Source organism: Asterias rubens, chromosome 17, assembly GCF_902459465.1.
Source record: "Asterias rubens chromosome 17, eAstRub1.3, whole genome shotgun sequence".
NCBI classification, from domain to species: Eukaryota; Metazoa; Echinodermata; class Asteroidea; order Forcipulatida; family Asteriidae; genus Asterias; species Asterias rubens.
The window spans coordinates 11,824,820-12,068,612 of NC_047078.1; the positions used below are offsets into that span (position 1 = coordinate 11,824,820).

The 243,793-nt window shown below is 40.2% G+C and overlaps 6 protein-coding genes across 7 annotated transcripts; 3 read left to right on the forward strand and 3 right to left on the reverse strand.

Annotated features, from left to right (window-relative positions):
- Positions 1 to 47,857: 47,857 nt before the first annotated feature.
- Positions 47,858 to 52,108, forward strand: LOC117301283. Its single transcript, XM_033785166.1, has 2 exons — positions 47,858 to 48,112; positions 51,715 to 52,108. Exons 1-2 carry the CDS (start codon positions 47,946 to 47,948, stop codon positions 52,043 to 52,045), a joined length of 498 nt encoding a protein of 165 aa, XP_033641057.1. The 5' UTR covers positions 47,858 to 47,945; the 3' UTR covers positions 52,046 to 52,108.
- A 22,591-nt stretch (positions 52,109 to 74,699) lies between these two features.
- On the reverse strand, positions 74,700 to 90,548 carry LOC117301845. Its single transcript, XM_033785839.1, has 3 exons — positions 89,981 to 90,548; positions 78,229 to 80,751; positions 74,700 to 77,359 (listed from the first exon to the last, which is right to left on the reverse strand). Exons 1-3 carry the CDS (start codon positions 90,105 to 90,107, stop codon positions 76,932 to 76,934), a joined length of 3,078 nt encoding a protein of 1,025 aa, XP_033641730.1. The 5' UTR covers positions 90,108 to 90,548; the 3' UTR covers positions 74,700 to 76,931.
- Positions 90,549 to 110,835: 20,287 nt separating this feature from the next.
- LOC117301818 (homeobox protein DBX1-A-like) lies at positions 110,836 to 115,058 on the reverse strand. The gene is made up of 3 exons (XM_033785817.1): positions 114,626 to 115,058; positions 112,208 to 112,401; positions 110,836 to 111,000 (listed from the first exon to the last, which is right to left on the reverse strand). Exons 1-3 carry the CDS (start codon positions 115,056 to 115,058, stop codon positions 110,836 to 110,838), a joined length of 792 nt encoding a protein of 263 aa, XP_033641708.1.
- Positions 115,059 to 118,605: 3,547 nt separating this feature from the next.
- On the reverse strand, positions 118,606 to 129,628 carry LOC117301286 (proline and serine-rich protein 3-like). Of its 2 annotated transcripts, none has more exons than XM_033785173.1 (9): positions 129,495 to 129,628; positions 128,478 to 128,562; positions 127,646 to 127,934; positions 126,706 to 126,841; positions 126,111 to 126,509; positions 125,406 to 125,679; positions 122,784 to 124,040; positions 122,064 to 122,193; positions 118,606 to 119,278 (listed from the first exon to the last, which is right to left on the reverse strand). In XM_033785173.1, exons 1-9 carry the CDS (start codon positions 129,524 to 129,526, stop codon positions 119,112 to 119,114), a joined length of 2,769 nt encoding a protein of 922 aa, XP_033641064.1. In that variant the 5' UTR covers positions 129,527 to 129,628; the 3' UTR covers positions 118,606 to 119,111. The 2 variants fall into 2 exon arrangements, with proteins under 2 accessions (XP_033641064.1, XP_033641063.1); XM_033785172.1 differs by having other exon boundaries at positions 126,706 to 126,847.
- A 580-nt stretch (positions 129,629 to 130,208) lies between these two features.
- On the forward strand, positions 130,209 to 136,691 carry LOC117301819 (dynein beta chain, flagellar outer arm-like). Its single transcript, XM_033785818.1, has 7 exons — positions 130,209 to 130,241; positions 131,612 to 131,785; positions 132,877 to 133,117; positions 134,240 to 134,362; positions 135,050 to 135,175; positions 136,324 to 136,545; positions 136,677 to 136,691. Exons 2-7 carry the CDS (start codon positions 131,682 to 131,684, stop codon positions 136,689 to 136,691), a joined length of 831 nt encoding a protein of 276 aa, XP_033641709.1. The 5' UTR covers positions 130,209 to 130,241; positions 131,612 to 131,681.
- Positions 136,692 to 136,984: 293 nt separating this feature from the next.
- On the forward strand, positions 136,985 to 243,575 carry LOC117301820 (dynein beta chain, flagellar outer arm-like). The gene is made up of 87 exons (XM_033785820.1): positions 136,985 to 137,061; positions 137,537 to 137,648; positions 138,958 to 139,079; positions 140,228 to 140,431; positions 141,554 to 141,785; positions 142,471 to 142,758; positions 143,491 to 143,673; positions 144,930 to 145,220; positions 146,636 to 146,871; positions 147,992 to 148,070; positions 149,253 to 149,396; positions 149,902 to 150,084; positions 150,539 to 150,634; positions 151,947 to 152,131; positions 153,487 to 153,631; positions 154,291 to 154,431; positions 155,481 to 155,816; positions 156,488 to 156,637; positions 158,690 to 158,751; positions 159,207 to 159,426; positions 160,596 to 160,749; positions 161,925 to 162,088; positions 163,068 to 163,241; positions 169,124 to 169,333; positions 169,925 to 170,060; positions 170,848 to 170,991; positions 171,425 to 171,579; positions 172,893 to 173,088; positions 174,541 to 174,773; positions 175,538 to 175,652; positions 177,258 to 177,476; positions 177,948 to 178,128; positions 178,671 to 178,779; positions 179,181 to 179,324; positions 179,606 to 179,735; positions 180,756 to 181,100; positions 181,372 to 181,476; positions 182,425 to 182,547; positions 183,854 to 183,913; positions 184,754 to 184,945; positions 185,365 to 185,576; positions 187,002 to 187,159; positions 187,661 to 187,886; positions 188,070 to 188,378; positions 188,785 to 188,955; positions 189,633 to 189,761; positions 190,640 to 190,800; positions 191,194 to 191,320; positions 192,394 to 192,602; positions 193,252 to 193,342; positions 194,264 to 194,427; positions 195,018 to 195,189; positions 200,458 to 200,694; positions 201,102 to 201,344; positions 201,807 to 202,012; positions 202,372 to 202,538; positions 204,695 to 204,845; positions 206,409 to 206,565; positions 207,617 to 207,721; positions 208,714 to 208,888; positions 209,636 to 209,702; positions 210,036 to 210,203; positions 210,540 to 210,654; positions 211,498 to 211,623; positions 212,144 to 212,363; positions 212,734 to 212,997; positions 213,722 to 213,928; positions 214,771 to 214,921; positions 221,511 to 221,659; positions 222,100 to 222,356; positions 223,528 to 223,632; positions 224,249 to 224,473; positions 224,920 to 225,082; positions 225,760 to 225,958; positions 226,948 to 227,057; positions 228,004 to 228,243; positions 228,924 to 229,249; positions 230,045 to 230,219; positions 230,849 to 231,070; positions 232,104 to 232,378; positions 233,005 to 233,258; positions 233,865 to 234,153; positions 236,211 to 236,412; positions 237,172 to 237,371; positions 238,112 to 238,251; positions 238,618 to 238,898; positions 240,915 to 243,575. Exons 1-87 carry the CDS (start codon positions 137,003 to 137,005, stop codon positions 243,083 to 243,085), a joined length of 17,628 nt encoding a protein of 5,875 aa, XP_033641711.1. The 5' UTR covers positions 136,985 to 137,002; the 3' UTR covers positions 243,086 to 243,575.
- Positions 243,576 to 243,793: the final 218 nt, after the last annotated feature.

Consider the following 243,793-nt stretch of genomic DNA (forward strand, 5'->3'; position numbering starts at 1 on the left):
CGAAGTCTCTCTTGCGAATGTTTGTCTACTCTACCAGACAGCTTTCTACCGGACTCACTTCCAGCTTGGAACTTCGAATGCAAGGTACTTGTTTGAGCTAACCGTTGTCTAGGCCTAGATAATTTTCCAGAATTAAGCCTACATGTACTTTTTTATATCACAGTTACATGCTTAGTTAGTAGTGGATAGCATAGGCATAGTAATTGAGACGAGGCTTTTTTATTTTAAAGAAATATTCCGTTTGAAAAAGAAAAACAAAACAAATTGATCGGGACAACAATTTTATTGGTGAGGCAGGACGGCTGTGTGGGGAAATGGAGGAGGCCGATTAAAAAAAAAAAATAGTAATCTTAATTGAAGGATCTTAGAAATGATTTGATCATAACAAACTACTGTTGTGTGTACACGTATGCAATTGATCCAACAAATTATATTGTTGTGTGCACCCTTATAACATTTATCACTGAATATGGTTTATAGTATTCATTGTTGAAGAGTAGGCCAATCTTAAAGATCAATCGAACAATCTTGTTTTTGCAATCTTGCCGGTCAGAAGTGATTATTTGTTTGTTTTTGTCGTGATGATAGGCCTATACTTGTAAACTGTTGATATCTGCTCCTTACAGGCCTCTACTATCGGGATCCTACAAAACATTCTGGCACTTAAGGGAGGCTGCTTTGACCTAATTAATTATTCACAAGATTTATAACAAATATTTAAGAACTCACGCCGCGTTAGTGCAGTTAATACCGATGATAAGCTAAAAGTAGTAGTCCCAGCCGAATCGACTGAGCCAATATTCTACCTTCCGCCCAGGCTGTAGTTAAAACCAGAACAGTTCTTTTCATAACTGAGAAGTCTCCTGAAAAATCCAAATTACTCCGCAGTAGTAGAATATATAGCAGGACATGGTTCTCTGAAGAACAAACTCCTGGCAAATAGATACACACATGGTGTCACCGAAAACCACAATTATATTAGATTTATACAGTTGTAAATGTACCAAATGTTGTAAGACCGTGAACGAGGCTGGGCTCGAAATTTCACGGACAAGTTGCGCAGACCGAACAAATACAAAGTCCCTTCGCACCATGAGGAGAAAAAATAGTGCGCCATTTGTCGAAATACATTGATGATTTAACGGGTTTTTTTTAACTCACCTATTTATCTTGCTACAAGTCGTGCTCTAGTAAAATTCCACAATACAGAAAAGAAATTTACTAATTTCTCCTCTACAATTTTCCCGATTCTCCCTCCAGGAAAGAGTAACCGACTGGAATGTAACGCCGTGTTCAAGACGCACTTTCGATGTGTTATAATAGCCTACTGGCAACTTGTTGTGTTCTCGTTCACGAAGTCTTCAAGCCCCTTTTGGAGAATGTTTGCATCTATTTGTGCTGAAACACCGTGTGAACTGTTTACAGCTGGTTCAATTAAAGGCTATTATTAGGTCTTTTCACGAAACTTTGGGAGGGAACCCGCACTGTCACTCGTATTTTGCTGACGGAGTGGTCCGCCCATCTCAGTATCACGATAACATCACACAAGGATTACATTTTCCCGAAATGAGCGCTTCAAAATTTAAAGGGTCTGCTTAACTTTGGAGATGATACTGGAACTATTAACTTCGTTCTTAAGAAACCATTACCATGGAGTCAGTCTGACAAGTAGAAAACAATTCCAGAAAAGCTTGAAGCAAGCTTCAACCTGGTTTGTCGATCGGTGTATTGGCCGCCATTTTGTGACTGCCGGGATGAGAAGCTTCTTGGAGTCAAACCTGGAATATAATGTGCTGGTTGTTGTCGAATGAACGAAGTGTGCAGAGGATCACTTTATCAAGCTGGAAGTAGGTCACACAATGACCTGGAGGGGGTGAGTTGAAACTTTGTAAAATTTGATAGCTCTTAAAGACACTGGACACTGGTAATTGTCAAAGACCACTGTCTTCTTACTTGGTGTATCTCAACATTATGCATAACATAACAAGCCTGTGAACATTTTAGCACAACTGGTCGACGAAGTTGCGAGATAATATTGAAATAAAAAACACCTTTGTTACAGACGCTTGATTTCGAGACCTCAAAATCTAAGTCTGATGTATCGAAATCAAATTCATGGAAAAAAAAAATTCTCGAAAACTATACGTTACGTTAGAGGGAGCCCTTTCTCACAATGTTTTAAACTACCAACAGCTCTCCATTACTCGTTACCAAGTAAGGTTTTATGCTAACAATTATTTTGAGTAATTACCAATAGTGTCCAGTGCCTTTAAAAGAATATTGAAAAAAATGAAAACACCTGTGACCTAGGCGGCCCTGTTTCAAAAAAAATAAAAAAATAAATTAAGGTTCGAATTCTTTTCAGAGACATTTATTTTATCATGATTATCGTTTTAAAAAGAAATGTGTTTTTTACATTTTTGCATTGTATATTCATGGAGCCATAGTATAACAACAATTTTCTACTGTTGAGCTTTGTATTTCTCGTCTATTGTGTGCTCACACCTGTTTATTGCTCCATAACCGGCCATTGCGGATGATGTCAGTACATTTTTAAATGGCTCAAAACACTCATCTGAAAATGTAATTACTAATTAAGCTTCGGTTGTACAAAACACCATAATACCTCGTTTATATCGTTGCGTTACCCGCTGCCAAAAATAATATCTTATATAGCGCACGTATCTACCAAACAAGGTACTCAAGGCACTGAGTATATACAAACTTTCAGAAAGATAGGTTATTGCAGTGAAAAACATAGGATTCAGACTGCATCTAAATTAGCTATGGGGCAATCTTCGGTAGTCTAGTTGACACTGCTCTAGAATTACAAGGGTCGTGGGTTCGAATTCAACCCGAGTAATATGCTTTTAATATTTTGTATATGACTCGGGAAAGTACTACGTATACAATGCAACACACATCGCTGTTTGGGTGAAAACCTAAATTAATATTCTTTATCCCGATGCAAATTTAATACATAATTATTAAACCACGGACCTCGTCACAGCTGCAACAATTTGGTTGCAGGTCATTGACGAAACTTTCACATTTTTTTCCCCATTTTTGTTTTGAAATGTAATTCATAATGTTTACTGAATTCAAGAACATTTTGAAAGAGGACGGGAAATGGTGTGGAAAAAAACATTTTGCACAAACGAAAGGAAATAACTACACAACGCCCTCTTGTGACGAATGTGTACCGGGACACGTTTTGCGTACACTTTGGTCCAACCATGGAGGATTTTCTTCCTCCATGGTCAAACTAAAATGTATCGTATAATACACAACGGTCGTGTATATTGAAAAACATAGATGTTGCAGCATCTTTGTAGCCCATTATATAACAGTTAATAAATACATACCCCCCCCCCCAAGAAAAAAAATAAAATAAACGAGCTCTCTATTTCTGTTTTCGATTCAAGATGTTTTAGGACAAGGAATAAAGTTGACGTTCTTTGAGTTTTATAGCCCAGGCCTATACTCTTTTTGATTTGACGCATTGTTACACTCGTATTAATTTACATTCCTAAAGGGTTTGGGTGTCTTGTGTTTGTAGTTAAACATTTTGGCCATGACATGAATCCCTACACTGTGGATGAAGATGTATGTAACCTGAGTTTCAGCTTCATAATTTTGTCGTCAAGTTGTAGTGGGAAAATCATAAAGCCATCCAGGAGAGTCGCGTATTGTACTTTCATCTCCTCCTGAGACGAAACTTATTTTCGTGACTATGTTTTACAAATAATTGTCTCAAAACCTACAGCCCCTCCTCAAATGGAAGTTTTTACTACCATCTTTATCTGCAAAGCGTTAATGTGGACGTTGCGTTTTGATTCTTTTGCCGTACAACAACAAGGCCCTATATATAAAACCCTTTAACCTTTAGTTGTTTTTACCCAAAGTGTGGCCGATGTTTGAACATTCTCCACCATGTTGTACTCTGAATGTTGAGCATACACACATAATCAGGTCAAGTCTGTACATTGTGTTAATTGGTGCGTGACTGCACACTATAATTGCGATAATTTGTGTGAAACATCTCTGCTACATTCTCAATAATTGACAATTGTTTGGATTCAACAGCTGTCTATCGCTATCAAGCAGATGACTTTTGTGAGAGCTAGTTGTGTCAAGGCAAATGTGTATTGTGTTCTCAAAAGGCAATGACCTGGGGAGTTCACTCTTAAACTTGAAGCACAATGTTATAAAAATAAAAACTCGATCCCCTTGCCCCCCCCCCCCCCCCCCCAATGAGATCGAAAACTGGCACACACAAATAGCTGGATATACCACCGGCACCCTCCCTAATTTGTCCCATATTGCCCCAATTTGCCCATATTTAACCCGTAACAATATTTAATATGCAAATTTATAATTCGCTGCATTGGTACAATCTATGCGTCCCATCTTGCCTCAAGTGATGGGGGAAGATGGGAAACAATGTTTTTGTATATAGTCAAGTTTTAGTATCTGCAAACTGTCCAAAAACCATTGATACTTCGTTTAAAGGTGAGCAAATAACCAAATTTAGTATCATGTGACAAATGTGGGTATATTATAATTATCAGCAAACTGTTATGTGTCCCATCTTAACCCACTGTACCCGGAGCCGAAGCCGTGATTCGAAAAGGGACTTTGTTATACAGTCAACACCGGAAGTTTTGTTTAGAGTTTTGACCATGAGCGCCCCCAGTCGACCGTCTAGGATCATAGCGATAGGCAGTTGTTAAAGACCAGTCCTATCACTTGGTGTTTCTCAACATATGCATCAAATAACAAACCTGTAAAACTTTGAGCTCAATTGTTTGTCGAAGTTGCGAGATAATAATGAAAGAAAAAAAACATGCGACATGAAGTTGTGTGCTTTCAGGTGCTTGGCTTCGAGACCTCAAACGCTTATTCTGAGGTCTCGAAACCAATTCGTGGAAAATTACTCCTTACTCGAAAACTACCACTTCAATGTTTCTCACAATGTGTTATAATATCAACAGCTATCCATTAATCGTTACCAAGTAAGGTTTTATGCAAAATAATTATTTTGAGTAGTACCAGTAGTGTCCACTGCCTTTGATAGAGGCATCAAAATTAACTATAAATAAATATTGCAGCAGTTCAAGTGTGACAAAATACTGTTCATTTTGTTCACGATCATCCAGCATTTAATAACATTAATTTGTACAACGTGTTTTCCATCTTCTAAGATATATTAGCCACCAACTCTAAGACAGCAGCCAAACCTAGCCAAGCATGGTCCCCAAATTAACACCAACTGTATGCCAAGTGCTGAAATCACCCAAGCAAAGCGCGGTATCGTGCTCAGCTACCCCTGACTAAGCACATATTGACCTAGACGATAGGCGAGAAGGTGGGGAGGTAGACCAGCGGTCGGCAATTTTCTTGTCTGTACATCAACATTGCCACTGTCGTAGTGCTTTTCACTGATGAGTTTTGTATTTCTTCTAAATCGATTCAAAATGGAAATCATTTTAAGAGGCAACGAACACCTTTTAAAAGGCCCTGAACACGTTTGGTAGTTGTCAAAGACCAGTATTCTGACATGGTGTACCACAACAAAACATAACACACCTGTGAAAAGTTTGGTTCAATTGGTCATCGAATTTGCATGAGAACAATGAGATGAAAAAAACCCACCCGTGTTCCGTTAAGTTGGTGCTTTCAGATGCACATATAAAAGGCTTCAGATGAGTTAGTAAGTATAAATACTATTATTTGAGTGGTGAATCACATCTTTCTCAAAAACTATGTTACTCCAGAGGGAGCCGTTTCCTCACTTTTAACAGCTCTCCATTGCTCGTACCAAGCACGTTTTAATGCTAACAATTATTGATTAATTACCAAATAGTGTCTTTAAACAAATCAGGAAAGTTATTGAGGATGACAACTCTATAATACAGACAAATTTGTGCAATGCGGTCGAATACTAGTTTATTGTTTTTATGGGGTAGTTGAATACCATACTTCACCTTCCATGCTGGGAAAAGTGCAAAGCAATTACCACACCCAAAGGTCAGGCAACCTTACTATATATCTTTGTCTCCACAGTGGAAGCGTTGCCATGGTGATTCTTTTCCCCTCCGTATCCACGCGCAAAGTGCCGCCCTTCTATAAAATTAACATGAAGCTACGTACGACCAGACTTTATTAATGCCACGTAATATTATTTTTAATTTTGCACTTCTTCGAGAGTTGCGCTTGGCTGCGGTTGCTTTGTACGGCAACCGAGCATTTTTATTGACACAGATACCAGAGTTGGATGGAAGAGTGAACAGCGATTGTCGGTTGCTGATTCTACGCATACGACCTTGCTGTGCACAGGCCACGCCGTGAGTGCTTCACGGACGATAACCACTTCACGAGATGAACACTCCACGAGATGTACGGTTTACGCGGGAAAAAAATAGACTTGTCCATTAAGGAGCTGGGATTAAATGCTATCTGAGACACAGCAATTTTATGACATGCGGATAGGGTTGTTGGTCAAAATGGACATCATGTTTCCTTCGATTGGAGAGTCGGGGTGTTTTCGAGTACGGCCAGCAGCGTTTTTTGTTGTTATGTATCTATCATCAGCTAGTGTTTCGAGCCGTGCGTAACAACATTTCACCAGTTGTATTTGGTGATTTGGTGTGACTCGTAACAATGCACGAATGGTGTGTGCCTCCTGAAACGCAAGAAATCACACCAAAGACCGTCTACCGTCAGGGGGGATACCGGCTTGCTAAACGCACCATAGCCTTAATCCTCTTGTTGGTCTCATTGTTTGTTCTCGGTGTTTTTACTGTGAAATTAACATTGGTGTGTACAATCAACTCCACGAACGAGTTGTCTCCGAAGAACACAGATGGGATGGACGCAATGACAGTTTTAGTGTCGCCGTCAAATGTGACAAATCACACGCAGTTCTTTATCTCCTCGCTCCAACGTTATGTTATTTCAAAGGTGCCTTTAACAGAAAGCAATGAATATCAGGTTGGTGAAAACGGTATGCAAGACAACGTTAGAACGGCTCGGATAGGACTCGATGCAAATTATATCACTAGAAGCCACCGGAAAGTTCTTCTCAGGATGTTTAAAAGGAAACGGCGATCTGTCACTACAGCTCCTGTTACTTCGACAGCTCGACCTGATATTATAGCAACCACCGATGGTGCACTTACTAGTACGGCGATACCAACTAATTCTGATACCACAGTGCTTTTGGGGGCAGGTTACGTAACACCAAACAATCAGAGCACCCCTATGTCTTCACAAGGGACCACAAATGACCACCCGACAGAAATCACTGAATATTCCAGAACATTGTCTACCCTTACGAGACGAACATCGACCGAGGGACCAGCCACATCACACCCGTCACTTTCGACCACCATCCTGGCGAGTAGCACCGCGTCTGCCCCGCTAACGGAACCCTCAAAAGAACCCTCAGGAGATATAACTGCGATATTTTCATCAACTTCGGCAAATTTTATAGACCAACACACTACAGAGACCCTCAGTACCCAACAAAACCAAAGAGGGACAGATGACGTAACGCCATATATTTCCACATTGTCTGGTACACCAAGTTCGGATGTAGTTTTAGGGCAAACAAGAACAGTTACCGAGGGTAAAAAACCCTTTATGACGTCATCGATGAATTCACTCCAAGGTCCCCCCAAAGGTGAGTTGTCATTTTCTATAGTGCGTGTACAGCCCTCTGGATCACCAGCTTTAAGCCCCTTTACACGACAACATTTAAGCAAGGTCCCTTGCTTTTTTAATAGCATGGTTGAGAAATTTTGCATATTGCACTTCGTGTGAACGGACATTAGACTGTCCAAGGTCCCTCACTAACATGAGAAAACCCCACAGAGCTGACACATTGAAATAAGCCTAACCGAATTAAAACAGATTCAATCCGATAGTTTTCATTGTATCTGTTTGATTTTCATCATATTTTAATAATATGACAAAAAGGGCTTAGCTCATAATTTGTTATTTTACAACTCTGTTATTTTACAACTCTTTTAGGGCATATCTTATTGAATTCTTATGACATGACATTCAAAGCTAGGTCCATTTGACTCTCTGCTCTAGGTCCGGTCTTATGGATCATACCGAGTATCAGCGTAGAAGTAGAAGCCCAATTTCATGGCTTAGCAAAAAAACCGGTGCTAATGGAAGCAGGGAAGTTCGCGCTTAGCATGTTTCACGGGTTAGCAGGGATTTCTCGCTCGTGTGGTGTGTGATGTGCACTTCATCATCGTTACTATACATTTTACCTATTCGCTTACATAGTTATAGGGCAGACATGTTGTGCCTACACAGCATGCAGCAGTGCAGCAGAGCCATGAAATTGGGTCCAGGACAGTACCTCGCCTGCTAGGAAATTGCATTGAATTCAGCATGACGAACAGTCAAAATTAACCATACAAGATTCACATTCACGTTTGAAATAGTTATACAATAGGCTATTAAATACAGATGACACTATTTGTAATTGTCAAAGACCAATCTTCCCACTTGGTGTATCTAAACATTTGCATAAAATAACAAACCTGTGAAAATATTAGCTCAATTGGTCGTCGAAGTTGCGAGATATGAATGAAATTAAAAAAACACCCTTTTCACACGAAGTTGTGTGCTTTCAGATGCTTGATTTCGAAACCTCAAATTCTAAACCTGAAGTCTCGAAATCAAATTCGTAGAAAATTACTTCTTTCTCGAAAACTACGTCAATTTAGACGGAGCCGTTTCTCACAATGTTTTATACTATCAACCTCTCCCCAATACTCGTTACCGAGTGAGTTTTTATGCTAAAAAATATGTTGAGTAATTACCAATAGTGTCCACTACCTTTAAGATAATCTATTCATAATTATTAAAAATCAAAACGCACACGTAAAGTAAACCAAATGCAAAGCGAAAGGCAAACAAGCTACGAAAGCAATTACAAACTATTAATTAATAACAATACAGAGCAATAAGCTCTTATAGGGAAATAATATTGCTATTTATATCTCATCAATTGCAGTTGTTCTGTTTCAAGTCCAAGTGAAAATATGGCATACGTATCTACCAAAAATATAATATGCATAATAACTTACTTGGTACCGAGCAAGGGAGAGATGTTGATAGGTATAATACATTGTTAGAAACGGCTCCCTCTGAAGTAACATATACATGTAGTTTTCGAGAAAGTGGTAAATTAAAAAAATAAAAATACATTTGAATCTGAGAAAGACTTCAGGCCTGAAGCCTTTCCCATGCACCTGATTCTGAAGGCACATAATTTTACGCAATGTTTTGTTTTCCTTTATTTCATTATTTTCATGCAACTTCAATAACCAATTGAGCTCAGATTTGTAACTTTATGCATATGTTGGGGATACACCAACTTAAAACACTGGTCTTAGGCTTTTACAAACATGTCCGATGCCTTTAAATACATGTAATATGCACATCAATGGTGCTTTAATAATATTTTGCTGGACTGAAATCTTGAAGGGCAGATCATAATTCAATCCAATGTTATCGAATTGCATTTAATGCAATTATAGAAATGTAAATACAAACGGATGACCTTGAGTACAATCGGTACTCCTTGTCAACAGTATACATCCATAAGAGACGTAGAGACGAGCCTGATATTCTAAAGTGATATACTTAATTGTTACTGTCCATTATTAAGTTATGTTGTCATATTAGTTTAATATAGGATGACGTTTTTTTTTAACAGGCCGTCACATTTTATTTTGAGGGATACCTATTTTGATAGGATACGAATTTTAGCTTCTTATCACATAGTGGCATTTCTTGGCTGAGCGGGTAAGAGCACAATACTGAAGCGGTGGTGTTTCTAATCAGCAGTGTGGGTTCGAGTCCCGGTTTTGATACGTGTGTCCTTAAAGACACTGGCCACTATTGGTACTTGTCAAAGACTAGCCTTCACAGTTGGTGTATCTCAACATATGCATGAAATAACAAACCTGTGAGAATTTGAGCTCAATCGGTCACCGAACTTGCGAGATCATAAAGAAAGAAAAAAACACCCTTGTCACACGAAGTTGTACTCGTTTAGATGGTTGATTTCGAGACCTCAAGTTCTAAACCTGAGGTCTCGAAATCAAATTCGTGGAAAATTATTTCTTTCTCGAAAACTATGGCACTTCAGAGGGAGCCGTTTCTCACAATGTTTTATACCATCAACCTCTCCCCATTACTCGTCACCAAGAAAGGTTTTATGTTAATTGAGTAATTACCAACATGTTCACTGCCTTTAAGCAAGAAAATTAACAAATATTGCTGCGTCTTTCGGATGGGAATTATGGGCAATATTTGGTCCTGCGAAGAGTGTGCAAGTAAAATAACCCAGGGGTCGATTTCACAAAGAGTTAGGACTAGTCCTAACTTGGGACTATTTCCAGGAGATATACAAAACGTGTGGCTAGTCATAAGTTAGGACGAGTACTCGTCCTAACTCAAGATAAGACTTATCTTATCTCTTTGTGATCCACCCCTGAGCACTTGTCGTAAAGGGAAGGGTTCGCCCTTGTGTTCGTGGTTTGATTGGCAGCATATTGCGCCATCACAGCACCCAGTGAAGTAAACCATAACATGCCGTATGCATAGAGAAAGTACGTCCTTTCTCTATGGTGTATGGAAACTTGAAAGGAATATGTCTCATAACGTAGCTCACTTTGCAGGAAAACTACTGAGCACTTTGATACGCCCCTAGGGTGTGATAAAGCGCTCACGATCTCATTGTGTTTTTTTTTATTCGAATGCATTTTGCATTATTTAAACTTATACGCTGCCGCAAATTTGAACAAGTGGATTGTTCAAGTGGATTGTTAAATTGAACTGGTAATTTTTTTATCGCATGATTCAGATGAACAATTGCTTACATAATTGCTTATAGTTGGTAGTTACTCAAATTAATTGTCGTCGACATAAAAGCTGACTTGGTAAAGAGCAAAAGAGAGCTGCCTGATAATACTAATCCAAAATTGTGAGAAACGGCTCCCTCTGAACTAACGTGGTTTTTTAAGAAAAACCGGTAATTTCTCACACAAACATTAAAAAACTTCAGGCCTGAAAATAATTTGTTCAACAATGGTGTTTTTCTTTCATTACTCTATTGCAACTTCGATGACCAACTGAGTCCACATTTTGAGAGTTTTGTTATTTTATGCTTAATGTTGAGATACACCAGGTGGCAATTATCAAAATGGTCCTGTGCATTTAAAGATATTTCATTCTAGAACGGCGCTTAAATTGTTGTGTATTTAAAATAAATTTGCTATTTCTGCTTATTTATTTGTTTATTGGTAACATGTAGTTGACTACAAAGCGCGTTGAAGCAGTGCTAAAGCGCTTATAAGTGCAATGAAGTTAAGTTAAATTACCAACTTATCTAATTCATTTCTTGTGCTGTTCAAAAATTGATCAAAAGGAGTGTAGTCTTTAATAATAAAATATAACCCCACATAAAAAGGAAAACAAAAATACACACCAACAAAAACACTGCACAATTGGAGTACATCATTAAATACCAGCTCGTGTCTGTACACGGCTTGTTTTTCCTTCTATTAATGCATCCACCATGTCATAATTACGTTTGGTATGAAACTACGGGTCCTTTTGTGTCTGTCTAAATGATTTAATTAACTTCCGAAACATAGCGTCAACAAGCAGAACTGAATCGATGAAAAGGTGGCCGCTCGTTCATGCACGTAATTTTGTTGCAATACCATTCCTGTATGCCTCATAGACGACGTAGTTTTGAGAGACGTTTGTGTGCATACTCTGTTGATTTCTTAAACTCATTATGTGTTATCCATTCTTGAATGCAGTGGTGTAACTAAATGGTAGGTGGGCGTTGGTTGCATGGGGTTGTGTGTGCCACCCCAAGATGTTCGTAAACCGCACCCCACCCCACTGCCCCATTGAAATCATTGTCTTTGCGATTAACAAAAGTAATTAAAAGTTAAGTTTCTTATAATTCCTGATGAAATCTCTTGATAACGCTAGCTCGGTGGTCTAGTGTGTCTAGCCCACTGGTCTATTGGTGAGACATTTGCTCTAGCAAAGCAGAGGTAGTGGGTTCGAACTCACCCCGAGTGATTTGTCTGTGGAAATTTGTTTCACATGACTCTTTACACATCGGTTTAAGGTAAAAATAACAATATATTTTTTTTTATCGCAAAATTAAAATCTATTACATCTATAAAATCTTCAAATCGTTACCATTATGACACATAATGATTGGCCTCGAACCTGTCTGGCTAGGTGATCTAGTGGGTTTATATCAGTAGTCTAGTGTTAAGACCACCTGAGTTTGCCTGTTGATTTTTTTTTACAGGACTCGTAAAAATACCGAGAAAACAGTGATTACACATTTCGTCTGTAGAGATGCAAATATTAAGTTTCGTTATCCTCTATGCAAAACTAACATTAGGAAAAAAATCGTAATTAAAGGATAAGTTACTTTTACTATGTAGCATGGAATTATTCGGTTGGTGGGTTGGTGTGTGGATATATGTTTTAGTTGCTACGGGCTCGTCGCTAGCCAAATCTAGAGAGAGAATGCAAACAAATGCGCCAACCAGTAAATTAATTTTTCATCAAAGTGGTCGATTTCCATAACTACGGACCAAGGTGAATTAGTGTTTAATGTAAAGACCGACGGCGCCAATTTGAGGGCAAACACATCGTCAAACACTCGCTGTTCCAACTGAAAAGGGTCATGCAGCATCATAAGGCGTTGCCTCTATGCCTCGTCACATTTTCCCCTGTAAAAAACATCTTGTTGTATAGGCCCCTATAATATCTCAGTAAACAGGCTTTAAAGGCACTGGGCAACTTGTGTAACTGTCAGAGACCAGTATTATCATTTGTTTTATAGTACCAGTACATGGGTTAGTTTGACTCGGTCATGGGGTTGGCCTCACGGGATCAGCAATTTGGGTCAATTTGACCCATACACGGGTTGGCTTTATGTGATTAGCATTTTGGGTTAGTTTGACTTATTCTTGGTTAGTTTGACTCATCAGTGGATCAGAAACATGGGTTGGTTTGACTTGTAAACAAGTCTGGCCTCATTGGTACAGAAACCTGAAGTTTGACTTAGTCTGGCTAATTTGGGTCAGTTTGACCAATACATGGGTCTGGCCTCATGTGATCAGAAATCGAGGTCAGTTTGACTGGTAAATACATCTGGCCTCACTGGTTCAGAAACCTAGGTCAGTTTGACTTAGTCTGGCCAATTTGGGTCAGTTTGACCAATATATGGGTCTGGACTCACGGGGTTAGAAACTTGGATCAATTTGACTCGTACATAGGTCTGGTCTTATGATATGCGAGCTTGATTCCTCAGTCAGTTTGACTCAGTCCCACTTGTGAAGTGCACTGCACTTAGCGAGTTTCAGAGTACACCTATATTCGGTTGCGCAGGAAACAACATTATTTTATTCAACGACGGGTCGATTTTCGCAGCCAGCCCATCTGCAAGCTTTACAAGGTTTCAATGGTATAGGATAAACCAGTGTCTATTATGTGAGGGTTGCAGTTATTAGCGTATCATGAGGCAAAATGAATATCTATTGATTGCTCTTTGTTGCACTGACACATGAAATCGATCGCTGTTTTTTTTTTTTGTATTATTCAGATATTCAGCTAATTGAGAGCTGTTGGTAGTAAGAACATTGTGAGAAACAAGTCTCTCTGAAGTAACGTAGTTATTTAGAAAGTGGTAATTTCTTACTAAACATTTTTGAATCTGAGAAAGATATTAGGCCCGATGCCTTTTCTCTCGGGCATCTAAGAGCACACAGATTTGTGCATCAAGGGTGTTTTTTCTTCAATGTTTTCATTCAACTTCGATGACCAACGGCAAATGAGCCCAAATTTTCACAGATTTTGTAAGTGTATGCTAATATTTGGAAAAATGAAGTGGGAATACTGTTTTTAGACAATTACAAAACGTGTGCAGTGACCCAATTGCCTTTCAACGACAGTGCCTGTAATGTTTACTGCCCACACTGATGAGGTCTTTTGTGGCGAAATTCCCTTCGGCTCATTTTCGTTTGAATTTACTTCACACCAGTTCATCACTACCGTGACAGCACATGGCATTTTTCATTATTTGTTTACACGGCCATCTGTTCTCACTGTCACATGTGAGCTTATGTTTACTATCGCCGGCTCTAAAAGAAACTAAACAGAAAACACAAAATCAAATTACAATTTTAACAACACTTTTGATATATTGACAATAAAAACTTGAGTAAATCAATAGTTTTGATGTGGTTTTTCCTTACATCAATTACATTAGTGTTACTCTAAACCCACGCAATCCATACGGCATGGTGTTTGTTTCGTGTAGAGTTAATTCAAAGGTTGCCTTGGAAAAGAAGGGTTTGGGGACATATATATGACAAATTCAATGAACTTGTAGCGGTTATACTGATAATTATTCGTATCTTTTACTAACAAATGATTAGCCTTGACGAAAATAAACCCTTGCGCCGGTGTTTCTATTCAGCACAGTGTGGGTTTGAGTCGTGACGCTTGAAGCAAGACACTTAAACAATCCTATTGCGTTCTTCGGTTGAAACGTAAATGGGTTGGTCTCGTGTGTTGTGTACTGCACGTTAAATAATAACTCAGTGCGTTTCTCGAAAACAGAAGGGTGTTACTGGTTGATTGGTTTTATATTGGCTCACAGCACCTTGTAAACCATCCACCAGTGTGTTATGTAAAGGAAAATGCTGATTGTTCAAGTGACTTGAGCTTCACTGAGTGATGGATATGAGCACCTATATAAGAAAGCCACTTACACACACTCATGCGAACTTGATGATCACTGAGCTTTCTGATTAAATAATACCTGTTTTATTTCATGTTTCATAATTACCAACAGCCTACCTGTAGTCTGCCTTCAATATCGCTCAACCACGATAGCAATACAGTATTATAGATGTGATATAAACACTCGAGGTTGCACCTTCGATTTACCCGCGAACTCATTCTGGTCAATGCCGCCACAACGTGGTGATATTTGACACACCGAAGGTTAAGGGTGCTTGACAACGGGTTGATTGCGACTTAATTACGGCATGATTGGTTAGAGGCCAGCCGGCTTAGGCTCCAGGTTTCTCGTAGTTTTTTTTCTGGAGGTTGAACGCGCATAATTTTCACTCAATTTGCTTGAGAGATAGGTCGGTGTGTGGGCTGTTGGGTTTAATTGCATCGGAGGCGTATTTGTACAGAATAAACAGGCATGACATGGTGCTTGGGGGATCGGTCTGTCTTTGTGTTTTGAATGTGTCGGGTGCCTTAGTCATACACTGTGCCAAGGCCAAAGGGTGGCAGCCAAAAGTAGATGAGGCTACAACTCTTAATGAGAAAGAGATCAAGCTTCATGAAATTGGAAATAATGTTGAATTGTTTTGAGAAGAGAAAAGGGGGCTTCACCCTTGCACCTATGTGTTTCAACAATGTATACTCTATTCCAGGCATATTACTCATGTGGGATTCGAACCCAGGACCTTTGCAATTCTAGATAAGTGTCTTCCACCAAGATTGCCAGGTAGCTAGAGGCTGTTCACATCGTTTCACGTCATATATGTGTTATGATTGGTCTGCTCAGAAGTGACGTAATTTCCACTCTACACCAATAGCAATTCACGTACGCTGCTTCCGTGTGTGTGATAATGTTTGTTTGTAGTGTTTGTAATGTCGTTTGTTCACAATTGGCACTGGTATTGTCAAAGACAAGTACTCTCACCAGGTGTGTCCAAACATATATATGCATAAAATAGTGACAAATTGGACTAATGGAAGTGGAAGTTGAAAGAAGGACGTTCTTGTTGCACATGCTTGTGACTGTGCTTTCAGATGCCTAATAAAAGGCTTCATGCCTGAATGGTTTTAATATTTTAGGCGAGAAATAACTTCTTTCTCGAAACTACGTTACTTCAGAGGGAGCCGTTTCTCAAAATGCTTTTTACCTCTCCATTGCTCGTAATTATTTTGAGTAATTACTAATTTGTTAATAGCGTCCATTACTAATAGTGTCTGGTGCCTTTAACGCTACACATACGACGTGTGGACATGATAACAAAAAGGTCCACAATAATGTAGGGATTTGAAACACTGTGTTGACTTGCAAACGTCCACACAGCAACAAAAGTCACGGACATAGGAAGCATAGGATTCGAGCTGCCTCTAGCTACCGGGCAATCTCGGTTTGTAAGACACTGTTCTAGAATTGCAAGGGTCGTGGGTTCGAATCTCGGCCGAGTAATTTTGCCTGTGATATTTTGTTTTCACAGGACTCGGGAAAGTATCTTGGTATACAGTGCTTGCACAACAGAAAGACACGGTGTTCACACTTTAGAACGTCGACTTTATTATCCATGTGAGGTGACAGCGACCGCATCTCTGGCCCAAGCATACGAGAAGGGAACCAACGCTCAAAAGTCTGATAGAAATTACCTGTTACTGCCCCCCCCCCCCCCCCAAAAAAAAAAAAAAAAAAAAAAATGTGTTTTCGGTTTCTGAAGACCAGTGCGGCAGCCGCGGTTTAGAGGCCTTCCTGTTCCAATAATGGCAGCTTCATGCAGCCTTTATACCCGCCTCGTCAGTCTTATGGTTGTGATATTGTTTATGTTGCATATGTTAAATTGAACTGAGATGAGGTAAATTGAGTTAAGTTGAATACAAAGGAAATGAGGTCAAAGTGAATTGTATTGTGTTGGACAGATTAAATGCGGGGCCTGGGTGGAATGGACTTGGCCGGATTGCACAGGGTGGAATCGGATTGGACCGGAACTAAATCAATCAAATGCCCCATTGAATCAAAATTGGACTTGCCGACATGAATGACCAAAATGGAAATTGATGGATTTTTAATCTGATGTTTTCAACCCATGGCTGAGGTTCGATACAAGCTGGAGGCCATAGCATTTTGGTTAAAATAAATGTCATTAGTCTAAAAGCTAACTGATTATTGTGTTATTTATTTAATTCCTTTATTTAACCAATAACGACAACAACAACGTTTTACTCATAGACTATAGCACCTCAGCAAGTAATATTTTAAGGGAGGCTTTCCACTATCATTATCTTATAATGGTGTATGTTTAATATAAATCTGTGGACATTGTATTTTGTGTTACATTAAAGGTACCCAAACCCTTTAAACCGAACAAAATTGACCTGGCTAGCCGTGGACCGAATCTTCATCTACAATAATGAGACAAATCAACATGAGCTGTTTTTCTATTTTGTTCTGTATGCTTTCCAATCCAGACACGGTGATTTTAACAAATAGACGGAATTGAAACATAATAAGCCACGTCTATCTACATCAATGAGATAAATTGTTTACATTGCATTTCGAAAAAGACGGCTCTACGGTTAATAATTTGCAAACTGCGTGCCAAAAAGGGAGCTTTTTCTTCCCAAACATTCTTGCTCCAGACGTCACCGAAAAGAAAACATTGATTTTTTTGTATGTCCTTCATTCGTTCGTTTATGCTTTTTCCTTTGTGCTTGTTTTATTATGTTGTTTCAATAAAGAACGTCTTTTATAGTCGTTGTTATTTTTAGAAGATGGTATTTTTACAGTCAGGGTCCAATATTTAGTCAAGAAAATTACTCGGTTTTGATTTGAAGGTACAAGGATTGGCAGAGCTGACAAAATAGTCAAGGTGTTCATAGTTTGTGTGATCGCATGACGTAAAATAACAAACCATTTCTCCACTTGGGTTATTAATGGACCCTTCCCATGAAATATGCTAATCACATTCACGCATGCGTACATACCCTGTTGGTTGGCAAACGCCATAGAGTTGTGCACTAAGCAGACGCGCAATCGCGTCTGCGTCACGCACCCATTAGCCGTGTACAAAATAGTCAAGGTGTTCATAGTTTGTGTGATCGCATGACGTAAAATAACAAACCTGTAAATATGTCGCGCACAATTTTCAGATGTAAATCATGTAGTTACACGAGAACGGGGCTTGCATCAAGTCTTATACTGGGAATGAGGTTACAATGTTCCCTCCATTTCTCCACTTGGGTTATTAATGGACCCTTCCCATGAAATATGCTAATCACATTCACGCATGCGTACACACCCTGTTGGTTGGCAAACGCCATAGAGTTGTGCACTAAGCAGCAGACGCGCAATCGCGTCTGCGTCACGCACCCATTAGCCGTGTACAAAACGGCGCGATGTTCCCTCATTTTGCCAACCAAAACGTTAGTGCGCACGCGCTATGTGCAATTTACATATTTCATGGGAAGGGTCTATTACTATTAGTGCGCACGCGCGCTTTGCAACTAGCTTTCAAAGGTTGCACCCAAAATTGACTCCATTACATACAGCGCAAAATGCTAAATATTAAAACATACACGAACAAAACCTAGAAGTCTCACAGCTTTTTACAATCAAGAGGCAGTTATCCATTGACTCTTGAACTGTAATCCTTTGCTCAATAATTTAGTATGGGTAGTTCCTTGGCCCGTAAAGTTTAATATTCCCCATACGCCGGTGTAATTTTGCCGAACGTCACAGCATCAATCTTGAACAAAATTCCCTGCACCTCTCAGCAAATAGGAACACTTTAGTGTCCAATGTCATCTCTCAGCAAATAGGAGACTTTCCAACGCTAGGTGGCAGCAGACATACCGGGTAAATTTCCATTGTTTACGTAGTTCTGAACATGCGCATAATTCTGAGAACAATGGATTTACCCGGTAAGTCTGCTGCCCTCTATCGTCCCAGAATGTCTCCCATTGGATGTCAACAACCCCCATTCACAGTATTGGGCATATTTTAAAAACCGAAATCCTTTTGGGGGCTCTCAAATCTGTCTAACGAAGTATTGAGAGCCTACACAAAATTAATGAGCTCGTCGCTATATTTAGTGGGGTGCGGTCATAGCTCTATTATGGGTACGGTGCATCCTCAAGTGTTTGCTAAACATGGCAAGTACACAAGCTTGATGCAATTTGTCAATCTTCGGCACTCCGAGGGATGAAACATCATCTTAATTATTGTCAAAATATAACCTCGTAGACAATTGGAAGAAATGTAATTGAATCAGAACTTAATCATGGGGAAAACTCTAGCGGGTAACGTACTGCCAGTCAGTGCACCACATTGGCCCAGTGCTAGCCTTTTGCCAAGCCATTTATGGTTTGGACAGCTTAGTAGGGCTGCTATCTAAAGTGACTGGGAAGGAAGAATACTCGTGCGAGTCCAGTAGCAAGTGTTGCACCAGTCGATTGGGATAGCGGTTTCATCAAGCTGTCCAAGCCACGAAGGCTTTGTCAATAAGCTAAGTGTTGAGAAGTTAAACCATGCACATATATTATGACTGGCACAACATGTGTTGTTAGTATATTATGCTTATGTTTTGATACATAACAAAACTGACGTGCAGCTTAGAAAATTAAAAGGGATGGTTCGTATTTATGGTGTATTTATTATGAACGCATTGACAGGTCGCCCAAAGGCCTAAATCGCTTCAATGTACAAAGTTAAAAGAAAAACAATTACATTAAAATTATTATAAAGTTAAAACTACAAAAAGAACCAACAATCCCCCCCCCCCAAAGAAAAAAGAAGAGAAAAGAGATTACCAGTTGGTTGTACCTGCAGGGTTTCTATTTATTAACAGTTTCTTCCTTAAACTTACCCGGTTAAAAGTACAGAAGCTTCCAATTATAGTGTACAATTTTAATTTGAGAATTATTTATTTTTGAATTAATGTGGTTATGTAAAAAGGAATCAGTTTGTACGCAAATATTTGAATTTGAGAAACGTTACTGTCAGTTACGTCAGTTCCTCACATTGTGTATTACAATAACGGATTATTGTTGGAGAAGACTATCTAAACAATTGAAATGAATAAATACTTTCCTTGCGGGAACTTCAAGTACAATAAGTACGACTATAAGAAGAAAGGGTGAGACAAGAAGGTCATAAAAGAAGGTAATAATAAAAGTGATTAAATTTTGATCTTTAAAAGACTGCATGCGGACAAAAACGGTTCCGCTACCTTAGACAAGTCACCCAAGGGTAGATGTGTTGAAACGTTCATCAACACGCAAACATACGTGCAATAACAAACCCCTTCTCCCCACGAATACAAATTGACAACTCGGTCTTGACAATGTGCAATTAGTCGCGAGCGTTTATTGGTGTAGGTTTTCTGACATTGCTGTTTCTGGAATGAAGCCACACCCCTTTGTGACTGTGATTGCTTTACCTGGCCTTGCAGGTTGCCTTCATTGCCAGCCATTGTGGAGTTTTCTTTCATGTCTTCAATGTGTCATAAAACCAGCTGGAATTCCAGCCTCCCAGTGGCTGTAACAATGAAATACGAAAAAGAGAAGAAAAAAAACAGTAACAGGCGAAACATCAGTTTATTTTGCCAGACGACTTTCCACCACCTACAGCGCACTGCAGGTTACAATGAGGCGTAGGGGTACAACATTTTTATTCGAGGGTTGCACTCCAACAATGTTTCCGCTTGTGTTTTATTTAAACAATCACATTTTCGGCGCCATTTTGTATTTAACTGACTGTAGAATATATGTATAGAACAATTTTGAGAGAATGTTAAAAACAAATTCTCCGTGTGTATGGAAATCTGTCATTCACACGATGATTTCGTACACGTCCTTAGTCAAAATTTCCACTAGAAGAAAAATTCTTCGTTATAAGTTCGGACCTCTGACCGACGTAAAGCACATGTTTGACCAAATTTTACAGGGGGCCATGGAGAGTAGGCCTGTAGGCCCACACAAATCGTTGTCCTTTAACACGAGGTACTTTTTTTTTTAATTTACAACCATGCTACAATCAAGGGGCCCTTACTAAATTACTCCTGTGTGAAGGGGGCTTAGATTAACACCATGATCAACAGTCGTATATGATAGCAGCCAGTTAAAGGCAGTGGACACTATTGGTTATTACTCAAACTAGTTATTAGCATAACACCTTACTATAGAAGTATTTTTCCCAGGAATTTGATTTTGAGACCTCATAATTAGATTTTGAGGACCAATGTATAGCTGAAATTTTCACAGGTGTGCTATTTTATGCATAAAATTGATACATTTAATGAGAAGACTGATCTTTGACAATACCAAAAGTGCCAGTGTCTTCAAAATAGCACCTACTGTTTTGGTGCGCGTCTTTATAGCTGCAAGCTTTGCCTAAAATGTGCACTCCGATCTGGCTGATCAAAATGTTCGCGGTTAGTCGTCAGGTGCCCGCAATGGATTAACAGTGTAACAATGTCAGTACGTGAAAAAGAGAGTCGGGGCACAGACTATTTAAAAACTGCGTAGTTGGCAACAATGGCAGCATTATATGGTGCGTGTCCCTCGTGTAATGATGACGTAGATGTGACTCGTGCCAATAGTAAGGTTTGTTGGGTGTTGCCTTGCCTGTTGGGGACGTTTTGTTGTCTTAGGACTGATTAAATCAAGATCATGCAATAGGGTTTTCAGTTGATAAGCGACGTATAGACCGGTTTAAGGCACTGGACACTATTGGTAATTACTCATAACAACATACTTGACGAGCAATGTAGAGCTGGTGATAGCATAAAACATTGCTAGAAACGACTCTCTCTAAAGTATCGCAGCTTTTTAGAAAGAGGTAATTTAACTCAAATTAATGTTAAAAGACTTCAGGCCTGAAGCACTTTTTATGCATCTGAAAGCACACACATTTGCAACTAAGTTGTTTTTCTTCTTCCATTATTCTCTTACAACTTCGATGATCAATTGAGTCCAAATGTCACAGATTTGTTATTTTATGCATGGTGGGATACACAAACAGAGAATACTGGTGTTTGACACTTACCAAATGTGCCCACATTATCTTTAACGGCAGAACAAAAACACTAATATCTATTTCTGTTTCGGAAGTCTGAACTTGACAGCAGCCGGTTAGACAGAAAAGCACGTATTCTGCACTCTCCTGAGATCACGCAATTTGTGGAGTTATATTTTGTATCTCTCTGTAAGTGGTTTTTCTAAAATGGAAGGAACTGCAATTTATTAAAATATGGTTGAGAAAGTGTAAAGTGCCGTACAATGGTTGGCGTGACCTTTTATTAGGAATTCTTCGGACGATAAATAATACTCTAATATGAGAGTCGTGTGAAATGCAAGATACTTCTAGTGTATTTGCATAAACGTGGACTTCCGTATTGAAACTGTATATCATGCAGAGCACTAGAATACTCTCAAAGCCAGTTAGTTCGTAGTCGTTGAATAATAATTGTCTAATTAAAGTATATAGTGAGATACAGTGTACATGTTTACCAATAAGGTACTTAACGCGCTTGACAAACAAACCATTTTAAGACAGTTTGTTGCAGTGTACTTGTGTGCATGCGTACTCCACGTTCCTAGGCATTCCAAAGGCACTGGACACTACCATAAAACATGGAGGAAGAAGGAATGAGCAATGGAAAGCTGTTGATGGTATAAAACATTGTGAGAAATGGCTCCCTCTGAAGTAACATAGTTTTTGAGAAAGAGGTACTTTTCACTTAATATAATAAAAGACTTCAGCAAAACAATTTTTTCTGAAGGTGCACAAATCTGTACAAGGGTGTTTTTTCTTTCATCATTTTCGTGCAACTTCAACGACACTCTCTTTGTTTCCCTCACCCAGACTAGCCATTTCGCCTTTTGTTGATCGATCTGCCATGAATAACGAAATTAATTAATTAATTAATTAATTAATTAACTAATTAACTAATAAATTATTTATACTGCGATATGGCGCGAGCCAGCAGGGAGGGACATGTTTGGTTGCAGTAGCACATGCCGATTTTCTAATCTCCATAGATTACGAGGATTTATTTTGCAAATGCCAACGATTTTTTTTATCGAAGTGTATTTGTTACATGTCCAGCTGCCGGTTTCACCAAAATCTTCCTAACTTATGTTTGGTTAGCATAGAGATAGTAGGGTGCATTGAAACCATCCTAAGTGTTAAACTCGTCTAACTCGAGATAGGATGAATTCGGCTGAAAGTATTGTTTGAACTTATTTGTTTGCTTACTTAAAGACACAGGACGAAATTGGTATTTGTCAAAGACCAGTCTTCTCACTTGGTGTATCTCATGCATAACATAACAAACCTGTGAAATGTTGAGCTCAATTGGTTGTCGAAGTTGCGAGATAAATATGAAAGAAAAACATCATTGTCACACGAAGTTGTCTGCTTTCAGATGCTTGATTTCGGGACCTCAACTCAAAATCTAATCATCGGGTCTCGAAATCAAATAAACTACGTCACTCCAGAGGGAGCCGTTTCTCACAATGTTTTACACTATCAACCTCTCCAACAATTATTTTGAGTAATTACCAACAATGTCCACTGTCTTTAACCAAGTTTCGTTTTAACATTGGCAGCATTGACACACACTTTTTTTCTAGACACAAAGGATACTTGCTGATTGTTGTCGTATGGATAGTATTTTGGTGAATGCTCGTCCTCCTTTCACGTGTCAAGAAATGTGTTAAGCAATGTTTTCTGCTGAACAAGCAATATTTTCTGCTTAACAGCTTCATGAAATTGGGTCCTGATCACAGGAATCTTAGCGAAGCGAATCATCTTATTCCGTACTGTTCAGCATGTTTCTATCGAATGGAGCCTCACTGATCCACTCGCTGGATACAACGCATAATTGCGTGATTTGTAGTCACCTGCAAGCCACAACTGCCCTCGAGTACAAGAATCTTTCTGATTTACTCCTGGATTTGACATCCTCTGCGAAACGATGTCTTACTCTCTTTAAAGCACTGCTGTCGATTTCACAAAACTCTTCCTTACTTAAAGACAGTGGACACTATTGGTAATTGTCAAAGACTAGCATTCACAGTTGGTGTATCTCAACATATGCATGAAATAACAAACATGTGAACATTAATTCGAGCTCAATCGGTCGTCGAACTTGCAAGATAGTTATACAAGAAAAAACACCCCTGTCACACGAAGTTGTGTGCGTTTAGATGGTTGATTTCGAGACCTCAAGTTTTAAATATGAGGTCTCGAAATCAAATTCGTGGACAGTTACTTCTTTCTCGAAAACAATGGCACTTCAGAGGGAGCCGTTTCTCACAATGTTTTATAACATCAACTTCTCCCCATTACTCGTCACCAAGAAAGGTTTTATGCTAATAATTATTTTGAGTAATTACCAAAAGTGTCCACTGCCTTTAACAGCTCGCCATTGCTCGTTACCAAATTAATTTTATGCTAACAATTTTTTTTAATAACTCAACAGTGTTCAGTGCCTTTAAAGAAGAGAGAGTATTTATCTTCTGCCCGGCAGGGAGGGATCTTCAAGGTTAAATTAGTCTTCAAATCTATGTTCCACATCGGTTGGCTCAGGAAGTCTTGAGAAACTAATCGTGACGTAGTTCAGAGGGTTAGACGGATTGTGCGTTTGTGATGAAATTCACTTGGATATCGTCATCACGTGGAGTCGATTCTCATTATTTGAACACTTATTCAATGGTTTTGCTGCAGCCGGTGATTGGTTACATGGTGAGGGATGGATTTTTCTTTTGCTGAAATCGAGTATCAATTCCGAATAGTCGAAAAGTTCATTCCCTTTAAAGGGAAGGTATAGGTGGTAAACACAAATCGGGAAAACAAATGCGAGAAGTGCCGGTTTGGTCTCGACGTTTCGAAAAGTATACTCTGCTCGTCTTCAGGAGAACTCCCTAATAACAAAATGGTTGTTTCGCTAGTTTTCTATTATCTGAGACCCTTTTCGAATCCACGATTAAGACAAGAGGACGGAGTCTGAAGCCGAATCCAAAGCCGAAGCCGTTGTATCGAAAAGAGCCATGGTTTGTTCTTATCTTTCACACCATGTACAGCTTCAAGTATCACATGTAATGTTATTTCATTTTATTAAACCATTTGTGGCGGGAAAATGTGGACTGAGCGCCCGACCCAGATATTCCGTCCATGCGCGAAGACAATAAATGGAACACAAAGCTCCCAAACGACCCTCAAATGTGAGAACAAAATATATGGCGATATAGTTTTTGTATTAAACGAGGAAGCTTCATTGGATGCGCGATAAAAGCTACCACTGCCCCAGGGAAGAGTTCTAAAGTCAAGGCTTTTGATTAAAAAGTGAACAAAAAATATAATTAATGTTTGCGTTTCTGCTTCAGATGACACTATGGTTAAGGAATCGTGTTAGCCCATGGCGTTTTATTATTGCTGTTGTTGGTTATGTTGTTGGTGGTGTTTTGTTGTTGTCGTTGTTTGGTACAAACAATAGTTTTGAATTTGAGAGATGGGTTCAAGGTCATGGAAATTTAATAAATCATTTCGAGCGTTTAACATGGTTTCTTTTGTCACGAAATGATTTCGACTGCATAAAATAACCCGGTAAATGTAAATCGTGTTATCTTAAATCTAGCTCACTTCGAAAGATGCAGTTATAAAACAAAAAAATGGTAAATAAACAAAAATCGAGGGTTTCATTTCCGTTTGGAGCACTAATTTTAAAGGCACTGGACTCTATTGATATTTACTCAAAACTGACTCGCAAGCAATGGAGAGCTGTTGATGTGAGCAACGGCTCTTCTGAAGTAACGTAGTTTTCGAGAAAGAAGTAATTTCTCACTCAAATTTGTAAAGCTTATATCAGACCTGAATCATTTTTATTAGGCATATGAAAGCACACTTTTTGCATCAATGTGTCGTTTTCTTTCATTATTCTCTTAGAAATTCAATGACCAATTTCAAGTTTTCACATGTTTGTTATTTAATTGATGTTGGAATCACCAGGTGAGGATACTGGTCTTTCAGAATTTCCAAATGTGTCCAGCCTTTACGTGGTTCGCTTTTTCAGAAAATCTTAACTAAAACACTAGAGGTGACAGAACATGGACGCGACCTTGGTTTAAGAGCAGAACTACATTAACATCTATCCTTGGTTATGAATCCGCCACATTGAATAAATCAGCTTGTCTGTCGCCAAATTCTTTCTTTGTATATCGATCGGTTGCAATGTTACAGTACTCCAAAATTTGTAAATAATTTGTAAATAAATAAAACAAAAATATTCCTTCACTGTCTCGTCATATCTGTTGGTACTCTGGTTTTTTTATTTATTTTTTATTTTATTTATTGTTGACTAAATTGTTATCGCTGAGTATTTTGTTCCTTCTGGCGGGGTGAGAAGAAGGGTTTTGGTGGTGAGTTTCCATTGTTAGAATTGTAATGTTTAGTTTTCATTGACAATATTGTCGTTAGCTTGCCCTAACATTAACTCGTTTGAAATTATTTTGTTTGCATAAAATGACTTAGAGGGCACACAAATGTTTTTTGCGTGCACAAAGTATTCGACCTTAAAGTTTATTCGTTCCGTTAAAAAAAAAGATGGGTTCGATGTCTAAATGTTTTCACATTTGAAAGCATCTCTGGCGTATATTTCTGATGAGTCGATATACTGGTTGAAATGTCATCGGTTGATAGCACGATAAATTTACCAATAAAATAAGTGAGTGCTGTCATTTGTAGCGTAATTAGTCTTCATCAGTTTCAGAGTCCGTGTTCCCTCCACAGTTAAAGGCACAGAGGTACTATTGGTAAACAAATATTATAAATATATATAAAAATGTATATTTAGTTTGCGGTAACACCATGTGTGTATCTACTTGCCAGGTAGAGTTGTTCTTAGGGAACTGTCTTGCTTTATTCTACTGCCGCGGAGTAGATAATCGGAGGTTCGGGAGACTTCTCAGTTCTGAAAAGACCTGTCCTGCTCTTTAACTATTACCAGGGCGGATGGTATAGAAATTAGACTGGACTACTACTTTAGCTTATAGGATCGTAATTAACTGTACTGCCGCGGAGTCAGTTCTGAAATTGGTCTCAACGTTACGACTAGCTTGCTCTAGTCATCGTCAGGAGACTCTACCTGGCAAGTAGATACACACAATGGTGTTACCGCAAACCAAATATACATTGATACCTCACCATGCAATGCCTCAAATCCTATATATATATATATAAACTTACTCGGTAGCGAGCAATGGAGAGCTGTTGATAGTATAAAACATTGTGAGAAACGGCTCCCTATGAAGTAACATCTGACAAAAGGCTAATTATGGTTCACCCAGTAATACAAAAATTCAGCTGAAGCCTTTTAATTATGCATCTAAAAGCATACTATTCAAAGTAACACAGAAACAGCAATGGTGTTTTTCTTTCATCATCTCTTGCAAATTCGACGAATAATTGAGTCCAAATTTTCACAGGTTTGTTATTTTATGCATAATGTTGGGATCCACCGATTGAGAATACTGGTCTTTGACAATTACCAAAAGTGTTCGATGCCTTTAATAACCAATCAACGACTCATATCTCCATTAGAATCGTTCAACCGGGTAAAATGACTAATGCCATGAAAGGGAAAACATCCAATTAGGGTTGTCCCTGTCATACATTTCTTCCCTATTCCCTAACAGGTAAATTTAAATGAATTATCCCATTCTGAGTTAATGTAATTTAATCTAAAGCATATTGTAACTATGAAAGATGAAAAAAGCTACATGTCAAATACAAATTCGTTTTGTATGGAACTTAAAGAGTGACATCAATATCGATATAAAGTGGTCATTTATCTCGCCATGCCGACTTCTTTTTACGGGATAGGTCGACTCGTTTTTTATAAGTATATCGCCAGGATAACTCAATGAATGTCGACTTGTCTTTTTCTCCTCAATGTCGATATAACGGAGTAACTTATCTCGCCATGTCACCTTCTGAGATAGGTCGACTTGTCTTTTAATATACGTATATTGCCAGGATTACTCATCGAATGTCGACTTGTCTTTTTCTCCTCAATATCAAAATAACGGAGTAACTTATCTCGCCATGTCACCTTCTGAGATAGGTCGACGTGTCTTTTAAACGTATATCGCCAGGATTACTCATCGAATGTCGACTTGTCTTTTTCCCCTCAATGTCGAGATAACGGAGTAATTTATCACAACATGTCACCTTCTGAGATAGGTCGACTTGTCTTTTATATGTATATCGTCAGGATTACTCATCGAATGTCGACTTGTCTTTTTCCCCTCATTGTCGAGATAACTGAGTAACTTATCACAACATGTCACCTTCTGAGATAGGTCGACTTGTCTTTTATATGTATCTTGCCAATATGACTTTGTGAGCTTATTAAAGGTCGAATCGTCTCAATATTTCGTCGTGTGCTTGTGTGGAAAAACATAACAAACGGTTTTACATGAGGAAGGGCTTTAATCAGAAATTGATGTGCAAATTGTGATTCACTGAAAACTGAGCGCGGAAGTTTGATTGGTTGACTGCCATAAGTAGTCATTGTTTAGGAATGTTTAACTCTGCATGGTAATGGGAAACATGTCTTTGAGATAACTGCAGCAAGAGTGTAACATTAATGTCACAATTTACTAACATTTGCATGTGATAGTTTGGATTGTTCTACCACCCGCAGTATCACGTTGGCAAATATGAGCATATCAAGTAGACATAATTCCGGCACAAACCTCCGTATTAAATTAGTAAATTAAAAACATATCTATTCTCATAATCATCTTTTCCGTAGCACTCTTCCAGCGCAATGAATTTTGTAAAATGCGCTTTATAAGTCTCGTTTATTATTATTATTATTATTATTATTATTATTATTAGAAATAACTCATTATGTTACAACTGTTCTTTACAATGGTTGAATCTATCACTTTAGTATGAGACCATCAATCCTGGTAAATCATTGTACTGCGAATATTTAAATAGCCCAGATGTGATCGGCACTCACGCCTCTTGGCGAAAGAGGAGGGGTGTCCAATGGGTTAAATGCAACGGATGGTATTCGCAGTTACTTATTCGACCTACTGTTTGTGAAAAAAAAAAAATTATATGTGAACCTTAATACTGGCACAATTCCCAAAGCCTGAGTCCCGGTTCATACTTCCTGTGAACGCGAACTATACCAATTTTGACGTCACAAGCTCGCAATACATAATTGGCATTAGTTGGCTTGTGCTCAACTACTGCAATACATTCGCTGCAAAAAACAGCACCGTGACGTCATAATTCCTATATTCGCATTCGCAGGAAGTATCAACCGGGTTTAACCCCTTTCTTCAGGGCACACAACGATTTCATACTACGACAAGATGGCTTATTGAACCCAAAGGTCGACTTGTCTTTATTACGATCTCACCAGTGCGTTTTTTAAACTCACGAACCCGACTCGGCAATTATATGGAAAACTGAATAGCATTTCCGGAGCTCCGTACGTGGTGAATGAGAGAGTTTTTACATAAAGGCATTCTGAATAAATGACGCATGTGGGTCTGTTGGGTTTAATAAAAGACAACCTCGATGATTTTAGATGTAATGGAAATTGGCAAAGGGCTGGGCAAACATTCGGCGCCAAGCACGATTCAATTCAATTTTTGTCACGCGTTTTAAATATTTTCTTAATTTGTGTTTAAGTGCTTAGTTTAATCACGAATCGGACAAAAGTGGGAGTAATACATTTAACGTTTTTGTATAAAAAAGACGTGAATGCCACAAAAGTCAAATGCATCACGATCTTTGTACCGGTATTAGGGTTTACTGTTTTGTAAGCTTTAATTTGGACATGGTTCTCGGATTTCTAGGCAATTTACACAAATTTAGTATTTCCATGTATAAATATGGGGCGCTGTAGCCTTATAGTGAATGGTAAATACAGCTGTATGTATTCCAATTCAGTCCAATTCAATGTAATTTGACTATTTATCATGTAAAGACACAATAATCTTTGGGTTGTTTGGTCTTGTTTCATTAATTTCTAGTTAGTCCAAATAACTTCAACTTTTTGTTTTAATAAATGTTACAGTGTTGCAGTATTTTCACGTTTTTTAAAGGGCGCACTGTGAGCAATTAGATAACTACAATTTAATTGTATTCCATTCAATTCGGTTCAGTTTGTTTGGTTCACATTCATCATGTGAAGTATCGCACTGAAATTTATTATTCATGTGCATCAGTTACGAAATTAGCATAAAATTTGTCTGAAACCAATGAAATAAATAAATTATAAACCCAACGTAACCCATCATCAAGACAATGCAAGGTTAATAAATAATGAACAAGGTAAAACAAGAAAAGACAAATGCAAAATGAACATCTTGGACTTCAGAGAACATCACTTTAACAAAATAAAAAATGGTTGGGAAATTCATTCCACAGTTCGCTAGTTTTCCATTAATTAACCAACTCGTGAATATGTCACGTTGTGTGAAGAGATATTGATTGAAAACGGTTTAGTTTTACATAGGTGTTAAATTGGCATAAAGAGGGAGAAGTATCTTATCAGTGTTTTTTTTTTACCTTTACACCGTTGTGTTTAAAGCCATTGCACACTTTCTAAACAGAATACAGTTAAAAGTTCACAGATTTACAAATAACTTACAGGGTTTACAGAATGTAATGGTGAAAGACTTCCCTTGAAATATTACTCCATGAAATGCTTCACTTTTTGGGAAAACATTAAACAAATTATCAATTATCGGTATCGAGAATAACGGATTTATTTTAAACACATGTCATGACACGGCGAAACGTGCGGATACAAGGGTGGGTTTTCCCACGTGGGTGGGTTTTCTCCCGACTCCGATGACCGATTAAGTCTAAATTTTCACAGGTGTGCTATTTTATACATAAGTTGTGATACACGAAGTGTGGACCTTTGGACAATACTGTTTACCGATGTCGTGCGATTGCTTCAAAGCACTGCATACTCGGTACGTTATGTGATTTCAGATGTTAGATTTTGGGACCTCAAAATCTAATTCTGTGGTTTTGAAATAAAATTCGTGGAAAATTACTTCTTTCTTAAAAACTAAGTTCATTCAAAGGGAGCCGTTTCTCACAATGTTTTATATTATAACACCCCTTACAAGTATTCTGCCCGCTCATTGGTTTAGAGCGCGTCACATGACATGTCTTAGTTTTGCTAGACGACGGCCGTGTGATAGTGCGTCGGTTCGCCGTGCACTAGTCCGAAGACTAGCACACGGCGTGCAGTACCAAGACGTCCGTTGCGTTCACGAGGATGATAAATAGTCTGTAACCATTTCAGATTGCACGACACTACATGCAGCACAGTGACAGTTTTTGCAATCTGTATTCGCGTCGTCCGTGGATTGTAGCATTCAGGTCTGTAACTTAATAGTACAGTGTTTAGAAATGTTTGGGGTGTTATAAAACAAATATTGATTGCTTTTACTCGTGCAATGGTTAAAACTATGACTTCCTCGGTGATCCCCGGAGCGTTCTATTTTCCCGAGGCGAAGCCGAGGGAAAATACAACTATTTTCCCCCGGGGTCACCTCGGGAATCATAGTTTTAACCATCGCACTCGAAGCAGTCAATATTTTTATAGTAATAATAGTGTCCACTGCCTTTGAAACAAAATCGGGAGTGGTCCAGTGGTTGAATCCTACCAACTGCTGATTTCACAATGACTTTATCATTTATTTGGTATTTATTTATTTTCGAACTTTGTAAATAACAATACTCTGATTACAATTGGAGGAGCTTTCAAAGGTTATAAAAAAGTGTAAACTTTCAAAATATAATACCGAATCGTTATTGATACCTCCCCATGCTATGCCCCAAATCCTATAACTTACTGGCAAAACGTGTAATCGGTTTTCACTATTTTCTCGTGACCCAGATGACCGATTGATCCCAAACTTCTACAAGTTTGTCAGTTTATAAGGTAGATTACATAAATCGTTTACACTGTCAGCGACTGTTTAGTAAGCAAAAAAGAAATATATAACAAAAGGGTCATGTTCCTTTAGGTAGTGTCGCCTAGTTACTGAGTCATAGTAAGACGTTAAACCCATGATTTTATGATAAATTACTTTTCGTTTGGCGTTTACATCCCTGTTCCAGAGTTTCCTGAGTTCCATTGACGGAAAGATCGTTATGACATACAAACAATAGTCAAAAGAGATAAAACTAAGTGATGCAAAGCAATCGTCGTTGAAAGCATCTTCATACGATCAAAATAATACGGTCAAATTAAGTGATAAAACACAAATTCAACGCCAATCAGCGGCTGAATTATTTATTAGCTGGTTTGTGATGTGGCTAGCAAGGATGGGTGAACGATTGCCACTTCTTGAGCTCCAACCTTGTGGTATTTTAGACACGGATGACTGCTTTTTGTATTGTCCAAAACCGATAAAACCAACCCAGTATATATCATCTATTTGATTAGAAAACCACTTCGTCACGGTAGCTTGATTCAAGGCAATGCATATGACCACACATCGGTGCGTATGTGATATTACTGGTTTCCAAAGGAATACTTTGAAAGAAAATTACATAAACATGACGTATTGTTCAGAAAGGCACTGGACACATTTGGTTATTTATTTTATTATTTTATTTATTTATTTCCAGGCAAACAGTACATACAAAGAATAGGCAATAAAAATAAGACTACACAGAGAACAAGCCTGCGGATAACCAAAAAGCGAAAATAATCACTATCTATATAGTGTATCCGAAATGTATAAAATAACAAACCTGTTAGAATTTAGGCTCATTGGTCATCGAAGTTTCAAGACAATAATGCAAGAAAAAAGACCATGAGCGTCATGCAGCCTATTTCACACGAATCGCTATAGAGTTAATCCAAAATCGAGTAAGGATGGGTTAAATGAGTCCCAACGTCCCAACGTAAAGGTGAATACAGAATTTAAGTTACTAGGAAGAGTTTGGTAAAACCGACGGCAGGCGATTTTTGTAGAAGCTCAGATGGAAGGATTCCCAAGCTTGCTTGTTTGTACCTCCCTTTAAACCATAGCTGCCAGTTTGTCATGTACAGAATAAACAAACAAGGCATGTCTCGTTATTTATTTGCCTTCGTTTTCATCTTTCTAGCTTGATTGGGTTCGTATTGATGTCCGTGAAGCCAGACTCCAACGTAAAGCAAGCTGGGTGTACCTTCTACAACATTGTTATTAGGTTAATGGAAGGTAACTCGCACAATATCCTCCAACACACGAAATATAGGGTAGCTTTCGAATCGTATAAAGAGTCGGGACTGGCAGTGATTAAATTGGGTTTTGTCTCCATCGTAAAACTACTGCTTGTCGCTTGACCATTCTATAATCTGCGCGCACGTACGAATAGTCTACCCTGACGTGAAATTAATGGTAACTTCACGTATGGTGTTACCGCAAACTCTTCTATAACTTCACGTATACGACACAACTTTCTGACGTTTACTTTCACGTTCACCTTCACGCAAAACATGCAGCTAAAAACCTCTATAACCTTATCGTCAAAGCCAAACGCGCGAAACGCGCGTAACCGTTTTGCTGCAAAACTCTTTATATGCATGCAACGAAACCTGTTATCGCTGTAACATGAACGTTTCATCAAAAATTGGGTTCGAATTGACTGTTGGTACTAGCAATCTCTTCGGTTAGTGCTACACAATCTGGGGTCGATTTACACAAGGAGTGACCAGTGAAATCCACCGCTGCCCAAGAAATGCATAAAGGCCCCGTCACACAGGCCCCGATAACGAGAACGACAACGACAACGACAAAAATGCACGCCCTCGATTGGTGTAAATAGGCTTGGGCATATTCTGCATGGAGCAATTCAACCAATCGAGGGCGTGCATTTGTATCGTGCTCGTTTTCATTCTCGTTATCGGGGCCTGTGTGACCGGGCCTTAAGTCGTGTTCGAATACACCCAAGTAACCCAGGGGTGTGGTCAAGTACTTTGCAGTTGAGTATATCAAGTAAACGGGCCCGAAGTGCCGCAGACTTGATTCAAGTCCCATTCTCGCGCAGAATAGGCTTACAGCAGTGCGCGCTCACCGTCAAAATGTGGTGTGGAGAATGTGCGGAACAGTAGGGGATTGCAGAGCATCACAACAACAACATATTTCTGGCGATGGCACTGGATTCGGTCTTGAGTCCAAGTCTAACAGTGCCGAGATTTGGTGGCCGAGCTGTACGAGAGTATCCGCCTCGTGCGGTCGCTTCGGCCGGCACCCAACAGCCGGCTCAGAATACATAGATCATCGGGTTTACATGTTGTTGCTTGAAATGATTTTCAAAAGGTTGCAGACCGGTTGGACATTAGAAGGTTGTAAAGTCCCGTTAAACGAGCTGACATGAGAAAGCTCTCCATCACATGAATGTTTGTCGACCTGAAGTCGATGACGTCTGTTGAGATATTGAAATGTACAAAAGGTACTTATATGCACCGGGCTCAAGTTCGGAGTTGTCTTAAGTGTAAGTGCTTTGTCTTAAGTGTAAGTGCCCGGTCAAGGCACTTGTGCCGTAAGAGCATCAAGGCAAAACATTTAAATCTAACAAGCATTTAGGTTCAACCATCTTTAAACGTAGGGGCTATATACATGAAAATCTCAACAATTTAATTTTTACCAAATAGACATCGTAGATATATAATTTGCATTTAGAAATAATTAATTCAAATCAGCTTAGAGTCAAACATTATTATTATTTGATAATGGTATGCAATGACCCCTTGACGAGGTTGGACAACTATTAGAAAGCCATACACGCAAATAAAAAATTGATGTAGGTTACAAAAATGTTACACGAATATATATTGAAAAGTATGTTGAATTTTGTTAGAAACAAATCAACAAATCATATTAGAGATATTTTAGCTCATGAATATTTACAGAACATGATGAATTGGTGACAATTTCTATGAACACGATTGATTGTTTTGCTAATATTCCGCTGGCCATATGTCAACCGGCGCACTTTGTTTATATGGAACTATAAAATGTCTGATTTTATAGTTGTGTAGGTTGCCGAATAGTTCAAAATCATATCGCCATGGTGGTTCCTGGTGTTGCGTCGACTCGGATTTATACTAGTAAGTGTCCTTTACGCACCGATCACTAAACTGCGAAAACTGGGGTGTTATTGATTCTCTTGCTATCTACTTGACACGGTGTTAATTACACCAACGATTTAGTAATGGGGTAAATATCACCATATTGATGTTGTCACATAATAGATATTATAAGGAAGAAAAGATTTAACAACCGAGATTTTGCAGGGTGGGACTTGCATACGGTTTTTTGAATGCCGGCAACCGTATCCAAGCAATCTCTAAGCAGAAGAAAACACATTTGCAGTCGTGTTTGTAAACATTTTTCATTCGAACAGTAAGGTATTTGTTGACAAATAATGTTGACTATCAAAAACGCGTTCCTCGTACATGCATTTCAGTTGGTTGCCTCGAAGTTGCCCATACCACAAATTATATGGTGTGTTAAAGCCTTTATAATTATAAGAATAATTCTCTCAGTTTAGTTAATAATTAAACCCACAACAAATAACGTAACACCACTACGTGTCATGTAGCCTGGGGAATTTTTTAAGAACACGCCTTAAAAACCAATGATTTATCATTCGTTTATCAAGCGATTATCAAGCACAAGGCGTCAAAACCAATGTAGAGAGCTGGTTCAACAAAGGTTTTCAATCTATCTGACAAGCTGCAACGTTACATCAATCCGTCAAGCCAAATTATGCTGATAGGCTTTTTGCGCGCCATTTTACGGATGACATCGCTTGCTTTTTTGTTTTGTTTACCCGCTCTCTTTTCGCACTTTGAGAGAGCAGATAATGCAGTTGACAAATATGGATAGTGTTTGCTGTGTGATAGATGCGGTACATCAATCGAAGAAAAAAAAGGTATCGGTGAGGTCAAAGTATACCCGCACATAATATTCAAACAAATTCAATATGACATTTATTTCCATCTTGAACAGATCCCAATTTCATAAAGCTGTTTACCCGTAAGCAAATTGTTGTGCAAAAAATGTGCATACCACCATGAGTTCTCAAGTAAGCAAAACATTTCTAGGGGTGCACATTTGCATTGTAACGTCAATCGTGTGCTTAAGGTGGGTTAGCCAGCATAAACAGCTTTATGAAGTAGAAATTCTGCTTTAGTAAGCACACAGCGGCTGCTTATACGTGTTTTATTAAATTGGGCCCAGTACTTAAAAAAATGTTTTAAAAATATATAAAAAAATCAATAAAAAAACTCGGTTAGTTAACGTTTTCTAAACCTAGACATACATGGGGGACGACGATCTGACACGAAAGAAGATAAGATTTGATAATAGATAAACCAATCTCCTTTCTGCACTCTGAATTTAAAAAAAGCATGGGGTATTTTCACTGCTTTTGCAAACCGTTAATTGCTTTGTGAAAAAAAATACAGAGGAAGAGCCCTATAAATGTATACACGTGTACGTCGGATGTAACTGTGTAAGTGTGACGTCATTATTTGAGGTTTGTGCAGCGTAGACTGTATGTAAAGTGTGCACACTAACCCTGTCCCCCGTGTCAAACTACTTCACTTGTAATTTGAATGTTCATGAGAAAAGAAGAATGACAACAAAATCTTTATTTATATCATACCTTTGACTAAACATGAATGATGCTTATCGTTTTTCTCATGTAATTTTGTTGTTATTTACACTTAGTTTTATTTTGAAATATTACTATTTTATGTGGTATGTGACTCTTTAAACACCTCACCGTTTCGCAAAATTGGCTGCGATGTTTTCGTTTACTGAAATTTGAAGGGTGATAATGTGTTACTTGACCCGTTGTTGATGTTACATTGTCTTCCGCCACGAGACACAAGGCCATGTCCTATTTTTAGAAGTAATTTCTAAAATTGTCCTTAACCAGGCGTACGAGACTGATATAAAAGACCACGTCACGTATTAACAATTGGTTTGATCTCTGGGGTGTTAAAGATGCTAGTACAGTGTTAGAATTGAGGCGGAAGAAATATGACAAGGCTGGAATTAATTATTGACTTGCTTTTGGCCTGACGTTTCGACCTAATACTAATAGCAAATAAGCAGAGTCTTTCCCTTGTTCTTCATTGGCTACCGATTAGAGAACGAATCCATTTGAAAATTGCCCTTATTGTTTTTAAATGCTTGAACAAAACTATTCCTCAATACAAGTCCACACTTGACTTCACTCGCTTGAATGTTCCCAAAACAGAATTCTAGGTAAAAAAGCCTTCAGTGTAGCCGGGCCAATGACTTCAAACAATTTTCCTTCTTATGGAATCTGCTACTGTCGGCATTTCGTAAAGTTCTAAAGACACATTTTTCCATGTTAATTGCTTTCTCTATAGTGCTCTTTATGGTCTTGATGGAACAGCGCTGAATACATTTGAATTGTTGTGTAAAGTATACTTTTTATTTCTTTGTGGATCACTATGCTTCTTAGAATTCCTATGAAGACCTTTTGTTTTTCCTTTTTGTTTGGTTCTCGGTCTCCATAAAATAGCGAAGGCACGGCTAGTGTTGCATACTCTGTGGACACTCATAAGGCACGGCTAGTGTTGCATACTCTGTGGACACTCATAAGGCACGGCTAGTGTTGCATACTCTGTGGACACTCATAAGGCACGGCTAGTGTTGCATACTCTGTGGACACTCATAAGGCACGGCTAGTGTTGCATACTCTGTGGACACTCATAAGGCACGGCTAGTTTTGCATACTCTGTAGACACTCATAAGGCACGGCTAGTGTTGCATACTCTGTGGACACTCGTAAGGCACGGCTAGTGTTGCATACTCTGTGGACACTCATAAGGCACGGCTAGTGTTGCATACTCTGTGGACACTCATAAGGCACGGCTAGTGTTGCATACTCTGTGGACACTCGTAAGGCAAGGCTAGTGTTGCATACTCTGTGGACACTCATAAGGCACGGCTAGTGTCGCATACTCTGTGGACACTCATAAGGCACGGCTAGTGTTGCATACTCTGTGGACACTCATAAGGCACGGCTAGTGTTGCATACTCTGTGGACACTCATAAGGCACGGCTAGTGTTGCATACTCTGTGGACACTCATAAGGCACGGCTAGTGTTGCATACTCTGTAGACACTCATAAGGCACGGCTAGTGTTGCATACTCTGTGGACACTCGTAAGGCACGGCTAGTGTTGCATACTCTGTGGACACTCATAAGGCACGGCTAGTGTTGCATACTCTGTGGACACTCATAAGGCACGGCTAGTGTTGCATACTCTGTGGACACTCGTAAGGCAAGGCTAGTGTTGCATACTCTGTGGACACTCATAAGGCACGGCTAGTGTCGCATACTCTGTGGACACTCATAAGGCACGGCTAGTGTTGCATACTCTGTGGACACTCATAAGGCACGGCTAGTGTTGCATACTCTGTGGACACTCATAAGGCACGGCTAGTGTTGCATACTCTGTGGACACTCATAAGGCACGGCTAGTGTTGCATACTCTGTGGACACTCATTTGCTCTGTGCACAATTAACTCTTCAATACTAATACAAACTTGTAAACTTGCGGGTACAATCATGTGTAAAACTCTATTGTGTGAGTGTTGGCTCGTCTTCAGGAGTGTGGATTTGTGTTTAAGTCCACATAGTGTTGCAAGTGGTAACATTGTGTGGATCTCTCCAACACATCGGGAAGACGACATCTTTCTTCAGAATGTTGTCATATTCATGCAGATATTCATCTAGTGATGTCGACGTCAAACATTTACGATGACATCATCAATCATCATGCTGTGAATTATATCTGTGGTCCAAAACACTCTTTCAAAATCCAATTGCCTATTACTTTAATGTGCTTTGACTCTCTCTGCTCCCGGATAATGCCAAGTGCCTGCAATAAAACAAGGAGGACCCAAACCGACAACCGAGTGCTTTCAATTGTTCATGCCTAGAATAAGTGCTATTTTTACGGCGTTGCTATGGCCACAAAAGATGTAGCGTCTATGTCATGTTCGCTTCCATTAGCCCAGAGACACGCGATGTAAAATATTAACTAGTTTCCAGACAAGCAATTGAAAGCGCTTGTACCGTTCTAAATTTAATGCATTATTATTCCCGTTGTGCTCGTAAATAATGGTGTAATTTGACAACTAAAGGCTTGCTAGGCTCGTGAAGACAGCGTACTATTGTTGTGGTCAATTATTGGCGATAAAAGATGTCTCTCGCATAATTTTACATGCATGCAAAAGATTGTGGTCACACGTTCCAATGTTCCAATGTCACTTTGAAGTGTAATATCCGTTTAACAAATGGGATTTGAGGCGTTTAATGGTGAGGTACCAATATGTTTGCGGTAACACCATGTGTATCTACAATAGGTATTTGTGGGGGTTTTAAGAGAACTGTCATGGTTTATATGTTACCGCCGCGGACTAGATTGTCGGATTTTTAGGAGACTTCTCAGCTCTGAAAAGAACTGTCCTGCTGTTTTACTTCTACCAGAGTGTAAGGTAGAAAATCGCAACATTGTGTAGATTTCTTTGGTGTAAAGATATATACCTCGTATCGAACACCTCAACAGGAGACGAATCACTTATAGAAGACGAGTGATGAAATACAAACTTACAAACACAACAACTGGGACTAGACTAGCAAGAAGGGGAAGATAATTGTAATTGCATGATGATGGCTTCATCCAACAATGGATGAGCGCAGCCTGATGACGATAATGATGAAGATAATGCCATTGCTTTAAATTGTATACTTTTTTTATAAAAGGGTCAACAACGCATAAGCCTTGAACAGTCTTGTATATTATTGGAAACAGTGATGCACGTGAGACGGCCAACTCTGAGCCAAAAAGTTGACCCCGGTTTGCAATAATTGTGCTCATGCAAGTTACTTATTGCACAATCATGTTCGGTAATAATAGCCTGTGTGGATAGAACGCTGCAATGACGTTACACTCTCAAACAGCGTGCTCACCGAGGCAAAAATGAGATAGATCAATTTCGACGACAGCTGGGTAGTGTTCCATTTGTGCAAATGTTGCCAATTGTTTCTAATTTCGCTTTTCATGATTCCGAAAAACGAGGATTTGAAAAAACTTGCTTTAATGTGACCTACCAATGCACTGTCTTCTTTGGTGATTTTCGCGTTAGACGATTGGCTGTACTTTAAGAACTTTTCCTTCACATATTGGTTGAATGTACTTCATCTTAAAGCTTGATTTGTAAAAACTCTATGCTTTTGCTATAACGTAATCATCCATTGTATGAAACTTCTTGGATGATTGCTTTGTAAAAAAAAAAAATAGATAAAGTGATATATTGTACTTTTCGACAATAAGGTTCAGTGCCTTCAAATTTTTGTGGAAAGGAAGGGGGTACTTTACCTCAAAGCTAAATGAAAATCATTATATGCTCTCACTATCAAGTAATCTATTGGATTACACTTCTTGGAATCTGCGTTTATCAAAAACTTAAAGATGCGATTTACTGTACTTACGGTCCCTTCAATTTTTTGTTAAAAGGTTAGGCCTACTTTCAACGGCTGGATCTGTATGATTCCATGCTCTTGCTATATAACTTGATCAACCATTGGATAGCACTTCTTAGTTGACTGCTTCGTAAAAAAAAAAAATAGATAAAGCGATAGACTGTACTTTACAAAAAAAATTAATGTACTGTCCTTTTATGATTTCACCCAAAAGCTGGATTTGTATAATTATATCGTCGTGTGCCCGGCAAAAGGACGTAAGGGAAAGTTCCCGGCAGAAGGACGTAAGCAATTTATGTTAAAATTTGTGTTTCAAGAATTATGAGCGGGAAAGTTTGGTAAATTTGTTGCCATGCAAAAGTCATTCTAGAAAGGTTAAATTCTGCATGGGGAATGGGGAAACATGTCTTCAGGGTAATTCTAGCAAAAGAACAAACAAAAATGACATATTTTTCATGTCAGGAGCCATTTTGTTGCTTACGTCCTTTTGTTACTGGGACGAACTACTTTATGTTCCCGGCAAAAGGGCGTAAGGCCTTACGCCCTTTTGCCGGGCACACGACGATATACCCTTGCTACAACGTGATCAACCAATGTGTTGCTGCTTCATCATACACTAGACAACGCGTGATTGTCTGTACTCTTAGGAAATAATGTAATCGGTCTGTTCTTTAAAATGTTGCCTAAAAGTGTGTACTTTATCCCCAAAGCTAGATCTATCCGTCTAAGACCTTAAATCCTGCGTTACTGATATCTATGGAGGGAATGACGTATTTGGGTCTGTGGCGTTTAATGAAGTGCAATCAGGCAGCAATTCAGACGGAAGATCCGCTACAGTCGAACGAAATTTGTTAGCATTCATGCGTACTGTGAGAGAGTACTTGGAGAGAGCGGTGTATTTCCAGAAACTAGCGTCTTTTGTAATCCCTCCTATGCAACCAATAGACCGAAAGGACATCTACTCCTTCAGTTTTAGGCAAAAACAAGTGAAACTATTAAGTTCTATATGCCACATGATCCTTTAGGGAATAGGCCTATGACTCATGGACTCGGATTCTCCATTCATCAAACACTTTAATAAAATGCTTGTGTAAACAAAAAACAGTGCAAAAGCATAATGATTTCTAACAAAATTAAAACGTAAATATTTGTTTAAATGTTTGTGTTGGCCAAATTATCACTACAACATCTGGAAAGGTTATTAGCTTAGAAAACAATATGAATACGGCATTTTTATAAGGCATACACGTTTTCTAAACATACACAGCACAATGCAGTCATGGTATTTGTGTATAATCTAGCAGGCGTGGGCATTGCATGGTTTTAATTAAGACATTTTGGAGGTCGTCTCATGTGTTCCAGAAAGAAGAGCTGAATGGGCCGACGCCCTTCTTCCAAGAACATGTTCACAGTAACAGAAGGTCGTCAGCAAAAGATGGCCCTGGATAGGCCTGAAAGCGTTTGTTATATGAAATTAATACGTTTTGAAAGATGATTGAAAAGTATGGTCCACACAAAGTAAGGTTTGTTATTTTACGGTGTGAGCTGACACGGTCCAAAATTCTGCATTTATGCAAATTGGCGGGCTATTTTAGTTGACAAAACAAAAGGAAAACCACACAGTTGTGTGGTATATTTGTGTGGACCTTTTTTATTCTACTTTGTAACCATCTTTTCAACTTGGAACAAGTTCAAATGCACACATTTAGTCGACAACTGAACAGCAAAATACAAGAGCATTGTGCACCCAATCAAACCATGCCCAAACGACTCGTTTGGAAGCCTAGTCAACCATTGGTACCACGGTGTTCAACACATTGCCATCCGCCCTTTTTACTGGTTCCCCTTTCGCGCTTTAGACACGGAACAGGCTATTGAAACCAGTGAAAAAAAACAATGGTCTTGTGGCTAGTTCCAATGGTCGGCCAACCTGGGTTCGAGTGAAAACAAAATCAATCTTTGTACTTGCTCGCTGTTTTTGGAGTCCGAAAGCGCCCAATCTAAGGAACCGTGTCTTTCACGAAACATGTTGTCCAAGAACAAAATTATGTTAAACCCACGCAGAACACACCCTTTCTAAAGTAACTTATTAATGGTAGAAAACAGATCAAACTTTCAAGTGTCTCCTAGTTTCCATGAGACACAATTTTGCACATTAATTGCAGACGCCCTCTTTTCCTGGTAAAAAAACTCGTGACGTCATTCTTCCTGGCGCACGCAGTTATTATTTTAACCTTGATACATACAACGGTTATACTACATGAATACCATATGGTCCGTCAGCGTGTATTACATTGGGGGAAAAGTCTGCCTCGATTGCATAGTTGATTTTATACTTCTTTCAAAGCTTGTTCGCTTTCTTCTCCTTTCAAGCTAGGGTAATTATGTGTGAATTCTATGTTCATAATAAAGACCGCCACCAAGAGTCCGCCCCTTAAGAGGTCGCTTTCAAATAATACAGTCGACACAAGGGATTTATTAACCCACTCAAAAGAAATCAAACTTTCGCTAAAAAGAGTACTTTCAAAGCCTCGACATTTTTTGCGGAAAATTTATCTTTTACATTGCTCCTCATAAATGCACTGGACACCTATTTGCTAAACGTCAAAGACCAGTCGTCTCACTTGGTGTATCTCAACTTTGGACAAAACAGCAAACCTGTACAAATTTTAACTCAATTGGTCGTCGAAGTTGCGAGATAATAATCAAGTTTTGTGCTTTCAGTTGCCTTGAATTGGAGACCTCAGCTGATCTGTGTTCTCTTATTCAATTCAGGGAGAAACTACTTTTTTCTATAAAAAAATACGTACTTCAGAGTTGTATACTATCAATCCATTGCTCGATTACCAAGTAAGTTTTTAGAACTGCAAGGGTCGTGGGTTCGAACCCCACCCGAGTAACAGCCCTGTGATATTTTTTTCACAGGACTCGGGAAAGTACTGAGTATACAGTGCTAACACATATCGGCGTATGGGTATAGAAAAAAAATAAAAAAAATAATGTTCTTTATCCCCAATGCCCTTAAAAGACATCACACAGGATACGTGTAAGTCCATTATTCTCCGTTAACAAAAAACCCCGAGGTGATGCATTTTTGCAAGATTTGATAACCATCATTTGTTCAGACAATGATGCTTATTTAGATAATTCACACAGCCAGCAGGGGAGGTAATGTCCTAGGGGGGTCTAATTAGCCAGTAGGTATCGTTTTATCACACCATTATCGATACCATTATACGAATCTCGAAATAATATAAGTGTGCATAGTGCTGCTAGCATCGCACATAAAGACACAGTTAGGAATGTTGACATGTATTACTACTAGACGGTACTACTGAAAACATTACTTGTAAAGCCTCGGTTCGAGACGTCTTTGAACTGGTAGATCAAAATACTGCAGGCGTTTGCGCGTAATAATAGAGGAACCTCTATCGCTAGAAACATTTTGTGCAAAGACTAGAAAGGCCACCGTATCGCTTAAAGGGTCTGTAAAAAAAAAAAAAAATGTCCACAGCTATACATTAAACTTACACTGTTTGAAAATAATGATGGTAGAAAGCTTTCATGAGAATATTACTTGCTAAGGTGCTGTAGTTTTTGAGTGAGTAAAACAATGACATGGAAATATTTTTCGTCTCAGTGATCATAAAACGTTTTTTTTTTTCCATGAAACGTATTTTTATGACATTTTTTTGTATTCATTTCTCAAAAACTACAGCACCTCATCAACTAATATTTCAAAGTACGCTATCTACTGTCATTATCTTTAAACGGTGTAAGTTTAATGTAAATATGTGGACATTGTGTTTTGTTACAAAAGTACCACAATCCTTTTAGAGAAAATGTATTTTACATTAATCAAGGCAACGGGTGGTTATTTTAGTAATTTCAGTTGCAACGTAGTGACCAATATTCGAACAGCAAGGAAGCTTTCACACGGGGAAAAAGGTTAATCGCGGGTACATTATCCAACGTTTCACAATGTGAACTATAGTATTAACAATTTGAAGACAAGACGTGCTGTATCTGAAGCCTTCAAGCCTTTCAAAGTCTTCAACTAAGAAATTTGATTGATGTTTATGTTTTGAAGGAAAATATGTTTGTAAAGGGCATTGAGAGAGCTTGCATTACTGAATTGATATTATTATTCTATAACGGAGTACAACATTTTGGTTTAGAAGCCTACAGCAGCTTTCGATAGTATAAAGCATTTTGATAAACTATATATAAAAAAATTCAAATTCTGTGTCAAAAATTTAAATTTATGAAGCGTTATTGTATAGGTAATGCTTCTCAGATAAAATATCTTAAATGGGGATTGCTCTTCGATGATATCTCAAAAACTCGGCCGCCTTTTGAAACGAAAATTGCACACGTTAGTTTTATTGTATACAACATAATTATTGTTAAAACAATCGAACGGTTTCAAAAACCAAAGATTTTGTCTTTAATATATTTATAAAGTGTATCTTCTTCTCGTTTTTTTTTTCAGCAACATAATATTGATTCATCACCATGTTGATGAAGAAAAAACTCAGGGCCAAGGCAAAGACTCACACTATGCAAATGTTGGCGCTGATAGTTAAAACAGCGAGCGGTCCCTTTCAATAGCTTCGATGGCAGGCTTCGGTTGACGTTGTGCCGACTGCATGTTGAGAGAACTACAGTTGTTTGCTTTTTCTCAATAAGGAAACTGACTTATTATGGCGCCCATTATTTGAACGAGTTACTCTTATTGTAAGGCTCTTTCAGACGATGAAAGATAAAGATGTGATGATGTCAATGAGCGCACGTGATGATGTGAAGTTGTTATTCAAGATAAAATGCATAACAGTTAATAATACATTAATAAGAGGGAGGGTTTATTTTGCCTTTTCAACAAACGTGTTTTATATGAGTGTGTTGTGACATGTCCATGTAGTGTCTGGGTTAAGATTATTTGTTATAAAGCGCAAAAAATAAAGGTTTGCTCTAAAGCGCGGATGTATGGGCACGAATACAGGGACACATTATTGATGGTACACCTCCTGAGACAGGTGAGCTTTAGTGTCTTGAATGTATACACTGAGGTGATATCTCTGATGCGTTAAGGAAGTTGGTTCCAAATCCTATTTAAAGGCAGTGAACACTATTGGTAATTACTCAAAATAATTGTCAGTGTAAAACCTCACTTGCTAATAACGAGTAATGGGGAGAGGTTGATGGTATCAAAAACATTGTGAGAAATGGCTTCCTCTGAAGTGACGTAGTTTTCGAGAAAGAAGTAATTTTCCACGAATTTTATTTCGAGACCTCAGATTTAGAATTTGAGGTTTCGAAATCAACCATCTAAACGCAAACAACTTCGTGTGACAAGGGTGTTTTTTCTTTCATTATTATCTCGCAACTCCGACCACCAATCAAGCTCAAATTTTCACAGATTTGTTATTTTATGCATATGTTGAGATACACCAAGTGAGAAGACTGGTCTTTGACATTTACCAATAGTGTCCATTGTCTTTAAGCGTGCTGATGTCACACCCTAACAAACTCTTCAAGACCCACAGGTTCAGTTACTGCTAAATTATTACCCCCTTCGCTGATTTGCACCCCTCTGTGACAAATGGCATACAATATCATGGCATATTATACGCTAAGCAGTGTGCGGTTAACGACAATGGAAATGCAGATAATAAGTCAGTACTTTCCAACCATTTCCCCCCTCCATGTTAAATGAACACGTTGCCTTGGATCGGACGAGTTGGTCTATACAAAGCGTTTGTAACCGGGTTTTTTATAAAATGCATGTGGTTGGAAAGATGTTTTAAAAGTAGAATACAATGATTCACACGTCAAGTTTGCCTCGAAATTGCATGGTTTTCCTTTTACTGTGCAAACTAAATGGTCAACCATTTATGTGACTCCCATAAATGGCCGACCTTGTTAGTCGACGAGGTAAAAGGAAAACCGTGCAATTTCGTTGTTTTACTTTTACAACATCTTTCTACCCATATGCATTTTATAAAAAAACGGTTACAAACGCTTTTCAAAGACTAACTCAACCGATCCAAGGCAGTGTGGTCCTTTAAGTTTCGAATCATATTTTAAGCGCACTGACGTCATACCTTAACAAACTTTTAAAAAACCACATGTTCAGTTATTGCTATATCCACTTCGTTGATTTGGCCCCTCTAAGACGTGTTGTATGGTCCAGCTTGGGACATCATGATAGCTGAGCAGTGTGTAGTTAAAACAATGGAAATGCTGTAACAAGTCAGTACTTCCCACCATTTCCCATCCCCATGCAAAGTTTTAAACCCAATCTAGGCGCACTGGATGACGTCAAGGCTTACAAACTCTTCAGAACCCAGACGTTCAGTTATTGCTACATTATTACCACTTCGTTATTCAGTCAAAGTGATACTAAAGCCACAAGCGACAGGGCGCATTGATAAGACCGTCCGTGACTCAAGCGGATATATCTACGATCAGAGATTGACATCGGGTGGTCTATGGAGTCGATATCCCGGAGGCATGACTCAATGTTACGGTTGAAATGCCTCTTGCGTTCTGATGGTTATCACCGAACACGCCAAGATGGTACGGACACGCTATTACTGCGATCTGTCGACGTTAATGGAGCGAGATGTGCAAACGCTGCAAATAATAAGACTACATAATGCACGGGCAGTCCAAGAGGGATTCTGTGTTTGAATGAGTAAATACGGATATCTCAGAGGCAGTTGCGACAGCACTGTGGAAATGTGATGTACATATGTGTGGTGTCCTTACCAGTAAAGTTGGTTTAATATTGGACATTTTGACATACACATAGGTTTACAATGAAAGTATACTTTGTACAATAATAATGGACGTTGGACATTCACGTAAATTTGCACAGTGAATGTATACCATGTACATCGATATTGAATATTGGACATTCACGTATTGGTTTGTACCGTGAATGTATGCATCGATATTGAACACTGGACATGCTGTTTTGCCCTTGCACGGCTAAAATTCGATATTGGACATTCGGGTTTGTACAGAAATAGTGTCAATCGCTGTACAAACCTAAAAGAATGTCGGATAAACAGAACAAATTAATGTCCACAAAATGTATGCAGCAAAGAGCACGGCATGGTCTTACACACAGCCTTTCTTAAAAGGTTTGTGGGGTACTGCTATTGTTGTTCTATCATTCCCTTTCCAGATAAGTTGTCCTTCAGATGGGAGGTAAGCCGACCCATACACTTGTCAAGGAAGAGTAAGGGTAAACCCCGATCCTGTTCACATGTTTATAGCAAGCATTCTTGTTTACAGGTTTGCTCGGGCTTGTATAAGCTACAATGAATATGTAACGTACAATTTGAAGAATAACAGATATTCTTGATCCCCGATGCAAATTTAGCATAATTAAACAGAAGTTCTTGTTTTCCCCTTTCACAGCGAATTCAGCAAGTCAGTTGGCAACAACAAAGAAAGTGTATACGTACACCAGCTACGCACAACTCGAAACATCTCCCTCGATTCTTATTATAATGCCGGTCTGTGTTGGACTGGCCCTGCTTGGACTCATGGGGGCGGGCATCAAGAGATGTCTTCTTTACCGACGGCTTGGGCGTGCCGCGGTGGAACTAAAACGAGGCTCGCATATACTTCACGACGATAAGGGTTACACGATAGAGAACCCGATGCCAAAAAGCAGGTACGTTTTTTTTTCTCCCAGAGAGATTTCCACATCCTGCCACAACATGTTCAATTATTTTTACAAAAAGGAATTCCTCATATTTTGAGTAGCTATAATTTGAGAAGGAGTTCTCACCTCCGTGAAATGATCAATGACCAATATAAAACTGACTTTTTTATATACTGTCATGCATTCCCGGTGGCATCATAGGCATCCACAAAAGCAACCGACCCTTGTTTATGGATGTCTACCCTTGATCTTTGTAAATGTCCAATGTGAATGTTCAATGAAAAGCAACGTTGACATCCGCTGCACAAACCAATTTGAATAATCAATGTCAAACATAAAACTGACTTTTACTGTCATGCATTTCCCTGGTGGCATCATAGGCATCCACAAAATCAACCGACCCTTGTTTATGGATGTCTACCCTTGATCTTTGTAATGTCCTATGCGAATGTTCAATGGAAAGCAACGTTGACATTCGCTGCACAAACCAATTTGATTAGTCAATGTCCAATATGAAAATTGGGTTTTAATCAAATGATTGACGTATAACAATATACGCCCAGCCTCCCGCTGGACTTATCACATGAGTGCAACCGCTGCACTTGTCACATGAGCGTAGCGCGCAACTATCAAACCAATGCATCCAAGCATGACTTGAGTATACATAGCGTTGTTACAACAATCTCAATTGTTCAGGCCTGGTTACGCCGCATAGTGTTTACATCTAATACACGCTATTCTTATCAAGTTTCACAAAGATTTTGATTTCTTTTATGTTCATGTATCAAATTTTTCCATTAGCTCCTGCTCTTGTTTTTTCATTTGTCTTTATCTGGACAGGCATGCCAAATGCTGACATCGGCATACAACCGGCATTTTCCCATGCTTTGATAAATCTGATGAAACAAAACAATGTTTTCTTTTGTATTTTCTGTTATTGTCAGTCATTAGGGTGAAACTGTTTTTCATGCGTATGAGCGTAGGGAAGGGGCATGAAACTGACTTTTAATGTCATGCATTTCCCTGGTGGCATCAAAGCATCCACAAAGCAGCCGACCCTGGCTCGAATGTCTATCCTTGATCTACAATTCACTATGAATTATTAACCCTTAATTATTAACCGCCCGAGTTTGCTGAAATCCAATTTCTCAAGATTCTTGCAGTAAATTACTGGAATCGTAGTTCAAATTTTAAAAGATAGCCATGGCTTAATGTGTATGCACAATTTTTTACCCTTTCGGTAATATTTGTCTAAAAGTACAAGTTCTCATGGGAACAATAAATGCCTCTCGTTAAACGGCTACGGTAATTTTTATGGCGAATATTTTTGTGCACGGATAAAATTAACACAATAGCTTTTCAAGGCTTTTGTCTGGCTCAATGCTCATACTGATTAAATGCGAAGGCCTTAATTTTCGACAATATCATCATAAATGATGAACAGTTTCCTGTTTACTAATAGTCAGGCAGCTTAGCGAATGGATGTGGACGTTCCGGACAAAAGCACCAAATTTTTTCCACGTGGTCCTTATTACCTAAGCTTTGCATTTTTTATAGGAACCACCTCACCAAGACGTATTATGGCGGCCATCTTGGATTTCCAAGATGGCCGCCATTTAAAAACCTGTTTTTGCCAGTATCTCACCTCCTGAGTCACCTAGGATCACAATTATGGTGTCTAGATATACATTTCCATGGTCAAGGAATACATCTTCACCACTTAGAAAAGCAAAAGTGCTTTATTTCTTTGTCATGGCGGCCAGTTTGTGCCGATTTTTGTTGTTAACAAAATGAGTAGTTTCCCCATGAATTCCATAAGTCGTCCAAATGCAAATTCGTAAATTAGATTTTGTATTAATTTTGGTCCACTTGAAAACCGAAGTTCCCGCCAATTGTGGGGTTCTAAATTGCATACGAGTTATAAAACTGGAGCAAAATAATTCCTGGACATGACGGTGCTCGATGCTATGATTTTGAATCATATTTAAATAAATCGCAACATTGTTTTTGTTTTGTTTTTACTGTTTTTAGTTGATCAATCAATTAGTTTTGCGTTTCGTTTACCATTTTTGTCTCTCGTGTCTACTTTTCGCCTCAATTAATATCCCATGCTTAGCCTTCCTCATTCACTAATTAAACACTATTGCTCCATCTTCCCACTTTTGAACTTGCCCTTTGTGTTTCTAACTTCTTGTGTTCAAACCAGCCCCTTCTCTCCACCCCTTGTCTCTCAATTTAATTTCCCCTTGCTTTTTTGTGCGTGCTATCTGACTCTCTCTCTCTCAATTCATTTATATCCACTCCACCGCTTATGTTACACGTTTAATTATACCTGTTTAAGTGTGTTGCATTGCGAAGCCTTCAATAAAGACTATGCTAGAGTTGAAACGTCAGGCCATTAACTATTTTCGCAATTGAATTACATCTTAAATTTTTCATTTATATCCATTCGTCTCTTTAAATAGTTTTCCCCTTCTCCGTTTGTTCCTCGCTTCTTCCTTAGAGAAATTCGATATATTTTGATTTAATTTCCCGCACTTAAAAAGTGACTGCGCTTATTACAGGCCATATTTAGCACGGGTTGTCACGGTAACGCGTTATAGTGTGACATTTCTAAAACAAATTGGACGAAGGGGTCTCTTAATAAAACAGAACGTTTGACAAATTACTTCGTAGTTTGTGTGTCATTAATTTTGTGACACGTATGTCGGGGCACGTCTGTACGAGAATAAAACTTACTCTATAGTTCACGATCGAATCGAATCCCAACCGAGTAATGTTTGTGAGTTTTTTCACAGAACTCCGGAAAGTACTGAATATACAGTGCTAACACACATCGGTATGAAAAGGGTAAACCAAAATTTATACAAACAGTTACTTGCTAAAAATGGCGTCCAGTAGACAAGTTGTGATTCACATTTCACAGTTCAGCCCGAGATCCATTCGGCGTTTTATAATCTTGCCTCGCGACACTATCCCTTGAAGGGAAACACAAAAAAAAAAAACGAGGGCAGAGAAAATTCTACCAGACTTTAGTAGCACTCAGACAACGTCACAAGGGTACTCTAATTGAAAGTCTGGCTTCTTCGATGGCATTTACTGCTTATAGACTTGGCAATCCATCAGGTCTGGCAGTGAAGCTGTTTTTCTTATCAATTATTAAGAGACAAAATTAAATCAATTGAAGGTTGAGGACGACCACACTCTGATAATGGAACATCGTTCGGATTATTGGAAACGGCATGATGTGATTTGAAGGGACATGAAGTCGTATTAAACGTGTCGAACCTTCACCCAAAACCACGCTGTATTAAGGCATGTGGCTACCGGTCTGCAGCCAGTAGACCGAAACTATATCTTAGTTAATTACTCATTTAATTCTCAGCAAAAGGCTGGAATCTTTAGCTGTTTTTTCACCAGACAGGCCTGATTGACATGGCATAACCCTTAATAGCATCTGAATAAAAAAACACTTTCCGCAAAGGCTGGTCAGTAGTCGACAATGTGTGTATAAACTTGCTCCTAGCGTTCCAAAAACTGCCATTGATCAACTCTCCTTTTTTTCTACCACCGTCTCAACTTTTTCCTTTTCACATTTTTCTCCATTATAGGAGATCCTACATGGACCGCCAAATTGCCAAAACATTAAACCAAGTCAACAAAACCCAGCCGAGTTCAAACAACAGCATCAACAACCCATCAAGGGACGCTAAGGTTTGCATGGAGATTGCCACCGTATCCGGTGGGTCAGTCGGCATGCCGTCGGGGTCACTGGGCGTACCGGCTGGGTCACTGCGCAGGACGGCATCGGAGAGGATGGCGCCCTCTCGCAAGAACTCGTTCCTCGGGGACTGCAAATGCTATTGCCACTGTCCGTTATGCGGACAGATGGAAGTCAAGAATGGAAGTTCAACAACGGGCACAGCAACCACACGACTCTGACGATGACTGTTAATAATGAAATAGACCTTTTCGCGAATACCAATATTGGGCAAACTGTTGAATGAGAAGCAAGCTGGTCTAGCTAGCGATCAAACGTGGTCGCTAGCTAGACCAGCATACACCGCATGCCATGCATAAACTTTATGACATAAAGCGCGCATACCGAATATTTGCGAAATGGTCTGTGTTAGTCGTTCTATCTCATAGATACCAGCACAGCGCCCTCATTCGGCATCATTCGAGAAAGGAAACAAAAATGCCGAGCGCTTTTCTTTCATCTTTATCAACTTATTCAATGACAACATTTCATACTCTGTAGATTATTAAGAACAATATTTATATATTTTTATACAATATTTAGCTCGTTCTTGGTTAGTCAAAATCATTTTATTTCAAGTAACGCACTATAAATACTTACACCGTGCCTGTGAACTATAACTATTAAAAAAATAAGGAACAAAAAATAATGACAGACTAATGCCAAATTGTGCAATAACTATACAACGTGATGCAATATCTGAAGATGATTTTTATATGCTTGTTTTTAAAACTACAAAGACAGGAACAAATTGTTAGTTTTCACCCAATGGGAAAAACCCAATAGTAGAATATCGAGCAAAACAAGTTCTCAAAAGAACATAATCTAACTGGCAAGTAGACAAACACATGGTGTTGCTGCAAACCAATATAATCCCATTTATTACTAAATTTCGGAGAAAAGTTGCAATCACTATACAAAGTTGAGCGCTTTGACGTAACAATAAGGCTTTTTTTAAACAATATTTCAACAAATTATGCAAATTTATTCGTAGCCGTTGTTGAAACAAAAACAAAACAGAAAAAAGAACTAACTTCTGTGATACAGAAGAACCAATTTCCCAACTATCCTTTTTTTATAAAGCATCATCGTGAATCTTGACTCAAAACGTTCGTCGAGTTCCCTGTGTATACCCAAAAGCAATGTGTCTTTAGTTGAGATAATGAAAAGGGGCCGGACTATTTCCCCAAAAGTCTAGGTTTTGAAACAACAACTTGTTGAAAACAATGAATATTCATGAATATTCTGGGCTGGGAACTTAACGGATTCTCTTTCTTTTATAAAATAAAATTTACTCTTTGTATCACTGTCAGCTCATTGAAAATATATAAATATGTTTTTCAATTTTTCTCATTTAAACTCATCTTAATTTTAAGACGTCTATCTGTCTTTACCGCTTCCAAAATTATTAAATATTTTAATGTAGATTTTCCCGGTCGATTTCGACTAAAACCCATTCATTATAACACCCGATACAAAGGTGACTATCTCCCAAAAAGGGAATAAGAACCGAATTGAAGGGTACTATAACGGTTTGAAAGTCGTGAATGTCCTTGCTCTATACCTAGTAATAAACACATCAAGTCTGTATTGATATTGCAACTTGAAAATTACTGTTCCGTTGAATTAGCATTCAACAGTCAAGGAGTAGTTCAATTTAACCAGTTAAGCATTCAATAATGGTGAAAGTGTAGTCTTGATTGACTCTAAATTAAATAGAATGACTGACAGAAACTAATCTTAAAATAACAAATATAATTATATCATGTCCACAACAGCTTAAAACGAAACTTGACAATTTGAAATTGAATATTATGTGTTTATTTAAGGACTTTTTGCTGAAATTTACCGGGAAAACCCAAAGGCCTATCTATATCATTTAACAATAAGTATTTTACAATTTTAAAACTAGCTTTTGGCTTGTATCACGTTTTTGCTAAAACTTTTAAAATTTGATATTCCTGAGATGATGAAATTATATTGTAAACTCCCTTTCAAGTAGATATGACATCTTTGTCGCATATTCTCAATATAACATAACATTCCAATAAGTTCATAATAATGACTAATTGTAAGATACACCTTTTGATTACAACTTCAAATAAAGAATTTTAAAAAGATTACGCTGTATAAATGCTTCAACGGTGTACTACATGTCCCAACTCCTGATTTGAAGAACTGTTGTTTCCGCTTTGAGTGGCTCAAAGCCAAGCTTTGTTTGCACACGACGTCATTGACCACCAGCAGCGCACACGCTTGAACTTTGCGTTTGTCGGCAAATACGTACGGAATTATTTCCATAAACAGAAATATGCAATGTCCGTTTATAGAGCCACCATGCCACTGCTTACTGTGAAGTAAAGATAGAAAGATCACTTGCAAACAATAGGTTCAGGAAACTGCGCTAAACATTGACAAAAACAGGTCAGTGGCTTGCTAGAAAAATCGAAATTTACGTCGCAAATCCAATTTCCTCTTGTCGCTTCGGAAAAAGCCAAAGAATAAAGGCTGATCTCGGTGGCTATTTCATGCAGTTCCTATATTCGAAGGTGAAACCTGGTAAGAATAGTCTATACCGTAAGATAATTGTTAACATTTATTTTTGTCTACTGAGATCTAGGGATGCTGTTTTTGTCAAAGGGGCAACAAATTAAATTGAGTTCAAAGCTATACGGGTCGAAATTGACTTTTGTTGTCTAACCTAGGCCCGTTGCCGCTGGAGATTATGCCCCCACATACGGCAAACTGTGCACAAACTACTTCTGCAAGCGCCCATTATTGTTAAAATATCCTCCTTCAGCCCACGATTGGCGACGGAATCTCTGGGGGCAGATTTCCTTGAGACACGGAAATTCGTGTCCAACCCAGAAATAGTTCAGACTGACGTATAATTCGTGTTAATTTTTTTTAAAATAATATAGTTCCGGGTCGATCTGACCAATTAAATGGTCAGGCCTCCTTGTGCCAAAACCCTAATCATGAATTCTAAAAACCAGGAGTTTGAAGAATGTGCACAAACATTACTAATTAAACTGTCGGCATGAAACAGTCGCGGTTCTTCGTGCTCTTGCTCGTTCATCGTTTGTTTATCAGTGTGTTGTCACGAGCAACCGGTGGCAGATGCTTCTCTCCCCATGGTATGTATCATTAAACATGCATCACAACATGCATCACAAACAAATACAGCTATCGCACAGAGATATATACTGGCTATCAGCCGCGTGCGTGCAGTGTAAACGTTCCCGCCTAAAAAAACTATATAAAACTGCCGTGATCCCGAGACTATAGCAACAGTGGCATGCAGGCGTTGTATCACCCCCACCATATATATATACAGCACCAGACGAGTGGTACGACAATAAGATCGGCACATCATTTTACAGCATTGTGTCAATATTTACCAACCTTTCCGTTTTGATTATTTCTACCTCGTCTGAGAGACACAAGTCCGGCATTTTCTCTCTACGATACGCATTAAGAAGATGCTTTGAAATACATCTATATAAACCGGCAGGGGATTGGATGATTATAAAGGTATCGCACGCTATGAACCAATAGCAGATGTGGTTACTATGATTGTTTTCAAGAGGAGACACTCAACGGTCGTCTGTGCTAGCTGGATAAAAAAGGCGCGAAGCCACACAGCAACGATGGTATCGTCTGCTCTGACTAATGGATATTGTCAATGAATAACTGACACCTTTTGGAACGAGTGCTACATACGAACGGGTCCGTCTTCAAGAAATCTATATGACAAAATGTGGATACATAAAGAAATGCCGAGGACAATAAGGAACATAGCTATGAAGGTTGCAGGTTTCTGACTGTCAAATTTCCATCAAGTGTGAAAAGGGAAGAACAAGTTTCTGACAAGTGCGAAAAGGCAAGAACATTCAATTTTTGCGAGGGATGGAATGACTATCAGTGATGGAGACGTGCTGATAATTGTTTTGTATGCCCAGTGCATTGGGCCTAAATCTGGAAGCCAGGGTTCTCCGTCTCGATCATAATCAGATATACGGATAATAGGAATCCAGTGTATAGATTGATGGAGGGTTTACTGAAGCTGCACTAAAGTGCTATACAATAACAGTGGTTGAACATGGTTTTAGGTGCTCCAAATAATTATACTTTGACGAATGATTGTTCTGCCCATAACGTAAGCATACGAATATCACCTTCAGTTGCTTAAATGAAGCTTCTACCTGTTTGCACATGGAACAGTCAAGAATGTTTAATTTGTCTGGGAATGTATTGGAATGACTTATTTGTATTAGACTACATATCCATAGTGTACGGCTGTTTCATTACGTCACGTACTTGGTGCGGTAGAAATTGAGATGGAGGAAGGTCGTTCAAAGAGACCAGCCTCGGCGGTCTCTGAGAGATCGGGTCCGTTTTCTCGTACGCCATTTACGGGTTCACGTCACCGTACATTGTCACACAGTACAACCGGGTCAGAGCAGCTGCACACCCATCAAGCCGCTACCGTACCTTGCCCGGTGACGTTGGTGGGTGGCCGCGCTGCTTCAGCCGGCGTAGCTGTGGGTCAAAAGAAGCCACGGTCCATACTACAGCTGAAGAACCTCAACCAACATGAAGTTGACGCGCTAGTGTACGGGAAGATGGTTAAGAAACCGCCACTCCAGAGGGCGCAATCCTTTCCGTGTCACGCATCCAGGAATGTTAACGATCAGGATATGCAAATGAGAGACACGATGCGCGAACTACGAGAGTGTCGATACCTAAGGACCAATTACGAAGTACCAAAGGAGGCCGACAGCCAATGAAAGTTGTAAACAAAAATGATATCATTAAAAGGTTTTATTTAAGGGGCTGTCCAGCTGCACTTGCTTTTTGCAATAAGCTAGCTGGAGCAGGCATAAAGGTTAAATAATTGTACTACATGTTGAGCCTTGGAATGTGCATGCTATCTCATGTGTGCTGCCACCGAGCGGCCTAGAAAGTCTTACACCGAAATACATGAAGCGAATTGGCCTAGTCTGAGCATCTGACGTCACACTTCCTTCGAGGCTCGTGAATAACGCAATATTCCAGCCAGACCGGATGTCCGAATCCTTACATTTTACAAATGCACATCCTCGCATTCATTTCACACGGATATTCGCAGTTAATCCGCATGTACATGCACACATACATATTCATGTATTACACACTGATTAAAACATCACTACATGACGTACACAACATTATGCACACGTATGTCGCATACAGACGGTCGAAAGTGCAACATTGACACTACCTAACCTCGGACCAATTATAACACAGATATGGAAAGTTTACGTCACAGCACCTTTATCCAATGATATGATTGGACCTGTAAGACTATAGTGTCTATCTTTATTCTCGGTCTACGTACAATATATCGGGTGTGCATACATATCATAAGAAGTTCATTCTTTAAAGGTGTTGTGTTTTACTCTGATGCACTTTGGCATCTTGCTCTAGCTAGCGACACTACCGGAAGAATGTTCCCGAAATAGTTTTTTAATTAATGAATCGTCGACTACACCATGCTTGACATACATTGGTGTATGGTAGACATACTGTCAATACAAAACGGTTAACGCGATTTTACCAAAGCACATTCGCGACCACAAAGTCTGTGAATTCTGCGATTTTTTTATTTTTTTTTCTCATTCCTTTGAAAATATGATTTATATAAGATGTTTACACCATTGAGACAAACGTACTCGATCAGCTTGTAACATTTGCATAATTATTTATTAGAATTGAAATATTTTTATTGCATGATTTGTAACTAATTGCTCACACAAAAGTGCCAAGTTAATTATTTTTCCCTGCACAAAAAAATACTATGAACAGAAATCTCCAAACATTAAATACACTGTAGATTGACGCAATAACAAAAGTTATATTCATAAGCACAGTATTACATCTATACAATAAAAAATATACAAGTTGATATTTTGCAATGTGCATTCATAGCTGTATGTATTGGTTCAAACTTATGCAAGTCGAATGAGAGACTTTGCAATGCTAGGTGACAGCAGACATTACAAGGTAAATTTTTAATGAATGTTTACATTAATCTGGGTACGCACATAACGAAGACATACGATTTACCTGGTAAGTCTGCTGCCACCTAGCGTCACAAAAATCTCATACAGCGTAGAAGCTGACCAAATTAGGATCAAATTAGCCCGAATAGGGGTCATGATTAAGCGTTTGGCGTCAAGTTATGTAATTTTGGGTCAGTAACGATATTAGGACTGCTATTTTTCAACACGGCCAACGGATCCGTTTTGTTTTAAAACTGATCCTTTTTAGGTCAAAAAAAGATCTGTTTTTGGGGTCAAACTTGCCGGTCTGGTGTTCTTGCTTAGGCGTTAGGGGACAAACTGAACATCCTTTGCTCAGGTATATAAATAATATTTGAAACTTTGCATGGCGATAACCTGACCCACTTTACCTTACTGGTAAACTGTTCCTTTGTGGGGCAAAGTGACCCGTTTAGGGCCGCACTCGTTATTTATTCCAGGAAAATGATCAGTTTAGGTGCAAACTGAACAGCATTTTCGGACAATAAAGTATTCGAAAGTTGCATGGTTGCAAATCAAAATGTTGGTGGCAAACTTACTATTTGGGGGGGAATTACCAGTTTTTGAGTCCAAATTTGCCCGTAGAGGATAATGTTGACCAAGAGGTGGCTATACAACTTGCGATTGACAGTCATTTTCGGTGAAAAACAAAACAAAAAAACAAAACGCTTGTGTGCACACAGGGTGCCAGACTACACTGACCGAAAATGACGTCCACCAAACGCGTGACCAAATTAATCTCGTCTCAAAGTCACACCTTACTCATTACACAGCTCTGTGTTGACCCATGCGGAGGGAACAGTAGTGCATGATAATATCGCAAAACTTGGTAACATTAAAAATAAACGGATTCAAAGTCAGTGCCGGATATCCCAAAGAATTATATTAAACCGTAATAAATAAAAAAAAAAAAAATCATAACATTATCAATCTCCTTAAACAAATATTATTTAGAATGAGTTATAGGCGTGAAGTCAGTAAAAGTAAACAAATGGGACATGGGTTACTATAGGACCACCAAAAAAATGTGCATTGTTGTTGTTGTTGTTCGTGTCGCTGTTGTCGTTGTTGTCGTAGGTGTTTTCGTCGTCGCCTTCGTCGTCGTTTTCGTTTTCGTTGTCATTGTCGTCGTCGTCGTTATTGTCGCCTTCGTCGTCGTCGTTGTCGTTGTTGTTGTTGGCAGGTCATGATTCGTGTCTTCGCAAAAACGCCAAGTGGCAAGTCTAGTGATTCCACAGTAATGCAATTCATTATTAGTACTAAACTATTACCCTTTTAGGTCCTGAAGCTTGCTGAAAATGTAAACTGACCAATGTTTGGTACACAAATTTGTTGCACAAATTTTGTGTTTTTCGGCACATTAATTTATTTGTCACTTCGTGAAAGTGCTTCAAAAATTGAACAGTGTTGTATAGTTATAACCAGCCCCCATTTGAAGAATCAAATAGTTTCTTTCTATTCTAATACCACACCTCAACACCCGTCTGGTAGACATGTGAAAGTTCAACTGATACCAACAATTCAGAAAGTGTACATTCCTTGCCTGTTTACAATTGAATTCTCTTCCGGTACGAACACCCGCTCTGGGCACATCGGGTACGGTTTCGGTTCTTGCTTAAGACCAAAAGCAAAATCTCTAGGCATCTCTTCCCCTACCACTGGCCCACCGACCATCCCCGGAACAACGTAGCTACTGGCACCAGGAATACAGCCAGACGGCCCCCGGTGCTCCTGGACAGTGTGTGCATAGTGGGTGTTGATTTCGTCGGTGGAGTGGCCGCAATGTTCGCAGACGTAGACTTTACCTCGTCGCTCCTTGAAAGCAAACTTGAGGTCTATGTTGTGTATCTTCTTCTGGTGGATCTCCAAGGAGCAACGTTGAGTGAATGCTCGGAAACACTGATCACACTTGAACGGTCGCACACCTTAGAAATAAGAAACAAACGGGCCATTTTTAGTACGCATGCACATTCAACAAATCATACTAATATGTAACTATACTAGGGATGTAAAAGTTAATCCAAGTTATTGTAATTATTGAAGTCATTCTTTTACCTGTGTGTGTTCAAAATGTGTCGTTGTACATCATTGATTTAACCGTTTGTGTTTGAATGTGTCGTTTGAGGTTAAACCTTATGTGTGATCGAATGTGTCGTTCAAGGTCATTGGTTTTACCTATGTGTGTCCGAATGTGTCGTTTGTGGTTACATTGTACTTGGTTTTACCTGTGTGTGTTCGAATGTGTCGTTCAAGGTCATCGGTTTTACCTGTGTGTGTGTTCGAATGTGTCGGTCAAGGTCATTGGTTTTACCTATGTGTGTCCGAATGTGTCGTTTGAGGTTACATTGTACTTGGTTTTACCTGTGTGTGTTCGAATGTGTCGTTCAAGGTCATTGTTTTACCTGTGTGTGTTCGAATGTGTCGTTTGAGGTCATTGGTTTTACCTGTGTGTGTTCGAATGTGTCGTTCAAGGTCATTGGTTTTACCTGTGTGTGTCCGAATGTGTCGTTTGAGGTCAAACTTGTCGTTAAACTGCTTAGTGCAAAAACAGCAGCAATGTCGCTTTGAGTTGTCCGTGCTGTGGTTTGGAGATCTACGTTTACAAGCCATCAACTGCTGGCTGAAGAAGTTGCCAGTATTGAACCCACTCTCCAGGGTCTGCCGAAGAAGGGAGTCTATTGGTAGGCGTCTTTCATTGGGAAGCCGGGATCTAAAGGGAATTATTGTTGGTTGATAAAACAAAACCCAAACATCATAATTATGAGCTGAGCTACAATATTGCTAGGTTTTGTTTTGATACTGAACACTGTGATCTAACACTTTTAACAGTGAAATACAAATCCGAATGTTTTCAGTTAAAGTCTCTGTTTGAAGTACAAAAGCGAAGAGTGTGTTTTCCCTTAAATCGATCCCAAACTTGTCAAGATAAAACAAATATAAGTATTAGAATGTACATTCTTGTCACAATTGATAGAAGCTTTTTATTATGCAACTGAAAGCACTTATAGTAGTGCAAGAAGGCTATTTTCTTTCGTTATTCTTATGCAAATTCGATGATCAAATTTAGTCCAAATTTTCACAGGTTAGTTGTGCTTATCTTGGGAGACACCAAGTGAGAATAATGGTCTTAAACATGTAACGATGGTTAAAGACAGGGGACCGGTCTAATACGAGCATTGTGGTAATCAAAAAAAGGATTGCGGAATTCACAATAAAGCGCCACCAAAAGTTTATCACAAATGTTCTCAAACAGCTCCCAGCAAGTTACCAAGTTGTTATGTTACTAATTAATTTGATTAAATAACAATGTCATGACAATGAACTTAAATTAGTCAAATAGAATACGTCTATAATATAGCAAGCTGGTTTCCAACTTTCAAAAAACGTCACAATAACTCACGGTTCATTGGCATTATGGACTCCTGGCTGGTAGTCTGACTGCATCTGGTGTAATGAGGCGATAGATCGTAGGTGTAAGGTTCCTTCTAGAGCGCCCTCTTCGTCCTGTGATAAAAATTATGTACACATCCGGCCATTAATAGCAGCAGGCAGGTTTGTGAGTTAATTATAATTCAAAATACTAGTAAAATTTGTATCAAATGATGGAGCCTTTCATGCGTTCACAATTCATCAAAGATGGCGGTCAATGACGTCATGTGTAATAAATCTGTTGTCAAAATCTTTTTGTTTTCTATTGACTAAGTTACCTTTTCCATGCTTGAATGGTGCTGCTGTCGAACGCCAGTCGACAACCCCATCTGCCATTTCGGCTCATTGAGACCTAATGCGTTCTGACGGTATGCCGATGGAACATGCAGATCCAACGGTTCAACGTCCTCGCTAACGTTGGTGGCGCTATCGGGTCGAAGGTCATTTCTTGATCTGCAACTAAGATTGAGAGGTTCAATGGCATCGTCGATGAGGCTATTGCAGGATCGGTGGTCATCAAAGGTCACAACATGGAGATCAAGTGACCCACTTAGGTCTTCCTCGCCTAGGTGTTGATTATCGGTGGGAGACTTCAAACCTGCTGGGATAAAGTAAAGCAATCAGATGTCGATGAAGACCTTCAAAATAATGATGGTCTCGCTGGACAAACAAGTATGTTTGGCTCCTGTTAGTTTCCTATTGCAGATATTCCGTCATCAAACAACACTACCCGTCTTGTCGAACACAAAATAAACCACAAATCTCTTGCTTCAGCTGCTAACAAATTCTTCTTTTTTGCCGCTTCTAAACTTTGAAATAGTCTCCCCCCAACTCTGCGCTCTGCTGACACTTCATATTTTCAAGAAGCATCTTAAATCACACCTGTTCCCACAATGATTGTTCTACTATTTGGTTCAACTTGCATATTGTCTCTTCGTTTATTTGTTTCTCTGTTTCATCACAAACCGCTGTGGTCTTGATGAAATGGCGGTATATAAAACATGTTTGTATGGATGTATGAATGTATGTTATATGCATGTATGTTTATTTGTATGATCTAATCAGTCCTGTGAAAGAATGTATCGTCTCTAGGAGAAGGCAACGGCCGTTGGTCTCATTGCAAAGACCCTCTTGGAAAGACTATTGATTCGGTCACCCTGTTCTAGGTATCATTTCTGACAAGGACGATTTTAAATACTACTAACTTTCCATCGATAAACCTTTCGTTCTGAAAGATCTTACCTTTTAGATTCCTTGTCGGGTCACAGGTGGCTATATTAGGCACCGATGTGGAACTCCTTAACGGGTTCCGGACTAGGAAGGATCTCGGCATTTCTGTAGGGTAAAGTAAATATGTTTTAACTGTAGTGAGGGAGTAACTCCAGAAGTTCCGAACTCTAGGAAGGTTCCAATGGGTATTTGGCTCCTCAATAAGCCAAAAGGTTCGATTGGCAGTGGACATGCCTGGCAATGGTAGGGGTGTATGAAGAGAAAAGCTAGCACATTTGTCAAAAGCCTGCTTAAAACAATGGGTACCTGCAAAGGGTAGAGGTTGGTATTGTGTATGACAAGCCATTTGGAGAGCTACGGATGCCCAGGGCTGTACTCTCGGGAGCAGAGAAGGGAATGTCATTCGCCCAATGACCAGGGCGCAGTTCATAGAGCTGCTAATGATGCATGCTAGGCACAACAATTTGCTTAGCATGAATATTTTGCCTGATAGAAACAAGATTACCAACCAAATGTCCACGTTTTTTTCAGGATAAGCAAACCAGTTGAATACCAGAACAAGCAATAATATACAATAAATGGAAATTTAGTTGATCATAATCCTTTTTTTAGCGCATACGGACGGCAGATGGCTTAACTTTATCAAAAAGTTAAGATTTATGTATAGGTCTACATGTCCGAATTGGTGGCTACATCTACAGCTACAGCTATAGGTTTCCGCGTCATTATGCGGTTGGTTTTTGCTTCAGGCTCCGTACGCAAAGCACACGCAAAATGTAAAAACAACTGCGGGGCCAAGCTAACCTGCATGGGCCGTATTTCGAGCCGAATCCTTGGTTTGCGAAAAGGGCCTATGAGAAGCCATACAATGAAAAGCAAAGATAGGTGTAACGTTGTTACACGTTACTAACCAACACACATTGAATTGTTCAAAGCAATCACTCATGTGTTCATCTTTTTGTCAACTGAAAGTTTTGCAGAGAAGTTGAACTTTGTCACAACATTATATTGTTAACACGATAGTGTTTTGCCAAAAATCAGTCATCCTTGTCATAGCCAAACTACGTAAACACGAAATCATGTGTGCAAGCAAACGTCATTGAATGCATGTATAGCCATACAAAAAATAGTTTGAGTGGATGAGGGGGAAATGCGGGCTTTTTACTGCGTAGGGAAACTATTTAGTTCCTTTTTGCCAACAAATAGTTAATGGCTTGACGTTTCAACCCTAGAAGAGTCTTTCTCGAAGGCTAAATGACAACACAACAAACATGAACAGGTAACTAAGTAGAAATACATGGGGTTAGAAAGCATGCAGAAAAAAGCAAGGGGTAAACAATTAATAGGGGGACAAAAGGGGGGGTTGAAGGGAAGGGACTGGCTGACCACAAGATGATGGAAACACAAAGGACAATATTAAGGGTGGGAAGAGGTGGGGAAAAGGTAATTAGTTAGTGAATGGGGCGCAGGCAAAAATGGGGATATCTGTGGGGGAAAAGGAGACGATTGAATTGGTATGAAGTATATGTGGTAGGCATACTAGCTGAATTACATAATCATTTGTAGCTACACCAGCTCATTTGCATAACATTAAGCATCATGCTAAATATCGATGATCACATTGCTTTACCCTCAGAACATTAATTTATCGGATTCAGCTCATCAAAAATATGTTATAAAGTCTTGTTCCCCCACCTTTACCCCAAAATGACCATAACATTATTTTGTGTCTTCAGAAACCTTACGTGTACTAGTCTAATATTTGTATTGTCCTTCGGATGTGACGTTTAACCCTAAATCTCGTGTACTAGGTTTGGTATGCGTGCATGTAAAATAACCCACAAAACTTATCGTGGATTAAAGGCCGTCCAACCCGGTGGCTCCTGCTCGTTGTAGCAAGCGCCGTTGTTTACAAATACATTTAATGAGCTTGAGTGGTTAAGTTAAGTCATGCGCATCCTTGGTCCCAATACCACAATTTTTTTTTTTTTTTCTCTCTCGATGTGGAGTTATACTACTCCGTTTATTCAACAACAATTATCAGCAACAACATACATCAATACAACAAGCTCCAATACATACTGCTATTATATAACAGATTAAATGAGCTACGGGCTGTAATACATAGAAATTAAATTGATAACATACAAACAAGAACAAGAGACATAAATATTTATATATACATTTTAGCGTGACTTAATCACGGTGTTCGAGAAAAGCAATGGGTAGAAATTATTTTAGACAATAAAGGTTAATAAAACAAAAATAAATAAACAGAAAGGTCATTAAAAGGAACATGGTGACGGCCTTTGGCGAAAAAGGCAATGAGTAATCGAAATTGACATCATCATTAATAGTGAAACACAACGCATTATTTCTAGTGTAAATAGTTTCGAAAGATTCTGAGTCATTCAAGTAATAGTGTTTGTTACCAGTATATTTTCTGAGCAGTCTTTCCACAAAGATCCAAGCCTCCCAAGTGTGGGTACAATAAATAAAGATATGTTCATGAGTTTCATTGTTAACGTAACAAAGCGGGCATGTTAGTTCTTTAACAACACCTTTTTTCAGCAAAACGTCTTTAGTGGGTAGAATTCTATGTCTAAGTTTGTACATAAACTGTTTGTCATCCGGATTTTAGAAGAGGGCTCTTTAAAAGTGATTCGTCCCTAGTAACCTTGACATTATTCCACAATGGAACTTCCATGGCTTCCCAAATGCTGGTAAAACTGCATACAAGCTTCCCTCCCGCGTACTTAAAAGCAACGATAAGTTCATGATAAAACGGGGTGATTTGAAGATTCTTACGAATGTTAGCAAATATGTACCATTCTAAATGATCGTCTGCTCCGGCACATTTCAACCAGTAATCAAAATACAGTTTCCATTTACCATCAGAGGATGGGTACCGAACTAACCATTGAAGCTTAAGACTCATTAATTTACTCTCAATATCCAAAAGGCCCATTCCCCCCAATTTTGGGGGACCTATGATGGTATTTCTCTTGATTTTCTCCATTTTCCCACTCCAAAACAATTTCCAAATAAGATCATTCATCTTTTTGATCCAGTAGTTGGGACATTCAAGCACGCTTCCCAAATAGTTAATCCCTGCTCCTATCAAATTGTTTACAATAACTACTTTACCATTTAAATTGAGGTGACGTTTGGACCATTTGTCAAGAGTAGAGCTAATTTTGTTAATTCTGGGACCCCAATTGTCTTCGGGCGTAATGTCAGTCCCAAATATGATACCGAGAATTTTAAGTTTCTTAACAAATTTAATTTGAAACTACCAGGGCTATCTTTTCTACTTCTCCAGTTCCCTAACCAAAGACCTTTAGATTTATCAACATTAAGTTTAGAACCACTACCTTTACAATACACGTTGAGAATGTTCTGAATTACATCGAATTCCTTATTGCCACTAACAAATATATTAGTGTCGTCAGCATGTTGGATTAAACGAACACTGCATTCCCCATTAGGGGTAACAATACCTTTAAGTTTACAACTACTTCTGACTAGGGAGGCTAACCCCTCCGCACAAATGGAGTACAACAAAGGAGATAATGGGCACCCTTGTCGTATCCCTCGTTCAACCTTAACGGGAGCGCCAATAAAATTGTTCAGGATAATACTACAATAAGGATTACTATAAAGAACTTTAATCCACTTAATCAATTTCGGTGGGATACCCATTCTGTTCATAACAGTAAACATATAAACCCAGCTAATACGATCAAAAGCTTTTTCTTGATCTATACTTAGAAGACAAGCTTGTAAATTATTCCAGTTAGCAAAATCAATAACATCTCGTAAAAGCATAATATTCTCTTGAATATTTCTAGAGGTTACCCCACAAGTTTGCTCTTCGCCGATAATAATTGGCATGATTAGTTTCAATCTGTTTGTGATCACTTTAGCCAGGATTTTATAATCCACGTTGAGCAGACTAATGGGACGCCAGTTTTTCAATTCGTATCTATCGTCCACATTTTTATAAAAGAGTCTAATCAAAGCGGAATTCATAGAGTTACACATTGTACCTTTGTTAAGACAATCATTATAAACATCAATCAAATCTGTGCTAATAACATCCGAATAGGTTTGGTAGAATTCTACAGTCAGACCATCCTGCCCTGGGGACTTATTTTTGTTCATCTGAAAAATAGCTTTCCTAACTTCGTCGGCTGTAATTTTACAATCAAGGTTAGACCTATAACAATCTAGGCCTATAACAATCATTATTACACTACAACAAGATGCGAGTTTTGAAGGCACTGGACATTGGTGTTTACTCAAAATAATTGATAGCATAAACAAAAACTTACGTTTGTATAAACGAGCAATGTATAAAAGTATTGGACATTGGGAGAACCTGCTTTGAAAAGTTTTGAAAAGGGGCTAATTTCTCAATCTAAAACATTAAAATACTAGCTGAAGCCCGTTATTATGCATCTGAAAGCACGCAACATAATGTTGTTTTTTTCCTTTGCAACTTCGATGACAAATTTTGCGCAAATTGTCCACTTGTTTGTTATGTTTTGCATTTGTTGTGGCACACCAAATGAGAATACTGGTATTTGTTTAGGATTTCACAAACAGTTAAAGACAGTGTACACTATTGGTAATTGTCAAAGAGCAGTCTTCTCACTTTGTGTATCTCAACATATGCATAAAATAACAAACCTGTAAAAATTTGAGCTCGATCGGTCGTCGGAGTTGCGAGATCTATGAAAGAAAAAGCACCCTTGTCACACGAAGTTGTGTGCTTTCAAATGCTTGATTTCGAGACCTCAAGTTCTAAACTTTAGGTCTCGAAATCAAATTCGTGGAAAATTACTTCTTTCTCCAAAACTAGGTCACTTCAGAGGGAGCTGTTTCTCACAATGTTTTATACTATCAACCTCTCCCCATTACTCGTTTCCAAGTAAGGTTTTATGCCAATAAATATTTTGAGTAATTACCAATAGTGTCTACTGCCTTTAAGACTGGTGTTATATAGAGTTAGGACGAGTTACGTGTCTTTATTAGCAAAAAGTTTTTAATATGTTACAGGACTAGTTCTCAGTTAGAACTCTAGTCATAACTCGTTGTGACATCGACCCCAGTGCCTTAAATAGTGATACTATAATAGTAAGAACTTTAGGCATATAGACTTATACTAAACACTTACCTTGATTGTAAGAGAACAGCCACAAGTAACAGAAGTTTCACACATAGAGTATTGAACCATAATAACACAGCGAAAGTCTGATTGAGTGTTCCTACCCGCCCTGCACCCCGCCACGTACCCCGTTATATGATGCTCGATTTTCGCTTCATTCCATCCTTGCTTTGTCCCTGCATCAGTAACCAGTTATACTAAATATCAGTTCCATTTAAAAAAAAAATACCATTATGTGCTCACAAATCCATGAAGGTTTTCCAAGGGCTGAGAAGGATAATGAGTATCCACCAAAAGAAACAACTTTTGTGATCGTTCAACCTGAAAGTTCATATTGGTATCATTTTAACCGTGTTGGTCCCGCTACAATGCCCCCCTGCTAGTTTATTTGGAGTTAAGAATAACTTTTGTTAACAGTCCGCCACCCGCATATCTCTTTGGATGCCTTCTGACAAATCCTTTAAAGGCACTGGACACTATTGATAATTACTCAAAATATTGTTTTATCATAAAAACCTACTTTGTAAAGAGCAATGGAGGGATGTTGATAGTATACAATATTGTGAGCTCGAGTCCCTCTGAAGTAACATAGTTTGTAGAAAAAGAATTGAACCTCATGGTTTTGAATTCAAGCATCTGAAAGCACACAACTTATGCGACCGGGGTGTTTTTTCTTCCATCTTTCTCTCGCAACTTCGACGGCAACTTTGACGACCAATTGTTGGCTACACGGTGTTCTTACGTTGATATAGGGAACGTAAACCTGTGGCTTTTTTTAAACGTTTAATTTTTTTTTTAAAGTCACCTGGAAGTGGTATTTTTTTCACAATAAAGCTTTTGTCACTAATATATGTGTTTTGATGAGTGGAATGTGAATAAACAGTTAACTAAGGTTTTAAAAAATCAGTTCTTATGTTATTTACAAATTTAAGAGTAGACCCCGACCCGAGAGGGCGCTGTTCGTGACGTCAATCGAGGCAGACTTTGCCTGTAATGCGTGGAGTAAACACAATTGCAAAGTACATGTACGGACCAAGTCGTGAGTTTGTACGTTTCAAAAAAAATAAAAAATTGTTTTTTTCCGGCAATGCCGACCAGGTGTATTGCTGCTGAATGCAGAAAAACACTTTTTGAAATGTACCAACTCACGACTTGGACGTACATGTACGTTGCACGTGTGTTTACTATACGCATTGCAGGCAAAGTCTGCCTCGATTGACGTCACAAAAGGGGTAGGCGGAGTCAGCCCCCCAAACAACTTTATATATTTTTTAAACATATAAATCGTGACAAACAATTACTGAAAAAATTGTTTTATTGTTCGTAAGCATATACTCTTATGTTTGAAAGAAAAAAATTAATATTTCCAGGTAACTTTAATCCTAATTGTATCTACAATAAAACCAAAATAATGTGAAAGTTTCATTTCAAAAGGTGATTGCGTGTTTGAGATATTGCCGAAAATATGAATCGGTTATGCAACAGTTATAATAATCCGCAAGTGGAGTACGAGCACACAAAATCCAAATTCGATTCAAATGGCTTGGATTAAAAAAGGGTGTATCTGTCCATAACCTCAATACTTCGGAGTGAAATGATTCTCAAAACTGGTTATGCTATCGAATGCTGTTGTACTTCTCACCAAGTCCATTGTTATTGTGGCTAATTTAAAGAGTGATTACCAAAAATGTATACCGCATGTTTCTTTACAAACGTTTTTTTGTTAGCAACTGTGCATCCAGTTTATTTTTCGTGCACACGTTTCGTTTTATAAATACGCTGCACTGGAAACAACAGCAAGAGGGTATTTAATTTGGGAAGTAGTTTATACACTTTCTCATTTCTCAGGGAAGTTTGAAATATCTTCTTAAACTTTCCCAATTCTCGTTGGATTCTGAAATTTATGTGTTCCACATATAGGATGATGATGACTATAGCAAGCTAGTCGAAACGTCGAGACCAATACTAAATAACACACCCCCAGACAGCGACGTTAACAACGAGAAATCCCCTCGATCAAGACAAAGTAGTAGTCCAAGCCGATGTTCTACCTTCCGCCCAGGTATAAGTTTATAAGCAGGACAGTTCTTCTTAGAAGAAGTCTTAAAACTTTCGAAATATATTCAGCGGTAGTAGAATAAAGTATATTTTAAACACATTGTGTTAACGCACGCATTACTAAAATATTTAATCTTGGGGAAAAGTGTGGAAACTATCGAATTTTTCGTGGAATTTAGGAATTACTACATGTTTCCTTTCATTTATCTCTCCTGTTTCCAATTGTCAAACAATTTTTTGCTCACTCAACAAACAATTCCAAAACGAATGAACTTTAGAATCAGTACTAAAACTATCCCATTTTTTGTGGGCATTGAGAATTACTCCATGTACCTTCTAATTAATCATGGAAGTTTTCAATCTCTCTTGAATATTTTCCAATTGTGATGGAATATTGGCTTAATCCACAAACCATACCAAAACGAGTGAACTTCAGAATCACGACAACCATCACCAATCTCTTGGGAAAAGTGTGAAGTAAGTTCTCGATCACCATAATATCAACTATTTTATTTGGTTCATTTAATAGTGTATATTTCTCTGTGTCGTATTTGTGTCAGTCCTATTGAACCGAGCTTCGAACCAGTACGGGTCACAATAATTGAAAACCCATTGTGGCACGAACAATAAATAAAGTCAAAGTCGAAAATGAGTTATGGTAACCTTACAGTGGACACAAGAACTATAATTTGACTATTTCTGTATAAATTACAGGCAGCGACGAAACTAGGGTCAGATTTTTTAGGCGTCTCAAGGGGTGAACCACCTTTTAAGGGAAACTTCTAGCCAATTAAAACTGGAGTTTATGGCGCAACTATCTAACAGATATTGTATTATACCCAACTCATTGCCAGAAAACCATAGACCCTATCCGGCCAAAGCTACGTTCTAGCCAGACCAAACTCGTGTTGTTAAGAACGAGTTCGGATGTTTTGAGAACTGTTTGATGTGACTCAGCCTGAAGGGTGTCGTGTCCGAGCGGATAAGAGCACCGATCAAGCTCTTGCAACAGAGTGTGGGTTCGAATCCCGGTCGGGAAACTTGTGTTCCTCGAGCAAGATTTGCTTCTCTCCACCCAGGGGAGCTGAGATGTTTTAAGGAATGATTCAAGGCCCTGCAGTGACCAGGGGTTATAATGTTGGAAGCGCTTATAGACGCTCTTCGGGTGTGAACAAGCGCGATATCAAAACTGTTTATTACTACTAATTTTTCATAACCGTCCTCTTGGGGAGTTTCTGGAGGTGGTTGCCTGTTAATTATACTGTCTCGCGTGTCAGTAATGACCCTGACACGGGCACAACACACACACAGATCACGACAACAAACGGACAGGGTCCGACAAAGTGAACTCACCCTCTATGGTGATATAAAGCAAGGTTTTCACTTCAATAAAAACAAGTCATGCCTTCTGCGTTTATTCATCGGGACTGTAAACAAGTCCATACAATTGAATAGCAAGTTCAATTGTTTCGCTGGGCACTCTAACCATCACTCGTTGTCGATTTGGTCTGTTAAGTTTTAGCAACGGCGGTCCACCCATCCATGGAGTGACCCGTCCTTTAGTTCAGCGGCACGACCATGGTGACCTGGGCCCAGTTTTAAAAAGCTGCTAAAATGCTAAGCAAAAATTAGTGGGGCACCAGCCACAACAATGCAAACTCAGTTTCTGCAGAGCGAAACTATTTTGTGCTTAGCAAATGTTGTGCTAACAGGCTTTATTAAATCGGCCCTTTGTGATGTGACCCGTCCTGGTTTGGTGTTCAGCAGCACGATCCTGGTGACATGGACCCAATAAGTTGTTGAGCTGTTAAAACAGAAAATACTGCTTGACGAATTTGTTTGCTATTACACAAGAGTGGGCACCAGCCACAACAATGCAAACTCAATGTAAGTTGGCTGGTGACCTGTATCTTCTAAGCAATTATATTCTGTGCTTAGCAAGTTTTTGCGGCTTACAGGCTTTATGAAATTGACCACTTTGACCAATGTCACATAGCTGCTTCAGCACAAAAAGTAGCTAAGTAAAACTTTAATTATGCTTACCAGAGTAAGGTTTATACCAGCCAAACTTCATGTGGCTGATTTATATTCTGACCATTTTCGCTTAGCGGACAGTATTGTATTAACCCACTATTTTCTGCTTATATAGCGGGTCTTTGAAATTGGGCCCTGATGCTTCAGATGGTTCATTAACAAGGAAATAGAATAGCTGTTGCAAACTTCTTACCAACCAAAAGGATCCATATAAATCTATGAGTATGTACATGTATCACAACTGGGTGTAGGGCTACATGGACATGTACATGGTTTCATCAGAACGTAGCAGTGCATTGTCGGAAGAGGGGTATCGGAATGGGTGTTCGGTTGAACATAGGGGTGTGGGAATGTATGAGTGTCTGGTTATGGGGTTGTTAGAACATAGGGGAGTGGGGTACATAGGGGGTGTCGGAACGTAGCGGTGAAGGAACATGTTATGATGTTGAAACATCTATAGAGCGTCGGAATATAGGTGTGTGGTTTGTATTCAATTGTGTTAATCGTTAAGGTGTACAGTAGCGTCCAAAAATGTTATCGCGTCTCAAAAAAGTAGTTTTTCCTCTGTTATATCCATACTACATACGACGCCATAGTTAGGCGAAGAACTAAGTGCGCACGCGCAAATTCACAAACGCCAGGTCGCCCATTGTTTGTGTAAGGTATGTGGGTGATTACGAGGTGTCGTTGAACGATGCGGTACCACGGGTTCGACTTTTGAAGTCCATTCGTTCGAGCTCCTTCTCTTCCTTCCTCCATGGTATGACATAATTATATGAACTAGCATTGACTGGCGACGCTGTATCTGGCGCCCGGTAGAGGGCGCCACAACTGTGGCTCTGGGGACTGTGCAAGTCTACGAATCTGGATCATAATAAGTCAAAATGTTCGTATGATACAGTATCTCTTCTCGAGTAATTTTTGTTGCGTTTGGTGACTCTGTTAACAAAATTAACGTTGCCAATTGAGAATAAGGCCCTTTTCGAATCGACGGATTTTTAGCTTTGGATTCGGATTCAGGCTTCGTTCTCTCGTCTGAAGCCCCGAGAGCGCGTATGTAATGCACGCGCATTGTCAAAACAACCGCGGGGACATGAGCCTGAGCCGAATCTTGAGCTGAAGCTGTGGATTCGAAAAGGGCCTTTATATTTGAACGGAAAGTGAGAACAACTTTACACAAAATATCAGCGATCACACAAATTTATTGCAGCGGAGGTTTTTGTATTGTTTATTTGTACCAAAGTGGCGTCAAAACTTGACGGAATTCCAACAAGAACATGTTTTCTCAAAAATGTACATGCATTCAATTATGTTTGACTGTTTTTACCAAATTGTTTTTTATGACGTATATTCAAATTTTGTTGAGAAGTAACCAACAATAAAGGTATTTAATTGCACAAGATGAACTCATTTACATGTATAAACACTAAGTCTATAACAACAACATATCAACAACAACATCATTCTAAAGTTAATCGACCTAACAAAAAGTGGACGGAAGTCATCATTTCAAAATGTATTAATGTACGAAAGAATAAATTAATAATGTATCATAATAATTAAGGTTGGCAATTTAATGAAAAAAAAATCCTTTTAATTTAAACAGAGTGAATACAAATTACATGACTACTAACAGAAGGGATTGTAAGAACAAAACATGTCTCCAGAGGGATGCATAACACATCATTTGAATGCGCTTTGGGTAAGCATACGAAGAATGGACTTGGCAACAAAATAAGCTTAAAGGCAGTGGACACTATTGGTGACGAGTAATGGAGAGAGGTTGAGGGTATAAAACATTGTTAGAAATGGCTCCCTCTGAAGTGCCATAGTTTTCGAGAAAGAAGTAATTTTCCACGAATTTGATTTCGAGACCTCAAGATTAGAACTTGAGGTTTCGAAATCAACTATCTAAACGCACACAACTTCGTGTGACAATGGTATTTTTTCTTTCATTATTATCTCGCAAGTTCGATGACCGATTGAGCTCAAATTTTCACAGGTTTGTTATTTTATGCGTATGTTGAGATACACCAACTGTGAAGACTAGTCTTTGACAATTACCAATAGTGTCCACTGCCTTTAACAAACGGTATTATGTTGGAGTCAAATTGCATTTAACGAGCTTAATTTATTTTAAAAAAGCTCAATCGCTGAAAGGAAGTACATCATAATAAACTTGAAACATTACAAACAGTGAGTGGCACAGATATAATAACAACTGAAAATAATTTGTTTTTGTGTAGAAACTACCAGTGCATAACTGACAAGTCTTCTAATAACCACCAACAAAATGTGCGGACACGAAAGGTACTTCTAAAATGCAACACCAATCACAACTAACACGCACAATATGACATAACAATAACTGTTTTACAATTATATTTAAAAAATAACAATTTCGAAGATTTTACCCTCCAATACAACTGTACAAATACAGGAATACAGTTTAGCCCCGACCAAAAGATGTACAAAACCCATGGACTCCATCATAAAACGTGCCTTAAAGGGAATGTACATGTTTGGTAATTACCCAAAACAAAAATTAACTTCAAAACTGACTTGGTAACGAGCATTGGAGAGCTGTTGATGGTATACAAAATTGTGAGAAACGGCTCCTTCTGAAGTAGCATAGATTTTGAGAAAGAGGTAATTTCTCACTAAAATAATAAAAGACTTCCAGCTATAAGTATTTTATTCCTATCTGAAAGCACACAACTTTGTCCAACAAGAGTGTTTTTTCTGTCATCATTTTCTCGCAGCTTCGATGACCGATTGAGCCCAAATTTTCACAGGCTTATTTTATTTTATGCTTATGATGGGATACACAAAGTGAGAAGACTGGTCTTTGACAATTACCAAACGTGTACCTTCCCTTTAATTGTTTTGTTATACCATGGTAATTAACATAGATTCATCTTCTTTTGAAGTGATCTGTTGCCATCTTCAGATCAAAATCAACAATTGGCACAGTAAAAATTAGACGAAAGGGACCCAAAGTCTTAGCCCTGCTTATTTCACGAGTTGAGCAGGGAAACTTGACGTATTTCAACCAATGCCAAATTACAATCTTTCAATTTACTGTGGTATAACAAAGATTAAGCTCCCATGTCAGTTGTATTGCAGCACCCCTGAGTTCTTATAATAATATACAATTAAAATGTTGTGAAGTGAGAACAATAAACACACTTAATGTTTTGTATTTGATTTGACATAGCGTCGACAGGTGGCGCTGTTTACACTAAGGCTTCACACAACGAGAGTTGCAACAACAACACTGTTCTCATCTAGGTAAATGCCTATGTATGCAATTCGTGGCGGTATAACCATGGTACAACGATTAAACTTTTACAAGCAACCAGTTCCATGCAATCTCCAAGAAGAACATTCATTCACATTTTGGATCTTCGTGTATTCGTCTTGGGATCGTAAGACATTGGTTATCAAATCACTCATGTTCTACCAAATTGGTAATGTGATGCACTAAAGCCGGAGCTCCAAGTTGCATGCAAAAGTTGCTTCGTGTGCAAGGCCATAATAGAAATTTGTTATGGTGCAGCCATCTCCGACCCCCCCCCCCCAATTGATAACAATGTAACTAAAACAGAGGATAGATAAACAAAACAGTCTGGTTCCTTTTGTTTAACGATTACTAGCATTCATCGTTGTTATTCGATACAGACACATGACAAAAATGGAGACAGCATGATAACGGTCCATAGACGCAAAATAAGTGTATATAAAGGCCTTGTCCAAATTAGCGGTCACAGCTACGGCTAGATTTCCGCGTCATCGTCGTGCGTTGAAGTATGGGACGTAGCCGTAGCCGAGCTTTAGCTGCCAATTACAAGCCATTAAAAAGATGACTGGTGCCCTGATCTCATTCGCTTCAGTACTTGTACATATATACATTTATATATAGATTTAATAAATATTTGGCGTACGGTTTAATAGTTTATGGTTTGGCTCTTTGGAAACCAGTTAAGGACGGAAAACTGTTTTGAGTGTAGACTACGATTTGATTATAGTACTATGGCCAATTTTCGAAACCACGTCTTAGGCCCCATATTTGGATCAGGCTAGCTTGGCCCCGCGTGCTTTGCGTATGTACTCGGGGCTTTAGACGATAGGACGGAGCCTGAAGCCAAGTCCAAAGCCGTGGTTTCGAAAAGGACCCTAGTATCGTTCTGGTAATGTCATCACTTGGACGGATTAGTGAAATAATATGTTTATAATAAAAAAAAAATTAGGTGAAATACCTAGCAACATCTAGTACTGATTACAAAAAAAAACATGTCCCTGGACGGACGGAAGGAACATTAGTTGCATGCGAAATCATCTTGATCACTGCATTGTGTTTTGTTTTCTTCTTATTGTTAAAAAATAAATATTTCATAGCCAAAAAACATATGTGAGAAATTATTTCAATTATTTCAAGATTGTAAAATTGGCAAAATACACAGTGTATTACAGAACAAGTTTAAAACATCATTTCGAGTTGAGTTCGTTTATAACATAACATACTAGACGGAGCTTTTATTTCCCTCCACAGCTTCGTTTGCGAAATTAAACAACAGTATATTGTTTTTATGGCTAGGTTAAGTTTAGTCAAAGCCAGCAACAATTCTAGGTTCAAAGTTCAACTGAAAGGAACATTACCAAATTGGTTCGAGAAAACTCGTCTAAGAACACAAATTTTCAAAACTAACACGGTCTAGTAATGATGAAAGTCGAAACATCCCTTGAAATATTTCTGTCTGAAATGTCTTATTGCTTTGATGAGAAATAAATTAAACTTATTTCACGCTTATCGCTCAATGAGCGTTTCATTCGTTTTTGTTTAAATCGATTTCACGCAAAATCACTGTTTGCTCGTGACCCAGATGGCCGATCGTTCTCAAACTTCTACAGGTTTGCCAGTGTATAATATGGTGGATTAAAGGGGCACACTGCTTTCAAATCCCTCAACATTTTGCCATTTTGTAGTGCTCCTTCGTAATCACAATGCGTATGTTATAAGTATACTGCCACCTAGCGTTCTGAAGTCTTCTATTAAGCATTTGACTATAACAGTGTAATTGATGTGTCTACCCCATCCCCACAATCACGTTTACCTTCATCCCCAGGCCTCGATGACGCGGGTACAGAAGATGTCACCCTCACAGGAGAAGACGGTCCGGACATTGGATCGGATCCCGACTCACTAAAAGAAGGCGATACCGTCCCGTCTCTTCGAAGAAGTTTCTGAAACTGTATCTTCTCCTGGAACTTCAAGAGCTCGACACTGTTCGGGTGGACGTCTCGGATGTGCTCGTAATGGTCTTCGGCATTCTCCGTGGTTCGTCCACACTCTTCGCAGACGAAGACCTTGGAGCGTCGCTGCTTGTACTGGTAGTCATGCAGGAGACGATGGACTTTAGAGAGGTGGGATTCGAGTGAACAACGCTGGGTGAACGCCTTGTTACAACGTTCGCACTTGTACGGCCGGACACCTGGGGCAGGACAGGAAAAGAACATGTTCATGGTAATTTTTAACTACCGAGCAACAGTAATGACATCCTATCACTCATTCGTGAAGAAAAAGATACCACTTCCTTTGTTGAACTTGGGTGCGATCACTGACTATACGCGGTATGTATTGGTTGTATAGCTAATGTGTGGCACCTAACGAGTATATTGACCAATAGGCCAACCGCCAACAAACGGCTTTTAGCTCAGTAAGTAAAGCGCCAGTCTGTTGATTTGGAGATCGTTGGTTTAAGTCCCACTCCAGTCAATGATTCTCTGTTCAATTTTAAACCAAGTCATTATATTTTCTGGAGTAGGTCGACTTGTCTTGAAAGGCTATATCTCACCAAGAAGCCTTAACTCAAACCAGGATGAAAGGCCTACATTCTTAAATCTTAAGATAGACTTGACGGGCAACATTAATCTTGTCAAGTTGACGACGCGTGGTAAGTATTCGTAGTTAAAGGCACTGGGTACGTTTGGTAATTGTCAAAGACCAGTATTCTGATTTTGTGTACCGGTTTACCAATACACGCATACAAAAACCAACCAATTATTTGGGCTCGATTGGTCATCGAATTTGCAAGAGAACAAAGAAAGCAAAATAGATCACTGTTGCATTACTTTGTGAGCTTCCAGATGCATATCAAAAGGTTTCATCTGAAGTCTTTTATTTAAAACTTGAGTGAGCAGAGAGAGCCGTTTCTCACAATGTTTTATACTATCAACAACTCTCCGTTGCTCGTTACCAAGTACAGTAGTTATTTTTGCCTACAACTATTTTGTGTATTACCAATACACAACAGTGCCTTAAATATATACATTTTATTTTGTACTTTTTAGAATTATTTACCTGTATGTGTTCGAACGTGTCGCTTCAGATCAAACGTGTCGTTGAACCCCTTACTGCAGAATGCACAGTTGTACCGCTTGAGGGCGCTGTGACACTTCATGTGGCGATTTAGGAGCCGCTGCAGTGGAAATACCTTGTTGCACACCTCGCATAGGAATGACCCGTCACCCACAGTGACCCCGCTCGACAGATGATTGCTATGTCTCGACCGACCAGGGGCGCGCTTCAATGGGGCGTAGTGACCGTTTGATTGGCTGCGAGTGGCTGATGACGTTGGAGCATGCGTAGTTGAAGGCTGAATTGTTGGAGGAGACGTTGCTGAGCTTTGTGGATTTTGAGTTGTATTGATCTCGGCTGGAGCTGATCTCTGAGCTGTTGTTGAGTTGTCTAGAAGTGGCATGCATTGAGTTCGGGGGAAGGGAGATGGGTGGGAGTTAGGTGGAGATCGAGAGTGAACGTAAGGAGTTGGAACTGGTGTGGGGTGATGAAAACGCATGTCTTTCACCTGCAGGGGATGTGGTGGTGGAGGCATTGAGCTTGGTGGGATGTAGGGGAGAAAAGGGTATTGAGGTCGGGTGAGGGGTGAGGGGAACCGATCAACTTCGCGTGATTCTTGGAGGTGGTAGGGTAAGGATGGATAAAGACCTTCTGCTGAGGCATGCAGCTGATGAGTGGGGCCTCCGCGGTAGCTTGCATCGTGGAAGCAATGGGGTGGCTGGTGGAGGAGAGGACCGGAAGCTGGGGTCAGCTGTGGTGGTACGATAGGTAATCTGGGGTCACATGGGAATCTTTGATGAGGAAAGGGCGGGAAACGGACTGGCATCTGTTGGTACGGACCGGTAGCTTGAGGGTGCATTTGGGTAGAGGTCTGAGGCAGAAGAGATTGGATGTTGAAGAGGCTCCGCGTCATCTGTTGGTGACCAACTTGTGATGATTCAGGCAAGCGGTGGCTCAAGGAGGAGGCATTTTGCTGTCTAGTGTCATTTGGCAAAATTGGAGCAGCAGAATGACGATCTACCTCAAGCTCAGCGTGTTGTGTATGTGGAGAAAGAAGCGACTGATCCGCAAGACTACATGTCGGGTCAGGTGTCGTGCGAAGAGACCCGCTGCTCGGGGTAGCAGTGAATGGGGATAGCTCGCTAGTCTCCCCGCTCAAGTCAGAAGATGATCCTGATATTGGACTTTCGGATGCCGTGACAGTTGATCTCTCATCAATTGTGGCTCCACAACCCGGTGACTTTTCATGGTTGGGGGCGCACTCGGTGTTGCTCGTGCTGAGGGTTTGAACCATATTGTCTGACTCCAGCTCTTGGTGCTCGTCCTTTGGACTACAGCTATTCTCATATTTTGATTCGACACTTAGTTTGTCGCATGGTGGCGTTTTCGGATGTACAAGAGGCACTGACGTCACTATGTGGACTCGTACTGTTGAAGTCTCGTCTGCAATGAGATTGAGAGAGACTGCAGACCTCTTATGCCTCTTGCGCAGTGGCAGATGCGCAGTGGGCATATTGGCTAAATTGCTGGAAGTGGAATGATTAGTCACACTGCATCTCACACCCGTGGTTTCCTTTAGACGGATGCTCTGCTCTGCAGACATGCATCGATGTTCTGAAGTTGCATTGGCGGTAAAAGGGGACGAGTCTGGGTTTATTTCAGATAATTTGCTGGCACAGAAGATGGTTTTTCCCTCAAGGTGATTGTTCTCGGCATCTGTTTGGTCAAGATTGTTTCTTTCGGACTCGGTTGTCCCTTCAAATTTGTAATCCCTTTCATGGGGATTGATTTCAGTGTGTTCTGCATTGATCTGGTCACTGCCTCCACGTGGACCTCCGCTCGTTTTGTGTAGATGATGGTTGCTTATCCGCAAGTTGTTCTTTTTAATTCTGACTACCAGACTGCATGGATCGCTTATGTGTAGTTTGGAAACTTGCCAGCAGTCTGGTCGAACGTTCGGGATTATTTCTTCTGTACATGCATGTTTTCTCTTGTTACCCACTTCAACACTATCTGAGCTTGAATCCTCATCACTGCCACTTACGGAACGAGATCTGGATAAGTGCCGTAAAGGACAGAGGGCGCCCTCTTTCAACTCATCCTTGCCAACCATGTGGTGTTGCTCAGTTGGAGAAGTAGGCGGTGAGTGGACATTTGGATCAAGTGGCGTATGTGTTTCGTTTCTGTCATGAACTGTAGGGGAAGCAACACCATTCGTAGGCAGTTTTTGAGAAGCTGAGCTGTGACTATTCTCCGTAAGGAGAACCGTCTGATGAGCGTGTTTAGTTGATAACCATGGCCGTCGAAAGAGCTCCAATTCCGGCAAATGTGTCTCCGTCTCAACCCTCCCCTCTCGGACAGTTGGTCTCACGGCCGTGTTGCTGCCATTTTGGCATCTCAGACGATACCACTCAGAAACCCCTGTGAGTAGCTCCAGGCCGCTTGGTGGCGCCGTATTTGGCTGCTCTTGCAGCAAAGGGGAAAAATCGAGATCACACACATCACTTCTCTTTGAAAATCCATTGGCTGGGGGTAAAGAAAGAGGAAATGAAAATATTTATTAACTGCAACGTAATGCCATTTGCGTGTTTTAGAATTGAATATCTTGTACAATGACATGCTTGAACACAAGTTACCACCGGTCGTGTTTAACTCCTCAGAACATCTCAGACATTTGAGCAGTTGCTATAGGTAACATAATAATAATAATAATAATAATAAGACTTGTAATGCGCACATATCCACCCTGCTGGGTGTTCAAGGCGCGGCTGCGCTCATTAGGTTAAACAACTGCTTTATATGATAAGAGACGGTGAGCATCCATCACATCTATTATATGGATGTGTGTATGGCTGAATGGTACCAAGGTTTGCTCATCTGGAAGTTGCTATACAAAATGTACTCCCAAACCATTCGACATAGCAACTGTCTCTGTAGTCTGATGAACTCAAATACAAGCGGTGTGTTGTGACTAAAGCAGTATTGTCATTGTTACCAGACATTATTCAAATCTAACTCACAGTATCGCGTAAAACGCAGAAGTTTGAACAAAATCTGTTCAGTCGAAATATTTTCTATACAAATTTGCGGGACGAAATCGTTCCATGTGTTTGTTGTCATTGCTTTTGATATTTACAAAAAGTGTCAGACAACAACATCAAATCGACAACAGACCTACGTTCATTGACAGAAACATAATGTCAATGATGGAAATGGAAACGTGAAACGCTCCACTGTACTGTTGGTCTGAAATTTACAGAAGTTTTTTTATTGCTTTAGAAAAAATAACAAATACATGCTGTATCATACTTCTGGGAACGGATTGGTTGTTACTAAAAGTAATTGTCAGCATAAAACATTATTTGGTAACGAGCAATGAATAGCTGTTGATGGTTTACAATTGTGTGATAAAACGTATACATGTAGTTTATAAGAAAGAGATAAATTCTCACTCAAACATTGAAAGACTTCAGGCCTGAAGTTTTTATTATCTGAAAGCACACAAAATGTGTGCAACAAAGGTGTTTTTTCTTTCATTATTCCGTTACTGCAGTAAACAGTTTCTCAAAATGCATTTTACTGTCCAAATCTGCTGTACTTCTCACGGAATATGTTTTGTTATTGCAATTTATTGGCATGGTCATAACATAACGTACACATATCCCTTTTTTGACGTGGGCAAAAGTTGAACGGCCAACGGAAATGTCTCCCGGATCGGATTTGTGCCATTGTTACAGATTCCTAGTGACAGTTGTAGTTAAACTTGACATAAAGGAAGAAAGGAAACTTTTGGGGTCTGTTGTAAACGGGGTACCACCCACCTCGAAAACGGCTTGTTTAAAAAGAAACTATGTTTCGCGTGGACACAGACTTCAAAATTGTCACTTTCGTGTTTTCTATGCAATCTTACTTTATAAAAGGCAAATGTTCGGCCGATCTGACCCACGAATTGATATTTATATTTAATATCTGTACTTATAATTTCTCGGGTAGAAAAAGCACAATAATGCTAATAAATTATGTAAAACATGAAACAATACAGCAATGAAAGATTTAAATACAGAGGAAGGAAAAAGAAACAACAGTGCGAAGGATCACCTAAAAGAAACAAAGATCCTGTCTAGAGGCTCTCCTCTTCAGCTGATCCTTAAGACAGCAACTAATCTAAATATAAGTATACAAACAGCAATACAACCATTGATGTTCTTAGTATCCATATTTATGAAAGGAATTGTTTTATATCTTCGATAAAGTTGTAAGGTTTAAAAATGAAAAAAAAAAAAAAAAAATTATTATCAGGATTGTGAAGTTATGTCATGTCTGGCCTTACCAACCAAATTGCATACTATACATGTACATTTTAACCGCTTTATATTAAACTTCAGTATTTATTTGTACTCAACGATAATGACGATTCTGGGTTTTTTTTCAGCTCCAAAAGTTGCGCCTAATTAAGCCGAACTCATGTTACCAACGCGCCCAATATGTTTTCATTGCCGGTTTATTTTTACTCCAGAAAGTTGTGACGGCTTTCAAGCCTTTCCGACCAACGGAGTGCTCCACAATGCCAGACAATAATAAGAACTGTACAAAAGATGTTTGTATCGTCACAATAGAACCCTGGGCTGCCATCAACTACCAAAATAGTTGGTCCTTTTACTTGCATTATGACAAATATCAATATAACTGGCCATTAACAATGGTACATGGTGGAACTTCAAAAGCCAAGCGTGTGGCAGTTTGCTTTGATTGTGTGCCCCAGGCAACACAAAAAAATGACGTCGGCATAAATACAGTAAACATGGTATTAAAGGCCCGGGACACTTCTGGTAATTACTCAAACTATTTTTTAGCAATAACAACCTTTTGTAATTACGAGCAATGGAGAGCTGTTGGTAAAACATTGTGGGAAACGGCTCCCTCTGGGGTAAACGTAGTTTTTGAGAAAGAGGTTTAACTTCTCACTCAAATATTTGAATCTGAAAAAGACGCCAGGCATGAAGCCCTTTTTAGGCATTTTGATAGCACGCATAAGTGCGCAACAAGATGTTTTTTTCTTTCTTTTTTCTTGAAACTTCGATGACCAAATTTGTTATTGTATACTGAGATGGGCCTACACCAAGTGAGAATACTGTTTTGACAATTACCAAAGGTGTCCTGCCGTCGATTTCACAAAACTCTTCCTAACTAAGACTAATCTTAGGACTTGGGACGAGTCCCAACTCTGCACGCAGACCCTAATATTAATCCTAAGTTAGATAGAGTTAGAGTTACTCGTCCTAACTCGATTTAAGACGAGTCCTAACTCTTTGTGAAATCGACGGCAATGCCTTTAAACTATACCTGTATCACGCTGTCACAATCATGCTCCCAACCATTGCGCAAATGTGGCACCAGACTATTATTTCGTCCAGCCTCAGTTTGGTCACAATGAGTTGAAATGGAGTAAAATCAAGATGGCCACACCGTGATAAAGTTCTAAAGCAAGTCAGGGGCGCGGGAAATTAAAATGTTAATAATTATGAAATGAATGTCAATGTTAATCAATGTCAATGTTAATGTTAATCAGTGGTCGGGGAATCGTACCCACAACCTTGTACTTGCAAGACCTGCAGTCTGACCACTGGACCACGGTCTCTCGTCAAGGTTTCTCGTCGTGAAAATGCCGACAACGTATCACAAAAGTTTGGCACAGTGCCAGCCCTCTCAGTTTGGATAAAGTGGCGAATCCACATTTGGATTTCGTGGAAACGCCAAATTGCAAACCTCGTGATACTATTGCTACCTCCACGTGGTTTGACATACTAATTAGTCTAATTAAGACAATGAATCACCTCCCTAATATAACCAAAACCAACTTCACTCACGAAAGATAAGCATTCATACTTGATACTTCACGGAGGCAACGAAGGTGGTTGCCTTCATGCCTCTTGGTCATTGCCTTGGTGCCCTTGAAATGCTCAAGTAGAAGATGACAATTTCATCATATCATGGAGCAGGTGCACTTTACCAATGAGAAAAATCTTTGGTGCCCTTACCCTTTCAAAGGCGAAGCATACAGGTATGTTTATTAATTATGCAGCCGCGCTCTTAAACTTGCTACTAAAGAGTTATGCTTGATTGAATACCGGGAAATGTTACGTAACCGAACAATCAAACAAAGCCCACAAAATGTCAACAGCTGGCCAAAGGTAAATGACCAGCTCATACCAGCAGAAGAAACAAAAAGCAAAGGTGACAATTGCAATCCCGCCCCAGGGTGGATGAGGGCTTGGTGTCTGGTTTGATATTTTCTGCCAGTGGGGCAGAACAGTAAAATGTGGCGAAGGTTCATTTATTGTCTGGCGTAGGTGCAATTGTGGAATGCGACCGTAAAGAACTGCAGATCATCATCTCCTGGCGATGACTAGAGCAAGCTAGTCGAAACGTTGAATACAATTAAGAACTCACTCCGCGGTAGTGAAGTTAATATGAAGGATAGCTGCACGTTACGCGAGTAAAGACGTGAACGTGACAAAATGTTGTTGTAAAAATTTCACGTTTTAAGAATAAACGTAAACGTGAAGTTACACACAATGTACTATTTTTCATGCCAGGTACGTACGTGTAGATGCCATACGTGAGCAAGAAAAGTGGTGACGTCAAAGCTTCAAACAATACATCGGAAATAAAGTATTCGTTAAAAAAAATCACAAAGGGGGTTTGGTGGAACGAAAAGATATAATTTTTCAGTTAATCACGTTGTATATTGTATAAAGTACAATGCAAAGCTTGAATGTTTGCTAAATTGTGGAGGTGAAGGACGTCTGGCTAAATATATCAAGCCGACTGGGGGAAAACATTTTCGTCTGAATGTGTCCAACCCCCCCCCCCTTTTTATTATTATTTGTTATTAAATCAATCAAACTTGTAAACAACTGTACAGCAAGCACACAATGCATTTGATGGACATAACAAAAGCTTATACTAACAGTCACCATTACAAAACGTGCAATAAGTCGTCATATAATATGTTATTGGTTTACGTATTGTACATTTTATCGTGTACTTCACTCTCGTTAAATTAAATTGGTCGCGAATTTTGAAGCAAGGCCACAAAAAGTGCACAAACGGGAAAGTGCACAAAGTCAGAGAGCTACATCAAAAAGTCACAGACAGCGTTCTGCTTTTGTATGATCAACAATTATTATATACAGGAAATAACAAAGTGCAAATTTGGGTTTAATCAGTTGTGTGAGTCAGCAGAATATTAGTGACACCATCACAATGAACAATTGCCCTTGTAAAGAAAAGCAAAATGATCCACAAATTGTACATTAATAGCTGCTCAAAAAAAATCATTATTTGCCACTCAGTATCGTGCATTCATTGTGCACAAAACTTTCCAGTCAAAACATTTTGATACGCAAAATTGCTGGACGAAATCGTTCCGTGCACCATGAACAATCTTCAGGATGGTAAATACACATAGTTCTTGGGTTTTCAGATAGCTTTCTTGAATCTATCTCAGAGGGGAATGTTTCACCATAGAAAAATGTTCAACTCTGAACTACAGGGGCTCGAAAATGCAGAAGAAAATAAAAGCTATGGGGCCAGAAGTACACACTAGAGAAACATCGTGCTGTTAATGTTACCATACTAGCTTCGATGATGGGTCATCAAAACTGGACTCATTTTCTCCAATCTCTATAAATGAGATTGCTTAAGAAAACTTCAAGTTGGAAACTACAATAAGTTATGGGGCCAGAATCCTAGTGCCAAGAAGAAAACAACAACCCGCTGTGCCCTGTCCCTCCCTATAACTAGTATGAGGAATGTAGGGCCTATGCTTCGATTTTGAAAGGGCAAGGGCACCCATGCATTTTCTCCTTGGACACCCTATTGGGATATTGTAAACTTCTATACGGGCACCAATGCAACGACTAGGGGACATTAAGGCAATTCGCCTTCGTTGCCTCCGTGAAGTATCAGGCTCGGTTTTACAGAACTATAGCAAATGGCGCAAGAACGCTAAATAGATACAATTATGATCAGAGGTGTCCCTGGAAAAAAATAGTGCGCCCAAAGGTACCCCCTTAAATTTGACCTACAGTTTCTGTTAAGGGTCATCACACCAATGGAGTAAGATTGATCAGTGCAATCGATCGGTCAATGACCCGAGCTCCTTACCTACTAGCCATTCGCTAATTGAACGCACTGTTGTGTAACAACATCATTTTGTTAAGGACTTGTTTACTGAAACCACAGCTTAACAAACAAAACCACAGTTGGGAGAATTTCCAAGGAAATGTGATGCAGTAGGCATTGTGTAGTGTATACTAACTGATAACAGCTATTATCTAAAGGATTGTACTCTCTTCTCGTAGAGCTTACCCGCTAAAAGGTGGGTACCATCCTACCTCCATGGTACCAGGAACAAGACGCTTATTTCGTAAAAGGTGCTAATGAGATGCAAGATCATAGGACTTAAGGGTTCCACATTTACAGTTTACAAAAGAGTAACGTTGTTAAATGAGGACATTCTCTACCTCCATGATGCAACCTTCATGAATAAAGCTGCTAAAACTGCGTACCGTAAGAGCGGTCTGCCGTTTAATGCCAAGTACACATTGTTACGTCATCTTCCGCCAGGCCACACAAAATTTAGGTCATGGTTATGCCGTCAACAGACCTAGTTATAATAGGTATGTTTTTCGTTTCGTTTTTTTTCGGACATGAGTGGCTTTTAGCCTTGTTGTGTTTTATGTTGGGAAGATGTTGCAAAAAAATAATAAAGATCTGTTTTTGTGCCCTCTTCTATCCAACTATTTTAACCTATTTTACCTGAAACTGTTAATGTATTAGTGTGCGCATTTTGCTTTTATTTTTAATCATCAGAAAAGGAAGATATCTGTACAGTCTCCTGACAATGACTGCAGCAAGCTAGTCGAAACGATGAGACCAATTTTAGAACTGACTCCGCGGTAGTGCTTGATAATTACGATCTTGTAAGCTTAAGTAGTAGTCCAAGCCAATTTCTATACCTTCCGCCCAGGTAGTATTAGTTAAAAAGCAGGACAGATCTGAAGTCTCCCGAACATCCGATAATCTGCTCCGTGGTAGTAGAATGAACAAAGACAGTTCTCTAAGAACAAACTCTACATGGCAAGTAGATACACACAATGTGTATGTACTACAAACCAAATAGTTAATACCTCGCCATGCAATGCCTCAAATCATATAAAAGGAAGATGATTTTACAATAATCAACTACAGGGAATTTATCTGAGTGGAAATTATAAAATCAAATTCAGAATTGCGCTTTTCCTAGCTTACGTGAACACAATAACGATCAGACATTCTTATTAGAATCCTCAGAGCTGGCTAAGCAGAAAATATTAATTATAATTGTCTGCTAAGCAGAAATGAGCGGACCGATACGATCACAAATTGTGTGACATGGTATTTTTGCTGGTAAACTTATACTAGTTTGCACGATTTTGTTCCCCATAAGCACTATTTTTTGTGTTAAGCTACTTTCAGCTCAATGAAATTTGTACCAGGCCATAGGGAAAAAAGGATTGTCTGACCAAGAAAAAATGTGTCAGCCCCGTGAAACCGCCATAACTTCGTTTTCGAGTGGCTTTCTTATACCACGCGTGTAATCCTCAATAAATGCTTATCTTTTTGACTTAGCATGGGGGTAGTGAAAAGCTGCCTGAATATAGTGGCAAAACTTCCAGGACAACTACCCGTTTATCCGCGAGGGATTAAATCGAACTTGTAATGAATGGGTTTTAAAGTCGGCATACGACGGATGCATGGTCAATAGAAAGCATGGTGCATGCTTCATACTTGTTTTGAACGTGTATGATGGTGCTGGTATGTAATGACCAGTGGTCCTTTCTCTATGGTAAATGAGTATCGGGTTCAATTATTGAGTAGCATAATTTTAGCAAATGCTGCACGATCAGGAACATTATAAAGTCATGTAAAAAATTAAAAAATATAAAAAACATCTTATGATTTTAAAAACGCACAGACTTGTTCAGTAAGGATGTTTTTCTTTCTTTCGTTATTCTCTTGAAACTTCGATGACCAATTGAGTCAATGTAAACAAAACTGCCTAGCAAATTTCGAGGCTCGGCAAGAAACTACAGAGGTACCAGCCGAAAAAAAGTTGTTTAAAATTTGCTTTTTAAAATTGGGCATAGGACCCTGTTTCATAAAGCTGCTAAGCGGACAAAATTCTGTTTAGCAAATTTAATGGCTAAAGCAAGAAATGACCGAGGTACAAGTCGCAGCAATAATATAATAATAATTTTGGTGTTTTGGTTGAATATCTAATTTTGCCAAGCAAACGTTTTTAGCCAAGCAAGTTTTTTGTGCTTACAGGCTACATGCAAATTGTGTTCAGAAAGCAATGGTCAGACCACGGAGGTAGAATTAGAACACACGTGGTAAGTGCATATATTATCTGCAATAATTTAGCTGTACTGAATGACCATGAAGGATAGACCTTGTCAGAGTCAGCCATCAACCTTAAGGCTTATTTTCTACCGAGACGAGAATTCACAATGATAATTCTAAGAAAGGGTGAGTCAATGCTCGAGCATTGAAGCCGACCACCTTTGTTATCATCCATTCAGTGAACCCAATGGAAGATTCAACCCAATGGCATATCTGATTACGAAACGGGTCAACTCGTACCCAAGTCAACTCGTACCAAAACTCTTCAACCATTTCATAGTTCAAACCTATTTATTTTGTTAACGCTTTTTGATTACATGTATTAAGTTGCTGTAAAGCGCTTCGAGGCGCAAATGTTGAATAATACTTTTTTTTAATAATGGCATTTCCTTTCTCCTCCTTTTACACCAGGGGTCGGTTTCACGGTACAATATTGTGGGTACGAGTTGACATGGGTACGAGTTGACCCGTTTCGGATTTGATTTCACGACTATAGTCCTAACTTGTCCTAACTCAGGTTAAGACTAGTATTAACTTTTTGTGTGAAATCCACCCAAGGGCCCAGTTTCATAGAGCTGCTTGGGCAGAAAATATTAAATGCCTAAACAATCACTGCTTATCAATAATTAGAGAAGAATACCAGTCACAAATCGTACAGGTGACGTGATATTTTGGCTGGTAACCTTATTCTGGGTAGCATAATTTTGTGCTGCTTAACTTATTTTGTGCTTTAGCAGGTCTATGAAGTTGGGTGATCCGAGGTTGAGTAAAGGGGCACGAAGAGTCTTGTAAGAAGAGTCTTGTAAGAAGGTATGAAGTGGCAGCAGTACGAAGTGTCTAAAGTCACGCCGTACCTTGCAAAGGGTACGAAGTGGGATAACTTTCAGTATGACGCCACCACTGTTTCACTCATTTTTACAAAAAAGGGATATAATTAGATACTTTATTTCATATCGAATGAAAAAGTGGTGGCACCATACGGAAACTTTTCAATCACATTATTTGGTTTGTCACAGTTAAAGACGTAGGCCTACTTAACAAATTAGTTATGAAAAAAAATGTTAATCCGTTACTAATTTACTAATTATTTTGTTTAACCATGGAGGTAGATGTATGTCAATCTGATCTTTGCAAAATACTAAATATTTATTATTGCCCTGCCTAACAAGATGAGTAGCTAGTTTCACATTTCAGATCACTTCATACCTTTTCCACTTCGTACATACATTAAAAAGGTGAAATTCAATGGTATTATAATGGACAATTAATGAAATGTGTCGCCATCAACCGTTTCAAAACAACTTACCTATTTTCATTCGATCCAGATCTGGCATGACCGAGATTGATGGGCCAGTGTCCCCCAGAGAATTGCTCCATCCAACGGCATTGTTGACCGGTGGCGAGACGGTAGCAGCAGGCGACCTCGCCGGCATGCTGACACCGTTGAGATCACGCTGGAGTTCGAACCTCCACGGTATAACTACACGTTAAGTCTCCTCAACTGCATGGGTAAGCTTTAGAGGGCGTGTAACTTCATTTGATTGTAAGTTTTACTCTCACGGCGTACACCGCACAGTCTTTAATAGTTTCGCCACCTACTGTCCAAAGTTGGTTTCTAAATCTTTAGATTTCTATGTCTTGACATCTTCTGTCCACATCAATGAGTTCAAAGCATTAAACTGTCCTCCTGCGTCCAAAGATTTCATTTGGAAAGTTTCCGCGAACTTTTCCTCGAGGGCAAGTTTTACTCCAAGCGGTCTCACAGCTGATGGCCTGCCGTCAGCTGGACGTTTTCTCCCCGTTACAGGCTTAGCATTTCTCCGCTATTGTTGTTCCCACCTCCAGACCAGCCAAGCGTCTGCTTGATATGTAGGTTGTTGTCTAATAACAGTGTATGGAGAACAGGGGGTCCCCTCGATGATCAAGAATGATTAATTCCAGTCAATGGGTGCAGTCATGCGTTCGCAAAGCCACGGTTAACCGTTCGGATTCGCCCTGTGTTGTACAAAGTCTTGTTATCGGGGCCCGATATCAGAACAAAACAATCTGAATCTATATGTATTTGGTTTGTGGTAACACCATGTGTGTGTCTACTTGCCTGGTAGATCATGTTGTTCTTTAAAGAAACTTGCTTTATATTCTACAACTACGGAGTAGATTTTTAGGATTTCGGGGGACTTCTCAGTTCTAAAAGAGAGCTGTCCTGCTTTTAACTTTTACGGGCGGAAGGTAGAAAATCGGCGGAGCTGGTTCTTAAAGCCATTGGCCCCTTTCTGAACAGAACACACATTGAAAGTTCACAAATTGAAAGTTCACAAAAAAATAACTAACATGGTTTACAGAAGGTAATGGTGAAAGACCTTGAAATATTATTCCAGTATATGCTTTAGTTTTTGAGAAAACATTAAAACAATATCAACTCTCGATATCGAGAATAACGGATTTATTTTAACCACATGTCATGACACGGCGAGACGTGCGGAAACTATGGTAGGTTTTCCCGTTCATTTCTCCCGACTCCGATGACCCATTGAGCCTAAATTTTCACAGGTTTGTTATTTTATATATAAGTTGTGATACACAAAGTGTGGACCTTTGGACAATACTGGGTACCGATATTGTGCGATTGCTTTAATTATTGGTCTTAACGTTTCGACTAGCTTGATCGAGTCATCGGCAAGAGATGAATCTGCATTGTTGTTCTCTTTCCGTCCCCTCCATCAAGGAGTAAGATTTTTTTTATTTAGATTCAAATGAGAGCTGTAAGTTTATCGTCTGAAAATAAAATGAAGAAGAGGGAATTATCGACTTTTGTGACTACTTTCAAAGTTTAAGATGTAAACCACCGAAGGTATCTTAGAGGGGTACAAAACGGGATACCAGTGAGAGTTGGGAGTAACCTCTGAAGGATTGTCATCCTGTTCAGAAATGTTTAATTAAAGTTTATGAAACCGAACATTAACATCGGCCCGGCCTTAGAGAAAGTAAGTTTTCACTCACAAAGACTTCATCGGGCCTGAAGTATTTTATAGGCATCTGAAAACACACAGGTGTTTTTTTTGTTTGGGGGGGGGGACCAGGGGGACATGTCCCCCATCTTTTGTAGTGTAGGGTGGGGGACACAACATCAAATGCCCCCCCCCCACCCATCTTGTTGACCACCTTTACCATGATGAAGTCCATGTTTTGCACTGTGTAAGGCCAAACCCTGTGTCCCACCAAGGGCATTAATCCTGGGAGTACAGCAAGACACAACCATTTTGTCAAGGGTGGGGGACACTGTATCAAATGTCCCCTCAACATTTGCCCTAGATTGCACCACAGAGCATCTAAAATGCAACATTTTCCCGGGCCCTTAATCGTGCCTGCACATCACCCCGTAAAGGCTTCTCACACGCGTGCTTCATCTTTGACAGATTTACACCTCCCCTTGGTAGTAAAATAAGCGGTACGGTTCTTTTCAGAAAAAAAACTCTAAAATTTAACTTACCCCTTGTACAGTTTCTTTGACAAACTTTGAAGCTGCAACTGAGCAAATAATAGTTATTCACATAGTTCATAATAACAACAACCAAAACCAGGCAATAATTAGAACTATGAAGCCTACGACGTGTGAGTATTATTAGGGTTAGGCAAAGTTCATTCCTGTTTCATATGAGAGTCGAGTCACTTTGAGGTACAGCCCTACAGGCTTAAATCAATCCTCCCGTGCCAAACTCTCACTGCGCTTTCACCAAACTATTCTCGACTGGACCATTATGGATAATGGGGATGCTTATTGGACGAGACTGCTTTTAGAAATACCAACAATAGGCTATTGTGATGGAACCTTGAGGGGGGTTCCCGAATAAGAATCATTTTGCTGTAGTGTATCTTTTGTTGTTCGCGAAATATTGTTGACTGTTGAGCTTGTTGTGCCTTTAGGCTGAAGGCAATTTTTGGCTTGAAATTTTACAGTTAGAAACCTGTAGATGAATTTTAATTATATAACTGATTTAAAGGCACCGTACACGTTTGGTAATCGTCAACAGTATTCTCACTTGGTGTATCCCATCGTATAAAGCATAAATAATAAAAACAAGCCTGTGAACATTTGGGCTAAATCGGTCCTCGAAGTTGCGAGAAAATTATAAAAGAAAAAACGCCCTCGGGGACGAATTTGTGTACTTTCAGATAGGAATACAAGAATTCTAGCTAGAAGTCTTTTATTATTTTAGTGAGAAATTACCTCTTTCTCAAAAGCTACGTTACTTCAGATGGAGTTTCCACAATGTTTTATACCATCAACAGCTCTCCAATACTCGTTACCAATTTTTAAGTTAATATTTGTTTTGAGTAATTACCAAACGTGTACCTTCCATTTAGTTAAAAAATAAAGTATCTTTGTTGTATTTCTCTTAATACTCGTGTACAATTTGTTTTTTGTTTTCCTGTGTCAGAGTTACGTGTCTTATGTTCGTCATAGTCCTTTTGTGTGCACGCCTGTCTGTTTTTTTATTTGTTTGTTGTTTGTCTACCTGTCTGCCTAGCTGTTCTTACAAGCTTCTGCTTATCAAAACAGTACTCTATTTATTAAATTTATCCTGCTTACTGCTACTTATATTATTTTGCCCTGCTCCATAGTTACGTGTATCTTGTCGATATTGTTCATGGAAAAGTGGAAATAAATGTATATTTTAATTTGAAGAAGAAAAAAAATTGTTTTTATGTGTTATTTAGGCATATTTATGCTTAGTGGTGGAAGCTTTGCATGATGTGGCATGTAAATTCAGAAACTATAATTTTAATGAAGACTGACAGGTACAACCATAATATAAATAATTGTTTTACATTTTTTTTTCAGAGCCAATACTTCCCGAGAGAGATTTGTATAATGGATGTACCCAGAAGTTTACTATAAAATGTTTACTCTTATCTTGTCTTATTGCTCATACCATACGTATCTTCAAAATATTTTTGGAGCTGATTTCCTTAATGATGTTCTCTTTTATTTAGTTAACTTAATTGGGGTTATTTAGTTATAGGTATTTAGTTATTTAGTTTAGTTATTTAGTTATTTAGTTATTTAGTTATTTAGTTAACTTTTATTTAGTTAACTTAATGATGTTCTCAGACCATTAAATTTTATTATCGAAAATTCAGACGCACGGCGGAACAAAAGTTTATTTTGAGCACGTTTAGAAAATGTGTTATCTTTTTTCTTGTCATTGTTCTTAAATGTCACTGTTGCGACGGCTCATAAGATCATTGTTACTATATTTCAGAATTCCTAAGTGCTCCAAACACGAGTCAAATAATTACAAACAAATATTTACATAAGTAAACGATAATTTATTTTACAACTAAAATAAAGCCGGAGAGCAAAATAAAATAAAAATCATGATCATACGACCTTCCTGTCCAAAATAATATGTAATTTTCGATGACCTTGACGCTTTAAATTTTACGACCCGTTTTGAAAAACATAAACGCTAGAAAAATTTACTTTTAAAAGTGCGACGTCTCACACACTCATTAAAACAACTATTTTTTACGAAATGAAAACATCAATTTTTAACCCCGGCGTAGTCGGACCAACAATAGGTAAATTTTACAAACAACCCAATGATAAGTTTAATTATAATGTGTTGACAATTTCAGCAATAAATTTGACAATTTTTACCTGAAATGTTAGAGCAATTTGCGTTGTTATTTCCAACTTGAAATGCGAGTTCGTTCCGTCACGGCAGGGTGCAACGCTTCACGTAATCCCCCACCAAGTTTAACTGAAAGATTAATCCTTTAGCATTCAGAATTATTTGGGTTTGGAGTAATTCAACCTTGAAAACCCGCGAAATATTGATAAAAATCAGACACTGTTTTTTCGAACTTCGATAACAATTCTACTGGATAAAACATGGGCCCCCATACACATAGCCGAGTGGCAACAATCGTCATAGCTTGGCTCTCTACGCGTGCCGTGTAAGAATTACACACTCAAGCTACTGAACAAAATATTTACGACTAGTCGCGAATTTATTCGCGACGTCAGTCGCGAATTTATTCGCGACGTCGCGAAAATATTCACGACTGGCTGTGTCCCTTCAGGGCCACCATAAAGTATAGCCACGGAAGATTAATTCCTCAGCTGGGTTCTCCGGTACCTATAACTTTCCCCAAATCCTCACCGTCATAATCCAGAACAGTTTACAGTTGCCCCATAATCAAAGTTGTTACATCACAAATTTTGAACAACTGTGTTTCAAAAAGGAAGGTAGAAACATGTCAACATTTTTAACAGGCCCATTGCGGTTAACTTATTATGTAACTATCTTTTTGAGGTGTGCATAGCCAGTGTGAGACTTCCAAGAAATGTCCAACATTCCTATTGTTGCTTCCCGACCAAACAGACTCTACGATATCCATGGAGGTACCTCCATGGTATATCCATGTTAAATAAAAAGGTAAGAGGTGTTTTTTTAGGAATCTATGGGCGCGTTCGTTTAGCTCCCCTGGGTCTACCCCAGTGTGTGGCGGGTTTTTTTCCCAGGACGAACGTGGGTAATTATCTGCACACGTTCGTCCTGGAAAAAAAAACTCCACACCGGGGTCGACCCAGGGAAGCTTAACGAACGCACCCTTTATAGCCGTTAGCACGGAACACTATGAATCAAAAGTGTATTTCGAGCAAAGATAACATTAAATCAGACGTTGTATCGATGTTCCGTCTCAGTTTGGGACCGGTCTCAATTTGAGGGTGGGCGTACGTCCCAGCATAGGTCCCAGTTGGGATCGCCCGACTCTACAATGAAGACTGTACAATACAGGGTAATTTTAATTTTAAAGAACAATAAGTAACTACTCTTAATAATTGCTAGAGGAAACAAAACCATCATGTACTGTGACCACTGTGTCCCATGACCCCCAACTATATAATTGGGACGCCCCATTTGAACGCTCAAGTTTGGACTAAAGACTTGTGGACAAGTCGTTAAATGTCTGTCGTTGTGATAGTTCCGAATCTCTTGCGGTATTCTCGCGAGACTACTGGTCCCGCGAGACTAATGGCCCCGCGAGACTATACTGCTCTCACGACTACCGGTCCCATTTAACGGGAGTAGAAGTCGGCAACCAGCAGTTCGAGCGAGAGCAGTGATATCGCGAGGGTACCGCCACAACTCGACTATCTCACCGCGGCAGACCATGAACGAATTGTAATGAACGAACGCTAGCGGGCGCTCTGTTTCTCTGATTTCCGGATCTCACCATAATTATCTTCTGTGCTCACAGCAGAGCCTGGCTCACAGATAAACAGAGCGCCCGCTAGCGTTCGTTCATTACAACCGTGTACAGTTTTAGCCGTGCATATAGATCGGAACGTTGGTTGTGTGTGACCGCGCAACGGCCTTGGAACCGAGACTACCAAGACCGCTGGTGGTGCATCCTCTTAATAAACTACCATAGCATACAGTACAAAATTCTAAATATTTAAAAATACACGAACGATACGTAGAAGTCTCACAAATGTGTACAGTAAAAGGAACATTAATCATTTACTCTTAAACTTTGATCATCTGCCAATTTAATTTGGGGAGTCCCTGCTTCAGGGAGTTAGCCCCCTCCCCCCGCCAAGCCAAAGCACCATTACGTGTATTTTTTTCAAGCAATTATCTTGACAAAATAATGTTCCTAAATCTCTCAGCAAATAGATGTCATCCAAAATACATCAAGTTGGAAGTCAACTACAACCCGGTCACAACTGGGCACATTCTTTACGTACACACTGAAACCCTGAAAGAATATTTTGAGGGCCTGTTTTCTCCTTATTTTTAGTGGGGTACACACGGTCACCTAGAATGTTAGTTCAAAGATGCTCCTGTTGTTAACTTACTAGGCTATTAGTTTCCATAGCTGATTGTACTCACCAATAGATGGCGTTATCAACCACGAACCTGTATCAATCCGAGCAGGTCTACATCAAGTACAGGGGCCATAATGTAATGGCGAACACTTTAGGGTTCACCATAGAGTTATATATAAGAACTAGAGGGCGCACTGGTAATACTTCTTGCACAAACGCGACGGGACCGCAAGGAGACACGCGCGCCATTCTGCACGCGCGTTGAATATGAAAAATACGTTGGACTTTGTGTTAATTGAGCGCTGACGCGATGCTGTTTTGTCAACTTACAAAATGGCCGCATACACACGAGTTGACCAATATTCTTTGGAACAAGCGATTTTCAAAACAACTGGTTAAGTGATCAGATGATCGCCGTGTAGCCCAACCCTTAAAGGCAGTGGACACTTACTATTGGTAACTACTCAAAATAGTTATTAGCATAAAACTTTACTTGGTAATGAGTATTGGGGAGAGGTTGATGGTATAAAACATTGTGAGAAACGGCTCCCGAAATCAACCATCTAAAAGCACACAACTTCGTGTGACAAGGGTGTTATTTCTTTCATTATTATCTCGCAACTTCGACGAGCGATTGAGCTCAAATTTTCACAGGTGTGTTATTTTATGTATATGTTGGGATACACCAAGTGAGAAAACTGGTCTTTGACAATTACCAATAGTGTCCACTGTCTTTAAACCCGTCGGTAGGCAGCGCAGTGCAACCCAGACCGCAGTGCAACCCAGACCGCAGTGTCTGCTGCCACCAAAAGTTCAAGATCGATGAAGAATTGTGTATAGATTATGTCATGCCGAAAGCCAATTGGTTGAAACATTTGTTGGTAATAATTGACCAAGTTCTGGGTCCGATGTGACTTGACTCATTTGTGTGTAAGTGTTATCCGCAATCTGTGACAAAATCACGAACAAAACGTGACACTTGTTACCAAAATACTTAAAACAAAGTAGTCTTAAAACTCCCTTGACAACCATACCAGGTGTGAGTTGTCAGATGAAAAATATGTTTTCCTCTTTCTTTAATTGGGTTATTTTTAATAATAGGCGTCATAATCATTTAAGGAATTTATAATTTTTGTTTAATTTTTTACTAAGGGTGTTACTGGAAATGGCAAGTTTAAGACAAATGAGGAGCTTATCGATGTGTTGACTTCGACCATTTTTGTGTCAAGTGTAACACACGCATCGGTAAACTTCACTCAGTACGACGAGTATGGCTTCCCACCAAATGCACCGCTATGGTTAAACGGAGCGCCACCAACCAACAAGGTATTGAACGCTTGAAGAGTTTACACATCATGTAATAATAGTTTTTAGGTCCGAGGTGATGTATAGTCTTGAAACCAAGTCGGTAATTGCTGTGCGGTCTTAGTCGCTGCCAGCCGCTCTGTGTATCGTTCCCACTGTTGTTGCGGGGACGGTGTAAGTCAAACGCAGTGACGGGCCATGCCATGCGCTACCTCTACGCGACCGTAGCTTTAATTATGCATCTGAAAGTAAACAAAGTGCAACAATCGTGTTTTCTTTCATTATTCTCTTAAAAATTTTGATGACCCATTGAGCCAAAATTTTTCACAGGTTGTTATTGTGCATAGTTGGGATACACTAATTGAGAATACTGGTCTTTGACAATACCCAAACGTGTGCAGTGTCTTTAAACTGACGCCATTTTTATACAATAATTCTGGTTTATTACGTCACTTTTTGGAGTCAATTACATATTATTCGCATCCTCAAAATGGCGACATTTGCAGACAGATTTTTTACGTTATGTTTGTTCTGATAAATAAGATAACTTGCTTTATGTGCAGCCTAAACTTGCTTCATTTGCGACCTAACTTGCTGTGTGTGTGGCCTTACTTGCTGTCTGTGCGGCCTGACTTGCTTTTTATTTGTCTTACTTGCTCTATATGTGCGGCCTCATTTGCTTTATGTGCGGCCTAACTTGCATTATGTGCGGCCTAACTTGCTTTATGTGCGGCCTAACTTGCTTTATGTGCGGCCTAACTTGCTTTATGTGCGGCCTAACGTACTTTATGTGCGGCCTAACGTACTTTATGTGCGGCCTAACGTACTTTATGTGCGGTATTACTTTCTTTATGTACGGCCTAACGTACTTTATGTACGGCCTAACGTACTTTATGTGCGGCCTAACGTACGTTATGTGCGGCCTAACGTACTTTATGTGCGGCCTAACGTACTTTATGTACGGCCTAACGTACTTTATGTGCGGCCTAACGTACTTTATGTGCGGTCTAACTGGCTTTATGTGCGGTCTAACTTTCTTTATGTGCGGCCTAACTGGCTAAGTGCGGCCTATCTTGCTTCACCAAAAACAATCGCGACCTGTTTTATGATATATCAGTGGTATATCTATAAATAATGGTGACCATTTATTATTTGTCGTCTCTTCTCCTTTTAGACTGAGTTGACTCAGCAAGACATTCTCGACAGTTTACCTCACATGAAACGCACCTTAGATATCATGACCTTTACACTGCTCCTCAGTTACAAGGCAACATAAAGTATTGGGAGCTTCGAGAAGTTGTAACAGAGGGATCCTGTAGGAACGGAAGCAATAAAAAGGTATAAAATAATAATTCCATTAGATTCAATATTTATTTCATACTCAAAATATTAAGGGTACAAAATAATACAAAAATAAGCAAAATGATAAGCACGAGGATTGAGGGAAAATAGTTAATCTATGTAAAAACAAAATTAAGAGAATGTGTGGCTCGTATAGAAAACGCCTAGACAGACAAACTACAAACAAGGCGACAATAACAAATAGGTAGTCCTAACAAGAAAACATTTAAAAAAAACAAATACTGGGTTGCTTTGAGAGAAATGAGGTATAGGAGCTAATGCTTTGAAGTTTGAGTCTACATCATCATGGTTTACAAGGTGCTGAATCGGGTCCTTCCACCCGCACCCCTCGGCTAGTAGAAGAAAGAAGAATAAAAGACAACATTAAAAACATTATTGTATCCATTATATCCACTTTTATTTCTTTTGAAAGATTCCGAAAGCAACTGGTTGAAGCCGGGCGTACCGAGCGATCACGTGACGTAGACAGAGAAATCCACCATCCGAACCTGGAGCCGCAAATGGTTCCTAATGCTGTTAGTATTTAAGAGCAGTGGAGGTCACTAGAGTAGACTTACCGGGTCAAATTCATTATTCTCGTTTATGCTGGCTAGACCTTTTCGCAAAATTTGGAAGAGCTTATGGATACAAACAATAAATAAACAACCTGAAATAGTTTAATGTTTGTTGGTTCTATTTCGATGAGCTTAGCTCAAAAGCTAAATAATTAAATACCCTTAAACAAATTAGATGTTTGTATTGGTTTCTATTTCGATAACTCTATAGCTCAAAAGACAAATTGATGAACAACCTGAACTGGAGTTTAGTTGTTTGTATAGGTTGATATTATTTCAATGAGCCTAGCTCAGATGCTATAACAACCCGGAATAGTTTTTAGTTGTTTATATTGGTAACTATTTGAGTCTAAAGCTCAAAGGATAAATAACCTGAAATAGTTTAGTTGATGTATTGTATAATGTTTGTAATTTTCTAAGGCCGGTCTTCTCACTTGGTGTATCTCAACATAATTATGCACAAAATAACAAACATGTGAACATTTGAGCTCATGGTCTTCAAAGTTGCGAGATAATAATGAAAGAAAAAACACCCTTGTCACACGAAGTTGTGTGCCTTCAGAATTCGAGACCTCAAATTCTAATTTTGAGGTATCGAAATCAAATTCGTGGAAAATTACTTCTTTCTCGGAACTACGTTACTTCAGAGGGAGCCGTTTCTCACAATGTGTGATACTATCAGCAGCTCCCCATTACTCGTTACCAAGTAAGTTTTTATCCGAATAATTATTTTTTAGTAACTACCAATAGTGTCCACTGCCTTTAAAGCCATTGGACACTTTCGGTACAGAAAACAAAATTAAAAGTTCACAGATTTACAAATAACTTACAGGATTTACAGAAAAAAATGGTGAAAGACTTCTCTTGAAATTTTATTCCATGAAATGGTTTACTTTTTTAGAAAACATTAAAACAATATCAAATCTCGATGTCGAGAATTACGGATTTATTTTAAACACATGTCTTGACACGGCGAAACTTGCGGAAACAAAGAAGGATTTTCCCCATATTTTCTCCCGACTCCGATGACCGATTGAGCCTAAATTTTCACACGTTTGTTATTTCATATTATAAGTTGTGATACACGAAGTGTGGGACTTGGACAATACTGTTTTACCGAACGAAAGTGCCCAATGGATTTAAAGGATAAATAACCTATAATGGTTTAGTTGATGTATTGTTGTGTTGGCAGTTTGTTGATGAGTCTTTAACTATAATTAAAAAAAAAAAAAAAAAAAAAAAAAAAAAAAACCGTTTAGTTATTTGTATTGTTTGCTTTTAAAAATGAGCCTAGCTCAAAAGATAAATGGATAAACTTAACATATGTATTGGTTGCTCAAAAGCTAAATTAATAACCTACTACCTAAAACTAAAAAGAAAATTTAAATCTAGGTGGTTTGCTATCAATGGATGGAGAGACGTTGATATATTTGTTGAGTACCTTTTAAATACTTAGATGTATTATTGGTTGCTATAATGTAGGGGAAGCTTATTCGTGTAATTACTCATCTTGGGCACGCATCATAGTGAGTGCGCCCTCTATAGTTCTGTAATCTCACTCCATGCCAAAACATTCTTGTGGCTTTACATACTAAGCCCATCCGTAAGGATAAAGACACGTACTTGCTTCTTAGAACCAGTGTTTTATTGGATACATATTTTTAAACGTTAGCTTTCTATGTCTATGTTTTGATTGGTCCAAAGTGACGTTTGGCAGCTGTATTTGAGATCATCTGTTTATGAATGTAGGTGAAAGGTGAAGATGGACGGGGATTGACCTAGGCTAGAGGCCACTTTCTGACGTTATTCACGAGCCGTGGAAATGTCTTTCTGTTTTTCTCTCGTCCGTCTTATATTGTAATTCGATTTACACTTATGTATTTAATCATGGTAAACTTAGTAAAACAGTTGTATAAATAAAGGGGAAACGGCCGTGTGCGTTTCATTATGGTTTTATCAAGCTGTTTTTGATTACAAGGTGCACCACTTAATTTAGGGAGAAAACTGGTCGTCGTCCTCATTTAGTATGCAGGCCCGTAAAATATTCTACCCTTATGAACTCACTTTCTAAACATGTTTAAACGATAAACATTATCATGTAGGCACCTGCTCAAATGGTTTGTAGAGTATTCCGTTTTAGAAAAACAAAACACAAAACACACATACAAACTAACAAACAAACAATCAAACAGTCGCGACAGTTGTGTCCTTAAGCAAGACACTTAACCATGCATGCTTCGTCATTCGGATGGGACGTAAAACCGTTGGTCCGGTGTGTTGTGTAACGCACGTAAAAGAACCTATCTTATCGAAAAGAGAAGAGAGGTTCGCCCGGTGCTCCTGGCTGGATTGGCATCTTTGCCACAGCACAGCTAGATGGTGCTATGTAAAAGGAGTAGATCTCATAATTAAAGGCAGTGGACACTATTGGTATATGTCAAAGACTAGCCTTCACAGTTGGTGTATCACAACATATGCATAAAATAACTAACCTGTGAAAATTTGAGCTCAATCGGTCATCAAAGTTGCGAGATAATAATAAAAGAAGAAAACACCCTTGTCACACGAAGTTGTGTGCGTTTAAATGGTTGATTTCGAGACCTCAAGTTCTAAATCTGAGGTCTCGAAATCAAATTCGTGGAAAATTACTTCTTTCTCGAAAAACTATGGCACTTCAGACGGAGCCGTTTCTCACAATGTTTTATACCATCAACCTCTCCCCGTTACTCGTCACCAAGAAAGGTTTTATGCTAATAATTATTTGAGTAATTACCAATAGTGTCCACTGCTTTTAAAACGTAGTCCCACATAACTTGCAGGAAATACTGAATGTTAAGGCGCCGTGAGCGCCACTGAGTGACGGATATGCGAGCTTAATAAATGTTATTATTAAACACAAAACAAAAAACAAACATGAAAACAACCAAACAAACACCCCGTGAAAACCCGAGCCGCGAATTCAGAACACGTTGGTTCGGACATGAAATAGTTATTTATTAGACCTGCGATAATGTTCTCGTCCAGGAATAATTTTGAACCCCAACAAGTTCATTCTTCAAGTCCCTGCGGTTTGAGTTTTACAGTGGAATGTCTTCTCATTGACGTCGTCTTTGTTAAAGCAAATAACGAGTTTTGCACCTTGCCTCAACTACGCTTTGTGCTGCGAAAGCAGCGTTGTAGAGAAAGTAGAAATAAGCAGTGCTGAGTATACAGTGCTACACACATCGGTGTCATGGGTAAAACCAAAATGAGTATTCTTTATCCCCGATGCAAATTTAACATTTATTAAGCTATACTTGGACAACAACAAAACTGATGGAACATACACTCCGCACAACAAAAAAGAGCACTGGTGAGACAAATGCTACGTTTCTCTCAATTAGAGACAGGAATAAATGCGCAGAAATACGAAAGGAAACTGAAGAGACATCATGCGGACAATACAACTAGCAATGGAGATGGGCTGGACACACTGCCTAAAGAATGGCGACAAAAATGGACTGGCAACCAAGGACAGTGAAAAGGAACAGAGGTAGACAGAGCAGAAGATGGATAGATGACATCGGGGTTTATATGCAGGAACAGCATGGACTAGATAAGAAATATAAATGAATGGCTACATCTTATAATAAACTGGATGAACACAGCCTAACTGGGTGGTAAAAATGCGTACAGCTTGGCCCTCTAACGTTGGATTTGGAAGTCGCGTTTTCTGACGCACTCTGTCAGTCAAATTTTTGTTACAAGACAATGGACCCTGTGCTACGGGCTACTATTTTGTTACGGGCCAGAAAACTTTCTACTAAAAGTTGCAGTGTAGAACTTCAAGATCAAAGTCAAACATCTTTCCACGAATCCCATCTTGCTGAGGTGAGCTTTTGAACAGAAGTACCTACATGTTTTACCACACATTTTATAGGAACCATTTCAGAACAAAACAATTGAGGGGCATCAGGAGGTCCACGGTTGCAGGCGTGGACTGGGTAGTTGGGTGGTGCATGGGTGTGCGTAATCATTGTCCCAAGAGATAATTCGAGAATGACTTGGCATATCAACTCCAAACTTGGTTTGTGGGTTGGTCTGGAGATCCCCCAGAAGCCTATTGTGTTTTGACTCCCTCAGTTAAATATTTAGGCTAAAATAAAAGAATAATGTCCGAGAAAAACTCAAAAGGACTTGGCATACAACTCCAAACTTGATGTGTGGATTGGTCTATAGAGATCCCGAAAAAAACCTATTGTTTTGGACCTCCTCAGTTAAAGACACTGGACACTATTTGGTAATTCTCTAAGACAAGTCTTCTCACTTTGTGTAGCTCAACATCAGCATAAAATAACAAACCTGTGAAAATTTGAGCTCGATTGGTCATTGGTCGCAAGATAACTATGAAAGAAAAAACACCCTTGTCACACGAAGTTGTGTGCTTTCAAAATGGTTGATTTCGAGACCTCAAATTCTAAACTTGAGGTCTCGAAATCAAATTCGTGGAAAATGACTCCTTGGAAAACTACGTCACTTCAGGGGGGGGGGAGCTGTTTCTCACAATGTTTTATACTGTCAACCTCTCCCCATTACTCGTTACCAAGTGAGGTTTTATGCTGAAAATTATTTTGAGTAATTACCAATAGTGTCCAGTGCCGTTAAATATTTAGGCTATAAAATATTGATGTCCGAGCAATAACTCGAAAGGACTTGGCATAATAGCAACACCAAGCTTTGTTTGTGGACTGGTCTTGGGATCTCCCATAAGCCTATTGTTTTAGAACCTCTAGTTCAAATGTAAATGTCATTATGGCTAAAACAAAATGTTGTCGTCCGGGCAATAACTCCAGAAGGACTGGGCGCATCAACTCCAACCTTGGTTTGTGGACTGGTCTTAGGAACTCCCAAAAGTCTATTGTTTTTTTTTTTTTGTTTTTTTTAATGTAAAGGTCATTGTGGCTAAACCAAAGAAAAGTTGTCCGAGCGATAACTCAAGAATGAGATTAATCTCAGCGGGACATTTGTGTTTGTCAACACCCCATTTTTGTTTAGTGGACAATCATTAATTATTTTCCTATAAATTTGGATACCGGCTGGCCTTCTAGGGTCTTATATCTTGTTATAATGAAATTGGTATTAAACACATTTTATACAAAATGTGGCCCTTTTATGCGACATTTACTTTCGCTCAAAATTGGATGTTGATCTAGCATGATTAAAGTAACTCATTTACGAAAAAAAATCAGATTTATAAGGACTATTCAACTTAGTTTGTAAGGAAAAAAATTCGTGAGGATCACAGATTTACATAAAATTTACACGGTCTAATGATGATGAAAGTAGAAAACATCCCTTGAATTACTTTTGAGAAATTAATAAAACGTAAGTCCCATTTTTAGAGTTTTTCGCTCAGTAGGCGTTTGATTAATATTGTTCTATTCTTCAATTGATGTCATGCAAAAGCTGTAATCTGTTTTTTGTTCACCATTTTCTCGTGACTCAGATGACTGATCGATCTCAAACTTCTACAGGTTTGTCTTTGTATGTATAATAGTGAAGTGAATTACATAAAGTGCTTACACTCACAGCAACTGTTTTGTTAGCAAAACCAATTTTGTACTGTTCCTTTAAATTTGATATTTTGTATTTAAATCTAGATTGCGGAAGAGAGGGCGTTATGCTGACGACTCTAAAGAAACTAGGCCCCGAAAAATAAAGGATCTATGGATATGTGGTTTATTACATTGGAGTCATCGCCGGATGCAGGTAAGGAAAACATGGCAGTGTCCGACCTCCACTTTACAAGTTCGCTATGCGATTCACCTCATTGTTTATTTACTTATTTATTTATTTATTGGTATATAAAAACAAAATGACCAGCAGCAGTAGCTGAAAGGATAACTTAACAGTGGTAAAAATCAAACAATCTTACAATACAAACAATCATATAATAAAGGGTAAAAGAGTAAACGGTGCAAAACTAACAAGACTTTTCACAAAAACTATAACATTGAGCAATTTTGGAATAAGAGATTATGCAACTCACTGGAACAATGGTAAAATGAAAGAACATGTTTAAAAAAAAACATCGATCTAATAAAAAAAAATACGAGAAAAACAAAACATGAAATGCTTGACCGATTTTTGCATGCTTTATCCCTTTAAACAACTTTTGTTATGGAAAGGTTTGCGGTACACCACAAGTTTTTTTTAGCCAACTGGCAGTACGTACGTTACTTGTTAACATTCATAGTAAAATCAAATTTAATGAATCAAACAGTAATGAGTATTGGTACAGCGCAATAGTGGATGTCGGATACGCAAGTTGGCCTAGCTCAAGGAAGATCAAGACAAGGTGAAGTCAACAAAAGGTACGAGAAGATCTATAACCCGTTCTCTCGCAGAGTCACCCCCCCCCCCCCTTTCCCCCCATCCCCACGCTCTGAGCCCATACGACCCTCTGCGATCTTGCTGATGTTGTCCGTGCTTGTTAAGATTCAAAGGTGACGTCACACTGTCTTGGTATTTCTTGATTTGCATATTGGTCGAAGCCAATGATGCTTTTTAATTAGGAGACTAGTCTTACTGGATGTTTATGTCAGGGTTCATACTTCAAGTCGTCGGTTGTCATGTTTGTAAATTACTCTATCATCATAATTTTATATTCAACTAGCTTAAGGTTTACAAAACGAAAACAAAATCAAACTTTAATTCATTCCATGAAATGCACTATAACTTTTCTTTACATACTAATAGTGTTGTTGAGCAGATCTTACAACAGCAAAATAGATCTGCATTTTTCCCATTCCCCTTTCCCCCGCGCACTTTAAGTGGTTTAGAGGTAATAACTTGATTATGCAGTCACACTACAGTGAGTGGGGTCACCATTTATTTCATTATTAAAGCTCGATTTAGGAGCAGAATAGACAATATTTAGATCAGCTAAATTGATATTAACAACTTCCTAGTATTAGCATTACATCAACTTTTAATGTAGATTGTGTAGTTTTTGAGAAATAAGTAAAACAAGTCACAAAATAATTTTGGTCTCATGAGACCAAAGTTATTTTAGCATGTAAAATCCCCTTAACCAGTTATGATATTATACCAAAACCATAGCACAACTGGTTAATACGTTTTTACATGCTAAAACTGAGACGAAAATTATTACTTTTACTCATTTCTCAAAAACTACAGCACCTCAGTTAGTAAAATTTCAAGGGAAGCTTTCTACTACCATAATCTTCAAACTGTGTAAGTTGAATGTAAATCTGTGGACATTGTGTTTTTTGTTAGTACATATACCCTTTAATGAGAAGGGAAATAAAAGTGGGATTGGGAGAGTAGATTTTTTACTCCTGTCTTGGACACCTAAGTGTGTACTGTATGAAAAGCCTTAAAAATGTGGAAATATTTATTTATTATTTTTGTTTTCTCTCTTGATGTGGAGTTATGCAACTCCGTTTATTCAACAATAAACATCAGCAACAACATTCATCAACAACAATATATAAGAACTAGAGGGCGCACTGGTCTATATACGCGCCCCGGTATGTGCGCAGCCGGCCATTTTATAAGTTGACAAAACAGCATAGAAATAGAACCCGGAGAACGCTGAGCTCGACCACCTTCTGTGTTGTCTGTGGACGCGGCGTATCAATAACGCGCAATACGCGCATATGGCAAAATGATCATCGTGTGACACGCGCGCATGGCAAAATGGCAAGATGTCAGCGCACATAGACTATTTCTAGTGTTTTCATTGGTCAATGATGATGTCATTGTATAGCAAAATATTTTGCCATACACGCGTTACGAAAATGGCGTGTGCGCGTCCATAAAAATGGTCTCACAACGTATCCGCACGCACAATGAGACACTCAGCGTTCTCCGGGTTCTATTTCTATGCAAAACAGCTATCTCACAGCGTTTGTTTGTGCGGCCATTTTGTATGTTGAAAAAACAGCATCGCGTGAGCGTTCAATAAAAAAAACCTCAAACGTGTATTTCCATAGATATATTCAACGCACGGAGGAGTTGAGTGTTTTTTGGTATTCGGCACTAAACTATGAGGGGATCAAGGTACTCAATAGGCCACAGTTATTAGGCGTACCTTTTTATTTCCTTGCGTGTGTTGCTGGCATCATTGTATGTTCTAGTGTTATTTTCATTATTTGTCTTGCTTTATATGCTTTGTATTGTTTGATTGTATTGTTGACTGAACCAATTGACTTGTTTATAGTGTAACATATTGTAGTGTGGAGATTTATCGCGATTTTGTTGTTGTTGTTCAACTGTAATACTAATAGAGCTGAGATATCTTTCTGTTTTATGTTGTTTGTTTGTTGTTTCGAACGCATAATGAGCAAGTCCGAATTGTGTGGCTTCCAAATAATTCTCAAGTTGAGATTAAAGGAACGTTACAGAATTGGTAAGAAACAAAAATCGTGAAGATCACAGATTTACATAAAACTTACACGGTCTAATGATGATGATAGTAGAAAACATCCCTTGAAATATTTTTGTTTGAAATTTCATATTTGATGAGAAATAAATAATCTAATTTCGCGTTTTGAGTTTATCGCTCAGTGGGCGTTTTAAGTTGTCGAGGGTTGTTTGAAGGGTTTGTTTTGGAAGTCTTATTATGCATGAGGTATTTGACTCTCAATACATGTATTCTTCGATTGAAGGTATTTATATTTTTCAAATGAGAACTGCGTGTAGGTTTGGCGGGGTAGGAACAAAATTGAGACCACCTTTGCCCAATGCGATATTCTGATGTGTAGGAAAGATCAACAATGGATTGCTTTTGTGTAGCAAAAAAAAACTAAACAGACTGTCTCTGTTAGGACATGGTTGCAGATGAGCAATGCCGGAAAAAGCGATGTGGCTTTACAAAGATAGGTAAGCATTGAAACTTACTCGGTACGCAAGCAATGTAGAGCTGTCGATTGTATATAACATGGTGAGAAACGGCCTCCTCTGAAATAAGGTAATTTCTCACTCAAATGTTAAAAGACGTTAGGCCTGAAGCTTTTTATTATGCATCTGAAAGCACACAAAGTAATATTTGTTGGGGCGGGTTTTGTTTAGTTTTTTTTAATGTTGTTGTCTATAATGTTTGTGCCCCCCCCCCCACCACAACTGCCACTCCTACCAAAGTGGACAATAACAAAAAGTTCAATGGTCAGTTTGTGCAACATGTGTTTCGTATAGACCAGTCTTAAATTACGCAACACTAGAACCACTCACCGGATTATGGGATTAGTGTTGGAATGAACTTTTAGTAGTTTTTGTAACACAGATGGTCATACAGTCGGTTATGTCTATTAGGAACAAGGCAACCAAGAAAAGTTTTCTGCTTTGTAATGATAATTTATTGGCAAGAACACAACCCTGCAGTTTGTGGATACATTGTTTTAAAGGTCGGGTGAATAATATGCAGTTAAAATCTGTACAATAAGTCAGAAAAGGGTGCGGCATTAAGCCTGACTTTACGATTTATGCCTAGCTGTAAAAATGAATTCTGAAAATAACCTCACAACGACAACGACAACAACAATAACAATAACATCAACAACAACAACAGCACCACCAACAACAACAACAACAACAACAACAACAACAACACCAACAACAACAACATCAACAACAACAACAACAACAAAAACAACAACAATAACAACAGTAGCAGCAGCAATATAGACGATAACAAAGAAGACAATAGCAACAACAGCAACAACGGCCACCATCTTTTGCTTGTATAAGCTCTTCCAGCTTTGATACTACTGTTTCGGCACTCACCATAGAACTTTTTGGATGATTACCGGGTACAAGCGATTTCTTACTAACACTATATACAATGTTTACAGTCACCTAATATTTACAAGTTTATACAATGATGACAGACACCCAATCCACTATTGATGCGATTAAGTTGAACCAAATAAACAGGCAAAACTCGAGGTGGTTCTAAACGCCAAACAATACTAACAACAGTCAGCTTCTCTTACTATATAGTACCGTCCGGTTGCGTTAATCCTATATCAATGTAGATAATTTCTATACACAATAAAACTGCGAAATTTCAATTACAAAAAATTGTAGCGTTTAAAAAAAAAAATTGCCGAAAATGTTGAGGTGTAATGTCCATTACTAAAATCTGATAACTGTTTCATGCAGAAACGTTTCTCAGATTGAATTGTAATGTGAATGTCTCTTTACAACCACATTCCTTTGTTTCTACAAATTTTAAAGACACTGGACACCTTTGGTAATTGTCAAAGACCAGTCTTCTCACTTCGTGTATCTCCTCAACAAATGCATAAAATAATAAACCTGTGAAAATTTGAGCTAAATTGGTCGTCGAAGTTGCGAGATAATAATGAAAGAAAAAACACCTTTGTCACACGAAATTGTGTGCTTTCAGATGCTTGATTTTGAGACCTCAAATTCGTGAAAAATTACTTCTTTCTCAAAACGTTACATCAGATGGAGCCGTTTCTCACAATGTGTTATACCATCAACCTCTCTCCATTACTCGTTACAAAGTAAGGTTTTATGCTAATAATGATCTGAGTAATTACCAATAGTGTCCACTGCCTGTAAACAATTTCAACAGCTGCAGTGCTTCAGCAAGTAATTTTTTGTGGTCATTAATGTTTTGAGTAATCACCAAAATTCCCTAAAAGCTGTAAGCCGTTTCATCTAAACGGCTGTGGCTAGATGTGGCTGTTTACATTCGTCTACCCTCGGGCATGACCCACGACACAGAGGAATTGCATTACTGTTGACGCCAACTGTAGCCACAGCCCTGTTCAATGTATTTAAACAAAAATTAGACGAAGAGGGCGGATCGGTACAGCTCTGTGACGACACGGGCCCAATTGCATAAAGCATGTAAGCACAAAAACTGCCTAATACAGAATGGTGCTGCTTAGCAGGAACTTGTTACCAGCCAAATTTGCATTAAATTTGCGTTTACCGGGCCCAATTGCATGAATCACACAAACTGGTTAAATACAGAATGGTACTGCTTAGCAGGAACATGTTACCAGCCAATTTTGCAGGGCGCATTTGCATAAAGCCCAGCCTTTCTAATAGTTGACACTCTTTTCCCTAGTTTATAGCTATGATGTCCGAGTCATCGGCGGGGACTTTGCCCCGTTTCTTGCCCGTAGGTTGACCCTTTGTTGAGCTCCTGGTGTCCCGGTCTTTCGTCTCCACAAGCCCGGTCGAATCTTTCTTCTGTTTCATTCGTCGGTTCTGAAACCAAGTCTTGACCTGAAAGTAGAGAGAAAAAAAGAGTATGAACAATTGTCTTTAATCAAATTTGTAATTTAAATCAAACTTATTTCCGTACCAAGTAAAAAGCAATGGAGAGCCGTTGATAGTATAAAACATTGTGAGAAACGGCTCCCTCTGAGGTAACATAATAGTTGTCGAGAAAGAAGTAATTTGCCACGAATTTGATTTCGGGACCTCATAATTAGATTGTGAGGACCCGAAATCAAGCATCTGAAAGCACAAAACTTCGTGTGACAATAGTGTTTTTTCTTCCATTATTATCTCGCAATGACTTCGACGACCAATTTGAGCTCAAATTTTCACAGTTTTTTATGTTGAGAGACACCAAGTGAGAAGACTGGTCTTGGTCAATTACCAATAGTGTCCAGTGTCTTTAAAGAAGGAACAAGATTGTAATAAAGGTTCAAGACCCAGTGAATTGTTTTCCCGCTACCGTAAAAAGCTGTGAGACTTTCAAGTATTTTTCGTGTTTTTTTTGTTTTTGTTTTTTTTATATTATTAGCATTTTGCACCCCTATGGGAGTGTATTTTAGTGGGGTGGATCCCTAACGGGGTTCATTAGACATTGTCATAACGGTTCAGTGTCTAGATTAGCAAAGCTCTTGGGCGCTAGACTCCGTAATTGCTGCAAAACATTGCCCTGTCAAAATCGTGTTCAACATTACCCTCGAAGGCCCACAGATATTTCGATAATTTGTTTGTGAGACAATTAATTGTTAACGTGGTCGGTTTATAGGTTTTGATCACCATATGTTTGTTCTTCCACGGTTGATCCACAAAACATGCTGTGCGACTACTTTGTCAGCTCTACCAATCCTGTTTAATACATTTCACATAGTCACTGAATGGATTAAAGGCATCTGACACTGGTTATTAAACAAAATGATTGCTATCATAAAATGACTTGTAAAGAGCAATGTTTTTTAAATTTCTCATTCAAATAAAGATTTCAGGCCCGAAACTCTTTTGCGGAATCTGAAAGCACACACATTTCGTGCAACAATGGTGTTTTAGTTTTTGTTCATTGTTCTCATGCAACTTCGATGGCCAATTGAGTCAGAATTTCACAGATCTGTTATTTTATGCATAGATAGATGAGATACACTAAGTTAGAATTCTGGTCTTTGACAACTACCAAAGATGTCCAGTGCCTTTAAGATAAACACCATAACTGCAATTATACCTGTGTTTCTGACAACCCGAGAACTACGGCCAACTCGATTCTCTCCGGTGTCGAGAGATATTTCTGCGCCTGGAAACGCTCCTCCAGCCCCCGTAGTTGTGAGTCGACGAACACGGTGCGTGCTTTCCGCCGCCTGTTCCGTAGAGTTCCGGACGCAGTGTCTGAAGGGAATAGTGATGGTATGCAATATCCAGCTGTGGAAATCCAGACAAGAAATGTGTTGTTAATGTTGCTGTTTGTTGTTGTTTATTAATAATGTTAATACAAATAAAGTGTTTTTTTTTATTAGCGCCAAAATCCGCCTGAAAATACGCCCAAGGCTCTTCAAGGCACTAGGCACATTAACTTGGTAATTGTCAAAGACCCAGTTTTCCCACTTGGTGTATCTCAATGTATGCATAAAGTAACAAACCTGTGAACATTTGAACTCAATTGGTCGTCGAAGTTGCGAGAGAATTATGGAAGAAAAAACACCCCTCTCGCACAAGTTGTGTGCTTTCTAATGCTTGAATTCCTAATTCATATATTTTAGTGAGAAATTACTACGTTACTTTTATAGGGAGCCGTTTCTCACAATGTGTCATACTATCAACGGCTTACCATTGTTCGTAACCAGTTAAAGTTGTTATGCTTGTGATTATTTCTAGTAATTACCAATAGTTTCCGGTGTCTTTAAGCATATAAACAAGAAGCAAATGAATTCACATGCCGATACAAAATAATAAGTAAACCACTGTGGACAAAACAAAACCATGAACTTCATTAACCCAATAGTAAAACATGAAACCACATGAGCAAGGAGATATAAAAATGACCGATCAGTTGTTGTTTTTGTTGTTGATGTTGTTTTTGTTGTTGTTAGTTGCTGGGACGTCGAAACAGACACAGTTATCATGCAGACAGTTGCTCATGAGGTGCAGGACGGCGGTGGCTTTGGGTCCCAGCTATCGCTTTTTGAGCTGTATGAAAGAGCCGTCAAGTGCATCTACTATTACAGGAACTTGACTTTATACTAAACGTCAAAGTGTACTTTTGTGTCTTACGAGTGATGATGTAATTCCAATGCAGTCTCTGAGAGTCTCAAATACGACACTCTAACAATAAACATGACTTCATTACTCCGTTTTTGAAAGTTTCCGGTGTGTGAATGTTTCCGGACCTCAGGACCGCCGTGATGGTTTGAACCCTTTCGCTGACCCAAGGTGACCCGTCGCTTTGCAAAATCCCTGGTGACAGGTCGGCTTGAGTGCCTGGTGGTGGTCCCCGTACTCCGGTGTATCATACGGGGTGATAATTCTAAAAGGCACGCCAGTCTCTTTCGTTTGTGGTTGTTTATTTGGAAACGGAAATGCTATTTGTAAAGAATTAATGTTTGATTTTTAGGACAGTTGTTTGACTGATCTTGGGCAAGATGATAATCCATGGAGGAGTATAAGAGTAAAACCATCTTTTGCTTTGCTTTCAAGTCCGCTTTTCTTCTTTCTTCTTACTTCTATTGCGTGTCGTACACTGCGATTTGGAGCATCGAACTGAAACTCTGGTATTTCTGATTAGCAGAGTGTGGGTTCGAGTCCTGGTCATGGCGCTTGCGTCCTTCAGCACTTATTTCAGATTTGTTCTTCGGATTATGGAACATTAAAGTGCTATACACACGACATCAATTTAACTGGGGTCCCTCGCTTAATTTTTAGCATGGTTGTAGAATGTAGCAATGTTTGAAAAGATTTTGCAAGATACTCTGAACAGTAGAAAAATGGTTGTCCTCACGAGGTACATTTTGCAACAACCTTGCTACCTTAGCAAGGGAGCCTTGCTAAATTTCTCCCATGAAAATGGCGGAAGGTGTAGGACCTACTATGATTGGCAGTGTACATAACATAATCCAGAGCACTTATCATGAACGAGTAGGGTTAACTCCGGTGTTTCTGGCTACATGTAAGATTGTGTGCGTACAGATTCCAAATAAAAGGCTTTATGACTGGTATGTTATTATTTGAGTAACAAATTACCCCTTTCTTAAAAACTACGTTACTCACAATTATACGATTAACATATCTTCTTTGCTCATTAAGTAATATTCTAACAATTATTTTGAGTAATTACCCATAGTGTCCAGTGCCTTTAAGTTTAGTGTCAGATTAATGTTGTGGAGGCACTTGACGGCACTCTCAGTGAGTTAAATGCAGCTTTAAAACTTTTAGTAACTCGCTGGAAACCCGGCAATCCACCTGGGCACAATTTCAAGAAGCTGTTATAACACGAAGAAAATACTGGTTAGCAAATTCCTTCGTAAAGCAAAGTGGTAATTGTACGTTTTTTTTTTTTACCAAAGGTGTGCAGTGCATTTAAAAGCAATCATTTTCAATGCATCCAGAGTATAAAATAAAAATAAAGAACAAGTTTCTTCTTCGGACTTACCCGGAGTTCGCATCAGGAAGGGCCATGGGTCATTCTCGCCGTCCACGTACCTCTCTCGACAGACGCAAACCGCTGCCGTACACGTTGCAAATCCAAGGCACTTCGGAACAGACGGAAGCGCGGTGAACGAAAAACAAGTCTCAGATTTGGCAATTTTCACAATATTTTGGTTGACACTATCGTCACCATTTACCATGTTCGGTGAACTTCTTGCTCCGACTTCGGGAGTGGAGTCTGACGGGGTTCTGCGATTTCTACACGGGGGAGTTTGGGTCGGTAGACACGGTGCACAGCGGTTCAAAATGTCTTCGATGGAGAACGGGGTAGCACCGTGAGTCGGTGGGAGCCGCGCCGTGGCTGACGCATTTTGGACGGCGTTAATCCTGCCGGCGAACGCGCTGTGTTCAATCCCTCGTGGTATCGAAAACTCCATCTTTCGTCGTTACCGTCCCACAAGTAACGAACTAATGAAGACTTGTTGGTAAGTATTTATTAAAAAGAAGTGTATTCAAGGGTGTCCTGTCTCCAAACGGATTGAATGCAGTTGCGAGTTGATTAAAATACCGTATAAATGTATCACGATACTGTCTTTAGTGACCAACAATTTCAAATAGAGTGTATCCCATTTAAAACCACCGCACACTATCCAAAACAAACCATCACCCGTAAGAGTTTCAGCACCAATGCTTTATATTCCCAATTTTGACAGCCGCACTTGTTGAAGAGTTTGACACGGTGACATCTCTGACTTGTGATATTTCTAGAGATACAAAACAAACTTTGACTGTTGTGCTCCGGTCTTGACCCTTCATGTCATCTTGTGTGGCTGGGGTAGATCGGCGCGCTACTACCGGTCGAAGGTCGGACCGAGAGGGGCTCTTAGCCATGCAGTCCCCGGCACTTCCAAATTAGCAGGATGACGATGTCCCCAAACTTGAGACTTCAATACTCAATTCTTGAACTTGGACCTTCCTACCCACGTCAAGTGTTGAAATGCCGATGTTCTTGTCAAGAACTTTCTATTAAAAGTTAATGTGGAACACTCTTGAGAAATGTCTATACCCACATGCCTCGAATTTCAAACGCGAGCCAAGTCACAACTTAGCAGACGTCATGGCCCGCCCAAGGACAAACTGACCGCACAACACGTCATGTATCAATCCGCCACTGGTCTTTGACGACTTGTACATTTTAGTATGAGAACAAAAGTAGGGCTCATCGTCAGACTAAAACATAACTCATCTATTAGAACAGTAAAACCATAACAAAGCCACCTCTGTTATAGCCCCTATATTAGACCATGGATTCATGAGTTAACTCTCACGTGCAAAATGATGTTGCATAGTGTATCTACGGATATCTTACGCGGATTATGCCTAGTCAACCTAGCTAATAGTCAAAGCCGTTCAACCCAGACTTGTTAACCGTCACTTGCCAGACGTAGCCCATTATGCAAATTAGACATTGTTTTGGTCCACAGTCTTCTATTGTTTCAGTGTTCACCGTTGCTAAACTGCCACACGCATGATGCAATTAGACGGTCTTTGTTTACAGTGTAACAATTACATTGTCTGAGGTCGCAAATTGTGATGCTCTGCAGAGCTGCATGGTATCTGCTATACATCTTTAGTTTTTGAAAGTTCACAGTCTTTCGGTGTCTTGTCATTAAATGCAATGGAATCCTTTGTCAGTAAGACCAGTCTTATCACTTGGTGTATCTCAACATATGCTTATAAAAACCAACCTGTGAAAATTTGAACTCAATTGGTCGCCAAAGTTGCGAGAGAATAATGAAAGAAAAAATATCTTGTCGCATAAGTTGTGTGCTTTCAGATGTTGAATTGGAGAACCCAGCTGAGGTCTCGAATTCAATTCAAATATTTAAGTGAGAAGTTACTTCTTTCTAAAAAACTACGTTACTTCAGAGGAAACTGTTGCATCAGCTCTCCATTGCTGGTTACCAAAGAGGTTTTTATGCGAACAATTATTTTGAGTACTTACCAATAGTGTTCAGTGCCTTTAAAGGGTTCGATAATTTTGTTTATCAACTTGGCCATGACACGAATCCCTACTCAATGTGAATTAAGTTGCATGTAACATAAATTACCTGTACAAGTTTCAGTTGTATTGGTCGTCAAGTTGTTGACAAGACAAATTTGAAAATCACAAAGCAATTTTTTTCAGGAGATTCACGTTTAGCCGTTGTACATGTACATTATGCTAACATGATTTTCGTTAAAAAAAATGATTTTACTCATTTCTCAAAAACTACGGCACCTCAGCAAGTAATATTTAAAGGGAAGCTTTCTACCATCATTATTTTTAATATAAAATCGTGTTCGTTTCATGTAAATCGGTGTTACTGTATGTGGAGATTTTGTTTCCCGTACAAAAAGTACCCAAACCTTTTAAAGGCTATAGACACTATTGATAATTACTAACAATTATTGTTAGCATGAAAATTCAATTGGTAACGAGCTATGGGGAGCGTAAGTAGCGTAGTTTTTGAGAGAGGGGTAATTTCTCACTCAAATATTAAGACTTCAGGTATGAAGCCCCTAATACTTTATATTCGAAAGCACACACGTTTTGTGAAACAAGGGTGTTTTTCTTTCATTATTCTCTTGCAACTTCGATGACCAACTGAGTCCGAAGTTATCTTGAGGAAAATTATCTCAGGCATGCGAAGTAAAATAGAAACTGATAATCAAACTCAATCGTGGCTCATAGTTTGACTTGGGCATTTTAATTCATAAATATATTTAAATTCACCAATAAATAAATCAATATTGTAAATTAAGAAATAACTGTTTATTAGCAATAATGAGCCGGATTCCAGTAACAAATTGTACATGTGACATGGTATTTTGACTAGTAACCTTTTACTGGTAAGCAATTATTTGTTGTGCTTAGCCCTTTCTTGAGCTGAAGCAGCTATTTGAAATTGGGTCCTGTGTGGATTTCACAAGACTGGTCTTATCTCAAGATAAGTTACTCATCCTATTAGGACTAGCCTGAAAGGCAGTGGACACTATTGGTAATTGTCAAAGACTAGTCTTCACAGTTGGTGTATCTCAACATATGCATAAAATAACTAACCTGTGAAAATTTGAGCTCAATCGGTCTTCGAAGTTGCGAGATAATAACGAAAGGAAAAAAAACACCCTTGTCTCACGAAGTTGTGTGCTTTCAGGAGATGCTTGATTTCGAGACCTCAAATTCTAAATCTGAGGTCTCGAAATCAAATTTTGTGGAAAATTACTTCTTTCTCAAAAACTACATCACTTCAGAGGGAGCCGTTTCTCACAATGTTTTATACTATCAACCTCCCCCCATTACTCGTAATCAAGAAAGGTTTTATGATAATAATTATTTTGAGTAATTTACCAATAGTGTCCACTGTCTTTAATTATATCTCCTAGGACTAATCCTAACTATTTGTGCAATCGACCCCTGATCTACTATTGGGATAAGGTTGGCTCAGTGGTTTCCGTCTTTCACCTCTACATGGACCCTGGTTCGAATCCCACTCAGACAGACTTGAACCTTACATGGATTGAGTTTTTAGTCCCTACCTGGGCCAAGTTTTGTAGAGCTGCTTAAAGGCAGTTGGCACTATTGGTAATTACTCAAAATAATTATTAGCATAAAAACTTACTTGGTAACAAGTAACAGGGAGAGGTTGATAGAATAAAACATTGTGAGAAACGGCTCCCTCTGAAGTGATGTAGTTTTCGAGAAAGAAGTAATTTTCCATGAATTTTATCTCAAGACCTCAGATTTAGAATTTAAGGTCTCGAAATCAAGCATCTCCTGAAAGCACACAACTTCGTGTGACAAGAGTGTTTTTTCTTTCATTATTATCTCGCAACTTCGACGTCCAATTGAGCTAAAATTTTCAGAGGTTTGATATTTTATGCATATGTTGAGATACACCAAGTGAGAAGACTGGTCTTTGTCAATTACCAATAGTGGCCAGTGTCTTTAAGTACAAAATATAGCTAAGCACAACACAATTATGCTTACTAGAATAAGGTAAACAGCCAAACTACTATGTCATGTGTACCACTTGTGACTGGTATCCTGCTAATTTTTCTCAGAAAATTGTTCAGCAATTTTTTTTTTTTCTGAAGCAGCTCTATAAATTTGACCCCCGATTGCCTGGGTTTAGCTCATAGGGTTTTCCTCCCACATCTAAAACTTCACTTTTCTTCTTGTTTCTTAATCCCTATCCAAGGTTGTTGGATATGTAATGAAATAAATTAATAGCACCTCGAACAAAGATATTGACAAAATAGGGAGACCCCCAAAATAGGGCTACAGTACTTGCAAATCTGGTTGGGCCCCTGCACTACGGCCCCCGTGGCCCCTATTAATGTTGGCTCTCATTGCACGGTCTTTGGCACTCCCATCAACAGGAACCTCTTCAAATTCAGCCCCCCTTCTTTTTATTCTACACTGTCCACGCCCCTAAGTAGACTCCCTGTCATGTGACACTAGTCCGTGCAAGGATAAGATGGTCTAATTCTTGTAGTTGGTTCTCGTGCTGCGCTCGACGTCGCCGCAGCAGCTGTAACAACTCATCTTCTGCAAACTCCTCACCGTCCGAAGACGTGGATGACCCATCCTTGACCTCTTCACCCCCAAAACGACCTGAAGATGGAAACAGGAAGTTAGTAACAATAAACTGGAGAGACAGACCTGAAAATCATACCAAAAATTTAATAACAAAATATTCTAACTTCCTTCTATGTCTTCTCAGACTGTTCTTTACTCTAACAAAATCCAATATTAACGTGTTGTGGGACGGGGTTTAAGAGCACTCGAGCACTGGGGTTTCTGATCAGCAGAGTGTGGGTTCAAGTCCCGGTCTTGACAATTGTGGCCTTAGGCAAGACACTCAACCATTACTGCTTAAAATGGTTGGTCATGATGTGTGTTGTGTAACTGCAAGTAGCAGAACCCAGTCACACCAATTGGTAAGAACAAGGGGTTAGCCTGAGTGTTTTTGGCAGTGGCTGCTTAATGTGCCACAGCATCTTGTAAACCCTTACAATACAAGGTGTCTCATAAATCAGAACTTCAATACCTGTCTGGGAATAAATAATGATATAACTTTGACATGCACGTTTGGAACGGTTAGGTTGGTTGGAGTTATTAAAACTTTGAATGAGGGAAAAAAAAAGCCTCATCATAAAAAAAAATTAAATTAGAAAATAGAAAGGCCATGTGACAGGTGGATGATATTCCAAACACAAGGTGAGAAATTACGGCCTAGGTCAGTCAGTCGGATATGAGTGAATAGTTACCTTGACTTGTAGCAAACTATTTTCAAATCAGAATGAAGGACTCACTCCAGACTAAAGTTAGAGTTCCTTAAGCCCAGTTTGATTCTAGTACTTCTCTCTGAACGGATTTTGGTAAATGATGCTGTTTCAAAGTTGAAAAAACATACAAGAACTTTCTGCGGACAACGCGAATGACCTGCGCAAAATATTGGGGCACGACATCTGATAAACGTGAAATAATGTTGAGGGATCCCGACAATAGTGAGTTTTTAGTTTTTAAAAGACTTACTCATCAATGGGATCATTGGCAGGTTTTGTGTGTGCAATAACTTAAAGGCAGTTTATACTTTGGGTAATTGTCAAAGACCTGCATCCTCACCTGTAAAAATTTCGGCTCATTTGGTCATCAAAGTTGCAAGAAAATAGTGAAAGAAAAAGCACCTCTGTGATGTGCCCATCACAAAGGTGAATCAAATATTCCATCCAACGAACTACTACAAACAAAACCAAACTAGAAGTATCAAGAGCATTTTCTCAAAGATAATCAGACAGCCACAACACAAGTGACTGACAAACAGACCTAAACACAAACACTGCTGGCCCATCTCTCAAAGGTAAACAGAAAAACACAACACAAGTGACTGACAAACAGACCGGCTACAAAGACCCAAACACTGCTGGCCCATCACAAGGGTCAATCAAGAAATCCATCCAACGCTACTATAAACAAAAACCAGACCCGTAATTAAACCACCGGAACTACTTTATTGTGTCGGAGCGATGGTGGTCATCTTCCTAATCCCTTTCACCTTGGACAATCTATGTCCAGAACAACCGAACGAATCGCCTACGGCGGGGATTAACTGGCTCATCCTGTAATATAAACTAGGCTCTTAGCAAGGGGGGAGGAATTGAGTTGAAGAGAGCGACGACCAGGTTGTTCTTATCAGCACAAAACACAAGTCGCGCAATAAGGCCTCCCACCAAAAAAAACAAAACATGTTTAGTCGGACTGCCTTTCAAAAAAAGTAAGGAGGAGGGCGCTTTTTTTCATTTCAAAATGGCCTGCCGACACTATTTGCCTCTTGACAACCGGATGGGCTATTTTCCAAAATGTATTTATTTAAGATTGTTAAAATGCATCCTTTTATTTAGTTAAAAAGAAAGGGAAAAAAAGAAAAGAAAAAAAGGAGAAGGCCTGTAAAAAAGGAAGCGATTGAGGATGTTAAACATGATTTTTTATATTTGCCTTAACGAAGTGAAGTCTGAGGGCCGAGACTGTATCAACAATCTTTTAATGTGTTAAGTGTTCATGGGAATTATCACAAAATTAAAGGCTGCGTTTACCATTAAGACCATTAAGATTTCTGCTTTGTAAGCAGTTTATTTTCGTCAACAAAAATTTGACTTTGTTATTCTTATTCAAGAGTTTCCAGGGACACCACAAAAGAAATTATCATGAAATTAAAGACTGTGTTTTTACCATTATTAGACTAATTAAGAATTCTGCTTGGTAAGCAGTTTGTTTTCGTCAAAAAAAAAAAAAAAATTGACTTTGTTATTTTCATTCAAGAGTTTTTCAGGACACCACAAAAGAAATTGTCATGAAATAAACCGGATTTACCGTTGGGACCATAAAGACGTCTGCTTGGTAAGCAGTTTGTGTTCATTCAAGACGTTTCCAGAGACACCACAGCTCAAATTTCTATGCTTAAAACCTCTCAGCCAGGAAACACCATTTGAAGCTAAGATAGTTCACTTAGAGATTGATTGAAATGCTTGGTCCAACTTGCTGGTAGTGACCTAAAAAGTTAAGAGGAAATTTAGACCTCTTTTGGCTAAATGATACAGCCAACTTTACCTTTGACATTAATTAGCAAACTTCCCATACAACCACCGTTTGAATACATAGACTGTAATTGGCATGCCATCTCTTTGGAACAGCTTCCAACTTTAACTCAGACAAGTAGATACTTGTTTTCAATTTAAGACACATCTTAAAACATATCTATTTTGGAAACTAAGCTTACGAACTTTGGTCGTCTTTTATAGCAGAGTTCTTGTTTTTGCGCAGGGAGTGTTATCATTGACAGACATGGCGCACTAGAAATGTTCAATACTATCATTATTATTATTAATACAGCATTTACCTTGGTCTGCTGCAACGACCCTGGAGTCATGTGACTGGAGGGAGGAGTGCATACTGGGAAGGGTATCCGTACTCCACTCAGGTGAAGCAGCAACATTCTTTGGCGTCGTAAAAAGCCGATCTGAAATCACCTGAACAAAAGTAGAGTGAATTTTGAATTTCAACTAGTGAGAGTTACAACATCTTGGCTTGCGTGGCCGAGTTGATAGGAGCACCAGACTCAAGCTCTGGTTTTTGTGTTCAGCAGAGTGTGGGTTTGAGTCTCGGTCGTGACACTTGTGTCCTTCAGCAAGACATTTAACCCATTATTGCTGCATCCTTTGGATGGGATGTGTAGCCGTAGGTCCGTGTGTTGTGTAACTCATGTATTAAGAACTCAGTGCATTCAGATTGAAAATACTTTGAATTACCTTCTCTAAAACCACTTCCTTAAGAAGGAAATTGTTTTTCAAAATGTTATACATTATCAACAGGTGCAGTGCTTCTTATTTTGAAGTAAATTAGTAAAATAAGTATACCGAAAACCATCAGTTTATATACATGTATCATCCAGATGCTTTACTATCAAAAGCTGCTTTACTATCAAAAGCTGCTGTAGGCTTCTAACCAACAGTTTTTACCGCCATTAATCTTAAGAGTGATTACCAAACATAAACCTTTTCTTTGATTGAAATGAGATACACATAACTTTGCTTAAATGATGAAAGGATAAGATTTCTACCTGACCGACCGCCGCACCAAGAAGGGATGTTGTCGGACCATGAGATTCATCTGCATTACTCCCTGAGGGTGTTGTCTTCATGCTGGCTTCACTGTCCTCATCTGCCGTAACCCTCAGAGTGTCATCGCCTGACTGCATGGTCTCATCGCCTTCTCCATCTTGTACCGTCTCCTCCTCCTCCTCGAACTCCAGTCTCTGCCGAGTTCTCTCCAGAGAGCTTTCTCCTTCAGCTATCGTATGTCTAGATGATACTTGAGAGGAAACAAAATGCTTTGCCGGGCGTGGCATCTTCATCTTAAGATGGATGGGATCAAGATCTGTGGGTCTAATGTATGCTCTTGAGGTTGTCGGTTGGGAAGAGGTCGCATCTTGGGGTTCCCCCATGATGATATTCTTAGTGGTAGCATATCTAGATGATGTTTGAGAGGGTTGAAGATGCGTTGCCGGGTTTGGCCTTGGCATCTTGAGATGGATGGGATCGTCATCTATGATTCTTGAATTTGCTCTTGATGTCATCGAGGGGAAAGGGGTCTCCTCTTGGGTTGCTGTTGTAGCATGTCCAGATGATGTCTGTGATGGAAAAGGATGCATTGCCGGGCGTGGTATCTTGACATGGATCGAATCATCATCTATGGATCTAGAGTCTGCTTTTAATGTCGTGGGATCGAAAGTGCTCACATCTTTGGTTGCTCTTGATGAATCCCTTTCATCATATCTTAACTTCATCCATTTATTACTAGTGGAGTCTTTGCTTTGTTTGATGTCACCATGCTGATGCTTGTCCAGTAAAGGATCTTGCCGGCAGGGTATGATGTCACATGCCATATGCAGATGAGGAGGGACGGTCTGATTGGTCTGTTTGATGCTGGGGCTTGCTATGATTGGCTTGCCCATCTCAGCTTCATTTGCATATTCGTAATTTAACTGGTGATCAACATCTCTGCCTGTCTTTCTATGCAGGTTGTGGGCATGTGGCCTCACTGGTTCCCTCTGAACACTGCCCTCTAACATCTGAGAACATTTTCCAGGACCTTTAAAAATGTCTCCATCTCTGACTGGACTATTCTCAACAGTAGAGGGCAGTGTGCCATTGGTCTGAGTTGCTATAGTTTGAGGCATTGGATCAGTCCCCAGTGTCTGTGTCATTGGTTTGGAAGGGTTTGTTTGGCGGGTACCAGACTTTATTTGACTAATATGCTCTTGCTGTTTGAGGCGATTTCTAAATTCTTCCAGTCTGGTTCCTTCAAAGTGTGGTTTCTAGAATGAAAAATAAGAAACAAATGCCATCAGTAAACAAACATTTTAAACCATTTCTCCTAAACAAGAAAACATAATCATAATAAATAAACAAAGCACTTCATTTACACGGTACATGTAAATGTATTTTCATTTAAAACCCGTACCAGAGGGACCCCTATGTAATTAAACACTTGATCATGCAAATTTTTCAATAACTCATGAGCAAAAAACTAACAATCTTCCATGTTTTGTACTATTTTACCCAATACAATCTAGAAACACCATACCAAAGAAGAATGGCCAGGCTAAAAACTTGTTCACAGAGTCTGGGTTCTCCGCATGCACAAGCTAGCGTATCGGGCAAATACACAATTTTGGCTGATACGCATTTAATTTCTTTTCACAAAAACATAAAAAGGAAACCAAGATAAAAACCAAGTAGATACAACGGTTTTAGAGGTGGAAGGCGAGGTAACACCACTTGGGCAACCCGCCATTGTTTTATCTACATAAATCTTTTACCCTTGTGGAGCATGGCGTGTCGTAGTCGAATGGATAAGAGAACCGCACTCAAGCTCTGGTGTTTCTGTTCAGCTGAGTGTGGGTTTGAGTCCAAGTCGTGAAACTTGAGTCCTTTAGCAATACACTTATTGCTCCACCCTTGAATGGGACATGATAAAGCCAAAGGTCCTGTGTGTTGTGTAGAACCCAGTGCATTGATCGTAAAGAGAAGGGGCTCGCCCCGGTGTTCCTGGTCTGAACCCAGTGCACTGATCGTAAAGAGAAGGGGCTCGCCCCTGTGTTCCTGGTCTGAACCCAGTGCACTGATCGTAAAGAGAAGGGGCTCGCCCCGGTGTTCCTGGTCTGAACCCAGTGCACTGATCGTAAAGAGAAGGGGCTCGCCCCGGTGTTCCTGGTCTGAACCCAGTGCACTGATCGTAAAGAGAAGGGGCTCGCCCCGGTGTTCCTGGTCTGAACCCAGTGCACTGATCGTAAAGAGAAGGGGCTCGCCCCGGTGTTCCTGGTCTGAACCCAGTGCACTGATCGTAAAGAGAAGGGGCTCGCCCCTGTGTTCCTGGTCTGAACCCAGTGCACTGATCGTAAAGAGAAGGGGCTCGCCCCGGTGTTCCTGGTCTGAACCCAGTGCACTGATCGTAAAGAGAAGGGGCTTGCCCCTGTGTTCCTGGTCTGATCTACATCATATTGCACCACAGTACCTTATAAACCATTACATGGTGCTATGAAGGTATAGGTCTCAAACTTAAATACGTAGCTCCACATACCTTGCAGGAAATAATACTGAGCGTTAGGTAGGGGTGTGATAAAGCGCTATAAACGTACCGAGTATTGTTATTATTATTATAATCAGCATCACTGAATTACCTCAGGTTGCAAGGCGTCCCTCTGCAGTCCAGGTCTCAATGTCTGTCTACGAGCCTCCTCCAGTCTCCGACGAACACGCCACTGGTGAAGAATATCCTCCTCTGGGCGTAACGCCTTTCTGGGTGCTATCTGGTACCCAGTACCCATGTGTACCTGAGGACTGGGTCTGGGTACCTCTCGGGGGACATATTTTGGTTCCTGGTAGTCTGAAGAACCAGGAGAGAACCCTAGACCTTCGGAACTTACAGCTGGCTCGCTTAAAATAGTCGACTCACTGAAAAGATAGAAAATAAAGTTTTAAGAAAGCAAGCCATGTAAACATCTACATAGTGCTAATGTAAAAAAGAGTAGGTCTCAAAAATCAAACATAGCCCCACATACCTTGCAGGAAAATACTGTATGTTAAAGCGCCTTGATCGTCACTAAGTGCACTAAGTGCACGAAGCCACTATTATTATTATTAATTGTTGGAGAAGAGCAGAGACCCGTGTGTATTTTGGTTGTGAGAAAATGATAAAGCAGCCTCCTAGCGGATGATACCCATGCCTACATCTTGACGGACTGTGAAGGGGACAACCAGGTTTCAGGGCCAGGAGTAGGTGGCCACGTGTGGCAGTTGAAGTGTAGCCCTTACATGTTGAAGTGGCAGTCCGGCCTTGTGAGTTGGGCGATATCTCAATAAAGAAAAGTAAACAAAAAACTAACCTTCTTTCAAGGAGCTTCTCTGCTCTTGACTGTAGCTCCTCAGTCTCTGTATCTAGTATCCCCTCAGGAGGCGATGCTGATGAGGTTGAGGCTACCCTCCTGAGGTACCTCTCTTGCCTCCCTGGCCCCTCTCCCTCAGTAATAGACCCCGATGAGGATGATGTTACCCTCCCTCTGTAACCCTCACGCCTCCCTGGTCCCTCTACCCTCCGATGAGGTGCTCTGTCTTGTGTTGCATCCCTCGATGAGGCACTTGTGAAATCTCCGATGTCCGAAGGCGTAGATGTCCGTGAGGGAGGAGAAAGCCACCAGAAGTCTTTGCCGGCGGCAGTCGCTCGTTTGTCCTGCTGGCGTTCTTGACGGCTTTTCGGTTCACTGTAGCGAAACCTCTGGATGTACCTTTGAGCATATTGAAATGAAAAACTTTTAACATCACTGTTTTACCCCTAGGTGAAGAGAAGCAATTATAGTAAAGTATCTTGCTCGAGGCCACAAGTGTCACGACCGGGACCCCGGCCGAACCCATGACTTAAACCACCAGTGATTGGATTTGATGCTCTTGACCACTCAGCCACGACACCAACCAGTTACTTACTTGGCCAATGTAGACCCCTCAGCTGGTATAGGCTTTGATTGCTGCACTTCAGCCCCTGGTTTGGATCTATTTCTCCACTGAGCTAGGTAGTCAGTTCCAGTTGACGACAAGGAAGACTGGGTATTTCTGCTGGTTCCTGGAACTGCATGAAAAAGAGCTACATCAGGCCTGGAATTTCATCTTTTAGAGGGCAAGGCCATTTTCATTTTGAAAAGGGCACTTCCATTGGAAAATCTTAAAGTCTATGGGAATCACCCTAGAGTCTGGACAGTTCAAAAACAATGTTAAAACAATGTCAAACCATTTTATTTAATTTATTCTGGTTGTTAGGCCACAGACTCACAGAAAAAACGAACTTAGTCACTTCACTAGCCTAGCACCCAATGGAGAGAAGACAAGGAAGGACGTTTCAGTTTCAGTTTAAGATGCAGGAGAAAAACCCCAGAGAACTATTCCAGAGAAAACCAACACAATCAGGTAGGGACTGAAAACCCAATCCACATAATGCCCAAGCGTGGTTTGAAACAGGTTCCTAGAGGTGGAAGGCAACAAGGAAAGATACCACTATGCCAACCCAACCATCCAGAATTCAAAATCCCTTTCAAAATTTCGTGAACAGTAAATTGAAGACAGCAGTAAAAACAAATGTGTGTTGGCATTTGCTTCATTTTTACAGATCGGATTATATAGTTCAGACTAGAATGTAGAAACATTTAAATGGATAACCAGAAGTCAACAAGCTCTGTTTTTAATCCTTGAAAGGGTACATTGTGGAACTGCACAGTTGTTTTTATCCTATAGGATAGAATCAAACTACCGTAAAAGTGTGGCTTTGAGATAATGCCGAAAATCCGTAGTGATTAAAGTCAACGCAGGAGAAGAATAATCTGCAAAAAAATGCTTCTCAGATTATAATTTTATTCTGAGAAAATCTACTGACCTTTGTGTATTTCACTGCTCTGTGCTGGGATTGACGAATCAGGCGCCTGATAATCACCCGGACTATCAATCGTTGATGGTCGCTCGCTTGTCGGCCAAGATTCGTCAAACTTAGATGATGCGTTGCCAGGACTTGGCGTGTCGTGAGTGGGTAATTCTTTGGCCAACATTGTGTTCCTTTTTCGGAGGAATTCTCTTTCTGCTGGGCTTGACTTTTCAACTGGTCTGGCTTGGGAAGAGGATGAAGAGATGGCGACATTCTTCAGCGGTCTAGTTGGGCTCAGTTTTGTCTGAAGATTATGCATTGATATACAAATGAACAATATAAAGTGTTTGAAGTTGTTATTTATTTTTATTACACTTGAATTTCAGTCTTTTGCAAAATTGCTGACTGTCAAAACAATTTTTTTTTATACCAGCTTTTGCTGCATGCCCATTAAGTGTCGACCATTGAATCAAAAGTCATTCCTGCAACTTTATATTTCACCTCATACTTTTTGAAAAAAAGAACCCTTGATAATTCAAAAGGGGTCTTTATTATGACCGACAAGCAAGCCTACATTACCCGACATCGTATGGGGTCATGTTATGCCGTGCAGTTCATGCTGAGCTTGATGAAATTAAACTTCAACCGCATGCGCAAATTTGCCGCCTGCAAATTTCACTCCTAAAAGCTTGAAGTTTGCGCAGCCCATCTTGAAGATTGCCCGTGCAAGCTTGAAGCTTGCGCGGGTGGCTAGTTTGCGCCATACACTACTAGCTTGTCCTGATCAACAGTCATCTTCCTAACAGTGCAAAAACCTCTACTAGACTAGAGTAAACTGTTTACGTACCTGTTTCTCATTCCCTGAAAGTTGTTTCTGGAGACTTGGATGATAATGAGCTGGAGGTAGAGGTTCATCCTTAAACGGGTTGGTTCTGCAGATGTGAAACAATCAGGTTTCTTAATTTTAACTAATGTGTTGGAAACGCATGATTCATAATCATGATAATGACCATTGATATTTGATTGGATGACTTTGTGGTAGATTAATAGCTACTAAGTTAGTTGATTGATGCACACTAGCTCTCTTTTTCCTTGGCTTGGCCCCTTGTTTACTTCTGCTGGCAATTCGGAAGGGGGCATTTGTTTGGGTGGGAGGGGCGGGTCGGAAAACCTAGCTGCAAATGTTGTTAAATTATTAATTATATAATTTTCTAAGTGTCAACAATTTGTGTCCACAATTTCTGAGGGTACAAAAATGGACGCCGACAGGCCTTTAACTAGTAAGATGCTAAGATAAAATTATCAATTCACCAGTCACACAAAAGTCCAAAACAGCTGACACAGACAGACAGAGTGACATGGACAGTGACACAGACACAGTACAGGGTGACACGAACTTCCAACCGTTGACGGTTGAGGTAGAAATGACGCACCTCATCTCATCTCTGATCTCATTATTTTTTTCTTAAAAATATTAGGCCTAGAGGGAGGCCTCAGAACTAAATACTAGGTCCTAAGTTGGATAACTTTCCGTATGGCGCCACCACTTTTTCACTCATTTTTACAAAAAGGGATATATCAATCAGGTAAATTAGATACTTTGTTATTTTATTTCGAATGAAAAAGTGGTGGCGCCATACAGAAACTTTTCCCCTAAGTTTAACTAGTAAAGGCTTACCATAATCATGCTTACTAAAGAAAGAAAAAATACTATTATTTAATTAAAATAAATATTAAATTAAAGCTAAAAATCATTAAATGTAAATTTATAAAATTCTTGTAAAACAAAATCAGGATTGTTTTGAATCTTAGATATACAAAATAACAGGATTGTTTTCAAGATTAAAGGGATCTAAATAATTACCCATGATGGCTTTGAAAGAACAGTGTTTCCATAACTCGTCAATTTAAAAAGGAAAACGACGAGTAAGTGAGTCAGTTGATCAGTACAGTAAATAAAGGCTCTCCATGTCTGTGCAGTCTGTGTTTTATGAACAACAGAAGAATAGGTATCCGAAGAAATAGATGCCTGTTGGAACACACATAAACTTGACCAAGTCCGTCTTTTTCTTCTTCACTAAATTTGCTAAACTCAGGGTCGGTATTCCTCCAAGCATGGAGCATTGCTCCATGCTCCAAGGTTGGTCGAGCGGACGGCACAAAAAAGGATTAAGGATTTGTGTAAAATGTTTTAAACTTGTTTGACTTGTTTTATTCGAGCGTTGCATTCAAAGAGCTAGGACCTCTTCTGTGGATGCTCTGCTCTATTGTTGCATTTAGGACCAACTGAAAAAACCCTGAAAGTTTCACCTGCGCTGTAGGATCACAGGTTTTTCCAACCTACAAAATGATAATATAGATATTACGAAGAACAATACAACATAAATATACAATAACAACCTTTAAACAAAATAACAAACAAGTAGCCATGAAAACAAAAAGAAAACCCACAATCAAACAAAAACAAACACGAGACTTTGGGAAGTTTTTTAAAGTAGCGCCCTCTTCAGGCATGACATTTGTTTCTTCGGATACGTTGATTGTCTAAAGTTTTCACACCGCAGAGAATCCGAGAATTCTCCATACCACATCCTCGGGATTGCCAGAAATTGTAAGCTTAATATTAAATTGGCACTTTATATTCAAGTAAAATTTAAAAACTACGATTAAAGATTCTCCCTGACTCGGGCCAAGGGCCCAGTCAAACAAAGAACCTATCATGTTTCAATAACTTGCTTTTTGACAACAAAAACCGCCGTAATTTTAAAAGTTTGTTATTTTGTTTGTTGGAAAAATAATTTTTTTTACTCCAATAATGCGTCTCGTCCAAAATGTTATGTAAAAAAGCGTAATAATTCAATTCGTTATATATATTTTAGACATTTTAATAATTATATACAATTTTTCTAGTATGAAAAAATGTAAATGCAAGCAAGTTATTGCTAAAATATAATTTTATGTGCTAGAATTTGTTATCTTTATTTTATAATGCTGAACTAAGTGGATTAAGTTACGTATGCAAATGAGTTTCGCTGGCAACCGGGAAATCAACAACATGGCGGTTTTTCGATTTTGGAGGCGTTGAAGTTTAGAAAAGTAAACCGAACTTTGTTGCTTGTTAAAGTCACCATGAACAAGTTTGTAAATTGAACGAAACAAATAGGTAATGAACAATTTATTTATTATGTATGCCACTTGTCGTTTATCACTATCTTTGTTATGAAAAGTTGTTTTCTGCGGTTTTTGTTTGGAAACCTTTTTATCGTCGTAACATAAAACGAGTTCAGGCAGGTCTGGTACCCAGCCTTAAACATGTTAAAGTTACTGTGACATATGATGGGTGTACTGCTGCGGTGGTTAACTAATTGTTTTTGAACTTTTTTTAATTAATTAAAATTTGTAAAAAGTGATTCGTAGTTGTAGTCGTACATTCGGACAAATTAATTAATGATTTCCACTGATGCTAATAATTGATTTGACTTAAGTCCGGTTGATACTTCATGCAAATGCGAATGCGAAGCGAATTTGACGTGAATTTGACGTCACAACCCTCCTTTCGCAGCGATATTCGCAATTGAGTTGAGTCGAGTTGGGATCCCAGAGTTGAATTGCTGCAAATTAGTTTTTGCGAATTTGTGACGTCAACATTCGTATCGCATTCGCAGGAAGTATGAACCAAGCTTAAGTTAGGCTTTCAATTTCACTTTACTTTAAAATAAATGAAATAAAGTGAAAACAGTACAGTCTGACAGCAGATGGCCTAGCTTTCGATCCAAACCAGCCCTTCTTCAGAGTCATAAACAAGTACAAACAAATACATCCATTGATAGAAAAAAAGAGGGGACGATATCTAGAAAAAGGGGGAAATTATAGCCAATCGAAGTTACTACTTTGTTAGCAAACTTATATATTTTGTATTACATTTCCGCCTGATACTGCAAAACAAATAAAAAGGTTTGCAATTGTTTTGTTTCTTTGCAGATAATTCCCACTGATGATGTACGTCTTCCAAGTAACCATAAATCGAGACTAGTCCAGCCTGACAAATACGATGGAAGTGGATGAGAGACTGCGATTCCTTGAGACCAGAATTACATCAAGCCTAAGGCCTCGTAATGATGATCTTAAAGCCCTCTTTGCCAGCGATGAAAACCGGTACATTCAAACTAATTTATTTGAAAAATTTGACACCAGTATCAAAATCCCCTAGAGGACTCAATTTGGTTAAGCAATTCAAAGCAATAGAGATGTTTGGTAATTGTCAAAGACCTGTTTTCTCACTTGGTGTATCTCAACATTATGCATGAAATAACAAATTGTGAGTACTTGGGCTAAATTGGTCATCGAAGTTGCAAGAGAATAACGAAAGAAAAAAATCCCTTGTTGCACAAATTTGTGTGCTTTCAAATTCCTGAGAAATTACCTCTTAAGTTACGTTACTTCACTCAGAGGGAGTGTTTTTCTCACATTGTTATATACTATTAATGTCATACTGTCTCTGCAGTTTCACTTCTGTGGACCCGAGTTCGATACCCGGACCAGAGCCATGCATATGGATTGGGTTTTTCAGTCCCTTCCCGACTGCATGGGTTTCCCTGTACAGTGGTTTTCTCCCACAACTCAAACTGAAATGTCTTCATTCTCTGCTCTACAAAACTTGGTTTGTTGTTTCCATACGGCCGCTTTGCAGACTTTATAATTCAGGTTCAGAAATGTCCTTTGTAAAATGAAAGTGGGCTTGCCCTCTCAAAGATGAAATTCTGAACTTCTGTACACGTAAAAAGCTCTGTTGTCTGAGAGAGCGTCTTTAAAGGTCGTAGGTTTGAATCCCACCTGAGTAGTATGCCTTATGCCTGTGATTTTGTTCACAGACCTCTGGAAAGTACTGAGTACATGTTTACAGTGCTAACATATTGATTGGTAAAACCAAAATTACATTCTTTATCCCGATGCAAATTGCCATCTATTAATCCGTTGCGGTACCCGCTGCAAAAATATAGGATTCATGCTTCTACATGTAGCTACCGGGCAATCTCGCTGGTCTAGTTGGTAAGACACCGCTCTAATAGAAGTTGAAAGATCCCACCCAAGTTAATATGACTGGATTTTTCTGTCACAGAGCTCGAGAATGTACTGAGTATACAGTGCTTACACACATCGGTGTATATGGGTCAAACCAAAATTAATATTCTTTTTCCCCCATGCAAATTTCCACCTTTTAAAGTCTTTAAATTTGTTCTCAACAGCCATTCTTTCCTGGAGTTCTGCAACAACGAAGATGTTCGTCGTCTTTTCATCTTCACCAAGGAGCCTAAGAACACCCTGGAGGCATCGCTGTCGCCACCCACGGGGCTCCGCAGCAAAGCGATGTTCTTCCTCAAGACCAATCAAGCTTCTAAGCTCACAAAGGACAATATTAAGACTGATGTGGTTTATACAGACTGTGATACAACGTCACTGACGCAGCTGGATCTGCTATCGAGAGAGGTAACTAAGAGGTCGTTCAGACACCATCAACAAGTTTGTTGTGGTCACAATGTTCTCATCTCATGGTCTGTTTGCACAGGGCTACATGTATTGTTTCACTTTTCCCTTTACACACGTTAAACTCATGCTTCAACACTGTAGAGTTCAAGACTGTGTGTCTGAGCGGTACTAGACAGGCTTGGGTTTATCCCAGAAAAGTTAGATCGCTTCGGGTTTATCTTTTAACAACGTGTGGACAAAATAAAAAAAGACCACATCTAGTTTAACTCACTACAGATGACCCATTGACCTCTGTGATTGTTACGTAACACGGTTACGGTTTTGTGGTTCAATGCACATGCCCAGGAAATTGTTTTCGTGTACCAGCGCGCTGTATTATGGTCAGCAGCATTGATCTCTATTATAGTGGCAATATAATAGAGATCAATGGTTAGTAGGCAGCAGTATCTTGGCGCGAGGTTTCTGTGAATAAACTGGATGTTAGAGCAATGGGGTAGCGTCAGCTTGACCTCGTAAAACCAAAGATAAACCGACGTACCGACTTTAACTCAGTGTGCTGTCTAAACGCAAGGGGAACACATTTTTATAACCCCCCCCTACTCGCTGCTTGCTGTAGTCGCGACTACTCTTGTAGTAGCCATGGCAACTCGATTAACCAACGACTCGACTAAAGCAATCAATAGTCATGACTTTGACACAAGTCGCACTAGTCACCCGACCTTAAAACCATTGGACCCTTTCGGTAAACAGTACTGTCCAAGGTCCGCATTTCGTGTATCACAACTTCTATATAAAATAACAAATCTGTGGAAATTTAGGCTCAACCGGTCATCGGAGTCGGGAGAAAAAAAACAGGAAAACCCACCCTTGTATCTGCATGTTTCACCATGCCATGACATGTGTTTAAAATAAATCCGTAATTCTTGATATCAAGAGTTTATATTGTTTTACTGTTTTCTCAAAAAGTAAAGCATTTCATGGAATAATATTTCACCACTACCTTCTGTAAACCCTGTAAGTTATTTGTAAATCTGTGAACTTTTTTTTTTTCTGTACCGAAAGGGTCCAATGGCTTTAAGTATTATTATCATTGTTATGTTTTTTGTTGTGATTCTTTTAAAGGTGTACCTTCCCCTGCTTTGTACTGATGGTCTGTTGACCTATGGAGGGGTCAGCGCTGATAAGCTAATGGACATCCTGCATAGAATGATGGGTAATGTCGAGGTCACCGAAGGCAATGTTGAGGTAAATATAGCCAAGCCTTTAGTTGACTTGTGGACAAGCAGTGGTGAGATAGTCGAGTCGTGGTGGTGTCGTAATAATCAAATACTGCTCTCGCGAGATCACTGTTCTTGCGAGATCACTGCTCTCGCACAAAACTGTATGGGGCCGTAGTCGTGAGAGAAGTAGTCTCGCAGGAGCCAGCAGTCTCGCAATCACCGCAACAGACATTTCATGACTTATCCACAAATCTAATCCTTTGGCAGTAACCATAGCCAGAATGTCAAAATTTGCATATTTTTAAAGAAAAACCTCTTGTGGTTAAAGGAACATTACAGAATCGTTTTTGCTAAGCATTTTATGTAATCCACCATATACATAAACTGACAAATCTGTATAAAAAAAACAGTGAAAAACCGAATACACATTTTGCATGACATCGAGTCCCCCTAAAAATGAATAAAACACAAACTGAGCAAAAAACTCCAAACATTTTATTTATTTCTCATCAAATATGACATTTCAGACAGAATATTTCAAGGGATGTTTTCTACTATCATCATCATTAGACCACACCGTGTATGTTTTATGTAAATCTGTGATCTTAGACAAGTTTTTTTCTCTACCATTTTTGTAATGTTCCTTTAAACTAGCTTCTTACGGTTTTCAAGAATGTTTTTACATTAAGCAAAAAATTGTCTTATTTTACAGGGTGATATAATTCTACCGCTGCCCTCTATTGAGGTGTTAGCAGAAGCCGCAGCGCTACCTACGCGCAGGACCGCTGTTATTCACGTACTGGAGTCATCCGTCATTGGCTGGATCAAACAGATAAAGGTCAGTTCAGGTCAAACTTAAATGCACATTTTATTTGTACTCAATACAAAATTGTGTGTCTTTGCAGATAGGTCAAGCACACTGGACTCGAGTTCTGGTGTTTCTGATAAGCAGGGTTAGGGTTCGAGTCCATGGGCCGATTTTATGTTCTGAAAAGCAACCTTCTCTCCCAGTTCACCCTCACATTTGTCCCTATTTCATCTAGACGTTCCCCAGTGCTTTGGGAATGGTGCCAAGCGCTCCAACCACCACTATTTTTACTTTTCTGCCAAATCTTCCCTGGCCGGGTCTTGGTGCTTTGTGATCTTTTTGCTACCTCTTTCCTACGCTTATATCACACCCTGCACATGGTGTGCTCTATAATAACTGTGCGTATTACGCTTTTGTAAGCTATTCAAAAGTGGCACGTTTGCGTCAAATGCTGGAAGTTTGCTCGAAGAAAATTTGTGATCTGGATCTGGATCAATACTCTCAACACTCTAACTAGACCCAAACGAGAAGAGAAGATGATGAAGAACTTTCAGTTTTAAATGTGGGAGGAAACAATCTAGAGAATTACTCCATGGATAACCCATGCCGTCAATTGGGGACTGAAAACCCAATCCAAGTTTTGTTTTTGTTTCATCTTCCTGGGCTCGTCGTTGGTCCGTTTTTGTTCTTTTGTTGCCCTCCCTTTTTTAGGGCGCTCTGTTCTTTGTACAGCGCCATATAATTTGTTTGTATTATTAATCCACTTGGTGCCCCCAGTGGGGTTCGAACCGGGGGTCCTAGAGGTGGAAGGCAAGGCAAGGCACCACTATCCCAGGTCAAAATTCCAGTTGAACCTAGTTAACTGGGGTCAACTGGTTCAACTGGAAAGTGACCAAACTCGTCCATTTTCCATATTAACCAACTGGTTTGGACTAGGTTTAACTGTGTTCAACTAGGTTGAAATTATAAACCAGTTGGTTTCTGTCCATTTTCCATATTAAACCAACTGGTTTTAACTGTGTTTAACTAGTTTATCAACTGGTTTCAACTAGTTCCAGTTTAACTAGGTTCAACTGGAATTTTGACCTGGGATACACGAACCTGACTGCATGCTCAGGGATAGCAATAAAATAGCCTATAGTGCGTCATTTGTTATTTTTATTCCTTTCCTTTCACAGCTGCTTCTGAAACATGAACCTCTTGGTGACCTCCGACATCAGTATGGCCCCCGACCTTTGCCCTTAAACGAGGTGGCCATGTGGAAAGGTCGTCACATGCAGTTAGTTTCAATAAACACACAGCTAGACTCTCCTATCGCTAGTGATATTCTGTTGAATCTGGACGAGGCTAACAGTACTTACTCACATTCATTCCATAACGTACGCAAGGACATCTCCCAGGTGAGTGAATTCTTTTTTTTAGACACACAAGGCCTGAAGGACTCTTCAAGGTGTGGGCTACAAGCTGTTTTTTCCAGGGGCCCGTTGCCACCTACTCCTGGGGCTGAAACTGGGTTACCCTCTTTACACAGTCCATACGGATGTAGGCTTGGGTATCATCAATATCAATTAGTAGCCTGACTGGTAAACGCAAAATTAGTTTATTTATTTCTTATCAAATATGACATTTCATCAGAAATATTTCAAGGGATGTTTTCTACTATCATCATCACTAGACCGTGTAAGTTAAATGTAAACCATTTTGTTTCTTACCAATTCAATAACATTCCTTAAAACCAAAAACTAAACCTCCATTTTGTTTTTGTAGGCTCTTGCAGAGACCAATGAGAACCTTCGATTCCTCGGTACCCTGCTTCCCTGGTTTGAGAAACTCCATCATTCCTTTACTCCGAGAGACATGCTACGGACCTTCCCTCCATTGATCCACACTGTGCTGCTAGTCTGGTCTCACTCCAGGTAATAGAGAGGTTGAACTAATAATAATAATGTACATGTATACAAATATAAAATGGTTTGAGGGTGGCTAGTCGAAATTAGCTCCCGAGGTATTGGAAGTTGACAAACTAGTTCCTGAGGCGAAGCCGAGTGAACTAGTTTGTCAACTTCCAATACAAAGGGGAGCTCATCGACTAGTCACCCGTAATAAACCATGTTATATTTGTTTTACTATACTTCATACATATTCAGTTTCCGGAACATGATTTAGAGCAAGGTAAAATGACGACTGTGAAATAAAATGCACATGATAAGTTTGTTCATTTGTTGAATGTCGCCAGAGAGAGAACGATGTTCGTGCGTGTATACAAAAAAGTACCACGATTGTAAAGCGATTGTGCAAACAGTAATAGAGATTTTCATGCTGGGCATGATGCATTAAGATTTTAATTGAATGGAATTTGAATTAGAATAATGTTTTGTTGTTTGTACCCAGGTATTATCACAACACAGATAAGTTCCAGAATCTGTTGGAGCTTGTGTCTAACGAGGTAGTACTCCGAGCCCAAAGCCTTGTGGGAGAAGACATCCTTAAAAATACCCTCCAGGTAATTAGTCAAAAACTGTTAAGCCTTGTTCCCATTGGACTTGTTCTTCCGCTGCCACGCAGAAAGTTACTGTGACTGGTTTTTGTGTAATTTTTAGAGAAGTTTTCATACGCCTGCATATGCTAGCTAAAACATCAAGGTGTGACTGGGCCTTTCGTTAGAACTTTATAATCAGACTCGACTAGAGGCTTGGGGAGACCTGTGATTTAGCATCAGGTCAGTAAACCACAATGGGACAATCCCAGTGGTGTTGTGTTTTTAATTAAATAATACACCTCATTATCTTCAAGTATGCGCTAATCCTCCAATCAGATTCGCAGAATGGAGTGGTGATAAAAACCTATATTGCACGGCTAATATCACTACCATGCGTCTTGTGTGTTCTATGTCACGCACCAAGTTTGCTTGAAGATAAATACGTTATACGGAAAATATAGCGCGTCTGCGTCCCATATCCAACGAGGCCGAAGGCCGAGTTGGATATGGGACGCAGAAGCGCTATATTTTTCCGTATTCCACTCGCGCTTGTGTGATAACTTATATTGTATAACATCTTTGTGGAAAAATGTTGTCTGTGAATCTTGTATTTAACTTTCAATTCTCTTTCAAGAGTTTTGCAGTTCACTTTAATGTAAACGCTAATGAAATAGATCTTCTCTGTGCTTGTTCAACTCAACTTGATTCTGATCTTGGGAAATAAATTCTGGTCCAGTAAATATTTTGAGCTAAAGGCTACAAGGTCGTAGGTTCAAGTCTCACTCAAGTAAAGCCGGCCTCAGGTCGACCTACGATTTTCTTGCGCCCACAACAAACCGTCGGCAACGCGCCTACAAAATATGCTCAGGTCACAACAACTAAGAAATCGTGCGCCTGCGATTGATTCCCGACCGTCGGGATTGTCGTCTGAATTGAAAATGTTCTACCCTTGCGACTGTTACTTTTATTCCAGCGGTGACTGTATCAGATTGTCTTAAAAACCTTGCAGTTACGCTCGGGTCGTATGCAAAGTTCCAGATGGTCTTAGCTCAGGCGCAGTGTGATCCTGAAAAGTCAATCGCTGACTGTTTTTTGTTGACGCAAGGTCAACCTGAGGCCTGTGGATTTGTTTTCACAGAGCTGGGGAAAGTACTGAGTATACAGTGCTTACACACATCGGTGTATATGAGTAAACCCAAAGTTAATAATCTTTATCCCGATGCAAATTTCCATCTATTAACGCCCTGTGTTCTTGTGGATTTTCCCTCTAAGTTCAAGCCCTGTTGATATGTTTTTTTTATTGAGCATTGTTTGTTTTATTTTGCTATTGCAGTCGTATGCTGGTCTGAAAGATGCCCTGAAGGTCTGCGCAGCTTACAGAGGAACTTACTTAGACACAAAGGACAAAGCTGATGATATCAACACTGAGAAAGTCTCAGAAACTGCGGAGGCAATGTACGTTTGATAAACTGTATTCCCTCAATGTCTTGTCATTGGGATGGTTTATTTATATATTTCTTTGTTAATTCTTGTTGCTAAATGCCAAAGACTCTCAGAACAGCAAATTTAAAGGGTTTGGGTACTTTTTGTATGATTCAAAATAAAAACGCCCACAGATTTATTTGAAACTTACTCGGTTTAAAGATAATGATGGTAGAAAGCTTTCCTTAAAGTATTACTTGCTGAGGTGCTGTAGTATTTGAAAAATTAGTTACAAAAAATCACGAAAATAATGTTTATCTAAGTGTGACGAAAATTATTACAGATATTTATGACTCTCCTGAAAACAATGCTCTGTGATTTCACTTAGAATTACAGATAATTTATATTAAATACTCATTCACAGTGAGTAGGAATTCATGTCATTTTGACCGAGTGAGGGCGCTCTCATTAGTATTTTGGTCACTTCTGGGGGTTATACGCGATACGTCCTGCACAGTTTTAATAGGCGTTCTGTCACTTTTGTTGCGCTGTAGTTTAAATTTGCTTCAGAGTTTGATTATTAAGGCTCCGTTAACGGTCTTAATGTCCATGGTGGATATGAAGTTCGTGGCTGGTAAAATTGAATGTGTTTCGGCCTTTAAAGACAGTGGACACTATTGGTTATTACTCAAAATAACTATCAGCATAAAACCTTACTTGGTAATGAGTAATGGGGAGAAGTTGATAGTATAAAACATTGTGAGAAACGGCTCCCTCTGAAGTGACGTAGTTTACGAGAAAGAAGTAACTTTCCACGAATTTGATTTCGAGACCTCAAGTTTAGAATTTGAGGTCTCGAAATCAAGCATCTGAAAGCACACAACTTCGTGTGACAAGGGTGTGTTTTCTTTCATTATTATCTCGCAACTTCAACTTCTCGCAACTTCAACTTCAAATTTTCACAGGTTTGTTATTTTATGCATATGTTGAGTTACACCAAATGCGAAGACTTGTCTTTGACAATTGCCAATAGTGTCTATTGTCTTTAATAACTGTTTTGGGTGTGAATGAATATACCCCCTAGAAGTGATACAAATATGTTTGAGAGCACCCTCGCGCGGCCAAAAATACAGGGCATTCTGGTTTGTAAACAACTTATATTTTTCCCCTCTTTCCATCAGGACATTGCATCCTCCAAAAGGAGTCTTATATAGCACCAAACTCTACAGCACCAGCCAACGTAAACGAGTAAGATCGTCACACGGCATATGGCGGGATACCAGCTCCTCTGATGTCGGTGTTATACAGGAAGATGAATGGACAGACTCACAATGGCCGCCGCGTAACGCTCCATGCTTTAATTTGATGAACGGCTTCATGGAAAGGTAGAATAGAATATAATTCTTCTTCTTTTTTTATTTTTGGGGTGGGGGGGCAGAAAGTATATATTTTTTTGGAAAAGTTAATGTATCTCATAATGTAATTTTTCACAAAAAATTGTGGTTTATCTATTTAAGTTTTCTTCAATGTGTTCTGCTGCTTTCCAGTCAGCTTGGTTTGTGGTCTGAGTGTTTGACGATGGCTGACTTCTCATAATCTCCCCACTTTTCATGCAGTGGATGTTCTTTGAGTCTTGTAAGAAGGTTAAGTCCGGTTTCCCTGACATACAATGTAAACCTTCCTGCATTCACATGGAATGCGGTTAATTTTCCTGAAGATGATCAGATCATACTGATCAGAACTTTGAGTCGTTAACGACCATTTTGTTCAGAACACTAGTCAAGAGAGGTATTCTTGTGGTGTCACTGCAAACCTGTCTTAGTATGAACTTGCTTTCAATGTCGATGGGGGACTTTTGGGCTGCTAGGTGGCAGCAGACTTTACCAGGTGAATCTATTGTTCTTTGTTGTGTGCAAGTGCTCAGAACTGCGTTAACAATTGACGTTTACTTGGTAAGTCTGCTGCCACCAAGCATTCCATAGTTTCCATTTTCTAACAAGCTGATTAAAATATTTGCCTTTGTAAAGTTATAGTGTGATGTGGGTTCGAATTCCGGTCGCGACACTTGTGTCCTTGAGCAAGACACTCAACCATTGCTTCTCTCCACCCAGGGTAAAATGGGTACCTGTGAGGGCAGAGATGGTTTATGTGAATGATTAGCTGGTAGTGCGGCAACTCGCAGCACAGGCTGTATACTTCCCAGGGAGTTTAGATGTTTTAAAAAGAATGAAATACATGGCCAAGTGACCAGCCGTCGATTTCACAAAACTCTTCCTAACTTAAGACTAATCTTAGGACTTAGGACGAGTCCCAACCATGCACTGTAGCATGAAGACCTTAAGATTAATCCCTAAGTTAGGACGAGTTACTCGTCCTAACTCGAGATAAGATGAGTCCTAACTCTTTGTGAAATCGACGGCTGGGGTAAGAATGTCAGAAGCGCTTTGCATAAAAGGGCTGTTTAAAAATTTATTATAATTGTTACTATTATTATTTGCTTCCTGCAGATGTAATGACCTCCTAGAGCTGGTCCAGACTACAAGACACTTCAACCTCCTGCAGATGGCAGCGGAGGTTGGAGGAGCCGGCACTAAAAGCCTGGACGCCCTCGTTAGGGAGATCCACAAGGAGTTCTCAGATGCCATGGAAGACTTTGGGGATAACGTCATGGACATCCTTGACATCACTGAGAGCAAGGCCTTTGAGAAAGCCTTCTTTAATTTCAGGTCCATTGTCAAGGTAAGAAGCGAGGCTGAAATTCACTGATTTTGAGAAGTACTCAAAATGGCTTAGCACGGAAAATTCTTCTAAAAAAACTCAAAATGAGGGTGTTTCTGTTTAGCAGAGTGTGGGTTCAAGTCCCAGTCTGGACACTCATTTCCTTAAGCAAGACACTTTTTATTTCTTTATCCTTTGGATGGGACGTAAAGTCGTATGTCTCGTTTGTTGTGCATTGCACTTAAAAGAACCCAGTACACTTATCGATAGATTGCACCACAGCACCTTATAAACCGCTACTGTTCGCACTAGACTTAAAGCTGTTAAGTTGCCCCTGTACTTGGTTAATTTACCTGCCAAAAAAGCCAATGCGAACAAGGCTCATGAATGCTTACAAATCTCTTCCAAAATAAATGTCGCACAAAGAGTGCCAAGGAAATTTGATAGTTGTGAATATGCTCTTGGTGTTATTTGGTTAGGGCTCGGAGAGACGTCTTTCCAAAATGAATATCGTTTAAAGGTTCAAAGGTTGTTAGAGCCTTGGGCCTAGCACATGATAATTGTGAATATGCTGTTGGTGTTATTTGAATAAGGCTCGGAGAGACGTCTTACTCTTTCCGAAATGAATATCGTTTAAAGGTTCAAAGGCTGTTAGAGCCTTGTGGCAGACATTTAAAAATGTTTTCTCTTGGTGTTCATTGAACAGGACCTAGAGAGACGTCTTGCCATCGTCCTCCATCAAAGCTTCCAGCAATGCCCGACCATCGGAGCTCAGCTTCGACTCCTAGAGGTCTTCGAAGGAGTAAGTGGGCGAGAGATGGTTCAAGAGTACCTCCGAGAGAAGGACAAGCAGTTGATTAGCTCCTTCACCCAGGAGCTTATCGCCGTCCGCTCTATGTTCCTGGCCAAGAGGAACTCTCCACCTAACCATGTGAATCTTCCACCGGTGGTCAGCCGGCTGACGTGGGTAGGGGCCTTGAAGAAACGAATTCAGGTATGTTATGTTGATTGTCTTGTTGCATTACATTTCATTTTATTTGGTGGGAGTGTTGTGGCCGAGCGGATAAAAGCAACAGACTCAAGTTCGGGTGGTTAAGTCATTGGGATGTGGGTTCGAATCCTGGTCATGATACTTGTGTCCTTGAGCAAGACATTTAACCATAAGCTTCTCTCCACCCAGGGGTAAAATGGACACCTGTGAGGGCAGAGATAGTTTATGTGAATGATTAGCTCGCAATGAAATAAATGGCTCAGTGCCCAGGGGTAATAATGTCAGGAACGCTTTGAGATGCTTTGAGACTATAAGAAAAGTGATTTTAATCACTGTAGTGTCGATTTGATGTCGGAGGATCACCCCAGAGAATTATTCCAGGAAAAACTCACTCGGTCAGGATCGCCTCCTTCAAGAATTTGTAAAGAGGTTAATGAGCACTTGCGCTCCAGTTTGGACAAATCTGCATTATTCATTCCTAGAAGCAGACACAGTTGGGGTGACCGGGCCTTTTCTGTAGTGACCCCCAGTCTATGTCTTCCTAAAAACATCAGACAATCACCTACAATACATATTTTTAAGACGCCACTCAAACCTCACCTGTTTACTGCTTACTGTGCGGCGCCATGAGCAATGATCATTGGCATATACATGTAGCGCCATATAATTTTTATGATCGATCAATTGATGACTGTTTATAATTTCATTTGTTTGGTCATCTTGTTTTTACGCCAGCATCCAATGGAGAAGTTGAAGCGAATTAGCCCACACTCCCTCGAGGGTGACGCCGGGTGGCATCTTCGTGACATCTTTGCTGATACTATGAAGGACTTTGAGGAGTACCAGGAGAGTGCCATCACTAAATGGCAGTGCCAACTTCATGACGAGCTGAGGGATCGGCTAAAACAGCCTCTCTTGGTAAGACAGTCTGTTCAGTTTCTATACAGATGAGTAAAAGTTCAATCCTCCGGCGAGGGTCTGCAGCCGAATTCACAAACTGCTAGGATTAATCCTATCTCGAGTTAGGACAAGTAACCTGTCCTAATGTAACTTAGGATGGGTTCAATGTGTTCTATAACGTCTATGGTTACGGAACTGAACTCGTCCTAAGATTAATCCTAAGTTAGGAAGAGTTTGGTGAAATCGACGGCTGGGCCAAGTTTCATGCACGGCTTTGTTAAAAAAAAATGTTAATTCTCAAAATGATTTTGAAACACCCACTCATCAAAATTTCGATTTTTAAATATTGAATGGCTTCAAAATACACTAAAGAACAAAAAGATGTCTCAAATGAACCAGATGTTGTAGATCAAAGGTCTCCAACATCAGAAGTTTTCAATGGCATTTCCTGACTTAAAGGAACATGTTGCCTTGGATCCATCGAGTTGGTCTATAAAAAGTGTTTGAAACCGTTTGTTATGAAATGCATATGGTTAGAAAGATGTTTTAAAAGTAGAATATAATGATCCACACAAGTTTCACTCAAAATTGCACGGTTTTCCTTTTACGTCGCGAACTAACACGGTCGGCCATTTATGGGAGTCAAACATTTGACTCCCATAAATGGCCGACCGTGTTAGTCGACGAGGTAAAAGGAAAACCATGCAATTTCGAGGCACGTTTATGTCGATCATTATATTCTACTTTTAAAACATCTTTCTAACCATATGCATTTCATTACAAACGGTTTCAAACGCTTTTCAAAAGACCAACTCGACCGATCCAAGGCAACGTGTTCCTTTAAAAAAAACCTTTATAGTTTAATCAGGAATGAACTTGATGAATTCGGCCAGCAAATTTTTTATGATGTATGGCGCCCAACTCACAAGGCTGAACGGCCACTTCAAGATGAGGAAAAACATTGTTTGTACTCTGTTTTCATGAAGTATGGAAATAAATATCAGTTTGAATGAATTAATTTAACTGATTTGGGCCATCGACCCAAATCAACTGCCACCAGGGGCACGTTGCCACCTACTCCTGGGGCTCAAACAGGGCTAACCCCCCTCACAGTCAGTTAAGGATGAAGTCATGGGTATTATCCACTTGGAGCCTGGCTGGTAGAGCAGATGCAATACCTTTCCGACTTTTTAATGTATTCATTAAAATAATTTGATGAGCTATTTCCATTAAAACAAATTCATCAAGAGGTTTGTTTTAATTTCTTTTTAAAGATCGCTGATGACTATGACCCTGAGATTGACTACCGACCTCAAATCATCCATGTCAACCTCGATCCCGAGCTACTCCTCCTTCTCAGGGAAGTTCATTATCTACAGCAGCCACCGTTTACTATCAAACTTCAGGACACCGTGCGAGACCTTCTAAGAAACACCGACAGCGCTACGTTACGCACAACGGCTGCGCGGCTGGAGACCATTGTGTCAAAGTATAACTCGGCCATGAGATCATTGGTGGATTTCGAACGGCCGCTGTTTGAAAGGAAACTTGGAAAGATTGATCATGTAAGTTTTTTACAAAATTAATAGGAATGGTATTTGTCTTTAACCTCTGGATTAACTTGACTTTTTGTCTGCTCAGTGATGAGGTCATCAATTGCAGTTTCATACTCGTAATGATCAAAACGTCATTTAATGAAAAATGCGAATAAATTCTAAACAAACAAATCAAATTTTAAAAACTTTTAGTTGCCAGACGTTTCAACCCTGGCAGAGTTTTTTTCGAAGGCTAAATGACAGCACAACAAACATGAACAGGTAACTTTATGAACTAAGTGCAGCATAAGCAGTGAAGTTGAAATACATGCTTAGAGAGGGAGAGTCAGAAAGCACACAGAAAAAGCAAGGGGTACACAATTTATAGGTAGACAAATAATAATAATAATATTTAAAATTTATATTGCGCCCCTTACATACAAAATGATCAGAGGCGCAGAACACTTCTTAAAAAGCACAGAGTGGAAGAAAAAGACAAAGAAAAAAGACTGGTCACCAGGCCAGTGCCCAGACAAAAGTATGGGGATACGTCTGTCCCGCCAACAGAGAACTAATTAATTACTTATTACATAGGCCTATCTCTGCTGGCATCGGTAATGTTTTGACCTTTTCAGGAGACAGACGCCTCTTACCCTATCTATGCTAAAATTCTAAACTAACTGCCAAGGTGATCATAGAAGAAGACATAAAAAAAGCTCCAAAGCGGTATTAAATGTTTTTTTATCTTACATTTAAAAGAGACGAGTTTCTGTTCGCTACGTATGTGAAGCGGTAGCGCATTCCAAAGCTTAGGGGCTGCCACAGAAAAAGCCCTATCATAAAATGGGGGGAGGGGGGGGGGTGATGGAGGGAAGGGGGTTGCTTTTACCACAAGACATTAAGTAGGAATTGAGAATATGCACTAAGAGAGGTTTGTGATCATGTGGATTCTGTTTTGAGTAGCGTTGGTTCTGAAAGGAACAGGTAGTTGACAACCCAATGTTTTGATCACAAGAAGTTGGAAGCATTGGACAGGATCGAAGGTGGGAAGAGGGAGAACAAGTAATTAGTTAGTGAATGAGGGCAGGTTAGAATGGAGGATATCATTGAATTGAGACCAATTAAAAACTCACTCCAGGGTAGTGAAGTAAATAACAAGAAGTCCCCTCGATCCACTAAACCGATCCACCGGCCGATTTTCTACCTTCTGCCCAGGTAGTAGTTAAAAAGCAGGACAGTTCTTTTCAGAACAGAGAAGTCTCCCGAATTCCCCAAAATCTACTCCAAGGCAGTAGAATATAAAGCAAGACAGTTCTCTAAACAAATTCTACCTGGCAAGTAAGTTCATTGTTGATACACAAATTGTGTTACTGCAAACCAAATAATAAGCAATGCCTCAAATCCCATACATGTGTATCATTGAATTGATCTCAATTTCTTTGCAGCTACTTGAGCAAGGCCTGACCCATTACACCTGGAAGACCACAGAGAGTGCTGACTTTATCGAACTAGCCTCGTCCCTTGTTGGAGCTGACCTCCATCGGACACTAGCCATCGTCCAAAGTAACTGCCAAGAGATGGTAGACCTTGCCCAGTCCTGGTCTAGCGGCTACCTTGATGTCTTTGCATGTAGAGATCCTAACGCCAGCTATCACATGGCTAAACTCCTGGAGTGGCAAAGGTTTGTATTCAGTTTTATAAGTTCAAAAACATTCTCAAGATGTGGAATGCTCTCCCATCCTTGTTCTGATCAGGGCCCAATTTCAAGGCTCTGCTTACCGTAAGCACAGAATCGGCGCTTACAGAAGCAGGGAATTTTATGGGTTTGCGGCGAATTTTGGCTTCTGTGCAAGGTTAGCGTAGAATTCGATGGCAAGCAGAGCCACGAAATTGGGCCCAGTTGACTCAAGAGATTGAAGTTTTAAGGGAAGGTATACATTTGGTGACCAATTAATGGTAATAACCTTTGTTTAGAAGCTTACAGCAGCGTATGTTGTAGTAAGTATATTGAGAAAAAATTTATTTCAAAAGAGTCGTTTATGTAAAAATTTGAAACTGAGAAGCATTACTGCTAATCGCTTCTCCCATTAGGCATTATTTTTCCTGCACAGACTTATTCGCTGCAAATTTTTTGTGATATCTCAAAAACGCGACCAAATTGCAGATGCTTTATTGTGTACATTTACATTTGTATGGGATTAAAACAAATGAATGGTTCCAAATACCAAACGTTTAATTTGCATTTAATATCAAATCCCATTAAATGTTTCATCTTGCATGTCTTGCTTATTACTGAATTTGTCACTAGGTTCATTCTCTCTAATGTTTGTCACTTTGTCGTTTCCCCCCTTTTTTCCTTGTTTTGTTTTCCTTAAAGAAACTGGACACTATTGGTAATTACTCAAAGTAATTGTTAGCATAAAAACTTACTTGGTAATGAGCAACGGAGAGCTATTGATAGTATAAAACATTGTGAGAAACGGCTCCCTCTGAAGTAACGTAGTTTTTCGAGAAAGAAGTAATTTTCCTTGAAGTTGATTTCGGGACCTCAGAATTAGATTTTGAGGTGCCGAAATCAAGCACCTGAAAGCACAGAACTTCCTGTGACAAGGGTGTTTTTTTCTTCCATTATTGTCTTGCAACTTCGACGACCAATTGAGTTCACATTTTCACAGGTTTGTTATTTTGTGCATATGTTGAGATACACCAAGTGAGAAGACTGGTCTTTGACAATTACCAGAGGAGTCGAGTCCAGTGTCTTTAAAAGTTGTGATTTTTTATTTTTTATTAAAATTTTGCAGGAGCTTGAATGAAGACCATGAGAGGCTCGTCAAACCAAGTGGACAACGAATCCACTACTTACTAAGTATCTCATTTGAGGTAAGCTAATGACCCAAACAAAGAACATTTGACCCGAGGGGGAATTGAACCTGCAACCTCCAGATCAGGGTTGTAGCTAGACCAGTTTTAGTGGTGGGCAATAAATCAAATTTTTTGGAAGTCTACCAAGGGCAAGGGGATCAACAAAAGTATTCTTGTTTAATTATGGGCCATTATTGCTGAAGTGGGGCCAGGTTTCCAAACTGTACATGTTATTCGGCCGGGCAATAAGTTGAATGGATTGACTGTGTTCTTTCTCTGTGACATTTGATTCTCCTCATCATTAGCTGTGTCTCAGATCATTGCAAAGTGGACAATATTTGAAATCTGTGCTGGGGGCAGCATAATGTATTTTGCTCAGAGTGCTGGGCAAACATTGTGAGTCCTGGGCAAGGCCCGCCCAGCACCGCCCACCGTGGCTACAACACTGCTCCAGATTAACAGGCGTGCAACTCTTCTGCTGATCCCTGTTTCATGAAATAGAAACCCGCCGTTATGAAAAACTCTGCGTAAAAATAAAATCACACTGCATGAAGTTAATTTGAGTAGGATGCTCCGCGGAAGATTACACACAAAAACTTTTCACAGTCCAGACACGGACACAAGCTCTCCTCGTACAGCATACCTTCTATACTATTTTGTGCACAGTCTGGCTCCGCAGTGTTTTTATTGTTTGTTGTATAATGGTATATACGTGGACACTAGACGCTGTAAGGGCCCAATTTGCGGCTTGCTTTTTGTTTTTTTGTACTCTGTGGATGCACTGCACTTTTTTACCTCTTTCTCTAAATATTTAGACTGCCAAAAACGTGATTTACCTGCCAAAACATTGATCAAAATCTACATGAAACTCAGCTTCACATGTGTGTGACTGTAGCATGTATTGAAGCAAAGGATTGTGGGATACATTTCTGGTCTATGGACGGCAAAAAGGGTTAAACGATGAAGAACGAAATAGGAAAAAAATCTCCTACGGGAAAATCCTTAGGTCGGCGTTTGTAGCATTTTTTGTTCATACGGATTTTCATGTAGCGCGGCGGATATGGGTTAACTTGCCGGCTTGTTTTTCTTCGCCGTAAGAGTTGCACGCCTGAGATTAATTTGCCGAGGTATGGTAATAAATATTTGGGTCCTTCTGCCAAGCACCAAATGGTTCAACAGTTTATTATCGTTTCATTCCAGGCTGTGCAGATAAGCCGAGCGTCACCGGCTTGGGAGGACTACGTGGACCACATTGACGCTTTGGTCTTGGACGGACTCAAACAAGCGTCGCTTAAGAGTCTCAGATCAATGCTCAACACTCTGGTCCATTCTAACATGGCCGAGGTGAGTTTCTGTTTATCTTGCTCCCTATTTGTTGTGCCAAGAACTCGCTATTCAACTGTTGCAGAGAGATCATTATCTGTTTATGGCTCCGAAATGTGGAATAAGCTTCCTACACAGATCAGAAATGCCAGTTCACTCACCTCATTCAAGACACTCCTTAAAGCTCACCTGTTCCAGCAGGCTTACTTACCGCTCAACTTTCCCTCAGCACCTTAGAATGTACTTTTAATTTAACTAAGGATGAGTTCAATGCGTCTTAACGTTTATGTCCTAAAAAATGTACTCGTCCCAATTCCTATGTTTAATTGTACTTCCCCTCAGCGCCTTGGAACAAACTTAGAACAAACTTTTAATTTATCTAAGGATGGCTTCAATGCGTCCTAACGTTTAAGTCTTAAGAACCTAACTCGTCCTAAGTCCTAAGTCTACTTCTAAGTCTAGAAGAGCTTGTTGAAATCGACTGCAGTTCCTTTTAACATAATTGTTATTGTTTATTTCTCTGAAGGCCCAGGGAACAGTAGTACCCATTCTAACCATTCGAATGGAGTTGATCGAGAATGTGGTATCGGTGACCCCACCTCTAGACCAGAGCACCGCAGTGACCAGCGTACTGGAGAATGTCAGTCAGTGGCTTGAGGAGTTTAAGAACAGAGGTTCTGTCGTCAAGATGCTGAACCATGAAGCAGAGGTATAGTAGCATACCCTTATCAAATCTTATTTGTTTTATTTGTGTACTTTCTTTGTACATACCCTTTTGAAGGAATTGTATACGACAAAGTCCTATGGTAAGATATCCCACCAAGAAATGGCCAGGAATCGAACCAGGACCACAGAGGTGAGAGGTGAGCGCTTATACACACCAGCCTCACACTTTCCAAAAACCAGCGCTTGGAGAAAATGATTTTGGCACATAGAGAACCAGTGCACAATTCACGTAAAGGCCCTAGCGAGGATTTGGACCCGGGCCACAGTGGTGAGCACAGTGGAAAGCGCTTTACGCACAAACCATACAACTTCTGCCTTTCTAATATGGGCTGCTGAAGTGCTATATTTTTCAGTATTCCATTTATGGATGTGGGATTTCAAGTATGAAAAGTTATGACTAACGGTTCTTTTGTAACACTTTTTGTCTGTTTATGCAGGGTGGCTACCAGAATTATATTGGTGTCGATGAAGATGTACAGTCCCTATGTGAACAGATTCTACAACTTGTGAAAGAAAACGGAGATGAGTGCATGGTAAGGAATGAAAACAATGATATTGTAAGAATTCTTGGGCCAGTTTCATAGCGCTGCTTAACGGTAAGCAAATGTTCGTGCTAACTAAAGCAGACAAATTTGCTTCAGCATTATTGTATTGCATGAGTTAGTAAGAAAATTTGGTAGCAAGCTTGCGTGTTTACCATGGATTGGCGTTGTTAGGTCATTCTTGTTCATACAGTAAGCGCTGGAAGGTTAGCATGCCTTTTGGAGTGCTTATGGATAGCAGCGCTATGAAATGGAAACTCGGACAGTAAGCACAGAATCAGCCGTTAAGCAGCTCTGTGAAACTAGGCCCTTGTTTATTTAAGAACATTTCACTCAATTGAAATATATTGTTGTTATCTTCAATGGACCGTTCCGGCTTTCCACTAAGCTCCGCCCACCGCACACGTGAGCAAGACACGTGTACAAGCACTCCCAATGACATTCTGCACGATTCTGCCGCGTGTGCCAAATATACGCGCACGCATGACAGAGTTTGTCCGACCACAATCATTGCTGTGATTGGTCAAATGGGTGAACGCGCACAGTTTGATTGATAGGCCGGATCGGTCCATAACGAAGTTTGCATCATCCCTATCCAACCAAAGTAGTCTTCAAACTTCCTCGTACATGTACCCTCTAATCAAGCTCTTCAACGATATCCAGATTATTGTGACGACACTCTACCAAAAGCTAACTAGCCCTTTGTTGGGGGTCTCCCTATTTTAGTAAAATATCTATGATCGGGGTGCCAGTCTGAAGCCTTACAATCATTAGCGCCAGGGATCACACCTAAGTTTAAGACACAACCTGGGAAGCGGCAGCCAGGGGATGCAATTTTTTGATATTATATATCAAGTAATAAACCACAAGTAAAACTGACTTGGTACAGTTTTAAATAATTTTGGTTAGAACAAAGAAAAACTGATTAGAGCAGGACTTGAGGCAATGCGCTCCGGATTAACGTGCCGACTCTCTACCAACTGAGCTATCTAGCCCTATGTTGAAGGCCTCCCTGTTTGTAAATATATTTGTTCGGAGTAAACAGTCGTCAGAAGCCAATTTGGGGCTAGATGGTGCAGTTGGTAGAGCGCCAGCTTGTTCTGGACTTGTCGCTGGTTCGGGTCCCACACTAGTAATTTTGTTCTTTGTTCATCCTAAATAATTTTTCAGTTTCCTTTGTGGTTCATAATATTTCAATTTTTTCGCAAGACTTCCCCAAGATGATGGGATCGTTCCGTTTGGATTAAAACAAAACAAAATCAAATCAATTATATTATTTTTTCCCAATCTTTCACTCTTGAAGACTCTCCTAGAACTCTTCAAGAACTATACCTTCCTATGGATGCACAACATCAATGAGACGTTTGACGAGTTCCTCCACGGTCGTCTCAGCTCTAATCCCATGAGAGACTTGGAGAAGTTAGGACCCTCGGCTGGGATGCGATCAGCTGCCTCAGAGAGGTCCCTACGATCAGCTCAGAGCGGACGGTAAGTAACAATTAAATAATAATAGTAATAATAATAACCAGTTTTTATATAGCGCTTTTCACACCCAAAGGGCTTCTCAAAACGCTTCCAACGTTATTACCCCTGATCACTCGGCCTTAAATCAATCCTCAAACCATCTTATCTTCATGGGGAGTATACAGCCTTGTGCAACAGATGCGCTACTCGGCTTCCCCAGGGTGGAGAGAAGCATTTATAGTTAAGTGTCTTGCTTAAGGACACAAGTATCACGACCGGGATTCGAAACCCAAACTCTGCTGAACAGAAGCACCAGAGCTTAAGTTTAATGCTCTTTATATACGCTCGACCACGACACCCTACCATTACAGTAGACTTTACTCAAGTCGAACTTTCATAGAGTACTCTGTCGTCTGATTAATCCTCTTTATCATGCAAACAAACACTACATATCGCATACAGCTAGCTTTAGATCACCACTTGGCTGTGTGCCCTTACTTGCCAGGAAAGTGCCAATCAATTCTGCTATGTTCTAAAGTTTCGCGATTTAACTCTCTGGATTGGCAATTACTTGATACTAGAGGGAGCACTTTTACAAAGCTCATCGGGCCGTACTGCCGTTCCCTTGGGTTTGCATGAAACCCAACGTGAACCAAGTCCACCATTAAGGAAAAGCTCCATTAAAGTTTGTTTAGGTTTTGAGAGTGAAACTGTGAAACTTCTTATTCAGCTGTTGGTGTGCTACATTAAATGACATGGGTCATTAACCGTTGGTGGTCTCCCTATATTGTCAACATCTTTGTTCGGCATTAACCATTGGCGGTCTCCCTATATTGTCAACATCTTTGTTCGGCATTAACCATTGGCGGTCTCCCTATATTGTCAACATCTTTGTTCGGCATTAACCGTTGGTGGTCTCCCTATATTGTCAACATCTTTGTTCGGCATTTACCGTTGGTGGTCTCCCTATATTGTCAACATCTTTGTTCGGCATTAACAGTTGGTGGTCTCCCTATATTGTCAACATCTTTGTTCGGCATTAACAGTTGCACGGCTTCTAAATAGGGGGTTGGCCAACATAGGGCTAGATACTTAAAATGGTACAGCACCGGCACGTACAACTGTAAGTCTGAAGGTTTTTGGTTCAAATCCCGCTGAAGTAAAAAAAATCTTTGTTGAACCACCAAATCAAGTTACCCAGTCCATTTCCCTTGTGGTTTATTGCTTGATACCTTATTTGTTTCTTACGCCGACAATCAGACTTAAGCCCGGTTCATACTTCCTGCGAATGCAAACGCGATACGAATTGATCTGACAACAACATTCTGATTTAGAAAAATTGTTTGATTGCCGTTTTCTTTTGACTTTGTGATCCACAGGGCAAGTTCTGCTTCCCAGTATAGCATCGGAGCAAAAGGGGCGATGGGAACAGCTGAGAAGTTTTTCTTGACTCCTAAGGATACTGATGAATATGACAATGTGCCACCGCTAGACATGTTTGATGCCGAGATCGACGTGTACAGGGTACGTAATAAGATAGGATATTATATTACAAAAACATTGGATGCCTGTGAGTGTATTATGGTATAATATAACCACGAGGTGAAACCAGTACTATTCCATTCGGTTGTCTTTCGTGTGTATAGCAGAGTGCTTGGTTTTTTTTGCGCATGAAATGTTCAATATTATTACATGGGATTTGAGACATTGCATGGTGAGGTATCGTGTAGAAAACCGGCTGTGACTTTAGCTTATAGAGGTTCATTACTAACTTCACTACAGTGAAGTGAGTTCTTAGCTGGTCTCTTTCGACTACCTTGCTCTAGTCATCGCCAGGAGACTGAAGAAATATGAGAGAAGGGTGCCTATTTTTAGGGGGTCAGAGGTTTAGAGTCAGTCACTGTTCCTGAAAGGAGACCTGTGGTTGATTGGCTCAGGGTTATTGTGTTGGTTGCCCATTGTTATTAGGGGGATAAAAACATATACCGGTTTTTATTACACAGTGCGTATTGTGAAATGTCGTTTTGTCACGCTCCGTATACAGACAGTGCAAAAATTACATTCTAAACTTTGTGCGCGCTGTTCTTCGGCCTCGTTGGATATGGGACGCAGAAGCACTATATTTTCCGTATTTCACTCGGGCTTGTGTGATGACTTATAATATCTTTGTTTGTTTAATTTAGACGGCCAGAGATGAGATTGAGAATATATTTGACTACAAGGATGTTGGTTGGATACGAGTTGACCTCCAACCTATCAAACAAGTCCTGACAACCTACGCTAGTCGCTGGATGTGGACCTTTACAAAGTACCTCACCGATCAGGTAAAATATCCAGAACCACCTCAACTCATTTAGAGATAAATAATAATAATACTTACTGTATTTATAACGTGCCTTTTTCCAAAGGATATAAAGCGCCATGTATTTACTGCAAGGTGAGTGGGACGAAGTTTGAATTATGAGACCTAATCCTTTGCACAACATACAATGCTTTACATGCTGCTGTGGTGCAATATGCTGCCAATCCAGCAAGGAACACCGGGGCGAACCCCTCTCTTTTCGATAAGTGCACTGGGTTCTTTTACATGCGTTTACACAATACATGGCACCAACGACTTTACGTCCCATCCGAACGACGAAGCAATGGTTAAGTGTCTTGCTTAATAAGGACACAAGTGTCACGGCTGGGAAATTCAAACCCACACTCTGCTGATCAGAAACACCAGAGTTTGAATTTGGTGCTATTAACCGGTCGGCCATGACACTTCCATGTGATTGTTATGACATGGTGTTTCCGCATACATGTACCTTCCTATATCATTAGCAACATGTCCTATTTCGGGTGTGCTCTTGGGCGAGCAGTCTAGCTCGCTGAACTGAATAATAATAACAGGTACATGTATTTAGAAACGCTCCCCATAGAAAACTATATCACAGCGCATACAAAAACTGAAAAATAAAAGCACAATTAAACAATTACAAAAACTTCTCGAATGAAACTCCAGTGCTTCAACAGCAGAGTGTGGGTTCAAATCCCAGACGTGACATTAGTGCCTTGAGCAAGCACTTGTTGCTCTACCAGCAAGGCTCCTTCCTAGTGGGTGTTACCCATGCCTTAATCTTTATGGACTGTGAAGGAGGTAACCTTGTTTCAGCCCCAGGGGTAGGTGGCAACGGGGTAAATGGGTACCCGTGAGGGCAAAGATGGTTCTTGAGATTGATTGATTGCTAGCTTAGTGTGCTACTGTATATACTTGGGTCCAGTGACCAGGGGTAATAACATTTTAAGTGCCATGATTTTTTTTGTAATTGGGCTACACGAATCTATATTATTCTCACTAAAATTTCATAATTTATATTTTTTTTTGAAGGTGACGGAGCTACTCACAGACCTAGACACCTTCTTAAAACGCATCGAGCCCGAGATTGAGAGCATCTCCGGTGAGGAGCGCGACACCGCATCCTTCATGAAGATGATGCGCATATTTAACGAGGTGTCCGCCAAGCAACAGGAGATGGACGGTCAGTTCACAGCGATGAACCGCACCGTACTGCTCCTCAAGAAGTACGCACAGGCACTACCGGATCGCACCAAGGGGCTGTATGATGCTGCCCCGGGGCGTTGGAATAATCTTAAGACGAAAGTATCGCTAGCTAAACAGCGGCTTGGACCACGGATTCAGGAGGAGTCTGCTAGCATCACAAAGGTAATCTCAAACTTAACCAGGGATCAGAATGTGTAGGCATGATTTAACAATCTTGACCAATTTAAGAAACCCTGGATGAACAAAAAGATTTTTTTTTTACCATATCATGTGAGATTTTTTTTCTTCTTGATTTTTTGTCGTTTTGTTGTATTTTGGGGCCTGTATTTCCAGGGTGATTGCGCAAAGTCAAAAATGCTTTGATGAAGACGCAATGTTTTTGATCTCATGTGCAGTTGTGTGAACAATCTTTTTTTACTCAAAGTTTTGTTTATGAACTGGATGTTTATACGTGTAATCGACTGTTTCAGAAATGGTTACAGGTTTACAAAATTAACCGTCAACACACAGCCATAGTTTGGTTTGCAGGTTGGGGTAGTGGTATCTTCCCTTGCCTTCCTCCTTTATAAAGCCTTCCAATTTTATAAAGCTGTTAAGTAGAAAATACAGCTTGACAAATTTATTTGCTAAGCAGAAAATGAGTTGGGCACCAGCCACAGCAATGTAAACTTAATGTAATACCATAGAATTGACATCGGTGAATTGTTATCCTACTTCCTGTGCCGGATTAATTTTGACAAGACCCCTAAGTTTGAGATTTTAGTATGCCATGACTGGTTTGTTTACGTACAATAATTATAGCTAACCTTTGACTTCTCTATTTTTCGATGAAGGATCTTGAGTCTTTCGGGGAGCGAGTAGAGACACTCCAGAGGGCGCTCTCCTCATCGGATATCTACACCTACAACTGCTCCATCGACACTGCCTTCAAAGAAATCAATAAGTTCATGCAACTTCTGGAGAAACTGGACAACGAAGCACAGGTAAAAGTTTCTTAACTTTAGCTTGAATCAGTTTATTTCTGATGAAACTACAAAGGTGTTTTGTTAAGTCAGGAAGTGTCAATAAAAACTTGATCTAAAAAAATGTGGTTCACTTGAGGCATTACTTGTTCATCGGTGTATGGACTATATTAAAATATAAATAAATTACATGTAAAAACTGAAATTTGGGATGTGTGGGTGTGATAAAACAATTTAGAGAATTGTTTTGTTTTGATCATTAACTATTCTGGATGGCCGCTTTACATTAAAAGAAAATAAAGAATCAAAAATGGCTCATTTCATCCATGACTGCAAATGTCCATAATAGCAATGCATAAAAGATTGTCTCATGAATAATTCATTATTTACTGATGATGTCATTGTTAATTCATCCTATCCGATAACTCCAAGCAGGTCATGAATACCTTGATAGCAATGCATAACAGATTTACTCATGAATAATTCATAATTTACTGATGATGTCATTGGTAATTTATCTAATCCGTTAACTCCAAGCAGGATATAAATAGCTTGATAGCAATGCATAACAGATTGACTCATGAATAATTCATTATTTACTGATGATGTCATTGTTAATTCATCCAATCCGTTAATTCCAAGCAGGTTATGAATAGCTTTCTTGAAGGGAGGGTGAGCAATTGCATGGAGTGGGTGTAACTTGTGCCTACCGCAGCTTTTAGTCAAACATCTTTTTTTGCTTCAAAATTTCGCTTTCTTTCTCTTTTTTTTTTTCTTCCCAAAAAGAGCTCCCTGCATTTTTGCGTCAAATTGCATGTGTGCAAACAACTGCATGAATACATTGTACAAAACTGTACATCATTTTCTGAGCTTAGCAATTTGTTTTCTGATTAATGCTAACAGTTTTTTGAGACTGCTACCAGTTTCAAGTGTCAGGGGTCATGGGTTCTAATCCCAAATAGGACCATTTAATTTTGTTCTCATTCAATGCTTGGTTTTTTCCTTCATGGTTAGGCACCATACCAAATAAACAGTGCAAGTACCTCTAATGCAGCTGTGTGATTTGTATATACATGTATGCACATGACTTCAGTAGTTTCTGGCTTTAACAGCGTGGTATGCCATCTTTCTGTGTGGTAGATAACGTCACTGATCATGCTGCATGGCTTATAGATAGGTCGCGTAAATTGGCCATCTTTACAGGCACTTTGGAACTCATAATCATGCATTTTGCCTGAGAATGGTGACAGTACATGTATGTGCATGTTTCTCAAAACTCGTTACATGTTCGGTCAACGTGGCTGCGTTAATATGCGCTTGAGGTGCCTGCTATCCAAAACGCAATTTGCCTGTAACGATGGCTGGTTTTGAGCACTACATATCCATTGTTACTGAACATCTAGAACTGCCAATCCGTAGAGCTGTGCATGATTAAATAGGCATGTAGTCTTAAATTGTCAACGCCTGAGTCGGTTTAACCAGAGCTGTCTAGCTGCGATGCCTCGATAGTTGCATGCACGCTTGGCGAAACCACATGGCCTTCTCCAACTTGATTTTGCGTTGTTCTTGTTTTTTTGTCAGTGATTCATTTATAAAGAATCAAACATAAATTTTCATAAAATGAAAAGTTAACCAATCACAATTCTCACAAGTGTAGTCTCTGTTTCCAGTCGCTTTGTGGCTTTTCAGCTTTCTATGATTGGTTTGGAATGTTGCTACCATGAGAGGGTAGCAAAATCAAGAAATAACAACAAATTTAAAAACTTCCTGAAGAGTTGGGTAAGTTCTTTGTGGTGTCGCCACGAACACGTTTAGTCTCTGGTTCCAGACACTCCATGGTTTTTAGCCTTCTATGCCACGAAGGCCTTGACGAAAGACTAAGGCATGTGTTATAGTTTATCCAGTTATTCTTCATCAACATTTAATGCCTTGTAACTACTTGTTAGACTCATTTTGTTCTTTATTTCAAAAAGTCCCAATGCTTTATCCCTGCCCCACCCTTCTTCCAACTCTTTGTCTTGTTGCTGGTCTCGGACTTCCAAATAGACTAAACTGTTTTCCATTGATTCTCAGGATCTGATTGAGCTTCAGGAGTTACTGGAGACCGCTGTTGTCAACTTCACTGTCTTACCGGAGTGAGTGTTTAATGCCTATGCTAAAGAATATGTTATCCCCTACATGCCCTATGCAATCTATTAAATTTCTTTTATGTTACATATTAAATCTCTAAAATATAAGGGTCTTGGGTTTGAATTCTATCCATCTAGACAAACACACGCTGTGCGATGCTGTTTTGTCAACTTAGAAAATGGCTACATGAGGGCATGCCGGGCCCTGTATAATGGACAGTGCACCCTCTAGTTCTTATAATATAACTCTAAGACCCATCATCAGTTGCTTGATCCAAGATGTCCTCGGGCTGTCTCTAGATCTTGACCGACTAGGTGCCTGGGGATTCTGCCAGTGCAGTTTACGGCCATGTTTAGTGCCTTCTTTGCCTGGTTGTTGTCGTCGAGGCGGGTAATGTGGCCGAAAAAGACCCTCTCAAGGGTAAAACCAGAATGATAATTTCATGATTGTTGCTTTTAAGATGCCGTCATGAGCTCCGTAACCTGAAGCTTGTGTGGGAGACGGTAGACACGATCCACGGTCAGCAAGAGGAGTGGAAGCAGCAATCATGGCAGAAGATGAACACCAAGTTCCTGAGAGAAGTCTCTAACGGCCAGTTGGAGCAGGTCAAGGGGCTACCTGAGGAAGCTCACTACTGGGACGTCTACTTAGGGCTGGAGGACAGCATCTTGATCATACAGGTACGATCCATTGATTCTATGGGGTCTCAGACCTGAAAGTTCATCTTTGAGAGGGCAAGGCCATTTTCATTTTTAAAAAGGCACTTCCATTGGAAAACCTTAAAATCTGTGGAACTTTATGAAGGGGCACTTAGGTCAAAACCAGGGCAAGGAGGCAATTATACAGGTACAAATGTACGATCCATTGATTGTAAGGGGTTTGATACCTTGAATTTCATCTTTACAGGGCAAGGCCATTTTCATTTTCAAAAAGGAACTTCCGTTGTAAAATCTTAAAATCTGCGGGAATTTTTGGAAGGGGCACCAAGGCCAAAACCAGTGCAAACTCGGGCAAAATAGGCCATGGCCTGGGGTCTTGTCAAAACTAATCCAGGACAAGAAGTCGGATAACAATTCTCAGGTGTAAATTTTTATCGGACTGTAAGTTTGCGAAAAATAGTTAATGGCCTGACATTTCAACCCTAGCTGAGTCTTTTTCGAAGGCTTAAAAGGAACTGTATTTCTGTACGAGACTTGGTTTTACTTGAAAGACTTGCAGTTCTCTGATGCACAAACAACAAGCTCCATGCCAATGCACTCTGCTGAGCCTAATTTACAAAGCCTTGAATGCTCAAAGCGGGTGATTCTCAATACAGCGCCCTTTAAATCTTCAATCACTCTTCCTGCATTCACAAGAAAATTAAAAAAACAACTTCTTGATGCTTATTCGTAGGTTTATTTAAGTATATTGTTAACTTACTCACCATCATATATTAGCCTCTGTCGTGTATTTTGTTTCTCTAGTCTGTCTTGTGTTTTCTTTCTTCTGTATAGTATTTTATGTTGTTTGTCTGTCCATAGGTTAAGGCACAAAAGCCTCTGCTTCACCCTAACCTAATTGTTGTCCTACTTTAAAAGCTTCCTAATATATAACTATCTAAATCATTGTAATTGTAAACTTTCATATCCTAAGATACTAAGTAATACTGTGAACTACTCATAATTTGAATATACTGATAAAACTTTGTAAAATGTGTAAGTTTAAATGTAGGGCAGCAATGAAATAAATGTGTGCAAATACAATACAAAGTCCATCCAGGGATAACACTGCGCTCAGAGTCTCTCCATCAAAGGATGACAGATTTTGACAAGTATCAAAATTCAATTTATTTTATTTGAACCCTCTGCAGGCTTCTCTCCCACTGATTGAAGATCTAAGCAACCCAGCTATGCGCACCAGACACTGGAAGCAGCTTGTACGCGTCACTGGGGGCGCTCTTCTTATCGACAACGAGAACCTGAAGAGAATGACATTGGGGCAGCTACTCCAACTAGGACTTCAGAGTGAGTTTTCCATAACACATAAAACACACACCAGGACATGATGAACACATAGGTTTGCAAAAAAGATCTTGCATTTTTATAAGAATACTGCCTGCAATTCTTTTCTAGATAAGTAATTTTTTTGCAATTTAACATGCTTAAAGAATATTAATTTTTTTAATTTTGGTTTTTTTTTTAATTTTGGTTTTTACCCATACACCGATGTGTGTTAGCACTGTATACTCAGTACTTTCCCGAGTCCTGTGAAAAAACATCACAGGCATGTTACTTGGGTGGGATTCGAACCCACGACCCTTGCAATTCTAGAGCAGTGTCTTACCAACTAGACTACCGAGGTTGCCCGGCAGCTAGAGGCAGTTTGAATCCTATGTTTTGGCAGCGGGTACCGCAACGATATAATAGATGTTAAATTTGCATCGGGGATAAAGAATATTAATTTTGGTTTTTTACCCATACAACGATGTGTGTTAGCACTGTATACTCAGTACTTGAAGAAATCATTTATTTGCAAATGGGTCATGACTCATTAAGTGATCGCGCTGATGACAAAGATACATCTTGACAACATTTACTCACTCTATTGCATGACAGCTTGGGTCTGTCCCACTGATCTTCGAGTAGTTAGGTTCCAGAGCCTGTAAACCTTGTTGGTTGCTGGTTAGACCCAATTACTTGATCCAAGAGGCCTGTATGTTTCGTTTTTCGAAAGGGCAAGGGCACCAAGGCATTTTTTCCTTGGTAAAGGGCACCCATTAATAAGGAGATGGTAAATTTCTGCTTGAGCATTTCAAGGGCACCGAGGCAATGACCGGGGGGCATGGAGTACCTGTGTGAAGTATAAGGCCTGCAAGATGTCCTTGGGCTTAAATAACTCGCGAGTTTGGCTCCATAAATTCAGAAATTATACATTTTTGTGATTTATTGAGTGTGTTTCCATTGTCATTACTTGGGTCATTGATGAATGAGCAGTTAATCTGCCTGGGGCATTCAGCAGCACTACTAGTTTGTGCGTGATCACATTTAGATAACAGGTGTGAGTTGCCAGAGGAAAAGGATGCATTATTCTTTAATGCAGCTTTCCCGTAATGAGTTCAATGACTCATTTATCCCCAATGCGAATAATCACTTTTATTTAAATTATTTTAGGATTATTTTTATCATTTCTATTTTTCCAGATCATGTTGATGAGGTCCGAGCTATTGTCCAGCGAGCCGTCAAAGACGTGACTATAGAGAGCGCCCTCAAGACCTATGAGGAGATTTGGCTGAGTAAGATCTTTGAGCTGAGGCCGCACGTCCGGGTGATTGGAGGAGCAAGTAGCGAGAAACAAGACAAGGAGGTTGGTTCAAATTGTATCCTATTTTTATAATTAATAAACTTAACAGACCAGTTGAGCTTACTGTTTCACTAGTCAAACAAGGCTCAGAATTTGATCTGTGAGCGGGCAAGGCCATTTTTATTTTGCAAGGAACACTTCCATTATAAAACCTTAAAGTCCATGGACAAGTTTTGAAGGGGCACAAAGGCCAAGACCAAAGGAGGCCATGATCTCAGTGTACATGTATACATGTAGTTCACGTTTGTCCAACCTACATGTACTACATGGGTCTAGACGGCCATTGCTGAGGTCAAACAATTGAAACATGAAAAAGTGTACATAGAACCTTTTAGAGATAGGCCGTAATTTGTGATTATGATGCATTTAGGGGCAGTTTGCGAGTAAGCTTTGCACGTTTGCTATGCATGACGACCATCCCCGAACATCGCATCCTATCCCAGAATGCATAGCTATTTCCTATTTGTAAAGGGGTCTATGCCATGGTGAGGGGATCTTGGTGAGGGGACTGTGTTAGACTGGTCCCCTGTCCTTATCCAGAAGGATAAAGATAAGTGTTGGCAATCTAGGTTGACACCCTTACCTCAGGTTTAACTGCGAATCTCCAGAACCATGAAAGCCATGTGAACTGATGCAAGGTCAAAGGTTATTTTGTACATGTGTACGTGGGCTCAACAGCCGATCACTGGCGTAATTCATGACTGTGAGCTTGTGAGGGTGAGCCATTGACATTTTCCCCAATACTTTAGTGTGTAGAATTTTGCAAAGGTAAACTTGCAGGCAGTGGCATAATAAACTGCCTTTTCACTAACTTTGATCACTCAGGTAAGAGAGATTGTGATGATAACTGCTCCAACCCAAACCAATGACTACCAACATAAGTTTGTCAAGGCAAAAATAGCTCTACTCCTTATGGGTGATTCCTGTCATGTTTCAAGATTGCAATTTCATCTTTTGTTTTGAATGCTTCTTGTTTTTCCAGGAAACAGACACAAAGAGTGAGTACTCCCAGAGTGATGCTGGTACCGTGAAGGGCGGGGCCACCTCTGGGCGCCGCGCCCAGAGTAGGATGTCATCATTTACCATTGGGACGGCAGGCAGAGCCAAACGGGCTAGTGTGTCCTCCCTCCCTGGCTCGCTGCTCAACCTTGGAGAGGTAAGCTTTTCATTTCGTCACCGCCACCAATCCCTCTATGCACCTTCTCAAAACTTGTCCAGGACCCAATTTGTTGGTTCTGCTTACCACTGATTTCTGCACTGACGGTCACCATTCTCCGCTTATTACTGTGCAATCGCCAAATTTCTGCGATTACACAAACAGTGGAAGTGTCGTGACCAAGCGATCAAACTCTGGTGTTTCTGATCAAAACTTATCCAGGATAAGTTGTGGATTGACTTCTCCACAAATGATTGTTAAACCTGCAAGATAACCGTAAGCAGTTCAGTCCCCTGATGATGACTTTATCAAGCTAGTCAAAATGTTGGTTTCCAATAAGCGATCTATAAAATTTAGCCAAGGTGGTCCAGATGTAGGCACGTTCATTGACATTCCTAGAAATACAAACACTAGAGCATGTCTTTGAGCAACAACATTTCAAATATGAAACCAGGGCCCAATTTCATGGCTCTGCTTTACCACTGAATTCTGCACTTACAAGCACCATTCTCTGCTTACTGTGCAAGACATGCAAGAGGTGCTTTGTAAGCAAAGAATACCTAGTAACATGGAGTATGATACACACAAGGGAAAAATTCCCTGCTGACCCGTGATATACGCTTGATGACATGTAGGCACATAATTCCCTGCTTCCGTTAGCGCCGATTCTTTACTTGCGCCATGAAGGTGGGCCCTTAACATTTGGCCAAACCAGAGACTGCTCACTGGGGAGTCTCAACATGCTTGCGGATAAATTAAGCTTCTTATCGGACAAACATCTAATTCGAAACTAAACCATCTTCATCTTATCTTCAATGTTTTACCGTTTGTGGGTAAACTTCCCCGCAACCTATCATCGGATAGTTTTAAGAAAAAAGAAAAAAAAAATATGTGTTGTTTTCCGTTTTTGTTTGTTTTGGTTAATTCTCCTTCTTTAATGCTTTTCTCACGTCAGCTTGCTTTTTATTTGTCCATTTAATTATGATTGTGGATATTTTTTATGTACATTATTGGGTTTTTTTTGAGCAGAGTTATTTGAAAATTCCATGTGCCCTTTGTTTTACATCCGAACTGCTGTTTATTGAAATCTTCCCGTTGGTAATTCTTGTTTTGCACCAATTTGGTTAGGAGTAATATGAAATGTATGACAAAAAAGCGACCTGATCTGTGACATCAACCTTTTACCAAATTTATGCAAATCATGATGCGTACACAAACCCTCGTGCAGCTATTTTGTGTTTCGGATTTGCCGTGATGTCAGAGGACTGTATACAATATCTACCTTTTCAGTTTTCCGTTGGGGTGTTTGTTTGTTCGTTTGTTTGTTTTGGGGTTTTTTTTCTCAATTTAAATTAAAGTATCTTTGCATCTTGCCAATCTACTCCTTCATTTTCACATCAAAGGACTCCGATCTGACTCTAGAGATCTATGTAAGTATTACTGCAAGAAAAATCAGCTTTTTTCAAGATGTAACTTCCATGAAAAATCTTACTCCTGTTTCCCATTACGGGAAAACTCCATTAAAGAATTTCTGAGTTTGGGCCACAAAAACTTGGTACATCCTTTTCACTGAGTATGTGTTTACATTGTTTTGGGTCATTGAGCTTTGAGCAGTTAATCTGCCTGTGGGAGTCAGCAGCCCTACTGGTTAAGTCCACTGTTTGGTAAAGGAATTACATGGAGATAACAGTTGTGAATCGCCAGACAAAAAGGATGTTTTTATTTCAGCCTACTTCTTTAATGGAGCTTTCCCGTAATGCATATCAAAAAAATAGAAAGCATTTTTTAATTACATGGAATTTATAACTTGAGAATGTTTTGCATGCATCTTACTGACCGCAATAGCACTAGCTGCTGTTTGTTTGTTTATTTGTTTGTTTGTTTGTTTGTTTGTTTGTTTTTATTTATTAATTGCTCTCCTAGTACCAACCAACACAACCTTGTGTGTTGAACACTTCTTACTTCTTTAGTCGGGATCATGGTGTTGTATATATTTCCAAAACCTATGGGACCACTTGCCCGAATTTGGGACAAAGATTTGCTGGACTGCAGGGCTTGTAGCTCATATTTTTTGCCCGACAAAAATCAGAAATGACCATTTTTGACATGAATTAAACTGCTAAAAAGGAAAACATTCAACCTGCCTCCAGCACTGACTTCCCGGATGTACTGACCTGATGCTAAAATCACTGACCTCAGGCCTGCAGTCCAGTGTAAATTGTGAGCCCATGGTACACCCTCCCCCCCCTATATATTGTGAATTGCCTGTATAGACCTTTTCGCGAATACCATTGCGCAAGTGCCAACTGTTGAATGAGGTGCATGCTGGTCTAGTCAGCGATCAAACCTAGCTACATATAGACCAGCATGCACTTCTTTCCGCGCCTAAAACACGCGATGAGGTCTATTGGTAATATTAAAGCTAGTAGCTATGTACATTTATGTTTAGGGTTTTTTGCTGACACAAGATCTATCTTATCCCATCCTGCATGATTGTAACTACCTTCCCTTAGTCAGTTAGTGACTCATATATGCATGACTTGTAAACACACTAAATTGAATGGCATAGTACGGTAGGTACATGTTCATGTAGGTGAAGGGTTTGTGCCTTCTATGAGAGCATGGAATTTGTCGCACAGTCAGACATGTCAGAGAATGTCATGACAAAGACGTTTGACCATAAGACCATAGGCCATTTTGAGATACATGTATGGTGAAATACTATGACACTGTTGGGTTTGGGTAAATTTGTCTGTCTATACACACCCAAACCAAACAGTACACTCCTAGTGTGTGCACCATACCTCGAAAAGGCTTATGGTCATGATGGTGGACTTGTTCTTTGAAGAAAGGTTGAATAACAATCAATGGCAGCCATTTTGAAAATGACTTGTTGTTCTACCTGTCTGCGCAGATGGCCCACTGATATCTTACTTGTGACATACATGTACATGTACAGTTCTCTGACTGTGCCTGCCAAATAATATGCTTGTATCATCTAAGGCAAAAGTCCCCTAATATTTCTCCTATCTACATGTACCCCACACGCAAGGAGAGTTGGTCAAACCTTAAAGACTTGTTTCATCTCCTAGACATTCTGCTGATCCCTCCCCTCCCACCCCACCCCACCCCACCCCACCCTTGGCCCAATTTCATAAAGCTGTTGCTGGGTGTGCTCATTATTGGTTGATTTAAAAAGTCACTTTCTATTGTTTACGTCATTGAGAAAAATGGAAAAGAACCATTAAGTGGGACGCACGCTGTCTTCAAAAGTCTCCCATTAGCAATTCTGTACACGTGGGTTAAAGCAGAAGAAGAAGACAAAAGTTAACAATCTAGTGGCATTAAGCTTGTATCCTATGTTTGCAATACAAAATATGACTTCTTTAAATAGAGCATGAGAAAATATAATAAGCTGTTGCAAAAAACGTACCAAAAAAAGGACCGATGGTATAAATGCAAAAAGAAGTGATGGCCTGGCGTTTCGCGGGGTCATCTCTAAGGCTTAAGAAAGACTCTGCTAGCCTTTGAGAAAGACTCTGCTGTTGAAACGTCATGCCATTAATTATTGTTTGCATAGCGTGATAGACCTTAGATTCCCGTAGCCAGAACTAACTAGGGTCGCAAGTTCCATGTTTTTCTTGTCCAGCGAATGAATTGCACGCAGGTTTGGCACTGGTGTATACACTTTCAGTTTCTTCTACCTTACCAGCAGTATCAAGTTTGCCTTCTTTCTTATACGAATGACTTCTATAAATAGAGCATGATAGACCTTAGATTCCCATAGCCAGAACCAACCAGGGTTGCAAGGTCCATGCTTTTCTTATCCAGCGAACGTTGCACGCAGGCTTGGCACCGGTGTTAATACACTTTCACTCTGCCCACCGTGTTAGGTTCTTTGCCCTCTGTTTGGTTTAAGGATCATTGCATAGATCGGTTTGGTGTAGAATATCATACTGTCAATGTTTTCACAAAGTGGCAAATCTGTTCAGGCAAAATTCAATATTTAAATCTTTTGAAACTGCTGTTTAGGAACCTGTCTGCTTTTTCATTTATACAAAACTATCAGTATTTTTTCTAAACTTTTACGTTTTATCTTGTTTTACTTGGTGGAAATGTTAACAGCAAAGAATGTATCAAGAATTTGTACCCCCAAAACGATCAACCACTTTTTTAAAACACTATTAGGAATGGATTTGCCACTTAGTGAAAACATTATAGGTATGATAGTGGAGAATGTCACTGGGATTGCGCTAATTTCTTCAGCAATATAGTTCACTTGCATTTGGTTTTAGCCTCACTTGTTTTTAGACACTTATACTTACATCATCCAGGCTTGCACTTTCTTAGGATTGGTGTTGGAAAGATTCTATAAGCGCTCTGAGGTACAAGAGTAATGCTCAGGAGGCTCAACATTTTTTTTCCTAAATGCCCATGGGAGGCTCAATGGGTTTAAACATCGCCTAGGAGGTGTAACACCCAGGAGGCGTAACACCCAGTAGGTTCATAGGATTCAAGTAACGCCCATAAGCTCAAGGGGTTTAAGTTACGCCCATGAGGTTCAAGGGGTTCGAGTAACGCCTAGGAGGCTCAAGGAGTTCAAGTATTACCCAGTAGGCTCAAAGGGGACTCATGGGATTCAAGTAACGCCCATAAGCTCAAGGGGTTTAAGTTACGCCCAGGAGGTTCAAGGGGTTCGAGTAACGCCTAGGAGGCTCAAGGTGTAACACCCAGGAGGCGTAACACCCAGTAGGTTCATAGGATTCAAGTAACGCCCATAAGCTCAAGGGGTTTAAGTTACGCCCAGGAGGTTCAAGAGGTTCGAGTAACGCCTAGGAGGCTCAAGGAGTTCAAGTATTACCCAGTAGGCTCAAAGGGGATTCATGGGATTCAAGTAACGCCCATAAGCTCAAGGGGTTTAAGTTACGCCCATGAGGTTCAAGGGGTTCGAGTAACGCCTAGGAGGCTCAAGGAGTTCAAGTATTACCCAGTAGGCTCAAAGGGGACTCATGGGATTCAAGTAACGCCCATAAGCTCAAGGGGTTTAAGTTACGCCCAGGAGGTTCAAGGGGTTCAAGTAACGCCTAGGAGGCTCAAGGTGTAACACCCAGGAGGCGTAACACCCAGTAGGTTCATAGGATTCAAGTAACGCCCATAAGCTCAAGGGGTTTAAGTTACGCCCAGGAGGTTCAAGAGGTTCGAGTAACGCCTAGGAGGCTCAAGGAGTTCAAGTATTACCCAGTAGGCTCAAAGGGGACTCATGGGATTCAAGTAACGCCCATAAGCTCAAGGGGTTTAAGTTACGCCCATGAGGTTCAAGGGGTTCGAGTAACGCCTAGGAGGCTCAAGGAGTTCAAGTATTACCCAGTAGGCTCAAAGGGGACTCATGGGATTCAAGTAACGCCCATAAGCTCAAGGGGTTTAAGTTACGCCCAGGAGGTTCAAGAGGTTCGAGTAACGCCTAGGAGGCTCAAGGAGTTCAAGTATTACCCAGTAGGCTCAAAGGGGACTCATGGGATTCAAGTAACGCCCATAAGCTCAAGGGGTTTAAGTTACGCCCATGAGGTTCAAGGGGTTTGAGTAACGCCTAGGAGGCTCAAGGAGTTCAAGTATTACCCAGTAGGCTCAAAAGGGACTCATGGGATTCAAGTAACGCCCATAAGCTCAAGGGGTTTAAGTTACGCCCATGAGGTTCAAGGGGTTCGAGTAACACCTAGGAGGCTCAAGGAGTTCAAGTATTACCCAGTTGGCTCAAGAGAGCCCGATGGTTTCAAGGGGTTTAAGTAATGCCCAGGCAAAGCTTTAGTTTATGTTCTTAACCAGAGCATTATAAGAAACACATTCAGGCTCAAACATGACCCCCCTTCCTCTTCATCTTTCAGGACTCAGGAACGATCTTCCTTCTCCATGAGACGGACCCGATCTTCACTGAGCTGGAGTCGCACCAGGTGGCTCTACAGAGCATGCAGGGAAGCAGTGCCGCTGGGTCCTTCCTGGACGAGGTTACTAAATGGCAGAAACGACTGCAGACTATCGAGGCTGTGCTATCCACATGGCTTGAGGTGCAGGAGAAATGGGTGGAACTGGAAGAGGTACGTTTTAACGACAATTAAAGAATAGTTAAATTTAGTACTAACACACATCGGTGGATGGGTAAAAACCAAAATAAATTTTCTTTATCCCCGATGCAAACTTAACATCTCTTTTCAGTTTTGCGGTACCCCTGCCAGAACATAGGATTTGAACTGCATCTAGCCACTGGGTAATCTCGGTGGTCTAGTTGGTAAGACACTGCTCTAGAATTGCAAGGGTCCTGGGTTCAAATCCCACCTGAGTAAACTGCCTGTGATAATTTTTAACTGGACTGTGGAAAGCACTGAGTATACAGTGCTAACACTCTTCGGTGTAGGGGTAAAAACTTAAATTAATTAAAAGTGTTAATCGGGTATTAATCGGGTGGGATTCGATTCCACGACCTTTGCAATTCTACAGCAGTGTCTCACCAACTAGACACCGAGATTGCCTGGTACATGTAGCTAGAGGCAGTACAAGTTCTATGTTTTAGCAGCGGGTTTTTGCAGCAGGGAACTTCCTGGAGAATTACATGGCGATACGTGTAACAGGTGTGAGTTGTCAGATGAAAAGGATGTTCAGAAGTTACATTAATCATCTCTTTGTCACAGATCTTCAGTGGCAGCGACGTGAAAACTTCACTGAACCATGAAGCAGGTTTATTCGGCTCAGCGAACCGTGACTTCCGTCTACTCATGAGAGCATCGGAAAAGAATCCAAATGTCTTGCAGTGCTGCCAAAGAAGAGGTGCTTAAAGCCATGTCCAAAATGGTGGCTACAATTACGGCTATGGCTAAATTGCCACATCATCATGTGTTGAAGTATAGGCTGTCCATAGCAACACCCTTGGCAACACTCGTAGCCATAGCTGTAGCCACCAATTCGGAAACAGCCATTGATTTTTTAGAAAGACCAGGGCCCAATTTCATAGAGCTGCGTAATGGCTGATTTTGTGCTTAATGTACGATTTTCATTTCATAGTGCTGCTAACCGTAAGCAGCTAACCTTCTGATCTGTATGAAAATTAATGAAATACATGTAACAATACCAATCCATGGTAAACGTGCAAGATGGCCACCAAATTTTCTTGCTAACCTTTTAAAATACATTTACACCACAGCAAATTGTTCTGTTCCAGTAAGCACGAAAATTTGCTTACTGTTAAGCAGCGCTATGCATAGCGCTGCTTATAAGCACAAAAAATATAGCTAATCCCTGTCATGACACTTGTGCCCTTGAGAAAGAGGTTTAACCAAAATTGCTCCAACCATTTTTGGGAAGGTTGTTCATTCTGCTCTACCAGACAGGCTTCTAGTGGATGATACCCATGCCTACGTCCTTAGGGACTGTGAAGGGGGTAACCCTGTTTCAGCCCCAGGAGTAGGTGGCAACTTGCCCCCGTTGGCAGTTGATTTGGGATCCATCGGCTCCAAAACCAAAAAGCAAAAAGCAACTATGTAAGCACGAGACTTTTGCTTACCAGATGAAATTTGCAGCACCCTTCTCAATCCTCTGTTTTTATTCCAACCTCAAGGCATCCTAAACATCCTGGAGAAGATGAACACCAACTTGGAGCTTTGCCGTCGTTCTCTGATCCAGTACCTAGAGAGACGGAGACAACGATTCCCTCGCTTCTACTTCCTATCCATGGAAGATGTGCTTCATATCGTCTGCAATGGTCAGTTAAAAATAATATTAATAATAATAATAATAACAGAATTTCTATAGCGCCATTCTATCTAGATCATGGCGCTCAGCAACAACAGGCAATGAAAAACAAATACATTTAAAGAGCAGCTGGAAACAGGCGAGTTTATTAAGTTGTTTTTGAATGACGAAACAGTGTCCAGTGATCTGATATGAGGTTCCAAAGTTTTGGGCCAGCAGTTGTGAAGGCTTTGTATATGTTTCTGGACCCATGGTCTGAAAGCAGCGTACCATCACGGCAGGATCGAAGACTGGATCGACCCGATGCATTGGGGGCTTGCAAACTCCAATGTTAAAGTTCACTCGTAAGGCATCCTTGGTTTCATTACCACAAAAAAATAACAACAATAACACGAGCTAATTCCCTCGTTTATTCACTATGAATATTTTGGTTTATTTGCCAGGGTATGATCTGAACCAAGTCAACCTGTACTTACCCAAGCTCTTTGAGAATCTGGGACGTCTGGATTACGAGGAAAACCAATCGGAGGCAGCGGAGTGTACCTTCAACATCACTGGACTCATCAGTAACATGGGAGAAAAGATGTCTCTCAAACAGGTCAGAATAACTCATCTGTAGTCAGTTCTAGGTGGGCCCAAATTCATGGCTCTAGCTTGCCCCTGAATACACCGATCCATTAGGCTCCGCCCACGCCGCACGTGTGAGCAACAACATGTGAGCCTCTCCAATGCCATTCTGCACAACTCTGCCGCGCGCGCCAAGCATACGCGCATGCATGTCGTACTTTATAGTGTCAGACTTTTGGTTGTGCAATGAGTTGTGATTGGTCAATACGCAATGGGGCGGAGCTTAATGGATCGGTTTATTCCAAGTCTGCTGCCACCTAGTGTCTCAAAAGTCCCCCATTGGATAGACTGGTCCCCTGTCTTTCAGGCACTGGTCTTACAGGCCCGATGATTACAGTGGACAAGCTTGTAGTGACGCAAGCTTTCAATTTCTGTGTTATGACATGGTATGATTGGTCTGCCTAAAACTGTCGTTTGTCACTTACATACACCAGCAGTCTTTAACTGCACTTTCAATCATCTGCTGCTGTGTCCCTGTGTGCATAATGGTTATTCGTAACGTTTCTTCTGTGTACACTTTGGTGTACATGTATATTGTACCCAAGTCTTGACACTCATAGGGGGGCCGGTCTCTTTATTCAGCTGTGCCACGCATCTGGAAGTCTCTACCACTTAATCTTAGATCTTGTCTTTGTACCACAAAACTCAAATCTCTTCGCAAAACTTATCTTGTGTCACAGGTTTTCAAAGACTAATTTTGTTGTGTCTGTTTTTTTCTTTCTTTGTTTTGGTTTAGTTTTGTATTTGGTTTTACTGCGCCTTGAACACCCAGCAGGGTGGATATGTGCTCATTACAAGTCTTATTATTATTATTATTATTGTATACTACGAATCGCTGTCCCTGTTAACTGGAATGTGATGTCAAAAGTTCATCTGGCAGTTGGGAAAAGGCTGGTATCTGGTGTTATTCACGCCTCCGAGAGTGCTCCAGCAGCTGATTTCACAAAACGTTACGCAGTTTGCATAAGTCCACCTGCGCAACGTTTTTGGAGCAAATCAGCAATAAACGTTGCGCAAGTGGATTACGCAGTTGCGTAAAGTTTTGTTAAATCGGCTGCAGATGTATAGGCTACACATTGGAAGAAAGAGCACCTCATTCTCTTTAATAATGTAATAAATATTTTGTCATGTTTGCCATCTCACATTCATATCTCATAGTGAGCGTCCAAAGAAAGACACTAACTTCTTGTTTATCTACAGGTTTAGCATTGAGTGTTCTACAGGAATTACTGTAGTCAAGCAGATATGGGATTAACTATTAACCTACCCGTCTTCTTTTTACAGATTATCTCATGTGATGGTCCGATCGAGAATTGGTTATCCAATCTCCTACCCATGGTGAGATTATCCCTTCAGACTCAGCTCACCTCAGCCCTGGGGAATGAGTCTCTGGAACCCCCAGGAACCCCACGCCGAGGGGAAAGAGAAATCCACAGCGCTGGGGCCAGGAGAGTCACTGTTGGTAAAGACGAAAGAAAAGGTAACACTAGTTTCTAGACGATGACTAGTCTTAATTTTGGTTTTTACCCATATACCGATGTGTGGTAGGACTGTATACTCAGTACTTTCCCGAGTCCTGTGGAAACAAATATCACAGGCATGTTACTCGGGTGGGATTCGAACCCACGACCCTTGCAATTCTAGAACAGTGTCTTACCAACTAGACTACCGAGGTTGCCCGGTAGCTAGAGGCAGTTCGAATCCTATGTTTTGGCAGCGGGTACCGCAACGATATAATAGATGTTAAATTTGCATCGGGGATAAAGAATATTAATTTTGGTTTTTACACTTTAGTCTTGTTGGAAAATTGATCAGCATGAGAATTGATTTTCACAAACTTTGTCTTAAAACTGCTTGAGTGGAAGACCACCATGGAAGACTACTCCCTGCTGGATATTGTGGAAGCATGGAGGAGGAAGTGAGCTGAAAATAGGCTTCGGAAGTGATGTATTTCTTTTAAAGATATTGATGTGTAAATATCTAAAGGGTGTGTATGAATCGCAATAAATAAATTGCAATTTTTCACTATGTTCATTTTTCAGATGGCCTAATAATATTATGACTGTTGTTACATTTAGTTTTTGTTTTGTTTTGATTGTATATAATTCAATTTGCCAACAAAATAATAAACTGGGACCAAGAACTGAACTCTGACTACCATCATTAGTCATTACTTGTTACATGCATGAGTAGCCTACCAACTCAGTTACACAAGCTAGTCGAAACGTTAAGACCAATTACTCCGCTAATAGTGAAACAATGATTCACTAAAAGCTAAAGTAGTAGTGCAGGCCGATTTTCTACTTTCCGCCCAGGTAGTAGTTAAAAAGCAGGACAGTTCTTTTCAGAATGGAGAAGTCTCCCAAATTCTGAAAATCTACTTCGCGGTAGTAGCATATAAAGCAAGACAGTTCTCTGTAGAACAAACTCTACCTGAAAGTAGATACAACACATTGTGTTACTGCAAACCAAGTAAATATTGATACCTCACCATACCATCCCTCAAATCTCAAATCTGCAATTTATACCCACATGACATCAAACTTGTCTCACTACATTTTGAAAAATGTAGCCAAACAGGCTTACCCTTGGTGCAAATGGAGTGGAGTTGTAGCAATTTTTTACGGTCTGTTTACAAACTTCATGGGCTGGCTCGGAGGGGTTTGATTGGGCAGGTGCTCAAGAACTTTGAGCCTGGCCAAAGGTTTCAGGGCAACCATCTCGTTCTTCAATTAAACGGAGTGGCAATGTACTTAAAACGAGATGGACGTACTTCGAATGAAATGGTTGATTCAGTTTCTAGCTTGCAATTTGACCCTAGTTACTGACTTGTGTTTTATGTTTTCTCAGTTTTTAGCTTGCAACTTAACTCCATTGTTGGGCTCGAGTTTCAGGTTATCTTAGTTTCTACCTTGAATTGTTTCTGTTGTAGGCACAGCAAGGAGTCGAGCCGGCAGTCGCACAGGCAGCCGTAATCACCGTCCAGGCACACGTGACTCGCAGGATAGTCGGGGGCACGGCGGATACGACGGTCGTCACGGCCCGCAGTCCTGGATGCTTGATCATGTGACTGAAGTGGTGTACCTGGCTACACAGATTCAGATCACTGAGCAAACCGAGAAGTGTCTTAAGATGCTGGAGGGCGGTGATAGGGATTCAATGAAGGTAAGTTTCGTGGATTGGATTGGATTACATTAGATTAGATTCTCTCTCTTCAGTCCGGTGGCGCAAATTGCACTGTTATGATCATTACAAGTTTACGCCAACCATCTCGATCTGTAGCTGATCTTGATGCAGCTGCCATACCCTGTCCTGTGCAATTCTTTCCGTCTCTCATCCATGATGTTGCTGGACCTCTCCTTCTCTCACCCTTGGCTGACCCCTGGGTTATTTCTTTGTAGAAACCTTCACGACGCAGTACGTGTCCGAAGAATTACACCTTCCGCACGGCCATCTGTTTTCTCAGCATTGCCTCTCTAAATTAGATTTGCTATTTGCTATTTATATATACAAGTACACAATAGACATTGCCTTGGCTCTTGAGATACAAATACATAAAAATATGATAAATTGTACATTGAATATACATGATATTAAGACAGAATCGATTTAGGATCGATTTGGATTCAAGAGTGGGTTTAAGTCCCTGTTATGGCACCTGTTTCCTTGCACATTATTTTAGCATAGGCAACTAATTTACGTGACTCTCCTGAATACATTTCTTTTCTCAAAAACTTGACAACTAATGAAGCTAAAACTTCTACAGGTAAATTATATTGCATACATCATCATTCACAGTGAGTAGGGATTCATGTTATGGCCAAAAACATGATCTACAAAAGATATTAAAACCCTTATTTGGATGGAAATCATCTATCAACTGTATATGTTTTTTTATTTTCCTCATCTTTATATGTTTGTCTGAGTAGGAAACTGTTGATAAAGTCAAAGCCAGCATCCAGGCCGCTGTGGTCATGCTGAAAGGAGTTGAGGATGAAAACGAGAGACGGGTTCGACTAGAGAAGGAGAAAATCAAGAAGGAAGGTAGGTCATAGGTCATCCGCATAGGTTATAGGTTATCATAGTTCATAGGTCATCACCTATTCCAAATCAAATATACTTCAAGAAAGTAATTACATAAATGAGAATTTTGAGACTTTTACAGCTCTTATATCTGTAGTAAAAACAAAGACATAATAATTGAAAACAAATATTTTTGTTGGGTGGGGGAGTCAAACCCAATCAACAATATTTTTCTTATAAACTCCATGTTCCTATTTGGAGAACGCTTTTGAACGCTACATTGTAGGTTCTTAAAAAAAAGTGCAAAAAGCGCTTTCATGAAACCTGAAGAAAATGTGGAGCTATTATTTGATAAAAGTCGGAATCCCATGAAGATTATTCCCTGGCTACCACTTCCTAGGTTGTATCATGGACTTGGGTGTGATCCTAGTCTTGGTTCAAGACTCTCCTGGATTTGTCACAAAAGGGCGCACTATCACCCCCAACGCGCTATCAACCACGAACTGCTTTCAACCACGAACCGCTATCACAGGAGAGTCTTGGCACATTCGTTAAATCTCCCCCCAAATGAAGGGGCGGGCTCTGCGGGAATATACACACGCGCATTATGTTTCCCCCCGATTTTGGGGGGAGATTTAACGAAAGTGCCAAGACTCTCCTGTGATAGCGGTTCTCGGGTGATAGCGGTATGGGTTGATAGCGGTTCGTGGTTGATAGCGCGTTGGGGGTGATAGCGCGACCTCTTGTGACAAATCCAGGAGAGTCTTGAACCAAGACTAGTGTGATCCCTGCTTACAAGGCAGCTAACTGCTGTATGGCTTCTGACTGGCACCCCCGAACAAAGATATTGACTAATAGGGAGGCCGCCAACATAGGGCTAGATAGCTCTGTTGGTAGAGCGCTGGTGTGTTAATTTGGAGGTTGTTGTTTCAAACTGCTAGTAAGTTTTGTCTTTGTTCAACCTCAAATCGTCTATACAGTATATGTGTAGAGACTGTGGTACATCAGAATCTATGTTCCTTTTTGCCAAGCAACTACTTTTGAGAACACTTTTGAACACCATGGTCCTCTAAAACATGCAAAAGTGATTTCATGAAATCTACTATAGAAATTGTGATTCGCCGGCGAAGAATTGTGTTGACTCGACAAGTGTGTCTCTTTTTTTTCAATATCTGTTCAGAGGTACCATTTAGAACAACCATTTATAAATACCTAAGACAGTTTATCCATTCTGATTGGTCTAAAGGGCATCACGAGGTGTTGGTTGAACGGATGATATAACACCAGTAAAAAGGTGTTATAACATGGGTGTGACACGCGCGCTTGCACCTGTGCGTATAAGACAGTTTCTTCATTCCTATTGGTCGAGAGCAACGGCCGGGACAGTTGTGCCACATCACGCAATACACGGTTCGTTTCGGTAAAATTATCAACTCCAGGCCTCGGCGCGGGTTTAAACCACTAGTTGAAAACCTCTTCACAACACATTGATTCCCTTATTAACTGCCGTGTAGCCAAGCATCACATCCAAATTTATTATACAACCTGTGAAGCGGCAGCCAGGAGACCAACTACTTGAGGGGATGCAACTTTTTATTAAATTTTTCCTCTTCTCTTCAATTCTAGCCGCAGCTATGAAGGAAGCTGACATGACCAGCGTCATGGACACCGGTACCGTGGTGTCCCACACCGGCCGACAGAGCTCCCAGTCCCACAAGAACTCCCAATGGAGTCTGAATAACGAGATGCCTGGTGGACCGCCAGCTGGTAACCAACCAACCATCGCAGAGGAAGGAAGCACACTGTCTGGACAGCAGGGCGAGAATGGAGAAGGGCTGGAAACAGGTAAGGACTAGGGGAAGTCTACATTTATTTCATAATACTCTTCTCAAGATATAAAAATACAAAATATTACATAGAAAACGTAAGATTGCCTGGTAGCTAGCAGCAGTTCGAATCCTATGTTTTAGCAGCGGGTACCGCAAAAATTAAACAATTTATTTTTGGTCTTAACCCTATGTACCAATGTGTGTTAATGTAGCACTGTAAACTCAGTACTTTCCTGTGTTCTGTGAAAAAAAAAATCACAGGCATGTTTACTGAGGTGGGATTCGAACCCACGACCTTTGCAATTCTAAAGCAGTGTCATACCAACTAGACCACCGAGATTGGCTGGTAGCTAGAGGCAGCTCGAATCCTTGATATTAGCAGCGGGTACCGCAGTGTTTCAAAAGATGTTAAATTTGCATTGGGGTCATTACATGTATGTAGTTTTTGTTTTAACCTATTATTTGTTTACCAATGTTTACCAAACAGTTACCACCAAGCCTATGGACACTATGAAGGTCGTACTTCCTCCTGAGAGGCCAAAGGTCAAGGTCAAAGTTGAGGAGAAGATTGACAAGAGCGAGTTGCAGCTGATGTTGTTCCCAGGGCAGATTCAGAAGATCAGTAATCTGATCACCCTATTGGCACACCAGAGGGATCTACTGCAAAGGTAGGAGTTAAAGACTGGGTCGCACCAGCTAGTTATTAAAACGCCTGAACACGTGCCAAGAAAATCTTCAAATGGGTTTGGTCTGACTCAAACAGATAGCTTCTGTCGGAAATGTCTATAATGTGACCCTAAATACTTAAATTCTGGTAATATAAGTAACTAGGGTCACATTATAGTCATTTACGGCCGAAGGTATGTCTATGAACGAGATGAACTTGCACACCTACATCCTAATGAAGTCCAACCCCACCACAAGTCCATAGTTGGATCCAAGTCCATAGTCATCCATCTCATTTTAATTACCTTGCCACTACGTCTAATTGCAGGACTTGATGGTCGACCAAAAATTGTATGCAGGCTTAAAGGTCTGGTGCCTTAAATGAGACTTAAAGACTTGTTTGTTCTAATCTTTCTTTTGTGCTTTGTTTTGTGTTGGTCATAAAGGCTCCTGCATTATGCACCATATAAATGTCTCATACTATTAGTATAGTTATTATTATTATTATTATTATTATTATTATTATTATTATTTGTAATTACAGACTGATTGATAAGCAAGATGAGATTAAAGGGTCTCTTCAGGACTCCTTCGAGTGGCGTTCACATCTACGCTACGTCTGGAACGAATCCACCATGGGGCTGTCAGTCAAAGTAAGTTTACAAGTGACAATGTAAATATTAAGGACTAACTGTAGGCTCTTTAAAGTTACAGTCATAGATTGGTTTTTGTCAACGTAATTTGCTTATTTATAGGCAAAAGTGAGGGCTACACTTAACTGATTTTGGCTGTCAACCCAAACCAACTAGGGGCATGTTGCCTCCTTACCCCCTTCAAAATATGTAAAGATGTAGGCATGGGGATTGTTCACTAAGACCCTGGCTGGTAGAGCAGAATGCTAGTAGACAGCACCAGAGCTAGGGTCCTGTGAAATAGACCGCTCGGCCATGCCACGACACACCATGATAGAACTTGTCTCTAAGATTTATACTTAACACAAACATTTGGGCCCATTCTAAATCTGTCATATTATTTTGTTTCCTTGTATTCTCAGATGTTGGACACAACGTTTGATTATGGGTTTGAGTACATGGGCTCTGGAAGTCGCCTCGTCTTGACACCAATGACGGAGAGAGTGTTTCTTAGCATGGGCCAAGCTATCAAGGCTCGTATGGCTGCCTTATGCGTCGGACCATCGGTGAGTATGACCACACAGGGTCAGCTGAAGGCGCTACAGACATTCTAAGTTCAAATTTCAAGTTCAAGTTAATTTATTTGTCCACAGTATCAAGATCAGTCTATGATAAACATACATTAACAAATAGAAAATCTACAAATAGAAAATAGATATTTATAATCAAATTTACAAAGATACTGCAGGGGAGCTTATTGAAAAGCAAAGCTTTTAAGCATGGGCCCCCGACAGGGCTGCTCGTTGAATATGATGATTTATGTCTTCATTTTGTTCTTCATCTTTAGTGGAGTGGTCGTCTTGAGTTAGTGCAGGAGATGGGAAGGATCTTAGGCCAGCCTCTGTATCTCTTCAACTGCTCCCACGCTACTGACTCCCAGATGCTTGGGGACATCTTCAGGGGACTTGCATCTACAGGTATCTTGCCGTCAAATTATTCGTTTTAAGGGTTTGGGCGCTTTTTGTACGACACAAAACACAGTGTCCACTGACTTACATAACTCTTGACACAGATTGAAGATAATGATAGTAGAAAGCTTCCCTTAAAATATTACTTGCTGAGGTGCTGTAGTTTTTGAGTGAACTACATGTATGGGTTCACTTGGGTTGTCAAACTGCAGTTTCAATTCTAGCCCTTTTCACACTACTCTGTTCCCTGGGGGCAGCCCGGGGGTTACTGCTGGCCTTATCTGTACCCCAGTCTGCCCCAGGTAAAACCCTGGGGTTTTCTTGAAACTTGCAACTGGAACCATGTGAAAAAGGGACACAGTGTGAAAGTGTGCCATAACTGTCAGCATTGCCCCTCAGATTCAAGTTTTGGGGGATAAAAACTGATGTCTTTTTTCCATAACCTCAAGACTTCACCATGAAATGATTCTCAAAATTACTTTTTACTTTTTTAAGCTGCTGTACTTGTAGGGTGTCGTGGCCGAGTGGATAAGAACACCGAACTCAAGCTCTGGTGTTTCTGTTCAGCAGAGTGTGGGTTCAAATCCCGGTCGTGACACTTGTGTCCCTGAGCAAGACACTTAACTAGAATTGCTTCTCTCCACCCAGGGGTAAATGGGTACCTGTGAGGGCAGAGATGGTTCTTGTGATTGATTTAGCCGAGTAGCGCATATTAATGTTGCACAAGGCTGTATACTCCCACCAGGGAGCTGAGATGGTTTAAGGAGTGATTTAAGGCCCAGTGACCAGGGGTAATAATGTGAAGCGCTTTGGGACGCCCTCCGGGTGTGAAAAGCGCTATATAAAAACGGGTTATTATTATTATTATTATTATTATTATTATTATTATTATTATTATTATTATTATTATTATTATTATTATTATTATTATTATTATTATCCGAATAAGTTTTTGATTGTCATTGATTAAAGAGTGAATACCAAACGTAACCTTCCCTTGAAATAAATGTTTTTATTTGATAATAACAGGTGCATGGGTGTGCTTGAACAATCTGAGCCACATCCCAGCCCCAGTCCTCAGCATCTTCTCCCAGCTCTTGCAGAGTTTCCTAGATGCCCTCCGCATGGGTAAATCCGCCACCGTGTTCCCCTTCCAAACAGACGAGGTCGCCGTCAACGCAAACGGGGCTTGCTTTGCTACGTTGGACAGCTCCATTTCAGTGCCGGGGGTATCGTTGGCATCAGTGGACGGGCGGGTCTTACTGAACTCGGCGTCGGCTCTCTTGCCGAGTAAGCTTAGTAAGCTGATGAGGACGGTGTCTGTTGCTCAAGTTGACTTGAGATTGTCTCTGGAAGCGCTGCTGTGGAGTCAGGGTAGGTATCAGTGACACATAGAATAAAAACATCCTTTTCATCTGACAACTCACACCTGTTAACTCCATGTAATTCCTTTCCAAACAGTAACACCATATGAAAATCTCATTATAGGAACAATATGCCGCAATGCTTCTAGTCACGACTAGTTTCAAAGTTGCAACTACAAAGGAGCGACTTGTCAAATAGTATACTTCACTATTCAGCTAGACTGAATTGGTTATCAGTTTGCAACAGCTAATACTATTTGTCTATGTTTTGTTTTGTTCAGGATTCACAAAGGCCATTGAGTTGTCTCACAAGATGATAGCTCTGAGGGAACTTTACACTAAGATGATTCCAAACACCTTCTTCACTTCACAGGATGCCAAACTGGGTAAGCGAGCTCAATTGCCAGAATACAGTCGGTCTGAGCTTCATACCTACCACAAATGAGTCAAAGAGAATAGACCGTATTGAATAACCCCTTTTTTTATATGAAAGTCACCATCTTGTAGGGCAAACCGTATGCGCGTCAAAACGCGTACATCAATGAAGCACGCACCACGCAACATTCACAGTTTGATTTCTACGGCACATGCACGCACACACACACGGAAGACATGTTGTAGGGCAGATATTTGAACAATGGCGTCATATTCAATATGTTCTATTGTAGTTGGTTTATGAAAAATTGCAAACATGGCAGCTAGTCTTGCTAGTGAGTCAACATGCATTGTCTGTATGCATCGATTTAACCACTCCTAATATTTAAACACTTTTCTGAAAGCATTAATAGCAACCATTGCCGCAATTGACCTCAGAATACAGAACAATCCTTCAATCTTCAAACGACAGCTTGAAACTCAAATCTTCAAAGGGGCATAATTTAAATGCTGGACTTAAGACTTTACAAACCAGCAGCCTTTAATGGCCTTTTTTGTCAGATACTGTGTGCTTTATAAGTGCTGTTTATTATTTTTAGTTTTATTATCTATTATTATTATTATTATTATTATTATTATTATTATTATTATTATTATTATTATTTTGTCCAGCTGCGCCACACATCTGGAACTCTCTACCACTTAATCTTACTGTAGATCTTGTCTTTGTATCACAAAATTCAAATCTCTTCTCAAGAATCTCTTCTCTTATCTTACATGTACAGTACATGTATGTCACAGGTTTTCAAAAACTAATTTTTTGTCTGTTTTTTTTTTTGTCTGTTTTATTTATTTTTTTTTTTTTACTGCTGCTTAAACACCCAGCAGGGTGGATATTTACACATTACAAGTCTTTATTATTATTACTACTATTAATTGTTTACTTTGTTTTATCTTAGGGAGCGATCTGAGCGAGGATTCTCGTGGCTGGAGCCTTCAGAGTATCCGTAGCATCGTCTTAGAAGGAGGAGCAATCTTAGATGAGCTTCTTGTACTCCAGCTGGCTGAAGAGCAAGAAACAGGTGAGAGATGAACTTATGAAAGTGTCAGGGAAGTATCGAGTGGTTAATAAGAGCACCGAATTCAACTCTGGTGTTTCTGTTCAGCAGATTGTGGGTTCGAGTCCCAGCCATGACACTTGTGTCCTTAAGCAAGACACTTGACCATTGCTTCGTCCTTCAGATGGGTTGAAAGCTGTTGGTTCTGTGTATTGTGTAACGCACATAGAAGAACCCAGTACACTTAGCGAAAAGAGAAGGGGGTTCGCTTCGATGTTCCTGGTTTGATTGGCTGCAAATTGCACCTCAGCACATTGTAAACCATTCCTTTTAAAGGAATAGGTCTTATACTTCATATCGTAGCTCCACATACCTTGCAGAAAGAAATACTGTGCGCTTTGATACGCCCCTATGGGGTGTTACAAAGCGCTATACTATATAAGAACCAAGTATTCTTGTTATTATTATTTAAAGGCAGTGGACACTATTGGTAATTACTCAAAATAATTATCATCAAAAAACCTTTCTTGGTAACAAGTAATGGGGAGAGGTTGATAGTATAAAACATTGAGACCTCAAGTTTGGAATTTGAGGTCTCAAGCATCAGAAAGCACACAACTTCGTGTTGCAAGGGTTGTTTATCTTATCTCGCAACTTCGACTGATTGAGCTCAAATTTTCACAGGTTTGTTATTTTATCCATTTGTTGAGATACACCAACTGTGAAGACTAGTCTTTGATAATTACCTGACCAATAGTGTCCACTGTCTTTAAGTCAGTTTTAAAAAAGGGGCTTCAAGGTCAATTCAGTTTTGTGTTGCACTTGTTTTCCTTTTGAAAATAGCGCAAAAGTTACAAGTCTGTAACCTGATTTGGGGTTGATAAAAAAAAAAGATTTATTGCAGCGGTATTCAAAGATACAACCTCCGGATTAACTTGTCGACACTCAACCAACTGAGCTATCTAGCCATATAGTGTCTCCCTATTTGTCAACATCCTTGTACGGACTGTAAAAGGGGGTTAACCCTGTTTCAGCTCCAGGAGTACATGTAGGTGGCAACATGCCTCTGGTAGCAGTTGCTTTGGGTCAACATCCCAAATCAAATATAAAGTGTAGCCCTCACCTTTAAGTGGTGGTCTGGCCTGGTGATGTGAGGTGATTTCTCATAAAACAACCATCAAATTCGTTTGCATTTTCCTCTCCTCCCTAACTTCTTAATTTCTTCTCCCTTCTACACTGATTTCAACAAGTATAACTGCTTGAATTAATTCAACCAGAAAGTAACTCGAGTTATAAAAACAATTTGAATCAACGTTTCTTCCTATTTCAGCCCTTAATGCAGAATCGTTGGAGAACATTGCTGAAGCTGCAAGTGATTTACCAGAGAAAGGTAGAATTAGTTCTTTCTGCTATATTATTTGTTCCTTGCTGTCGATGGAATCTTTTCATTTCATTTTATTTTATTTGCCAGCAAACATGAAAAAACACATACATGTATTAAAAAATTGCACATCAAAGATTAGGGGGTGGAACACAAAACACTACAGACAAAACAAAAGACAAGCACCCTGGCAGGAAAAGCCAATAGCGACAAAAAGACACTTTCAAAGTGGCTGACCTTTTGGTTCGAGACATTAACGATCATTCACAATCAAACTAAATCTGAAGATGATAAAGACTCTGTCTGTATTGATGTATTTCCACTTAAAGCCATTGGACACTTTCGGTAAACAGTAATGTCCAAGGCCCACACTTCGTGTATCACAACTTCTATGAAAAATAACAAACCTATGAAAATTTAGGCTCAATCGGTCATCGGACATCGGAATCGGGAGAAAACCCACCCTTGTTTCCGCACGTTTCGCCGTGTCATGACATGTGTTTGAAATAAATCCGTAATTCTCGATATCGAGAATTTATATTAAAGTGTTTTTTAAAAAGTAAAGCATTTGAATGGAATAATATTTCAAGAGAAGTCTTTCACCATTACTTTCTGTAAACCCTGTAAGTTATTTGTAAATCTGTGAACTTTTAATTTTATCACATGGTCACGACCCTGCAAGGTTGTAAACAACTGATAAAGAACTCGTCGCCACTCTTTTTTTGCTTTTTTTTTTTGCATTTATACCAAAGATTATTTTGGTTGGTCGGCAGCTGGTATGCAACAGCTGGTGTGCAGCCAGGTCTGTTTTCTGATGTATTTTTTTATTTTTTATTTATATCACTGAAGGTGTGAATGAACTACCAGAGAGTTTGACCAAGTATGAAGGTGAAGCCATCGTTACTGCCCTGCGTAATAACTTTATGCCTCGCCTTCACGGCAGTGATGCTGAGATGTTCGTTAGTATGATAGAAGATGTCTTCCCAGACATCGGCGTGCCGATGGGATTCGCCGGTCTGGAGGAGGCAGTTACAAGAGAAGGTAAGGGACAGTTTCAAAGGGCCCAATTTCAAAGAGCTGCTTAAGCACAAATATAAGTTAAGAAAAGCAAACGACATCAACATCAAGAGGACAACTGAGCAAATATGGTGAAAAAATCATGAAAAGTACATTTTGTAACGCATTATAAGTCATAAACCACCATTAATGGAGTCTTATAATCTACCCATCATGAAAAGGTCTTTAGTAGCGTAAGGTCAATTTAGCAATGTCTGCTAGTTCAAACTAAAAGTTTAATTGAAAAACTGTTCAAAGGTCATGACTTTAACTCAAAATGTAAAGTGACATTATCATTTGATAACTGTTTTTAGCAGTGTTGTAAGTAGCAAAAAGTGAATTGCGGTGGTACTAATGAAACTTTTGGGGTATGAAATAAGTTTCATCCAATTATATTTTTGCAGGTAAACTAAGCTTGAATACTCCGGTAGTCAGCACCCATCCTGCCTCTACGGTGACCCAGATCCTGAGCCCTACAGGGGGGCAAGAAAAACAGCCATTGGACGATATCCACGCTGCGATTGCCGTGGCCACGAGCGAGTTAGGTCTGTTACCTGGGACTGCGTTTCAGGCCAGGGTGGCTCAACTAGCACAACTGACTGACTCACACCAAACGGTACGTTCAAAATGTCTGCATTTTGTTTTTGACCTAGATTATGTTTGTTTATTTGGTTTTGATGTAACACCATGTTGGGTACATGTAGATTGTAAGTCTCTTAGTTTTTTTTAAATATTGCTTAAAGCCATTGGACACTTTCGGTAAACAGTATTGTCCAAAGGCCCACACTTCGTGTATCACAACTGGTATAACAAATAACAAACCTGTGAAAATTTAGGCTCAATCGGTCATCAGAGTTGGGAGAAAATAACGGGGAAAACCTACCCTTGTTTCCGCACTCTTCGCTCTGTCATGACATGTGAATAAAATAAATCCGTAATTCTCGACAACGAGAATTGATAATTGTTTTAATGTTTTCTCGAAAAGTAAAGCATTTCATGGAATAATATTTCAAGAGAAGTCTTTCACCATTACCTTCTGTAAACCCTGTAAGTTATTTGTAAATCTGTGATTTTTTTTTTTTTTTTTTTCCGTGCCGAAAGTGTAAAATGGCTTTAAGGCTGTTGTAGTAGAAATAGCATTTCCATTTTAAATTTTAAGTTTCAAAGTCAAATTTTCACCTTTTTAAACAATGTTTGATTATCTTATTTTGTGTGATTTTAATGTCTTTGTAAATTTGTAATACAAAATGTGATTCGGTCGTTGGACCACAAACACCATTAAAAGTTCTTCTAAGAACTTGCTAATTCTACAACCCGCGGAGTAGATTTTTTCAGAATTCGGGAGACTTCTCTACCACGTCGGAGTAGATTTTCTGAATTTGAAGACTACTCAATCCTGAAAAGATCTGTCTTGTTATTAACTGCTACCTGTGCATCTTTTGCTCCAGTGGATCAAGGGGACTTCTTGTCATTAAAGCCATTGGACAGAATTTTGTTTTTTAAGTTTACAGATTTACAAATAACTTACAGGGTTTACAGAAGGTAATGGTGAAAGACTTCTCTTGAAATATTATTCCATTAAATGCTTTACTTTTTTAGAAAACATTAAAACAATATCAATTTTCGATATAAAGAATTACGGATTTATTTTAAACACATGTCATGACACTGCGAAACCTGCAGAAACAAGGGTGGGTTTACCCGTTATTTTCTCCCGACTTCGATGACCAATTGAGCCTAAATTTTCACAGGTTTGTTATTTTATATATAAGTTGTGATACACGAAGTGTGGGCCTTGGACAATACTGTTTACCGAAAGTGTCCAATGGCTTTAACTTCACTACTGCGAAGTGAGTTCTTAATTAGTCTCAACGTTTCGACTAGCTCGCTCTAGTCATCATCAGGAGATTGAAGACATAATGGCCTATTTATTAGATGTTAAATTTGCACTGGTGATAACAAATGAATTTCTTTTTCTTGTGGGAGGGGGTTCACCGTATAAATAACTGATTATTAACTGTTTGTTGTTGTTTATTAATAGGTGATAATTGCTGGGCCAGCTGGTTGCGGGAAGAGCGAATGCATCAAGACGTTGGTAGGAGCACAGAGGGAAATGGGAAATATCGTCACTGCTCAAAGAATCTTCACTCAGGCTGTTGAGTCTCAGGAACTTCTGGGGTATGCTGATCCTAAGACCAAGTAAGTATGGACACTGCACACATTTTCAAACAAAAGAGCCTAGACACCAGGTGTGGAGAGTGTGGAGCCTGGGCGACTAGTGCGACTAGTGTCAAAGTTGCGACTATAGACCTGTATCACGCTGTCGCCATCTTGGTCATGTTCCCTCTTCCAATAACAGTAATGAATGCTAACATTCATTGTGCAAACATGGCACCAGACTATTATTACATCCAGCCTTCAGTTTGGTTACAATGAGTTGGAGTGGAGTAAAATCAAGATGGCCAAACCGTGATAAAGGTCTATTGTACTCCTCCGGCCCAACTTTGTCTGCCCTTTCGCACAACTTTCAACAAGCTGTCTTCTGTCATCATGACTTTATTTATATAAAGTGTTAATCTAACTATCTATTCTACTATGTAGGTCGAATATCAGCCGGGACTACCTGGCAAGTAGTTTATACATGGTGTTGCCGCAAATCCCAAAATAAAAAACGTTGTTTGTATTTTTTGTCTCTTTAAGGGAATGGAGGGATGGCCTTTTTACCTCCCTTCTGCGCAAGCTTTGCCTGGTCCACAATACCGACTTCACCAACAGTAAACCCATAATGAAGACACTTCACCTAGATGGCGGTATCGACCCCGCTCAGATGGAGATCTTTAGCTCTGTCTTCCATAGTGACGGCGCCCTCGTTCTCGCAAATAATGAGCGCATCCATGTTCCGGACAACCTGAGGATTTTCTGGGAGGTACGTATGGGTTTTTTAAAAAGCTGCGACTTTTACAGGGAATCTATTCGGGCAATCTCGGTGGTCTGGTTGGTATGACACTGCTCTAGAATTGCAAAGGCATGTGCGCATTGCCGAGAACTGTGGACGTTATTTCGGACGTAGCCTAAGAAATATATTTTAACCCTATCTTGTTTTATGCAGATGGAATCATTAGCTAGTCTGAGCCCCTCCGCGCTGTCTAGGACCGGACTCCTCTCCATGGATACCTCGGACGTCTCCTGGGAGCTGATCCTAGCCAGCTGGCTGGACCGCTGCTCCGAGACCGACCAAGAGGTCCTTAGGAAGCTGACGGACCGCTACGTTGGGCCCACCCTGATGTACCTGGATAGGTGCACCAAACCGGCGATGATGGTCGGCAAGAAGGAGGGCGTGGTTGGCAAGGCCAGGATGAAGAGGATGATTGATGTGTCGGACATGAGTATGGTGATGACCTTCTGCAGTCTACTGGAGGTGAGATTAGATTGGATGAGATTATATTAGGGAGACTGCCAACAGAGAGCTCCATAGCTCAGGTAGAGCGCCAGCACCTTAATCTTGAAGTCGTTGGTTCGAGTCGCACTCTAGTCAATTTGTCCTTTTTCAACTGTGTGTAATAATTCTCTTTTGTGTGAGTGTTGGCTCTGAAAAGAACCGGTTTGGTCGCGATGTTTCAAACTATACTTTACTCATCGTCAGGAGAAACCTGGAATGCTGATGGTGATGCTTCCAGCTTTTGCCGTTCAAAACATCAAGACCAAACCGGCTCTTTTGAGAGCCAACACTTCCTCAAAAAAGAATCGTTACATTGTTGTACCCGTAAATTTACTATTATTTCTAGTGTATTCTTATCTAAACTGTAACTGTTTTATTTCACCAGGCGTTGATCACCCAAGGTTCAGAGCTTGAGGAAGCTCTATGTGAGCGCTACATCAACTTTGCCTGTATCTGGGCGTTTGCCGGTACCCTGGAAGAGCGTTACCGGTCGACATTCAGCGCATGGTGGTTGTCTGAGTGGGGGCAGTACATTGACTATCCTGAAGGAGCTGATGTAAGTAGACAGTGAAAACATTCTGGAGATATTGCATCTTGATTATTTTGTAAAGATGTTATTATACTAGTTTATGTTTGTTCTTGTATGCTCGTTTTAATAATAAATAATAGTAATAATAAGAGTGGCTTCTTATACAGTGCTCATATCCGTCACATAGCGATGCTCAAGGAGCTTTAACATTTAGTATTTTCCTGCAAAGTGGGACCACGTTTGAATTTTGAGACCTACTCCTTTTACATAGCAAATGGTATACAAGGTGCTGTGGTGCATATGCTGCAACCAGGAACACCGAGGCGAACCCCTTTTCTTTTTGATGAGTGCACAGGGTTCTTTTACGTGCATTACACAACATACAGGACCAACGGCTTTACGTTGAGTATCTTGCTCACAGGTGTCACGTATGGGACTTGAACAGCACCTTGTAAACCATTGTATGGTGCTAAATAAAAAGAGTAGGTATCATAATTCAAATATAGTTGCACATACCTTGCAGGAAAGTACTGAATAATGCAGTGCCTTAAGCGTCACTGAGTGATGGGTATGAGTGCCTATATAAGAAGCCACTATTATTATTATTGTTAATATTAAAGTTGTCGCAACTCTGTTAATTCACAGCTCAGGTACACAATAACTCAAGGTGATTCTTGACCCTGGTTGCTTTTGTTTTCTTTCAGGTCTTTGACTATTTTGTCGACGGTGAATCCCAGGAGTTTGTGCACTGGAACGAGGCTGTTCCACCTTATAGTATGCCACCACACGAGGGCATCCCACCAGACGCATTCGTGCATACAGTCAGTATTGAGGTGAGCATTAAGCCCGGTTCATATGTACTTCGTGCGAGTGCGAATGCAATTGTTGAAATGTGCTCAACTCCTGCGAAATATTTGCTGCGAAAGCAGAGATGTGACGTCAAAATTCGCTTATTAATTTGTTAACAGTTACTGTTCTGGAGTTGCACAGAGTCTTTAAACCTTGTTGGAGCATGTTTTTCTTTGAAGGGTCTGTTCGAGTTCACTGGTGGGAGTTGTTCAATTGGTGACGAAGGTTCTTTCTGCACCCAAAATTTCTTGCAATGGAAGGTGTTGCGAGTTACAACGTGGTGGTCATGTTGAGCATTGATCATTGGGCCCTTTTTATGGCAGACTGTATAAAGAAGTGTCGTGATCGAACGGTTAAGACCACATAATTCAAACTCTGGTGTTTCTGATCAGCAGACTGTTGGTTCGAATCCCCAGCCCTGACATTTGTGTCCTTAAGCAAGACATATAACCATTGCTTCGTCCTTCGGATGGGACGTAAAGCCATTGGTCCCGTGTGTTGTGTAACGCATGTAAAAGAACCCAGTGCACTTCACGACAAGAAAAGGGGTTCGCCCCGGTGTTCCTGGCTGTTGCTGCTGTATGCGCCACAGCACCTTGTAAACCCTTATAATGTGCTTCATAATTGGGTCTCAGAATTCATCACTGCAATAACCTATCTTTCTGAAAGTTTGTATAAACTCAGCGCCTCGAGTACCTTGTTTGGTAGATACATGCGCTATATACATGTAAGACTTCGATATTATAAAGACCTCATTGCATTGGCACAATCTAGTGCAAACATTTTGCAGCATCACGTCGTTGAGAATTAAAGTAAACACGTCATTTTTATTTGTTTGTATTATTTGTTTTCTTCTTATCAGCAAACCTCATACCTTCTTGGTCTGCTGTCCGATGCTGGGAGACCCATCTTGCTCACCGGTGAAAGTGGGTGTGGTAAGACCGCCATCGTCAATGACAGGATTCGAACCGTCTGCTCTGGGGAGGTTGCTGAAGTATTGTCTCTCTCTGTCACCACAAATAGGTAATTCACAAAAATATACAGAATCGGTCACAGTACATAAACACTGTTTCTTTTAATTTTGTTGTACAATTCCTTAAATGAATACTGATAGATATTTGTTCCTGTCACAAGGGAATGCATTAGTTTAAGCTTTATTTCCTGAAGCTTTAAGGGTATCGTGTCAAGGGTAGAAAATCGGCTGGGACTACTACTTTAGCTTTAAGGGGATCATTATAAACTTCACTATCGGAGAGTGGGTTCTTCGTTGGTCTCAATCTTTCGACTAGCTTGCTCTAGTCCTTGTCAGGAGACTCACCATGTATATACACACATGGTGTTACCACAAACCTAGTATAAATTGATACCTCACCATGTAATGCCTCAAATCCCACATACCATTTTTTATTTCTCCAGATTCACTACAAGTCGAGTTTTATGGCAGAGGCTGGAGGAAAGATTGGAATGGAAACATGGACGCACCTACGTCCCTAAAGGAAGCAAGAAGCTCATGTGTCATGTCGATGACCTCAACCTTGCATACGTAAGTTTCACCTCGTATGTTTTGTGTTTTAACACTTAAAAGTTTTAACTTTTGTGGTGTTTTTTTTTAGGTTGAAATTTTAACTTTGGGTATAGCTTTGTTGCAAACATTTTTCTATTGTCATAAAACTGTAAAATCTTTTAGATGCTACAATCAGGATCCTATCTCATTGGTGGCTCCCATTTAGCCCTGGCGGCCTTACACTTTGGTATTATACTACAGTGACGTCCTGGATATCAGGGTCCATTTCTGGGGCGGAAAATTTTAAAAGCTTCATAACTCAACTCGTACCTGCAAGAAAGCACTAATTTCACATTCCATGGCAGCATATTTTTTTCTGCGGTGGGTTTTGATCACAGTTATTCTTCACAAATCCGTCATTTTCATGAAATAATGCAGCTCCCAACTCTCACAGTCTGCCGTGTGTACGCAAGAAGCACGACGCACAAATCTTGCGTTGCATTGGCGTGTTGACGCTGTGCAGTCAAAATACGGTGACCAAGAATTCATGCGTCTTGCATCATGCATCTTGCACGCGAATGTATACACGTACGCACGGCAACGGACAACACCGTGAGAAAACGATCAAAACGGAATTTGTTAACGTTGGGAGCTGCATTATTTCACGAAAATGACAGATTTGTGAGGAATATATGAGGACCAAAACCCACCGCATTAAAATGTATGCCGCCATAGAATGTGATTCTGTTGAAATTAGTGGCTTGTTGCAGGTAAGATTTGAGTTATGAAGCTTTGAAATTTTTCCGCCCCAGAAACGGGCCTTAATAGTTAAGACTCTGTATCTGTGTACAGAGGAAGAGTCCTATATAGGGTTAGCTCTCAATATGCCGTCTGCATGCACTCCAGCTGGATGGGGCTAACATCACTGAGAGGGGGTGTTGATTGTCATGCTGCCCAAGCATTTTTACCAGGACTGTAGGTCCGATTATTGGTAGATTTAACCTGAAAAAGACTAAGTATGCCTCAAGGTTTGTAATTATGATCAAGAATCTGCCTCTTTAATCCCTCTGAAATTGACCCTGTGAAAAAATTCCCACTCACTCTCTCTGCAGGTGGATAACTTCGGCCGACAATCAGCCTGTGAGATGGTCCGTCAGCATCTAGACTCTGGTGGCATGTACGAGCCGGATACCCATCGTCTACGAGAAGTCAAGAATGTCTCTTATGTCACAACCATCAATCCCAACTCCCCAGCTAAGGTGCCGAGGCCCAGTCAGCGCCTCATCAGACACTTCTCTGTGTTTGGAGTTCCGTACCCAAAGTAAGTACCCAAACCTTCATCCCATTGGTGGTCGATCTCGGCGTGCAATATTTTCCCAGCAGACCTTGCTCACTCATAACCCCTGGAATTGGTTAAAATGTGCTAGAATGTACTTGTGGCGTGTCATGGCTGAGTGGTTACGAGCACCGGATTCAAGCTCTGGTGTTTGATCTGCAGAGTGTGGGTTCGTATCCCGGTCGTGACACTTGCTACATAAAATTGGGGAGGTAGTGCTTTCTGCCAGGCTTCGGACTGATGATACCCAAGCCTACATCCATATGGACTGTAAAAGGGGTAACCCTGTTTCAGCAAGTATGTTGTATAGATAATATCTGTGTGTGAGTGCAAAAAGGTCAAATGTACAATGAACATGTACATGTACCACAGTTAAGTTGAGGTGCCATGCACCTAGAAACGCGCAATGGAAGAGTTGGAGCGCTTTGTGTCAGCAGAGATATATCAGTACTGCTTATTTAGTTTTGAGCGTGCGCTGGCCCCGCATCGCAATTCCGCTTCTCAGCTGTGAGTAAGGATAATTATATACCTCCCAAAATATTGTTATTTATGTTTTTTTATTCATTTAATGAACTGTTAGAACTTAAAGTTTTGTATGTTGCTGTTGATAAACACTTTTTTATCTATTCCCTAGGCCCTGCGAAGTACATAGCATCTTCACTACATTGCTTAACACGCATTTCCTGACACCAGCAACGACATCGTCAACATCAGCCAGAGACAGGGTAAGAAGTAGTCTGGTGCCGAACTGAGCAAGACATAAGACTCTTGTACCCCCCTGCTTGACGCACTTATAATTGAGCAGAATATCTTGGGCAAGAAAATTGCTTAAAATCATGCATAATTTACAATGATTGAGCCTAGTATGTCGTTCTTGCAAGGGCAAGGCAGTTTTTCATTTGTCAAAGGACATCGCTATGAGGGAAATGTAAATTGCTAATAGAACACTTCCTTGGGCACCAAGGCAATGACTGGCGCATGGAATTGCCTCATTTAGTCCAGGGGCTTTGGGCCAATTTGGGGCAAGATCGTGACACACTAGATAAAAGCACACAATTTTGAAATGCTATTGTAATTGGCTTTGTGAAATTATCAAGCATGACTTTAAAATATTTACATTGTGACTTCCTTTTGGGCTCATTGCACAGCCACTTCACAGAGGATTTGTTCTTATCTTTAAATTAAAACTTGAGGCCATTGTCACACAGAGCAATTTTGTCGGGCAAAATGACGAGAAAATTTGAATATGAATTAATTTTTCTTATTGGAGATTGTGTGGAGCTGGTTGCCTGTAAATTGTCTTGTATGTCACGCAACTAGCTGGTGAGAGAGTTTTTTCTACTGCTGCCTCCTGCCTATAGAACGGTCTTCCTGTCCCAGTTGAAAACGCTCTGACTGTTCTGTCCTTCAAGAAAAGTCCCCAGACTCACCTGTTCTCCAATCTGTGTAGCTTCTGGTTCTCACCATTACTTTGTGCTTTCTGATAAGCGCCTTGCATCCTTTGGTAATTTGGCGCTATATAAATCGAGTTATTAATATTCTTATGGCCTTTACAATCAACATAAACATTTAAGAAATTGTGATGTGAGAATGCCTTGTGAGTTTGTTTATTAACACAAAATTTGAATCTTTACTTCTCCTCGCAGCGTCATCACATCATGGACAAGGAGGAGGAACAGTTGAGGGCGCTCGTGTCAATGATCGTTAACGTCACAATTGAGATCCAAGACCGCATGAGAACCATGTATCTTCCAACAGCCGAACGATGTCACTATATCTTCACCCTCAGAGACATCAGGAAGATGTTCAGGTATTAGAAGGTTCCTCAAGGATCTGCTCTGGGTCCCCTCACACTAAACATTTACATTGAATACAGCTCAGCTTTGAAGAATAAAAATAGATTAAATTTAATTGTATTTATTGAATTTTTTTTTTTAATAAACAGTAGATGCCCAAACATATTCACTCACAGAAACACAGATTGAAAATGTTTGACAGTGTTCCATTGGAATCACTTCAATATGGCCGTGAGTGGAACTTGGGGTACGGCGGTTCTGCAGGGAATAGTTCTAGGTCCAGTTGTCTTTCGAAAATAGAAAATACAAGTCACACAGCTGCAAAAAGGGACCACTAACTTGCTGATATGAACTCATCAGGTCTGGAATTTCACGGAAGCCATAAAGGCCATTGACTTCATTGCCCTGGTCTTGGTCTTGGCCTTGGTGCCCCTTCAAAAGTTTCCAATAGACTTCAAGATTTTCCAATGGAAGTGCCCTTTTCAAACTGAAAATGGTTTTTCCCTCTCAACGATGAAATTCCCTGCATGACTCATAACTTTATCATCTCTAAAATGAACTTTCTCTTAATAACTTTTTAATTGATGATTTGTTTTTCTACCAGGAACATTTGCATTTCTCTTCGCCCAAACACAACTCGTGAGAAACTGCTGATGCTATGGCGTCATGAATGTGAGTTTATCTACGGACAGCGATTGGTCAGTCCGGTTGATTTTGATCGTTACCAGCAGGCTTTCGTAACGGCGGCTAGGAAGGAATTCTCCAGTGAAGAACTGGTAAGTAGAATTTTGAATCCCGGTTAAGATTCCTGTGAATCCCTATAAAGAGACAAGGGCCTAATTTCATAGAGCTGCTTAACGGCAGATTTTGTGCTTACTGTGCTATTTCCATTTCATAGCGATGCTATATTTTGTGGCGTGTCATGGCCTAGCGGTTAAGAGCACCGGAATCAAACTCTGGTGTTATAAGCAGCAGAGTGTGCGTTCGAATCAGGGGCATGCTACCTCCGCCCTTGAGCAAGGCACTCGACCATAACTGCATCTTAAACAGATGGAAAGGTAGAGCAGGCTTCTAGTGGATGATACCCATGCCTACATTCTTATGGAGTGTGAAGGGGGTAACCCTGTATCAGCCCCAGGAGTAGGTGGCTCCTAGTGGATGATACCCATGCCTACATCCTTATGGACTGTTAAGGGGGTAACCCTGTATCAGCCCCAGGAGTAGGTGGCTTCTAGTGGATGATACCCATGCCTACATCCTTATGGACTGTGAAGGGGGTAACCCTGTATCAGCCCCAGGAGTAGGTGGCTCCTAGTGGATGATACCCATGCCTACATTCTTATGGAGTGTGAAGGGGGATAACCCTGTTTCAGCCCCAGGAGTAGGTGGCTCCTAGTGGATGATACCCATGCCTACATCCTTATGGAGTGTGAAGGGGGTAACCCTGTTTCAGTCCCAGGAGTAGGTGGCTTCTAGTGGATGATACCCATGCCTACATCCTTATGGACTGTGCAGGGGGTAACCCTGTTTCAGCCCCAGGAGTAGGTGGCTTCTAGTGGATGATACCCATGCCTACATCCTTATGGACTGTGCAGGGGGTAACCCTGTTTCAGCCCCAGGAGTAGGTGGCTTCTAGTGGATGATACCCATGCCTACATCCTTATGGAGTGTGAAGGGGGTAACCCTGCTCAGTCCCAGGAGTAGGTGGCTCCTAGTGGATGATACCCATGCCTACATCCTTATGGACTGTGAAGGGGGTAACCCTGTTTCAGCCCCAGGAGTAGGTGGCTCCTAGTGGATGATACCCATGCCTACATTCTTATGGAGTGTGAAGGGGGTAACCCTGTTTCAGCCCCAGGAGTAGGTGGCTCCTAGTGGATGATACCCATGCCTACATTCTTATGGAGTGTGAAGGGGGTAACCCTGTTTCAGCCCCAGGAGTAGGTGGCTTCTAGTGGATGATACCCATGCCTACATCCTTGTGGACTGTGAAGGGGGTAACCCTGTTTCAGTCCCAGGAGTAGGTGGCTCCTAGTGGATGATACCCATGCCTACATTCTTATGGAGTGTGAAGGGGGTAACCCTGTTTCAGCCCCAGGAGTAGGTGGCTCCTAGTGGATGATACCCATGCCTACATTCTTATGGAGTGTGAAGGGGGTAACCCTGTTTCAGCCCCAGGAGTAGGTGGCTCCTAGTGGATGATACCCATGCCTACATTCTTATGGAGTGTGAAGGGGGTAACCCTGTTTCAGCCCCAGGAGTAGGTGGCTTCTAGTGGATGATACCCATGCCTACATCCTTGTGGACTGTGAAGGGGGTAACCCTGTTTCAGCCCCAGGAGTAGGTGGCTCCTAGTGGATGATACCAATGCCTACATTCTTATGGAGTGTGAAGGGGGTAACCCTGTTTCAGTCCCAGGAGTAGGTGGCTCCTAGTGGATGATACCCATGCCTACATTCTTATGGAGTGTGAAGGGGGTAACCCTGTTTCAGCCCCAGGAGTAGGTGGCTCCTAGTGGATGATACCCATGCCTACATTCTTATGGAGTGTGAAGGGGGTAACCCTGTTTCAGCCCCAGGAGTAGGTGGCTCCTAGTGGATGATACCCATGCCTACATCCTTGTGGAGTGTGAAGGGGGTAACCCTGTTTCAGTCCCAGGAGTAGGTGGCTTCTAGTGGATGATACCCATGCCTACACTCTTATGTAGTGTGAAGGGGGTAACCCTGTTTCAGCCCTAGGAGTAGGTGGCTCCTAGTGGATGATACCCATGCCTACATCCTTATGGACTGTGAAGGGGGGTAACCCTGTTTCAGCCCCAGGAGTAGGTGGCTCCTAGTGGATGATACCCATGCCTACATCCTTATGGACTGTGAAGGGGGTAACCCTGTTTCAGCCCCAGGAGTAGGTGGCTCCTAGTGGATGATACCCATGCCTACATTCTTATGGAGTGTGAAGGGGGTAACCCTGTTTCAGCCCCAGGAGTAGGTGGCTCCTAGTGGATGATACCCATGCCTACATTCTTATGGAGTGTGAAGGGGGTAACCCTGTTTCAGCCCCAGGAGTAGGTGGCTTCTAGTGGATGATACCCATGCCTACATCCTTGTGGACTGTGAAGGGGGTAACCCTGTTTCAGTCCCAGGAGTAGGTGGCTCCTAGTGGATGATACCCATGCCTACATTCTTATGGAGTGTGAAGGGGGTAACCCTGTTTCAGCCCCAGGAGTAGGTGGCTCCTAGTGGATGATACCCATGCCTACATTCTTATGGAGTGTGAAGGGGGTAACCCTGTTTCAGCCCCAGGAGTAGGTGGCTCCTAGTGGATGATACCCATGCCTACATTCTTATGGAGTGTGAAGGGGGTAACCCTGTTTCAGCCCCAGGAGTAGGTGGCTTCTAGTGGATGATACCCATGCCTACATCCTTGTGGACTGTGAAGGGGGTAACCCTGTTTCAGCCCCAGGAGTAGGTGGCTCCTAGTGGATGATACCCATGCCTACATTCTTATGGAGTGTGAAGGGGGTAACCCTGTTTCAGTCCCAGGAGTAGGTGGCTCCTAGTGGATGATACCCATGCCTACATTCTTATGGAGTGTGAAGGGGGTAACCCTGTTTCAGCCCCAGGAGTAGGTGGCTCCTAGTGGATGATACCCATGCCTACATTCTTATGGAGTGTGAAGGGGGTAACCCTGTTTCAGCCCCAGGAGTAGGTGGCTCCTAGTGGATGATACCCATGCCTACATTCTTATGGAGTGTGAAGGGGGTAACCCTGTTTCAGCCCCAGGAGTAGGTGGCTTCTAGTGGATGATACCCATGCCTACATCCTTGTGGACTGTGAAGGGGGTAACCCTGTTTCAGCCCCAGGAGTAGGTGGCTCCTAGTGGATGATACCCATGCCTACATTCTTATGGAGTGTGAAGGGGGTAACCCTGTTTCAGCCCCAGGAGTAGGTGGCAAAATACCCCTGGTGACAGTTGATTTGGATCGATGGCACAAATCAGTTAGGTGAAGCCCTCACTTTTATGTGGTCATCCTGCCTTGTGATATTAAGCAATCTGTCAAAATAAAGTAAAAATAAATAGAAGGGAAACAAAAATAGAATCACACAACTGTAAGGCATTGTACCAGACACCATGCAAATGTTAATATATGCCAAGTGTTTTTTCCCAAAACCTTTTGTTTTTGCTCCTTTCCTCCCCTCAATCTCCCCTTGAAGAAACTCGATGGACCCAGCTCCGAATGGCAGTCAGCATTCTTGGTAAAATGTTGTGTGCTGCCAGCTAGTGTTTCAAAAGGGAGACTTTCCAACGCTAGGTGGCAGCAGACTTACCGGGTAAATTTGCATTGTTTACGTAGTTCTGAACATGCGCATAGTTCTGAGAACAATGGCTTTACCCGGTAAGTCTGCTGCCACCTATCGTCCAAGAAAGTCTCCTATTAATATCTAATTCCAAAACACTTGTTTTTAATTATTGTCAAAACAGTACCACTTTTCTATTGTCCTGTTTGCAGTTTTTCCAACTTCTTTTGAAGTAATTTGGGGTCTGAGCAGAGATAAATTTACTTGAGCGGGATTTGAACCAACGACCTCCAGATTAACGTGCCGGCGCTCTACCAACTGAGCTTTCCAGCCCTATGTTGTCAGTCTCCCTATTTTGTCAATACTGTTAGCTGCCGTGTAGTCAGGGGTGTATTTCACAAAGAGTTAAGACTAGTCTTAATTCGAGTTAGGACGAGTTACTCGTCCTTACTTAGAACTAGCCTTAAGTTTTAATATCTCATAGGACTAGTCCCAACTCTTTGTGAAATCGACCCCAGTGATCACACCCAAGTTTACAATGCAACCTGGGAAGCGGCAGCCAGGGGATGGAAATACATGTACATGGAACAAGGTTTCACCATCTAAATAGACATTCAGGCTTATGCTGAAAAACCTACAACTTTGGAATAAACTGCTAATGTGACAAATATGCGATGTTGAGTTTTATGCGAAGTTGTGTTTTACATCACTAGTGTGTTCCATGCAATAAAAATAAATACTATTTGTCATATAGTTTTAATTTCATGATCATCCTTCATATCGTCATAAATCTAATATCATATTTTTAACAATAATCATCCATTGAATGTGCACCATGGCTTGAGGAGTTGGGTGTAGACTTTTATCCTGTCCAGGGGGAGTAGAAATATTCTCAGTCGCTTGAAGCCACTGGACACGTTTGGTAATTACTCAAAATACATATTAGCATAAAAACTTACTTGGTAATGTGAAACGGAGAGCTGTTGTTGATAGTACAAACATTGTGAAAACAGCTCCTGCTGAAGTAGGGGAGACAATTTCTCACTCAATCATTTTAATTTCTCAAGCTCTGAAAGCACATTATTTTTCACAAGGGTGTTTTTTTCTTTCATTATCTTCTTGCAACTTTGAAGACAAATTGAGCCCAATTTCTTTACAGATTGGTGATATTATGTTGGGATACACCAAGTGGAAATACTGGTCTTTGATAACTAGTACCAAACGTGTCCAATGCCTTTAATGCCAAGGAAACTGGATATCAATCCCAGGCTGATGAGCCATATTGGCTCGGACAGACTTTACTACTACTTGTACTTGTACGGTGTCATGGCCGAGTGGTTAAGAGCATCAAATTCAAGTTCTGGTGGTTAAGTCACTTGAGTGTGGGTTCGAATCCCGGTCGTGACACTTGTGTCCTTGAGCAAGATACTTTACTATGATTGCTTGTCTTCACCCAGAGGTAGAAATGGGTACATCGAGGGTAGAGGTTGATATTGTGAATGAAAAAGCCTTTGGAGCGCTGTAAATCGGTAGCCCAGGTTGTATACTCCCCATGGAGCTGAGAAAGAATAAAGGGATGGGCCCATTGACCAGGGGACTAATGTAAAGCGCATTGAGACGGTTATTGTGAAATACGCTATATAAGAATTTGTTATTATTATTTTACTCTGATTATTTCCCCCTTTTGTAAGAATCTTTCCTGACTTACATGTAATTGACTTAAAATACTTTTTCAAATTTTCCAAACAGCTTCAGTTGGTTATCAACCCGTCGCAGCCCCTCTTCAGCAACCTCGTACAGCAAGATTCCGGTATCGTCACCGCCGGTGGCTACAGAACCACCTCCACCGGGAGCAGTATCGGGGAGGATGACCCCACCGATCAGTACCGACCTTGCGAGGATGTGGACAGTGTGAGGGTGCTCTTGCAGGATGCGGTGGAAGAGTATAACAAATCGCATGCCAAGATCAAGCTGGCTTTATACAGAGTGAGTCTAGGGACTAGATTTGTCTTAGATTACAGGAATGCTCGATTTGAAAGAAAGGGGCTAAAAAGTCACATCCTTTTCTTGTGGCGATGCACACCTGTTATCTCTATGAAATTCCTTTTCCAAACAGTGGACTTAATTGCAGCATATACAAATTAGTGGTGCTAATGACCGATCCAGTCAATCTAAATGCTAATCCATTATGGTTAATGATCCAAGTATTCAATGTTAACATTGTTTTCCAATACTTATAACCAATAAGATAAGAAAGAGCGTGCTGAAAACTGCCCATTCCCAAACCGGTGAGTACCAACCCAAGTTTGTCATTTGCAAACTCGGGTCTGCATAAATGGGTGATTCACGTAATGTGTTCCAACATTATACAACATATTTTTATTGCTTTTCAGGAAACACTTCAGCGTGTTTGTCACATCGCGCGCACCATTATGTCCCCCCATGATGTCGGCCACGCTACCTTAGTCGCCGAGGGTAACCCAGGTCTCAGCAACCTCTTTGCCCGTTTAGCCGCCCATCTGTGTGGATTTAGTGTCTTTGAGGTCAACCCATCACCGATGTCCGCTTCGGTCACCTACAAACTTGACCAATTCAAGGCTGATCTGGTGGCAGCGTATACAAAGGCTGGTGTGAAGGTAATTATCTGAGATTTTTTGCTTGACGTGGTCGGTTAGACTAAGCTTTTTTTTTTTGTTCAAATCATCAGTTCAGAGTAGTGATTTATGTCCCTCCCATGACACATGTTTCCTTAAGAAAGCCACCTAAAGATGGTCATTGATTGTTTTGTTTTTTCAATAATACTGATATACCATGTATACAGGCATAATTAGCAAGAAAGATTCAAGCAAAGTCACCTGTGAAAGTTTTAGATGAATACAGTGTCTACTTCTTAAGAAAACAGAAGAAAAGTTTCATGGTATTTTCATCAAGAACGTTGAATCCATCCATATTTTAGCGAAGTGACAGCGGGTACCAACTGCATCACATTATTTATAGCAGTAAGTTTTTATGTCATTAATTTGTTGAGTAATTACCAATCTATGACCCTCCCTAGAAAAGCACCTGTGACTATTGTCTTATTTCTCCATCATTTCCAGGGAGAGAAGATTCTTCTCCTTTTGACCGATGAGGAGCTTCTTAACGAAGACTTCCTCGTCTACGTGGGTGAGTTTGTCGTGACTGGCGCCATCACTCATCTCTTCTCAGCCGAGGAGCAAACGTCCATCATCAACTCGATTCGTACTGAGGTGACCGCCGCTGGACTGACATACACACGGGAGACAGCTTGGGACTTCTTTCTCAAGTAAGTTGGGGGAAAGACCTCAGTCTACTGACGATGACTAGAACAAACTAGTTGAAACATTTCATTCATTTCATTCAATGGTTTATTAAAGATCTATTCAATTCGCTGCCAGCAGCAGAATTACATGAACAGTTACATAGTTAAAAATTTTGAGTAAAACATTACATTAATAATTAAAATGGCCTTCTAAATCTTACACAGAAAAACGGAGAAGTACTGTTCACTCTAAATGGGAGGAGAACAGTTACATACTTAAACAAATCTGAGTGAAATCAATTAAGATGAGTTGGATTTAACCTTATTTTACTTCGTAATCCACAGTACACTTTCCTTTATTTACCATTTTCACCTTTCTGCAGAACTGTATGCAGCAACTTCCGGGTGATTCTAGTGTCCTCTTCAAGCGGGGCGTCATTCCAGGATCGTTGCCGTCGGTACCCAGCCTTAACGGCCCACCTGAGCTGTCATTGGTACCAACACTGGTCTAGAGAGAACCTAGTGGATCATGCACTGTTCCATCTAAACAGTAAGTCATTTGGGTGTTTCAGTAGTATGAGGTCCTTAACGGCACTGGACACGTTTGGTAATTGTCAGAGACAAGTACTCTCACTTAATGTATTTACATGTATGCATAAAATAACAAACCTATGAAAATTTGGGCTAGTTGGTCAATGAAGTTGCAAGAGAATAATGAAAGAAAAAAAACACCCTTTTTGCACAATTTTGTGTGCTTTCAGATGAATAAAGTCATTCATTATTTAAGTGAAAAATTACTTCATTCTCATACTTCAGAGGGAGCCGTTTCTCACAATGTTTTATACTATCAACAGCTCTCCATTTTGATACCAAGTACTAACATTTATTTTGTGTAATTACCAAAAGTGTCCAGTGCCTTTAACTTGCTTACTTACAGGCAGTGGACAAAATTGGTAACTACTCAAAATAATTATTAGCATAAAACCTTACTTGGTTACGAGAAGTGGGGAGAGTTTGGTAGTACAAAACATTGTGAGAAACGGCTCTCTCTGAAGTGAAGTAATTTTACAAGAATTTGATTTCAAGACCTCACATTTAGAAATTGAGGTCTCGAAATTAATCATCTGGAAGCACACAACTTTGTGTGACAAGGGTGTTTTTGCTTTCATTTTGATCTCGCAACTTCGATGACCGACTGAGCTCAAATTTTCACAGGTTTGTTATTTTATGCATACGTTGAGATACACTTAGTGAGAAGACTGGTCTTTGACAATTACCAATAGTGTCCAGTGTCTTTAAGTCGAGTGATATCCTCAAATCACGATTGTTCTCCTTGCCTTTTTGTCCCCCCATTGTCGACTTAAAATCTGCTGATTCCAGACCCGTGTCCATTTTAATGTCAGTGTAGGTTAGGGTTAGGGTCTACCAGGTTTCCTCCTCCCATGCCTTCCTTGTTTATGACCAGTAAAAAGTGTTAATTCATAAGCGTGACACGCGACCTTGCACCTGTTCTTATAAGACAGTTTCTTCATTCCTATTGGTCGAGAGCAACGGCTGAAACAGTTGTGCCACAACACGCGATATGTGTGACGCCCACAGCATTCCCTTATAAGTAGTTTTTTACGCGTGGGCAGCGGAGGGCTCTACCAATTTATAGCTGGAGGGGTGTTGTGTTGAAAGAAATCATTTAACAATTATAATTTTTGCATTTATTTTACTTTTTGACCCAAAAGTGATGATGTTTTTGACCGAAAAGGTATTTATGAATGGGAATCAAAGTGTGTTGAATCGGTTTTCAACTAGTGGTTTAAACCCACCGAGGCCTGGTTCTTTATAATTTACCTCGACTTTGTCTCGGTAATTTATCAAGAACCAGGCCTCGCTGGGATTAATGGGATTAAACCACTAGTTGAAAACCTCTTCACCACACATTGATTCCCTTATTGAATACTGGTGTAGTTCTTCTTTGCTCATGCAGCAGTTGCCAGCAAAACACATGCCTTTAACATGATGTGTTTATCTGAGTGAATATGCTCATTAGTATTTTGAGCATTTCAAAAGAACATCCAGGTTGGTCACTGTTCCAATCTTTGTGTATGGATGGAATACTTATCCGATCAATTAGAACATTCCTTTTTTTTTTTTTTTTTCTTCTTTTTTTCCCTTATATCCCGGGGGATAATGGTTTATTCACAACATTTCACAAAAAAGTACATCAGATCGTCAAAACAAACATCAGTATTAGTGAAAGCAAGACACAGCGTTTTTAAAGAGAATTAACCCTTAGAACATTAATCTTGGAAAAGAACAGAAGAATGATCCCATTCATGCCATTTATGATAGAAACTGGCCAACTTATTGTTACAAGTGGAAATAAATTTTTCCATGGCATAATAATTTTTGAGTTCTGATTTGAATAATAAGAAGGATGGTTTGTTCTTGGACATTTTCATTTTGTAGATATGAAAATGGCAAATTAATAAAATAAGGTTAGTAGCTTTACACTTTTTTGCCAAATAAAAACGTTTCATGGTCAAGGATGATGTTACGCTTAGTCTTGTAATTAATCCATGAAGCAACGTCTGTCAAAAAAGAAATTGTAGCGGCACATGAGCAAAACAAATGAATAAGAGTCTCCTCCTGACTAATTAGAACATTCCTACCAATCCGGCTTTTGAGTTACTCAATTTCCATTTGTGTATCCAGATGTAGAGACGTTAAACCACATTCAACGCGAGAACCTTGCCCATCTCTTAGCCACCATGCACCTGGCTATCAGACAGCTAGACGGTGAAGAACAAGGGCCTGGCCAGTACCGCCATCTGACCAATACCACCTATGAGAAATTCGTCGAGAGGTTCGTATTCAACAGTTATTAATTTATTCAATTCACTTACATTACAAGTAACTTGCTTTTTTTTCACAGAACTTGGGACAGCTTGTACTTTCACCATTGCTCATGGTAAGCTGTGCTATGAAACGGAAATGGGACAGTTGGCACAAACTGGACCATAAGCAGCGTGTAAGTGTATTTCACAGGTAAGAGGAAAACAAGGCTGACAGCTTGTACTTTCACCATTGCTCATGGTAAGCTGTGCTATGAAACGGAAATGGGACAGTTAGCACAAACTGGACCATAAGCAGCGTGTAAGTGTATTTCACAGGTAAGAGGAAAACAAGGCTGACAGCTTGTACTTTCACCATTGCTCATGGTAAGCAGTGCTATGAAACGGAAATGGGACAGTTGGCACAAACTGGACCATAAGCAGCGTGTAAGTGTATTTCACAGGTAAGAGGAAAACAAGGCTGACAGCTTGTACTTTCACCATTGCTCATGGTAAGCTGTGCTATGAAACAGAAATGGGACAGTTGGCACAAACTGGACCATAAGCAGCGCTATGAATTTGGGCCCTGAGCTATTGAAAACCTCTTGGTAATCACTGGATATGAATCCAAAGTTGCCATGGATCACAATACTAAACTAAAAATTGTCACAAGTTTTTATTATTTATAATTGAACATTGTGTTTGAAATGTCATGTATTGCACTGTCAAATTATCATCGAAAATGGCCAACCAGTGACACTGATTGTGAACTGTTTCTCTGAAAGTAAAGTAGGAAAGTACAGTCCTTGGCACGAGTCCTGAGGTTTCTCAACAGCAGTAGGAAAGTACAGTCCTTGGCATGAGTCCTGAGGTTTCTCAACAGCAGTAGGAAAGTACAGTCCTTGGCATGAGTCCTGAGGTTTCTCAACAGCAGTAGGAAAGTACAGTCCTTGGCATGAGTCCTGAGGTTTCTCAACAGCAGTAGGAAAGTACAGTCCTTGGCATGAGTCCTGAGGTTTCTCAACAGCAGTAGGAAAGTACAGTCCATGGCATGAGTCCTGAGGTTTCTCAACAGCAGTAGGAAAGTACAGTCCTTGGCATGAGTCCTGAGGTTTCTCAACAGCAGTAGGAAAGTACAGTCCATGGCATGAGTCCTGAGGTTTCTCAACAGCAGTAGGAAAGTACAGTCCATGGCATGAGTCCTGAGGTTTCTCAACAGCAGTAGGAAAGTACAGTCCTTGGCATGAGTCCTGAGGTTTCTCAACAGCAGTAGGAAAGTACAGTCCTTGGCATGAGTCCTGAGGTTTCTCAACAGCAGTAGGAAAGTACAGTCCTTGGCATGAGTCCTGAGGTTTCTCAACAGCAGTAGGAAAGTACAGTCCTTGGCATGAGTCCTGAGGTTTCTCAACACCATTAGTTTCACCATGGAGGAAGGAAGAGAAGGAGCTCGAACGAAGGGACTTCAAAAGTCGAACCCGTGGTACCGCGGTCGTTTAACGACACCTCGTAAACACACATTGGTAACAGGGTGAAATCAAATTAATAGATGAAAGGTATTGTTATTAAGTTTGCACAATTGATTTGACCTGTTGCAGGTTTTTGTCCATGTACCATCATCGACAGCAGAAGATCCAGACCGAACATGTGACTGTGACCCGAGCTCTTGAGCACATCAACAAAGAGAACAAACTAGCGACCAAACTACAAAAGCAGCTTGAACATGAACTGGTTGTACTCGAAGAGAGGAAAGAGGTAAATTGGTAGATTTGTATTGAATAATAATACATGTACATACATACAACTGAATATTTATAAAGCGCCTTTACATCAAGATCAAAGCGCTGGAAAGAGCAAGACCAATGGACCTATAAATACAACAAATTACATCTGATACAAGCGAGTTTTGAGAGATTTTTGGAACAAAGGCAAAGAGTTATAATTTCTGATGCAGACTGGGAGGTTGTTCCATATTTGCGGAGCAATAAAGGAGAAAGTCCGGTTGTGAGCAGATGAGAGTGTTCTGACATCTGATGGTTGGGTGTTCGGTTAGGCGTGTGTTGTCAGAAGCTGATCGCAAGCTTGAGCGTGGCGGTTGGTAAAGAGCAAGGCAAAGTAAAGATTTGTAATGCGCACATATCCACTCTTCTGGGTGTTTAAGGCGCAGTAAAACCAAATACAAAACGAAAGAAAGACAGCAGAACAAAATTAGTCCTTGCAAACCTGTGACATAAGATGAGTTTTTTTTTAAAGCTCCAGATGCGTGGCACAGATGAAGAAAAAGTCCTGATTGAGGAGAAGCATGAAACTTGATCGGAGATTCCTTGACAGAGTGTAAACTTGAAGAAGTTCTGAGATAGTGGGGAGCCTTGCCGTTAAGTGCTTTGTGGATAATCAGCTTGAAGTTGATTCGCTGAGAGATAGGGAGCCAGTTTAGTTGTTTCAGAATAGGGGTGATAGAACTTGATTTCCTAGACAGTGTCACAATGCGGGCTGCGGTGATTTGGAGCCGTTGAAGACGGGAAATCTGGTTGTTAGGAAGACTGTAGAGAAGAGCATTGTCCAAACCAACAGCGGACAAACTGCCAATTACAGGAATGGAAATATTCAAATGCTGGGCATTTTAAATGGCTTTGTTTTCCAAACTTGCAAATATTAAGCGTAAAACATCGTTTTGACAATTTCAACTTCAAGCTGTATTTTAGGAGATGCAAAGTTTTTGCATTGACACATCCATATACAACTTTGAACTTGATCGATCTACTGAAAGCTACAAATCTGAGTGCCAATTTTATTATTTTGCCAGGGTACTGTCAAGCTTCTCTCTCAGATTGGTCAGGACAAAGCCATCGCTGAACAGCAGATCAAGATTGTACACAAACAGATGGAGAAGATCCAGAAACTGAAAAAGGTATGATTGCTATCGGAGAGTACACCTCAATTGAATTAATAGTGTTGTGTAGTTTTGTATTTCTGGTGATGCACACAGTCTGTAAACATCCTGCTGATCTCAGCCTCGCTACCATGGGCAGCACGCCGTATCGATACCTCTCTCACAGGCTCGCTACCATGGGCAGCACGCCGTATCGATACCTCTCATACAGCCTCGCTACCATGGGCAGCACGCCGTATTGATACCTCTCGTACAGCCTCGCTACCATGGGCAGCGCGCCGTATCGATACCTCTCTCACAGGCTCGCTACCATGGGCAGCACGCCGTATCGATACCTCTCATACAGCCTCGCTACCATGGGCAGCGCGCCGTATCGATACCTCTCTCACAGCCTCGCTACCATGGGCAGCGCGCCGTATCGATACCTCTCTCACAGGCTCGCTACCATGGGCAGCGCACCGTATCGATACCTCTCGTACAGCCTCGCTACCATGGGCAGCATGCCGATGTGATACCTCTCGTACATCCTTGCTACCATGGGCAGCGCGCCGTATCGATACCTCTCGACATTCTTTAAGACGAAAGACATGCGAGCGCGCGTAGAAAATATGGAATAATGAATATGTACGCTCATTAATGGCTCATTTAAATCTGCTAGCATATAGCACATTTAAATTGGCCAATTCCAGGGGTTATGGTCGAGCAAGGCATGCTGGGAAAAAATGACGCGGTGAGATCGATCACCCCTGGGAACGAGGTTGTGCTGATTTGTAACAACTGGGTGTTCCAGGTCTACATGGTCATGAATTTTAAAATAAGGGGGAACCAAACACACAAGCCTTTTTTAGGAATTTCACATTTTGTCCAATCCCATCCCTGTCATTTTAGACATGATGACTTTGTGCTTGTTTTAAAACTTCAACGTCATTGAACATTTCCCTTTGTATTTTAAAGGTTCCAAAAGCTCATGAAAGAATTTAAAAAAACACCTTATGTCAATCACTTCTCAGGCCCTACCGCAGTACTCACTTGCTCATGCGAGGGCGGTGTACAAGACGGTTGCCGTCGTGCAGGATACCAAGAAGGTTGTGCAAGAACTGGACATCAACTCACTAGGGGAGCTGAGAGGAATGCAGAAGCCTGATGTAGACATTGAAGACCTCATGGCTTCTATTATAATGATATGTAAGTACACAGTATTTGACAATAGACCGATCCATTAGGCTCCGCCCAAGGCACACGTGTGATCAAGAACATGTGAGCCTCTCCAATGCCATTCTGCACAACTCTGTCGCGCGCACCAAGCATACACGCACGCATGTCGGACTTATTTTGTCTGACTTGTGGTTGCGCAATGGGTTGTGGTTTATTAGTCAATCTGCAATGGGGTAGAGTTTAATGGATTGGTCTATTACCAAAGGTGTCCACAGCTTTAAGTTTGTTTGCTTAATAATTGTTTAAAAACCTCAAATGTGTATTGCCAGCCTTGTTAAACGGGCACTGAACACATTTGGTAATTGTCAAAGGCCAGAACTCTCACTTGGTGTATCCCAACATATGCATACAATCACAAATTTGTGAAAATTTTGACTCAATTGGTCGTCAAAGTTGCAAGAGAATAATGAAAGAAAAAACACCCTTGCTGCACAAATTTGAGTGCTTTCAGATGCCTCGAAAAGGCTTCAGGCCTGAAGTCTTTTAATATTTGAGTGAGAAATAACCTTTTTTGAAAAACTATGATACTTCAGAGGAAGCCCGTTCTCACCATGTTTTATACTCAACAGCTCTTCATTGCTCTGTACCAATTAAGTTTTTATTCCAATAATTACTTTGAGTAACTACAAATATTTTCCAGTGTCTTCAAATGAAAGCTTATAACCCTCAGCATTTGAATGTCGTTCTTATTTCCTGTTACTTCTGTTTTTACTTCAGTGAAAAGTCCCTCATCTGACCTGACTTGGAGCAAAGGTGCCAAACGTCAAATGGCTAATATTGAAAGGTAAATAAACTTATCACCATGTTTCAGAAAAAGTCATTCTTTTTATCAGATCAGTGTTTGAAAGAAGTACATCCTATTATTTTCTGGTTGAGCTGACACAGTTTAATGTTGGGTTGCCATAGTAGTATTTTTTCTCACATTCCACCTCTAGGACCCTGGTATGAATCCCGTCCATTTATGTGGATCGGGTTTTCAGTCCATGCTTAGCTTTAAACAGAGTGTCGTTATTAACTTCACTACCAGGGAGTTCTTAATTGGTCTCAACATGTAGCTTGCTCATTTGTCAGGAGACTATTTTGATAATTTTTTCCAAACTATTTGCCTCCTTTTCAGATTCCTAGAGGAGCTGATGTTATTCGACGACAGTGAGCTTCCAGAGAGTACGTTGAACCTTGTAGAACCGTACCTCAAGAAGGCTTCATTTCAGCCTCAGAACATGCAGAGGAAAACCAACAACCTGGCTGCAGCTTCACTCTGTAAATGGGTCCGAGGAGTAGTCAGGTAAGGAAGTGTTTCATAACGGTAAAGCTCTATAAAGGTTTGTCGAGGTTCTCCACAAAATACGGAAACTATACAACCTTTTCACCAGTGGGTGTGTTAACATTGAAGTACTCTGGTCATTAAATAATAATAATAATAATAATAGTGGCAATTTATAATGCGCCATGTCTGTCTAAAAGACACTCCTGGCGCAGGAGAGACGCTGAAGCCAGATTGCATAGAGTATCGTTAAGCACACAAATCAGTTTTCAAATGGGTTTTGGAGCTGGAATAGGTAGTGATTTGTTGGAGTTTAAAGGCACTGAGTTTGGCTAACCTCTTATTCTGGTCTTACAGATACCATCGTTTGATGATCTCCAAGGTGAAGCCTCTCCATGCTAAGGTTGAAGAGACGACCGCAGCGGTGGAAGAAGCCGAGCATCGATTGTCGACGCTAGAGAATAAGAAGAAGGTAACACCTCAGGCCTGCCAGAGTCGCCCCGAACCAAATAGATTAATAGATTAGGAGCAACTCTAGGTCGATTCAAATAATTATTGGTTTCAGACAGGAGACCTCAACATAACATATTGGCTTGGCATCGACGTCTGAAAACAAAGCGCTTCAGAGTAGTTCCGAGCAACTGAACAGTCGATCTTTCTACTTCTACACGTGCAGTCGCTCCTAACTGTTTCCGATGTCAAACTTTTCATGTACTTAATTCAGAATTTGGTTCGGCGCAACTCTGTAGCGCCTGTCTGAAAAAGGTGTGAGATACATTGTTTATTTATAGACGCTTCATCCGGAGTATTTTCACTCTTTTAAAAGAAAAGAAAAAAGAAACCTCCAAGTTTTAATGTGAAAAAGGTGTTTTTGCATGTCGATCCTGAGCAGGTTAGAGCACCGGAATCAAACTCTGGTGTTTCTGATCAGCAGAGTTGGGGTTTGATTGCAGGTTGTGACACTTACTTGTGTCTTTAAGCAAGACGCTAAACCAATATTGCTGCGTTATTCAGATGGGACGTAAAGCCGTTGCGCTTATTGTAAAGACATAAAAGAGAAGGGGTTCGCCCCAGTGTCCCTAGTCTGTTCAGCAGCATATTGTGCCACAGCATCTTGTAAACCATTACATGGTGCTATGAAGGAATAGGTATCGTACTTTAAAACATACATGTAGCTCCACATACCTTGCAAGAAATAATACAGAGCGCTTGGATAGACCCCTGGGGTTTTGATAAAGCATGATATAAGAATCTAGTTGTATTATTTAATACACTTGACTTACGCTTCATCTTTCTTTCTACCATTGCCTTGAAGGCCCTTGAGATGCGTCTTGCAGACCTGTCTCAGAGTTTTGAAGAAGCAACAGTTGACAAGAACGATCAAGAGGACCTGTCTAAGAAGATGAGTAGAGAGCTACAGACAGCCAACAAATTCAAAGAGGTAAAGCCCCGGTCACACCGAACTCGTTCTCATTACGTTCTGAAAAAATGTAGCCAAAAGGGCTGAAACTGTGTGCAACGAAGTATACATAGTAGTAACTTGTTACGGTCTGTTTACGAACTTCATGGACGGACTCGGACGGGTCTGCTCAAAAACTTTGGCGGACTACTCCTACCTGCATGTAGACAGAGTAGCAAGATACTTAAAACGAGAAGGACTTACTACAAACGAAATTGCTGTACTTGGATCATACTAGGGACCTGCTTGACGTGTTGGGGTCTGGAGTGTTTTGGATGCGAGTGTGCACACAGATCGGGTCTGTTTGTAGCATTTTCATCCCATACAAATGGGAAAAAGGGAGCGTTTCCAATAAGAGTTTCCGCCACTTTGATGGAGAAAAAATTAATTCTTCCTGAGAAACCCTGTTGACAACTGCTAGGCAATGTAGTTTAACCACTATTGGATAGTTTTTGTTTCTTGGTGTTAAATGTAGATACCCATTCATCACTGTTCTGATTAGATTCTTGAGATGGAGCACAAACACTGCATCCAGATCTGCCAGTCGCTCCCGCAGCGAGAGTTTGCCATCCCAGGCGCTGTTGCCATGGCAGCGGCATTCGCTACCTACCTCGGAGCTTACGATACCAAGTTCCGACGAGTCATGCTCACCATTCAGTGGCCAATGTGTCTTCAGGAGAGAGGTGTTCCACTTCTGATCGATGCTGTCGACCCTATGAAAGGTATAAAATAGGATGGTAGTTTGTTTTGATCATCTGTAGAGTCGTTATAGCGCCCTCTTGTGACCTCTTTTATGCTTAGCCAGGGTACGGTGAGAGTGCTTCACCACAAAGTAGATACAGTGAATACAAAATTTAGAATACTTAACTGAGTCTTTGTTTATTTAAGCACAAAAAGTAGTTAAGCACAGCAAACTTTATGCTAACCAGATTAGGGTTAGCAGCTACATTGCCTTGCCATGTACAATTTGTGACTTGATCCTGCTTATGTGTGCTTAGCAGAAAAGTATTAAGCAATTATTTATGTTTTACCAGCTCTATGAAATTGGCCCAGGTTGTAACATATCAATTAATAATGATTTCAAACCCCCAGGCTGGATAGTGGAATGGGCCATCCACACCAATCGCACCCGCTCCAACACTGTGATCAGCTCGGTCCAAAGTAACGACGGGGGTGCGAACACGCCCAGGGATGCCCAAGAGCAGCCCCAAGAGATTCGAAGGGAGCTTGACGATGAGAATGTGGGCGGAGTCGAGATGCAAGAGGAGGCGAAAGAAGGGGGTGTGGAAGAACGAAATGAAACAATCTTGGAAGAAGGAGAAATTGCTGCAGAGACTGAAACCCAAAATAAAAACGGTATTTCAGTTTTTAACTGTTTTCATTTTGTTGTAATTATTCAATGTACATTTTTGTACTCTTCTTGGACAAAGGTTGGCGCTGGTACTCGTTAAAGGCATGGACACCATAGGTAATTGTCAAAGACCAGTATTCGCTGGACACTATTGTATTTACTCAAAATAATTATTAGCATAAAAACTTACTTGGCAACAAGCAATGGAGAGATGTTGGTAGTATAAAACATTGTAAGAAACGGCTCCCTCTGAAGTAATGTAGTTTTTGAGAAAGAGGTAATTTCTCGCTCAAAATATTAAAAGACTTCAGGCCTGAAGCCTTTAATTAAGCATCTGAAAGCACACAAATTTGAGCAACAAGGGTGTATTTTCTTTCATTATTTTCTTGCAACTTCTATGACAAATTGAGTCTAAAGTTTCACAGATTTGTTATTTTATGCATTTATGTTAGGATACACCAAGTAAGAACACTGGTCTTTGACAATTACCAAAGGTGTCCAGTGCCTTTAAGCCTTTACTTTGTGTAACTGTGGGTCAACCTTTATACTCAATAAAATTGTCCTACTCTCTCCCAAAAACCAGATATCACGCCTGAAATAATAGCACAAAATAAACAAGGATGAATAGTCAAATTAGTTTGAGTGTTTTTTTTTAAGTTGTTCTTTAACAATGTTGGTGTGGGGATGGCCTCATTATGCTATAACTTTTTTTTTTTTTTTCTTGAACAGCTGTTCAAGATACACCAAGAAATGGGGTACCAGGAGACATCAATGGTGGGTACCGGTCGCCAGATATTCAAACAGTAACGGAGAGTCAGTACAACTATACAGTGGATAACTTCCCACAGATTAGCAGCAATGACTTCACGCGTTACGTCCAGGCGTTGATTAAACTTCTGGTGGGCGAGAGCGCCCTTCAAGAATGGATCACCAAAGGTGAGTGAGCGTTGTACATTATGGGAGTTCAATCAATCAATCATGAATAAATAATTTATAAAGCGCCTAAATCAAAGGTTTGCTTAAAGGCGTTGAGGCACAGATTAAAGTCATTGATGGTGTAGGCTTTCAGAAGTGACTTGAACATGTTTAAGGATATTGTGTCCCTGATGTAATTTGGAAGTTTATTCCAGAGTTTGGCTCCAAATGCTGAAAAGGCTCTATCAGCAAAAGTGACGTGGCTTGTTCTTGGCACAATTAAGTATGGTGAACAGGAGCTACATATTTGATCGAAGCTGTCTCTGTTTAGCACCAACTTCTAGGGCACAATAATCCTGCCTGATGTAGAACATCTGTATCAGGAAAACCATTGCATGTTCAAAAGGAATAATCTATGATCCCTAAAATATATATTCATAAATACCTAAGACAGTTTATCCATTCTGATTGGTCGAGAGGGCATCACGAGGTGTTGTTTGAACGAGGTGTTGTTTGAACGGATGATGTAACACCAGTAAAAAGTGTTATAACATGGGCGTGACATGCGCGCTTGCACCTGTGCGTATAAGACAGTTTCTTCATTCCTATTGGTCGAGAGCAACGGCTGAAACAGTTGTGCAACATCACGCCGTGGCCTGGTTCTTGATAATTTACCTAGACTTCGTCTCGGTAAAATTATCAAGAAACAGGCCTGGTTGGGATTAAACCACTAGTTGAAAACCTCTTCACCACACATTGATTCCCTTACTCACGTATTCCAGTCATAATTTTTACCCCTCATACAATCCACGCCAAAAAAAACCACAATAGAAGCAATGAATGTGTTGTTCCTTATCCTTCAGGTCTCTGTCTACAAGATATGGAGAATCTTGCTATCCAGAAATCGTCATGGCAACGACCTCCGTTCCTGATTGACCCCCATATGGAGGGAGTGCGCTGGCTTCGAAAGGTCATCCATCGGAGAAAGCTGACCAATATCGATATGCACACCAGGTACGTGAAGACATTTTGAAGAAGCAAATCAGCGCTACTGCAAAACAGCTGGCGTTTTGTAGAAGTGCCAAGTACAAAAAAAGTACTGTATTTTCAAACTGATTGTTAATTATGTGGCCTTATAAGTATTTATTGTTTCTTGTTATTATGGGATTAGGCATGTGGAGTATCATGGCTGAACGGTTAAGGGCATTGGACTCATGCTCTGATGTTTCAGATCAGCTGAGTGTGGGTTCGAGTCCCGGTCTTGGCACTTGTTTCCTTGAGCAAGATGCGTTTTGCTTGTCCTTTGAATGGGACAATAAGCCATAGGTTCTGTGTACTAGGATGGGTAGTGCATGTAAAACAACCCAGGGGTGGCTTTCACAAAGAGTTAGGACTAGTCTTATTTCGAGTTAGGACGAGTTACTAGTCCTAACTTAGGACTAGCTGTACGTTTTTGATATCTCTTAGGACTATTCCTAAGTTAGGACTAGTCCTAACTCTTTGTGAAATCCACCCCAGAACACTTACTGTGAAAGAGTAGGGGTTATTCCTGGTTTCTGGTTTTAATAGAAAGAAAGAACATTGGTTACAGGTTTCTTCAGGCTTGTGAGTTCAGTGATTAAGTTACTTGTGAGGCATTCTTGGTTTCATTACCAGAAATAATGTAATAATAATATTGTTGGGTGTTGATCCTGGTGTTTCTGGTTCACATACAGCAAGCACCCTTCTTTACAGGTTTCCTCAGGCTTGCAAGCTATAGTGGGTGTGTTCGTTTAGCTTCCCTAGGTCTACCCCGCGGTGCTCACACGGATGAGCCCCTGACAAGAGCTAAACGAACGATCACACTCGCCCTCTCGTGGTGACGGCATGGACCTCAGGTCACCCCCAAGTGACCCACTCCACACAAGCAAGGCACTGGGGGCTGACCCGGGTGAGCCCTGTCAAAGCTATTCGAATGTATCGGGGCAGACCGGGGTCGACCCATGGAAGCTAAACGAACGCACCCTATGATAAGTTCACTTATGAGGCATCCTTGGTTTCATTACAGTATGTTGTTCATTGTCTCTTGATATTAAACAGGGTGGGATTGGCATGTCTCCAAAATCTGCGTTTATGTTTACTATTATTACTAACTTGTTTTTGCTTGTTTTATCTCTTTCCATTCTAACACGCTACCTCTCTATTGGACCACGTTGTCTTATTTCAACAGATGGTATGTTGTGTGTGTGTTTGTGTGGTTAACCTCAATAAAAATTTGCATCCAAAAATTAACATCCAAAAATATAAAAGACTGAAAACTTTTTTAGTGTGCCAAAGTTTGTTACTTTCACTTGCCACGTGACTACAGTGGTCTTTAAATATTTAAACATATTTGTGGCTTGCCCATTAGAAGCAGAAATAACATGAGACAGAAAATGTAGATGTTTTTTTTAATTGGGATACAGTAGAAAATTTCATATCTGAACATGATCTTTACTTAAAACTTTTTATATGAATGGAAGTAGGTCAAACCTGGTGGCCCTTTGCAGCCGCTATGGACATTTAGTACAAGGTGGTTGTGGCCGCTATGGTCTTTTTCGTGAAAAAATGTTCAGGAAAGTAAAGCCAAACAGAGACTTTGTTTAGTTTTAGAAATATAGCTCATGTATCAACATGGGAATCATTGGAAAATGTCAATTTAGGACATGAATTTTAGTTTAACCTATTCGTTTTGAGTAAAAGTAGATCAAATTTAATGACCCAATTTGGGAATGTATACATATTCAAATATATGAAAATTCAAATTAAGGAAGTGATTTTCACTTTGTCCATTTAAGTGTTAATAACAAGTAATGCTACATTTTCTTCTTGTGCAGGCGTCACCAGCAAATAACTATTTATTCCAAAGAGACTTTTGAATTGTAAGACGTGTGTGAAGTGTGTGCTTTGTTGTGTGAATTTCCTTAAGAAAGTACCAAGAGGTTTTGCCATCTGCACTCATGTCACAAAAAGCTGTCTTATGCACTTGGTTTATACCACACTGTTTTTACTTTTTTTATTTTTTGCAGCTCATTTTAGAGAAAGCATGTCAGCATGTATGGCGGAAAGGATACGCACGCGTCACACGCCGCGACTGATGCCTAGCTCAACATGTTGGTGGTCATTAGGTTTACGTGTAAACGCCGCGTCGCCTAAAATGCGCACTTCACGTTCTATTTCTATGGTCAATACGCACAAATTTACCACAACTTTACAGTGTTGTAGCATTGTGTCCGCCATACCTCAAAAAGGCTTATTGATAGATGACCTTTCATCATGACCTTCATATATGTTTGAAGGAAGATGATTTCTTGTTTTCCGTTTTAACAACCCTCCTACTATTGGTACCATTTCCAGCAAGTTGACCTTTTGAAACCAATCAACTGCAAGCGTTGTTTATGATGGCCAACTGTACACAGTATAAAAAATTGAGTGCTGCGAGTGTACTACGATTCTTGTGGTGATTTGCAGCGCGTTTATTTTTCTCAGACAAAAGCGAGAGACAATAAACCACTCTGGGAATGATGTACAGAGGGAGTTGTCAGTTGTAGTTGAAACCACAGCACAAGTTAATGCAATCACTGTTTGCTATTTGCTACATACATTTTTGCTTGTTTGAGGTGTGTTCACCTACTTTGCACTAACATATTAAACTAAAATAGATTAACATTTCGTATTATATTTAATTCCGTACTTAACAGTGCAAGACAAAATATAATGGACAGTATTGTTTGTAGAGGCTAGAATTTTGCAGTGACACAATGATGTGATTTTTTGAGGACAAATAGCGTCCTTACTGAAGTCAAATTCCGAATGTGTAGTAGAGAAATATGGTGGTATAATTTGGTTTCAAACATCAATTGTTTCAAAGCAAATTGCTTCATGTGAGCTTCAAATCTTGGCAAATGTTTGAATATTTTTTAAGAATTTGTCTACAAATTTTTTTTTTATTTAATGGAAGTGGATCAGATCTTGCAGCCATTTGCGACCACTATGGGCATTTTTGTACAAGTCGTTTCCCGCCACCATGGTTTCAAAACATGCTAAAGGGTTAAATTATTGTGTCACAGCAAACCATTCCTCACTCACCAACTGCTAATGCAAACCCTAACATTTCATCTTTATTTAGCATTACGTTGTATGATTTGCCGGTACATATATGTTCCGACACCCCTAATGTATTGTCCTTATCCCAATTCTAGCCCTAACCCTAACGTTTAGATCACAAGGGGTTGAGGCCGAGTGGTTTAGAGCATCGGACTCGGGTTCTTAAAGGCAGTGCTATTGGTAATTACTCAAAATAATTATTAGCATAAAACCTTTCTTGATTACAAGTAATGGGGAGAGGTTGATAGTATAAAACATCGTGAGAAACGGCTCCCTCTGAAGTAACATAGTTTTCGAGAAAGAAGTCATTTTCCACGAATTCGATTTTGAGACCGCAGATTTAGAATTTGAGGTCTCGAAATCAAGCATCTGAAAGCACACAACTTCGTGTGACCATAGTGCGACAAGGGTGTTTTTTCTTTCATTAATATCTCGCAACTTCGACGACCTACTGAGCGCAAATTTTCACAGGTTTGTTATGTATTTGTTGAGATACACCAACTGTGAAGACTAGTCTTTGACAATTACCAATAGTGTCCAGTGTCTTGAAGTCATCTGAATGTGGGTTTGAATCCCGGTCGTGACACTTGTGTCCTTGAGCAAGATGCTTTATACTTTATTAATAAATACCTCAGACAGCTTCGCCATTCCTATTGGTGGAGAGCGCGTCACGTGGGGGTGTTTAAACCTTTGATAATGACCAGTGTTTATAACTGGTTGTGAGCGGATACACCGCGCTAGTCTTGGTGCAAGATGTTTCTTGTTACGGGCGATGCAGGCGCTGTCGGTGAGTTGGCCGCACTGTGTGTGAAAGGAAAACCAGATCGTGTTGCACCGAGACTATACGCGCATGCGCATGAACAGAACCGGACACTGTCGTAAATAGGTGGTCAAAACAATGCAACATACGGACGTCGCACATGTACATACCCTGGTAGAAACATACAGAGCTCAAGCGGAAACAATTTGACTGAGTTTCTTACTTTATTACGCCTTTTAACCAAAAAGGCATTTATGAATGGGAATAAAAGGGTAGCTACTAGTTCTTTCACGGCCGTTTAAAACCTTGCAGGGTCGAATTCCCGTGTGATAAAGGCCTTGCCTTCGGCTCGGGCCTTTATCACACGGCAACTCGACCCTGCCTGTTTTAAACGGCCATGAAAGAACTAGTCGCTACCCTTTTATTCCCTTAATTGCTTCTCTTCACCCAGAGGTATAAATGAGTACGTGGACGTTGATATTGTGTTTGAAAAAGTCTTTGGAGCACCATGGCAGCTCGAGGCTGTATACTCCCAAGGGAGCTGAGAAAGAATAAAAAACTGTTATTGGCCCAATGACCAGGGCACAATTTAAAGCGCATTGATGCGTTATTAATATTAATTTTGGTTTTTACCCATACACCAATGTGTGTTAGCACTGTATACTCAGTACTTTCCCGAGTCCTGTGTAAAAATATCACAGGCATGTTACTCAGGTGGGATTCAAACCCACGACCCTTGCAATTCCAGAGCAGTGTCTCACCAACTAGACTGATGCGTTATTGTCAAATGCAGGAAATAAGAAATAGGTATAATGATGATCATTTGATTATATGTTTGTCGGAACATAGGGGTGTCGGAACATACATGTAAAGCAGTCACCAATAGTTTATAGTAGCAATATAATTTTCCATTCATTTTGAGCTCATTTTTCCCCTTGCATGCTCCCATGTACAGTCGCATGGAGGATAAACTCGGGTAGGTATAAACAATCCACCGATGTATTTTTTTCATTTTAATTTAAAAAAAAATTAATTTTTGTATTTTAATAAACTGTCTTCCTTGCAGCTTTTTTCATTGAACAAACACAGACTCTGGATTCTGATGTCAACCAGTGACTAAACGTGTTTTCATATTTTTAATTTTTTTTTTATGTGTTCTTGATTGTTACATAACAGTGAATACTCATTTAGGTCCAATGGAACAAACACAGACTCTGGATTCTGATGTCAACCAGTGACTAAACGTGTTTTCATATTTTTAATTTTTTTTTTATGTGTTCTTGATTGTTACATAACAGTGAATACTCATTTAGGTCCAATGGCGACGGAGGTTTCTGGTTATGGAACTCACTTCTCTATCATATTCGTACTTCTCCATCACTTTAGCCTTGTCTAAGGCTATACAAGCACCCCGCTTTGATTTCACCAGGTAGCGTTGACAAAGAACTGCTGTACTGTTACGGTACTGGGTATATACATATATACAGTACTTGATACCGTAGGGTCGAAACATGGTTTTTCAAGGTATTTCAACCTGGTACAATAAAGTCAATCTATGAATTAATAGCGGGGTGCTTCTGAAAGAGCCTTGGACAAGGCTACCAAAAACAGGTTGAAAACACATCTCATGCAAAGCGTGTATGATCAGGATCATGTGTAAATGCCTACTGTATATTCATATCATATGATTGCATCTTGATGATACTATGTACATGTATGTTGCTTTTGTTTTTATGGTCATGTTTGTTATGTATGCGCCATGAACAGGTTTTTTGTATGCGCCATGAACAGGTTTTTTGTATGGATTTGTGCGCATTGTAAACATTTTGCATTATTACTAATATTATAGTAGATTTCAAGTCGCAATATGAAACATTAAAGGCAGTGGACACTATTGGTAACTACTCAAAATAGTTATTATCATAAAACCTTTCTTGATTACGAGTAATGGGGAGAGTTTGATAGTATAAAACATTGTGAGAAACAGCTCCCTCTGAAGTGACGTAGTTTGCGAGAAAGAAGTAAGTTTCCACGATTTTGATTTTGAGACCTCAGACCTATTATCTCGCAACTTCGACGACCGAATGAGCTCAAATTTTCACAAGTTTGTTATTTTATGCACATGTTGAGATACACCAAGTGATAAGACTAGTCTTTGACAATTACCAATAGTGTCCAGTGTTTGAATTGATAACTGTTTTATGTCCATTCAGTAAGGCTTAGAATTTCATCTTGATAAGGCAAGGTTATTTCTTTTTCGGAAGCAGCATTTCCATTGTAATATTTGGGTGAGAAAGAAGAATTAGCTGTTGCAATTGCTCATCAACCCTAAAAGACCTGTGGTATAAAAGCAAAAAATAGGCAATGGCCTCATGTTTTGACCCTAGCAGAGTCTTTCTCGTAGGCTAAAGAATTACTGAAATATGGTAGAAAGCTTCCCTTTAAATATTAATTGCTGAGGTGCTGTAGTTTTGTGGGAAATGAGTACATTTTAAAATTATTTTAGCATGTAAAAAGAGACACTCCTGAAAAGATTGCTCAGTGATTTTCCCTTTTTTCTCAAAAACTTGACGACTAATAAAGCTGAAACTTCTACAGGTAAATTATATTACATACATGTTTATTCACAGTGAGTACGGATTCATGTCATGGCCAATAAATGATCTATCAAATAGAGAAGTCGTAACAATAAAGTTATTTGATGTTATTATTTGGCAGGTTTGATCCATCCATCGTTGTTCAGATTGAGAAGGCCATTCTCTCTGGCCTTCCACTGGTTCTAGTGAACTGTGATGAGAGACTGGACAGTATGGTTATGCCTCTGATTCACCATGCTAACCACGGCAATGAGTGCAGTACAGCAGAAGGTATGTATTGGCAGTGGCATAAACTTACACCCATTTCAGCCAGAGTTGCGCAGAACCATAGATTAGGAGCGACTCTAGGTCGACCCAAAGTTTGGTTTTCAGACAGGCGAACATAACATTCACATTAGCTCCACTCATGGCAAGATCGACTTCTGAAACCAAGGCGCTCCAGAGTCGTTCCATACAACTGCAAAAGTTGATTTTTCGACTTCTAGGGCGTCGAGTTGCTCTTAATTGTTTAAGACATCAAACTTTTCATGTACTTAATTCAGAAGTTGGTTCGGCACGAAAAGAAAAAAAAACATTAATAAATAAATAAATAAGATAATTTTACTTCTTTGTGTACATCTTCTCAGCTTACTTTTGTTTTGGTTTAGTTTCATGGTACAAAATTGATTCAAAAGTCACCTCCCCCTCCCCCTTCTCTTTCTAACACCCAGATGCAAGGCTCATCAAGTACTGTGGTCGTCGTCTCCTTGGTCACCAGAACTTCTGTGTGTCAATGACAACGTCCCTACCCAACCCGCAGTTCTCCCCCCGCATTGCCTCTACCACAACACTGATTAACTACAGCCCATCTCCGGAGGCATTGAAGGAAGCTCTGCTTGCCAGAGCGTTCTGGAGGGTGTCTCCTGCCCTCTACGCTGAGCGTCGTAAAGTACTGAGGGCGATAAGACAGCATCGATCAACACTACAGGTACACTTCGCCTTTCTGTCATGTCTTGAAAATGAGAATATTTGGTTTGCAGTAACACCATGCGTGTATCTACTTGCCAGGTAGATTTTGTTTTATAGACAAAATAATTTTTTTGTAGGTTTTGTGTAGATTTTTTGTACATAGATTTTGTGTAGATAGGTAGATTTTGTGTTGCTTTATATTCTACTACCGCGAAGTAGATTTTCGGAATTCAGGAGATTTCTCAGTTCTAAAAAGACCTGTCCTGCTTTTTTACTACTCCCATGACTACCGGGGCTTCTTTAGCTTATTGGATCGTCATCAGCTTCACTGCTGCCGTGTGGGTTCTTATTTGGTCTCAACTTTTCCACTAGCTGGCTTTAAGCCCGGTTCATACTTCCTGCGAATGCGAAAAAAAATTTGACGTGAATTTGACGTTACAACCCTCCCTTCGCACCAATATTCGCACTTGAGTTGAGGGGAGTTGAACTGCTGCGAATTATTCGTTGCGAATTTGTGACGTCAACATTCGTAGCGCATTCGCAGGAAGTATGAACCAGGCTTTAGTCATAGTCAGGGGACTAATAATGATCCAAATTTTGTTTACATTGCCCGGTAAATTATCAATGTTTATATATCACCAAAGTCAATTCTTTTCATACGATTGGAGGATTGGAGTTCATGTGGCAATCTTTATTCACACCATTCATGGCAAGTCACTGATCGTGCATTTTGGTTACAAACAGCATGCATTTCTGCTGTTTTCTCAGCAAATAGACACTATATTCAGCTAAATTTTCACATTTGAATTTTATTGTATGTTTCATTATAACTTGATTTGGGGTTGAACAAAGAGTAATTCGCGAGAGTGGGACTCAAACCAATGGCCTCCGGATTAACGTGCCAGTGCTCTACCAACTGAGCTATCTAGCCTATTTTATCAATATCTTTTGTCGGAGGTGCACGTCAGAAGCCATACAATCGTAAACTGCTGTGTCGCCGGAAACCACTCCACTATTTATGACACAACCCGGGCAGCCAGGGGATCACCTTAAGGGGATGGAAATTTTTTTTTTTAATTGGTGTATAAATCAGCATTCGTTGAGAAAACACAATCTATGATCCTGTCTTTAAAGATAAAACTTGATTCTACTGTTTCCTCATTAACACCCTCTGTCTTTGATTCTAACAGGTCCTTGAGGAGCAGTTACTTCAGACACTAGAGGGGGAGGTTTGCTCTGGTGACATCACAGCTCACACTGACTACGTCTCCGCTATTGTGGATAATAAAGACCAGGTATGTTTTATTCTCGTATAAGTTTGCGGTAACACCATTTAAATTTCCTGTCTGAGTTCCTAATAACAATAATTTGTGAGACGTATTATCCTGACTAGCAGCTGAGAAGCTAAATTGTTATGCATGCAGCTACAGTGTGTTTAAACCGCAGGCATGCGAGAGTGCTATGGCAGCCAGCCAGTGTTTGATGTTTTCGGAGGGAGGAAAACCAGAGGGGCTGGATAAAAAACCGTCATGGCGTAGGAGAGAACCAAGAACATTGTTTTCTATCCTCTTTTATTATGTTATTTGCAAATGTAATTGGGTAGTCTTTAAGTGCTGCCACTACATTCTTGAAGTATGTTAGTGTAACAAGTCCTGGAGGCTTTTCACTTTTCCATAAATACTACAGTGAAGTCGAGAAATCGTTTCTGGGACTCCGTTTTCAGAGCTCTATAATTCAAATCTTATTTGTAAGTAGCTAATCTCACCAAACTTACTTCCATTGCCACATCAAGTTTTGGACTTCCTGTCATATCTAGAACTTGTATCTGTGTACAGCACAGACAGGAGTCCTACATAGGGCTATTGTAACCGTAGTCTCTAAGATTGTCTTGAATTCTGTGCTCATCTTTAGGTCTATGTGAAGCTCGTTGAGGCTGAGCGTATCTTAGAAACCCTTGACAACATCCGGGATGAGCTGGTACCCGTAGCCAAGCGAGGCGCCATGCTATTCTCTATCACTGCTAGTCTGATGGGTGTGCAGCATGAGTACCAGTTCTCGTTGCCGTTCTTCCTCTGGATGTTTGATCAGGCCGTCGGCGAAGACCAAGAAGAGGAGATTGCCAGCGATGACGGAGAGGTAAAGAAATCAACCAATTAAAGGAGAGAAACAAATGTGATTTGATCAATCAAAATTATTTGTTTGTTGATCTAGGTAATTTGAAGAAAGAATTTTTGTTTATACATTTGAATTGAGCATAGTCTATACTGGTCCAAAAGATGTGAAAGTAGAAACACCAACAGATGTGAGAGAATAAAACTGAAAAACGTTGAAAAAGGGGTTTAAAGTCAAGTTGTTTATTGAAAATACATTGTCACATTTTCTTTCAATGGTAGTTTCAACCCTTTTCTTATGTTATTTATCAGGAATGAAGTTGCTAATACAAAATAAGTTTTCTGTTTAGAAAAGGAATTACATAAAGATAACAGGTGTGAGTTGCCAAATGAAAAGGATGTTTCATTTCTAGCTTCTTTCTTTAGTGGAGCTTTCCGATAATGTTACCTTTTTTGTGATTGCTCATGAAGGACTTGGATAGTGCCACCGAGGTGGGAGGTCACCATTCCCCCTTACGCCCATTAGGGGTGAGTGCCAGCACCCGCTTCACAGAGAATGCACCCCCTCTGACTGATCAAGACACCCAGGAAAGCGGAATCACCCAGGATGGGAGTGAAGCTCCAGGCTCAACAGGTATACCTCTTTCACTTTGCACAAATTTCTTAAAACCGCAATCAATTTTCGGCCCAAGCTTTTTAAAGTTGCTAAGCCAAGGACAGGCAAATCTTGCTGAAGAAAAGAATTGTTACCAACCAAAACGATGCACATTGCATATGAGAGGGACCCTGCATACTCTTGCTTTGGAGATATAAATCACAGGAAACCTCCATTTAAAAATTTCTTAGTCAGGCTACCAAATTTTATAGACAATACACCCTTTTAGGTGAATGGGTGTGTTAACACTGTCATTACTTACATGTGTAGGTCATTAAACTTAACGGATCAGCAGTTAATCTGCCTGTAAATACGGAAATGCTGAAGAGCACAAAGAAAGTCATATCTTATTCGATTTCTCAAGATATATTATTCGGTCGATTTTAATCAATCAATTTTGCTTGCAAGATATTATTTAACACTGTTTCCCAATACTTAAACAAGAACCTGTGAGATTTGTATTGGTATTTGTGTCAGTAAACTCTATACCACAATGTGTACACCTCATGAACTTTTTAATTAGATAAGAAAAATCATGTTGAAAACTGCTTTTATCGAAACTGGTGAGTACCAACCCAAATTTGTCGACACTGCTTCTAATGGGCGTTTCACATAATGATAAGACCTGTGTATTATTATCGTTACATTTTCTCTAGATGATACAGCCAATGCAGGCAACCCAGAGGACACCCAGACTCAAGCAGAATCACTCCAGCATCAGATCATGGCTCAGATAGCCGCAGCCGATCTACCAGATCTACCCACGCAGGGAGTGGACTACAACAGCCTCTCAGCCAATCAAGTTAAACAACTCGTTGACTGCCTGACTCAGACAATCTATCAAAACATCAGACAGTGAGTAGTTCTTTTAACAGACACTCGATTGAAACTCATTCAAGAGTCACCATCATACAAATTGTACATGAATGAATCGTTGACTGCCTAACTCAAACCATCTATCAAAACATCAGACAGTTATCAGTTACTCAATTGAAACTCATCAAATCGTCTGCTTTTGTCCGTCATTTGAAAACCACCCACCAACACCTCAGAAGTATGTTCGCCTAAGGCTAAGGCTGCCAACGTTCGTCAACGGTGGCGACACGCAACTCGTTCCACTCAAAATTGTGGCCAAACGTTTGCAATGTATGCGCAAGTGAAACGCACCCCTGGCTCTTGGCCTTTGTATCATCAAAATTCATCAAAATCTTAAGACAGTGACCGTTTCTATTGTAGTTAATCAATTATTTTCTCTCACTCAAGTCACCATTGTAGAAACTCAACAAATTGGCTCATTGACTGACTCAACTTGCCTGGTCTTGAATCTTGAAGTATTATACTCTCTTACAAGCATTCCTGCTGTCCTGGAGAGGGCGGGTTGCAAAATCCATATGTGCTCTATGTTTGTGCTGTCAAGATTCTGCTTGAAACGTTGAGTTGAAACCAACGGTTCTTTTTCAGAATCACCCCAACTCATTAGAGATAGTCATTACATGGTGTTACCGCAAACCTTTCTATATCGTATTTCCACCATGCAAAGTTTCAAATCCTACTTAAGATTCTGCTTATAAAGATTATGATATTGTCAATTTGTCCTGAGACAGATTGGAAGCTCCATCCCTGTTATATGGCAGTGCTTTTTTTCTGGAACCCTTGCAGATTTGTTGCAGTGACTGCAGCCACTGGTAGCCTGTTCCAAATACAAACAGCTCTTGGGAAAGGGCTAGAGAGGTATCAGTCAGCCTGACGAATGGTTGTCTGTAGATGAGGCTATGCTGATAGAACATGATCTCAAATTGTTTTAAGCTCTCAATTTTGTAAACATTTGTGTTTATTTTTTGAAGGTCATTGTACGAGGAGCACCGTCTGCTGTTCTCCACAATGCTCTGTCTGAATATCCAGTACGAGACAACGGAACTATTCTCAGAGGAAGAATTAGCCCTCCTACTACAAGGTATGGTGGAAACAGTCGGAAAATATATCATTTAAAGCCATTATACACTTTCGGTAAACAGTATTGTCCAAGTCCCACACTTCGTGTATCACAACTTATATATAAAATAACAAACCTGTGAAAATTTAGGCTCAATCGGTCATCGGAGTCGGGAGAAAATAACGGGAAAACCCACTCTTGTTTCTGCACGTTTCGCCGTGTCATGACATGTGTTTAAAATAAATCCGTAATTCTTGCTATCGAGAATTTATATTGTTTTAATGTTTTCTCAAAAAGTAAAGCATTTCATGGAATAATATTTCAAGAGAAGTCTTTCACCATTACCTTCTGTAAACCCTGTAAATTATTTGTAAATCTGTGAACTTTTTTTTTCTTTTCTGTACCGAAAGTGTATAATGGGTTTAAACTTTAAACTCTATACCTTATTGGCATGTCAAGACCGAGTTGTGAAGAACACCAGACTCAAGCTGTGGTGTTTCGGATCAGCAGAGTGTGGGTTCGAGTCCCAGTCATGACACTTGTGTCCCTAAAAACAAGACACTTAACTTATTGCTTTGTCCTTTGAATGGGACTTCACTCCGATCCCTTGTGAAATGCAGTAAAAGAGCCCAGTTACACTTTTATTGCAAAGAGAATGGATTTGTCCTGGTGTGTCTGGCAGTGGCTGTTGAATGCGCCGCAGCACCTTGTAAACCGTAATCAATTTCTCAATTTCCGCCTCACTGAAACAAAAATTATTTATGTGAAATTGTTTTACTCATTTCTCAAAAACTACAGCACTTCAGCAAATAGTGTTTTAAGGGAAGCTTTCTATTATCAGTATCTTTAAACCGTGCAAGTTTGTGTAAATCTTTGCACTTTTTTTTTTGTCAAACAAACCCTTACCCTTTAAATAAAATTGAAAATAACAAAACTTAACAATCAATGATTTTTTTTTTCTCCTAAGGTAACCCAGGGCTTGGCAACATGGAGCTTTCCCTTGAAGATTTTGACTGCGATTCACCGGTCCCCTGCTTCCTAACGCAAGACAAGTGGGAAGACCTAATGGCCATATCTGTCTTGCCTGGTCCCCTTGATGGATTATGTGTACAGTTTGCACAGAGGAGCAGTGAGTGGGAGGCGTGGTACAAGTGTGCTGAACCCGAAAATGAGCCAATGCCGTATCGACCAATGACATCAGAAGAAGGTAGAGAGTACAATTTCTTATTGACCCATTTTGCAGACATTAGCGAGGTTTTGTTCATACACGGTTAGAGTGTACTACCACTTTGAGCTATCAATATGCGTAACCGTTCTGATGCGGCTGTGTACAGTTTTCGATGACAACCAGGTTACGTTTTCAAAAAGCTACAGGAGGCCCAATATTCAAAATAGCAAAACAGAGAACCCAAACTAATACAGCACCAAAGGAATCCAACATCCAATGAATTATAAAGGTTGATTTGTTTTCCTTCTCAAAAATTAGAGGACATTGCAGACCTTGAGTAAGTTTTATTACTCGTTTTTGTTTTTACGTGTAGTGCCGCTGCTACTTGTGTCGAGAAAACGTTACACTTAATCAGATTGTGTAAAACGTCTTAAACACGCAAAGAGTGATGATGTCACAGCCACTTAAAGTGGTCGCTGCGCTAACCGTACGCCAACAAAACCTATCTAATGAGACCAAAGTGCCCACAGCAGCCCATTGACCAAAGGATTGCATAGTAACAAAAGTATCCTAAATTTACATCTTCCTGATGTTTTTTTGTGGTTTTGCCGCTACAGTTCTAAAACCAGACATTTTCCTGAAATTTTTAATTTTAAACTCAATAATGTACAAGAATTCTGGAATTTGAAGCAAACTGTTTGGTTTCGTGTATTCTTTAGAGGAACATAGGCCAGTTGATAACGAGGGGCAGACTTCTGCTCAGTCCACCCCAGACCTGGGTAGCTTAACCGAGTTCCACCAGCTTATACTCCTGCGTCTCCTACGCCCTGACCGGTTCCCGTCAACGGCCAGACGCTACGTGACACGGCACCTGACCTCGGTTACCAGCCACCCGAGCTCCATCGGAAGCATTCTGGGTAGCAAGGAGAGACTACTTGGAGTATTGGTGCTGCTGCCGCCGACACCGGCTTTCGGGAACCAACAGTTCCCTGGTAGCCTGAAAATGAAGACGAGACCTGTTGACGTGCTGCGAGGAATTGCTCAGGTGAGAATTAAATTGCATAACTGTGATAATACTTCTAATTCTAAGACTTTATATCCACTCTGTTGCAGCAACCCTTGGTGATCTTCCTTACCTCCCTGGTTTCTTGTGTCATTAATTTTGTCTTGTTTATTACATGTTGTTCTACACTTGTTATCTGTTGATATTGTGTATTGTGTTGTCATTTAGCTGTCGAGAAAGACTCTGCTAGGGTCGAAACATCAGGCCATTAACTATTTTGTGCATGTTTGAAGACTGAACTATTATTTATATTTAACTCATTAACTTTGTTTGTCAAGAGCCTTGATTTACATCCAGTTCCCACCTTCCAACACCACTGAGCCAAGTTCCAAAGCAGCTTCCAGCAACAGAATCCAGCATTCTCCTGAAGATGATCAAAGCATAGTTTTGAAATGTTCAGTCATTAACCACCGCTTCTTTTCAAAACCAACACTACTCGAAAACAGATATTCACATGGTGGCAACGCAAACCTCTCTAAGGGTGCGTTCGCTTAGCTTCCCCGGGTTGCCCCCGGTCTGCCCCATTCCAGTGGCTCACCCGGGTCAGCCCCAAATGCCCTGCTTGTGGAACGGGTCACTTGGGGCTGGCCCGAGGTGCATGACGTCACTACAAGAGGGTGAATGTGATCGTTCGATTAGCTCATGTCAGGGGCTCACCCGAATGAGTACCGGAGGGTAGCCACAGGGAAGCTGATCGAACGCACCTTTAGATGTGCACTTTAAATGAACCTGTTAATTATACTTCTTCTGTTGATTCGTTATCAACCCCAGACCAAGAACATCAGCTTTAACTGTATTACCCTCGGTGACGGGGCAGAGTCTCGTATCGACATCGCTATCGACACGGCAGCTGATAACGACGGATGGCTAGTTATAGAAGATCTCCATCTAGCCTCGGCTAACCTACTGGCTGGTCTCCGTCATCAACTTATCAGAGTTGGTAATACTGGAGGTGAGATTGGAATATAAAGCCCAGTTCATACTTCCTGTGCATGCAAATGCGATATCAATTTTGACGTCACAAATTTGCCACAAATAATTTCCAACAGTTGAGTTGTGTTCAAAACTAATAACCTCTGTTTTGCTAAAAAAAGACATCCTTGTAATCCCTACAAGACATATGGTGAACGTACAGTAGTTTTCAATTTGCTGCACCTCATTTTATGGAGCTACCACAGCTCACGCTTAAAGAGTCTTCTCAAAACATTTTTTTATAATTCATCGTATATGTAATTTTATTTTATTCCTCTGAGCGCTTAGAGACTTTATTTTGGAGGTGTTAGGCACTATAGAAATGCAGTTGTTCATCTAAATTTACCTCTTCGTACTCATATTCTTCTTGGTCGCTCTGGAAAAACTTGCCTCACAACATCAGAACTGCTCCAAACGAGAACATTTTCAAACACCTGCTGAAAACTCACCTGTTTACTCATTAACTTTTCTTTATTTGTAAAGCGCTTTGGGACCTTTGTATGAAGCGCTATATGAGTGCCCTTTATTATTATTATTATTATTATTATTATTATTATTGTTATTATTATTATTATTCAAATTTTGCAATGCATGTTTGTGGTTGTACAGGTCCATTGGGACTTAACCCCATCAACACAGACTCCAAGTCTCGATTCTGCATCTGGCTGACATCAGAGCCTAGTGGGAAGCTCTCTGATGCTCTACTCCAAGCTCTACGCATAATCTCTTGGGATAACCTAAACGATGAGCTCCTCGGATCAGAGGATCCTGCCCAACCAGGACCTGAAGTACCCATCGCTGATACCTCACTGGATGATCTCTTAAAAACAGGTGAGGGGATGAAAGTTATGTTAAAGGCACTAGACATCTTGGCCATATTTCATCGCTCTGCTTACCGCCGAGTTCTGCGCTGATGATCACGATTCCCCATGTACGTGCAAGCGCCCAATTCCTGCGCTAGCCTTGTAAGCAGAGAATGCCTAGTAGGAGTACGCACGCGCAAAAACCAAAATTCGCCGCTAACCCATGAGTCGAGCCTGCTGTAAGTTCCCTGCCTCCGTAAGCGCTAATTCGAAGTAGAGCCATGAAATTGGACATTTGTTTTTCAAAATGTAGCTGTGCTCTCCCTTGAAGACAATGGACACTATTGGTAATTGTCAAAATCCAGTCCATTCACTTGGTGTATCTCAACATATGCATTAAATAACAAACCTGTGAAAATTTGAGCTTGATTGGTCGTCGGAGTTGCGAGATAACTATGAAAGAAAAAACACCCTTGTCACACGAAGTTGTGTGCTTTCAGATGCTTGATTTCGAGACCTCAAATTCTAAACTTGAAATCAAATTCTCGAAAACTACGTCACTTCAGAGTACGCCGTTTCTCACAATGTTTTATACTATCAACCTCTCCCCATAACTCGTTACCAAGTGAGGTTTTATGCCGATAATTATTTTGAGTAATTACCAATGGTGTCCACTGCCTTTAAGCACCTTTCATCCTTTGGTAATTTTGCGTTATATAAATCTACAATGTAGTTATTATTCAACCGTTGGTTCAAATCCCACTCCAGTCGTTTTTTCTTTCTTCAACCTCAAGTCATATAAAATCTACCCTGTCGGCTTCCCTTGTGATTTGTAACTTGATGTTTTAAATATATAAGTTGCATTCCCTTACAAGCTACTTTGGACCGGTTCGAACGTTTTGAGAACTTTTTTTGTGTGACCCAGCCTTTTAATCAGATGTTAATGGTTCAAATCTTGCTCCAGTAATTTTTGTCTTTGCTCAACCCCAAATCATTTAAAACTTTTCCCAGTCAGTTTTCTTTGCGTTTTATAACATGATATTATAACTATCGTCCCTCAGCCATTGTATCAGCTCTCGACGCAGTCACACCAATGAACTGGAAAAGAGTCCAGGACCAATCTACCATGTACATACGCGGAGCCGCCTTTGGAGCATGCGTCGTTCATGGCCTACTAGCCGCTCGACAGATGTTCGGTACTCGTGGATTGACGCGCTGGTATGGCTTCAGCCAAATCCAGCCTAACCATGCCATGGATGTCATACTGGGGTCAAGTGTCGAAGGTCAAGGTAGCAAGGTCGTTGCCGTAGAGGAGCTGTGTAGACTTCTGGCAGAGGTAAAGTAAAAGTTCCTTTTTTTATGCAAGTCGCCGGACACACAAGGCCTGAAGGCCACTTCAAGGTGTGGGCTACAATCAACTTAATTTCCAGAGGCCGTTGCCAGCTACTCCTGTGGCTGAAACAGGGTTACCCCCTTTACAGTCCATACAGATGTAGGCTTGGGTATCGTCCATCAGAAGCCTGGCTGGTAGAGCAGAAAGCACTACCTCCCCAACTGATGGTTAGCCCAAGTCTCAATTCACTGGGGTCGAGTCCCAGCCTCAAGTCACTTGCTGGGTCTAGTCCAAGTGAGACCCAGGATCTTGAGTGATTTGGATTGAGTTCAAGTCTAAGTCTTGAGTCACTCGGGTCGGGCCCCAGTCTCATTTCACTTGGGTCTAGTTGGAGTCAGAATTTTAAGTGATGGGGCTTGAGTCCGATTCTTAGTTTTGAGTCTGATTTTTTTCGACAAATTCTAGTAATACATGACTTTGTCTTGTTTGAAAAATTTATGTTTTTTTTACACATAATTAGGATCAGTTATCTTTAAGGTTTTAACCTTGGCACTTTACATGGTTTCTGTTGAAAAATCCTACTATTACAAGGCATTTTAAATTATCACATACCTTTTTTTTTGTTTTAGGTTGTTTATGGAAACGCTCTGACCAGCGACTGGGACCGGCTTTACCTCAACACCATCGTACAAGAAGTTCTATCAACCACTACCAGCCAATCAGAGTCACTGAACCTAGGGGGTGTACCCCTCCCAACCCCTCCTGCTAACGTGGACCCAACGGATTACGCCCGCTGGTTTGAGGATAAATGGGTGGATGGGCGTGAAACGGTGAAAGCATTGAGTCTGGATGAGGGAATTTGCAAAGTCGTCAACAAAATCAGGTAGGGTGGTTATGGCATGGGTTCACACTGAGCAAGATGCTTGAGTATAATTGCTTCTCTTCACCCAGGGGTATAAGTGGGTACCTGTGAGGGGAGAAGTTTATATTGTGTATGAAAAAGCCGTGGAGCACCATGGTAGACCAGGGAGCTGAAAAAGATTAAAGGAATGTTTTTAGCCCCGAAAACCTGTCTTGTAGTCCTAACAATAGGTGCTTTGAGATTGTGTTGGTATGATGGTATCTTTCCTCACCTTTCAACTCTGGGACCCCAGTTCGTATCCTGCCAGGGGTACTGCGTGGATTGGGTTTTTTTACAACCTACCTGACTGTGTGGGTTTTCCTTGGAAGTATTCTCTGGGTTTTCCCTCCCACATCTAAAGATGAAACTTCCTTCCTTGTCTTCTCTCCATGAGGTTCTAGGCTAGTACAGTCATTATTTAATTTTTGCTGAGAGTCCTAGGCTTTACAAACAGATTTGATTAATAGAATTAAATGAAATGCTCGTAGATAAAGCGCTAGAAAGACTAGTTATTACTATAGTTTAGTCACAGTAGTTTGTAGTCGTCAAGTTTAATCATGAAGTTATTATTAATTTTTTATTCCACAGTGGCAATGACTTTCTACACCACCTCGACACCCTGTACGAGCTACAACACACTGGTTCCTCTGCGCTTCACGATCCTACAAAGAGCGCCCTCAACATGACCAAAGTGCAGGCTGCGATGGACGGCGTAATAGAGCAGCTACCACCGATGCTTGACCTTGGAGAGCTCCCTCTACAGGTGGTAAATGAAAAGGAGCGTTACACGTTCCCATACCACGCTCCTTCACTGATGAGCTTGCTGAGTGTGACAAGTGCAGAAATGCCACAGTCCATTGGCTATGTACTCTTGCAGGTAAAAAAAAATACTGCACAAGCGTTTCCTTTCCGTCAGTTTTACAGGAGAATTGGCGATATGTATTTATACCTATAACCTCTTGAAATGATTTCATTTGCTTTGTGTTTGTCCATATCACTGTTGTGTTTACTAAATATTTATTGTTGCAAATCCTCCTAAATTTGCATTTTGTTGTCTTATGTTTGAACCACTTGAATGTTTAGGTTAGAGTGACTCTGGTTCAACTCCCTCTTGTTTTGTTTGCTTTTCTTTCGTATTGATATAAATTGTATGTGATGTCCAACTACATATTAATGCATAGTCTTGTGGACTTTTTTTCTTAAGAAATGTTGTATACCTGAACTGCTTGAACTTTTGGCAGGAGGGTCGGGGGTTCAACTCCCTCCCCGTTTTTGGGGGGATAGCAGTTGTGAATTAAGCCAGACTGCATAACTATTCTTCTAATTTTGCTGTTTTAATCTGCATTTTGTTGTTGTCGCTTTCTCTTTACTTAAACGACTTGAACTTTCGCCAGGCGTGTCACTGGTTCCACCCCTCCTTGTTATTCCTTTTCTTTCTCTATTGAGAGGAAAATTGACAAATCAAACTGAGCGTCTGTGCTGTGTGCAGTTTGAATCTGCATTTTGTCCTTGTCAATGTGTTAAAGATGAGCGACGTAAACTTTCACATAAGTGTCACAGGTTCAACTCTCACCTTTTTATTTGCTTGTTTTGAGAGAGGGGAAATGGACATGTCAGACTATCAATTTATGACTGTAAAGCTGTTCAAATTTTATATATCTTCATTTTTTCCTTCTCACTGTTTCATACTTAAACTACATGTACTTAAACTTTCCACAGGAGTGTCACTGGTTCAATCGCCCTCCTGTTTGTGTTTTTCTCTTTGTTTTTAGACAGAGAGTTTGTACATTATGTCACACGGTGTGTTCATTATTATTTACAGATGTGTGACTGCATTTTGTCTTTATTGCTGTTGGATTCTAGAACTACTTCAGCTTTCCACAGGAGTGTCACTGGTTCAATCGCCCTCCTGTTTGTGTTTTTCTCTTTGTTTTTAGACAGAGAGTTTGTACATTATGTCAGACGGTGTGTTCATTATTATTTACAGATGTGTGACTGCATTTTGTCTTTATTGCTGTTGGATTCTAGAACTACTTCAGCTTTCCACAGGAGTGTCACTGGTTCAATCGCCCTCCTGCTTGTGTTTTTCTCTTTGTTTTTAGACAGAGAGTTTGTGTATCATTTCAGACTGTGTATTTATTATTGTTTACAGATGTATTCATCTGCATTTTGTCTTTATTGCTGTTTTATTCTTGAACTACTTCAGCTTTCCACAGGAGTGTCAGTGGGTCAATCTCCTCCTGCTTGTTTTTTTTCTCTTTGTTTTTAAACAGAGAGTTTGTATCATTTCATACTGTATTTATTATTGTTTACGGATGTATTCATCTGCATTTTGTCTTTATTGCTGTTTTATTCTTGAACTACTTCAGCTTTCCACAGGAGTGTCAGTGGTTCAATCGCCCTCCTGCTTGTGTTTTTCTCTTGGTTTTTAGACAGAGTTTGTATATCAACTCAGACTGTGATTTTATTATTGTAACGCTGTTTACAGATGTGTAAATCTGTATTTTGTCTGTATCACTGTTTTATTCTTGAACTACTTCAGCTTTCCACAGGAATGTCACTGGTTCACTAGTTTAAGTCCTTCCTACATGGTTTTGATTTTTTTATTGTTTTGTTTTTGAGAGCGAGGGAGGGGGGCTTTTACTAAAAACAGATAGGCCTAGTTTTTGCTCTAAACAATCCTTTAAATTTTGTATTTTGTATTTCTTTCTTCAATATCACTGTTTTTTTTAAACTTGAACTACTTGACCTTTCAACAGGAGTGTCACTGGTTCAACCCCTTTCTATGCTGATTTGATTTTGTATTGTTTTAGAGAGAGAAACGGTGGGGTTATGCATGTAGGAGGCCTAGTTGTTACACTAATACCTTTAAACTTTTTACATTAATTCTTTAATATCACTGTTTAAAACTTGAACTACTTGACCTTTCAACAGGAGTGTCACTGGTTCAACTCTCTGCTGTGTCATGTCCGTCAGACACTTCATGAGCTCATGGTTCACCTCCTGGGCGGGGAGAGAGGTATGGCACCCAGTCTTACTGAGTGTGCTAGAGCATTACAGAAGGAGCTGGTACCAGTCTCATGGGTGCATCCTAATCGGCAGCCGTTGGGACATACACTTCATTCCTGGGTCACAGGTAATGATAATAATAAGAAGAAGAATGACCAGCTTTTTTATAGTGCTTTTTAGCTTTTATATAGCGCTTTTGAGACGAAGGGCGTCTTAAAGACACCATGTGTGTATCTACTTGCCATGTAGATTTTGTTCTTTAGAGAACTGTCTCGCTTTATATTCTACGATCAGCTGGCAAGTCCACATTTAATTTTGTTAACGTATTATTGGTATTTTTAGCTTGTCTTTTATTTCTGAGTTGCCTGGCTTGGCTGGATGGTGGGTAATACATATTCCTCCTGTGGAGGGTGTGTTTTGTCTTGTTAATATTTGTTATTATCTTGAACCAAAAGGTCAGCCACTTTGAAAGTGACTTCCTGTCGCTATTGGCTTTCCCTGCCATGGTTCTTGTCTTGTGTTTTGTCTCTAGTGTTTTGTGTTCCACCCCCACTGGAGGTGTTTCCTTCACAATCCTTGTATCTGCCCGCGTCCAGGCCTGGTGTCTCAGTAATTTGCTTGTGTTTTTGCATATTTGTATTCTTTTAATAACCATTGTATTGCTTTTTCTTGTAACTCTTTAATGTGCAATTTTTTAATACATGTGGTTTTTCATGTTTGCTGGCAAATAAAATGAAATGAGTAGACTTTTTCGGAATCGGGGGATGTCTTAATTCTGAAAAGACCTGTCCAGCTGTTAAATTCTTGTAATTTTATGTTTTATGTCAACTCCTTTTTTTTTAAACCAATTTGAAAAATTTGATTGGATATCAATGTTCTTCCTTAGATCTTCTGAAACGTTACAGTCAGCTGAGAGCGTGGGTTAAAGAGGGTAAGGTTCCCAACTCATCCCAGGATCCAGACAGACCCTCCCCACCCAAAGGAAGTCTGATGTCAGTGTGGATGGGTGGATTGGCTAACCCCACTGCCGTCTTCACAGCCCTTAGACATGAGAAATCTGCCCTGGAAGGATGCATGATGTCACAGGTAAGGTTCTCTAACTATATTTTAAATTTTATGCATTATACGTACAAGGTGTTTGTACATCCAAATGGCACTTGAGGTGCAGCCAAGGTGCCATTTGCCCCGGTCGGATGTACAAAACACCATGCACAGCATGCAACAATTGTTTTATTATACCATGGTAACATGTATTTCTCTTCTAAGGAGTTATAAGAGATGTTAAATTTGCATTGGGGATAAAGAATATTTACTTTTTTTTTTTTTTTTTTTTCTAAGGAGTTGTTCTGTTGTCATTTTCAAACATTATTACGATGATGTAGGCATAGTTTAATAATCAGACAAACAGTTGTTCAAATAAGAAACAATTCTTCACTGTTCCCTTGAACACGGGGCTGTTTCTAACAGTACAAAGTGCTGGCAATCGACCAATGGTGGGGACGATGAAGGTAATTTACTGGTTAACAAAACTAATGTTAACCTCTGTGCTGTGCGTCATGCAAAGTGCGTAGCCATACATGTAGTACATGCATCTTAGTATCACATCACGTGATTGGTTATCGACCGTGTAACAAGCAAATGTGTAACAAGGGTGTTTTTTCTTTCTTTACTCTCTTGCAACTTCAATGACCAATTGAGTCAAAATTGTACAGGTTTTTTCATATTTCATGCATATGTTGGGATACACCAAGTGAGAATACTGGTTTTGACAAATAAAGGTATCCAGTACCTTTTAACCATTTCTCTCGTCATTGTGCCCATTGCAGATTGGTATCACATGCGAGGTGTCCACCACTGTAGACACAGACTCCTTTGAGATCGTCCACGAGGGCGGTATGTATCTACGAGACGTCTGGCTAGAAGGAGCTTGCTGGAACCTGGAACATGGCTGCCTCGGAACCGCTGGGTGAGTTACGGTCTTTAAATCAACAGCGTCATGGCCGAGTGGTTAAGAGCATCAAATTCAAGTTCTGGTGGTTAAGTCATGTTCAGAGTGTGGGTTCGAATCCCGGTCTTGACACTTGCATCCTTGAGCAAGATACTTTACTATAATTGCTTCTTCTCACCCAGGGGTATAATTTGGTTATTGCGATGGTAGAGGTTGATATTGTGTATGAAAAAGCCTTTTGAGCGCCACGGTTGCCCAAAGGGAGCTGAGAAAGATTAAAGGATTGTTATTGGCCCAATGACTAGGGCACTAATGTAAAACGCATTGAGACGGTTATTGTAAAATGAGCTTTATAAGAAACTGTTACCACTGTTATTGTTATAGGTCTACCCTAGTTAAGATGCCCAGTATCTACATACGCCCAGTTCGCCTCGATGCCCCCGCCCTGGATGCTGAGAGGAGTGTCAGCTCAGCAAACCCAGCCTCCCATCATGAGGATGAGAACCAAGCCAAGGACCGAACGGAGGGGCCAGAGTTAGCCAGATACACCTGCCCTGTGTTCATGAATAGATCCAGGCAGATCTGTGCTTTCACTCTAGAGCTGGCATGCCCTGCTCCGATGGCAGATTGGATCCTGGCTGGAGCTGCATTAATACTAGATCCAGGTATGTGTTTGTTTTGATATTGTTGAAGCAGCAATGGTTAAGTGTCACGCTTAAAGGTACTGGACACTAGTGGTAATTACTCCCATAAAAAAATTAGCATAAAAACTTACTTTGTACTGAGCAATGGAGAGCTCTGGATAGTATAAAACATTGTGAGAACAGCAAAAAGTAATTTCTCACTGAAATATTTTAATCGAATTCGAGACCTAAACTGAGGTCTTGAAATCAAGCATCTGAAAGCACACAACTTGTGCGACAAGGGTTTTTTGTTTTCTTCCCTTATTCTCTCACAACTCACGACCAATTGAGTTCAAACTTTTACAGGTCTGTTATTTTTATGCATATGTTGAGATACAGCAAGTGAGAAGACTGGTCTTTGACAATTACCAATAGTGTCCAGTGTCTTTAAAGGGTTTGGGTACTTTTCGCACGACACAAAAGTCCACAGATTTACATTAAACTTACACGGGTTAAAGATACTGATGGTAGAAAACTTCCCTTAAAATATTACTTGCTTAGGTGCTGTAGTTCCTGAGAAATTAGTAAAACAATTTCACAAAAATTATTTTAGCATGTACAGCGGATTGACGCAACTCTCCTGAAAACACTGCTCTGTGATTTACTAAGCAGAAGATTTGCAAGTCAATCTTGTTTAATTTTTTGTTTGTTTGTTTATAAAAACACATCACTGGACTAACAAGACAAATAATAACAAAGTCATTGATTGTGGTAGGTTTTATTCGCATGTGATTTTCATATGTGAATAGAGTTGTTGGTTGTCTCTTATGTCACAAAGGTTTTTCTCCGGACCTTCAAGTTTTCCTCTCTCCGGAAAAAAATCAAACAATTTCAATCTGTTCCTGTGTTCCTTGTAAATTGTTCATTTATTCTGTATTGATGGGGGCTGGCTGGCAAAGGGCACTTTTGCATGCCTACTTCTCAAACACATTGAAATGTCCTTCGCAATTTAGCTTCTCAGCTGCAAGTAAGGATGACCAGCCAAGTTATCTATTTTCTGGCTGGATGATAATTTTGTTTTTCCACCCAAGTCTACATCCCAAATCCAATTGGCATTTGGCATTGTTGGTAATAAGGGATGTACAAGTGCTATCTATGGCCGAATTTCAGGCGGCTTATTTGTGGATAGTTGAGAATAAGCAGAATCGCGATGTGATATAGCGCCATAAAAAGTGATTCGGCACTGATCAATATAATGTGACTACGCAGTAGCATCAGTCAAATAGGCTGGGTTTTTTAATAGTCGGAAAATCTGACGGTAGAAATACCCCTTACTTTCGACCTATTTCTTTGGGATGACTGTTATTAGTCTGATGTTAACTTTAGATTGTTAAATTTACTCATTCTCTTGAGATGCTGCCACCATTTTGTAAAGTGTTATTCTCGAAACCCCAGATGAAAGGTGGTGTGTGATCTTGTTCCGAGTGTATTGTTCTCGGGTTGTGTTTCATAATGGTTCGGGCCTATGAACAGTGAATTTGGCCAAGAACACACCGCCCAAGCTCTACTTTCAAGTTCAACCATTCCACTTACTTGTACCCTATTTGTGAACTTATAATGTTAAAGTTTGTTGTAAATGTTTGTGGGGTTTGCATGTTAGGAATGATGTTAGTGCCGTTAATACCAACACCCTTTCATTGTGCATGGAATTATAAACTCTAGCTCAGTTACTAGTCGAATCAGATGGATTTCCCCCAGTTGACTACATGAAGGTTCACACCCCAGCATGGAACATTTGTGTAATAATTGTGTGTTTTTAAAAGTCTCTTCTACTGCATCCTTTGTAGATAAATGTCCCGCTACCCCATCTATTGTAGACAAATGTCCCTCTACTGCATCCTTTCTAGATAAATGTCAGGTCTTAGTACAGACCCTATCAAGAAAAAAAATTCTCGTGAAGCTGTCTACTAAAAAGAGCTGTTTATTATCTTTGAAGCTTTATGAAGTTGCTGTTCTTCAAACCTAAATGGCTCTGTTTTTCTCTTCATCTCTTTGTAGGAATACCTGAAGATTGTGCAAGAAAATGGCCGAAGCCTTCACACCGTAAACATGAAGAGCCTCCCGTCCCGGTAAAAGATGATACACAGAGTGACCGCTCAGCCTCTGTCATGTCCAAGCTCTCCACAGCATTGTACGGTCATGATCCTCAAGACCCTAGAGTCCATGCTGATCCCGCTTCACGCCATTCATCACATTCCCAGCGATCACTTCGTTCTAGACAGTCTTTCCGCACGGAGCAGCCCACTACCCTTTTGCCGGCTTCAGAGCAGCTTCTTGAGCTGCCTGAGCAGGAGGCTGACTCAGAACACAACGAGGACGAGAGAGCAAAGGAAGAAGATGGTGACAACAAATCAACGGAGGATTTGGACTCTATGATGACGGCTCGCTCTGCTCAGCTCGAGCGTGAGAGGCATCAACACTCTGCATTTGACTATCGGGATTCTCAAAACGAAAAAGATAGCGTCAACACAAATCAAAATGCAGATCCATCTGTTGGAGAACAGAGTAATTCTGCAGAGCAGCCAGAACAAGATTCAAAGAGTAACCATGAAGATGAGAGAGCATCTTTGGCGTCTTCTCTGAGTCACCGGTCGACGGGTTCAGAAGAGGGCGAGGAATCATTACCGCCGAGTCGTCAATCATCTACAAAAGAGGAAGACGATGCTTCTTTACCTCCTTCTCCACCATTGGAGAGAGCACCTGCTGCTCTTCCAGCAGAGCTCAGTAGTGAAGACAATGATGCTGGTAGTTATGATGATGATGCATTCAGTGATGCTGAGGAAGAGGAAAATGGTGGCAGCGGTGGGATACAGAAGGATAGCGATCAGAACTCTGTTCACAGTCATTCCTCTAAGTCTCATCATTCATATCAGTCCAACAGCGCCTCTGATCGTGAGGAGGAAGAGAAGAAGGAAGAAGAGCAAGCTGCACAAAATGCTTCAAGAAAAAGCTCTGCCTCTCAGCGATCTCAGATATCAGCTAAGAGCAGAGTGTCCGTTGCCTCAAGTCAATCGAAGCAAAGTCAGGCTTCGGTAAAGTCCAGTCGCACTGCCTCAGCTGTCTCGCAGAAGTCAACTGCTTCCGGAAATCAAGGAACTGCCTACAGGGCATCAAGCTTTGGATCTTTACACCAAAGTCTAGACAATGACAAAAAGAAGGCTCCAATTGGACAGTCCAGGACAAGCTTGCAGTCTGGCAAATCCAAAAAGTCCACAGGAACTAAAAATGAAAACAATCAGAACTCACAAGGAAGTATTAAATCAGCACAGTCTTTGTATAGCAACAATAAGTCAGCTGATCGTACTTCTGTGAACAGGTCTCAGATATCTGTCAAGTCAGCTGGGTCAGCCGAGAAAGAAGGAAGTCGGAAACCATCTGCCAGCTCTACTCGCTCAGCAACGCGGAATCAACCACTGGAAAAACCATCATCTCCTGCAAATTCAAAGTCATCAAGACGTTCTGTGAGAGAGCAAGCCTCACCAGTTGGATCTCAAAAGTCTGTAAGGAATTCACCAAGTCCAGCAGATTCCCAGGACAAGGTTGTTAAACCATCATCCCCAGCTAATTCAAGATCCTCCAGGCGTTCGCCTTCTCTGAGAGCGCAAGCCTCACCTGTCGGATCGCTAAAGTCTGAAAGGAGGTCGGCGAGTCCAGACGAAGAGGAAGCAGCTCAACCTCTTAGGACTTCTTCAGCCAGCTCCAAGAAATCACTCGCAGAAACCCAGCCTTCACCTTCAGGCTCAAGAGCGGGTAGTCGACCAACGTCAAGTAAATCCAATCAACTTGAGACTGACCACAAAATTGACGATGTGGATGAGCCTCCACCAGCCTCCCCCGTGCCATCTCAGAGCAACGGTCTCTCTCTAGAAGACAAGCCAGCCGATCTTCCGACCAATCGTCCTCAAAGCGGGACGTCTCACAAATCTGCTGAGATACCAGCAGAACCTGAACAGGAGAACGGGCTCTCAGAGAAGCCACAGGATGCGGATGACCAAGATGGAGAAAGCGAACCCTCCTCGGATGAGGCCCCAGATAAAGACACAAGTGACAATGAGCAAGAGGCAACAGAGAAAACGATTAAAGACGATCCAGAGAGCAAACCAGTAGAAGAAGATGATGATGATTTCTTTGATACAGGCATCTCCAAGAAGGATGAGCCACAGTTTTAAAAGTCACCACAACAGACCTAGAAGAAAATTAAATCAATGTTATGAGAGAGGAGGGGGGCAATAAAAAGAATGGAGCATTCGATAGCACCTTATGCAATGCATCAAAGCGATTCACCAAAGTATTTTTATGAGCTATATTGAAGATTCAAAACACTCATAAAAACGTACAATAAACAGACAAGCAATCAAATACATGTACATAACAGTGGTATGTCTTTTGTAAGAATCGAGATAATCACTTTTTTTTTTTTTTTTTTAATATTGACGAGTAATGTAGCTGAAAACTTCTACAGTTTAATTATAGCACATACAAACTTTACATACAAAAGGTAGCTACAGCCTTTAAGTTAATCCTTTCTGGTGATGAAAGCAAGGGTGTCTCATAAGTGAACGTTATCTCTGTAAATGTGTGACTTCTGCCCAACAGGGGCTTAAAGGCAGTGGACACTATTGGTAATTGTCAAAGACTAGCCTTCACAGTTAGTGTATCTCAACATAAGCATAAAATAACAAACCTGTGAACATTTGAGCTCAATCGGTCATTGAACTTGCGAGATAATAATGAAAGAAAAAAACACCCTTGTCAAACGAAGTTGTGTGCGTTTAGATGGTTGATTTCGAGACCTCAAGTTCTAAATCTGAGGTGTCGAAATCAAATTCGTGAAAAATTACGTCTTTCTCTAAAACTATGGCACTTCAGAGGCAACC

What these genes read in the sequence shown, in the direction of transcription:
- LOC117301283 (XM_033785166.1), top strand. Translation starts at nt 47,946, where the DNA reads ATGCCGGTCTGTGTTGGACTGGCCCTGCTTGGACTCATGGGGGCGGGC. An exon ending in AACCCGATGCCAAAAAGCAG is followed by an intron (nt 48,113 to 51,714) that starts GTACGTTTTTTT and finishes TCTCCATTATAG; the next exon opens with GAGATCCTACATGGACCGCC.
- LOC117301820 (XM_033785820.1), top strand. Translation starts at nt 137,003, where the DNA reads ATGCTACGGACCTTCCCTCCATTGATCCACACTGTGCTGCTAGTCTGG. An exon ending in AGATCCAGAAACTGAAAAAG is followed by an intron (nt 207,722 to 208,713) that starts GTATGATTGCTA and finishes ATCACTTCTCAG; the next exon opens with GCCCTACCGCAGTACTCACT. An exon ending in TGCATTAATACTAGATCCAG is followed by an intron (nt 238,899 to 240,914) that starts GTATGTGTTTGT and finishes ATCTCTTTGTAG; the next exon opens with GAATACCTGAAGATTGTGCA.
- LOC117301845 (XM_033785839.1), bottom strand. Translation starts at nt 90,107, where the DNA reads ATGCCGGCGAGGTCGCCTGCTGCTACCGTCTCGCCACCGGTCAACAAT. An exon ending in TCTGGATCGAATGAAAATAG is followed by an intron (nt 80,752 to 89,980) that starts GTAAGTTGTTTT and finishes CTTTACCCCCAG; the next exon opens with CCAATGGATTTTCAAAGAGA. An exon ending in ACACGTTCGAACACATACAG is followed by an intron (nt 77,360 to 78,228) that starts GTAAATAATTCT and finishes GTCCTGCCCCAG; the next exon opens with GTGTCCGGCCGTACAAGTGC.
- LOC117301819 (XM_033785818.1), top strand. Translation starts at nt 131,682, where the DNA reads ATGGAAGTGGATGAGAGACTGCGATTCCTTGAGACCAGAATTACATCA. An exon ending in TGGATCTGCTATCGAGAGAG is followed by an intron (nt 133,118 to 134,239) that starts GTAACTAAGAGG and finishes ATTCTTTTAAAG; the next exon opens with GTGTACCTTCCCCTGCTTTG. An exon ending in TCACCGAAGGCAATGTTGAG is followed by an intron (nt 134,363 to 135,049) that starts GTAAATATAGCC and finishes CTTATTTTACAG; the next exon opens with GGTGATATAATTCTACCGCT.
- LOC117301818 (XM_033785817.1), bottom strand. Translation starts at nt 115,058, where the DNA reads ATGGAGTTTTCGATACCACGAGGGATTGAACACAGCGCGTTCGCCGGC. An exon ending in CTTCCTGATGCGAACTCCGG is followed by an intron (nt 112,402 to 114,625) that starts GTAAGTCCGAAG and finishes GGATTTCCACAG; the next exon opens with CTGGATATTGCATACCATCA. An exon ending in TCGGGTTGTCAGAAACACAG is followed by an intron (nt 111,001 to 112,207) that starts GTATAATTGCAG and finishes CTCTACTTTCAG; the next exon opens with GTCAAGACTTGGTTTCAGAA.
- LOC117301286 (XM_033785172.1), bottom strand. Translation starts at nt 129,526, where the DNA reads ATGGAAACACTGTTCTTTCAAAGCCATCATGG. An exon ending in GAGGGGTCTACATTGGCCAA is followed by an intron (nt 126,510 to 126,705) that starts GTAAGTAACTGG and finishes ATATGCTCAAAG; the next exon opens with GTACATCCAGAGGTTTCGCT. An exon ending in TTGGTGCGGCGGTCGGTCAG is followed by an intron (nt 122,194 to 122,783) that starts GTAGAAATCTTA and finishes ACTTTTGTTCAG; the next exon opens with GTGATTTCAGATCGGCTTTT.